The sequence below is a fragment of the Orcinus orca genome, chromosome 2 (assembly GCF_937001465.1).
Source record: "Orcinus orca chromosome 2, mOrcOrc1.1, whole genome shotgun sequence".
Lineage (NCBI taxonomy): Eukaryota > Metazoa > Chordata > Mammalia > Artiodactyla > Delphinidae > Orcinus > Orcinus orca.
The window spans coordinates 133,922,565-134,210,922 of record NC_064560.1 but is presented as its reverse complement, the minus strand read 5'-3'; the positions used below and the strand labels follow the sequence as shown (position 1 = coordinate 134,210,922).

The 288,358-nt window shown below is 36.8% G+C and overlaps 2 protein-coding genes across 20 annotated transcripts; both read right to left on the bottom strand.

Moving 5' to 3' along the window:
• Positions 1–61,966: 61,966 nt before the first annotated feature.
• SCFD1 (sec1 family domain containing 1) lies at positions 61,967–197,079 on the bottom strand. Of its 8 annotated transcripts, none has more exons than XR_004478267.2 (25): positions 196,961–197,079; positions 193,474–193,544; positions 184,275–184,363; positions 181,294–181,384; positions 162,312–162,434; positions 160,953–161,040; positions 156,511–156,600; positions 154,341–154,396; positions 153,102–153,187; positions 149,990–150,089; positions 139,121–139,260; positions 136,292–136,382; positions 135,268–135,341; positions 134,498–134,579; positions 115,515–115,611; positions 104,906–104,976; positions 101,833–101,912; positions 92,360–92,422; positions 90,016–90,091; positions 82,070–82,123; positions 78,451–78,503; positions 76,206–76,239; positions 75,639–75,704; positions 67,615–67,889; positions 61,967–62,194 (listed from the first exon to the last, which is right to left on the bottom strand). XR_004478267.2 is itself a non-coding variant. In XM_004282144.4 (25 exons), exons 1-25 carry the CDS (start codon positions 197,049–197,051, stop codon positions 62,171–62,173), a joined length of 1,959 nt encoding a protein of 652 aa, XP_004282192.3. In that variant the 5' UTR covers positions 197,052–197,078; the 3' UTR covers positions 61,967–62,170. The 8 variants fall into 8 exon arrangements, 3 of the variants coding, with proteins under 3 accessions (XP_004282192.3, XP_049562752.1, XP_049562753.1); XM_004282144.4 differs by having other exon boundaries at positions 67,821–67,889; positions 196,961–197,078; XM_049706795.1 differs by lacking the exon at positions 196,961–197,079 and adding an exon at positions 186,254–186,543 and having other exon boundaries at positions 67,821–67,889.
• A 5,098-nt stretch (positions 197,080–202,177) lies between these two features.
• Positions 202,178–265,361, bottom strand: G2E3 (G2/M-phase specific E3 ubiquitin protein ligase). 12 transcript variants are annotated; one of them, XM_012537566.3, is made up of 16 exons: positions 265,224–265,349; positions 250,163–250,271; positions 242,319–242,359; positions 237,228–237,325; positions 234,433–234,534; positions 231,678–231,802; positions 230,489–230,654; positions 226,394–226,500; positions 225,598–225,714; positions 219,375–219,499; positions 219,139–219,268; positions 217,900–218,207; positions 215,895–216,076; positions 212,007–212,179; positions 203,429–203,619; positions 202,178–202,554 (listed from the first exon to the last, which is right to left on the bottom strand). In XM_012537566.3, exons 3-16 carry the CDS (start codon positions 242,353–242,355, stop codon positions 202,298–202,300), a joined length of 2,118 nt encoding a protein of 705 aa, XP_012393020.1. In that variant the 5' UTR covers positions 242,356–242,359; positions 250,163–250,271; positions 265,224–265,349; the 3' UTR covers positions 202,178–202,297. The 12 variants fall into 12 exon arrangements, 10 of the variants coding, with proteins under 10 accessions (XP_012393020.1, XP_004282195.1, XP_033265790.1 ...); XM_004282147.4 differs by lacking the exon at positions 250,163–250,271 and having other exon boundaries at positions 265,224–265,360; XM_033409899.2 differs by lacking the exon at positions 250,163–250,271 and having other exon boundaries at positions 230,489–230,543; positions 265,224–265,360.
• Between the last annotated feature and the right edge of the window lie 22,997 nt (positions 265,362–288,358).

The following is a 288,358-nucleotide window of genomic DNA, read 5'->3' as shown; positions in this document are numbered from 1 at the left end:
CCCTGCTCTCTTTTGGTTACTATATACATGGAATATCTTTTTCCATTCTTTCACTCTCAATGTATTCGCATATTTGGATCTCAAGTCAGTCTCTTGTAGACAGCGTATAGTTGGAGTGTGTATTTTTATCCATTCTGACAATCTCTGTCTTTTGATTGAAGAGTTTAACCCACTTATATTCAAAGTAATTCTTGTTAAGAAGGAACTTACTTTTGCCACTTTTCTATTTGTTTTCTGTATGCCTAGAGCTTTTTTGTCCCTCACTTCCTATATTACTCTCTCCTTTTGTGTTTAGTTGATATTTTTGGTAATGAAATGTTTAAATTCCTTTCTCATTTATTTTTGTGTATATTCTATCATTTTTATTTTGTAGTTACCATGGGGGTTACATTCAACATCCTAAATTTATAACACTGTAATTTGAATTTATACCAGTTTCACTAAAATAACATACAAAAAATCTGCTCCTTTATAGCTCTATCCCCACACCTTTCAGTTGTTGATGTCACAAGTTTCATCTTTATACGTTGTGTGCCCTAAAACACTAACTAATAATTATTTTATTTTATTTTAAAGATTTATGATTTATTTATTTATTTATTTAATCTATTTTTGGCTGCATTGGGTCTTAGTTGCGGCACGTGGGATCTTTGTTGAGGCATGTGGGATCTTTTGTTGCAGAGCGCGGGCTCTTCACTGTGGTGTGCGGCCTTCTCTCTAGCTGTGGTGTTCGGGTTTTCTCTTCTCTAGTTGTGGTGCGCAGGCTCCAGAGTGTGTGGGCTCTGTAGTTTGCAGCACATGGGCTCTAGTTGTGACACGCGGGCTTATTTGCCTTGTGACATGTGCAATCTTAGTTCCCTGACCAGGGATCGAACCTGCGTCTCCTGCATTGTAAGGCAGATTCTTTACCACTGGACCACCAGGGAAGTCCCTAATAATTCTTTTAAATGCATTAGTCTCTTAAAATATGTAGAAAACAAAAATGTGGAATTATAAACCAAAGTGAAAATAATACTAGCTTTTAGACAAAAAATTTTTTAAACGTATCAGCTTCTTAAACTGTGTAGAAAAGACAGTTTAATAAGTTGTTACAATAATCCCAGCTTTTATAATTGCCCATGTATTTACCTTTATTGAGATTGCATTTCTTCATGTGGCTTTGGGTTACTGTCTAGTGTCCTTTCATTTCCTCCTACAGGACTCCCTTGAGCATATCTTTCAGGGCAGGTCTAGTGGTCATGAGCTCCCTCAGCACTTGTTTACAGAGGAATGTCTTAATTTCTCCCTCACTTTTGGAGGACCGTCCTGCCAGACATAGGATTCTTTTTTTTTTTTTTTAACGTCTTTATTGGAGTATAATTGCTTTACAATGGTGTGTTAGTTTCTGCTTTATAACAAAGTGAATCAGCAATACATATACGTATATCCCCATATCTCCTCCCTCTTGCATCTCCCTCCCACCCTCCCTATCCCACCCCTCTAGGTGGTCACAAAACACTGAGCTGATCTCCCTGTGCTATGCGGCTGCTTCCCACTAGCTATCTATTTTACATTTGGTAGTATATGTAAGTCCATGCCACTCTCTCACTTCGTCCCAGCTTACCCTTCCCCCTCCCTGTGTCCTCAAAAGACAGGATTCTTGATTGATTTTTTTCTTTGAGCACTTAGAATATATCGACCCACTGTCTTCTGGCCTCCAAAGTTTCTGATGAGAAATCTGCTTATAATCTTACTAAAGATCTCTTGACTGTGATGAGTGCTTCTCTCTTGCTGCTTTCAAGATTCTCTCTTGCCTTTCAAAAGTTTGATTATAATGTGCCTTGGTATGAGTCTTTTCAAGTGCATTCTACTTGGAGTTCATTGAGATTCTTGGATGCTTATATTCACATATTTCATCAGATTTGGTAAGTTTACAGCCACTTTTTTTCCCCAGATATTCTCTCAGCCCTTTTCTTTCTCTTTTGTGAGACTTTCCCTGGGCACATGTAGTCACTTTCTAATTTCCCCCATACATACAGTTATTTGTGAATATCCTAGTTTGCTAATACCTGGTTCCTAAAAGGATTAAAAAAGAAAGATGACAGAGATAAGGGGATGGGCACCAGCCTTTTAAATCCCGTGGGAATCACCTTAGCCACAAGGAGAGGGGTTTGCAGTAATGGTGGGGAGGTACAACAACAATGGCTGCCCACCTTTTCGTTTGCCCAATCAGCAGTCAGCAATCAAGCAGAGCACAGGTCACTGGTATTTGGAGGACAGGGTCTTTTTGCCCACCCTAACTCCTGTACGCTGTGCGCAACCTGCTCCAGGCACACATGCACAAGTGCCTGACACATGGCTGAAGGTGGGAGATAGGTAGCTGCTACTGTGGTAAGAGCTGCAATGGACTGAAATGGACCACAATTTCCCATCCAAGTCTTCCCCTGGAGGTTGCAGAACTTCAGCATGCTCCAGGATTCCAAAATGGTTACATCAGACAAGATTCTGCTGGTGCAATTGCTGTCTAGGTGGGGAGAGAGATTCCTGGTGCTTCCTATTCTGCCATCTTCCCAGAAGCCCTCTCCCTAACTATTTCTTGTCACATTGTTGTGTGTTTATATAGTTCCTAGTACTGTGCTATTTTGTGGGCATACTGAATACGTATTGGGTTGGCCAAAATGTTCATTCGTTTCTTTCTGTAAGATGGCTTTAGTAGCCCTTAGTTGTCTTTAACTTCATTCGAAACAATTTTGTTAGATTGTATTGTGACAACTGTCACATCAGTGTGCATTTAAAAAAGAACTTATCAAAATTGGTGAATTTTTGTGTAGCCATTTTAATATTGAATATGGAAGAAAAAAAGCAACATTTTCAGCATATTATGCTTTATTATTTCAAGAAAGGTAAAAATGCAACTGAAACACAAAAAACAGATTTGTGCAGTGTATGGAGAAAGTGCTGGGACTGATCAAACGTGTCAAAAGTGGTTTGCGAAGTTTTGTGCTGGAGATTTCTTGCTGGACATTGCTCCAAGGTGGGGTAGACCAGCTGAAGTTGATAGCAATCAAATTGAGACATTAATTGAGAACAATCAATGTTATACCATGCGGGAGATAGCCAACATACTCAAAATATCCAAATCAAGTGTTGAAAATCATCTGCACCAGCTTGGCTGTGTTAATCACTTTGATGTTTGGGTTCCACATAAGTTAAGGGAAAAAAACCTTCCTGGCTGTATTTCTGCCTGCAATTCTCTACTTAAATGTAACGAAAATGTTCTGTTTTTAAAACAAATTGTGACGGGCGATGAAAAGTGGATACTATACAATAATGTGGAATGGAAGAGATCGTGGGGCAAACGAAATGAACCACCAGCAACAACACCAAAGTCCAGTCTTCATCCAAAGAACGTGATGTTGTGTATATGGTGGGATTGGAAGGGAGTCCTCTATTATGAGCTCCTTCCCGAAAACCAAATGATTAATTCCAACAAGTACTGCTCCCAATTAGAACACCTGAAAGCAGCACTCAACGAAAAGCATCCAGAAGTAGTCAACAGAAAACACAAAATCTTCCATCAGGGTAACGCAAGACCGCATGTTTCTTTGATGACAAAGCAAAAACTGTTACAGCTTGGCTGGGAAGTTCTGATTCATCTGCTATATTCACCAGATATTGCACCTTCAGATTTCCATTTATTTCAGTATTTACAAACTTCTCTTAATGAAAACATTTCAATTCCCTGGAAGACTGTAAAAGGCAACTGGACCAGTTCTTTGCTCAAAAAATTAAAATGTTTTGGGAAGATGAAATTATGAAGTTGCCTGAAAAATGGCAGAAGGTAGTGGAGAAAAGGGTGAATATGTTGTTCAATAAAGTTCTTGGTAAAAATGAAAAATGTGTCTTTTGTTTTTACTTAAAAACAGAAGGCACTTTTTGGCCAACCCAATAGAAGCTGCAGTACCAATGACTATTGTGAAGCTCATTTTAGCTGGAGAGACAAACGTGAAACAAATATTGATGGGTGTTAATCAACAATGCATAACAAATTACAAGGGTTTTGAGAGGAATGGCCAGAATATGACACTTTTACCCTTGCTTGTCCCTTCTTGACCCACAACAAACAGCAATAACTAATTACAGTGTCTTTTCTGTGACGCAGTCTTGGGCACATAATTCATCTCTGTTTTTGGCAGTCTCTAACAGTTGATGAGTTGGTGCTTAAATTGAAAGCTATTTGCCATCCCTAGCTTATGGCAGAGATGGTAAGTACCGTAAGAACTAGAAGAATGTTATACTGTTTCCTGGAATAAATTGTATGTTTTTCAAGGAAAAGGACAATATGTTCTATTTCTTTAGTACTTTCCACACCATTACAATCAGAGGCTCAATTAGGGCTTGTTGAATTAATTTAATAATTTTAAGAGATCTTATCATAAGGAAATAAGTCAAATTAAATATGTTAATTCATTGTTTACAGCACTTCTGTAAGTGCTAAAGAAAAAGCATAGTCTTTTCTTTAAATGAGTTTATATTCCAGCATCTGACAGCTTTTTCTACCCTTGCCATTTAAACTCATTTTCTCTTGTTTTCTTTGTTCTTATGGAAGATGGAAAACAGCTGGTCAGCATCCTCAACTAATGCTTGTTAAATGCCTTCTTAAAAATAATCGGGGCTTCCCTGGATTGTTCATCCTGGACACTAAGCAGTTTCAGAGTATCTTGACAATCTCAGTAGCTTAAGGAAAAAGCTGTTTCCCCTGGTGGCTCAGTGGTTGAGAGTCCGCCTGCTGATGTAGGGGACGCTGGTTCGTGCCCCGGTCCGGGAAGATCCCACATGCCGCGGAGCAGCTGGGCCCGTGAGCCGTGGCCGCTGAGCCTTCCCGACCGGAGCCGCAATGGGAGAGGCCCGCGTACCAAAAAAAATAAATAAATAATCCTTTAGCTTGAAGACATTATGCTAAGTGAAATAAACCAGTCACAGAGTACAAATACTGTATAATTTTACTTCAGTGAGGTACCTAGGGTAGTCAAACTGGTAGGACAGAAAGTAGAATGGTGGTTGCCAGGGCCTGGGGGAGGGGGCAACAGGGAATCAGTGTTTAATGGATAAAGAGTTTCAATTTCGCGAGGTGAAAAGAGTTCTTTGGATGCAGTTATGGTAGCACAACAATGTGAATGTACTTAATGCTGCCGAAGTAAATATTTAAAAATAGTTCAGATGGTTAAAAACTTCCTTATATGCAAAGCAAGGCCTATCTTTACCCTGTGGGAATATCAGAGAAACCATTACCCAGCAACTCATCCTCCACAGCATTCTTTGCTCTACTTCCATTTGTTTCTCATCTTTCTTCGTGGCCCCTTTTTCTATTCTTCCAGGAACTTTTGTTCTCTTCTCTGGACCATCTTCAAGTCTTCCACTAACCAGATGTGGTTTTGGAAAGATGGCAGAGCCAGTGTCGTGGGGAGGCTGTCTCAGAGGTCCTCAGATTTTGTGCAGGATTAGGGTTGCCGTGTTTGCTTGACTACAGCCTGCACTGCCCATGGTTTTACTAATCCATAGACATGGCTTCTGTTCTTTTCATCTGTAAAGTTGAGGTGGATGAACTAGATGAATTCTAATGGAATTTACAGCTCACCCTTTCCTTGGGACTTTTTCATTGTGAATTTACATATTAACATTGCTATCATTTTGGGATTTATGCAGTGAAATGTCATACACCGGTTTTTCAAAATTATGAATTCAATACAAGCTAAACACACCATGCTTGTGAACTTGTTTCTCCATTTTTCCCATCCCTTTTCTGTACTGAACTTCACTCTGTTGGAATGATTTTTTAAAAACGAACCCCCTCACTTTTTGATTAAGGACTGTGATTCTAAATGGAGCACCTGAATACAATCAGGCATTACGGCTAATTAGCGTGCTTTCTTTTACCCACAGATAACACGGAGCTGAGAGCCCTTAATTTCCTAGTTTGTAACCTACAACTAAATGTTATAGGTTGCAGGCCTTACTGGGAATGACTCATCAGTTAAGTAGTTCAGCAGGCTTAGTTTTAAAACTCTCTCCTTTGCCCTTATCTAGCAGAAGGGCCTTTGGGTGAAGACCTGGAAACTTGGAGAGGAGTTCTTACTCTGTTCTAGGTAAGTGAGTGACTGTTTCTCAGATTCCTCAAGGGAAAAAAGTCAAATAGCAGAGATATGCTGTTATGTTTTTGTCCTCATGATCTGACAATTCTGTTGTTGGGCGCAGTATTAGATTTCACTCATTAGCTGTTTCAGTGAGGAGCAGAGGAGAAGAGCTGGGAGGTATTTAGTAGAGCAAGAGATTAAGATTCGCCCGCCCTCCCCGCCCCAAAATAATCTACCTAGAAACTGAACTTTCTGCTTCTCTTTCTAAGATACAATTAATGTGAAATTGATGTTGAGCTAGCTAGAAATTGCACGTGTGTGTGTGTGTGTGTGTGTGTGTGTGTATCACCTTTGTGACCACCATCCAGAAGCCACTAACCTCCCAAAGGTTATGCTGGAATGATTTGGTGTTGTTGCTGTCCATTCTGTGGGCGTATACTGCAATAAATATGGCTTTAATTTTGGTAGACCAATCGCATCCCAGGATTTAAGTGAATCTGGATCTGTCCTCGTATTTAATATTCAGGGTGCTGAAAGGTGACACTTGTGGAACTGCTGGAGAAGTCAGATGTGGCATCTGTGTTAGGTCCAAGTTTTGCCCTGTACCAGAAGAGGTTAGGTGCTACCACTGATTTTATAGAAGTTGATGTTGGTCTGGAGCTTGATGTCATGCTGGTGCCATGCTGTCTGCTGGCCTCTCAAAGGGAATTCTGATTTTCTTAATTTGACTTCATATTTTTTGGATGACCTATGTATTTTGGACAGTATACCGCCTGTGTGGCAGAGTTTATTGGCACTGTGAAGCTCTGTGTTACCAGAAAGTATTGCTGGCAGAGGCCTTACATGAGCTGGGTGCTACATGTCCCTTGTTGGTCTTAGACATCAGTCCCTGATGCTCCAAATGGGCCTGGGTCAGTTGTTTGTATTCTAGTCTGTATGCAGTCAACACAACAGGGCAGTTTCAGAGTATCTTGACAATCTCAGTAGCTTAAGGAGAAAGCTGTTTCCCCGGTGTCTGGAAATGGGCAAACTTGTACTCCCAAAGGAGATGGCATAGTGTTGATGAAATAAAATCTATTACACCACAATATTGTTGCGTTGATGAAGTTAGAGCACTCTAAATTTCCCACGTGCAATCAGATAATGCTGGGGAAGATTTTTATGTTGGCAGATGAATCACAGAAGCTGTTCCCCAGCTCCTAGCACAATGTATGACAATGAATATGCACTCAAAATATGTGTGAACAAATGAACAAATTTAATTAGTAGCTCGCAAAGTCTTGTCCTGCAAATTGTATTAAAAATTTCCAGAAAGCCTTGATACTGTTCCTTGCCATTTTCTTCTACCTGTTATGTAGCAAATATCACATTGCCCAACTATTTTGTAGTCTGAAGCTACAGAATGTTTTTCAACAACTGATATTGAGAAACTAATTAAGGAGACTTTTCCCAGGGATTTTAGAGAGGAAAGGAACATGACTTCCAGTGCCTTCTGAGAATTTAACTGAGATTGGAAGAGGGCTACTCATCTCAACACTGCAGAAAATAGCAAAATACCTCTGAGAACTCAGGAGAGTAAAATTCAGTAGTAACTCACACATGGGAATCATCAGCTCAAAATTCAGTACCATATGTGTGTCACTGCTAGACTTTGTTGACATATCAAGGAAAATATTGTTGTTTTCAGAAGGTTTTTATAGGTTTTGAAACTGTTGGAGAGGAAGGCTGCAGAACAGCTTTCTCTCAGTGTGAAAGGGCACAGCCACTTAAAAGGTGTCAGAAAAATAATACGTTCAGAAGAGGAGTCCCTAGGGAAAAGCCAGTGCTTCAGTGGCAACTATGGAAGACATAAGGACCAAAAACTAAGAGGACAGGGAAGAGTCAGAAACGTGCCATCCTTCCCCAGCAAATTTACTACACGTGAAAGGGACACAGGAAGAAATGTTCATCCTGGACACTAGGGAAGAAAGGAGAGGCAGATGATTTCAGATCAGTGTAAAATAGACTTTAATGACTGCCTAATGATCAAATCCTCATAGAAGGCATGTCTGCTTTCAACTAGAGGATGATTGTTTTTCTTTTCTTTTTTTCTTTCTTTTGTTTCAATCATTACCATCACAAGGGTTAACAGGTTTGAAAGAGTGAGAAATAGTGCAGCCTAGTTGTTTGTTTTCAGTTATTTCCTCTCTAATGTAAACAAAAGCTTCCCTTATGTGTGTTGCTTGGGATATTTTAAAAATCAAAGGGAACAGTGGGAAGTCCAGGTGACATGGGAATAATCGGGGATTGTATCTGAAAAGGCTCTTGCCCCAGCAGGCGCATCCTGGGTTCCATTACTGGCTGTCCCTCCCCGTCCCTCCTTCCCTGTTTGAAGCGGCTGGGCGGACTGCCTACACCTGGAAGCTGATAAGACACGCTCACTGCCCTCTCTCATCATTTTCCAAGAAAAATAGCAAAGAATGCACTTGTGTTGAGGTACAGCAGTCGCTGACTGGCAGGGTCTCTCAAGAATCAACATGCCCACATTTCTACCTCCTCTCATGTTCCCAAGTTGATTCTCAGCTCAAAATGAATAAAATCAATGTGTTTTTGTAAATCAACAAGTATAGACCCTCCACTCCTTCTTTAAATATTGATGTGCCAATTTAAAAACATTCCCCTCTGCTCAAAACATTACTCTGCTGACAGCATTTGCAGGAAAGGCATTGTCCAGAAACTGGAAGTAGATAGTTGTAACTTTGTGTACGTTTGTTCATATTAATGATAATTCAACTAATATTTCTTGAGCGCCACTATGAGTCAGGCTCTGTGGTTGGTACTGGGATCAGGGCAGTGAATGAGTTTCCACCCTGAGAAGCTTCGATATTTAAGGAAAGGACTTGGATATTTTTGAGGTGGTATTGCGTGGAAAAACTGAACACTGACATTGTGGGTTTAAAAACATTGTGTGGCATTACACACCACGTATAACTTCTCAAAGACTTGTTTTTCATCGTTTTCTTGAGGAAGAACATTTAATGTCAAAATTACTATTCTGAGTGGACATAATTAAAGAGGAGAAAACTCAGACCACAGAGGATTGTGATTGTAGCAGAAGAGATTTTTTTTCAGATATCTGCCTCACAGAGTGCCTCCATGGGATGCATTCTCATTGTAAGGAAGTTTAGCTTTGGTCCTCTTTCTTAGAGTCACTCGTTCTGTGTTTTTAGATTGAGGAGCAGCCATTTGTAGGAGAAGTTTCTGTACTTCTATTTCAAGCAGATTTACATACACGAAGCATAAGCATTATGTACTGTTCGTTTCCTTCCCGCTAGGTTGTACCCTATTATTTTGCAAAAGAGCAACCATACATTAGAGCAGCGGGGATTCCGTAACTGTTTCCTCAGGTTCATCTGAAACATCTCATTTGAGATCGAGCAGGGGTGGAACCAGATTTCTGTGCAGTGTACTTGTTTACAACCAATGTTCTCTCGGAGCTTTCTTCATTTCTTTTCTTGGTATGTCCTTTTGCCAGAAATACTAGCCTCAAGATAATTAGCTCTATTTTGATGTGTTTTACCTGGCAGTTGACCTTTTCTCTTTTCTTGCCCTTTGCCTGCTTGCTCTGGACACTGTCAGGCTGTATGTTCCTTTTCTGAGTATCATTTACCTGGTCAGGCTGCATGTAAAGACAGCCTCAACCCTGCACTCTCATCCACCTCTGTAGCCTCAATAAGAAAAAGCTTTGATTTGAGGAAATCCTAAGTTGAGTGGGTGAGAGCAAGCTGGTGCTCCTTGACAGCCGGGGCCAACATGCACCAAGCTCCACGCAGGTGCAGCTCTGTCCAATCCCGAGCGCTCGGAGGAGCTCATTTTTATGTCCCCAGCAAGCACGCATAATCTTAGGCAAACAAACAGTCCTGCCAGAAGGGGCATCCAACAGCTCAAGACAGAACAACAATTCTTGGCTCCTGGATCAGTAAAATTATCTATTTTCAAAACAATCCTTTTAAAAAAAGAAACCAACAAAGGGGATAGTGTTGTTTATGTAACTTTTTTGTCAGGTTATAAAACGTTTTTCTCTCTACGTACAAAATGGGTACAGTACGTGTTCCCAAGTCTAGAGAGTTTGTTTGGGAAAGCTATGCGATCTCTTGGGATTTTCCTTTGCTAATGATTTCAGACTCTCTCCCTTGTGGCAAAAAATTTTTTTTTAAATGTTCTACTCTGAAAGTCCTTAGGAATGGTTGTTGGGAGCTGGGTAAGTGGGATGGCCTCTCTTGCCCCTGGGAGCTGTTCTCAGGTCCCACGAGGTGGACAAGTAGGGGTGATCTTTGTTGAAGTGGGACAAGGTGTGGCAGGGTGGTTGCAGCAGCTCTGGATGCCCACTGTGACTCATTTAACCTGGGCCGAACACATTTTTCTTTCAGATTTCCCTTTTCTTACCGCTCCTTGGCCATCAGCTTCTGCTAGCAGCCTGTCAGTTATTGAAATTAACAAATGTGTTGGGGGAGGGAGGGACTTCATAATAGACTTCATGCAGCCTTAACAATGGAATTGAAAATGTAAAAATGCACAAATAAGAGATTCAAAACCCTTATGTGCTCAGAAGGCTACTGTAGAGGGAAAAGCAAAGATGAAAGAGAGCAAAGGGCGTGCTGCCATCTTAAACAAGGAAGTCAGAATAAATTGCTGTGAAGGGATCTTTGTAGAGGGAAGAATGTCCAAACAGAGAGATGAGCACAAAGCTGACTTGAGGTCCAGGTGAAATGGAGTTGATGGGTCAGGGACTTCTCACCTAGCACAAGACCAGTGACAGCCAGGGGATGTGAAATATGGGAGGCTGTGGGATCTAGCCTCCACCCCAGGCATTCATGGGCTTCCAGTGGGCGCCATCCCCAGAATGCTGTGCCCTGGGACTACCCTCCTTCACGCTGGTCACCTGGTCAGTTAGTGGGGACAGAAGTGACTAAGGCAGTTATTTCTGTTTCAGGTCAGCTGTATCTATTAGCTATATTTCATTTGTTTGTTTGTTTTGCAAGAGTAATTTAGGATCTGCAATCAAATTGTTGACTCTGCTAGTTGTCAGTGAGAAGCATTTCACAGCAAATGTCAGCTGTATACCGTGTTTTCATCTTGGCTTCAGGCTTAGACTGGACCTGGTCTTGGGCCTCTTTGGGATCTGAGGGTGTTTCATTGCTCTGTGTTTCTTGGCTTAGGGAGAGTTTGCAGATATGTCTTAACTTTACTCATTTGTTAAGGGAGAATCCTTCAGGACAGGGTGAGGAATAAGGATACTGGGCCAAAGGTCATCTGTTGGTTCAGAATTTCTGGAAAACATAAAAAATGTTGTTATTACCTTTGACTATATGAGTAGAGCTTTAAATGTTAGTTATTTTATTTTATTTTAAAAGTACGTCTTTCTCTTCTTTTATTTTGGAGAAGGACAGTTCTCATCTACCAAGCATCTATTAATTTTGTACCTGCTAAATTCTATCGTAGAGCAGAATATAGAAAAGGCCTGGTTCGTGTTGCCCATAGATTTGGGTAAGGCTTACCTGAAGTGGGTTTTGATAAATGAGTAGGAGCTCCTTAGATGGAGATGGGGGAGGAGGACATTTAGAGCATAGCCGAGTCCATGAAAATGAACAACCTGCAAGGGGCAGTGACAATTCCTAAGTGATTAGAGCCAGTCAGGTGGTGGGGCGAGAGGATGCTGAAGTTAGGAAGACAGATCAGGGTCAGGCGCTGGGCATTCATCTAAAATCCTTCATCAGTGTCATGATGTGGGAGGTGTAGTGCACATTTTTCACTCTTCCAGAATTATGCTGGAGAGACAGTAGGGAACCTGCTTCCTGTGTTAGAGGAGTTCCCCACCTTGCGGTGCAGAGTCTGCATCTCTGCAGAAGCTGAAAGTGTTGTGTACTCTCTCTCCCAGTCTCACATGCAGTTGAGGAGTGGGCATATGACCTAGGCTCTGCCAGTCAGATGTCTCCACTCCAGACCCAAATCGTGACATGAAGAAGCAGGGACACCGAGAAAAATCCATTTCTGGAGATAGAGCATTCATTCCTAGAGGCAGCAGAGGGCAAGCACCTGAGGGTCAGGGCCTAGTGTCCGCTGTTTTGGGGTAGTGGTGGAAGCTGTAGTGTCTCTGCCCAGCATCAGCAATGATGTCATTACCTCACTGTCACCCCAGCATGATTTTGGACATGACTGCTGGCTACATAGCCTACAAAGCTGGTTTCTCCAACTTTCCAAGAGATCCTGTGAACTATCTGATCCAGTTTTCTTTCTTTCCTTTCCTCTTCATTCCTTCCTTCATTCTTTCTTTCCTTTCTTCCTTCCATGTCATGTCTATTGAGGTATAACTCACTGACAATAAGATATACCCTTTTAAAGTTTATAATTCAGTGCGTTTTACCAAGTGTATTCAGATGTGTAACCTATATCATGATACAGACTATTCCCATCACCCCAGAAATTTCCTTTATGCCCCTTTATAGTCAGTCCTCTCTCCCCGTTCCCAGCCCCTCATCTGATCTCTTTGTCCTAGGAGTTTTGCCTTTTCCAAACCCTCATATAAATGGATCATACAATATGAGGCTTTTGTGTCTGACTTTTTTTTCACTTAGTATAATGCTTTTGAGATTCATCCATGTTGTGTGTAACAATTCATTCCTTTTTATTGTTGAATAATATTTGATCATATCATAATTGGTTTATCCATTCACCAGTTGATGGACATTTGGTTTCTTTCCAGTTTCTGCCTATTATATACAAACTGCTGTGAATGTTCAATGTACAAGTCCTTGTGTAGACATATGTTTTTATTTTTTTTAGATAAATACCTGGGAATGAAATCACTGGGTTATATAGTAAGTATATGTTAAACTTTAAAAGAAACTGCTGAATTGTTTTCCAGAGTGGTTATATCATTTTGTATTCCCAGTTGCTCTGCATCCTCTATGACCTTCGATATTGTCAGTTATATTAATTTTAATCATTTAGTAGGTATATAGTGATGTCTCATGATAGTTTTCAGTTTTTATGTTTTATAACATACTTGTAAACGATATAGTTTTTAAATTTCAGTTTTCAGTGGTTCATGGCTAGTATATACAATTGAATTTTTTAAAATATTTATTTATTTATTTGGTTGCACCAGGTCTTAGTTGCAGCAGGTGGGCTCCTTAGTTGTGGCTCGAGGGCTCCTTAGTTGTGGCATGCAAACTCTTGGTTGCAGCATGAATGTGGGATCTAGTTCCCTGACCAGGGATCGAACCTGGGCCCCCTGCATTGGGAGCACGGAGTCTTAACCACTGGGCCACCAGGGATGTCCCTGATTTTTGCGATTGATTTTGTATCCTGCAACCTTGGTACAATCCCCTATCGATTCTTATAGCTCTTTTTTTTTTTTTATAGATTCTTTAGGATTCTCTGTGAAGATCATCTTGTCAACTGTAAATAAAGATAGTTATATCTGCTCCTTTGTAATCTGTATGATTTTTATTTCCTTATTGCTCTGGCTAAGACCTCTTTTGGAAGGCTGTTGAATGGAATCAGTGAGAGCAGACTTCATTTTCGTGAAGTTTGTACAGCTTCTTGTACAGCTTCTTCACTTGTACAGCTTCTTACAAGCCTCCTTCTTTTGTCTAGATGCATATTTAGTTTTATACTTTTATACCTTACTTTTATAAGTAAGGTATATTTACTTTTATACCTTACTTTGTGTGACCCTATTTAAGAAAAAGAAGGCACGTTGTAAAAGCTTCAGTCCCCACAAAATCTGGAGCCTCCTGCCCTCTGCTTCCTTGGATCATTGCTTTATTTATTTTGGTATCCTCCTAGGCTTTCTGTAATATTATTTTTAATCTTTTCTGGGCTTTCAAAAATCTGATCAGACTGAAAAGAAAAAGAAATGTCATCTTAGTCCAGCTGAGGTTATTGGAACTGGGTGTTTGATCAATTGATTCTTGGTCAGGACTCAAAACTTGCTTTGGTGGTCCAAGGGGACTGTCACCAGGCCACGGATCACCAGCTGAGCTTCCTTTCTGTTATGTCTGTAAGACTTCTTAAGTCATAGGTTTCTCATAGGTTTTTTTTTTTGGGGGGGGGTATAGTTGCTTTACCATGTTGTTAGTTTCTGCTGTACAGCGAAGTGAATCAGCTATATGTATACATATATCCCCTCTTTTTTTGGATTTCCTTCCCATTTAGGTCACTGCAGACCATTGAGTAGAGTTCCCTGTGCTATACAACAGGTTCTCATTAGTTATCTATTTTACACATAGTATCAATAGTGTATATATGTCATTCCCAATCTCCCAATTCATCCCACCCCCGCCACCCCCGCTTTCCACCCTTGGTGTCCATACATTTGTTCTCTACGTCTGTGTCTCTATTTCTGCTTTGCAAATAAGATCATCTATACCATTATTCTAGATTCCAAAACATATGTGTTAATATACGATATTTGTTTTTCTCTTTCTGACTTACTTCACTCTGTATGACACTCTCTAGGTCCATCCACGTCTCTACAAATGACCCAGTTTCGTTCCTTTTTATGGCTGAGTAATATTCCATTGTATATATGTACCACATCTTCTTTATCCATTCATCTGTCGATGGACATTTAGCCACTATGGAGAATAGTATGGTGGTTCCTTAAAAAACTAAAAATAGAACTACCATACGACCCAGCAATCCCACTACTGGGCATAAACCCTGAGAAAACCATAATTCAAAAAGACACATGCACCCCAATGTTCATTGCAGCACTATTTACAATAGCCAGGTCATGGAAGCAACCTAAATGTCTCATGGGTTTTAATTTTTTGCAACCTGATGTCTTTCCTCAAAATCATGGGCTTTCGTTCTCACTTGGGCAGCAGTATATAACCTGTTGTCCTGTTTGATACATTGATGGGGACTTTTGCAGTTTTGACAATTCATGTATTCCCACCCATATATTATTTTGTTACATTTATTCAGTCACCTGAAGGCTTCACTTCCTAGACGAGGAGGAATTGAGTCTGTGGAGTTAGCAGGACTCTAGGAGAGTTGGCTAATTTGTTCTCAGAACGTGCTGTCATCCTCACCTTCTCCTTGGTTATTGTATGTGAGCAGCCCACAGTTCCATTGTCTGGGACTATTTGATTACTCACAGGTCTGTGAGTTGCTTTCCTTACCCAGGTGGCGACAAGTAAGTACATATACTTTATAAACAGATGTCTACTTAATAAAAAAGCAAAGTACCCATGTGTGTTAACATTATGTATCAAAATAAAACGTTAAACCTATCCTATTACAGTCATTGTTCTTGTGTGTTACAGCTACATTTTTTGCACTCTTTTTCTATTTGGAACTTTCCTTTTTGGATTGTCATCATCAACTCATGGTCTTTCACAGATCCAACTCATCCAATAACAATGACAATAACAATAATAAAATAATTATCATATAATTATTGATGCTACAGAGTGAGGTTGGTTGCTTTGTCCTGTTAGCACGGCTGGTGTTTAAAGCCTTATGGCTTTCTGACAAGAGGATGCTCCAATGCCATCTAGACTGATTTGTTTTCCCCCAAGATGTGGGCTTAGTGCCCCTCCTTTGAGTGGAGAATGGTACACATGAGACTTATGAGAGTTGCTGATGGGGAGAAGACCTAATTTGTGTGTGTGTGTGCATGTGTGTGTGTGTGTGAGTATTTGAAGTGTAGTTGATTTACAATGCTGTGCCAGTTTCAGGCGTACAGCAAAGTGATTCATTTATGTATATATATATATTTTTTTTTCAGATTCTTTTCCATCTTAGATATTACGAGATATTGAATACAGTTCCCTGTGTTACAGAGTAGGTCCTTGCTGTCTATCTATTTTATGGAGCAGACTTACTTTTAAAGGGAAAGCATTTGGTTTCTCAGCACTAAGTATGATGATAACTGTAAGTTTTCATATGTGTTCTTTACCAGTTTCAGAAATGCCAGTTATACTAGTTTGCTGATAGCTTTTATCATGAATGAATGTTGAATGTTGCCAAATGTTTTTTCTGCATTTATTGAGATCATCATTGGAATTTTTCTCTTTCTGTTAATATGGTGAATTACAATTGATGTTTTTCAAAAGCTGGTTCAAATGTTGAACCAACTTTGCATTGACCCTACTTGGTCCTGATGTAATATTATTTCTTTTTTCTGCTGGATTCAATTTGCTTATAGTTTGGGAAGGAATTTTCATAGTTAGTTTTCTTTTCTTGTAATGTCTTTTTCTGGTTTTGGTATCAAGGCAATGCTGACCTCATAGGATGAATTAGGAAGAGGCTGTGTATAATTGATATTATTTCTTCCTTAAAAGTTTGGTACAATTCATCAATGAACTCATCTGGGCATGAATTTTTCTTTGAGGGAAGTTTTAAAACTAGGGCTCCAGTCCTAGAGCCCTAGGCTTAATAAATATAGGGTTATTCATGTTATCTTTTTAAAAAGTGAACTTTCAAATAAATTATATGTCATCCATTTTATCTGTTATCAAATTTATTTGCCTTAAGTTGATTCAAATTTTTCCTTATTATCCTTTCAATATCTGTAAGCTCTCTAATGATGTTTCTTCTTTAATTCCTAATATTGATAATTTGTATCTTCCTTCTTTTTTCTTGATTAGTCTGGCTAAAGGTTTATACATTTTATTGAACTTTTCAAAGAACTAGCTTTTAGTTTTATGAATTTCTTGTATTAATTTTCACTTTTTTATTTCTTTGCTTTCTGCTCTTTATCATTTGCTCCTTCAGCTTATTTTGTAACCTACTCTTCTTAGTTTTTTAATATAGAAACTTAGATTATTGATTTAAGACGTTTCTTTTTTTTTCCTAATATAAGCATTTAATGCTATAAATTTCCCTCCAGGTACTGTTTTAGCTGCATTCAACAAATTTTGATACACTGTATTTTCATTTTTATTCCATTCAAAATATTTACTAATTTCTTATGATTCCTTCTTTGGTTCAAGGGTTATCTAAGAGTGGGTGGGTTAGTTTCTAAATCTTCAGGGATCTTTCTATTATTGATTTCTCATCTAATTCCAACATGTTCAGAGGACATACTTCGTGTGATTCAGTGCTTTTATATTTGTTGAAAGTTGTTTTATGGCCCAAAATATGGTCCATCCTGATGAATGTTCCATGTTCACTTGAAAAATGTTTATTCAGCAGCTTCTTCTATCAAATACTAAGAGAAGTGTGTTGAAGTCTTTAAATATAGTTGAGAATTTGTCTATTTTTCCTTTTATATCAATTGTCCCTCATATATTTTGAAGGCTCTGTTATTAGCTACAAAGACATTTAAGATTGCTATGTCTTCTTGATTAATTGACCCCATTATCTATAGGTAATATTTCTCTTTACCTCTGGAAATATTCTTTTCTGGACATTATTTTGTTGGACATTAATATAGTTACTTTGTTGGACATTAATATAGTTACTTTGTTGGACATTAATATAGTCTACTTTGTTGGACATTAATATAGTTACTCTAGCTCCCTTTTTAGTAGTGCTTGCATATTATAGTATATCTTTTGGACATTAAAGTCTACTTTGTTGGACATTAATATAGTTACTCTAGCTCCCTTTTTAGTAGTGCTTGCATATTATAGTATATCTTTTTCCATATTTTTAGTTTTAATGTATCTATGTCTTTATATTTAAAGCAACATCCTTTTCAATGGATTTTTTCTTTCAGTCTTACAATCTCTACCTCTTAATTATGTTAGACCATGTACATTTTATGTAATCATTTATGTGGTTGGATTTACATCTACCATCTTGCTAGTGATTTTCCACTTGTCCCATCTTTTCTTTGTTTTTATTCTTTTCCTGTGTTCTTTCAAAATTATTGGGTTTTAAAAATAATTCTATTTGTCTCTACTATTGGCTCATTAGTTACCTGTATTTTTTAAAAGATTTACTCTTGGGATCACAATATACATCTTTAACTTTTCACACTTAACCTTCAAATAATATAACCGTATACTTTCATTTCTTTTCTTCCATCTTTTGTGCTACTGTTTCACTTGTTGCTTCTATATATGTTATTAACCCCCAAATATATAGTTACTATTTATGCTTTAGACAGTCAATAATCTTTTAAAAAGTTTAAAACTAAGGAAGAAACTTTAAAAAATTTACATCCATTTTTTACCATCTTCAGGACTCTTCAGTTCTTTGTATAAATCCAGATTTTCATCTAGTTTCAATCTTTCTGCCTAGAGAACATTATTGTAGTACATCAGTGCTAGCAATGAATTCTCTGTTTTTGTTTGTCTGAAAAAGTCTTTATTTAATTATTAGTTTTGAAAGATTATTGCTGGGTGCAAAATTCTTAGTTGACTGTTTTTGTTTTTTAGTACAAAAACACATTATCACCTCTGTTGTCTTCTGGCTTTCATATTTTCTGACAAGAGCTTGCTGTTTATCTTCTCTTTCTTTCTTATTAAGTAATGTTTCTTATTTTTCTGGATGCTATCTAGCTTTTCTCTTTAATTTTGATTTCTAGCAGTTTGATTCTGATGTGTTTAGGTATGTGTGTCTATGCTTGAGTGTGTGTGTGTTTTAAATTTATTCTGAGCTCCTTGGTTCTGTGGCTTGTTAATTTTGGAAAATATATGGCCATAATCTCTTCAAATATTCCTTCTGCCCCATTCTTTATGTCTTCTATTTTTGCATCTTCAATTACTCTTATTTGATATTATTCCACAATATCTTAGATGCTCTTTTTCCCCCTTACTCTTTTTTCTCCTCGTGCTTCAGGTTGCATAATTCCTATTTACCTATTTTCAAGTTCACTAGTTCTTTCCTCTGTTGTGTGTAGTCTACTGATAAACCCATTAAAGGGGTTTTTTTTCCCAGAATTTCCATTTGACTTTTAAAAATTAATTTCCATCTATTGGCTGAAATTCTACATCTGTTATGTATATTGTTTACCTGTTCCACTGGATCTTTTAACACATTACTTATAGCAACTTTAAAATTCCTTTCCAGTAGTTTCAGTATCTGGTATACTGGATCTGGCTTATGGGTCTGGTTCGTTTATTGTTATGTGTCTTGAAAATGGCTTATGTTTTCTTGCTTTTGGTAATACTTGTAATTATCCCTGGATGCTGGACACTGTATATAGAACAGCAGATAGTGAGGTAAATCAGAATCAGGTATAATTTTTATTCTGCCAGGCCATTGCTGTGGAGGGTTGAGTCAGTCTAGTCAGTAGTTTAGATGGGCTTGAATTTTGTTGTTTCTATGTTTACATTCAGTGTACCACAGACTTCAAATTCCTCTGGTGATGGGCTGCTGTTACCTTATGCTTTGTCAGTGGCTCAGAATGCTGGAGGGCTTTTCTCAGTGTATGTCTTCTACCTGTAGCTTTTAGCAGGCACTTTTGATCTGATAGGCTCACCAAAAGTAAAAATTTTTACACTACATTATTCAGTTTTCTATATTGTTAGGGTGTCTTGTGATTTTCTACATCTTAAGTGGAGGCAGAACTACACTTAATATTCTTTTAATAAACCCCTTTTCTATTTAAATCAGTTTTATGCAACAAAGGATTTTGGCTGATAGAAGAGACAATGTATGGTAGTAGTTAAGGTCAAACGAAAAGGGTTCAGACACAACTGATTTTGAATGCCATCTCTACCACTTACCTTATCACTAACTTTACTTGCTAGGTGATCTTGAGCAAACTGTCATTCAGTTTCCTCATTTGTTAGATAAGGATGGAATAAAATAATATATGTAATATGCTTAACACAACTCCTGACCCCTAAAAGTGCTTAGTGAGTGATCATTATTATCAGATTTGAATTTTATATGAGTAAGCCTGGTGACAGAGTGGAGAGTAGTCAGTAGGGAGGAGAGTCTAAGAGACTACAAGGCCAGTTAGCAAATAAATTCAGAAGGTCAGATGAAAGTCATGAGGGGTTGAAATAGGGCTACAACAAAGGAAATGGAAGAGGTGGACTCAGTAATTAACAGTCCTCTCATGTGCTGTCATGTGTTTGTTCTTCCATCTTCCCTCTACTTCTCTACCTTCTCCATTAACTTTTGTTCAGTCTAGTATCACATAACCTTATAATTGTTTGTTTGGATGTCTTTCTTTGTCTGCTAAATGGGAATCCTTTGAGGGATGGGCCAAATCTGATTCATTAGTGTATTCCTAGTGCTTCATACAGTGTCTGGCATATAATAGCATCAGCAAGTTTGTTACATTAAACTCAATAAGAAAGTTGCTCTCTTCTGTTTCTTGCTACTGTAGCCACTGTTCAGATTGTCTGTAGTTGAATGTACAATTGTTGGACCATTTCCATCCCAGTAGCAGTGTCAAGCTGAGTAACTCTTCCATTTTAATTCTAGCTAGATCCTAGATTTTCTGGTGATCTTGTCCTATCTCTTGGTGTTCTGTAAAGAAAGACAAGGAGAGGACGGAGGCTAACTGTGAAATGCGTTGAGGACCTAGGCCCAAATCAAACAGCTAGACCATCCCACTGCTTTGTTTGGGAGCTTTATACTGTTATGTCAGATTCCCCAAAGATGCTTTTCTTGATTTAAGTCCCAATTTTATTGACTATTAGTGCACAATTAATTAATGGGTTACCTGAGGGACAGAAATTAGTGCAGAAATCCTTTCCCTCAGCATAGGAAATCCATGATTTCTGCCTTCTTGGGTTTATCAGTTTATTGCCCTATGCCAGTTCTGCAAAGGTCTTTATGTAACAAGAGAAAGAAATTATATTCAGCAGAATTCCTTTCAGCAAGAGGGATGTTTTGTTTAGAAGAACTTCCTTGACAAACTTTCTTGGGTTAAAAAAAAATGAGACCTCATGGAACCTCACTGAGAAGAGAACAAATCTGAGTGAAAAGATGGGAGATTTGTCCATGGCCCCTGCAGGAGACCAAGGATCTGGAGCCAGAGAGATGGTGGGAAGCAGCTTGTTTGTAATGTGACACCTCATGACTCCTCCTCATGATGTCCCATGTCATCAGTAAAGTTACCAACTTCATATCATGCTTGGAATGAGAGGCTTTAAAAAAGAAACAAAATTAATGTAGGAAAGAATTGAAAACAGGTATTCAGCTAAAAAACTTTTACAAGGATGCTGGAAGTAACCCAAATGTCCATCAATGTATGAATGGACAAATAAAATGTGGTACATCCATACAATGGAATATTATTTAGCCATTGAAAGGAATGAAGTACTGTTACAGGCTACAACATGGATAAACCATGAAAACACTATGCTAAGTGCAAGAAGCCAGACACAAAGGGCCACATGTTGTATCAAACCATTTATATGAAATAACCAGACTAGGCAAATTCATAGGGATAGAAAGCAGATTACTACTGGTTGCTAGTATGTAATATGGATTGACTGCTTAATGGTTATGGGGTTTCTGTTTGGGGTAATGAGAAAGTTCTGGAACTAGATAGTGGTGAAAGTTGTAAACGTTGAGAATGTACTTAATATCACGCAATTGAACACTTTATTTTTTTATTTTTATTTTTTATTTTTTTTGCCGTACACAGGCCTCTCACTGTTGTGGCCTCTCCCATTGCGGAGCACAGGCTCCGGACGTGCAGGCTCAGCGGTCATGGCTCACGGGCCCAGCCGCTCCGCGGCATGTGGGATCTTCCCAGACCGGGGCATGAACCCGTGTCCCCTGCATCGGCAGGCGGACTCTCAACCACTGCGCCACCAGGGAAGCCCTTGAACACTTTAAAATGGTAAATTTTTTTTGTATTTTAACACACACACACACACACACACACACACACACACATGCAATGTAGGGGCTAGGCTCTGAACACACATGCGTTGGAGAGGGCAGCCAGGGCAGACGAGGGAACGTGGAAACAGTGAGAGGAAGTAAACTACAAGAACACCTAGAAAGAAGTGGAAGGCTTTTGGCTATTTTAGCCTAAGGCACCAGGGTTTGGGCCAAGGTTAACCAGATCCCTGGAAGCCCTGATGAAGACCCAAAGAGAAAGGAGAACGTTATAGAGGGTTTTTTAAATTTGAAAGGGTAAACAACATCTGAATGCTGTGTACTATAATGAAATCCAAAGTGTATAGACATTTATAGATTTACGGTTAATCTAAGTTTACAACATTGTTATAAATGATTTTTTGTATAGTGCCATGCACTGAATGTTTGTGTTTCCTCAGAATTCATATGTTGAAATCCTAATCCCCTATGCAATGGTATTCAAAGGTGGGGCCTTAGGGAGATAATTAGGTCACGAGGGTGGAGCCTTCACGGATGGCATCAGTGTCCTTTGAAGAAGAGACTTGAGAGAGCTTGCTTCCTGCCTCTGCTCTTCACTGTGTGAGGGTACAATGAGAAAATGGTCATTGGCAAATTAGGAAACAGCCCCTTGTTGGACATTGGATCAGCCGGCACTTTGATCTTGGGCTTCCCAGCCTCCAGAACTGTGAGAAATAAGTGTTTGTTACTTAAGCCACCCAGTCTGTGGTAATTTGTTATACAGCAGCCCAAATGACAAGACAGAGGGTTGGGTGATCACTCAGTCTAATAAACATTATCAATTGTGGGTATGGTTTAAGTCTGCTCAGTGGTAAAATTCTCAGCTCAAAATTCAGTTTCATGAATATGTAAATATGACCGGATATCAATCTTCATTGCCATTACTGTATCTCAAGTATGGATATACAAATTTATTTAATAAGAATGGACCTAGGATAAAGCTTCTCTGACAATTATCCATGGAAGACGATGCTAGGGACCCATAATTACTACAGACGCAGCCAGGAGCAGTGGGAAGAGAAGGGGCTTTGTCATTAGAACACCTGCTTGTGTCCCAGATCACTAACAACTCTGATGTGCATGACTGGGAACCAGGGCCAGCATCTTACCCTGATGAAGAGCAGAGGGATGCTAGGATTGTTCGCCTGTCTTCTTGTCTTCACCCCCAGCATCTCTATTGGAATCCTGAGGACCAGTTTATCCTGCATGTCTGGGTCATGGTGGTGAGAGTCCTTTTATGAAAAAAATCTCACAGCATTTCTTCAAAGCTTCATTTCCTTCAAGTCTTTGGTTAACTCTGACCTTTTTAACAAAGCCAGCCCTGGACTACTTAATACTACTCTCTCCAACACATTGCCCACCCCCGACCTTGCAGCACTTTTTCTTTTTCCAGTAGAATTTATAATCTTTTAACATAATAGGTAATTTATCCAATTTGTTGTTTATTTTCTGTGTTCCCTATCTAGAATATCAACTCTATGAGGGTGAAACTTCACTTGTGAGGAATTGGTATCCTTCACAGTGTAAATTGTATTGACCTTCTGCCAACTTAGAGATGACTTTACCTACATAATGTCATCCTGCTATATGAGCTGTCAGGGATACCGTTCTCATTGTTCATCTCACCAAGGTCAATGCTGCTGGAAACCCAGTTCAGAGACATCTGACTTCGGTGGAAGTCTTCTCAAAAATTAGCTTTTATTTTACATGTTAATAATGTTGATTTTGAACTTCAGTGAAATAGTTGAAAGTGCAGTATGTACAAATTTTCAACCACATTGGAAAAACTAGATAAAGATGTTGCCAATTCTTAAAATAGTTTGTTTGGCTAGTAAGAGTCACTCTTTTTGAAGTTTCAGCTACATAATTTAACATTTAAATTTTAGCTTAAAAGTAATTCATGTGCTTATTACAGCTAGCATAGCCCTGTTCTAGAATAACTCTTAGTGGAGGGCACTTAGGAGGACACCCAGTAAGGCTACACAGCTCAGTGACATTTCCAAACATTTCCTTAAAAACATGAAGAGAATAGCCCCATTGTTATAGACATAAACAGGGCAGTTCTGGTCCTTCTTAGAGGCTGAGGACTTTGATGATTTAGTCTATTTTTTCACATCACAAAATTTGCATATTTCAAAGGTTAATTTGACCTGAAAGAAGACTGTGGGGGTCAGGAAAAGTCAGGACTAAGATAGGCAGTTTGTGCTTTATCACCTTTTTACCTGGTGATGGTTGTGTTCAGGAGATTGTATAGTATGAAATTTACAGTTTTGTTGTATGGTCCTGAAATTCACTCATTCATTCAGCTCTCTCTTCTTTCCTTTCTCTCTCCCTCCATCATTCCATCATTTCATGTATCAGGCATCATGCTGGGGTGGGGGAGACTGGGAGACTGAGTTGAATTAAACTTTGTCTCTATACTAGAGAGACTCACAGTGTGGTAACAACTTACAGTGTAATGAGTAGGTAAAGTTAGTATACTGCAAACTTTTACCACTTAGATTCTATAATAGGCATTGTCAAGATCTGGTATGGTGGAAAGAGACTTAGAAATAGTACATTAACAATCTCTCACACCTGAAGAAACATTATCTTCTTCAAAGTAAAGTCTAAATATTTTTGGGCCTTCCTAATAACAGCAATAAATCAGCGTCCAGGCCAAGGGGTTCGCTGAGATTTTGCTAGCCCCATAGCTATCCAGAGTCCCAGGCATGAGAAAAGCACAATGTGATGTGTTGAGGACAGCTGTGTGCCTTGAAGGTAGGACAGCAGTCATGTTTGTTAAAATTCAGAAGAAAATAAACACATCAGTGGTAAACCTTGACTAGCATGTCGTGTTCTGCAGTGCCTGAAAGGAGGCCAGAACACTGTTGCCTTTGGTTGTTGACTGGCCCAAGGAAGTAGACAAAAACCAACAAAGACAGGGCAAAGTTCTGAAGAAGGAGATGGCAGTAGAAGACTCCAGCTAATGTAATGGGTTTTTTTTTTTTTTTTTCAGTGTTTTTTTGCTACCCAACTCCCAGGAGTATCAGAATCTCATTGTCAGATAGAGAACAAGGTCATGAGTGTGGATAAGTTGATGGAGATATGGGGGCTAATTTAGGACGAGGACCAGGAATACTAACAAGGCGAAAACAGCATGGAAAAGCAAAGCCAGATGTGCTCCCCATAAATCATGCTGTCTGCAGCTATTGTCTGTGTCTGGCTTTGCCACTGCTGGGTCTTGAGGTTATATTGGAAGAAGTGACCATTCCCAAAATACTTTTATTGAAATATAAAGTGACACTGGTTGATTGTTGTTTTAACAGTATAATTCTTTTGATGGTTGCTAGCTGCATGATTGGAGACTCACTCAGACTAACTCAAAGACTGGATGGCTTCTCCCCAAGGATTCACACAGACCCAGGTTGTAGTCACATTGCCAGGCCCATGGACACCCAGGGACCGTCCTGCAGCTGGGCCTCTTGAGTCTGGAAAATAGTTCAGTCACCAGAAGGTCAATCAGGATGCCCGTGACTCTAGTGGCAGAGTCTTTTCTTTTCCCTTCAGCATCCGGACTTCACGAGATTAGCTAGCTGCCCGCCGTCACCCAGGTTCAGTCACTCTAGTGCTCTTTGTTCTGACTGCCTCTGAATGTCTTTCTGCTTTTTTGCGCCTGCTACCAACTGCTTCTTCTTCTGCAAACCTCTTAAGAGAGAAGATCGTTTGATTCAGCCACCGTCCAGTATGGGATTCTCTTCTCGGGCTGAGATGTCTCCACGCCAGCTTATAGGTTGAGGCCACTCCAGTCTGATCACCGATGGCCAGGGTGGTAGGTCGTGTGCTGTAGAACGTGTGTAGGGTAGCAGGGCCTGTAAATATCGTGGTCTCCCTCAGAAAGAGCCAAACAAGAGTGAGGTGCTCAAGGTTCCTGCTGGAACCACTTCACTGTGACTGGAAGGCATCTAGCCATCTCATGCCCAGGGTAGGGTGAAGGAGATCACATACAAGCGGTCAGGGACGGCCAGGATGTCAGACCCTGCTATTCATAAATAAGCTATGATAGCACAGAATTCACACTAATATATCACTTGTCTCCCTACACACGTCTGGGCCTTCATCCAGGTAATCCGAATGCTGCTAAGAGGATGGGCAGCAAAGTGAGGTGAAGGGCAGAGTCTTTGGAATCATAGTCTTGGCTTCTAATCTCAGCACTGTGACTTGCCTTTCTATACCTGTGATGCTAGAAAACTTCTCTATGCCTCAGTTTTTCTCACGTGTAAAGTGGGGATATGAGTACCTGTCTCATGGAGTTGTAGTAAGGCCACAGGAGAGAAAGTATGTGTTTTGAATGTTACGGGCTCCCCAGCACAGTGTAAAACATATGGTCTGCTGCTCAATGCCTCTAATGTCACCTGGGCAGACCCTTGTGCCTGTTCTTGTGCCATTTGGGAGTCCCCAGTGGGCCTGAGGTGGTCATCCACTGTGTCTAGGCTACCTCCTGTGAATCTGTAATTCTTTTGACATGATAGTTTTTTAGGGTCTTTCTTCCAGCCACCTGACCATCTTCCCACTGAACTCCTTCTCTCCAACCAGAAGGAAAATACCTTTCCCCGCTTTTGTCCAGTTCTAGTTGGGAGATAGCAGGACCCATAGTGGTAGCAGCTTTTATCACCCACCTCACCTCCTTGGAATGGGGCACTTCCAACAGCATGGGTTGGGCTTGAGTGGCATAGTTTATTTTTACTCCAGGATCCTTCCTTTCCAGGACCCCCAGATAGTCCCCAGAGGACTGTTTTCCCGATAGTTCTTCCTCATTTAATGGTGATTTCCTTCCTCAAGTTACTTCTCTTGGCTCTCACCCTTCTTCATTACCCATGTCAGAATTCAAATAATGGACAGGGATTCATTTTTCTCTTACGTGGCTCAGGGAAAACCAGTGAGGCGCTCCATACCGGCAAAGAGTCTTTGGCTGTGTTGTGCACCCAGAAGAACTCTTGAATGGTGATGCTTTAACTTCACAGCCAGCGACTTTAAATCGTCTCCTGCCCAGCTGCAACCTCAGGGCGCATATGTAAAATGCTTGGCCAGTTCCCGGCACATGGGAGATGCTTAGTCAGTGGTTGTTACAATCATTATTATTATTATTATTATTATTATTATTTTTGCTGTACGCGGGCCTCTCACTGTTGTGGCCTCCCCCGTTGTGGAGCACAGGCTCCGGATGCGCAGGCGCAGCGGCCATGGCTCACAGGCCCAGCCGCTCCGCGGCATGTGGGATCTTCCCGGACCGGGGCACGAACCCGTGTCCCCTGCATTGGCAGGCGGACTCTCAACCACTGCGCCACCAGGGAAGCCCACAATCATTATTTTTAATGATGCCTCAGTCCTGCTTTGTAAGTATTGCTCTCTGTTTATATCTTTCTGTCTGTTTGTCTATGTATCTATCCATCCATCCATCCATCATCTACCTATATTATAGTTATCCAGGGGAACAGGAAACAGAATCAACACCACTGCCCACCCACACTGGGGAGGGCAATCTACTTTACTGATCCCACAGATTCAAATACTAATCTCATCAAGAAACACCCTCAGAGGGCTTCCCTGGTGGCGCAGTGGTTGAGAGTCCGCCTGCCGATTCTGCGGGCACGGGTTCGTGCCCTGGTCCGGGAAGATCCCACCTGCCGTGGAGTGGCTGGGCCCGTGAGCCATGGCCTCTGAACCTGCGCGTCCGGAGCCTATGCTCCGCAACGGGAGAGGCCACAACAGTGAGAGGCCCGCGTACCGCAAAAAAAAAAAAAAAAGAAACACCCTCAGAGACATACCCAGAAATAATGTTTAATCTGGACACCCCATGGTTGGCACAAAATTAACCATCATGCCATCATGATATCTGGTTTGTGTGTGTATGTCTATATATATATATATATCAAGAATACACACACACACATATTTTATATATATATATTTACACACACATAAATGGCTACACGCCCACACATCTACATGTAATCAGTTTTTCTTTGAAATACTGCCACTTCTGCTGGCTCCTCATCATACTTGGTATTTTCATGGCTTTCTTTCCTTTTTTAATTTTTAACTTTTAACATTTTGATTGGAGTATAGTTGATTTACAATGTTGTGTTAGTTTCAGGTGTACAACAAAGTGAATCAGCTATCTATATATATCCATTCTTTTTCTGATTCTTTTCCCATATAGGTTATTACAGAATATTGAGTAGAGTTCCCTGTACTATACAGTAGGTCCATATTTGTTATCTTTTTTATATATGGTAGTGTGTATATGTTAATCACAAACTCCTAATTTATCATTTCCCCCCATGTTTCCCCTTTGGTAACCATAAGTTTGATTTCAAGATCTATGAGTCTGTTTCTGTTTTGTAAATAAGTTCATTTGTGTCATTTTAAAAATTAGATTCTGCATGTAAGTGATATCATATTTGTCTTTGTCTGACTTACTTCACTTAGTATGATAATCTCTAGGTCCATTTCAGGTTGCTGCAAATGGCATTATTTTGTAATTTTTTATGGCTGACTAATTCCACTGTATATATGTACCACATTTTCTTTATCCATTTGTCTCTTGATGGACATTAAGGTTGCTTCCATGTTTGGGCTATTGTTAATAGTGCTGCCATGAATATTGGGTGTGTGTGTATGTTTTCAAATTAGAGTTTTCTCCGGATATATGCCTAGGGGTGAGATTGCTAGATCATATGGTAGGTCTATATTTAGTTTTTTTTTTTTACATCCTTATTGGAGTATAATTGCTTTACAATGGTGTGTTAGTTTCTGCTTTATAACAAAGTGAATCAGTTATACATATACATATGTTCCCCTATCTCTTCCTTCTTGTGTCTCCCTCCCTCCCACCCTCCCTATCCCACACCTCTAGGTGGTCACAAACCACTGAGCTGATCTCCCTGTGCTATGCGGCTGCTTCCCACTAGCTATCTATTTTATGTTTGGTAGTGTATATATGTCCATACCACTCTCTCACTTTGTCACAGCTTACCCTTCCTCCTCCCCATATCCTCAAGTCCATTGTCTAGTAGGTCAGTGTCTTTATTCCTCTCTTACCCCTAGGTTCTTCATGACATTTTTTTTTCTTAAATTCCATATATATATGTGTTACCATACGGTATTTGTCTTTCTCTTTCTGACTTACTTCACTCTGTATGACAGACTCTAGGTCCATCCACCTCATTACAAATAGCTCAATTTCATTTCTTTTTATGGCTGAGTAATATTCCATTGCATATATGCACCACATCTTCTATATCCATTCATCATATGATGGACACTTAAGTTGTTTCCATCTTCTGACTATTGTAAATAGAGCTGCAATGAACATTTTGGTACATGACTCTTTTTTAATTAGGGTTTTCTCAGGGTATATGCCCAGTAATGGGATTGCTGGGTCATATGGTAGTTCTACTTGTAGTTTTTTAAGGAACCTCCATACTGTTCTCCATAGTGGCTGTACCAATTCACATACCCACCAGCAGTGCAAGAGTGTTCCCCTTTCTCCACACCCTCTCCAGCATTTATTGTTTCTAGATTTTTTGATGATGGCCATTCTGAATGGTGTGAGATGATATCTCATTGTAGTTTTGATTTGCATTTCTCTAATTATTACTGATGTTGAGCATTCTTTCATGTGTTTGTTGGCAGTCTATATATCTTCTTTGGAGAAATGTCTATTTAGGTCTTCTGCCCATTTTTGGATTGGGCTGTTTATTTTTTTATTATTGAGCTGCATGAGCTGCTTGTAAATTTTGGAGTTTAATCCTTTGTCAGTTGCTTCATTTGCAAATATTTTCTCCCATTCTGAGGGGTGTCTTTTGGTCTTGTTTATGGTTTCCTTTGCTGTGAAAAAGCTTTGAAGTTTCATTAGGTCCCAATTGTTTATTTTTGTTTTTATTTCCATTTCTCTAGGAGGTGGGTCAAAAAGGATCTTGCTGTGATTTATGTCATAGAGTGTTCTGCCTGTTTTCCTCTAAGAGTTTGATAGTTTCTGGCCTTACATCTAGGTCTTGAATCCATTTTGAGCTTATTTTTGTGTATGGTGTAGGGAGTGATCTAATCTCATACTTATATATATACCAGTCCAGTTTTCCCAGCACCACTTACTGAAGGGGCTGTCCTTTCTCCACTGTAAGTTCCTGCCTCCTTTATCAAAGATAAGGTGACAATATGTGCGTGGGTTTAGCTCTGGGCTCTCTATCCTGTTCCATTGATCTATATTTCTGTTTTTGTGCCAGTACCATACTTCCTTGATTACTGTAGCTTTGTAGTATAGTTTGAAGTCTGGGAGCCTGATTCCTCCAGCTCTGTTTTTCGTTCCCAAGATTGCTTTGGCTATTCAGGGTCTTTTGTGTTTCCATGCACATTGTGAAATTTTTTGTTCTAGTTCTGTGAAAAATGCCGGTGGTAGTTTGACAGGGATTGCATTGAATCTGTAGATTGCATTGGGTAGTAGAGTCATTTTCACAATGTTGATTCTTCCAACCCAAGAATACGGTATATGTCTCCATGTATTTGTATCATCTTTAATTTCTTTCATCAGTGTCTTATAATTTTCTGCATATAGGTCTTTTGTCTCCTTAGGTAGGTTTATTCCTAGATATTTTATTCTTTTTGTTGCAATGGTAAATGGGAGTGTTTTCTTGATTTCACTTTCAGATTTTTCGTCATTAGTGTATAGGAATGTCAGAGATTTCTGTGCATTAATTTTGTATCCTGCTACTTTAACAAATTCGTTGATTAGCTCAAGTAGTTTTCTGGTAGCATCTTTAGGATTCTCTATGTATAGTATCATGTCATCTGCAAACAGTTACAGCTTTTCTTCTTCTTTTCCGATTTGGATTCCTTTTATTTCCTTTTCTTCTTTGATTGCTGTGGCTAAAACTTCCAAAACTATGTTGAATAAGAGTGATGAGGGTTTCCCTGGTGGTGCAGTGGTTGAGAGTCCGCCTGCCGATGCAGGAGACACAGGTTCGTGCCCCGGTCCGGGAGGACACTGCATGCCATGGAGCGGCTGGGCCTGTGAGACATGGCTGCTGAGCCTGTGCGTCAGGAGCCTGTGCCCCACAACGGGAGAGGCCACAACAGTGAGAGGCCCACGTACCGCAAAAAAAAAAAAAAAAAAAAAAGAGTGGTGAGAGTGGGCAACCTTGTCTTTTTCCTGATCTTAGTGGAAATGCTTTCAGTTTTTCAACATTGAGGACGATGTTGGCTGTGGGTTTGTCATATATGGCCTTTATTATGTTGAGGAAAGTTCGCTCTATGCCTACTTCCTGGAGGGTTTTTATCATAAATGGGTGTTGAATTTTGTTGAAAGCTTTCTCTGCATCTATTGAGATGATCATATGGTTTTTCTCCTTCAATTTGTTAATATGGTGTATCACGTTGATTGATTTGCATATATTGAAGAATCCTTGCATTCCTGGAATAAACCCCACTTGATCATGGTGTATGATCCTTTTAATGTGCTGTTGGATTCTGTTTGCTAGTATTTTGTTGAGGATTTTTGCATCGCTGTTCATCTGTGATATTGGCCTGTAGTTTTCTTTCTTTGTGACATCCTTGTCTGGTTTTGGTATCAGGGTGATGGTGGCCTTGTAGAATGAGTTTGGGAGTATTCCTCCCTCTGCTATGTCTTGGAAGAGTTTGAGAAGGATAGGTGTTAGCTCTTCTCTAAATGTTTGATAGAATTCGCCTGTGAAGCCATCTGGTCCTGGGCTTTTTTTTGTTGGAAGATTTTTAATCACAGTTTCAATTTCAGTGCTTGTGATTGGTCTGTTTATATTTCCTGTTTCTTCCTGATACAGTCTTGGCAGATTGTGCATTTCTAACAATTTGTCCATTTCTTCCAGGTTGTCCATTTTATTGGCATATAGTTGCTTGTAGTAATCGCTCATGATCCTTTGTATTTCTACCCTGTCAGTTGTTACTTCTCCTTTTTCATTTCTAATTCTATTGATTTGAGTCTTCTCCCTTTTTTTCTTGATGAGTCTGGCTAATGGTTTATCAATTTTGTTTATCTTCTCAAAGAACCAGCTTTTAGTTTTATTGATCTTTGCTATGGTTTCCTTCATTTCTTTTTCATTTATTGCTGATCTGATCTTTATGATTTCTTTCCTTCTTCTAACTTAGGGAGTTTTTTTGTTCTTCTTTCTCTAATTGCTTTAGGTGCAAGGTTAGGTTGTTTATTCGAGATGTTTCCTGTTTCTTAAGGTAGGATTGTATTGCTATAAACGTCCCTCTTAGAACTGCTTTTGCTGCATTCCATAGGTTTGGGGGTCGTCATGTCTCCATTTTAATTTGTTTCTAGGTATTTTTTGATTTCCTGTTTGATTTCTTCAGTGATCACTTCGTTTTTAAGTAGTGTATTATTTAGCCTCCATATGTTTGTATTTTTTACAGATCTTTTCTTGTAATTGATATCAAGTCTCATAGCATTGTGGTCGGAAAAGATACTTGATACAATTTCAATTTTCTTAAATTTACCAAGGCTTGATTTGTGACCCAAGGTATGATCTATTCTGGAGAATGTTCCATAAGCACTTGAGAAAAGTGTGTATTCTGTTGTTTTTGGATGGAATGTCCTATAAATATCAACTAAGTCCATCTTGTTTAATGTATCATTTAAAGCTTGTGTTTCCTTATTTATTTTCATTTTGGATGATCTGTCCATTGGTGAGAGTGGGGTGTTAAAGTCCCCTACTATGAATGTGTTACTGTCGATTTCCCCTTTTATGGCTGTTAGTATTTGCCTTATGTATTGCTCCTATGTTAGGTACATAAATATTTACAATTGTTATATCTTCTTCTTGGATCGATCCATGGATCATTATGTAGTGTCCTTCTTTGTTTCTTCTAATAGTCTTTATTTTAAAGTCTATTTTGTCTGATATGAGAATTGCTACTCCAGCTTTCTTTTGGTTTCCATTTGCATGGAATATCTTTTTCCATCCCCTCACTTTCAGTTTGTATGTGTCTCTAGGTCTGAAGTGGGTCTCTTGTAGATAGCATATATATGGGTCTTGTTTTTGTATCCATTCAGCCAGTCTATGTCTTTTGGTGGGAGCATTTAATCCATTTACATTTAAGGTAATTATCGATATGTATGTTCCTATTCCCATTTTCTTAATTGTTTTGGGTTTGTTATTATAGGTCTTTTCCTTCCCCTGTGTTTCTTGCCTAGAGAAGTTCCTTTAGCATTTGTTGTAAAGCTGGTTTGGTGGTGCTGAACTCTCTCAGCTTTTGCTTGTCTGTAAAGGTTTTAATTTCTCCATCAAATCTGAATGAGATCCTTGCTGGGTAGAGTAATCTTGGTTGTAGGTTTTTCTCCTTCATGACTTTAAAAATGTCCTGCCACTCCCTTCTGGCTTGCAGAGTTTCTGCTGAAAGATCAGCTGTTAACCTTATGGGGATTCCCTTGTGTGTTATTTGTTGTTTTTCCCTTGCTGCTTTTAATATGTTTTCATTGTATTTAATTTTTGACAGTTTGATTAATATGTGTCTTGGTGTGTTCCTCCTTGGATTTATCCTGTATGGGACTCTCTGTGCTTCCTGGACTTGATTAACTATTTCCTTTCCCATATTAGGGAAGGTTTCAACTATAATCTCTTCAAATATTTTCTCAGTCCCTTTCTTTTTCTCTTCTTCTGGAACCCCTGTAATTTGAATGTTGCTGCATTTAATGTTGTCCTTGAGGTCTCTGAGACTGTCCTCAGTTCTTTTCATTCTTTTTTCTTTATTCTGCTCTGCAGTAGTTATTTCCACTATATTATCTTCCAGGTCACGTATCCGTTCTTCTGCCTCAGTTATTCTGCTATTGATCCCTTCTATAGTACTTTTAATTTCATTTATTGTGTTGTTCATTGTTTCTTGTTTCATCTTTAGTTTTTCTATGTCCTTGTTAAATGTTTCTTGCATTTTCTCTATTCTATTTCCAAGATTTTGGATCATCTTTACTATCATTCTGAATTCTTTTTCAGGTAGACTGCCTATTTCCTCTTCATTTGTTAGGTCTGGTGGGTTTTTATCTTACTCCTTCATCTGCTGTGTGTTTTTCTGTCTTCTCATTTTGCTTATCTTACTGTGTTTGGGGTCTCCTTTTTGCAGGCTGAAGGTTTGTAATTCCCGTTGTTTTTGGTGTCTGTCCCCAGTGTCTAAAGTTGGTTCAGTGGGTTGTGTAGGCTTCCTGGTGTAGGGAACTAGTGCCTGCGTTCTGGTGGATGAGGCTGGATCTTGTCTTTCTGGTTGGCAGTTCCACGTCTGGTGGTGTGTTTTGGGGTGTCTGTGGAGTTATTATGATTTTTGGCAGCTTCTCTGCTAATGGGTGGGGTTGTGTTCCTGTCTTGCTAGTTGTTTGGCATAGGGTGTCCAGCACTGTAGCTTGCTGGTCGTTGAGTGAAGATGGGTGCTGGTGTTGACATGGAGATCTCTGGGCGATTTTCGCCATTTGATATTATGTGGAGCTGGGAGGTCTCTTGTGGATCAGTGTCCTGAAGTTGGCTCTCCCACCTCAGAGGCACAGCACTGACTCCTGGCTGCAGCACCAAGAGCCTTTCATCCAAACAGCTCAGAATAAAAGGGAGAAAAAGTAGAAAGAAAGAAAGAAGGAAGGAAGGAAGGAAGGAAAGAAAGAAAGAAAGGGGATAAAAGAAAATAAAATAAAGTAAGGTAAAATAAAGTTATTAAAATAAAAAAATAATTATTAAGAAAAAAATTTTTTTTTAAGTTAAAAAAAAAACAAAACAAAAAACAGGCGGATAGAACCCTAGGACAAATGGTGAAAGCAAAGCTATACAGACAAAATCTCACGCAGAAGCATACACATACGCACTCACAAAAAGAGGAAAAGGGGAAAAAAAATAATAAATCTTGCTCTCAAAGTCCACCTCCTCAATTTGGGATGATTTGTTGTCTATTCAGGTATTCCACAGATGCAGGGTACATCAAGTTTTTTGTGGAGATTTAATCCGCTGTTTCTGAGGCTGCTGGGAGACATTTCCCTTTCTCTTCTTTGTTCGCACAGCTCCTGGAGCTCAGCTTTGGATTTGGCCCTGCCTCTGCCTGTAGGTCGCCTGGAGGGCGTGTGTTCTTCGCTCAGACAGGACGGCGTTAAAGGAGCTGCTCATTCAGGGGCTCTGGCTCACTGAGGCCGCGGGGAAGGAGGGGTATGGAGTGCGGGGCGGGCCTGCGGCAGCAGAGGCCTACGTGACGTTGCACCAGCCTGAGGCGCACCGTGCGTTCTCCCGGGGAAGTTGTCCCTGGATCCCAGGACCCTGGCAGTGGCGGGCTGCACAGGCTCCCCAGAGGGAGGTGTGGAGAGTGACCTGTGCTCGCACACAGGCTTCTTGGTGGCGGCAGCAGCAGCCTTAGCATCTCATGCCCATCTCTGGTGTCCGCGCTGTTAGCCGCAGCTTGCGCTGGTCTCTGGAGCTCCCTTAAGCAGAGCTCTTAATCCCGTCTCCACATGCACCAGGAAACAAAGAGGGAAGAAAAAGTCTCTTGCCCTCTTCGGCAGGTCCAGCCTTTTTCCCAGACCGAAGCTGGAGCCTCAGCTCCCAGCCCTGCCCGCCCCAGCGCGTGAGCAGACAAGCCTCTCGGGCTGGTGAGTGCTGGTCGGCACCGATCCTCTTTGCAGAAATCTCTCCGCTTTGCCCTCTGCACCCCTGTTGCTGTGCTCTCCTCCATGGCTCTGAAGGTTTCCCCTCCGCCACCTGAAGTCTCTGCCCGTGAAGGGGCTTCTAGTGTGTGGAAACCTTTCCTCCTTCACGGCTCCCTCCCACTGGTGCAGGTCCCATCCCTATTCTTTTGTCTCTGTTTTTTCTTTTTTCTTTTGCCCTACCCAGGTACGTGGGGGAGTTTCTTGCCTTTTGGGAGGTCTGAGGCCTTCTGCCAGCGTTCAGTAGGTGTTCTGTAGGAGTTGTTCCACGTGTAGATGTATTTCTGATGTATCTGTGGGGAGGAAGGTGATCTCCGCATCTTACTCTTCCGCCATCTTCCCTAGATCTCCTATATTTAGTTGTTTAAGGAACCTCCATACTCTTCTCCATAATTGTTGTACCAACTTACGTTCCCACCAACAATGTAGGAGGGTTCCTTTTCTCCACACTTTTGCCAGCATTTATTTTTTGTAGATTTTTTGGTGATGGCCCTTCTGACTGGTTTTTGTGAGGTGACACCTCATTATAGTTTTGATTTGCATTTCCCTAATAATTAGTGATGTTGAGCATTTTTTCATGTACTTTCTGGCCATCTGTATGTCTTCTTTGGAGAAATGTCTATTTAAACATTAGATCTTCTGCCCATTTTTTGATTGGATTGTTTGTTTTTTTGATATTGAGCTGCATGAGGTGTTTGTATATTTTGGAGATTAATCCCCTGTTGGTTGCCTTGTTTGCAAATATTTTCTCCCAGTCTGTGTGTTATCTTTTCGTTTTGTTTATGGTTTCCTTTGCTGTGCAAGAGTTTTTACATTTAATTTGTTTATTTTTGTTTTTATTTTCATAACTCTAGTAGGAGGATCAAAAAATTTATTGCTGTGATTTATATCAAAGAGTGTTCTGCTTATGATTTCCTCTAAGAGTTTTATAGTATTTGACCTTATATTTAGGTCTTTAATTCATTTTGAGTTTATTTTTGTATGGGGTGAAGGAGTGTTCTAATTTCATTCTTTTACATGTAGCTGTCCATTTTTCCCAGCACCACTTATTGAAGAGACTGTCTTTAATCCATTGTATATTTTTGCCTCTTTGTCTTAGATTAGCTGACCATAGGTGCTTGGGTGTAATCTCTGGACTTTCTATCCTGTTCCATAGATCTATATTTCTCTTTTTGTGCCAGTACCACACTGCTTTGATGACTGTAGCTTTGTAGCATAGTCTGAAGTCAGGAAGCTTGATTCCTCCAGCTCCGTTTTTCTTTCTCAAGATTGCTTTGGCTCTTCAGGGTCTTTTTGTGTTTCCATATGAACTGTGAAATCTTTTGTTCTAGTTCTGTGAAAAATGCCATTGGTAATTTGATAGGGATTGCATTGAATCTGTAGATTGCTTTGGGTAGTATAGTCATTTTCACAATCTTGATTCTTTCAGTCTAAGAATATGATATCTCTCTCCATCTGTTTGTGTCATCTTTGATTTCTTTCATCAGCATCTTATAGTTTTCTGAGTATAGGTCTTTTGCCTCCTTAGGTAGGTCTGTTCCTAGGTATTTTATTCTTATTGATGCGATGGTAAATGGGATTGTTTCCTTAATTTCTCCTTCTGAGCTTTTCTTAGTGGATAGGAATTCAAGAGATTTCTGTGTATTAATTTTGTATCCTGCAACTTTACCAAATTGATTACTTAGCTCTAGCAGTTTTCTGGTAGCATCTTTAGGATTCTCTATGTATAGTATCATGTCATCTGCAAACAGTGACAGTTTTTCTTCTCCTTTTCTAATTCGTATTCCTTTAATTTCTTTTTCTTCTCTGATTGCCGTGGCTAGGACTTCCAAAACTATTTTGAATAATAGTGGTGAGAGTGGACATCCTTGTCTTGTTCCTGATCTTAGAGGAAATGCTTTAAGTTTTTCACCATACAGAATGATGTTATCTGTTGGTTTGTCATATGTGGCCTTTATTATGTTGAGGTATGTTCCCTCTACCCACTTTTGGAGAGTTTTTATCATAAATGGTTGTTGAATTTTGTCAAAAGCTTTTTCTGCATCTATTGAGATTATCATATGGTTTTTATTCTTCAGTATGTTAATATGGTATATCACGTTGATTGATTTGCTTATATTAAAGAATCCTTGCATCCTTTGGATAAATCCCACTTGATCATGGTGTATGATCCTTTTAATGTGTTGGATTCAGTTTGCTAGTATTTCGTTGAGGAGTTTTGCGTCTGTGTTCATCAGTGATTTTGGCCTGTGCTTTTCTTTTTTTTGTGGTATCTGTCTGGTTTTGGTATCAGGATGATCATGGCCTTGTAGAATGAGCTTGGGAGTATTCCTTTCTCTGAAATTTTTTGAAACAGTTTCAGAAGGATAGGTGTTAACTCTTCTCTTGATATTTGTTAGAATTCGCATGTGAATCCATCTGATCCTCGACTTTTGTTTCTTGGAAGTTTTTATTTATTCATTTATTTTTTTAACATCTTTATTGCAGTATAATTGCTTTACAGTGGTGTGTTAGTTTCTGCTTTAAAACAAACTGAATCAGCTATACATATACATGTATCCCCATATCTCCTCCCTCTTACGTCTCCCTCCCACCCTCGCTATCCCACCCCTCTAGGTGGTCACAAAGCAACGACCTGATCTCCCTGTGCTATGTGGCTGCTTCCCACTAGCTATCTATTTTACATTTGGTAGTATGTATATGTCCATGCCACTCTCTCACTTCATCCCAGCTTACCCTTCCCCATCCCAGTGTCCTCAAGTCTATTCTGTATATCTGCGGCTTTATTCCTGTCATACCCCTAGGTTCTTCAGAACCTTTTTTTTCCTTTAAGATCCCATACATATGTGTTAGCATACGGTATTTGTCTTTCTCTTCTTGACTTACTTCACTCCATATGACAGACTCTAGGTCCATCCACCTCACTACAAATAACTCAATTTCATTGCTTTTTATGACTAAGTAATATTCCATTGTGTATATGTGCCACATCTTCTTTATCCATTCATCTGTTGATGGGCACTTAGGTTGCTTCCATATCCTGACTATTGTAAATAGAGCTGCAATGAACATTGTGGAACATTACACTATTTGAATTATGGTTTTCTCAGGGCATATGCCTAGCAGTGGGATTGCTGGGTCATGTGGTAGTTGTAATTTTATTTTTTTAAGGAACCTCCATACTGTTCTCCATAGTGGCTGACTCAATTTACATTCCTACCAACAGTTCAGGAGGGTTCCCTTTTCTCCAAAGCCTCTCCAGCATTTATTGTTTGTAGATTTTTTTTTTTTTTGTGGTATGCAGGCCTCCCACTGCTGTGGCCTCTCCCATTGTGGAGCACAGGCTCCGGACGCACAGGCTCAGTGGCCATGGCCCACAGGCCCAGCTGCTTCACGGCACGTGGGATCCTCCCGGACCAGGGCATGAACCTGTGTCCCCTGCATCGGCAGGCGGACTCCCAACCACTGCGCCACCAGGGAAGCCCTGTTTGTAGATTTTTTGATGATGGCCATTCTTACTGGTGTGAGGTGATACCTCATTGTAGTTTTGATTTGCATTTCTCTAATGATTAGTGATGTTGAGCATCATTTCATGTGTTTTTTGGCAATCTGTGTATGTTCTTTGGAGAAATGTTTATTTAGGACTTCTGCCCATTTTTGGATTGGGTTGTTTGTTTTTTGATATTGAACTGCATGAGTGGCATACAAATTTTGGAGATTAATCATTTGTCAGTTGCTTCATTTGCAAATACTTTCTCCCATTCTGTCGGTTGTCTTTTCATCTTGTTTATGGTTTCCTTGCTGTGCAAAAGCTTTGAAATTTCATTAGGTCCCATATGTTTATTTTTATTTCCATTTCTCTAGGAGGTGGGTCAAAAAGGATCTTGCTGTGATTTATGTCATAGAGTGTTCTGCCTATGTTTTCCTCTAAGAGTTTTATCGTGTCTGGCCTTTCATTTAGGTCATTAATCCAGTTTGAGTTTATTTTTGTGTATGGTGTTAGGGAGTGTTCCAATTTCATTCTTTTACATGTAACTATCCTGTTATCCCAGCACTACTTATTGAAGAGTCTGTCTTTTCTCCATTGTATATTCTTGCCTCCTTTATCAAAAATAAGGTGACCATATGTGTGTGGTTTTATATCTGGGCTTTCTTGTCCCATTGATCTATACTTCTGTTTTTGTGCCAGTACCATACTGTCTTGATTACTGTAGCTTTGTAGTATAGTCTGAAGTCTGGGGGGTCTCATTCCTTCAGCTGTGTTTTTCTTTCTCAAGATTGCTTTGGCTATTTGGGGTCTTTTGTGTTTCCATACAAATTGTGAAATTTTTTTTTCCAGTTCTGTGAAAATGCCATTGGTAATTTGATAGGTATTGCAGTGAATCTGTAGATTGCTTTGGGTAGTATACTCATTTTCACAATGTTGATTTTCCAATCCAAGAACATGGTATATCTCTCCATCTGTTTGTATCATCTTTAATTTCTTTCATCAGTGTCTAATAGTTTTCTGCATGCAGGTGTTTTGTCTCCTTAGATAGGTTTATTCCTAGGTATTTTATTCTTTTTGTTGCAATGGTAAATGGGAGTGTTTCCTTAATTTCTCTTTCAGGTTTTTCATCATTACCATATAGGAATTCAAGAGATTTCTGTGCCTTAATTTTGTATATTGCTACTTTTCCAAATTCATTGATTAGCTCTAGTAGTTTTCTGGTAGCATCTTTAGGATTCTCTATGTATAGTATCATGTCATCTGCAAACAGTGACAGCTTTACTACTTCTTTTCCAATTTGGATTCTTTTTATTTCTTTTTCTTCTGTGATTGCTCTGGCTAAAACTTCCAAAACTATTTTGAATAATGGCGGTGAGAGTGGACAACCTTGTCTTGTTCCTTATCTTAGAGGAAATGGTTTCAGTTTTTCACCATTGAGAACGATGTTGGCTGTGGGTTTGTCATATATGGCCTTTATTATGTTGAGTTAAGTTCCTTCTATTCCTACTTTCTGGAGGGTTTTTATATAAATGGGTGTTGAATTTTGTCGAAAGCTTTTTCTGCGTGTATTGAGATGATCATCTGGTTTTTCTTCTTCAATTTGTTAATATGAGGCTTCCCTGGTGGTGCAGTGGTTGAGAGTCTGCCTGCCGATGCAGGGTACACGGGTTTGTGCCCCGGTCTGGGAAGATCCCACATGCCATGGAGCAGCTCGGCCTGTGAGCCATGGCTGCTGAGTCTGCACGTCTGGAGTCTGTGCTCAGCAATGGGAGAGGCCACAACAGTGAGAGGCCCACGTACCACAAAAAAAAAAAAAAAAAACAATTTGTTAATATGGTGTATCACATTGATTGATTTGCCTATATTGAAGAATCCTTGCATTCCTGGAATAAACCCCACTTGATCATAATGTATGATCCTTTTAATGTGCTGTTGGATTCTGTTTGCCAGTATTTTGTTGAGGATTTTTGCATCTATGTTCATCAGTGACATTGCCCTCTAATTTTCTTTCTGTGTGACATCTTTTTCTGATTTTGGTATCAGGGTGATGGTGGCCTCGTAGAATGACTTTGGGAGTGTTCCTCACTCTGCTATATTTTGGAAGAGTTTGAGAAGGATAGGTGTTAGCTTGTCTCCAAGTGTTGGATAGAATTCACCTGTGAAACCATCTGGTCCTGGACTTTTGTTTGTTGAAGACTTTTAATCACAGTCTCAATTTCAGTGTTTGTGATTGGTCTGTTTATATTTTCTGTTTCTTCCTGGTTCAGTCTCTGAAGGTTGTGCTTTTCTAAGAATTTATCCATTTCTTTCAGGTTGTCTATTTTATTGGCATACAGTTGCTTGTAATAATCTCTCATGATCCTTTGTATTTCTGCAGTGTCAGTTGTTACTTCTCCTTTTTCATTTCTAATTCTATTGATTTGCGTCTTCTCCCTTTTTTTCTTGATGAGTCTGACTAATGGTTTGTCGGTTTTGTTTATCTTCTCAAAGAACCAGCTTTTAGTTTTATTGATCTTTGCTATGGTTTCCTTCATTTTTTTTTCATTTATTTCTGATCTGATCTTTATGATTTCTGTCCTTCTGCTAACTTTGGGGTTTATTTGTTCTTCTTTCTCTAATTGCTTTAGGTGTAAGGTTAGGTTGTTTATTTGAGATGTTTCTTGTTTCTTGAGGTAGGATTTTACTGCTATAAACTTCCCTCTTAGAACTGCTTTTGCTGCATCCCATACGTTTTGGATCATCTTGTGTTCATTGACACTTTCTTCTAGGTATTTTGTGTTTTCCTCTTTGATTTCTTCAATGATCTCTTCGTTATTAAGTAGTGTATTGTTTAGCCTCTATGTGTTTCTATTTTTTACAGATTTTTTCCTGTAATAGATAACTAGTCTCATTGCGTTGTGGTCAGAAAAGATACTTGATACAATTTCAATTTTCTTAAATTTACCAAGGCCTGATTTTTGACCCAGGATATGATCCTTCCTTGAGAATGTTCCATTAGCACTTGAGAAGAAAGTGTATTCTATTGTTTTTGGATGGAATGTCCTATAAATATCAACTAAATCCATCTTTTTTAATGTATCATTTAAAGCTTGTGTTTCCTTTTCTATTTTCATTTTGGATGATCTTTCATTGGTGAAAGTGGGGTGTTAATATTCCCCGCTATGATTGTGTTAATGTCGATTTCCCCATTTATGGCTATTAGCATTTGCCTTATGTATTGAGATGCTCCTGTGTTGGGTGTATAAATATTTACAGTTGTTATATCTTCTATTTGGATTGATCCCTTCATCATTATGTAGTCTCCATCTTTGACTCTTGTAATAGTCTTTATTTTAAAGTCTACTTTGTCTGATATAAGAATTGGTACTCCAGCTTATTTCTATTTGCTGGAATATCTTTTTCCATCCCCTCACTTTCAGTCTGTATGTGTCCCCAGGTCTGAAGTGGGTCTCTTTTAGATGCAGATATACAGGTCTTGTTTTTGTATCCATTCAGCCAGTCTATGTATTTTGGTGGGAGCATTTAATCCATTTACATTTAAGGTAGTTATCGATATGTATGTTTCTGTTACCATTTTCTTAATTGTTCTGGGTTTGTTATTGTAGGTCTTTTCCTTCTCTTGTGTTTCCTGCCTAGCAATGTTCCTTCAGCATTTCTTGTAAAGCTGTTTTTGTGGTGCTGAATTCTCTTAGGTTTTGCTTGTCTGTAACAGTTTTAATTTATCCATTGAATCTGAATGAAATCCTTGCTGGGTAGAGTAATCTTGGTTGTAGGTTCTTCCCTTTCATCACTTTAAATATGTGCTGCTACTCCCTTCTGACTTGCAGAGTTCCTGCTGAAAGATCTGCTGTTAACCTTATGGGGATTCCCTTGTATGTTATTTGTTGTTTTTCCCTTGTTGCTTTTAATATTTTTTCTTTGTATTTAATTTTTGGTAACTTGATTAATATGTGTCTTGGCATGTTTCTCCTTGGATTTATCCTGTATCGGACTCTCTGTTCTTCCTGGAGTTGATTGACTATTTCCTTTCCCATATTAGGGAAGTTTTCAACTATAATCTCTTCAAACATTTTCTCAGTCCCTTTCTTTTTCTCTTCTTCTGGGACCCCTATAATTTGATTGTTGGTGCATTTAATGTTGTTCCAGATGTCTCTGAGACTGTCCTCAGTTCTTTTCATTCTTTTTCTTTTTTCTGCTCTGCGATAGTTATTTCCACTGTTTTGTTTTCCAGGTCACTTATCCATTCCTCTCTCTTAGTTATTCTGCTATTGATTTCTTCTAGAGAATTTGAAATTTCATTTATTGTGTTGTTTATCATTGTTTGTTTGGTCTTTAGTTCTTCTAGGTCCTTGTTAAACATTTCTTGTATTTTCTCCATCCTATTTCCATGATTTTGGATCATCTTTACTATCATTACTTTGAATTCTTTTTCAGGTAGACTGCATATCTCCTCTTCATTGTTCTTCTGGTGGGTTTTTGCATTGTTCCTTCATCTGCTGTGTGTTTCTCTGTCTTCTCATTTTGCTTAACTTACTGTGTTTGGGGTCTTCTTTTCCCAGGCTGCAGGTTCTTAGTTCCTGTTGTTTTTGGTGTCTTCTCCCAGTGGCTAAGGTGTGGACTGTGGACTGTGTAGGCTTCCTGTTGGAGGGGACTGGTGCCTCTGTTTTGGTAGATGAGGCTGGATCTTGTCTTTCTGGTGGGCAGAACTGCATCCGGTGGTATATTTTGGGGTGTCTGTGACCTTATTATGATTTTAGGCAGCCTCTCTGCTAATGGGTGGCATTGTGTTCCTGTCTTGCTAATTGTTTGGCATAGGGTGTCCAGCACTGTAGCTTGCTGGTTGTTGAGTGGAGCTGGGTCTTAGCATTGAAATGGAGATCTCTGGGAAAGCTTTCGCCATTTGATATTATGTGGAGCCAGGAGGTGTCTTGTGGACCAAGGTCTTGAACTTGGCTCTCCCACCTCAGAGCACAGGCCTGACACCCAGCTGGTTCACCAAGACCCTGTCAGCCACACGGCTCAGAAGAAAAGGGAGAAGGAAAGAAAGAAAGATAGAAGGAAAGAAAGAAAGAAAGGAATGAAGGACGGAAGGAAGGAAGCATGGAAGGAAGGAAGGAAGGAAGGAAGAAAGAAAAAAAGAAAGAGAAGAAAATTATTAAAATAAAAAATAATTATTAAAAATTAAAAAGTAATAAAAGAGAAAGAAAGTGGAGAGCAACCAAGCCAAAAAAAAAAAATCCACCAATGATAACAAGTGCTAAAAAGTATACTACAAACAAAAGAAAATGGACAGAACCCTAGGACAAATGGTAAAAGTAAAGATATACAGACAAACTCTCACAAAGAAGCATACACAGACACACTCAAAAAAAGAGAAAAAGAAAGAAACATATCTATATATTAAAAAAAAGAGAGCAACCAAATCAATAAACAAATCTACCAATGATAATAAACTCTAAATACTAAACTAAGATAAACATAAAACCAGAAACAAATTAGATGCAGAAAGAAAACCCCAAGTTTATAGTTGCTCCCAAAGTCCACCATCTCAATTTTCGGATGACTTGTTGTCTATTCAGGTATTTCAGAGATGCAGGGTACATCAAGTCAATTCTGGATATTTCATCCGCTGCTCCTGAGGCTGCTGGGAGAAATTTCCCTTTCTCTTCTTTGTTCACACAGCTCCTGGGGTTCACCTTTGGATTTAGACCCGCCTCTGCATGTAGGTAGCCTGAGAGTGTCTGTTCTTCGCTCAAACAGGACGGGGTTAAAGTAGCAGCTGATTAGGTGGCTCTGGCTCACTCAGGCCATGGGGAGGGAGGGGTACAGAATGCGGGGCGATCCTGCGGTGGCAGAGGCCAGCATGATGTTACAATAGCCTGAGGCACACCATGTGTTCTTCCAGGGAAGTTGTCCCTGGATCACGGGACTCTGGCAGTGGCAGGCTGTACAGGATCCTGGGAGGGGAGGTGTGGATAGTGACCTGTGGTTGCACAAAGGCTTCTTGGTGGCTGCAGCAGCAGCCTTAGCGTCTCATGCCCGTCTCTGGTGTCCGTGCTGATAGCTGTGGCTCACACCCGTTTCTAGAGCTTGTTTAGGTGGTGCTCTGAATTCCCTCTCCTTGCGCACCCTGAAACAATGGTCTCTTGCCTCTTAGGCAGGTCCAGGCTTTTTCCCGGACTCCCTTCCTGCTAGCTGTGGCACACTAGCCCCCTTCAGGCTGTTTTCATGCAGCCAACCCCAGTCTTCTCCCTGGGATCTGACCTCCGAAGCCCGAGCCTCAACTCCCAGCCCTGCCCCACCTCAGAGGGTGAGAAGACAAGCCTCTCAGGCTAGTGAGTGCTTGTTGGCAGTGATCCTCTGTGTGGGAATCTCTCTGCTTTGCCCTCTGCACCCCTGTTGCTGTGCTCTCCTCCATTGCTCTGAAGCTTCCCTCCCGCCCACCTGCCATCTCCACCAGTGAAGGGGCTTCTTAGTGTGTGGAAACTTTTCCTCCTTCACAGCTCCCTCCCCGAGGTGCAGGTCCTGTCCCTATTCTTTTGTTCCTGTTTTCTCTTTTGCCCTACCCAGGTACGTGGGGAGTTTCTTGCCTTTTGGGAGGTCTGAGGTCTTATGCCAGCGTTCAGTAGGTGTTCTGTAGGAGTTGTTCCACATGTAGATGTATTTCTGATGTATTTGTGGGGAGGAAGGTGATCTCCACGTATTACTCCTCTGCCATCTTGAAGGTCTCTCTCCTGTTGGAATTTTTAAAATCACAGTTTCGAATGGTTGGTCTGTTCATATTTTCTCTTTCTTCCTGGTTAATTCTTGGAAGGTTATACCTTTCTAAGAATTTGTCCGTTTCTTCTAGGTTGTCCATTTTATTGGCGTATAGTTGCTTGCAGTAATCTCTTATGATCCTCTGTATTTCTGTGGTGTCAGTTGTAACTTCTCCTTTTTCTTTTCTAATTTTACAGGTTTGAGCCATCTCCCTCTTTTTCCTGATCAGTCTGACTAAAGGTTCATCAACTTTATCTTTTCAAAGAACCAGCTTTCAGTTTCATGGATTTTTTCTATTGTTTTCTTCATCTCTGTTTATTTCTGCTTTGAACTTTATGATTTCTTTCCTTCTACTACCTCTGGGTTTTGTTTGTTCTTCTTTCTCTAGTTGCTTTAGGTGTAAGGTTAGGTTGTTTATTTGAGATTTTTCTTGTTTCCTGAGGTAAGATTGTATCGCTATAAACTTCCATCTTAGAACTGCTTTTGCTGCATCCCATAGGTTTTGGATCATTGTGTTTTCATTTTCATTTGTTTCTAGGCATTTTTAAATTTCCTCTTTGATTTATTCAGTGATCCATTCATTGTTTAGTAACATATTGTTTAGCTTCCAGGTGTTTGTGTTTTTTTCCTTGTAATTTATTTCTAATCTCATAGTGTTGTCGTTGGAAAAGATGCTTGATATGATTTCAGTTTTTTTTTTAATTTACCAAGGCTTGATCTGTGGCCCAAGATGTGATCTATCCTGGAGAATGTTCTGTGTGCAGTTGAGAAGAAAGTGTATTCTGCTGCTTTTGGATGGAACGTTCTATAAGTATCAATTAAGTCCATCTGTTCTAATGTGTCATTTAAGGCCTGTATTTCCTGATTTATTTTCTGTCTCAGTGATCTGTCCATTGGTGTATTTCATGGCTTTGTAGGTGGTCTATATTAAGCTTTTATTACTTTAGCAACTCTTACATGAGGCATAAATTTCTTAAGGAGGAATTAAGTGAAAGATCTTCATCATTTATTTTGTGTGTGTATGTGTGTCTAGCTGATATAATTTCTTGTGACAGAAACCTTAGAGTTTAGAATAGGCAGAACTTTTCCAGGGTATTTGGATTTTCCTCTTTCTTTTCTCCTTTATACACAACTGAACATCTCCACTGAAACTGAAAGTGAGTGAAATGCTGAGCCTCCTGTGGTCTTTGCCTGCTGATGACCACAAGGCCCATTTCTTTTCTTTTTTTTTTTTTTTGTGGTATGCGGGCCTCTTACTGTTGTGGCCTCTCCCACTGTGGGGCACAGGCTCCAGACGCACAGGCTCAGCGGCCACAGCTCACGGGCCCAGCCGCTCCACAGCATGTGGGATCTTCCTGGACCGGGGCACGAACCCGTGTCCCCTGCATCGGCAGGTGGACTCTCAACCACTGCACCACCAGGGAAGCCCCTCACAAGGCCCATTTCTTTAGGTACGTGGGTGCACCACAGAAAACAAAAGACAGGCAAAAGGAAGGTTGGCTTCAATCTGATGCCTGAGTTTTACTGTGCTGACAAAGCCTTCCTAGTGTTTGCCTCCTCGTGGTGAGTGCCTTTCATCTGGGAAGATGCCAGCAGACCTATTTATTATATGAATATGGTGGATGCTATTCTTTGTGTATACCCGTGTTACTCTTCAGAAGAGATGCTTTTAGTACATCGGACTCATAAACACTGTCAGGATCTAGGGTGGCTTTGAAAGTGAAGACTTTCGGAGAATTAGTGAGGCTTCTCTCTTTAAGAAGACTTCTGCTTATGTGTGCACCAGCAGTTCTCAGATTGCCTGCTCTCTGATGGCTGTTGATAAGCATTTCCTTCAAGACAGGTTGGTACCTTTATAATCAGGTGATGAAAAGAAGCATGGTGTCAGAAGTTTGACCTGCTCGTGCATGTGTGAAGGTGGAATTTCCTGAGCTCTTCTATAGTCTGGCTCAGTTGTCTAAGGACACATCCTTAGACATAGAGGGGATTTGAACAGTTAGACTGGGCCACTTGGAGGCCCCTTCAATCCTGAGGTTCTTCTGCCCTACAGTTCCAGAAGTTTTCATTTGAGAGAATAAGGCAATGGCTCCCAGACCCCAATGCTCTCTATTCACTTATTACCCATCCTCTCTTTTTCCTTCTGTTAAAATGAAATAATTTCATTATAATTTTTGAAAACAAGACATCCAGTCCCCATGGGCAGAGATGAGGACATAGCCTGAGGTCAGATGATACAATGCTCTAGCTCCTTAGTAAGCATGCACAGGGACATGGGAGTTAGAAGGTAAATTAAATTGGAATATTTAAAAGCAGTTGGGAAAAGCTTCTTTAATTTTTCTTATCCTTGGGCATCTATTTTCTGGATATATTTGGGCTAAATCTATCAACCTTGGAGTTCCCTATTGATTTGAAAGGTGGGGTTTGTGAGGAGGTGGAAGAAGGAAAGAACACATCAGCTGAGAAGGGCGTTTGCCTAAAGCGGACAAAGGACAAAGGTCTCCTTGAAGTGGGAGCTTATTTCTACATTTTGTAAACGATTATCCTTATTTTTACCAACTTCAAAATCAAAGTGGTCTCTTTCACTCTCGCCTTTGGACAACTTTCCTTCTAAACACAAGCAGTTTATTAGAAACCTGAGTACTAAGCACTCTGGAGCCAAAGGATTGTTTCCAGGGTTGGATTCTGATGTCAGCATCAGGGTCTTGGGCCATCAAACATTTCTCTGAATTCAGGGCATCTGAATGCCGGGGATCGTGAGGCTGAATCCTGGTCTTTGTTGAGACGCAGGAGCAGCCTCTTGGTGTCATGTTGGTGTCACCGTTAGACACGGTGCCAGGAAAGAGGCAGAGCAAATCACAGGTGACATCTGAGGAATGAGAAAATTGGTTGATTTATTTCCTTTCCTTCCTGTTACTACAGCATGGGGGACAACTTGGGACATTTTGTTGTTCTCCAAGAGGAGATATTTGAACAGATGCCTACAGAGAGGCTGGTGAGGGTCTTGCCTTCCTGACTGGAGGAATAGGAATGTGTACACAGAGGAGGGCTGCACCTTTGACACCAACTTTTAGCAGCTGAGAGAAGTGTAGAATGGGGCAGAGAAATTTGCTTTGCTGTCTATATAATCTTGCTCCTATGCCCAAGGGCTTGTGTCTTGGCCACAGCAGGCTTCTTGAACAACAGAGTGACACCAGAGTCTTTAGGAAGGTCTCGGGCACGTCCCTGATGTAGCCACGTGGAGCCCAAAGGTTGCAGTGTTGAGGGCGTGGCTCCTGGGTTCTTGTTTGTGAGAACCACTCCCAAGGTACTCATAGCACCTTGTGGCAGGAAAGGTCTCTGCTGGACCAGTTAGCTGTCCCGAGTGGATCACAGAGTCCTGCCCTCGAGAAACTTACATCGTGGGACTTAGTCATAGCTGACATGGACCGAGCTTCAGACCTTGTAACTAGCACTTTCATGGATTATGTCATTTAATCTGCACAACAATTTTATGACATTGTAAAATTATTTCCCCTTTGTAGCGGTGAGGAGGTTGAAGCTTTCAGAAATTAAGGAGCTTGCCTGGGGCCACACAGGTAAGAGGAGATAAGGCTGGGGTTGAATTCAGACAGTCTGGCTCCGGTGCTCATTTGTAGATTAGTATTTTTTAATATAGATGTTAATATCAACCTGTGTGGTGTTGCATAGCTGTTCTTGATTTTTCACAAGTGGCAAGATGTGGTAAAACCAGCTGTTCCTATACAAAGTATTCTATGACAAAGCCAATGATACTTTCTTCCCTTGATTCTTATCCAGGGTGTCTGAATCTCAGGAATAACAGGAACAGACGGCAAATCAAATGGTATTTTTAAGTCATGGAGGCTAAAGAAGGAGAATTTTAAGAAGGGAGTAGACAACAATGTTAAATGCTATGGAGAGAGAAAGTAAAATGGGAACTTAAGAGATCCTGTCAGATTTGCGATTAGATTTTGTGAGCTGAAACCATCTATTGTCTCCTGGTATACCACAAAGGGTCTCTCCCCCCACTCAATTTTAATGAAATACATAATGCACATATGGTACTAAATTCAAAATATATAAAAGGTAGACAGTGAAAAGCTCTAGGTCTCCCTCACATACCTGTACCCCAGGCACCCTTTCCAGGAAGCAAACACTTATCAATTTCTTGTGTATCCTTCCTGAGCTACTCTATAGACATATAATAAGTGTACATACTTTCTTTTCTCTTTTTTTACACATAGAATATTATACTATATGCAGTGTTCTGCATCTTTTTTTTAATAACTTAACAATATATCTGTATTCTTGTAGCCTATCCCATAATAGTACAGCAAGAGTTTCTTTATTACTTTTTGCAGCTGCACAGGGTTCCACGGTATGGATGTGTTCTCATTTATTTAATGAAGATATGTTTTCAGCTTGCCCTGAAAAAGCACCAACAACTAGGAGAGATACTGGAAAGGACTTTCTCTTTCAAGGACAGAAAGGCAACTATCTGAAGGAAGTAGATAGAGCTGAGGACCATTCACGTGCTAAGGGTTGCCTGTACCAGGTCTAATTGAACCCAACAAGAACTAGCTTATTGCTCAAGGGTTTTCTTACAACCTACCACCCTGCACTGTGATTTAGAAACTTCATTTCTGAAAATGGTGTAACTCCTTATACATTGGCTAGAAGAAGTCAAGATACTGTCTCCAATCTTTTGGGAAATGAGGGAAGTTATAATTGTGTCTTTTTGACTTTGTAACTCTAGCATCCCCAGAGTATTTTGCACATAAGAGGCTTTTAATAAGTTTGTTTACTTGAATGAATGAATGAGGGCACAGGGCCACATTGGATTTCTGAAACAGAGTCAGTGAATGAGGGTTTGTGGCTAGAATTTTCATTCATCTATCATCTAACCTCCCATCAAACATTTACTGTAAGTGCCAGCCTCTGCTAGTCAGTCCTGGTTATTAAGCAAACATATGCATTTGACCCTCCATATCCTCTGGTTCTGCATCTGTGAATTCAACCAGCTGTGGATCAAAAATATTTTTTTAAAAAATTCCAGAAAGTTCTAAAAAGCAAAACTTGAATTTGCTGCACATTGGCAACTATTTACATAGCGCTTACATGGTATAAGGTATTATAAGTAGTCTAGAGATGATTTAAAGTATAGAGGAGTATGTGCTTAGGTTATATGCAGATACTATACCATTTTATATAAGGGACTTAAGGATTCATGGATTTTGGTATCTATGGGGGTCCTGGAACCCATCCCCATGGATACCAAGGGACAACTGTACTTAGACAAGTCATCAGGCTGAAATAACTTGGTAGAAGTATCTCTAACCTCTATGTCCTCTAATTTCTAATATCCTAATTTTCCTAATATCCTCTAATTCCTCATTTCAAAAGAAAAGGCTCTAGACTCAGATCTGAGCAGTACAAATTCCACCACTTACTAACTGAGCGACCTTGTATACTGGCTGAATTCTGAACTTATATTTCCTCATCTGCAAAGCAGGAATAGTATTACCTATTTTCTTAGGGGTTTTATGAGGATTAAATGAGCTAATATTTAAAACACCTAAGAAAGTCCTTGTCTGATAACAGAAGTTTAAAGCTGTTAATTTCCTCTTCTTTGGTCTTCTGCCTCTCATAAGGTATGACCCATGCAATTGACCACTGCTGATTTTTAGTATGTTAACTTATCAATAAATTGGAATACAGGTTTATAAATCAGTTTTCTGTAAGTTTGGTTGTAATCTTAGAATATTAATTATGGTAGGGCACTTGAGGATTGTCTAATCCAAGTTGTTTTTTGTTTTTTAAGTAGAGGATACATGATCAGAAATTTGTTTGTGTGTAAACTGCATAATGTAAAAAATTACTCACAGAATTAACAATTAAAAACATTTTAGCAGCACAAACAGAAAGTAGTCCATAAACAGTTTAATCAATTTTATTCTCACAAAGGTTCATAGTTTTAGGCCTAGTGTAAGTAACTGGTCAAATATAAAAATCAATGAGAAAAAAAAAAAAAAAGAAAATCAACGAGAATTCTTATATCTAACAGACTAGGGAGTTCTTGATTTATGGCTTGTATTCTGCAGACACATCTCAATTCTGAATCTACATCCATGTTTCTGTTGATAGTAGGTGTCAGCATTGGCTTTAGCAGTTCTGTGAAAGAGAATGTGTTTTCCCAGAATCAGTTAGACTGATATAATTTCCGGAATTTGGCAACTATTTTATGACTTTTTTGTTTGTGTTTCGTTTTGTTTTGCAAATGGCAGAAAGTCCTCTCAAACTGTCTTAAGCCAAAAAGTGAATTTATTGACTCAGGTAATTGGCATAAAAGAGCTTCAGGTATGTCTTAAGGCTGTCACTGTAAGTTTTTGGTTATAGAAAACACTTTTGTTTAAAAAGTTGACTTTCGGTTTATTAAACCCCAAACTGAAAAAGCCCAGGTCTTCTTAAGCTTTAAGTTCAATTTATAAATATGATTATTCTACAAATATATCTAGCAAATTTTTAATCGAGACATTGAATTTTTTATTTCTATTAAGTTCAATTGGGGTCTTTTAAAAAAATATCCTCTACATCGCTACTTGAAAATGTTTAAACTTTCTTCTACCTTCTTGAATATATGGAATGTAGTATAATAATTGTTTTAATGTCTTTGTCTATTAATTCTGTCAGCCCTGGCATTTCTGGGTAGGTTTCTATTGAGAATTTTTCTCTTCACTGTGTGCTTTATTGTCCTATAATCTTATCTGATAAGTTTTGATTGGATTTTAGATACTAATTATTTTATATTGAAGTATAGTTGATTTACAGTGTTGTGTTAGTTTCTGGTGTACAGCAAAGTGATTCAGTTATACATATATATATATTCTTTTTCATATTCTTTTCCATTATGGTTTATTACAGGATATTGAATATAGTTCCCCATGCTATACAATAGGACCTTGTTGTTTATCTATTCTATATGCAGTAGCTTGCATCTGCTAGTCCCAAACGCCCAATCCAACCTTTCCCCACTCCCCTCCCTCTTGGCAACTGCAAGTCTGTTCTTCTATGTCTGTGAGTCTGTTTCGTAGATAAGCTCATTTGTGTCATATTTTAGATTCCACATATAAGTGATATCATATGATATTTGTCTTTCTCTGTCTTACTTTGCTTGGTATGATAATCTCTAGGTTCATCCATGTTGCTGCAAATGGCATTATTTCTTCTTTTTTATGGCTGAGTAGTAAGCCATTGTATATATGCACCACATCTTCTTTATCCATTCATCTGTTGATGGACATTTAGGCTGTTTCCATGTCTTGGCTATTGTAATAGTGCTGCTATGAACATTGGGGTGCATGTATCTTTTCAAGTTAGAGTGTTCTTCAGATATATACCCAGGAGTGGGATTGCTGGATCATATGGCAACTCTATTTTTAGTTTTTTGAGGAACCTCAATACTGTTCTCCATAGTGTCTGCACCAATTTACATTCTCACCAACAGTGTAGGAGGGTTCCCTTTTCTCCTCACCCTCTCCAGCATTTATTATTTTTAGACTCTTTAATAATGGCCATTCTGACAGGTGTTAGGTGATACCTCACTGTAGTTTTGATTTTCATGAATAATTAGTGATGTTGAGCATCTTTTCATATTCCTGTTGGCCATCTGTATGTCTTCTTTGGAGAAATGTCTATTTAGGTCATCTGCCCATTTTTTGATTGGGTTGTTTGTTTTTTGTTGTTGAGTTGTATGAGGTGTTGGTATATTTTGGAAATTAACTCCTTATTGGTCACATCATTTGCAAATATTTTCTCCCAGTCCGTAGGTTCTTTTCATTTTTTTATGCTTTCCTTTGCTGTGCAAAAGCTTATAAGTTTGATTAGGTCCCATTTGTTTATTTTTGCTTTTATTTCTATTGCTTTGGTAGACTGACCTAAGAAAACATTAGTATGATTTATTAGATGCTGTAACTTTTATCTTGTTGGTGGCTTAGATATGTTTGTATTTCTCTATTCTTGAGCTTTTTTGCACGAGGTTAAGTTACTTAGAAACAATCCTTTTGAATCTTGCTTTTAAGGTTTGTTAGATGGGACCACAATAGCATTTAGTCAGGCTAATTTTCCCCACTACTGAGGCAAAACCCTTTTGAGTACTTTGCCAATCCCTGCATGATTTATGAGGTAATTGGTTGATGGGAACAGATACTATTTCTGACCCCACATGAGCAAAGACAATTGTTCCTGCTCCCTGTATAACTCTTTTAGGTAGTTCTTTCCCTACCTTGGGTAGTTTCTTCACACACAGGTACTGATCAGTATTCATCTGACCCTCTGAAGACCTCTAGAACTCTCTACCTGTGTAGCTTTCTTCTTTCCATTATTCTACCCTATGACCTCAAGCTGCCTCAACCTTCCCAGATGTCCAACTCTGTCTCCTCTGGACCAGCTCTGCCTGTGCTGCACCCTGAAAAAAGTCTCTCCAGGAAGTAAGCTGGTGCAATTGTAGGGCTCATCTTGTTTGTTTTCTTCTCTTAGGGATCCCTGTCCTGTGCTTCCTGACATCCATTGTCTGAAAAATCACTGTTTCTTATGTTTTGTCTGGTTTACATTTCTTTGGCTTTCAAAGGATGTTGCAATCATCCGTTGCATTTTACTGCGTCTGCCTCTGGCTCCAACACTCAGATTTGAACCCAGCGGGTTCAAATGATGTCATTAGGACATCTCTGGGCTCTGCATTGGTTTCATTCTCATGCATCTTGTGGCAATATCGACAACCTCATATTTAAGGCCCTCCAGTTTAAGTCCAGCAGAAAAGAGAGTGGCCCTGCTTTGTCTCAGCAGGAATCTAATTGCCTCTCCTTGGCTGGATTTGTTTACTTATCTATCCCTTAACCATTTACTTGTCAGGAATGGTGTCAGCTCCACCTGAGTCACATGGTGAAAGAAGAGGAAGAAAAGATTGGGGTGACAAAAATCAGGGAAAAGGATACTGGCAGAAAAGTCAACATGTTATTACAGCCACTTAGCCATGGTCCTTCAGGAGAGTCCTGGAGTTGATGTAGCTGTCTCTGGATTCTTAGGATACTGTGTCATCTTCATACATAGAGCTTTCTTTTAGCAAAATCTGCTGTTCCTCTTGAAACTGAGCCACATTGATGGGGTTGATGATTGATAATTTAGAATCATCCTGAGGTTTCCATGATAAAAGCAGCTACAAACATTTAAAGCCTGGTACACACTCATCAACATCCAGAAACTTCTTTGGATATAAACTTTTTAAAACTTTTTAAAATTGAAGTATAGTTGATGTATAATATTATATGTTACACGTGTACAGTATAGTGATTCACAATTTCTAAAGGTTATACTCCATTATAGTTATTATAAAATAGCTTATTTTATGCATAATAGTTTAATAGTTTGTACCTCTTAATCCCCTACCCCTATATTGCCCCTCTCCCCTTCACACTCCCCACTGGTAACCACTGGTTTGTTCTCTATATCTGTGAGTCTGTTACTTTTTTGTTATATTCACTAGTTTGTTGTATTTCTAGATTCCACATATAAGTGATATCATACTGTATTGTCTTGCTCAGTCTGACTTATTTCACTTAGCATAATAACCTTCAAGTCCATCCCTGTTGCTGCAAATGGCAAAATTCCATCCTTTTTTATGGCTGGGTAATATTCCATTGTATATATGTACCACATCTTCTTTGTCCATTCGCCTGTTGATGGACACTTGGGTTGCTTCCTTGTCTTGGCTATTGTAAATAACGCTGGATATAAACTTTTGAGATTTATGATTCTGTTGAACCCAGGGCAATTCAACAAAGCGAAGTTGAATAGTCCCTAATTCTCTCTGCTAAGTCTATGTCTATTTTGATGTGGTCACTATAATAAATCAGAAATTCAGTTTCCAGTTTTCTTTAGTCACATGTCACCTCAGTACAGTCTCACCAGCCCCTGGAGTCAGGTTGCCCTGTGCTTTGCAGTCTTAAAAAATCGTGAAAAAATTTCTCCAAATGTCTATGATGCGATGATCTAGGTCTATTTAAGTAAGTTTAAAAGTCTTCACACAACTTCTATTCACCTTCTTTTGAATATTACCTAAAAATTGTGAATTTTAAGAGCATGAGTTGAAAATTCACAGTTTAGATCACACTGCAATGGGGTCTGTCTTACAGTTTGTCTCAGCACAAAGTACCCAATGGTGACGAAACAGAAGCTTCCGTTTCAGGGCAAACTTCCATCTTGACTTGAATTTCCTCTCAGTCCTTTATAATTTTGCCTTTCCCTTTCATTGTAGAGCCCCATCTGACCTTTCCCATGTTTATGCCAAACTACTCAAATTCTTTCAGACAGGCGGCTGAGCCTGCCAGTTCCTGTGTGTGAGCTCATCGGTAAGGTGTTTGTTTTGTTGAACATCCTGAGCTGGCTGGTTCAGGTGAGCTGCATTGCCTGGAGGGCCCCATGTTAGATGCCCCTGCTCTGTACCACTCATTATGCACAGGAGGAAAAAGAGGGGTAAAGTGACTGACTCAGGTTGATCGGTGAGGAGTGGCTGGGCAAGACTCCAAGCTTCCTGCTTCCTCAGCCAGGAGATTTTCAGCAGTGGGACTTGGAGCAGAGAGATGTGCATGCTGTCTCTGGCTCCACCATGTACCAGCCATGACTTTGAGCAGGGTATTTAACCCTCTGAGTTTTGTTTCCATCTATAAAATTGGAGCTGTACCACCTACTTGACAGTGCTGTTGTGAGGATTAATTGATGCATGCAACTTTTGTAAATCACCTGGCAGAGCAGTTCCCTTTCCTATTGATCTTTGCCTCTCATCTGAGCTTTCTCGGGGCAGGAATCAATTCCTCTGAAGAGAATAACCCTTGTGGAGACAGATGAAACTGGTTTCTGAATCAGTCAAGCTCTGGCCTTGCTGGTTCAGACTTGCTGGGCTCCCTAGCCCAAGATACGAGCAACTGTGACCCTGGCAATATTGTGGATGACCATGCTAGGTAATGCACACCAGGACAGATGGGACTAAGCTTGGATAGTTTGAGAAAGGCCAAAGTTTCCCCAGAGATTTCTTTAAAAGGCCCAAAACCTTTATAGTCCCACAAAAAGGTTTCTGTATCAGAATATTTTATATGAATTTAAGGCAAGCTTGAAAGAAATTATTTTACATTCATTGACAAGACTATTTTCCTAACTCATTTTTTTCTTCAATTTTAAAAATTGAAGTAGAGTTGATTTACAGTGTTGTGGTAATCTCTGCTGTACAGCAAAGTGACTCAGTTATAGACATACTTATATATTTTTATATTCTTTTCCATTATGGTTTATCACAGGATATTGAATATAGTTCCCTGTGCTATACATTAGGACCTTGCTGTTTACCCATTCTAAATGTAATAGCTTACATCTACCAACCCCAAACTCCCAGTCCATCCCTCTCCCTCCCCCACTCCCCCTTGGCAACCACAATTCTGTTCTCTATGTCTGTGAGTCTGTTTCTGTTTTGTAGATAGGTTCACTGTGCCATATTTTAGATTCCACATATAAGTGATATCGTATGGTATTTGTCTTTCTGACTTACTTCACTTAGTATGATAATCCCTAGCTGCATCCATGTTGCTGCAAATAGCATTATTTCCTTCTTTTTTAATGGCCATTGTGTATATGTACCACATCTTCTTTATCCATTCATCAGTTGATGGACTTTAGGTTGTTTCCATGTTTTGGCTATTGTGACTAGTGCTACTATGAACACAGGGGTGCATGTATCTTTTTGCTTTTTTGGTTTTTTTTAATATACTGTTTTATATTTGCTTCAAACAGTGGATTATGTTTTTTTGTTGTTGTTTAGTTTTTTTAATCTTTATGGGAGTATAATTGCTTTACAATGTTGTGTTAGTTTCTGCCACACAACAAAATGAATCAGCTATATGTATACATATATCCCCATATCCCCTCTCTTGAGCCTCCCTCCCACCCTCCCTATCCCACCCCTCTAGGTGGTCACAAAGCATCGAGCTGATCTCCCTGTGCTATGCAACAGCTTCCCACTAGCCATCCATATTATATTTGACATATTATGTATGTCAATGCTACTCTCTCACTTTGTCCCAGCTTCCCCTTCCCCATGTCCTCAAGCCCCTTCTCTACGTGTTTTTATTCCTGCCCTGCCACCAGGTTCATCAGTACCATTTTTTTAGATTCCATATATGTGTGTTAGCATACAGTATTTGTTTTTTTCTTTCTTACTTCACTCTGTATGACAGACTCTAGGTCCATCCACCTCACTACAAGTAACTCAATTTCATTCCTTTTTATGGATGAGTAATATTCCATTGTATATATGTGCCACTTTTTTTTTTTTTTGTGGTATGCAGGCCTCTCACTGTTGTGGCCTCTCCCGTTGCGGAGCACAGGCTCCAGATGTGCAGGCTCAGCGGCCATGGCTCATGGGCCCAGCTACTCCGCGGCACGTGGGATCCTTCCAGACTGGGGCACGAACCCGTGTCCCCTGTATCGGCAGGCGGACTCTCAACCGCTGCGCCACCAGGGAAGCCCCACTTCTTCTTTATCCATTCATCTGTCAATGGACATCTAGGTTGCTTCCATGTCCTGGCTATTGTAAATAGTGCTGCAATGAACATTGTGGTACATGTATCTTTTTGAATTATGTTTTTCTCAGGGTATATGCCCAGTAGTAGGATTGCTGGGTCATATGGTAGTTGTATTTTTAGATTTTTAAGGAACCTTCATACTGTTCTCCATAGTGGCTGTATCAATTTACATTCCTACCAACAGTGCAAGAGGGTTCCCTCTTCTCCACACCCTCTCCAGCATTTATTGTTTGTAGATGTTTTGATGATGGCCATTCTGACCAGTGTGAGGGATCCCTCATTGTACTTTTGATTTGCATTTCTCTAATGATTAGTGATGCTGAGCATCTTTTCATGTGTTTGTTGGCAATCTTTATGTCTTCTTTGGAGAACTGTCTATTTAGGCCTTCCACCCATTTTTGGATTGGATTGTTTTTTTTTGATATTGAGCTGCATGAGCTGCTTGTATATTTTGGAGATTGATTCTTTGTCAGTTGCTTCATTTGCAAATATTTTCTCCCATTCTGAGGGTTGTCTTTTCATCTTGTTTATGGTTTCCTTTGCAAAAGCTTTTAAGTTTCATTAGGTCCCATTCATTTATTTTTTATTTCCATTACTCTAGGAGGTGGGTCAAAAAAGATCTTGCTGTGATTTGTCATATAGTGTTGTGCCTCTGTTTTCCTCTAAGAGTTTTATGGTGTCTGGCCTTACATTTAGATCTTTAATCCATTTTGAGTTTATTTTTGTGTATGTTGTTAGGAAGTGTTCTAATTTCATTCTTTTGCATGTAGCTTAGAGTTTTTTCCAGGTATATTCCTAGGAGTGGGATTGCTGGATCATATGGTAATTGTATTCAATATTTTTAGTTTTCTGAGGAACCTCCATAATGTTTTCCATAATGGTTGTACCAACTTACATTCCCACCAACAGTGTAGGAGGGTTTCCTTTTCTCCACACCCTCTCCAGCATTCAGTTGTAGACTTTTTAATGATGGCCATTCTGACCCTCATTTTAAAATGCAAAGGTAACAAGAAAAGAGCATTCTGTACATTTATTTAGATTCTGACTTCTCCATTTCTAAGGAGACAGGGACATTGCTTTTTCTCCTCTGTAGCTTATCACCTTGATTAGCCTTATTGTCTTTGCATAATGGTCTCTCCTGAAGCGCTGAGTGCCAGCCACTTTGACAGATGTAGTGCTATGGACTGAATGTGTCTCGCACAAATTCAAATGCTAAAGTCTTAATCACCGATGTAATGGTATTTATCTTTGTTTTGTATTGGAGTACAGTTGATTTACAATGTTGTGTTAGTTTCAGGTGTACAGCAAAGTGATTCTGTTATACATATACACATATCTATTCTTTTTCAAATTCTTTTCCCATTTAGGTTGTTACAGAATATTGAGCAGAGTTCCCTGTGCTATATAGTCCTTGTTTGTTGTCTATTTTAAATGTAGTACTGTGTATATGTCAATCCCAACTCCCAATTTATCCCTCCCCCCCGACCTTTCCCCTTTGGTAACCATAAGTTTGTTTTCTAAGTCTGTTTCTGTTTTGTAAATAAGTTCATTTGTATAATTTTTTTTTTAGCTTTCCCATATAAGCAATATCATATGATATTTGTCTTTCTCTGATTTACTTCACCTATTATGATAATCTCCAGGTCTATTCATGTTGCTGTGAATGGCAGTATGGCATTATTTCATTATTTTTAATGGCTGAATAATATTCCATTGTATGTATGTACCACGTCTTCCTTATCCATTCCTCTGTTGAGGGACATTTAGGTTGCACTTAGGGACATTTATGTTCCCTTTCCTCCACACCCACTCCAGCATTTATTGTTTGTAGACTTTTTGATGATGGCCATTCTGACTAGTGTGAGGTGATGTCTCATTGTAGTTTTGATTTGCATTTCTTTAATAATCAGCAATGTTGAGCATCTTCTCACGTGCCTGTTGGCCACCTGTACGTTTCCTTTGGAGAAATGTCTATTCAGGTCTCTGTCCACTTTCTGATTGGGTTGTTTGTTTTTTTGATATTGAGATGCATGAGCTGTCTGTAAATTTTGGAAATGAATCTCTTCTCGGTAACAATGTTTGCGAATATTTTCTCCCATTCTGTGGGTTGTCTTTTCATTTTTTTTATGGTTTCCTTTGTGTGCAAAAAAGCTTTTGAGTTTAATTAGGGCCCATTTGTTTATTTTTGTCTTTATCTCCATTGCTCTAGGAGACAGATGAAAAAAGATATTGTGCCATTTATGTCAAAAATTGTTCTGCCTATGTTTTCCTCTAAGAGCTTTATAGTATTAGGTCTTACATTTAGGTCTTTAATCCATTTTGAGTTTGTTTTTGTGTATGGTGTTAAAGAATGTTCTAATTTCATTCTTTTACATGTAGCTGTCCAGTTTTCCCAGCACCATTTATTGAAGAGACTGTCTTTTCCCCAATGTAATGGTATTTGGAGGTAGGGTCTTTGGGAGGTAACTGGGTTTGGATGAGGTCATGGGGTGGAGTCCCCACAATGGGATTAGTGCCTTTAAAAGGGGATGGAGGGACCAGAGCTTGCTCTGTACTCTCCACCATGTGAGGACACATGGCTGTCTGCAAATCAGGAAGAAGGTTCTCACCAGACAGTGGATCTGCTGGTACCTTGATCTTAGAATTCCCAGCATCCAGAATTATGAGAAGTACTTTGTTGTATAAGCCACCCAGCCTATGGTAATTTGTTATAGCAGTCCAAACATGCTTTGAATTTCATCCCAGGAATAAGTCACATTAATCAACCACTACCCACCTAGAATTATTTTTCTTGACCTGTGCTTTGGTACGATAGCATTGACTCATGGTAGGTGGGGGTGTGGAAAGAAGCAGTTCTGTTAATTAATCTGTTGTTTTATCTATTATCAGGATGTTGTCTGTAACACTACAGATTTCTCTTGATGAGGCTCATTAGGAGGAAAAGCTCCCTGGCCTTTATAATAGGAACAGTTCTTTTCTCTGGAGCGATTGGTTTGCTTTTATCTTATGACTGCCTTGAGATATATGACTTATCAACATTCCTTTTTAGTGCTATGTGCCAGGCAGATAGGAAGGTTAGAATCAAATTTAATACTTACTTTTACATATTATTTAGAACTTTACAGGATAAATGTTTTGTATTTGTCTGTTCCAGATGTTGTTAATATTTGACTTTTGACATTATATAAAGGAGGGATTTTATGTGATAAAATGTACATAGCTGTGCCAGACAGAGAAGAGACATTAAAGTGGCTATAAAATCTAGAGGCAACATGGGAAACAAACCATGGGAAGGTAATTTTACAATTAAAATGCTTACAATTTAGGAGATGTAGGAGATTCATGAACCAATGAAATAACACTTGTATATTACATTCTTAAACTTTTACTAGCTTCAATCATAATATATTGGTTATTATATTAATATTTTAACATTATATTCAGACAGCTTTCCTTCCTTCCAAAGTACTTTCTTTCTCATTTGTCAAACATAACAGGAGAGATAATGTACAATGTTAAAATTTATTTCTGAAATGCTTTATTGTTTTAATCAGTACACATTATATTAAGTATAGAATTTCCTTAAAAATTAACAAATAACTCTAAGTTTCACTGTTAGGACATTGATATGAAGAAAGGAAACATCTGGCTCTTTTGACTTTTTACATTTATCCAAGTTCTAAATAGATTCTCATGTTAAGGTTCTTCTGTGTTATTTTTGTCCAAGTTGTGACAGCTAAAACAAAACATAGAAATCATAAATATTACTGTTTTTAATCACAAAAGAAACTTGGGCTTGAATTATATTTGTAAACACCTTAAATGCACACTTTTATCATGGTAAAATCCAGGCTTTCTATTTCATGCACTGCATTTCTAGAATAATACATTTTCATTCAATATTCACCACTAACTCAAATGTTTAAGATTCATAGATATTTAAAAACTGTCATGGCAAAAAGATGTGTAAACATTATATAGGAGTAAATTCAAGTAATGGAAAACAAAAATCTGAGAATAAAAAATTAATATTAATTCACTATGAAAATGTAAAGAAAAACAACATCATGTGTGACTTTACTGCTGACAGTTCACTTTTCTATATTATTTCTAAAAGAAATTAATTAGAAATATATTTAATATATTTCTAAAGATCATTAAAAGGAAGGGAAAAGGCTTTCAATTCTGGAAGGCTGGGTAAACTATTGCACCAAGTCTATGACAGAGAGATAGAAATTATAAACTTTAAACAAATACAAAAACCAACTACCTGTAGGCAATGGGGAGCAACTGAAAGCAGGTGGCTTCTGGAACAGAATCAACACTTGGAAGGAGGGAATAGCCTGGACTGAGTTCTCTGGTTCTGTGGCTCTTAGCCTGAAGGCAGGCCACAGTTGGTGCTATACTGGCAGCTAAAACTGACAGAAAACCTGCAGTCTTTCTGGACTGAAAAACCAGAGGAAAGAGTTTGGGGGCAACAGACTGTACAGACTAACAAACAGGTGAGATTTGAACTGCTACCCAAGAGACAGAGTTTGAACTTTGGGTTTGACCAACACTCTTCAGAGAAATAGAATTCAGTTTCCAAAATACAACATTCAAAATGTAAAGGATACAATCTAAAATTAGTAAATATATGAAGAAACAGGAAAATGGAGCCATTCTCTAGGGGGAAAGACAATGGAAACCAACAGTGTGATGATCCATGTGTAGTAATTAATAGAACAGGGTTTTTTTTTGGCCATGCTGCATGGCATATGGGATCCTACTTCCCTGACCAGGGATCGAACCTGTGCCCCTTGCATTGGAAGTGCAGTGTCTTAACCACTGGACCCCAAGAGTGGGCCCATAGTAGACCACGTTTTAGAAGCAGCTAGGACAATATCTTCAATGAAATAATGAAAAATAGGCTCACAATGAATGAAAAAAGGAAATCTCAACATAAAAATATAAACTACATTTAAAAAAAATCCAAGTGAAAATTAAAGAACTGGTAAATACATCAAACAGCAGAATGGAGATAGCAGAAGAAAGACTTATTGAATCTGAAGACAGAGTAACTTATAGACGTTAAAGAACAGCATCCTCAGGGATTTGTGGGACACTATAAACAGTTAAACATAAATGTAAATGGAGTCCCAAAAGGAGAGACAAAAGTGGGCATAAAAATTCTTGAAGAACTAACAGCTGAAAATTCCCTAAATTTGGTGAAGGTATAAATTTATAGACTCAGGAAGCTCAGTGATCCCCAAGCAAGATACACAGAAGTCATGCATAGATACATTATAATTAAATTGCTGAAAACCAAAGATAATGATAAAATCTTGAAAGCACCAGAGAGAGATTACGCATTACATATAAATTTACACTGATCTGACCCTGAGAAAACTCTTCAAAAAGAGTCATGTACCAAAATGTTCACTGCAGCTCTATTTACAATAGCCAAGACATGGAAGCAACCTAAGTGTCCATCAACAGATGAATGGATAAAGAAGATGTGGCACATATATACAATGGAATATTATTCAGCCATAAAAAGAAACGAAATTGAGTTATTTGTAGTGAGGTGGATGGACCTAGAGACTGTCATACAGAGTGAAGTAAGTCAGAAAGAGAAAAACAAATACTGTATGCTAACACGTATATATGGAATCTAAAGAAAAAGGTCATGAAGAACTAGGGGCAAGATTGGAATAAAGACACGGACCTACTAGAGAATGGACTTGAGGATATGGGGAGGGGGAAGGGTAAGCTGTGACAAAGTGAGAGAGTGGCATGGACATATATACACTACCAAACGTAAAACAGATAGCTAGTGGGAAGCAGCCTCATAGCACAGGGAGATCAGCTAGGTGCTTTGTGACCACCTAGAGGGGTGGGAGGGAGGGACACGCAAGAGGGAAGAGATACTGGGATATAGGTAAATTATAACTGATTCACTTTGTTATAAAGCAATTATACTCCAATAAAGATGTTAAAAAAAAATTTACACTGATCTGAATGGCTGCTGACTTCCTATAAGAAACAATGAAAGACAGAAGACAGCGGACTGACATCTTTAAAGTGCTGAAAAACTATCAGAAATTTGTATCCAGAAAAAATATTTATATATATGTATATATATACAGATGTGTGTGTGTGCATATATATATATATATATAATTATTTAAGAATAAAGGTGAAATAAAGACATTTTCATCTAATAAAAAATTAAGAGAACTCACTGCTAGCATACCAGAGCTACAGTGAATGCTAAAAGGTTTTCAGTCAACAGATGGAAATTAAAATCTATAAGTAGGGGGACTTCCCTGGTGGCACAGTGGTTAAGAATCTGCCTGCCAATATAGGGGACACAGGTTCAAGCCCTGGTCCAGGAACATCCTACATGCTGCGGAGCAACTAAGCCCGTGCACCACAACTACTGAGCCTGTGCACTACATCCTGCGTGCCAGAACTACTGAAGCCCACGCACCTAGAACCTGTGTTCTGCAACGAGAAGCCACTGCAATGAGAATTTCTGTGCATCGCAACAATGAGTAGACCCCACTCGCAGCAACTAGAGAAAGCCCACATGCAGCAATGCAGACCCAATGCAGCCAAAAAAAAAAAAAAAAGAGAAGCTATAAGTAGGGATGAAGAGCACTGGAATTTATATCCATATAAATGCAAAGATTTATGTCTTTGTTATAAACATGACTGAAGCACAAATGGTAACACTGTCCACTGTCTTGTGAGGTTAATGATGTATGTAGATGTAAAATATGACAATCACAGCATAAATGTTGAGGGTATGTATGGTTGCAAGGTTTCTACATTTAACGCAAGTGGCATAACAGAGCAACCCTAAATTTGTAATGCAGAGATATAGCTAAAAAAAAAAATCTATGGATGAATTAAAGTGGAATTCTAAAAAGTGTTCAAATAATACAAAGGTAGGAAAGAGGAAACAGTAAAGTGCTAGACCTAAATCTAATCATATTAATAATTACATTAGATGTTAATAGACCAATAGACTCCAATTAAAAGAGACTGTATAATGGTTTAAAAAAAACAACACAAGATCCACTTATATTCTACCTACAAGATATATGCTTTAAATATAAATGCATAGACAAGTTGAAAGTAAACAGACGGAAAAGTTATAAGATGCAAACTAAGTGTAAGAATGCTAGGGTGGTTATATTAATGTCAGATAAAGCAGACCTCAAGACAAAGAGCATTACCAGATATGTAGAGGAATACTGCATATAAAAGAATCCATTCATCAGGAATATACAATAATAAGTCTGTATGTACCTAATAACAGAACTTAAAAACACAAAAAGCAGAAATTGACAGAACTAAAGGAAGAGACAATTCCACAATCACAGTCAGAGATTTTAATACCAATCTTTCAATACCTGATAGAACTAGACCAAAAAAAATAAAAATAAAGACATAGAGTATCTAAGTAATGCTATCAACTACCTTGACCAAATTAATGTTTATAGAACCCTTCCTTCAACTTCTGCATAATGCATGTTCTTTTTTAGGTGCATATGGAGTGCTTAACAAGATAGACCATATGTTGGGCCAGAAAAGGAATTTAAATAAATTCTGCAATAATGAACTTACGTATAGAATGTTCTATGACAAAAAGGGAATTAAATTAGAAATCAGTAAGAGTAAGATATCTAGAAACCCACAAATACTTGAAACAATAGATCTCTATACATGGGCTAAAGAATAAACTACCAGGTAAATTAAACATATTTCCAACAATGGTAATAAAAACATAACATCAACATTTGTAGAATGTGGCTAAAGCAGTGTTTGGCAAGAGTTTAAATTTTATGATTTTCAATGTTTATTTTAGAAAAGAAAAGCTAAAGTTAATGACTTAATGATTATCCAATATCAGAAGCTAGTAAAAGAAGAACAATGTAAACCCAAAGTAATCAACACAAAGGAAATAATAAAAAGTAGAAACCAAGGAACAGAAAACAAATAGAGTACAAAATAGATAAGTAATAAGAACCTCCAGTGTAAAAAAAAATAAAATTCAAAAAAAATAAAATAAAATTCAAGGGTTAAAAAGAAGAAAACAAATAGAGAAAATTAGCATTAACATCATCTGCTTCATTAAAAATTAATAAAATTGAGAATCTTCTAGTTAATCTAACGAAGAAAAATTCCATTTACATGATGTTCTAAAACAGACAAGACTAATCTATGGTGGAAAAACATCAAGACAGTGTTTTGGGAGCAGGCTTTGACTAGGAGCAAGGATTGACTGGCAAAGGCCATAAAGGAACTCTGTGGTGTAATGGTTCTGTATCTTGATAGGGGTTTGGGTTATACTCAGGTGAACGAAACATCTGACAAAGTTAGGAATGTACACTTAAGATACGTGTATTTCACTATTGTAAATTTTATCTCCAAAGGTAAAACAACAACAACAACAACAAACTAAACAAATAATGAAATCTAGTTAATGATATTGGCAATGAAGTATTAAGGGGGAAGTGTACTGATAGCTACAATTTACTTTGAAATTAATACAGTTGGAGCAAGGAATAGAATGAAGAATGGAAAGATGGATAGGTATCTTATAAAGCAAGTACAATAAAATGTTAATGGGGAGTATGCACGTGTTCAGTGCAAATTCTCTTCAGTTTTTCTGTATGTCTGAAATTCTCACAATACCACTGGGCCACCTCATTAAGGTTAAAAATACAAGAACCATATAATGTGGGTAAGAAACCTGTGCTAGAAAAAGATGCTAGGAAGAGCTGCTAAAAACGAGCACAGGGTACAGTTATGATTTTTATGGCAGCCAAGGTAAGGGTGAATGGATATTATTGGTCAGCCTATTGAGCCTCTCAGGTAGTTTAAGCTTTAAAAAGTTGAAGTTAATGTAATTACTGAGAACAGTCATGGAAACAATAGTAAAAGAATGTAAAGACTCTGTACACCTCAGCTACTGCTGTCATTAACTTTCAAGGTGAATGTAATTCTGCTGTATCAACTGAGCACATACAACCCCTTAATAAGGTTACTTAATTTCTCAGCTCGGCAAAGTCAGAAATGTGGACAGTATGTCAAGGAAATGCTGAAATGAATTTAGCCTAAGTGAGTAACACTACTCCAATTAAAATTTTTCTGAATTAAATTTACCTTTTCATAGATTTGGGATAATGGAAATAATGTTACTTATAAGAGTTTCCTTTATAGTTGTCCATGGTACAACCTTACATTCTTTTAGCTCTATGGCTTTTAGTTTCAGCTGGTTCAGATGAACATGATTATCTTGCTCTCTTCTGAAAAATATCAACAGCAACTTAGGGTATGTTAACAGAAACAAACTAAAAAGTACACTTTACCTGTTTTATGAACTGTGTAGCATTAAAAAGTTCACTGCAGCCATATAAGATGTGCTTGCCTTGTTTCCCCTGTAAAAAAATCAGATACAGAACTCAGATGCAAGTAACAAGTAATATTTTCAATATTCCCAAGAAGAGGGGTTAAACCTAATAAGACTTTTGGTTATTCTTAAAAGTTTTACTTTTTTGGGGGGGGAGTATTGGATTTTAGTGTACACATGTCTATCCTAAAATTACATGGAATAAAGGAGTGAGATGGGCATAGTTTTTTTTTTTTTCTTCAAAATATAGGTGGTAGGTACACTTCTAGTGCCATTTACACTGAAAATAGAAGGAATGTGATTACTGACACATTTCATGGGAGCCACAATTATTTATAAAATCTTAGGCCAACATTCTTCCAATGTAAGATCTGTAACTACTTGAAGAAAGCATTCTTCAAGTTTTGTTACGCTGAAAGTAGGATATGGTGTGAGTAGCATGGACTGTCATTTCAGACTCATTTGTGATAATACAGTATTTATGTCTTAATATACCCTATTCCATTCTGTAACTCTATGAATTTCATTCTGAATTTTGACAGAATGTTGGAACCCAATTACAAGCAGTCAAACTTTTTGATGGAGAATTTTGGTAAGTTCTTAATGCTGAAATTCTTACATGTATTGTGAACTTGAATGTAAATTTGTAAGATTTTTTTTGTAAAGTAAAAAGCTTATTCCATAACAAAGCAAATATGATTAATTAATCAGGAACAAAAAGAATTACAGCTTTGTAATACAAGATAAGGACATTTCTCTGTGATGTATGAGCCGAATAACATCGCTGGCTGAATAAATGTTCTAGCTGACCTTCTCTGAGAACAAGTAAAACGAGAGTCACACCTCACTCTCCTTTTCTTCAAAATGAGATGGTATGTGCAGCCATAAAATAGGGTCATATAATTGGGATTCTTGAGGCTATACTCACAAAAGGGTAGAGGTCACAGTACATAGGGAAACATTAGAGGGGTCCAAAACTTCTAGGCACAGCTCCCAGGACCCCATCTCAGTAATATGACACATTTCATTTTCAGCTGTGAACCACCAAGATACAGTGGAGATACCCTGGTCTCAGTGGAGCCCCAGTCTTGTCCAAGGAAGGGTTTTTTTATACCTCTCTGATCACATAGCCAGAATCAGGCTGCGTGAATAGGCTTAACAGCAGAAACAAGAAAACATGACAGAAACCAGGTGCAAATCAATCTTTACATTTTCCATTAAAGAATGTTGACAAGCTAGTGCAAGTTGCCCCCTAGTCTAGCTTGGACCCTAGCACAGGCCTATTTTAAACACTAGTTAATACATTTCATTCAGGGTTGGCCTAACATTAGCACAGGGTATATTAACTAGCTGAGATTAATCTTGTGCTTATATAAGTACATTCCCTCTCCACCCTTGACAAGCTTGCTTAATTCTAATTATTTGTCATCATTTTTCATCTTTTATAGCATTTATAGAATACAAAAACAAAGATAAACACAAAAATTCTAATCTTTTGATCATCCAGTAAGGTAGGTATAGCTTTAATTTTTAACACCTCAGTTTAGTAATATTTCAGTGTAAATTTATTCTTAATTATGCACAAATTTGATATTTCTTCCTGCCATTAAAAATTGAACTAATGTACTAATACCTTGATTCAATGTAACTATTAATTATTAACTAAATCTAGTTAATTCTCTAGCCAATCACCTTCCATCAAAAGAACAACTTGTGGTGGCTTTAAGTAAAATTCCCAATACATTTGGTCATTGATATCAGTATTATCAAATGTCTTGTTAAAAATCAATCCATTTAATTTTTATCAAATACATCAGTGTTATACCAAATAGCAGTTACATTGTAAGTCAGACTAACATCATTACTAAATAAATCACCTAGAATCATTATAGTATTTTCTTTGCCTTCCCAACAAAAATGGCACTTGCCCGTTGTTTTGTGAACTGGTATAAATCAAGTGCCATGTTAGATACATTCTCAATTACAAGTCTCTTGTAGGCATAAGCCGTAAGTTTTGTTTCATACTACAAGGTTGCACTAACATGGGTTTCCGATGTCATGAGGGAGGCTGTCATAGACCTACTAGCTCAGTTTCCCCTGAATGGGGCTGAATGATAGGAAGAAGATGAAGATGAAGATTACTCAGAACAAAGGAAACAGTAAAACCAAACAGGATTAAAAAACAAAGAATTCTCAGGATAATTAAACTACATGGCTTAGCAGCTACTAAACATTAATGGCTGTATGAAAAACCCATAGGTAACAGCAAACTTAATGGTGAAAGATTGGATGCTTTGTCCCTAAGATCAGGAAGAAGATAAAGAGGTCTGCTCCGGACTCTTAAATATTGTACTGGAGGGTCTAGCCAGGGTAGTTAGGCAAGAAAAACATTCCAGATAGGTTAAGGAAGAAGTTAAACTAATTCTATTCAGAGATAACATGATCTTGTATATAGAAAATCCTAAAAATCCAAAAAAACCCACAAACCATCAGAACTAATAAATGAGTTCAATAGGGTTGCCGGACACAAGATCAATATATAACAATCAGATTTCTATACAGTTGCAAAAATGAAATGAAAACAATTCCATCCATAATAGCATAAAAAAATACATAGGAGTAAACCTCAAAGAAATACAAAGCTTAAACTCTGAAAATAACAACAAACTGCAAAGGAACCAAAAAATGTTGAAAGAAAAAGATCTAAATGAACGGAAAAACGTTCCACGTCGTGGATTAGAAGACTTAATAGTGTTAAGTTTTGGGGAGTATTTTCATCTTATCTACAGATTCAACGCAATCCCTATCAGAATCCAACTGCCATTAACAGCTGATCCTCAAATTCATATGGAATTGCAAGGAACCCAGAAAATCCAAAACAATCTTGAAAAAGGATAAAGTAGGAAGACTCATATATCCTGATTTCAAAACTCACTACAGTGTAGTACCGGCTCAAGGACAGACCTATGGATCAATGGGATAGAGTTGAGAGTCCAGAAATAAACCCATACATGTATGGTCAACTGATTTTCAACAAGCCTGCCAAGACTGTTACCAAACCACAAGTCCATGTGCCTGACGCACAGTGAGGCCAAACAATACCAAAACGTCGAAGTTTGGAACAGAGAAAGGTTGATTGCAGGGCCATGCAAGGAGATGGGTGGCTCATGCCTTTAAAACCGCAAACTCCCTGAAAGCTTTCAGCGAAGACCTTTTTATAGGAGAAGTGAGGGAGGGCTTGGTTAGTTGTTGCAAACTTCTTGGTGTCAGATCCTTTGTTCTTGAGGTCAGGTCATGGTTAGGTAACCATGTTCCTGTAAATCTCCACCAAACAAATGTTATTCTCTGTTCTGACAAGAAAGGGCAAGGTCCCAAGGCACAACTTTCACCTTCCAAGGTCCAGGTCCTGGCTAAGAGGAGGCAGATCTCAGTTGGTGGCTCCTTCAGGGCCAGGTCCCCAGACCCTGCCCAGCTGTCATCACTGAGGGAGCCAGGCACCCAGGACTCAACTGGCCCTCAGGCTCCTCAGGCCGCCCATATGGCGGGGGCCAGGTCCCGCAGACTGTGTCCCATGCAGACTGCCACCGCCATCAGGTCATGGAGGTAGGGATGGGGGAGAGGTTCACCGCCGCCTCAAGGCCTGTGCCTGGCCAGTGGGTGGCCTTGGCGAGGGCTCTAGAGCCCTGCAGGACACAGCCCCCAGCCTGTTCCCTGGGGCCCTCCAGCTCATCCACTGGCCTGAGGCTAGGTGAGCTGGAGGGCCCCAGGGAGGAGGCCAGGATCTGCCTCTTACCTCGCTCCGCCTGACCACCACTCTGCCGACCAATGACTGAGCGGGACCTCCTAACCCCGGCTCTAGTTAGTGGTCTCTCAGTAACTGTTGCCTGGTAATGGGTTGCCCAGTAACAGCACCCAGCAAAGGCTTCGTGCTAAGGGCTGCATACTGCCTCCCTCTATTACAAGACCACTCAGCGGGGAAAAATAGTCTTTTCAATAAATGGTGCTAGGACAACCTGGATAGCCATATGTAAAAGAATGAACTGGACTTTTTTCTATATACAAAAATTAACTCAAAATGGATCAAAGACCTAAATGTAAGAGCAAAAACTATAAAACCTATAGAAGAAAACACAGGAGTAAATTTTCATGACCTTGGCTTTGGCAAAGAATTCTTACATACGACACCAAAAGCACACGCAACAAAAGAAAAAAATGAAGGTTTGTACTTTAAAGGACACCAGGTAGAAGGAGAAAAGATCAAAGAATGGGAGAAAATATTTGCAATCATATATCAAGATAAGGGACTTGTATCTAGATTATATAAAGAACTCTTACAAGTCAGTAGTAAAAAGGCAAAATAACCCAATTAAAAAATGGGCAAAGGATCTCAATAAACATTTCTCCAAAGAAGATATATAAATGGCCAATAAGCACATGAAAAGATGCTTGACATCATTTAAGTCATCATGGAAATGCAATCAAAACCACAATGAGACACCACTTCACACCCACTAGTACAGCCGAAATCAAAAAGTCAGATAAGTCCTGGCAATGATGTGGAGAAATCAGAACCCTCATACACTGCTGGTGGGAATGTAAAATGGTGCATTTTACATTATTTTTGGAAACAATCTGGCAGTTCCTCACATGGTTAAACACTGTTATTATGACCCAGCAATTCCAAATACATGTTTACATAGAATTACACTGGCCTATTACCTATGGTTCCAGGTGGACAGCAATAGGTTTTACCCAGAATAGACACTCATTTTGGATTTGAACTTATACACCTGGTGACTAAAGCAAATACCTTTAACACCTTTAACATCACAGCAGAAACTGTTTCAATTTGGACTTCCTTTATATACAACACTTGACAAAGAAACCCATTTTGCTGCAGGTGCAGTTCAACAGCATGCTAAGAAGCATACACAATAGACCGACATCATATACCTTACCAAACACAAAGTAGTGGACTGACTGAAAACTGAAACTGACATTTGAAACATCTGCTTTCTAAATTAGGCACATCTCTTTCTAATAAGAGACAGAAAGAGTGGCTTGCATGACAGAATGTGTGTTAAAACATAACAGGCATTTAACTAAAAGGGGAATCAACAGCGAAGAGGTTGTTGAGATACCGTAGGAGAAACAGGGGAGGGAGGAAGTGGGGTAGTAACACAGAAACCACTAAAAATTTCTCCTGCATTTCTAAAAATGTTTCTTTTTCTCTGCCTGATCCTGTAGTACAGGGACATGAATCACATTTATAAGGTCTGAAGAAAGGATTAACTGCAAACAAGACATCAAGACAATACCTCTAAATCTGTCTGAGGAATGATGGAATGGGATGTTTCTTTTCATCTGTGTAAACTGGGATTAATAGTTTCTGCATCTGTACTAACCAGTGGATAACACAGTCCTATAAACTCGCACTTATCCAACCTGCCTCCTATGACTGGGAATGAAGAAAGGGGAAAGTACTGGCCAATCTCATACTGTTGCCAGCTCTATGGATCAGGCGTCTTGCTGAATCTGATCATCTTCTAAACCAAGGGCCAAATTCTGGGTAAGAATTAATGACACATGGACGATGGAGAAGTCTTGATTCTCAGGAATGTAACCAATAAGTAAATAATACCAAAAAAAGAAAAAAAAAGCTAATATTATCTTGGTACCTTGCAAGAGGCTGAGAGCAAGAGAATAATACTCTTACCTATATTTATAGATGCCCATAACACCTGCAGAAATAGCCTCCTTTATTTGAAGCTGAAGGTCCAAGATGGGTTCTGGGAGGTTTATGAAAGATTTAATCTGGGCTTATTCACGTGCTATGTTTTGATGATGCCAATAACATCTAGGGGATAAACACCTAGAATAATTCTAATGCTTCCTTTTGTTTTACGTATTCTCATTTTACAGGTTTTATATATTTCAGAGGACCCCTTTTGGGAGGCAAAATTAGGATATTGTTGCTGCTCAAAGGCATACAAAAGAATCTGTTCAACAAAAGAGCCAAAGACCATTGTGTAAATATGAACCTGATTGATGATCTGTTAAGAAAGGTGCCTGGATACAGGGACATAAAATACCTGTTACATGCCTGATGAGTCATAGTATCATGTGCCCTACTACCTATACACCATGTTTTGGTGGGTGGAGGGTAATAATCAAGGTAAAAAAAATATTTTGTAACCTGAAACCAAGTAAAGAATAACTTGGTGGGCTTACATATCTACCACTGATAACCCTGATGTTGTTCTGATGGAGGTGATTGATCAGAGAAAGAACTAGACTTAGTTAATAAACAATTAATTGTTACATTGATTCAACTTATTAATACATTTCACAAAGTTAAAATTTCTGTGGTGGAGAGAGGTAAGAGTTGTGAGGCCTATACATGATTAAAAACAAGTTTGCACTGGAATATCTGGTAAACTGGAATATCTGGTAAACTGCAATGTTTCTTTAAAGTTATACCTGCATTTCAGGTGTAACAAATGGTTAGTATTTGTTAGTATTTTGGTTTTTATCCTTCCTGTTTTTCTGTCCTATAATGTAAAAGAAAAAAGCAGAAAGAATGCTGACAAATGTAATTAAGAAAGCTTAACCAAGGATGGGGTATAAGTACAGGATTAATTTCAGCTGGTCTGTTGTAACCCTGTGTTTATCCTTGGGAACACACCTGGAACCAATCATGTTGTTGACCCTTGGCCAAATCTGAATGAAATAGATTAATATAGTCCTGCCCAAGGTTCACAGATAGACCAAGGGACAACTTGCACTAGTTTGTCAGCACTGTTTAAAAATTGTACAGATTGATGGTTTACACCTGGTTTCTGTTATGTTCCCTTGGTTTTTGCCTTTGAGCCTAGTCATGCAGCCCGATTCTGGCTATATGAACAGAGAGGGGTATAAAAGACCTCTCCTAGTATAAGATGGATGCTCCCCTGAGACCAAGGTATAGCTCTTAGTGGTGGTTCACATTCTGAAGCATGTTATGTGCAACTGAGCTAGGATCCTTGGAGGTACCTGGTGGTTTTGAAGCTCTGTGACATCTGCCTATGTATTTTTTTCTACTGCTGTACCAAAACCTCTACCTTTATTGAAGTCTTATGTAATACAGGACATAAGGAATAATCATTATTCAATATTAAGTGAATTAAATGAAGATTACAAAATGTCATTGCAACAATCACTAGTTCTGCTGCCTCTACATTTTAAATGGTGTTTTTGCTCTTCAAGTTACACCCTTCCCTTCATATTCTTTTGCTTAGTTGTCTGTCACTCCCTGCTGCTGTCAGTTTTGAATAGCACACCACTTCTAACGTGCTACCTCTAAAGCACCTGTTTGCTGAAAAAGCAGACATTCCAAGTTTGTTCGAAGTATGTTGCTGACTTAGGTCAATAAGATGAGAGAAAAGTGCTTATTATTCAGGTAAATGGGGTTCGGTAAATCATCTCACCAAGGGAGACATTTTTAGAACAGGGGCTTATTTGAGGTATCTAAACATTTAAAGTCAAAATAAGATAGCTGCAAAGTACATTACATCAATAAGGTACATTATTTTCCAAATCAAGTAAAATTTTAGGCCAGAAATGTGACAGGAAAACAATGAACATATGGGCATTTTTCCCTATCTGCTGGATTTTTAAACTACCTCTAGAAAAGGGGTTATGTAAGAATCAGGGGAGCCACCAGAGAATGTTAGTATGTTAAAGACATGGAACAACTGTGAAACCTCAAATGATAAAAGAATATAAAGGTCAAATGTACCTTTATGTAGTCAACAAGATTTTGATATTCAATGTAGTTGCCTCCTCCCACCACAAAAACAATTGCCTAAAAATGCAAACAGAATAAAAATAGGTAAGTTAAAAGAAATAGTTAAAACAGTATTTTAACTCTCAAACATGGGGTATAGTCTGGAGCCCATTCCACAACTTAGGATGTGATCCCTTGCTGGCTAGTATTTTTTTACCTAAGTGCCTGATGCTACTTCAATTATAAAGAAATTTATTTCTTAGAAAAGTCTATAAATTTATAAATTTCTAATTTCTATCGAGTAGTAAAATGAAGTGGAGATTTTTCAGAAACAATTCTGAGGAAAATAAACTTCATCCTTCAATTAAACAATACCAAATAAATCCAAAGGGCTTTTTCCAAAAGTTATTTTTGAATTTGTCATTTATAAAGAATCTTAGGTACATGGAATTGGATTTTTCAAGACTGCCATACAGTAATCATCATGAAGCTATGTTTAGGACAAAGATATTCTTCAAGACTGCTTGGTTACCTTTCATCCTTCCATTTCAGGGACAGAGGATTTTTATATGAACTTACCTCTTGAAATGGATTTTTGTTCCTTGGAACTGAGCTGTAAGAACAACAACAAAAAACACACACGAAAATTTCACCCAAAGCTTCACTTAAGGATAAAATAGGCATGGGAAACACACAGACACACGCACGCACTATTAGCTATGTATTTACAATTCTTCTTCCTTCACCTTCTTTGAGCCAGGTAGTGAAGTGGGATTCAGAGGAACAGCTAGATGAAGTACATATCTCAGTGTCTAAAAGGGAATGGGACAACTTGTTGACTTCAAAATAAAATTCTAGGAGAAGACTGAGAGGGAAAAGGAAAGACTGAGCAACAGTTCCCACGAGGAGTGGAAATCTGAGTATAAGGTGAATTAATAAAATATATACTTTAGTGGTAAATTATGTAAAATTTTTACCATACTCAACAGATTACAGTTTGTGGGTATCTACATTTGTGAAAAAACTATGCAAACACATGTATGGGAAGGATAACGATTTAGGAAGCAAAGAGGGGATGGAAGAAGGGATGTGTATTTTGCTATAGCTTTTTAATATTTATATATTAATTACATATTTATATATTTGTAATATATTTCAAAAATACTTTCTTGGTGTCAAAGAGATCTTTTAATAAACACAATTTTCAAAGCTTTTGTGAGTCAAATATATATTTGTTTTGAGTGCTAAAATAGGCTTTACAAAGATAACTTAGGTTTTCCTCACAAGCCATTTTTGAAAATCTCAACCAAGGGGAGAGAGCTATTATAACCTCTCAATTATTCACAGGTTGATTCCACAGTTCCATCTTTTCCTCATTTCTGTGGCCTGTGTCAATATTCCACAGAAGGAGCCAGTAGCTGCCCTGACAGAAATGCCTCACAAACTTCCTTCTAGAGTGCTTTAAGTTCCTCTAAGAGTAGACATGAGATGAGGAGACGTGAGACTTAAATAGCACAGCATTACTAGTTATTAAAAACCAAGATCTAATTGTGATGAGACAGCTCAAGAGAAGGCTGAGTCTATTAAAAAATGAAACTGTGTTTCACTGTCTTATCAATGCTAATATTCCTCCTCATTATCATGCATAAACTATAGGGAAGATTAAAAGAATTTCTCAGAAGTTTCTAAAATGCAAAATATATCTACTGATGCAAACACGAGGAAGGAAAAATTGTAAGCTCGAGAACATCAAGAGTTGCAAATCCACCATTTTAAAGTGTACAATCTGGTTTTTAGAATATTTGCAGAGTTGTACAACCATCACCACTGTCTAATTTCAGAACATTTTAATCACCCGCCAAAGAAGCCCCATACCCATTAGTTGTCACTCCTCATTCTCTCCCTTCTATAATTTATTCTTTGTCAAATTCTTTCTTGCCAGCTGCAGTTGCTACCAGCAGCTTCTTTTGTAACTTTGGTAGTGTTTCTGATAAGTTCACAAAAAAGAATAATCTTTTAGGTTACCAAAACAATCTAATAATCAACTTTCTAGTGACTAGATTATCTGTTCTGACTACCTACAAAGATGTGAAAGCTTGGGATAGAGCAAAGACAAAGTTCTAAAGATCCCAAACATAGGGTATAGGCAATAAAGAAGCTTCACCCAAGTTTTGGTGCTAAAGACCATCCCTCCAGGAAGGTTTTTCCCTCCTAATTCTGCCTATTCTTTTTCTGTATCTTGTAGGCTATTCTTCATACCACCATGGATTAAATCTTAAAAAATAATATCCAAAATAAAGTTAACAAATACCTTACCATACCATGGTTGTCATAAAGTATATAAATTATTTGCAGAATGTTTCATTGCTATAAGGAAGTATTCACAGCAATGATTCCCAGGGGCTTAGATTTTATGGACCAGTTAAATAAAAAGCCAACAACTGGTATCCAACATAAAGCTCCCATCTTTTCATTTGGTCCAATAAGAATATTCATTTAAAAACACACAGATTATCCAAATTCTCTTCACCCACACATAGTTTGTAATACCCCCATCATTTCATTAAAAACAACAAACATCAAAATGTATTTTTTTTGCATGTTACACTTGGAAGGAAAAGCATCAAAGTGTTAGGTATAATTACCAGTGATTACTTCTGGGTAAAGAGATTATACATACTGTTTACTTACCAGTTTTCTATATAGTTTGAATTTTTAATAATAAGCAGTTACTGATGTATAACAAAAAATCAGTAAAGTTATTTCCGTTCTTGGTGGGGGTGGGGAAACCTACAACAAATTGTACAAGACAAGAGCTGCTTACCTGTCATTGCCCCGCAGCATTTTGGGATCAAAATATCTATAGTCATCAGTTTCCTATTAAAAAAAAAAAGAGAACTCTATCATGACTATGGAATTTTTCTTTAGAAGGTTCAAGTTTGGCTTATTTTAAGAATACTTGATGAATCTACTAATGAATCTATTAATTTGGTAGAGTGGGTAACCACCATCAACATTTACCGAGCAATTACTATGTGTTAAACATTGTTCTAAGTAAAATTACATAATCCCCTATCACCTATGAGGTAGTTATTATTATCCCTATTTTTCAGATGGGCAAGTTGGGGTACAGAGAAGTTATTTATTTTAACTTTCCTAAAGTCACATGACAAGTAAGTGTGGGAACTCCAGGATTTGAACCCAGGTAGTCTAGTTTCAATACCCCAGCTCTTAACCACTATGCATATTGCTTCTCAAAAATATACCTGTTTTGACATAGAAAACAAATTTATGGTTACCAAGGTGGGGAAGGGGTGGAGGGATAAATTAGGAGTTTAGAATTAACAAAAGAATACTACTATATATAAAATAGATAACCAACAAGGACCTACTGTATAGCCCAGAGAACTATATTCAATATTCTGCAATAAGCTATAAGGGAAAAGAATCTGAAAAAGAATATATATATATAACTGAATCACTTTGCTGTATACCTGAAACTAACACAACACTGTAAAATCAACTATACTTCAAAAAAAAGTAACTAAGAAAAATAATATACCTGTTTTATAACCTAATGTACTTAAATATTCTTGCTTTTAGAATTTATTATATTATTATTATATGTCTATGATTTTACTGAATGTCCAGAATACCTAATACAGGTTCACAATCTCTCATAATTGAAACCTCTGCAGTTAGATGTATTTTGGAATTTTGAATTTAAAAAATTGCATATAGATAATATCATGCATAAACTATATATAATATTCATAGAGGGCAGCACCCCATCATCTAACACGTTAATATTTCTGGAGCTAAACAGATGAATATTAACATAAAGTAGGATAAATCAAAAGTACGAAGAACCTCAACTTGAGTTAAGGTTAGGTTTTGCCACCAAATGAGTTATATAAAATCTCTTAGTTTTCAGAACTCTTGGACTTCAGAAGTTGTGGATAAGGGGTTGCTGACCTCCATACTACATTGGAAACTAGCTTCTTGATATTAAAGGAGCTGGAAAGTACTGCTTTACTGTTTGTAATGTAGTCACTTCCTAATCTCTGCCTCCTTTGCCCTCCATGGTACAATCAGCCAAAGGAACTCATTCTTTTCTGAAACGTTATCTGGTTCTTTTCTGGATGAACCTACCCAAACGTGATCAATGACAAACCATGCATTGTTGCCACTACCTAGTCCTGCATTCAATGGTGGACGATGCTAATCAATCACAGAACTCTCCCTGAACCCAAAGGCAGTGCCATAATCCTTCAACACTTTGCTCTAGGAAACCGCTACTAGCCAGATGTACAAGGGAAGATGAAATTTACCTGGTATCTTGCCTAATCCCTTTCTTTCATTATATCCAATCAAGACAAATCAAAGAACACTTAATAAACGTTAGTGATAAGAATTCATCTAGAATTAGGTTATAGCATCTTAAAGCCTTTGAGATACGATATATTCAAGATGACTAGTCAGGTCTAACTTAGTACACTTTGTTAATCTCTTCAAAGCCTCCAAATCAATTTGTCAATATGGGAACAAGACAGGGATAAGAGAGGAAGCAGGCATCTGTCTCATCTAGCAGATGGATGAAAAAATGCTTTCAACGCTGAAAAATTTTACTTTTTATAATTAATTAAAAAATATCTGTCTGTAGTAATGTGCCTTCAGTTATAAAGTCCAAGTCAATAGAACTGATAAATGAACTTACAGAACTTGGAGAAACATAACACCTATAATTTAGCCATCTGTATGTCTATGACAGATATGTGGAAGGTGTGTATATGCTGGAATGAGTAGTAGGCAGGAATTCAGAAGTAGTGGGTATTTGGTTCCAATTCTGTTATTAAAAATAGTGTGCCTTGGGAAACGTCACAATATCTCTTGGTTTCCTCTCCTTCACAGTTAAGATTCTACAGTTTCATTAAACTTTAAAGTTCTATGATTCTACGAAGGGCATGGCTCTTGCCCTAATCAATATAGCACAGTGGTGAAAAATGTGGCCTGTTCAGCTCTGCCATTTATTAGCTGTGTGTCCTTGGGCAAGTTAATTGTGCCACAGTTTCTTCATCTATAAAATGAGAATAATTTAAAAAAATAGTATTTTTCTTAGAAGGTTCGAATGAGGATTAAATGAGCTATATGAAAAATGTTTTGACTGGTTCCTGGCTAAAGAAATGCACAATAAATGTTAGCTATTATCATTATTACTGTCCTTATCCATCATCTCGACTTCTAGATTAGGGACAGCAACAAAATATCCTGAACTTGCCTAACCCCTTGTGGATATGGTGTCTAAAGTTTTGCATTTGTTTATATTTTTAATCTTTATTATTGTTTGGGGTAATATCTTCCAGAAATTTACTGCCTATTATGAAGTAGTAGTCTATAAGACAATTAATCATAAATCATACTTCTCTCAGGCTTTTCAAGAAGCATTCCTTCTTCATATATTCTAGGATGTAGTAATAAATCTATTTTTACTACATTGTATACCACTTTCTCTATATTGATTCCCAGATAGAAGAATCCAATCCTTTTTAGCTTATCATTATAGACAATTCTCTCATTCCTTTCATAACTGTAATTGCCCCTTTTTGGGCTTTTTTATAACACTATATCTTTGTTTTCACATGGACAGATTTTAAAATTTGTTTTTGTTAATTTCCTTTAATGTTATAATAATGTTTTAACAATTACAAAATAATGACATATTTAACTGAAGATTCTGTTCTCACTCTCTCTCTCAGCCTGGTATCCTAAGTCTTGATGCCAAGTCTATAGTGATTCAGATCAACCCAGATGAGGGTTTTGATCATGCGGCTTTTCTCTATTCCAGATAACCACTCTATTTCTAGTTGCCACAGTAACAGGATGGGCTCTTTTATGAAACAGATTGTGATGATTTTTGCATTCCTTTCTTGAATTATAAACAGATAGCTTGAAAACCCATTCTTTAAGTAAATGCTCATATTTATTTACCCATTTAGCTCTTCATCAAACAATTTCTCTCTCAATTTACCTTTCAGCCCCAAAGAACTTGGTGCCATCTGAATACATGCACTTAAAATTTTTACTATGCACTCCTCTCCTAATTTAATTTCATAAAATTAAACTGATCTGGTACTCTTTATAGTACACCAACTGATGCTCACTAGTTCTTTTTTATTTATAGAAACTTGCTCCTTAGGACATATATAGGATATAATCTACATTTACTTTGGATGAAAGCTGGCCAGAGTGATGTAGCAGCTGAGAAACCAATTCCCATTTATCTGTGATAATGGCTAAAAAAGGCTGTTTGAGAACATGGACTCTTTCCTTTCCAGCATGTAGTCTGCTGTGATTAAGCCCACAACAAACTCTGAGTTTATCACTTTTTGTATATAGTCTGGTATGTTCAAGAACTTACAAGTACAGTGTTATATGCTACTCACAGGGTTTGACTTCATCTCCATGAGATTGTCTAAAATACGAGTAACAGGTAGATTCTGTGGAAGAGATCAGTGAGTATTTTGTTAAATATTAGAAGAAATAACAAACCAAAATTCTTCTCTAGTAGCAAAACAACCTAATCATTCTATAGTTCAGTATGCTTACCTTTCAATTAAACACATTCGAAGATTAAGTATTCTGTGAATGGTGTCATAGTTGTAAATACCCTTGGCATTATTCAAGGTTCCATAGAAAAAAACGTAATTTTTAAAAATGTGTAGGTGTATCCAGGTTTTAGTACAAATACATATTTGGGCTTTTTACTTTGTTGGATGTCTGCTTTTTAACACCCGTAATTGTAAGCTTTTAATTAAGAATCCCCACCCCCTTTTTTTCATTTCCTTTCTGCAGATTTATTTAAAAAATAGTACTTTAAGTTTGCAGAAATATATGAGATTAAATGACCTAACAGAGTTTTTTCATTTCTAATGTATATTCTTCTAGCCAATAAGATACTTGTGTTCTTTGAAAAAATGGGGAAATGGATGCACACACAACTTTACTGACCGCTTTAATTTTGCCTGGGATAAATTCCAAATTTTCAATGACATACTATATTATCTTCTTACAAAACACATTCCACTTTGAACATAAAATGTATAACACTGGTGTTGACAGAAGATTGCCCCTTGACATGCTTACATGCATGGGGATATGAAATACTATTGCTATGTTTCAATCTGACCATTTTAACCATTATTTTGAACGTAACAACACATTGGGTACAGAAAATTTACTAAGTGACTATTATGCCTATTCAAAGTACCTTCCTACTGGGATGGTATTCTGCCCACTTTGAACTGATATTTCCTTTGTGAACTGTACAGAATATTCTGGAAAGAATAGTTTTGTATCTTAGAGATTTCATACAACAGAGGCAACATTAAATCTCATTATTCAAATAACTGTAGATAACACATTACTATTTTACAAGTTTTACTTTCTGTAGGTCATAAAACATTTTATTGTTACTAAAATGGACCATCACTAAGGAAAATGCTGCTTTGCCCAGGCAGAAAATACGCATTTCTTTTTCCTTTTCCTTTCTCTAGATCGGCAAGTAAAAATCTTTCAAGATAATCTTAGGCAAGTAACATTAAAGTTATTTCATTATTCTCTGATATTTTTGTTGGCCAGGAACTTCTTAATATAAACACAAGCACCAAATGTTCAAGCTGACTGAATGTACTTCCTGAATTCTATTTAGAATTTGAAAAAGAGAGCTCAAAATTTTACCTTTTAAGTTTTGTTTCAAATAAACTTGAGTTTGTTCACTTAAGAATGTAAGTCTAAACCATAACTTTCTCTAAAGAATAACTGGGTACAGATTTAAATCTATAAAAATGCTTTCAAAAGAAAAAACTACAGTTACAAATTTGTTCTAAGTAACACCAACAAAAGATGAAGTACTTTGCAACGTAACAGGAACAATAAAAAGAATTCTGGAGCAAGGCAACATTATAAATTATAATATTTTACTAAAATTAATTTTATATCCATTTCTCTATTTACATTTTTTTTTTTTTTTTTTTGCAGTGCGCGGGCCTCTGTTGTGGCCTCTCCCGTTGTGGAGCACAGGCTCCGGACACGCAGGCTCAGCGGCCATGGCTCACGGGCCCAGCCGCTCCGCGGCATGTGGGATCTTTCCGGACCGGGGCACGAACCCGTATCCCCTGCATCGGCAGGCGGACTCTAAACCACTGCGTCACCAGGGAAGCCCCTCTATTTGCTTTGAATTCTCCGTTTAGCTCTCTGAATTGTACTATGGTATTAGATATGTGCAATGGAGAAAAGTTCAGAAAAGATTTTATATAATTGATAAAGCCATATGAGTCATATTACTTTTATTGTATTTGTGAAAATAACTGGAAATTTGAATATTTCATTTAGTATAAAAATAAGATTTTTCTAAAAGGTAGTTAAATTTTACTTGGCATTTCATATCTCTGCTGTATCTGAAGATAAGCCTGCTAGTGAATAGGTCATTAAATAACACGAGAAAAATTTCTTTCTAGCAGTACAGTTCAGAAGTTTAAGAGCCCAGAGACGATTCTTTATGTTTTTGTTTGGTCTTTACAAACAGATAACACCAAAAGAGTCATCTACCAGTGCCACACCACACAATAATTCACACACTGTCACACATTAAGGAAAACTTGCAGTGTAGAGAATGATAAAGGAAATACATAATGTCTTTAAAGGCCTAAGAAAGAGTACTTCAGGAAACAACTTCTGAGAGCTCTGTCATCAACTAATGCTCTATCTGGCCTATACGAAGACTTAAGTTAATCATTTTAAAATGAATTTTATATTGATAATAATTTATATCTAAGATAACTAAGTTCTACTAATTGAAAAAAACTGAACTGTGGCAGCTAACAGAGAGAAAACAGCAGAACAAAACCATACAATTTTCTTCACTCAACAAATGGTCTGTTCACTCATCTTTAAAGACACAAAAAAATTGTGTACCTCAATAACAGAGGTATAAATGAAATTTAATCAAATGAAAGCCCATTATTTTAAAAATTCCCAAGCATATATTTCATTGTTTTTAGAAACTGTTTCAGAAATAAAATGAAAAATATTATTGTCTAGGTTACTAACTAAATTTTTATTAGTAGAAAGCCTCTATATCTATTTAGATTTGAGAGACAGAATCCCATACATGTGAATATCCTAAATTAAGGATCACTATTTCCAAGATGTTCAAATTTCAAATATATGAACTAGAAATATTACTGGGAGAAAAAAAATACAGTGAGAAATTAATTTCTAGAAATCCTTAATAGTTTTATGACCATAGTCACGTTTTATGATTTTAGTCACTGGAAAAGTTTAAATAAAAACAATGTTAATTTTTGTCTCTGATGGCATAATTGCTTAAAAACAAAATTAAAATAAAATATGCAAAGAAATTAAAAAACAGACAATCTAAAAAACATAATACAGGCCTATATCCAAAACAGTTAAAAACATTTTTCCCCTCTAATTCTCCTAGGATTAGCCACTTGTTGCCCTGTATTGCCATCTGGTCTATGGTGACTATTTCCAACTCCCCCCGACCCCGCCGCCCCTGCCCTACCCTGGGTAGCCTTGGATTTGGGATGATACTCTGACGATGAACTAGGCAGTGAAGTTGGGACAAGAGTCGCTGCTGTCTTGATTATCAAAGTCCTGAAGAATGAAAAGCAGTATGTGTACTTTCTTGAAGAGAATACTTATCTGGAAGACTGTATTAGCCAAGTAAAGAATAAGATGGAGTATGCGGATGTTGGAAAGTTGTCAGTGAAGCAGATAGGAGGAAGGGGAATAGGATGGATCATCTATTTCCAAAATTTAAAAATTATAAATCAGAAGGGATCTACAGAGTGAATCCAACATCCACATCTTACAGATGAGGAAAGAATAAAATATATAAAGTGGTATTTTTTCCCCAAACCATAGCATATTAATGGCAATAAAATCAAGAAACAGGATTACCTGGACCCAATAAAACACATCAATTTCCATCATTCAGGTTCAACAATTATCAACTCATGGCAAATTCTTATTTTATTTATACTCTCACTCCCCACTCCCTAGGCTGTTTTAAAACAAGTTCCCAGTATCAAATCATTTTAGCAATAAATATTTCAGTATATATATCTCCACAATATAAGAACTCCTAAAAGAAAAAAAAACCCCTATAACACTACTATTGCACCTAAAATAATCAGCAAATATTTTTAATACAGCTCAATATCTAGTCAGTATCAAAATTTTCCTGCTCCATAAATTTATTTCTTACAGTTTCACTGTTCAAATTATAATGTTAATAAGGGCTATGTATTGCAATTAGGTGATATATCTTTTAAGTCTTTTTTAAACTACTGAATTCCACTGCTTGCAATTTATTTGTTGTTAATTCATTTTTAAAAGAGTGATTATTTAAGCAAACAAGCCAAAGAAAGTGAAATAGAAGACTTTTAAATTATGCAACTTAGTACTACATTATTCATCATCACGTTCTTGTACAATTATCCTCACATAAGTATATTTCAAATCTGCGAATATCATTCAAATGGTTTTATGTGATAGCTAATACTTGTGATACATAAAACTTATGCTGCCCAAGAAACAAAAAAGTATAAAAGGCTCTTATAAGTGACCTAGAAAACTGGACATGACAAGACATCCTATTCTATCTAATGTTTTTATAGCTTAAAATGTTTATTCAGATAAAAAATCGAAACAAATACTTAGAGACTTAAGAGGCATAAATTAAACAGAATTTTACAAGTGTGAAACAAAGAATTCATCTTTTCCAGTCTCTTCTCTGACATTTTTTTCAGTTCCCAACCTGCCCTATATCTACCTGTAGCAGTTCCTCTAAATTTTAGAACGTTAGGACTGTGTAACTTTAAAAATGGCTTTCTATGAGTTTAAATATTTCTAGAACAAGAGACTTTTTAAAAGTATTAAATTTGCAAAGATTACACACATACACATACACACAGGTCCAAGTTTGGGCGGGATATAGAGAAACAGGTGCTATAAATCACTGCAAATTGGTACAACTTTTCTGGACAGCAACATTGGTAACATTTACTAAGAACAATTAGAAATGTTCACTCTTTTGCTTCCATAATTGAAGTCTAATAATTTATCATATGGAATTAATCAGAGGTGAATACTCTCACCTAGAAAAACTAACATTTAAAACCTAGTTATATATCCTTGAGTATCTTCTATTTTTTTTCTTTTTTTAAACAAAAACAAAAAGATCATATTGAATTTACTGTTTTATAATGACTTTTATTTTTACTTCACAATATATAATGAACCACTATCTCCCAATCAGTAACCAGTGTCCCCCAAATCAATAAATATTTCCTAAAAAGTCTTATTAACATCTATTTAAAAAACTGGCCTGGCTCTCTTAGCAGTGGTGATAGAAATGTGATATAGAAAGAGGTAACCACCAGTCATTTCAAATTTTACTTCTGTAAGTGAGAAACTGCCTATATCAAAGCAGTATGTTATTTGCAATGTTAAGAAAAGCAAAAGGATTTGAGGTCACAGAGGATAATCTGTTTTATATTTTATAAACTTAACTTTAAATAAAACACACTGTTGTGTTAGCACAATCAAATATTTAAGTCGATCACTTTAGACCCTTCTTACAGGCATCATTTGGGGATGTATATCATGTGACACTAAGGTAATAAGTTCAAAAAGTAAATTTGATCATTTAAAAGATTACAAGGACTTCCCTGGTGGCACAGTGGTTAAGAATCCGCCTGCTAATGCAGGGGACACGGGTTCGAGCTCTGGTCCGGGAAGATCCCACATGCCGTGGAGCAACTAAGCCCATGAGCCACAACTACTGGGCCTGTGCTCTAGGGCCTGTGTGCCACAACTACTGAGCCCACGTGCCACGACTACTGAAGCCCGTGTGCCTAGAGCCCGTGCTCTGCAACAAAGAGAAGTCACCGCAATGAGGAGCCCGCACACCACAACGAAGAGTAGCCCCCGCTCGCCACAACTAGAGAAAGGCTGCACGCAGCAACGGAGACCCAACGCAGTCATAAATAAATAAAGATTAAAGCCTGTAATTGCTCAATGCTATCAGTTATTTGTGACAAGGATTCCTTTGTTTAGGGAATCTTACTACTGGGATTTCCTTCTAACAGTGACATGTTAAGTAAAATATGTACTTTTCCTTAAAACTAAATTTAACTATACGTAGTTATACAATAGCCAGTCTATCTAGCAAAAGGCAGACGTAGTCTTAGAAACTGGTGGTTCCCCCTTTGTCTCACATATGAAATCATCTTGTCCATAGTTGATAATAAATAGAGTGCTATGACAAAGGTTCTCTCCTAGACGAGATTCTACTCAGGCTCTTTGAACTTTTTCAACTGGGCCTCGACCTGTAGACTTCTGTGTCCATCTCTGCATTGTCCAATTTTAGAAAGAATCCTGCTAAAGTCAGTTTATAGCCAGCACCTCCATCCTCGGTATCTAAACACCCTCGGTATCTCATCGGGTTCCTCACCTTCTACCACCTCCCAGGTGATGTCCAATCACACTAGCCTGCCTTCAGCAAGAATCCTGTTAGGTTGGTTTGGCCAGGATCCCCCTTTATCCCTGATATTTCCTCTTGGTAATTTTCCAACCACTGATTCCCTACACCCTGCTCCTTGGCTATAAATTCCCACTTTTGTATTTGTACTTAAGCCCAATCTCTCTCCCAGACTTCAAAACTCCATTGTGATGGTCCCAACATCTTTCTCAATGGTCCCCCTGAATAAAGTCTGCCTTACTGTACTTTAATGAGTGTCATGACTAATTTTTTCTTTAACAGGTGCTAGGTTAAACTGTAAGTACAGTATGTTGGTCACTAATGTGCCCAACCTCCTATTTTTATGTCTCTTCACCTTCAGTAGTCTAAGAGAGCAAAGATAAACTGACTCAGGAAAGTACCGTGAACCAGTAAAAAAGTGGATTAAGTATTTAGTAGTAGCCTCTTACCAGAAGAGAGACAGAATGGGAAGGACTGAAAATAATTCCTAAGAGTGATAATGAAGCTAAAAATTCTTCCCAAGTACTTAGGAAATAAAGCAATCTGGAATCTCTCTGAAGGAAAGTTAGGAAGTAATCAGCCTTTTAGTTAAAGACAGCAAATTAGGATTTTTCACTGTTCTTTATTAACACTACATGTTTTTTTACAATAAAATCTTATTCACTTATTCAAACAAAAATTGAATACCTACTTTCTTCAAACTGCTATGGAAAATTCAAAGATGGGGAAAAAAATTCTTTGCCATCAATAAGTAAAACAATATATATCAATTGTATCTCAATAAAACTGGAAAAAAAAGAAGTAAAATATAAATAATGTTAATACAAAATACCACAGGTAAACATCATAAGAAAGATAAAAGGTGTGGAAGAAGTTCAGAGAAACAAAAGATCTAGTTTATTCTGAAAACAAGTAAGTAAACACTTAATATTCAGATCTGAATAACAGATAATTAACTCTGTTTCTTTTCTTAATTTGGCCTTTAAAATCCTTCTCACTACAAACTGTAGTATTTACGTGTGAAATATTATATCTCAGATTTGCCTTAAAATATCCCAGTTAAAAATAAATCAAATAAAAAAATATAAGTGGGGAAGATGAAACAAGAATGGCACGATGTTGAGTATTGAAGCTTGGTGAAGGGCTCAGGAGTATTTGACATACTAACGTGTATTTGAAAATTTCCATAACAAAAAGTTAAAAACAAGTCCAGTTTGAAACCAAATCAATTAATGATGACTCTGAAGCAGAAATATCTATATATAAGAATAACAGGAAAACAACAAAAATACAAAAGTCATTAAAAAAAGTCTTATATTTAAAACTAAGACTGTTATTCCAAAATGAAGTATGAAATCAAGCTATAGTTACATTATTTCAAAACATATATTCTACTTAAAATATTTTTATTTTAATTTACACAGGCTTTTAAACTATTAAGGCTATTAGTTTATTAATATTCTCCTAATATATGTCAAAACTTAAATGATATGCATTTTTGTAACAGTTCATTATTCTAAGGTTAAGTTCATTTTTTTTCAATTAATATACTTTCACAAACCTGATAATAGTTAAAGGAAATCAAAATGTCAGTAAAGTCCAATTAGTGAATTAAAAAAAAAAGCATAAAATTACAGAGTTGTGAACTATACCTGTAAAACACCCTCACATCCTTAAATATACCAGTAAAGGATGCCTTGATTTTATTTTATTCCTAATATTTGTACTTGAATATATGTAGAAGCTGCTCTATCTGAGCAATCAACCTGCCAACATTTATATTCAAAAGTTACCAGTGTGTTTTCTAACAATTGTACTTACTTGCTGTTTCAATACCAGGTTCTTCACTCCTTCCATCACAAATTGTGATCCTGTATTCATGACTCGTGATAAGAGACTAGGTGCAAAAGAAGAGGACTGCACTAAGTACAAATTATCTCTCCAGTTACAGACAGAATACTTGTCTGATTACACAATATATGCTGATGCTCTATGTGCCTACCACCTTTGTTTTTACTAAACAGAAGTGACCTGAGAATTTCTGCTTCCATGGACATCACTGCCACAATTTTATTTAACAATAAAACAGTAATAAAACAGTAATAAAACTTTCTGACTAGTCGATATTAATAAAATATAAAAATTGAGAGCTGCCCTCAATATAAACATTTTAATTGCTAAGCCTTAGCTATAGTATTTAAGCAAATTATTAACTGAAGAGAATTCCTTGCTTTCCTGATTGTCTTAATGTTAAAACAATAAATTAAAGACAGTCAGTAATCTAGAGTATTAAAAAATGTGTATGTATGTATAACTGAATCACTTTGCTGTACAGCAAAAATTAACAAGTATTGTAAATCAACGATACTTCAATTAAAAAAAGATAGTAATTCAGATGACTCACTTTAGGAGTTCAAAACACACTGGCATATTCAAAACATATATGTCTATAAGTATTACGAATAGGTCAAAAGTTACTGTGTTCTCTATATCATAGCTGCTAGACCTAATCCTGCAATTGTGTACTTTCTCCCCTCATACACAAAACCTATCATATAAAAATGTGAAGCACAACATACTTGATGAATTCTACCTCAACTCAGAAGACTGTTTAGTGTCTGAATTTTTAACAACAAAAATAACACAAATGACTTGCCATATTGGTTTTATATTTGTGGTTCAAAAAGTCTCTCACATGGAATCAAAGGATGCTTTGTGGGACAGAATGGTAATCTTGCATTTTGATATTAGAAGGCTAGGGAGATACTAACGAGAACCTACTGTTTAGCACAGGGAACTCTACTCAATGCTCTGTGGTGACCTAAATTGGAAGGAGATCCAAAAAAGAGAGGATATATGTATATGTATAATTGATTCACTTTGCTGCACAGCAGAAACTAACACATTGTAAAGCACTATATTCCAATAAAAATTAATTTTAAAAAAAAGAAGGCTAGGGAAAGCCTTCAAATCATCCAAGGTTTTCTTATAACACATTTTATTAAAATCCTCAACTACAAAATCCATAAGAAATCTAATAGGCTTTTAAGATTCAGCAAGATTTTAAGACAAAGAACTGGAAAGTCTGTTTCATTAAATGCATGAGAGTAATTTTCCAAATATATTTTCATTTTTCCTATCTTGTCCTACTCCCCTCTGAAATGAAGAGATGGACAGGATGGAAATCATTTCTTTAACAAAAACAAAAGAAAGTAATCTCTGTTGGAATGGACAGTTCTGAGGCAATTCCCAGGTACCAGGTAACTCTCAGGGAGTTAGTGGGCTCACCTGCACAGCACTGTCTGAAGGTGAGGCCAAATGGATTCATTTTGCCAAGCGCTTACAAGGCCCTGCCTTAGGCCAAGTACTTTTACTTTTTGGAAACTGTTTCATTAAAACTGGCAGCTCGGGGTAGGTAAACCGGTTTTCCTCCAGTTTCATGCTTTTGTTCTAAGCTCCAAAAAATAAGCTAGGAATTTTGAAGCTAGTATGGTATGGAAAACAGCAGTTAGAATCACTTTGTTTAGCTCCCCTGAAAACCACACATACTGTACAGGATTTTCTGAAGTCAGAAGTCATACCCAGCCCTGAGGATTTCCTCTCTATCATTTAGCAGTATGCCTAGTTCCATCTTGAAGCTAGGTCTTGAGTGTCTAGCTTCAAGTCTATATTATCAACATTGATATAAAAACAGTTTTTAAACTTCATGTATCTTCTGAAAATGAAAAACATAATTTTTTTTTTTTTTTTTTTTTTGGTACGCGGGCCTCTCACTGTTGTGGCCTCTCCCATTGTGGAGCACAGGCTCCGGATGCGCAGGCTCAGCGGCCATGGCTCACGGGCCTAGCCGCTCCGCGGCATGTGGGACCTTCCCGGACTGGGGCACAAACCCATGTCCCCTGCATCGGCAGGCAGACTCTCAACCACTGCGCCACCAGGGAAGCCCAAACATAATGTTTTAAGAACAAGGAAGCATACAAAGCCATACCAGGTAAAATACAGAATTTAAACTACCTATGGAAGCTAAAGGCATGCTGACATTTGTTCTGTATCACAATGAAAACTTTCTGTATCCAAAGTGTCACACTGTGTTTTTAAGGCACAAAAGTCCAACTATGGTCTGGAGTACCAGACTTATTCAATCAGAATTATTAAAAATACTTACCCCATTGGTTTAGTGGTAGTGTTGCCATAGCTGGTAGGAGCTGAAGCCATCTTGGCAAAAGCCCTATGACATAAGAAAGTTGTATTTAAACACTGATTATTTGAGCTAACATTTAGTATCATGGCATTAAAATATCTACTGACTAACCATAAGTTTTACTATGCAGTTTTTGAAAAGAAATTTTTCAACTAATACAGTGTTTCAGTAAAATTAACACTGAAACAATTATACAAACATTGACTATATAATTTGTAACCATGAAAAATAATGTTCAAGTAGAGAGCAACTGGTACTAAAACAGTGAAATTCTTTAAAAAACACAAATGCATTAGTTCCCCAAACTTCAGGATTTCTCTTTTCTTTTTTAAATATCTGATCATTAACATGAAACAGAGACTTTCTGTTTTAAAAGAACAATCACATACTGATTAAGTTTAGTCTCTTTACTATTCTCCACATTTCTATATTCTCTCATTCCCAGACACATGCCTTTGGGATGCTGTCCTTTGAGGGTATAAACTCACTGTCTTCTCCAATAAAAAACTGTACATTTCCTTTTAAGATTCAGCTCAAAACCACCACTTTCTTCATTAACACTATTCTAATTCTACTGCTCAATGATATTTCCTTATAGTTACATATACACTTTTATACTGAATTGCATATAGTCATTTATTTTCAAATCTTTCTAAATGAATGTCTAGAATGTCTTTAACTAAACTATAGAATTCTTGACGGCTCTGCAAAAATATGGCACTTAGCTATGTTTTAAAAAATATTTTCCTTCTGGGAATATGTTCACTGTAGAGAATCCAGAAAACAGAATGCTCCCAGAAGAACCCTACCACTAAGAAGTAACCACTGTTAGGATTTCGGCATATATTCTTCTAATCTTTGAACATATGCATACACAACATATATACTTTAAAAACAAAATTAGTATCATATTGTACATACTGTTCTATAACATTTTAATAATAGCATGCCATAAACATTTTTATGTGAATCAATATTCTTTTATAATTCCTTATCATTCCAAATGCTTTTGTAAATGGAAAAAAACCCTACCTAAATACAAGAAAACATTATGAGAGTAAAAAAAGAATGGGAATCACTAAGATGTGGAAGATGAAATGCTTAAATATTCTATTTCAACCTGGACAAAATTTGCTGATACCATTAGAGAAATCCCAAACACAAAAATCACAATTTTGTTCTGAAAGCAGGATTTGAATCAGCTGTTTTCAGCAGTAGGCTGGAATTTTTGTCTTTAACAAAAATTTATTTTTCACCAGAAATAGTAGTATCTAAATATAAATAATATGTATCTAACTATCTCTAAGTAATAAAGGGTTAAATAAAGAATATTACATTTATATGGCTGAATATCATGGAAACACTAAATACTACCATTGGAGACTACAGCTGGAACCTTGAGCAACATGGGTTTGAACTATGCAGGTCCACTTATACTCATATTTGTATCAATAAATACTACAGTACTACATGATCTGTGGTTGGTTGAATCCATGGATGTGGAACCAGGGATACAGAGGGCCAGCCCACTATAAAGTAATACTTTAATTTGTAACTGTGCAGAGGGTTGGCGTCCCTAACCCCCAAGTTGTTCTAGGGTCAGCTGTATTTAAGACGATGAAAAACTGGCATAATGAAAGGAATTGGAACTCTAGAATACAAACTGCATCTATAACAATGACTTCCTGATTAAAAATATAAATATGTAATATGCATATAGAAGGATAAACAATACGGTTTACGGTAGACTCTGAATGGGGAGACTACAGGTAAATTTTTACTTTCCTTATACCTTTCTGACTTTCCTAAAATTTTCTTCAATAAACTGATATAACCCTTATAATTAGAAAGAATGTTACAAATTAGAAATTATATATTGAATACTTTGTAACCATGTAAAATAATGCCCAAGACTGCCTTTCCTCTTTTAACACCAAATATTTGATTAGGGAGTTCCACATAAATCATAATGTAAAACACAATGACATATACGACACAGCCAAATATTTAAGTGTATATGTTATAAAAATTAGAAAAGACAGTTTTCGGTTTCTTTTGTTAAACTAAGGTTTGTTGTCTACTTTTTTCTTATCGTAAGAACACAGTGAAGAGGGCAGACAGCAGAAGCAAGAAGAACTACAATTCTGCAGCCTGTGGAATGAAAACCACATTCACAGAAAGATAGACAAAATGAAAACACAGAGGACTATGTACCAGATGAAAGAACAAGATAAAACCCCAGAAAAACAACTAAATGAAGTGGAGATAGGCAACCTTCCAGAAAAAAAAATTCAGAATAAATGATAGTGAAGATGATCCAGGACCTCAGGAAAAGAATGGAGGCAAAGATCAAGAAGATGCAAGAAATGTTTAACAAAGACCTAGAAGAATTAAAGAACAAAGACCTAGAAGAATTAAAAAACAAACAGAGATGAACAACAAAATAACTGAAATGAAAACTACACTAGAAGGAATCAATAGCAGAATAACTGAGGCAGAAGAACAGATAAGTGACCTGGAAGACAGAATGGTGGAATTCACTGCTGTGGAAGAGAATAAAGAAAAAAGAATGAAAAGAAATGAAGACAGCCTAAGAGACCTCTGGGACAACATTAAACGTAACAACTTTCATATTATAGGGGTCCCAGAAGGAGAAGAGAGAAAGGACCCGAGAAAATATTTGAAGAGATTATAGTCAAAAACTTCCGTAACATGGGAAAGGAAATAGCCACCCAAGTCCAGGAAGCACAGAGAGTCCCATACAGGATAAACCCAAGGAGAAACATGCTGAGACACACAGTAATCAAATTGACAAAAATTAAAGACAAAGAAAAATTATTGAAAGCAACAAGGGAAAAATGACAAATAACATACAAGGGAACTCCCATATGGTTAACAGCTGATTTCTCAGCAGAAACTCTACAAGCAAGAAGGGAGTAGCATGATATATTTAAAGTGATGAAAGGGAAGAACCTACAACCAAGATTACTCTACCCGGCAAGGATCTCATTCAGATTCAATGGAGAAATCAAAAGCTTTACAGACAAGCAAAAGGTAAGAGAATTCTGCACCACCAAACCAGCTCTATAACAAATGATGAAGGAACTTCTCTAAGTGGGAAACACAAGCGAAGAAAAGAACCTACAAAAACAAACCCATAACAATTAAGAAAATGGTAATAGGAACATACATATTGATAATTACCTTAAACATGAATGGATTAAATGCTCCAACCAAAAGACACAGGCTCGCTGAATGGATACAGAAACAAGACCCATATATATGCTATCTACAAGAGACCCACTTCAGACCTAGGGACACATAACAGACTGAAAGTGAGGTAATAGAAAAAGATATTCTATGAAAATGGAAATCAAAAGAAAGCTGGAGTAGCAATTCTCATATCAGACAAAATAGACTTTAAAATAAAGACTATTACAAGAAGCAAAGAGGGACACTACATAGTGATCAAGGGATCAATCCAAGAAGAAGATATAACAATTATAAATATACATGCACCCAACACAGGAGCACCTCAATACATAAGACAACTGCTGACAGCTATAAAAGAGGAAACTGATAGTAACACAATAATAGTGGGGGACTTTAATAGCTCTCTTACACCAATGGACAGATCATCCAGACAGAAAATTAATAAGGAAACACAAGCTTTAAATGACACAATAGACCAGATAGATTTAATTGATATTTATAGAACATTCCACCCAAAAACAGCAGATTACACTTTCTTCTCAAGGGCACGTGGAACATTCGACAAGATAGATAACCTCTTGGGTCACAAATCAAGCCTTGGTAAATATAAGAAAATTGAAATCATATAAAGGATCTTTTCTGACCACAATGCTATGAGATTAGAAATCAATTACAGGGAAAAAACCATAAAAAACACAAACACATGGAGGCTAAACAGTACGCTATTAAATAACCAGGAGATCACTGAAGATATCAAAAAGGAAATCAAAAAATACCTAGAGACAAATTACAACAAAAACATGATGATGAAAAACCTATGGACTGCAACAAAAGCAGTTCTAAGAGGGAAGTTTATAGCAATACAAGCCTACCTCAAAAAACAAGAAAAATCTCAAATAAATAATCTAACCTTATACTTAAAGGAACTAGAGAAAGAACAAACAAAACCCAAAGTTAGTAGAAGGAAAGAAATCATAAAGATCAGAGCAGAAATAAATAGAAACAAAGAAATAGAAACAAAGAAAACAAGAGCAAAAATCAATAAAACTAAAAGCTGGTTGTTTGAGAAGATAAACAAAATTGATAAACCTTTAGCCACTCATCAAGAAAAAGAGGGAGAGGACTCAAATCAATAAAATTAGAAATGCAAAAGGAGAAGTTACAATGGACACTGCAGAAATACAAAGCATCATAAGAGACTACTACAAGCAAGTCTATTACAATAAAATGGACAACCTGGAAGAAATGGAAAATTCTTAGAAAGGTATAACCTTCCAAGACTGAACCAGGAAGAAATAGAAAATATGAACAGACCAATCACAAGTAATGAAATTGAAAGTGTGATTAAAAATTTTCCAACAAACTAAAGTCCAGGACCAGATGGCTTCACAGGGAATTCTATCAAGCATTTAGAGAAGAGCTAACACCCATCCTTCTCAAACTTTCCAAAAATTGCAGAGGAGGGAACACTTCCAAACTCATTCTATGAGGCCACCATCAACCTGATACCAAAACCAGACAAAGATACTACAAAAAAGAAAATTACAGACCTATATCACTGATGAATATAGACGCAAAAATCCTCAACAAAATACTTGCAAACAGAATCCAACAACACATTAAAAGGATGATACACCATGGTCAAGTGGGATTTATCCCAAGGATGCAAGGATTCTTCAATATATGCAAATCAATCAATGTGATACAACATATTAATAAATTGAAGGAGAAAAGCCATATGATCTCAAGAGATGCAGAAAAGCTTTTGACAAAATTCAACACTGATTTATGATAAAAGCTCTCCAGAAAGTGGACATAGAGGGAATCTACCTCAACATAATAAAAGCCATATATGACAAACCCACAGCCAACATCATTCTCAATGGTGAGAAACTGAAAGCATTTCCTCTAAGATCAGGAACAAGACAAGGGTGCCCACTCTCACCACTATTATTCAACATAATTTAGGAAGTTTTAGCCATGGCAATCAAAGAAGAAAAAGAAATAAAAGGAATATAAATTGGAAAAGAAGAAGTAAAACTGTCACTGTTTGCAGATGACATGATACTACACATAGATAATCCTAAAGATGGCACAAGAAAACTACGGGAGCTAATCAATGAATCTGGTAAAGTTGCAGGATACAAAATTAATGCACAGAAATCTCTTGCATTCCTATGCACTAACAATGAAAGATCACAAAGAGAAATAAGGAAATAATTCCATTCACCACTGCAAAAAAAGAATAAAATACCTAGGAATAAACCTACCTAAGGAGGTAAAAGACCTGTACTCAGAAGACCATAAGACACTGATGAAAGAAATGAAAGATGACACAAAGAGATGGAGATATACCATGTTCTTGGATTAGAATAATCAATACTGTGAAAATGACTATACTACCTAAAGCAATCTACAGATTCAAAGCAGTCCCTATCAAATTACCAGTGGCATTTTTTACAGAACTAGAACAAAAAATCTTAAAATTTGTATGGAGACACAAAAGACCCCGAATAGCCAAAGCAGTCCTGAGGGAAAAAAACGGAGCTGGAGAAATCCGACTCCCTGACTTCAGACTATACTACAAAGCTACAGTAATCAAGACAATATGGTACTGGCACAAAAACAGAAATATAGATCAATGCAACAGGATAGAAAGCCCAGAGGTAAACCCATGCACCTATGGTCAACTAATCTATGACAAAGGAGGCAAGGATATACAATGTAGAAAAGACAGTCTCTTCAATAAGTGGTGCTGGGAAAACTGGACAGCTACATGTAAAATAATGAAATTAGAACACTCCCTAACACCATACACAAAAATAAACTCAAAATGATTAGAGACCTAAATATAAGACCGGACACTATAAAACTCTTAGAGGAAAACATAGGAAGAAGAACACTCTTTGACATAAATCACAGCAAGGTCTTTTCAGATCCATCTCCTAGAGTAATGGAAATAAAAACAAAAATTAAAAAATGGGACCTAATGAAACTTAAAAGCTTTTGCAAAGCAAAGGAAACTACAAACAAGACGAAAAGACAACCCTCAGAATGGGAGAAAATATTTGCAAAAGAATCAACAGACAATGGATTAATCTCTAAAATATATAAACAGCTCATGCAGCTCAATATTAAAAAAAACAAACCACCCAATCAAAAAATGGGCAGAAGACCTAAATAGACATTTCTCCAGAGAAGACATAGAGATTGCCGGAAGCACATGAAAAGCTGGTCAACATCACTATTAGAGAAATGCAAATCAAAACTACAATGAGGTACCACCTCACACCAGTTAGAATGGCCATCACCAAAAAGTCTACAAACAATAAATGCTGGAGAGGGTGTGGAGAAAAGGGAACCCTACTGCACTGTTGGTGGGAATGTAAATTGATACAGCCACTATGGAGAACAGTATGGAGGTTCCTTAAAAAACTAAAAATAGGGGCTTCCCTGGTGGCGCAGTGGTTGAGAGTCTGCCTGCCGATGCAGGGGACACAGGTTCGTGCCCCGGTCCAGGAAGATCCCACATGCCGCGGAGTCGCTAGGAGCGTGAGCCATGGCCGCTGAGCCTGCGCGTCCGGAGCCTGTGCTCCGCAACAGGAGAGGCCACAACAGTGAGAGGCCCGCGTACCGCAAAAAGAAAAAAAAAAAGCAAAAATAAATAAATAAATAAAATAAAAATAGAATTACCATATGGCCCAGCAATCCCACTACTGGGCATATACCCAGATAAAATCATAATTCAAAAAGACACATGCACCCCAATGTTCATTGCAGCACTATTTACAATAGCCAGGTCATGGAAGCAACCTACATGTCCACTGACAGACGAATGGATAAAGATGTGGTTCATATATACAATGTAATATTACTCAGCCATAAAAAGGAACGAAATTGAGTTATTTGCAGAGACGTGGATGGATCTAGAGACTGTCATACAGAGTGAAGTCAGAAAGAGAAAAACAAATATCGTGTATTAACGCATATATGGAACCTAGAAAAATGGTACAGATGAACTGGTTTGCAGGGTAGAAACAGAGACACAGATGTAGAGAACAAACGTATGGACACCAAAGGGGGAAAGTAGAGGGGGGTTGTGGTGGTGGTGGGATGAATTGGGAGATTGGGATTGACATATATATACTAATATGTAAAAAATAGATAACTAATAAGGACCTGCTGTATAAAAAATAAAATTCCAAAAAAAAGAAAACAGTGAAATAAAAGCAAATTGGAAAAAAACCAAACAGAAATATAGATAATAAAATGCAATCATAACTCAGCGATATACCTGTTAACAACTTGGTATATTTCTCTTCTATGCATATTTTTTTGATACACTTGAGATCAGAAGCATATTCCATCCTCTAGTCTTAAAAAAAATTATTTTAAGAAATAATCTGAATATACTGTTGTAGAAAATTTGGAAATAAAGAAAAGAACCCAAAAGGAAAAAAATTCTACTACTCAGAGTTACCCACTATTAGCATTTAAGTGAACAGAATTTTAGCTATGCAGTTATATGTATATATGTGTATGTCCATACACACACACACACACACAAATGGATGGATAAATGGTTAGATAATAGGGATCGTAATGTAAAAAATGTCATCTAAGTTTTGGCTCAAGTGTTACCTACCCAGAGGCTTATCCTGATCTCCTCAACAAATTTAGCTAATACCTCAACAAATTAAGATCTTATCACTTAGTTTTATTTTCTTTATATCACTTAATATGGTGAATATGGTTTAACAGAACTCTGTTCATTTGTTTGCTTATTTGTTGACTTATTGTTCCCTCAACACAAATGTAAATTCAGTGAAAGTAGGAGCCTTCCATACCATGTTTACTATTGTATTCTTCTTAAAATAAATTTTATTTATTTATTTTTATTTTTGGCTGCGTTGGGTCTTTGTTGCTGTGCATGGGCTTTCTCTGGTTGTGGCGAGCAGGGGATACTCTTTGTTGCGGGGCACGGGCTGCTCATTGCAGTGGCTTCTCTTGTTGCAGAGCACGGGCTCTAGGCACACAGGCTTCAATAGTTGTGGCACGTGGGCTCAGTAGTTGTGGCACGTGAGCTCTAGGGCGCAGGCTCAGTAGTTGTGGCGCATGGGCTTAGTTGCTCCGCAGCATGTGGGATCTTCCCGGGCCAGGGCTCGAACCTGTGTCCCATGCATTGGCAGGCGGATTCTTAACCACTGCGACACCAGGGAAGCCCCACTATTGTATTCTTTTTTTTTTTTTTTTTTTTTTTGCGGTACGCGGGCCTCTCACTGTTGTGGCCTCTCCTGTTGCGGAGCAACAGGCTCCGGACGTGCAGGCTCAGTGGCCATGGCTCACGGGCACAGCCGCTCCGCGGCATCTTCCCAGACCGGGGCACGAACCAGTGTCCCCTGCATTGGCAGGTGGACTCTCAACCACTGCGCCACCAGGGAAGCCCTCCACTATTGTATTCTTAATGTCTAGAAGAGTCCCTAGTCACTGAGCCAAAGGAAGTTATTTATCAAACAAATCATTGAACAGTAAACTGTATTTCACTTTGTAACATAACATGGCCATTTCTCAATGGTCATTAGAGTAAGTCGTCCACAACATGATTTTTAATGACTCAGTTGCATTCCTGTGGAAATGACATAATTTCAATACTTGACATTCAGGTTGATTTTCAAAATTTGATTATTACAATCGCTTCTAAGATTTTACAACTCCAATTTCTTCTTCGAGATTAATTCTTAAGAGAAGTGCTAGGTCAAAGCTATTCTTTTAAAAAACTTTTTATGCCAGCCAGCAAAATTTTGACAATTTATATTTCTAATAGTAGAGTATAAATGCATCAGTTAATTTTCCTGGATCCTTGGCACAATATTTTCAAAATCTTTGCATTATATTAATCTGCATTTCTCTGATTATTAGTGAAATTAAAACATTTAAAAAATGTTTTTGAGACATTTGACCCACAACATTTCAGTCTTTGACTTTCTCATCTCACATCTTTGAAGAAAATATAGGAAAAAATATGTCTAGGAAAGAAAGGCCTCACTATTTTATATAAAGTTGTGGAAAGGGTGGGGGAGATAAGGAAATATTTATGCCATTGAATAAAAAAAAAATACCAAGGCTCTGTTCAGTTTTCTTAGTAACATTCCCATTTTCTTGGGAACTCAACTTCCATTGTACTCTCTTAAATGGTAAGAACTGAAGAATAAAATAAAACTTACTTCCACTGTTTGATATATTGTAAGGGATTAAGGTTGCATCCAGCATCAGTTAAAGCTTTTTTGTATTGCTCCAAATCAGCCTGAAATAAGAAAAGAATCATATGACAAAAACTTTTACTTTCATGAAAGAGACCATTTTGTTTGTTATCATTGGATTAATCAGAAAGTTAGACTAAAGGCATGAGCACCTAAGTAGAGTGGAGTGGTATCTTAAGGGAGTACCCAAATGAGCATGAGATAAAAATCATGTATAATGAAAATTACCTTTGATAGGCTCCCAAATCACCTATAAAGTACAGTATTTTGTCATCCCTCAGTAAGCCCAACACAGTTTTTCCTCCACTGTTGACACAGATTGCTTGTCCTTAGGATAAGCATTAAATGAAAGATCTGGCTTGATCAAGAATATTCCAAAATTGGAAACATGAGGGGAATGACGTTGACTTAGGGGACCTGCAGATTCAGGTTATCCCATCTCATATTCACTGCAGAGGTCCAAATTTATTAACTGAACAGCAGGTGTCCTACACTTTTTAAATAGTTTTCTTTCTTATTCTTTTTTTATTTCCTGATGAGTAAAGTCTAGTTGAATTCAGATATGTCACGGGAGCCTATCATCACAGTGACTCCATTTTAAAAATTTAAAAGAAAGAAAATTTTAAGCTCACCATCAAATCAGAGATGTTCACTACTTTGCATTTTGGGGGCTATTACATCAGTAGTCAAAATTTGCGTCAAGCCACTTAATGACCACTTAAACTTATGAAAAGACATAATTCTTACCAAAAATAAATGAAATAAAATAATGTGGTCAAATTAAGGGAAACTGCATTAAGTTTTAAAATCATATATTCCTAAGAAAATATAAATAGGCTATTAGAATCCCTTAAAGGAACACCCCCATTAATGACAGAGATGTTTCTAGAAAGAAAACTATACAGTAATCCCCTCCCTTCAGCAGTTTTGCTTTCCATGGTTTCAGTTGCTGTGGTCAACTGAGGTCTGAAAATACTAAATGGAAATTCCCAGAAATAAACAATTCATATTGTGTGCCGTTTTGAGTAGTGTGATGAAAACTTGTGCTTTCCTGATCAGTCCTGCCCCAACCATTGACATCATCTGCTCCTGACATCTAACAATTGACACCATCATGGCTTGAGGACACAGGATCATCTGAAGTAGATGATTCTCCTTCAGTCAGAAGGTCAATAGTAGCCTAATGCTACATCACCATGCCTGTGTCATTCACCTCACTTCATCTCATCATGCAGGCATTTTATGAGCTCACATCATCATCATAGGAAGGATGACTACAGTACAATATATTTTGAGAGAGAGAGTCCACATTCACATAACCTTTATTATAGCATATTTTTATAATTATTCTAATTTATTATTAGTTGTTGTTAATCTCTTACTGTGCCTAATTTATAAATTAAACTTTATCATAGGTATGTATGTATGTATGTATAGAAAAAAACAGTATATATGGTAGTGGGGGGGGGAAGTTTGGTACTCTCCATGGTTTCAGGCATCCACTGGGGGTCCTGGAACATATCTCCCTTGGATAAGGGGGGACTACTGAACTTCCTTACTGAATTAAAATAAAAGTCAAGAAATGTATTCTTAGGATAAAGCAGAATTGATCTAAAGCAAATATTGGGTTTACTTTGCTGTTTTAACATGCCAAACAAAAAGAAGCCTTACAATCTACTGACATTAGAAAAATAATTGCTACCAGCAACGGAAAGGAGTTTACAACAGCCATATCATTCTAGCTGTCATTCCCAAGTTCCTTATGCTAGTTGCTCATCCAGTAAAATTATACGAAGTTAACATTAGAAAGAGTTAACAGGTCTCTAACCCAGCAACAAGACTGATAGCAAAATCACTGTTTTCCTTCACAGTATTACCTCTACATACTTAAAAAATTTTTTTTCCTCAAAAGCAATTGATGGCTTATTAAAGAAAAAGAAAACAACAAAATATCCCACAATCTACTCTTCCAGTGAGAAAAAAATCTAGAAAGGAAGATAGATTTTCCAATCATTCTTAGAAATTTATTCTGATATAAAAAGTAGCTTTTTTACTGCAATACAGTCTCTCAACTTTATTTTTATATGGATCAAATGATAGATGTGAATCTGAAGTTTAATCTTAGGAAATTATTGATACAATATTTATATAACTTTTGGAAATTTAGATATTTTCCTCCAAGTGACTTCTCTATATTCTATAATGGACATTAGTTTTTTTTTTTTTTTTTTTTTTAAATTTGTTTGTTTATTTTTGGCTGTGTTGGGTCTTCATTGCTGCACGTGGGCTTTCTCTAGTTGTGGTGAGGGGGGCTACTCTTCATTGCGGTGCGGGCGCTTCTCACTGTGGTGGCTTCTCTTTTTGTGGAGCACAGGCTATAGGTTCACAGGCTTCAGTAGTTGAGGGCTCAGTAGTTGTGGCTCGCGGGCTCTAGAGCATAGGCTCAGTAGTTGTGGCGCACGGGCTTAGTTGCTCTGCGGCACGTGGGATCTTCCTGGGCCAGGAATCAAACCCATATCCCCCTGCACTGGCAGGCGGATTCTTAACCACTATGCCACCAGGGAAGTCCCTCGACATTAGTTTTAAAACAACAGCAAAATATTACCAAACTTTTACTTTAGGTTAAAGTGAAATTCCTTGTAAGGAAAATAAGTATTAGTGGCTATAGCTCAAAGAAATGGAACTTCTAGGATCATCACATCATGAGAAATGATAAGATCAATCTTTCAAAAGGCAGAGCAAACTTGGTTAACTTAGTTTAGAATAGTTATTTTCCAGAAATAAGAATTGTGGTCATGAATTCAGTTCATATTCTAACAACTTAAAAGTGGTGAGATATTTCATGAGTGAATAGTTCTCTTGGTGACAATAAATACTGCTATAATATTCAGCGGTAAATAGAACTAGCCTTACGAAATTGTTTTTCTTTTAAAGGAAGGAATGAAGTAATTACTTGGTTACAGTGATTTTTACTTCTATTTTCTGAAACAAGCGAGTATTCTCCCTTCCTCCCAATAACTGCATACAGAGGACATACCTCAGAAGGTGCTTGCTGTGCACTTATGTAATAGATAAGAAACAGCCTCATTTTATCTTCTGGAGTTCCTGCTACAAAGGGGAAAATAGATAAGGAAAAAAAAGACTTTCATAATTCTGGTTGTTATGTATTATAGTCAACACTATAATCTCAAGGCATACATAAATGTGACAAGACAAACTAAGGTTCTTGATTCAAATGATTTAACGTTATAGGCACTAAATTACAACCATGTAAAACACAGATACGGAAAAAGATTAAATACTATGGGATTACAGGGATAAGCTATGGAAGCATCTCTATTCTATCTTCCAAACTGTCTATAGTGTTGTGATTTATGTTTCAGATCTAAACTCAAAGAAGTATAGGTAGGATAATCATACAATTCTAAAATAGTACACTTTTGAGATAAAAAGGGGGATGCTAGTAATAAGTATGTAAGGACAACTGGTATATAAATGGGACTATCCTGGGAAACCAGTTGCATGGTCCCGTTAGGTACTGGGTTATGAAAACCTGCTGGCTAAAATCATCTAACTGAGCCTAAGGTCATACTTTTGAAATTGGAGCCACTAAATATACGTTTCTCCCCTTTCTGAAGGGTCTATGAAGATTTGGAAAAACCATATGTCTATAGTATAATAAACACCATTATATTATGCAGATTATACCTGCCTGAAATTTTAAGACAAAACAAAAGATTTCAGAGAAATTTCTTGCTTGCAGTGCATCCTTTGAGCTACTACTTCTATTATCCAAAGCCCGAGACTGTCCAGAGAATCCTTTTATTTTCCCCTCAGTACTGGGTGTACTTCGATGCAAAGTGATAGGCACTGGTCATGGGTAACTCAGTTTCACTATTCAACAAATACCAATATGTATTCTCACTTCAAAGTGTGTCCCAATACGTAAGAACTCAGAATTGTTATACTTTATTATAGAATAAAAACAAGAATAATTTTTTCAAAACATATTGACTGATAACCCATTGATTTTCTATCTTCAAATTATCCTTACTCCCTAAATATGACAAAGACTGGTAATAAAGATCAATGACAGGTTCTCCAACATTCTCATGCTTACAAATAAATATTGTATTTTAGATATACTGAAGTAGGTTACTGGATTCAGGGTTTTGTTTAAATACTAGGAGAAAGCTGATATTTTTGTTTTAGCAGGTAATTAGCCTCAACGGGTTCAGGCCAAAGCTCCTACCAGCCTCTGTGAGCCGTTTCCATCATGGATTCTATTTTTAAAATGTTTGCAGTGCTACTGGGATCTGTCCCACTGCCCAGCAGCCAGTACAGGAACTTGGAGATCATCTAGTCCTTCACCTCTCAGTCTTTGGAATGCTGTTTAGGATCAGATTCATGCACGTACAACTCAGAGGTGAGCCCAGGAATTCATAAACAACTTTATGGGGTTGCTTTCCTGAGCTCCTTCCTTTTGCAATCTCCCTGGTACTTTCCAGTTTCCTTGGCCTTCCCTTTTTAGTGCTCCAGCCAGAAAGCTTTGGCTTTAGGTACACTGCTCCATTGTGTATTTCCTGCAATTATGACGAAGCAGTTAGAGGACAAAAAGAAAAAGAGGAACGGGGCTTGCTGTAGGCTCTTGGAACAATGGCTCCTAAGATACGAGAGACAGGTTCCCCTCCCTCAGAGTTTTAGGGGCCTGTGGGTTCCTGCTGGTGCTTTTAATATCCGCAGCACAGAGCATAGCCTCTTCAAGCTGACGTCTGGGTCCTTTGGACATGTTCCATCATGTTTTAAGTACTTTTCTTGCTTTCTGACCCAAGAAAATGTTTCAGGCTCATTTTGTACTTTCTCTCCCTGGAATCAACCATACTCCAATGAGTCCTAGTGGAAAGTGGAATATATAAGGCTAAAATTTTTACTACTGGGGAACTGTTGCTCCTAGCCCTGCTCAGTTGGCAGAGTTAGGGAATACATATATATGTGTACACACACACACACACACACATGCATATCTACATTTATTTCTCTATTTGGCAAGTATTTAACAAAAACACCAAGTCTACATCAGCACCTCCAATTCCAATCCAATATTACTAGGGTTCATTGTAGTTTTCTTCATTTCCATAGTTATAACTTCCATTTCTGACAGTGGGAAACCTGGCTCCCTTTTTATTACCCAATATATTTACTTTTTTATCCAGTCCCCTGTATGTAACAAATATCTTATCTCTGCCACTGTCCCCCTGCCTGCATGGACGTTATCTCCTCCACTTGGGCTCTGATTCTCTACAATGGACCCACCCACATGCCTGGCTATAATTCTCACCCCACCTGAGCCAATGTTTGGTTTGTCCTATGCAGGGTCACCCCCCTTAATCTGATAGGACTCTTATACCCTTATAACTGCTCCTACATGTGGACACTCCACTCACTTCACTTGGACTTTGACACTTCATGCTGGATTACCAACCCTCCCTCTACCGGATATGTGGATGCCCTTCTCATCCTGCTCAGGTTCTGACATCTTGTTCTGGGCTGAAGTGGTACTACACTGCTACTTTGCATGAATGCCTACCTTGCTCTTCTCTACTTAACGTCTTTAATAATAAATGGTTTGAGAAAGTAAGGGAAAGGAAAAAGAAAGGTTCTCATTGCTTTTTTTAATCAACACACTTAATTGCTTCAACTTTACTCAAAACTTATTGTAAATAACAAGGAATAGCTCGGAAGTGATGAACTTATATGTATCTTTCATATTTTTAATTGTAAAGTACACATATCTTCAAAATGTTATGTTCTCCCCACAAATCTAAATTTTTAAAAGTGTGAGAAATACTATGCCTTCTCAGAAGTTTTTATGAATAGAACCCTTTAATTACAAACAAGTAAAAAAAAATTTTAAACTTACTTTCCAACGTGATATAAAATCTAAAAGTCACACCAAAACTATAACTCAAAAAACACTATTATTTACTCGAAGAGCTTGTATGTAAAATATAAGCTAAAGAGCTTATATGCTTTTTATTCATTTTTCAAAACAGCTGAGATTTGAATTGAAAACTCTTCTGAAATTATTAAGCCTGTAAAGTTTAGAGAATTTTAGTGGCTAAAATCCTGTGAAGATCTTATGATTATTATGATTGAAAACAATGATTAGATTATACTTCCTAAGTACAAATAGTTATATCTTGTTTTAAGAAAATCTAACAAACATATACTTAGATAAATATAAAGGGATTGTCTACAGAGTTTCTCTAAAAGTGAATTCCCAGGGGCCTCAGATGTGAATCCGGGGTGCAGACGCCTGTCAAGCCCAGGCGGAATCCCTGGCATGCTGGGCGGTGCGGGTGGTGCAGATGGCCCAGCTCTGACCCCGAGGACACTAGGTCACCCTGTGCACCTCAGGCCACCGCCCTGTCCCTCAGGCAGCTCCAGGTCCCCATGGCCACACCAGCCAGGCGGTTCCAGGGATGTGGATGTCCGTGTCTTTGGGGGACCATTACTCTTTGCCTGCCACATGCCGTGTGGCTGACAGGGTCTTGGTGCTCTGGTGGGGTGTCAGGCCTGTGCCTCTGAGGTGGGAGAGCTGAGTTCAGGACACTGGTCCACCAGAGACCTCTCAGCTCCACGTAATATCAAACGGCGAAAGCTCTCCCAGAGACCTCTATCTCAACGCAAAGACCCAGCTCCACTCAACGACCAGCAAGCTACAGTGCTGGGCACCCTGTGCCAAACAACTAGCAAGACAGGAACACAACCCCATTCATTAGCAGAGAGGCTGCCTAAAATCATAATAAGGTCACAGACACCCCAAAACACATCACCGGACATGGTCCTGCTGACTAGAAAGACAAGATCCAGCTTCATCCACCAGAACACAGGCACTAGTCCTCTCCACCAGGAAGGCTACACAACCCACTGAACCAACTTTAGACACTGGGGGCAGACACCAAAAACAACAGGAACTACGAACCTACAGCCTGCGAAAAGGAGACCCCAAACACAGTAAGTTAAGCAAAATGAGAAGACAGAGAAACACACAGCAGATGAAGGAGCAAGGTAAAAACCCACCACACCAAACAAATGAAGAGGAAATAGGCAGTCTACATGAAAAAGAATTCAGAATAATGACTGTAAAGATGATCCAAAATCTCAGAAATAGAATGGAGAAATTACAAGAAACGTTTAACAAGGACCTGGAAAAACTAAAGCACAAACAAACAATGATGAACAACACAACAAATACAATTAAAAATTCTCTAGAAGGAATCAATAGCAGAATAACTGAGGCAGAAGAACGGATAAGTGACCTGGAAGACAAAATAGTGGAAATAACTACTGCAAAGCAGAAAAAAGAAAAAAGAATGAAAAGAATTGAGGACACTCTCAGAGACCTCTGGGACAATATTAAATGCACCAACATTCGAATTATAGGGGTCCCAGAAGAAGAAAAGAAAAGCAAAGGGACTGAGACAATATTTGAAGAGATTATAGCTGAAAACTTCCCTAATATGGGAAAGTAAATAGTCAATGAAGTCCAGGAAGCACAGAGAGTCCGATACAGGATAAATCCAAGGAGAAACAGGCTAAGGCACATATTAGTCAAACTATCAAAAATTAAGTACAAAGAAAAATATTAAGCAGCAAGGGAAAAGTAACAAAAAACATACAAGGGAATCCCCATAAGGTTAACAGCTGAACTTTCAGCAGAAACTCTGCAAGCCAGAAGGGAGTGGCAGGACATATTTAAAGCGAAGAATGGGAAAAATCTACAACCAAGATTACTCTACCAAGCAAGGATCTCATTCAGATGCGACGGAGAAATTAAAACCTTTACAGACAAGCAAAAGATAAGAGAAATCTGCACCACCAAACCAGCTGTACAACAAATGCTAAAGGAACTTCTCTAGGCAGGAAACATAAGGGAAGGAAAAGACCTACAAAAACAAACCCAAAACAATTAAGAAAATGGTAATAGGAACATAAATATTGATAACTACCTTAAATGTAAATAGATTAAATGCTCCAACCAAAAGATACAACTGGCAGAATGGATACAAAAACAAGACCCGTATATATGCTGTCTACAAGTGACCCACTTCAGACCTAGGGACACATACAGACTGAAAGTGAGGGGATGGAAAAAGATATTCCATGCAAATGGAAATCAAAAGAAAGCTGGAGTAGCAATTCTCATATCAGACAAAATAGACTATAAAATAAAGACTAGACTATTAGAAGAGACAAAGAAGGACACTATATAATGATCAAGGGATCAATCCAAGAAGAAGATATAAGAATTGGAAATATTTATGCACCCAACATAGGAGAACCTCAATACATAAGGCAAATGCTAATAACCATAAAAGGGGAAATCAACAGTAACACAATCACAGTAGGGGACTTTAACACCCCACTTTCTCCAATGGACAGATCATCCAAAATGAAAATAAATAAGGAAACACAAGCTTTAAATGATACATTAAACAAAATGGACTTCATTGATATTTATAGGACATTCCATCCAAAAAAACAACACAATATACTTTCTTCTCAAGTGCTCATGGAACATTCTCCAGGAGAGATCATATCTTGGGTCACAAATCAAGGCTTGGTAAATTTAAGAAAACTGAAATTGTCTCAAGTATCTTTTCCGACCACAATGCTATGAGACTAGATATCAATTACAGGAAAAAAACTGTAAAAAACATAAACACACCAGGCTAAACAATACATTAGTAAATAACCAAGAGATCACTGAAGAAATCAAAGACGAAATCAAAAAATACCTAGAAACAAATGACAATGAAAACACAATGATCCAAAATCTATGGGATGCAGCAAAAGCAGTTCTAAGAGGGAAGTTTATAGCAATACAATCCTACCTCAAGAAACAAGAAACATCTCGAATAAACAACCTAACCTTACACCTAAAGCAATTAGAGAAAGAAGAACAAAAACCCCCCAAAGTTAGCAGAAGGAAAGAAATCATAAAGATGAGATCAGAAATAAATGAAAAAGAAATGAAGGAAACGATAGCAAAGATCAATAAAACTAAAAGCTGGTTCTTTGAGAAAATAAAGTTGACAAACCATTAGCCAGACTCATCAAGAAAAAAAGGGAGAGGACTCAAATCAGTACAGTTAGAAATGAAAAAGGAGAGGTAACAACTGACATTGCAGAAATACAAAGGATCACAAGAGATTACTACAAGCAACTCTATGCCAATAAAATGAACAATGTGGAAAAATGGACAAATTCTTAGAAAAGCACAACCTTCCAAGACTGAACCAGGAAGAAGTAGAAAATGTAAACAGACCAATCACAAGCACTGAAATTGAGACTGTGATTAAATATCTTCCAAAAAACAAAAGCCCAGGACCAGATGGATTCACAGGCAAATTCTATCAAACATTTAGAGAAGAGCTAACACCTATCCTTCTCAAACTCTTCCAAAATATAGCAGAGGGAGGAACACTCCCAAACTCACTCTACAAGGTCACCATAACGCTGATACCAAAACCAGACAAAGATGTCACAAAGAAAGAAAACTACAGGCCAATATCACTGATGAACATAGATGCAAAAATCCTCAACAAAATACTAGCAAACAGAATCCAACACCACATTAACAGGATCATATACCATGATCAAGTGGGGTTTATCCCAGGAATGCAAGGATTCTTCAATATACACAAATCAATCAATGTGATATACCATAATAACAAATTGAAGAATAAAAACCATATGATCATCTCAATAGATGCAGAAAAAGCTTTCAACAAAATTCAACACCCATTTATGATAAAAACCCTCCAGGTAGTAGGCATAGAGGGAAATTACCTCAACATAATAAAGGCCATATATGACAAACGGACAGCCAACATCGCTCACAATGATGAAAAATTGAAACCATTTCCTCTAAGATCAGGAACAAAACAAGGTTGTCCACTCTCACCACTATTATTCAACATAGTTTTGGAAGTTTTAGCCACGGCAATCAGAGAAGAAAAGGAAATAAAAGGAATCCAAATTGGAAAAGAAGAAGTAAAGCTGTCACTGTTTACAGATGACATGATACTATACATAGAGAATCCTAAAGATGCTACCAAAAAACTACTAGAGGTCACCAATGAATTTGGTAAAGTAGCAGGATACAAAATTCATGCACAGAAATCTCTTGCATTCCTACACACTAGTGATGAAAAATCTGAAAGAGAAATTAAGGAAACACTCTCATTTACCATTGCAACAAAAAGAATAAAACACCCAGGAATAAACCTACTTAAGGAGACAAAAGACCTGTATGCAGAAAACTATGAGACACTGATGAAAGAAATTAAAGATGATACAAACAGAGAGAAAGATATACCATGTTCTTGGATTGGAAGAATCAACATTGTGAAAATGAGTGTACTACCCACAGCAATCTACAGATTCAATGCAATCCCTATTAAACTACCAATGGCATTTTTCACAGAACTACAACAAAAAGTTGCACAATTTGTTTGGAAACGCAAAAGACCCTGAATAGCCAAAGCAATCTTGAGAAAGAAAAACAGAGCTGGAGGAATCAGGCTCCCAGACTTCAGACTACAATACAAAGGTACAGTAATCAAGACAATATGGTACTGGCACAAAAACAGAAATATAGATCAATAGAACAGGATAGAAAGCACAGAGATAAACCCACGCTCCTATGGTCACCTTCTTTGTTTCTTTTTTTTTTTTTGCGGTACGCGGGCCTCTCACTGTTGTGGCCTCTCCCGTTGCGGACCACAGGCTCCAGACGCACAGGCTCAGCAGCCATGGCTCATGGGCCTAGCCGCTCCATGGCATGTGGGATCTTCCCAGACCGGGGCACGAACCCGTGTCCCCTGCATCGGCAGGCGGACTCTCAACCACTGTGCCATCAGGGAAGCCCTGGTCACCTTATTTTTGATAAAGGAGGCAAGAATATACAATGGAGAAAAGACAGCATCTTCATAAGTGGTGCTGGGAAACCTGGACAGCTACATATAAAAAAATGAAGTTAGAGCACTCCCGAACACCATACACAAAAATAAACTTAAAATGGATTAAAACCCTAAATGTAAGACCAGATACTATAAAACTCCTAGAGAAAAAAACATAGGCAGAACACTTTATGAGATAAATCACAGCAAGATCTTTTTAGACCCACCTCCTAGAGGAATGGAAATAAAAACAAAACAAAAAAAAACCAAATGGGACCTAATGAACCTTAAAACCTTTTGCACAGCACAGGAAGCCATAAACAAGACCAAAAGACAACCCTCAGAATGGGAGAAAATATTTGCAATTGAAGCAACTGACAAAGCATTAATCTCCAAAATTTACAAGCAGGTCAATATCAAAAACACAAACAACCCAATCCAAAAATGGGCAGAAGATCTACATAGACATTTCTCCAAACAAGATATACAGATTGCCAACAAACACATGAAAGGCTGCTTAACACTACTAATCATTAGAGAAATGAAAGTCAAAACTACAATGAGGTATCACCTCACACCAGTCAGAATGGCCATGATCAAAAAATCTACAAACAATAAATGCTGGAGAGGGTGTGGAAAAAAGGGAACCCTCTTGCACTGTTGGTGGGAATGTAAATTGATACAGCCACTATGGAGAACAGTATGGTGGTTCCTTAAAAAACTAAAAACAGAACTACTATACGACCCAGCAATCCCACTACTGGACACATACCCTGGGAAAACCATAATTCAAAAAGAGTCATGGACAAGCCTCTTATATATCCTCATCCACCAGAGGGCAGACAGCAGAAGTAAGAAGAACTACAATCCTGCAGCCTGTGGAACAAAACCACATTCACAGAAAGATAGGCAAGATGAAAAGGCAGAGGGCTATGTACCAGATGAAGGAACAAGATAAAACACCAGAAAAACAACTAAATGAAATGGAGATAGGCAATCTTCCAGAAAAAGAATTCAGAATAATGACAGTGAAGATGATCCAGGACCTCAGAAAAAGAATGGAGGCAAAGATCGAGAAGATGCAAGAAATCATCCAAGAAACAAAAGCCAGATGGCTTCACAGATGAATTCTATCAAATATTTAGAGAAGAGCTAACACCCATCCTTCTCACACTCTTCCAAAAAATTGCAGAGGAAGGAACTCCCAAACTCATTCTACAAGGCCACCATCACCCTGATACCAAAACCAGACAAAGATACTACAAAAAAAGAAAATTACAGACCAATATCACTGATGAATATAGATGCAAAAATCCTCAACAAAATACTAGCAAACAGAATCCAACAACACATTAAAAGGATCATACACCATGATCAAGTGGGATTTATCCCAGGGATGCAAAGATTCTTCAATATACGCAAATCATCAATGTGATACACCATATTAACAAATTGAGGAAGAAAAACCATATGATCATCTCAATAGATGCAGAAAAAGCTTTTGACAAAATTCAACACCCATTTATGATAAAAACTCTCCAGAAAGTGGGCATAGAGGGAAACTACCTCAACATAATAAAGGCCATATATGAAAAAAAAAAAAAAAAGTCATGTACCACCATGTTCATTGCAGCTCTACTTACAATAGCCAGGACGTGGAAGCAACCTAAGTGTCCATCAACAGATCAATGGATAAAGAAGATGTGGCACATATACACAATGGAATATTAGCCATAAAAAGAAATGAAACTGAGTTATCTGTAGTGAGGTGGAGGGACCTAGAGACTGTCATACAGAGTGAAGTAAGTCAGAAAGAGAAAAATAAATACTGTATGCTAACACATATATATGGAATCTAAAAAAAAAAAAAGTTCTGAAGAACCTAGAGGCAGGACAGGAATAAAGACGCAGACGTAGAGAATGGACTTGAGGACACGGGGTGGGGGAAGGGTAAGCTGGGAGAAAGTGAGAGAGTGGCATGGACTTATGTATACTAACCAATGTAAAGTAGATAGTTATTGGGAAGCAGCCGCATAGCACAGGGAGATCAGCTCGGTGCTTTGTGACCACCTAGAGGGGTGGGATAGGGAAGGTGGGAGGGAGACGCAAGGGGGAGGAGATATGGGGATATATGTATATGTATAGCTGATTCATTTTGTTATAAAGCAGAAACTAACACACCATTGTAAAGCAATTATACTCCAATAAAGGTGTTTAAAAAAAAGTGAATTCCCTAAATATTTAAAACAAAATTCAATTTTAGATACATCGTTTTAGGAAACTCTTTAGGGTGAAACCAAAGTAATTAGAAACTGCATCACTTAGAGATGCTGGCTTTGAATATTTTACCTTCAAGTCTTCCTGGAGCCAGCAGAAATTGAGCTTCAAATGTATCACTTTAAACAAATGAATATAAAAAGTGCTTAAATACCTCCCTCTCCCCAAAAAAGCACTTACATACCATCAAAGAAAAGTTCAATAAAATAAAATGTAAATGATTTTTCTACCTTAGTAACTGCTATGCTACAAATTTCTCAACAGGAAATAGCTCATTTAATTATCTCATTAATAGCAAAGATTGTGAGAAAAACAATGATTCTATTCAGATTTTACTCAAATTGAAAATGCTGGATTCATCAGAAGTAAAACTTACATTAACCTCAAATTCATGGTACATACCATCAGGGTCTGATATTATATCTAGAAGCGATTTATCCAGAGTAGTTTTGCTCATTATTTTTTCTTCATATTCAAAATATACATCCAATTTTCTTGCCTGTTTCAAAATAAGTGTCTGATTAGAATACATCAAGTAATAAAAACATACTAAAGGACCCTCAGCTTACAAGTTTCTATGATCAATTTGAAAAACAAATGTTCATTTCCTAGTAGAATTTAAAGTTTCTTACTTTTGACATTGTTAATATAAAAAAAAGATAGATTGACTATTATATTTATCATATTTTACTTATAAATTCAGAACTAACTCTGCATGTCATATATTAGCAAAGACAAAAATCCACACAAATCTCAATTATTGTATTAATTAGTAACTAGCATACAAATAACACTGTATTCCATGCAAATTAATATTAAGTGGTCGTGTTACGTTTACTTTTTTAGTGAGTAAATTCAGATATTTTCATCTTAACCAGGAAGTTACCCTAATTATTTTCAATGGTTTTTAAATAAAATATTTTCCTACTTAATACTTTGAAGTTTAGATAATGGAAAAGTAGTCAAACTTAGTTTTTCTGTATGGCAGCTTTTCTAATTTAAAATTCATTGATTAAAATTATCCAAATGAAATTAACATGTTAGGATAATCCGAGGTAAATAAAAATTACCGAGTATCTATTAAATTATGCTTCAAATAAGACAAGAGAGAAAAGAACATGCTTTACTACTGAAGGTATTACCAATCTAAGTAGAAACCATTCATGAAATAAATGAGAATACTTATGAGATACCAACAAAGAACCAAAATGTAAATATAGAATATAAATAAATATATTAAGTTCAGATGATAGAATGAAATAATTAACCAATTGTGGAGAAGGAAGCGATGAGTTCTGAATTGTTTTGAAAGTGGTTTGGGGACATGGATAGACAGAGTTCATTTCAGTTAAAGGGATCATACCAAGGCATAATCAGAGTGGACAGATCTGAGTGGCAGACTCAGGAGTGATTTCATATATGAGGCAACAGGCAATCAACCAGAGTCCCTCAGTCCCACTCCCCTGCAGTGGCACACAAGGCCAGAGCTTTAAACAGATGAAATATTCCGTTTGAAAATCCAAACAACATGAAAAAGTAAATACATTGAGACCTGTCTTCACTCCTGTCCTTTTCCACCCAATTTCCACCTGCTTCTTTGGATATTCTTTATTTCTCCTATAGTTTTTCACTTTCTCTATGCAAATAGTATCTATACCCTAAGATCCCTCTGCTTTCTGCCACAAAAGGTAATATACTATACTCTTCTGTCCCTTGTTTTCACTCGATATAACCAGTACATGGAGAACTTCCTTATTAGTGAAGTCTAGATAAGAGTTAATAAACTCTGTCAGAGTTTTCCTTTTTATAAATGGCTCTTCATACTCTTCAGATTCCCTGATACAGGAACCATTTTAACTACTGTATAAAGCTACTTTGAATAACAAAGTAGATGAGAGGTAAAGTCCTAGGAATGGGAAAATGTAATATCAAAAATGAACAAAAGAAATAGAAAGGAGATCCTAGGAAAGAGAAAATGGTGGTGACTGTGTGAATGGAAAGGAAGAGACAGATACTTAATAATTAACATGAGAATGTATATGGGAAGGAAGCTAGTGAAAAAAGTCAAAGATAACTCCTGGGGAACTAGGATAATAGTAGTAGGAACTATGTTAACATAAATATTAGATTGGGAAAGGCTAATTATCTGTAGAGTAAAGCTAGGAATGGAAGGGGGAAGGTGATAAAATAAGGTGTTAGGCTGACTTTTGGGCCCTCACAATCTGCTCCAGCCAACTTTTCTGTTTTATCACTATTCACTAGGTTCAGTTCCCTCTAGTCACATCAATTAACTCACTGACTTTCATTAAACGTAATGTATGCTTTTAATCCTCAAGGATTAGGCTTGGGTTATATACTCTTAGCTTTTTTAGAATGTATTTCTCCTCCATTACCTGCCCAGTGAATTCTACTCATTTTTCAAGGTCCAGCCTCTTTGCAGCATCTCTGTAACTCTTCAGTCTCTGTTCTTTCCCTTTCCTGCCCCTCTCCCAATCTTCTTCACTGGGAGAATTTATTAATCCCTTAAGTGTGTACTGACAGCACTCTGTACACTTCTCCATAATAATAATCACACCACATTACTGTCTTTGGTTTACCTGTTACTCTTCTAAAACTGTGAACTCCTTAAAGTGTGTCTAATTAATTGTTTAACCCTAGGAGTCTAACACAGCACCTGGCTCATAACAAGTACTTGATAAAATATTTGTTGAATGTCTAAGCTAAGATCAGGATATACAGATCAAGTACTCATCTTTAAAAGTTATAAAAGTAGATAAATGAACTTCTAGAAGTGAAAACTGTAAAGAATCAAGTCTTTAGTGACTTAATATATAAAATTAAGTAGGCTAAATGCCATAATGGAATCTAATGTCTGTACCTACATAAATCAATGAAGAAACATGGTTCACTGACTTATGGAGGTACAGACATTAGATTCATTTTGCTCTTCTTGATGTGTTAACTTACCCCTAGTTTAACTTCTAATTAACAATGGAAACAATTCAAAAACAAGTTAATTCGACTGCTAATGGGTAGAGTTTCTTTTGAAGGTGATGATAATGTTCTAAAATTGCATTGTGATTATGGCTGCATAACTCTGTGAATATACTAAAAACCACTAAATTGTACACTTTAAATAGGTGAATTGTATGGTATGTGAATTATATCTCAATAAAGGAGTTAAAGAAAAACAACATAGCATTTCAATATACTGATTGGAAGGGAGCCTCATGTGGGAGAGAAAGGAGTGGAGATTTTCTAACCTACATGAAAGAACTAGTATCTGTTCAGTATCTATTATGTGCAAGGCACTTTACTTACAGCTGTGGCTTTCAAACTTTTTTTTTTTTTTTTTTTTTTGCGGTATGCGGGCCTCTCACTGTTGTGGCCTCTCCCGTCGTGGAGCACAGGCTCTGGACGCACAGGCTCAGCGGCCATGGCTCACGGGCCTAGTCGCTCCGCGGCATGTGGGATCTTCCCGGACCAGGGCACGAACCCGTGTCCCCTGCATCGGCAGGCAGACTCGCAACCACTGTGCCACCAGGGAAGCCCTCAAATGTTTTTAAACAGAGAACCTCAGGACCCTCTTTCTCAAACCAAATCTTCTGTAGAACCCTAAACATAAAGATACAAGTGACCCATTAAATGTCTCTATTGAGCTCTAGGGTACCAGAGAACAGTGTTTAAAAACTACAAACTTAGACTATCTCATTTAATTCTCCAGATAACACTATGAGCTAGGAATTATTAGTCCCGTTTTAAAGATGAAGAAACAGACACAAAGAAACATAAATTTATTCAAGGTTACCAGAGTAGAAGTAGTAGAGAGTTGAGATTCAAATCCAGGTCAGACTCCAATGTACACCACAGATAAAGAGTAGGGAAAATTACATTTTCCTCAACACCTTATTGCTGCCTTTGTATATGCTTTATGGAAGAAAGTATATGTGTTAATTAGTATATATTTGGGGTTTTTTGGTAATACACATAATTTACATATATATGGTAAAAGGTTACTTTGTCCAGAGACATAATATCTATAGGTCGGTCCTTTTTCACTTTCTTGAAATAAGGGAAAATACTAAGAGAAACAACTTCTGTCCCAAAGATTGATTATTCTTCTACAATATGGATTCAAAGGAGGACAAAAATTGGATAACAAGAGTTACATGGAAAATAGACAAATTAAAAATATAAAACAAAATAACAAGGTCAAGATAATAAACAGATTTTTGGTAGCTTCAATAAATATCAAGAATAAATTATCAAAAAGGGAATATTACAGAAAAATTAAGGACTATATATGGAATACAAATTATATCTAGTGAATATAAACTCTGAGAGCTATGAATTTCCTAAAAATCCCTTTAGAAGAGCTAAGAGAAGAATCTGATTTAAAAAAAAAAATTCTAGTGTTTTTCTCCCAATTTCAGAGTTATCAGTGGACAATCAGCGTGATGTTTTTCATTTCTCAGTGCACTGTGTCAACATTCACATCAAATTAACCACACATATATGCATTTTATATATATTATCCAACTAAATGTACTGAATTGTCATTTACCTGTAACTGTGTTTATAATTTTGTTAATTTGAAATAAAGTGTAAAGTGTTATGTATATGTCTGTGGGTATGGCATTTTTTGACTGGTGACAGCCAATAGTCTACTGGGTTTAAAAAGAACAAAAGAAGGGACACTTCTAAAAACCCTCAAGTCATTCGGGATGTGTAAGTAGTATGCATTTCTTGCCTTTTGAGAACCCATTACGTAGGAAGATTTATTGATGACCCATACAGGACATGAAAGGAATTCCTTTTTCCTTCCTACAACTGTGGGGGATTTTTTTCCTTCTCTTTTACCATTCCTCTGTTTATCCTAGCTACAGGCACCACCATTCTGGGACTCCCTATTCACTGCTAGCTACAGCCTCAGTCATAGACTGAGGTGATGACAAAGACTAGAGTGGTATTTCTTGGCCTCCCTTCTTCTCCAAGTGCCAGTTCTATTCCCTAGGCAGCAGTAAAAGCAAAGAGAAGAAGGGATTAGACAGTTATTACTTCCTTTCACTACTAAGAATCCCAATATTCTTCTACCAGTACTTCTTACAGGAGAGAGAGGGGATGATAAACTCTTCTTTGCTGCAACACAACATTTGAAACATTCCAGATTATGAATTAAATAGGGTTTGTAGGACAGGGACCTACCTATCTGCCATGTTAATGTCTATAGGAAAGTATATCCTTAAGCTAAAATGAACTTAGAACTATACTTTTAGGATATAACCTAATCTTAAGTTGAAGATCCTTTATACCCTAGCCTTTTCTTGTTTCTACTTTCTTTTTTAAATGTGCAGTTCCTATCATCATTCAAGGCTGTTTTGGATAATTCTTCCTCCAGGTGAGTGGCCTCTGTATGCTGTATTATAATAGTCTGTGGTCTGTATGTCACTAGAGTATAAAGTCTAGATTATACTAAGCTATTTGTTCATTACTTTATGGCTTGTGCCCCGCAAGATGACTGGAATTCTCTAAAACTCAATTGCCTTTCATAATATAACACAATAGCATGTTAATATATTTTTAGTTATTTAGGTGTATTTTTCTGCATTTCATGCCAGTGGATTTATATGGGTTTGCTAACGTGAAAAATTATGTTGCACTAAAACTGGATGTTCCATGAAAATATTTAAGGTGTTCTATAGCACAGCTGGCTGAAAATATTTATTCTGGAACATTTGCTCATATGCCACAGTGACTTAGAAATCTTGAATAAAATTCATCATTATACTTCTACCTCACTTCTGTGCAGAGATGGGACAGTATACTGTCAAGGTGAGGAACCTGATTAGGATCTTCAATTTCTACAATAGGTTATCAACCTTACAAGTTAGTTATCTCATTTCCAAATATATGCATTTTTCTCTCTACCAAGAACACTGACTTTCTAGCATTCCGGGACCAAATCAGAAGGTGTAACCTCAACTTCTCTGCTATCTAAATCCAGCCAATTTACAAAAGTGATATTATTATATTATTTAAAGAATGCAAAATATTTCCACTTTAGATACTAAAAATTCTATTCTTAGTGTAAGAAAAAAAACACTAGAATGGTATAAACTTAGACTTTATTACATTGGTCACTCATAAAACTGCCCTCAATGAATTATATTTTAATATTATGCCCTTAACGTTAAGTTGCCATGTAAAATCCATGACAGTAACTGATATTAAAATATTGCATTGTTACATCACTAAATTTACTCTAGATAATGCCCAATATGAACAATGTCTTTTGTAACATAATATTAAGGAACACTTTGCTTAGAATAAAAAACAAATTCTTTCTGAGAAAATTTTCAAGAATTTAATTGTATCTCTTTACTGTGGTTGCCAGAAAATTCAAAGCCAAATTTGAGAATTACAATTATAACTATATAGAAACTATTGTGAGTTTCTACTTCATGATTTTTGCTGTATGTGCTATTCGTGGAAGCTGACTTAAATCTGTTTTAGAATAAGAAAACAAGTTTATTTAATCTATAAATTTATCTTATATATTGACTCCTACTAAAAAATTTAAATTCTAACAAAAATGATCTATGTAATAAGAAATTTTAAATGTATATGAAATGATCTTTATAGATGACAAATATTAAAATACTAATATTAGCAACCTTATTATAATGAAATACAAAAAAGTGCTTTATCTATAATATTTCTGGAGAAAACAGAGGTTTATATGGCACCTGTAAACTATTATGTCTTATTTTATCGTAACTCTCAGAAGCATTTAGTTTTATCTCACTAATGTGTTGAACTCTCAAAAGATATACCCAGGAAAAGAACAGCAAATTAAATCCAAGTAAACAGAAGAAAAGAAATGATAAAAATCAGAGCAGAAATCAATGAAATTAAAAACAAGAAATCACTAGAGAAAAATCACTGGAACCAAAAGCTGGTTCTTTGAAATGATCAATCAAATTGGTAAACTTCTAGCCAGGTTAACTAAGAATAAAGAAGAGAAGACATAAATAGTATCAGAAATGAAAGAGGGGCCATCATTACTGATCCCATGACATTAAAAGGATAATAAAAATATTTTAAACAACTCTGTGCCCATAAACTTGATAACCTAGATGAAATGAACCAATTCCTTGAAAGACACAATCTATCAAAACTCACTTATGGAATGAATAGGCCTATATTATTAAAGAAATTGATCAATAATGAATAGCTTTCCAAAATAGAAAGCATCAGGTCTAGGTGAGTTACTAGTGAATTCTATCAAGTATTTAAGAAAGAAATCATTCCAAATCTCTACAATCTCTTCCAGAAAATACAATGCAAACTAACTAGATGTTTTCTTGCTAAGATCAGGAACAAGGTAAAGATGTTCCCTCTCACACTCCTACTCAACCTTGTACTAGAAGTCCTAGCTAATGCAATAAACAAGAAAAGGAAATAAAAAGCATACAGATTGGAAAGGAAGAATAAAGCTGTCTTTGTTTGCAGATGACACTACTGTCTATGTAGAAAATCCCAAAGAAACACCAAAAAATCTCCTGGAACTAATAAGTGATTATAGCAAGATTGTAGGACACAAGGTTAATATACAAAAGTCAACCGGTTTCCAATATACTAGCAATGGACAATTGAACTTTGATATTAAAGGAAATACCATTTTCATTAGTACTCAAAAAATAAATGAAGAGATAGTTCTTATTTATGAATAGACAGACTCATTATTGTCAAGATGTCAGTTCTTCCCACTTGATCTATAGATTCAACACAATTCCAGTCAAAATCTCAGCAGGTTATTTGGTGGATATTGACAAACTCATTCTAAGGTTTACATGGAGACAGGAAAGACCCAGAATAGTCAACACATTATTGAAGGAGGAAAAAAGAAAGGATGGAGGACTGACAACACCTGATTTTAATACTTAACTTAAAAGTTGCAATAATTAAGACAGTGTGGTGTTCGTGAAAAAAACCCAGACAAATATATCAATGATACTACAGAAACAGACTCACACAAATACAGTTGACTAATCTTTGACAGAAGCGCAAATGCAATTCAATGGAGGAGGAAAGTCTTTTCAACAAATGGTGAAGGAACAACTGGACATCCACATGCAAAAAAAATATGACATATCCAACACCTTTCAGAAAAATTGACTCAAAATGGATCACAGACCTAAATGTAAATGCAAAACTAAAACTCCTAAAAGATACCAGGAGAAAATTTAGATGACCTGGGTATAGCGATGACTTTTTAGATAGAACACCAAAGGCACGATCCATGAAAGAAATAATTAAAAAGATGGACTTGATTAAAATTAGAGGCCTCTGTTCTGTGAAAGATATTACCAAGAGAATGAGAAGACAAGCCATCGACTGGGATAAGATAACTGCAAAGACACATCCATTAAGGGATTCTAATCGCCCCCCCAACAAATACAAAGAACTCTTAAAATTCAGCACTAAGAAAACAAAATACAATTTAAAAATGGGCCAAAGACCTGAACAGACGTTTCACGAAAGAAGATAGGCAGATGGCAAGTAAGTGTATGAAAAGATGCTTCACACTGTATGACATCAGAAAAATGCAAATTAAAATAAGACACACTTGGGACTTCCCTGGCAGTCCAGTGGTTAAGACCCCACCCTTCCAATGCACGGGGCGTGGGTTCGATCCCTGGTCGGGGAACTAAGATCCTGCATGCTGCTGCGGAGCGGCCAAAAATAAAATAAATAAATAAATAAAATTAAGTAAATAATAAAAGTATGTACATGTAATAACCTATAAGGGAAAAGAATCTGAAAAACAGTGTGTATATAACTGAATCACTGTGCTGTACACATGAAACTAAAATGACATTGCATATAAATCAACTATACTTCAATAAAAATAAAGTATGTACAAAAAACAGGACATCATATATAAAAAAAAGACACACTACATACCTATCAGAATGACTAAAATCCAACACTGGCAACACCAGATGCTGGTGAAGATATGAAGCAACAGGAGCTCTCATTCACTGCTGATGGGAATGCAAAATGGTACAGCCACCTTGGAAGACAGTTTGGCAGTTGGCAGTTTTTTACAATTCTAAACATACTCTGGCCATATGATCCAGCAATCATGCTCTTAGATATTTACCGGAAGGAGCTGAAAACTTATGTCCACCCCAAAACCATCACATGGATGTTTATAGCAGCTTTATTCAAAAATGCCAAGAGTTGGGAGCAACCAAGATGCCCTTCAATAACTGAATGAATAAATAAACTATGGTACATCCAGACAATGGAATATTAATTAGCAATAAAAAGAAATGAGCTATTAAGTCATGAAAAGACACAGAACGGTCTTAAATGCATTTTACTAAATAAAAGAAACTACTCTGAAAAAGTTACATACTGTATGATTCCAACTATCTGATATTCTGGAAAACAATACTGTGGAGACAGTAAAAAATCAGTGGTTGTCAGGGATTTGGGGGGGAGGGAAGAATGGATACCCAGGTGGAGCATAGGTGATTTTAGAGCAGTTGAACAGTATGATATTGTAATGATGGATACATGTCATTATACATTTGTCAAAACCCACAGAATGTACAACACAAAGAGTGAACCCTAATGTAACTACAGACTTTAGTTGGTATTAATAATGTATTAATATTGGCTTATCAATTGTAACAAATGTACCACATTAATGCAAGAGATTAATAACAGGGGAAACTGGGGACAGGTGGGTAAGAAGATACATGGAAATCCTCTGTACTTTTCACTCATTTTCCTGCAAACATAAAACTGCTCTAAAAAAATAGTCTATTAATTAAAAAAAAACTAAAGCCAAAAAAGACATGCATCTAATGTAAAACAAAAGAAAGGGGCACATTTAATAAAGAGTGTTTGCAATACCTTGGGAAGATTTGTGTAGCTTTGAATAATAACACCTTTCACTTTTACTTCTCCATAGATATTATATAAAATAACTCAAACCAAAGGAAAACAACAGAGATATGATTTTGCATGTGCTTCAAAAAAAAGATAGCTTTAGGAGTGTAGTCTTACATTGACAATGAATACACAAAGTATATAATACATACATATATTTGTATGTATTCATGTTCGCTACTAGTCAATAAGTAACCCTAGCATGGAATTTTTCTTGAGGTATTTGTTGGTATTTCAACATAACTGACCTTTAAAACAAATCCATTATTTTAAAAAGTATACTTGTTTTATGAAACAATTTAAAAGTTCACTAAATTTTCGTTTCCTATTTAAGCATTCATGGACATAAAAGACTAGGCCAACTGAGTATTTTTAAAATGAATGAATAAACACATTGAATGGTCAAATATTTTAATAAGACAACTGGGGTTCCCTACTTCTAATTTTTGCTTGTTTACATTACTTTTGAACCCATGGTTATTCTAAAGGGATTATAAAAGAGCAAAACCATTCTCATTACATTTTTGGTGATTATGTTTTAAGGAACTACAGCACGGTAGACAGAGTACGGGATTTAAAAGTCAAAAGCCAAAGTTCAAGTTCAGGCTCTGGCAGTTGGTCTCAAGTCATGTACTCAGTACCTCTGAGATTCGTTTTCCTCTGCAGAATGAGAGAACATATCTATTATGTTAAATTATCTGATATACAAGTGCAAAAAAGAAGTTTGTTCTCTTTAAAAGGAAAAAAATACATCATATGTTCATATTTTTCAGCCAACAACCATAATCTGAGGATGCTACATTTGATAATAAAATATTTGTGAAGTGTAAAGCACTCTATAAGGCACTGTAGTAAAAACACGTTCATTTACATAGTATCTTAAAATACATGTTTTTTAAAGGTACTCTAGTACTCACATAACAATCAGGGTGTAAATATTTTCACTCGATTAAAATAAGAACCATCTACAGAACTGTACATTGTAGGTGATCAATAAGTAGAGGGAAAAGAAAGCAAAAATGGCAGTATCAGAAGGAGTCAGGTAAAAGAATGCAAAATTCTTTAAGGCATTTCTTTAAATGAAACATTTCTTGACTTTACTTGATAAACTGAACCAGACTGAAACTGAATAACAATGATAAATGGTATGGTAAAGAGATAACAAGACAAAATACAAAAAGTTCCAGGTTTGAGTTCCAACTCTGCCATTAACTAGGGAACATTTAACCTTTTCTTTTCTTATTTCCTTCACTGATTAAATGAAGAATATTTCACAAAACATGTTCTGCAGAATGCTAGTTCTCAGAGTTGGTTATAAGAAATAATCCCTAGAGGTGTTCCAAAGTCAACGGAGTTTGAGAAATATTGGCTAAATAAGTTTTTAAAATGCATATATTGGGCTTCCCTGGTGGCGCAGTGGTTAAGAATCCACCTGCCAATGCAGGGGACACAGGCTTGAGCCCTGGTCTGGGAAGATCCTACGTGCCGTGGAGCAACTAAACCCACGTGCCATAACTACTGAGCCTGTGCTCTAGAGCCCGTGAGCCACAACTACTGAAGTCCGCACATCTAGAGCCCATGCTGCGCAACAAGAGAAGCCACCACAATAAGAAGCCCATGCTATGCAATGAAGAGTAGCCCCGGCTTGCCGCAACTAGAGAAAGCTCGTGTGCAGCAACGAAGACCCAATGCAGCCAAAAATAAATAAATTTTAAAAAATAAAATAAAATTTGTATATTATACTGCATTATGAATCTCCAAGAGGGGGATACAGTAAATTTTATTTTTAACCTTATTTCACCAAGGAAGAAACCTCACTAATTTGTGGAATCTACTAAAAACTCTGTCCCACGGTTCCTGCTATCTTGAAAATCCTAGTTCCACAGGAGGTTCGTGAAGGACTTTGGAAAGTGGGTGCTACAGGACTGAGGAATTATAAGGGCTGTGTTTGATTTTTTACTTTCTACTTTGATTTGTATATCCCTGGTGCTCATGAATTATTCTCTATTCTGCTAGTCTATGTGTTGTCATTGTAAGTGACCTCAAATTCTGTAGAACAAGTCAAGGTATAAATAAATAAATAAAATGTGAGAAATCTATTTAAAAAAGTAAGGAATGCATCTGTCCTCTCCTTTTATTTTAAACATTTGACTGTTCATCTCAACTCTGCTTCTACTCTCTGCATTTAACCTACTGCATATTCCTATAAGGGAAAAGTCTGTAAAAAACTCCCGGGTTTACCCACTCACAAATTATGTAGCATATTCGTTTCTTAATATTCTATGGCACTTAAAACACAATGCCAAAAATCCACATTACCAAAATTAGTCTTTGGCTTTCTCAATGACTTAATTAAAATCTGTTTTCTTATCTGTAAAAGACCTGAAATAGATGACCACTAAGCCTTGTTTGAATTTTTCACTTTTATTGAGGTATAATGACATACAATACACAGAATTTGTTAAGTTTTAACATATGTATATACCCATGAAACCATGAACACAATCCAAACACTGAACATATCATTCATCACCCAAGGAAATTTTCTCAATGTACTTCTTTCCTTTTGGCCCTCCAACACAATTCTCTATGTCCTGCTTTCTGTCACTATAGATTAGCTTGCATTTTAATGAATTTTATGTAAATGCAATTATAGATTATGTATTTTTTTTGTGTGTGTGGCTTCTTTCACTCAGTGTAATTACTCTGAGATTCATCGATTCATCTTTCACTCAGTGCAATTACTATGAGATTCATCCAATAATACATACTGTATGTATTAATAGTACCTTACTTTTAATTGTAGAATATCCCATTGTATAGATATACCATAATTTGTTCATTCAATTCACCTGTTGATAGACATTTGGGTTGTTTCCAGTTTTGGGCTATGACAAAGAGCTGCTATAAATATTCATGTACAATGAACGTATATGCTTTCATTTATCTTCAGTAAACACCTAAGAGTAGAATGGCTGGAGCATATAATGGGTTTGTGTTTAACATTTTAAGGAACAGAGATACTGTTTTCCAAAGTGGGTGTACCATTTTACATTCCTACCAGCAATATATGAGAGTTCTAGTTCTTCTGCATCCTTGCCAGATGTTGGCAGGATCAATATTTTAAATTTTAGACATTTTAATAGATGTATAGAGGTATCTCACTATGGTTTTAGTTGTATTTTTCTAATGATTGTTGACACTGAACTTATTTGTCACCCGTGTATCTTTTTTAGTCAAATCTTTATTCAAATCTTTTACCCTTTTAAAAATTGGGTTGTTCATTTTCCTTTTATTGTTTTTTTTTTTTTTTTTTTTTTTTTTTTGCGGTATGTGGGCCTCTCACTGTTGTGGCCTCCCCCGTTGTGGAGCACAGGCTCCGGACACACAGGCTCAGAGGCCATGGCTCACAGGCCCAGCCGCTCCGTGGCATGTGGGATCTTCCCGGACCGGGGCATGAACCCGTGTCCCTTGCATCGGCAGGTGGACTCTCAACCACTGTGCCACCAGGGAAGCCCCCTTTATTGAGTTTTGAGAAGTCTTTATTTCTATGAATTTAACGTTTACGAATCCATTAAACTGAGTCTTGCTAAATGACAATGCTTCATCTTCATGAAAACAGATGGCAGAAAAGTGAGAGCAAAAAGCTAGGAAAAGGTAATTTCATACTTTGTTTTTTGAGGATGTGGAAGTAGCCTCCAGAAATTCATAGTGAGTAAGAAACTGAAGGATATTTCACTCATTCAAGAGCTGTCTTTGGTCATACTTGGAGTAAAGAAAACTTTAAGTTCTTATAGTGACTAATAATAATTGGGATGAAAAGAGGTAGAAGATAGTGACAGTATGTCCATTGGAGACTTCCTGCTACAAGATATATTTTTCCCTGCTTTGAAGAAAAGACACCAAGGTCATATGAACATTCACTTGGTATGTGTACTGGACAAGAGATCATTTAAAAGAGATCAGTCAAAATCCAGCCAGAGAAATGTTCTGATTTATACTACAGTAAAATTTCTTCCCTACTGTGATCAGGAGAGTAGTGATCAGTTAATCAAAGTCAGTTAATGTAAAGAATAAAAAGGACCTGTGTTGTATATAAACATTTTAAACACTACCTTTTAATTTAAGGTCTAAAATGTATAATTGTCTGTCAATCTTGACGTAGATCCAAGACCTTTCCCTTGAGTACCGAGGTGCACTGACTGAAATTTTTTTCTTTCTTGCATAATGCATACCTATAAGGGATCACCTACAACTTCTAGTTTGTTTCTTTGAAGTGAAATAAAAAAATTTATAAACATTTACAAAGCAATTTTAGTGTTTTTCAAGATTTTCTAATGTCTTACAGGTTTTCTGTGTTTTTTTTTTACCTGCTACTAAGATAAGCAATAATTAAATCACCATCTTCATTGAGTCTAAGGCATGTAACTTAGTTTTATAGAAACAATCCTCTTTTCCTACTCATACCATTGACATAAACAGATTGGAATCAAATACAAATAACTTTTTGGTAAGCAAAAAATTCAACTTACAAACATACTAGCTGTCAAATGTCAGCATATCAATAATGTGGCCAGCAACCACTGTTTTACCAAGGGAATAAAGGGCATCAGCTAATTTGATGTGTTGACTAGTGAAGATCAGTTCAGTTTCTACTTTATTTTGAAAGCTTATTTTCCCCTAAGAAAGATACTGAAGTTGAACCAAAGAAAAATTAGTCCCCTGAAGGAGGGGCTCCAGTTAAAAGCTAGCATCGCTAGCAAGGGCTAAACCTTGTTCAGAGTGTAGACCTAAGGCAGTACATGTTTGCTTGACCAGATGATGTGTTTAGATCTAATTCAGTACCTCTTAACTTTCTCCACAAGAGGAACAAAAATTAAGATTCATCACCAATGAAGCCTTGATCCACAACAGCTTATTAACAGCTAATTCTTTGCCGGCTACCTTAGGAAGGAGCATTCAGATGTAAGAGCATTAGGGGAAAGAGCATATAATGCCATTTCTCTCTCATCTACTGTGACTTACAGCTAGGTAACTTTTCCTTTTCTTAGGTTTCTGAAGCTAGAGAGTAATTAATTCAGTGTGATTATGCAGGTGAGACAACAATAATTAAAATAAATTAAAATTTGTCTACAAATTATTTAAGTAATCTCAGAATCCATTCTGTAATAACCAGCAAGTGGGGGAAAATCTTATTTGTATTAGAAATGAAAAAATTGCTAAAGAGGTTGCAAAAGATAAGGTTTACTTTAAACAAATGAGGATTCAACAATTTAATCTATTAGACCAATGTTAACTACCCAAGCCACTAAAATCCTTAGAATATCAATACATTTACATGATAATATTTGCCAAACTTGTTACAAACTGCTGTGCTCCTTCTATCTTTCCAATGAAACATCAACTACTGGATAACTGCCAGGACTTCTCTTCTAGTATTCTGCTTCAGAAAAACCATCTAAAGAAATGTAAGAAGCAGCTATAATCTAAACACCCCAAAAGAATATGCAAAATTGCAATAAAGACAAATACCAAGCGAAGTGTTCTGAGATCGCTGCATTAAAAGTCATAATATTCTTGCTAATAGTAAGTATTTACTACTCAGGTGAATTAATGTTTACAAAGAAGTAAATAAAGCTCAGGTGGTCAACAAATTCTAATGAAAAGAGTAAGAGATGATGGGGGGGTGGGATGAATTGGGAGATTGGGATTGACATATATACACTATTGATACTATGTATAAAATAGATAACTAATGAGAACATACTGTATAGCACAGGGAACTTTACTCAGTGCTCTGTAGTGACCTAAATGGGAAGGAAAACCAAAAAAGAGGGGATATATGTATACATATGACTGATTCACTTTGCTGTACAGCAAGAAACTAACACAACATTGTTAAGCAACTATACTCCAATAAAAATTAAAAATAAAAAAAAGATAATGGAGAAAAATACTTCTTTAATTATTATTAACATTATATAGCCAGGGGCAGATGGTGTAACATAATAATGGCACAAATAAACATGTCACTTAAAAGTAAATATTTTAAAACTGGAAATTTAATAATTATGAAAAACCGTAAGAAAAAATTTTATAACTAGAAGTAATGAGAAAAAATGGAAACAATAGCATTTATGTGCTAGTTTTGACAAGGGAGAATAACTTAAGAAAGATGGTTAACATTAAAACAGGACTCTTCACAGAAGACATCCCAATTTTTCTATACTAATAAAATTTCTTTATTATTATTATTATTTATTTATTTAATTTTTGGCTGCATTGGGTCTTTTGTTGCTGCCCGCGGGCTTTTCCCCAGTTGCAGTGAGCAGGGGCTACTCTTTGTTGTGGTGCGCAGGCTTCTCACTGGGTGGCTTCTCTTGTTGCACAGCATGGGATCTAGGCGTGCGGGCTCAGTAGCTGTGGCTCACGGGCTCTAGAGAGCAGGGTCAGTAGTTGTGGCACATGGGTTTAGTTGCTCCACGGCATGTGGGATCTTCCCGGACCAGGGCTCGAACCTGTGTCCCCTGCATTGGCAGGCGGATTCCTAACCACTGTGCCACCAGGGAAGCCCTAATAGAATTTCTTATATCAGAATAACTCAGAGTATGTGGCTTATTAAATACAACTATAATTTATATGTAAATATTTAAAATAAATATGCTCCTTTATCTATGATTTAAAAAAAACTTCTACTATTAATTGGGTTTCCTAGAATGATCCAATGAGGAATACTGTGTTCTATACATGACATTATTTTCCCTCTGCAAGTGAATGACCTTATATATAATGTCCTTTATAGTTTCTTTATATCAGATCCTACTAGGAATATGGTGTCTTCCTTGAGTTACAGCACAAAAATTATTCCAAAATATGTAGATTTTATATACAAGTATTTAACACCCTGAATGACAAATTAGTTTCTTAGCATAAGATGCTCTGCCAGACAATTAGCAGCCCTGGAAGAAACAAGTTCCTTTATAAAGAGAGCCAAGCAACCAGGTCTTAAAGCAGAATTTTTGGGTCAGGCATGGTGGCTTATTAAAGTATCTCAGACAGACGGCATCTATTAGGACAAAGTGAGTCTCAAAAACTCATATACAATCATAAATAAGCATTTAATTTATGCCTTAAATTTTGCCTTAAAAAACACCATTTTTCACCTAGTCACGTACAATAGCCATCTTCCAGTTCTCCACTTACTTCCAGAACTCACCCATCCCTCACACAGCTCAGACCATTCTCTTGTTAAAACATAAATCAGATCATGGCATTAACCTCTTCATACTTAGATCCCTATTTCTCTTGACCCCATAGTCTATCACTCTTTTTCTCCTCACTATAAGTACATTAGACTTCTTCTAGGTCTTCCAAAGCAATTTGTTCCTGCCTTAAGGCCTTTGCAGCACATATTAGTCCCTCTGCCTGGAATACGTGGCCCTGAAATTTTCACTAACTGGCTCCTTCGTGTGATTTGGGTCTCAATTAAAACATCACCTTATCAAAGGTGATTTCCTTTGATGGTGATTTCACTTACTCTAGAACAGCCCTCTGAGCCAGTGTCTATCATATCACATCACCCTAATTTGGTGTTTTCATATCACCTAAATGCCTGATGTTATCCTGTTTTCTAATTTGCTTACTTTGTTTGTTGTCACTACTATATTAGCTCCAAGAGAACAAAGAACTTGTCTGTCCTGTTTATTACAGAATCTCTAGGGCCCAGCACAACACCTACAGAGCCACTTAACATAATTGAGTAAGTAAATTACTTTAACCAGAATTTTCTCAAACCATAAGCTCTAGTCTCTGACCTAGAGTATATTCATATAAATTTGGGGCAGGATACTGTTTGTAAAGTTTTATGAATAAGATGAAACTGTGCACTTTCCATTGGTATGATAATTAGTTACTTTGGGTTACACAATTCAGTCTGGAAGCAGAAGCTAAGCTTGGCACTTTCCTGGTTTTACAACTGTGAGAACTGAAGTCAGAAAGTAAAATATAAGTATTAATAAACATTTAATAATGAAAAAAATTAATGAAAAAACTATATGTCAAAAAAATCCACGGAACAGTTTAAATCTCAAGGTACATACAGGACTATTAACAACTGTCATAAACAGCATGTAATCAAGAAACATTTGTTTAATGGATCATAAGATCTTGATTACATAAGTATAGTTCAGTAGATGTAAAGCAGAACCTATATTTTGTTTTAATGCAATACATTTTTGTTTAACTTTTTATATTAGATTCACAGTCTTCATATTTAGCCTTGTAAGCAAAGCCTTTACTTTCCTAGTGAAGTAAATTCTCAATATAGCTCTTTGTTGCATTTTACCGGTTATTATGTCTTATCTCCACAGGAGACAATGATCTCAGGTAAAAAAATTTGATCAGCATTTTCCCACTTTACAGAGATGCAACATATGGAAGTGAAAATATCAGCAGCAGAAATCATCTATAGACTGCTCAATTATGTTTCTATTCCTGTAGGTACATGAAAATAGCAAGCATCACTATCAAGATGTGGGGGAAAAAAAAATCGGGCTGTCAGCTTAACAGAAATTATGCAGGTTTAAATTCTATGCTGTACAATGTCCATTATCTATCTATATTAGCTCCTTTCTAATGCTCTAAGGCTTTTTAAATCATTAAGAAAGAAAAATGTTTAATCCCCTTTTCCACAAATCCAAGTTGTTATCAATACTTTGGACAGGAAGCAAGCATATTCAGCTTTTTTACATCGCTTTTTCAAATGTATCATCTCAAATGGAAAGTAGGGGTCAGTAATAGCCACATTCTAGTATATCATCCATCTGTCACTGGAATTCAGTTCCATGTCCAGAGAATAAATGACAGTAGAATACTGAAGAATGGATTAAGTCCAGCTGATACAGAGTTACCATGAATGAAGTAATGAGAAAAAAGAACTATGATAACAACATACAGAATATCCAATACATTTGTTTCAAAATCACAGTATAGCAGGTAACAGTAAGAAGTAATAATGCTAACAGACTAATCTAAAACTAAAAAGTTCAGAACCAAGTTACATAATGACGTGATGTTATTAATAGATATTTTAGATAGTACTATAGTAAAAGGGATGTCTAAATCTGTATTACTGATATTTAGATACAGGTCTACTATTAACAAAGTAATACAATAAAACGTAATAAAAATATCACAGATGCTAACTTCTCTTTACTGAACATGTAACCTTGGACAAATCACTAATCTTCCTGGATGGGTTTCCTCATTTGCAAAAATGAAGGTAATAATGCTGCCTTCAATAATTATATCTCTTAACATTACAGTGAGGGCTCAACAAGACAATGAATATGAAAGAATCTTACAAAGTCTAAAACCCTACAAAAATAGTAGCTATATTGTGGGGAAGGAAAAGCTAAATTTACCTTTATATGTTCTAAAACAGCAGTGGCAACATTCGTATGGAGATCAATAAGTCTTTTTTTTTCAAGGAGTTCTGGCAAAGAACTACAAGTATCAAAAAATTGAAAATTAACCATTAAATTCTCTAAGGAAATGACATAAATTTTAATAAAACACACACCTGGTTGCTTCCTCTGAGGATACTTGGAACAGTAAAACAGGGACAAAATTACATGTTAAACTATCAACTGAACTTAATCTCTAGGCTTGAACACATACAGTATTTACCACTTTAATACAGTTGAAATACTTCTTATTTTAAAATAAACTGCCTCCCAAATATCATTATTCTACCATTTAACTTTCTGATTCCAAAATTTGGAGGTTTAGAATAAAATCAGATTAATGTGAAATTTCTAAAACACGAAACTCTCTCTCCTTGATGGCATTTAAAGTATGAAAAAGATACTGCTTAAACTTTAGCTAATAAAGTAATAGCAGCAATGATAAAATTAACAATAACTCACCTTACTTTATCAGTGATACTATCTCGGTGGCAAAATTACCCCCATTATACAATTCTAACTAGTAAAAGGAACAAATGATCTGCTATATGAAAAGGAAGGAACTTAAATCAGCTTGAACATATTAAAAACACAATTTAGTTCTTTAGTCTAAAGGTATATGCTATTACTATTATTTCCTATCATGAAAGGTATTAATCAATTTTTTAACCTCCAAAATAAATTCTTATCAACAGAAAGATTTCAAAGAGGATAAACTGCCTACTTACCTAACGGCTGATGTTAACTTAGCAGTATTGTCAGACAGCATACTTATGGCTCCTTCATCTTCCCCTTCTAGTCCCTGGAAGGAAAAAAAGGTCCCAGTAACTACTCAGAAATCCCAAGCCCAAGCATGAAAATCAATATATTCCTAAGATCACTGATAAACAGTAAGATTCTGGTCACCCAGGATAATAATTCTTCCCTTCTAAGGAGCAAGCATCTGCATTTTTGACAGTTATAGAAAAGTTCTAGTCACCACCAATCTAATGAATGGTTGGATGACTAAAAAAAGGACCAGCTGGCATTTTCAGATAAAGAAATAGGCCCAGAGACTTCCCTGGTGGCACAGTGGTTAAGAATCCACCTGCCTATGCAGGGGACACGGGTTCGAGCCCTGGTCCAGGAAGATCCCACATGCCGCGGAGCAACTAAGCCCATGCGCCACAACTACTGATCCTGTGCTCTAGAGCCCGCGAGCCACAACTACTGAACCCATGTGCCATGACTACTGAAGCCCATGCACCTAGAGCCCGTGTTCCATAACAAGAGAAGCCACCACAATGAGAAGCCCGTGCGCCGCAACAGAGTAGTCCCTGCTCGCCATAACTAGAGAAAGCCCATGCACAGCCAAAAATAAATAAATTTATTAAAAAAAAGAAAAAAGAAACGAGAAGTAGGCCCAGAGACTTGCCACAGGTCACACAGTAATAAACAGTACAGCTGAAATTTGAAGCTAGATCAAAAATATAGTAAAATGAGCAGCACTGGAACATATATCTCTAAAATATACTCACATTATATATTTTTTCAAATCATAAATTCATATTATTTTTTTAGAGAGTCCACTCTTCTCCTTAGAACTTAGATTTCTTTTTAAAAAAGATCTTTTATGTAAGTTGGGAATATATTTTTTTGTTATTAAAGCAATGAATGGCCTTGAATTTTTGTAAGGAAAAAAAGTTAACCTCTTTCCCCCTCCAGATGTCCTTCTGCTTCCCTATATTTCCAAGAAAGTAAACAGAATCTTACCATAATGCTTTTAAGTCGTTTAACCTCATCTTCCTGTGCTCTGTAAGACTCTAGTTCTTGCTGAACTGATTCTGCAACTTCTGGGAATGGACTGAAACAGTATTGCACAAGAGGAACTATAAGTATGAGATTAGAAGATTGATTTTTGTGTGAATTTTGAAATATATACAATGAGGATTTATTATTATTTCAAATGTATTCATTTAAATTTGAATGTATATTATATATAACACAGGCAGAAAACATTTAGGATAAATACTACTATATATCCTTGTGATATCTATTTACATTGTAAATACTATTTCTTTAAAATGCATAATACTTATATATATAAACAAATTTAAATTTTATTTCTATTCTTTTCATTAACTGTATCATTTTCTCTTCACCTATACATTATTAGAAAAAATAAAAAGATATTTAAGTGACTGAAAAACAAAGTAAGAGAAACCACAGTATATCAAACATCAATTAAATATTACCAGGCAAATTAACATATAGTGTCAAAGGGTCCATGTAACTACAAAGATGTACTAAAAAATATTACATGCTGTGAAAAAAACTGTAACTGTGAAAAAAATCTTTTAATTCTGTAAATTCAATATCTAGACCACCATTGGTAAAAATAGAACATGGGCCCAGTTTTTGTTTGTTTGTTTGTTTTGTTTTTATTAATTTTTACTGGAGTATAGTTGCTTTACAATGTTGTGTTAGTTTCTGCTGCATAATAAAGTGAATCAGCTATATGTATACATATATCCCCATATCCCTTCCCTCTTGCATCTCCCTCCCACCCTCCCTATCCCACCCCTCTAGGTGGTCACAAAGCACCGAGCTGATCTCCCTGTGCTATAACATGAGTATTTTTCATCTACAGCCTTAGGGGAGGCCAGCTTCTTCTCCTTTAAGAAAGAAAGGGTCACGTCCCCCTTCCTCCACGCTGACACTTGATAACACTTCACTAATGATCAGCACAGAAATGACAAAAGCTCCTGAAAGGATTTTGAGAAACACAGTCCAGTTTTACATGACAACTGCAGGCCCTAACGGAGGTCCAGCAGAGTCTATGTTGTCAGAAAACAGCAGTGAGCAGGTAAAATGTGCTGGTTGAACTAAATGATCCTTAAAATCTCTAGTGTGTTTAGGTCTCAGGGCTAACAGACGATAATAACTGCTTGTATTTATTGAGTGCTGACTGTATGACAAACACTATGCTAAGAATCTGTCTCTATTGTCTCATTTAATTCTGACCACAGTCTTGGTGGGGTACATATACACTACTGCCAGCTAAGACCAGGGACTTTAGAATCTGCCAGAACTGGTTTTTATACCTGGTTTTACCAATGAAAGCTGGATGATTTGGGGCAAGTTACTTTACATTATGTCAATCTTCACAACAACCTGAAATAGGACAATAGGTAGAAGTATCATCCCACATTTCACTGATGAGGAAAATGAAGCTCAGAAAGATTTAAGTAGCTTGTTTAACTCTATGCTGTCTCCCAGCATCTGTGCCCACATTGCTATTGTAGCATGACATTCAGAGTGAGGGCTATTCCTACCTAACAAACAAAAAATTAAAGTTCTTACTATTCAACTGACCTCTTAAGTTGTTCCTAAACATATGGTCTAAAGAAAATATTCAAAATTTCCATATATGAATAAAGAAATTGTTTTCTTAAGCTTTTGTTTTTCTATTAGGGAATGTGAAATTTAAAATTAACTTTAAAATATCCTGCATCCTCTATAAATAATGTAAATTCTTATACTTTACCATTCTAAAAGGAAATGTAGACTATATATAGGATTCCAAAGAGAAGAAAATAATTTAAAATACCCAAAATTGCATTAGTCAGAGAGAGAAAGATAGTGACTTTTCATTGCAGAGAAACTACAATTCTTTGTTATAGCAATGTGATTTTCCAGTGTTTAAAAAAAAAGGTTATAAATAAAAAAAGATAAAGCATACAAAAAAACCAATTGTATTGAACCAAGTCTATATCCTACTTCTCTTTAAACATAAATGAGACCAAAAAGAACAGCCACATCAGGGAGATATACATATATATATACAGACAGATAGATACAGTAACTGTTGAAATAGTCCAGATTACAATAAATAACATTGTATTTCCATAATTGTTGATGAGCAACATTCTTTTTCTCTCAGAGGAATGATTTTTTTGTTTGTTTTTTAGAATGATTCCTCTAGCCATAATGACCACTAGACAACTTTTATAGCAGTTACTAAGCTCATGAAGGACCTCAACTTTAAGGGGTCATAGCAACACATGGATCTGCATATCTACCTATAATAAATCACATGGCAAATTGTTAAAATTTTTTTACCTATTACTTCTAATGTACTTTGAATAAATCTTGTTTTCAGGCTTAGGTATTTTCTCCACAGATATCTAAAATTGGGTTTGTATGAAGGCAAACATGGAATAAAAAAAGAAAATCACACTTTCATGTTTCCCTATCACAAAAACCAATTTTAATGAAAGGTAGAAATGGTGCTGCAGAGGGTCAATGGGGATAGAAATGAAATTGAGAAAGACTATCTGTAAAATCTATAAAATCATATGGTGTGAACTTATTGAAAAGGGAAGTGGCTCCCACAAAACAACTAACAAAAGCAACATAAGAACTAGGAAATTAAACAATAAAGACAGAGCTCCATAGACTATTTAATTACAGTTCTTATTCATGGTGTAGATGAACCACTGTGACCTGTTTTGGTTTTTTTTTTATAAACCCATTAAGTCATATGACATCTGCATATCTTTTTAGGGGGTGAATCTTTTACTTATTGTTTTTCTTATTTACCTTCCTTTATGTTTCTGCCAAAATTTATCAACTGGAGTTAAATCATAAGACTTCTTGTTTTTTCTCTTTGGTCTAGCACCAGCTGGGGAATTCTCCACTCCTGAAGACTCTTCCAAATTAACTCTGTTCAAGTGGAAATCCTAGGAAAAAGTAATTCTGTTTTAAATAACAGTTTTCTGAATTTAAGAACATTGCCTACAATAAGAAATATAACACAGATTCTTACTGCCTTTTCTACTATTTCCAAGGACAAAATACAGATCTGAAACTAAAAGACCTCCTTCCAATGTTTCGTTACATAAAGGTACCTTTAATTGTTTATGTATTTTAATTTAGTAGTAGATACATATGATAACAATTTCAGAAAGCCCATAAAACCATGTTTAGGTTCTTGTGTATCCTTCTAGAAAAATATTTTTGTATATGTCAGCAAACATATCCTTTAAATTTTAAAGAATGGGATTACATTATACATACTTTGTACTTTAATCTTCTCATTTAATAATGTATCAATATTTTGAGCTCTTCCTGTATTTGAATATGCATATCTACCTCATTTTTATCATGTCTACATAGCAGACAAATATTTGGCTACATTTCTTTGACCACGTCTCTTGATGCTTAATTGTTTCCAGTAACAAACATAACCTTAAATGTAATTTTTAAACTCTTAGAGAGTCTTAACAGTCTGACCTGTTACTTGATGGATTGCATTAAAAAAAAAATTACAACAGAAGCTACAATAATAACAGCACTCCCTTTCAAATAAATGCTAAGAGCCAGTCATACTAATAGCTGCTAAGCTTTTCTGCGTAGACATAATTTTACTCACGTGAGGCTTGATTTTTTTTGCCCTTTCCCAAAAAACAAACATACAAAAAAACAAAAGTGAGCTATCTTTTCTATTCTTTCTCCCTCCTTCTTGCATTAGACTTGTGGGTTCCTTTATGTAATAGCAGTATTTTATGGTTCAACTCTACTCTGAAGAATAGTGAGCTAGAGATAAAATATGGATATCAATAAGCAAATGAATGATGAGCAAAAGAAATTATATGGAGAAATTATCTAGCATGACTGTGATACAATCATCTTTGTTCAAAGATATAAGTTCTTAATGATTAAACTTCTAGGTCTTAGCAAATTAAATGTACCGAATATAATTTAATTTCCTCTTGACAGGAAAAGGTCATTAATACTGAGATTGGATCCTTAGACCATACCCTGTAACGTTCTCAAATAAATCCTTTACAATAGCTTACTTCCTTGTCATTTTCCCCCATGACATAAAAAAAAAGAGTGCAAAATATATAGATGTCTAACTGCCAGTAGAGTAACAAGCCTCTTGACAAAGAAGAGTGTACTATATTGTATTTCAACCTGTCAGTATTATGTCTTTCCTATGGGCTCCTTATATTATCATAGGATAAACATAACATAATATAACCCTATTTAATCCCTTTTCCCATCCCATACCTTAACCTCACCTTGGCACAGCAAATCATCCATATAGGAAGAAAGTACAATAAACAGGTGTTAACAGCTACATCTGAGAAGAACCTTTGTTTTTAAAAGTTATCTAACAAAACAAAGATACTGAAGAAAAGAAACATTTTTAAATAGTTAAGCTTTATTAACTAGAATTTCTAGTGAAGTACTATTTCCGTGGTGATGACACACAGCTCATTCAAAACACAAGTAACTTGTTAGCAAAATTACTGCTCTAAAAATAGGACAGCATGTTAATACCTAAGTATTGATGGAATACTTAAAACACAAAATGATAAAGGAATCAAAGATGTTAAGAGTTTTCAGAAATAACATAATAGCGGCAAGAAACGTTCCCCTTGTTTGCACTAATAGCCAGGCAAATAAGGAAAAATAATTTCAGTCTTGAAAATTGGGAAATCAGAACATTCTGTGCTGTACTCAATCATGTTAAAGGAACTGAAGACATGGGTATAGAAGACAACAGAATTAGTTTTCACATGGTAAAGTCTAATCTATTTCCACTGATATTCACACTTTCCTGACTTAGAAAACTGGACAATGGTGTGCCAAATCACCAGATATAAGTAAATCCCACTGGGAAAACATGGGTAAGTCTTCAGCAGTCTTGTTTTCCTTCCATGAGTTAAAGCAGACCAGGGGAGGCAGACAGAGCTAATATTAACAAAGTTACATTTGGGTAATATAGCTTAACACCTATTTATGCAGAGCTAAGATTTATATTCACATGAGAAAAAAAGCCAAACAAAGTAAAAGTAACGTTTATTTTGGCAAGGAATTGCGCCAAATCTAATTAAGTCTCTAGATCGATCAGTTTACAGGAAATACTGGAAAAAGAGAAATAATGTCAAATTGTACCCCACAAAGATACAATCAACCAAATGCAGAAATGTCATATATCTTTAAGAAAACGAGTTCTTCTAAAATGTTTTTCTAATAACCTTTTAAAAGTATATATTAACTTGGAAATGACTTCCTTTTCTCTTCTTGAGTGGCAAGAACAAAATAAACTTTACTAAAGTCCTTATGTAATTAGTACAGATTCTGATTTAATATTTTAAATAATGAGAGTCAGTAGCAGAGGGCCAAAGGCACAAACCAGGGCACCTAAGATTCAAAAAAACAAAGGCCAACTAAAGGACAAGACACGGCAATGAAATAATGTCCACCCTTTGCCTAAAACTACTCATTGCAGTTGAACAATCAAATCCACAGCCCCTGCAACCAAGACACGACAAAAAGGAAATCACGACTTTCTAATTACTAATTTTGCTTCTTATATCCTGAGAAAAGGAAAGGGACACTGCAAAGTTTTTCATCAGAAGAGTGTATCTGGTGGGATGGGGAGGGTGGGAGGGAGGGAGACGCAACAGGGAGGACATATGGGAACATATGTTTATGTATGACTGATTCACTTTGTTGTAAAGCAGAGGCTAACACGCCATTGTGGAGCAATTATACCCCAATAAAGATGTTTAAAAAAAAAAAAAAAAAAAAAAAAAGAAGAGTGTATCTGCCATGTTAAAGGACAACAATCACCTTTCTGACACACAGAGAGGCTGTGTGAATTTTCACAGCAGTTTCCAGGGCCTGATATATAAATATTATCAATGTTCTGGATTTTCAGGCAAAGATATTTAATATAAAAAGCAAGCTCCAATTTCAAGTTAAACTTGAAACTCCCATCTACAACTTTTACTCCATCTTGTGGAGGTGGAGGGTATAACTATTAAGAATTTTGAAAGCTCGGAAGAAAACTCAAAAGCTGCAGTTTTAACAATCAACAAAAAATGGCTTGCTTACAGTTGGTTATGATATCTCAGTTGTAGTTTTTTCACATCTAGAAAGTGTATTAAAATTAATGAACAGGATTAACTCAATATAAGCTGTATAGGTTGTTATAACCAATTTTCTCAGAGACTATTTTCACAAGACCTAAATATTTTAAAAATAATGTTACTGAGAAAAGACGGCTTAAAGGGTAATATGGAATCTGAGAACCTCGCCTAAGAAAGTTAACTAGAGATGTGCATTGCTCTATTATTTATAACAAAAAATAAAAAAAACAATAACCCAAATGTCCACAGGAATCCACTATTGTAACCTCCATGCAAGCAGGGATCATGTCTCCTTTGTTTACCTTGTATCCCAGTGACCAGCAGTGCCCGGTACAGCGGAGGCACTTAATAAATATTTGTTGAATTGAATTCCTTGGAAACACATGGTTTCCAACTTTTTATTCTGGGAAGTGAAGAAGATTAGAACAAAGCCCCCCAAACCCCTACCATATACTTTTACTGTCTTGTATTTTTAAAATAATATTTTAACTTCAAATAGTAGAAAATAAAAATTAGTATATCTCATAAGGATACAAGGTCAGTTGTAAAAACTCATTTCATATTCCTTATTATTCTCATTTCACTGTGCAATAGTAAAACCCTCAAAATCAGTATTAGCCTTGTCTAGTTTTGGGGAATGTCTGCCATAACCTGTGTTTCCCAATTTCTCTTCTGACAATGGGGACTCAGCATATTCCTTTACATTGCAATTACCTGTACACACATCTTATCGCCTGCACTCAAAGCATCATGTACTTTAATTTCCTCTAGGAACTCTTCAAGTTTAGGAATTAGAAAGGATCCCAGTATCTCGATGTGCTATATGGCCTCCACACACCACTGGCAGGAGTGAAGAGGTGACCCCTGATCTGTATGCTCTTACTAAGACCCTTGCTCCCACCCAACAGGCAGGGACCCACCAACCAAATCTAATTTGAGACTATCAAAACTAACTCATCATGCCACCCCTTTTCAGATTCCATCTCTCTTTCTTACTGGATTCCTGAAACCATTCTGCCTACCCTCTGGAACTCGTACTCAGCAAAATCTCCTATTCTGAACATCTACTCTCAACTTCCACTGAACACTTTCTTGCTCTAGTTGAACACCAACTGGCTATCTCCTGTAGCCTTCTCAGACCACAACTTTTTTTTTTTTTTTTTTTTACACACATCTCAAACCACTGGACCCAGGATTGGGCTAGGTGTCTTCCTTGTTACTCCCAGACTCTTCACTTGTCCTCTTCCCTAAAACAACTCCAGCTTTGAAACTCCCATCATCAGCCTATAACCGTAATTCTTAATCAGAGACAATTTTACCCCTCTCTACCACCTGGGAATATTTGACAATGAAGACATTTTGGTTGTCCAGAACTAAGGGTTGCTACTGGTATCTAGAGAGTAGAGGTCAGGGATGCTGCTAAACATCCTACAATACACAGGACAGCCCCCTACAGCAAAGAATTATCAGGCCCAAAATGTCAATAATGCCAAGGTTGAGAAATCCTGGTCTGTAGTCATCCTGGTCACTAATGCCTCATACAGACCTGCAGGACACTCTTATCTCCACAACCAACTCTTCTCTTTTGATCATTCCCCAATAGGGAATACACAAACATGCTGTACTTTCTCTCATTTAAAAATCTTTTTTTGATTTCACATCCCCTTCCAGCAGTCACCCCTTATCTCAGCTCTCCTATACAGCAAAACTCTTTCAAGTTTGTCTATATTCTCTCACCTATGCCACTTCTTCCAATCTATCTTATACCTACTTCAGTGTTTAACCCCTATACTACAGAAGCCACTTTTTTTAACATCTTTATTAGAGTACAATTGCTTTACAATGGTGTGTCAGTTTCTGCTTTATAACAAAGTGAATCAATTATACATATACATATGCCCCCATATCTCTTCCCTGTTGCATCTCCCTCTCTCCCACTCTCCCTATCCCACCCCTCCAGGTGGTCACAAAGCACGGAGCTGATCTCCCTGTGCTATGCGGCTGCTTCCCACTAGCTATCTATTTTACGTTTGGTAGTGTATATGTGTCCATGCCACTGTCTCACTTTGTCCCAGCTTACCCTTCCCCCTCCCCATATCCTCAAGTCCATTCTCTAGTAGGTCTGCGTCTTTATTCCCATCTTGCCCCTCGGTTCTTCTGACCATTTTTTCTTTTTTTTTTTTAGATTCCATATATATGTGTTAGCCTACGGTATTTGTTTTTCTCCTTCTGACTTACTTCACTCTGTATGACAGTCTCTAGGTCCATCCACCTCACAACAAATAACTCAGTTTTGTTCCTTTTTCTACTGAGTAATATTCCATTGTATATATGTGCCACATCTTCTTTACCCATTCATATGTTGATGGACACTTAGGTTGCTTCCATGTCCTAGCTATGGCAAATAGAGCTGCAACAAACATTTTGGTACATGACTCTTTTATTTATTTATTTATTTATTAACATCTTTATTAGAGTATAATTGCTTTACAATGGTGTGTCAGTTTCTGCTTTATAACAAAGTGAATCAGTTATACATATGTCCCCACATCTCTTCCCTCTTACATCTCCCTCCCACCCTCCCTATCCCACCCCTCTAGGTGGTCACAAAGCACTGAGCTGATCTCCCTGTGCTATGCGGCTGCTTCCCACTAGCTATCTATTTTACGTTTGGAAGTGAATATATGGCCACGCCACTCTCTCACTTTGTCACAGCTTACCCTTCCTCCTCCCCATATCCTCTAGTCTATTCTCTAGTAGGTCTGCATCTTTATTCCCATCTTGCCCCTAGGTTCTTCTGACCCTTTTTTTTTTTTTTTTTAGATTCCATATATATATGTGTTAGCACATGGTATTTGTTTTTGTCTTTCTGACTTACTCTGTATGACAGTCTCTAGGTCCATCCACCTCACTACAAATAACTCAGTTTCGTTCCTTTTTATGGCTGAGTAATATTCCATTATATATATATGCCACATATTCTTTATCCATTCATCTGCTGATGGACACTTAGGCTGCTTCCATGTCCTGGCTATTGTAATAGAGCTGCAATGAACATTTTGGTACATGACTCTTTCTGAATTATGGTTTTCTCAGGGTATATGCCCAATAGTGGGATTGCTGGGTTCTATGGTAGTTCCATATTTAGTTTTTTAAGGAACCTCCAACTGTTCTCCATAGTGGCTGTATCAATTTACATTCCCACAAACAGTGCAAGAGGGTTCCCTTTTCTCCACACCCTCTCCAGCATTTATTGTTTGTAGATTTTTTCATGATGGCCATTCTGACCGGTGTGAGATAATATCTCATTGTAGTTTTGATTTGCATTTCTCTAATGATTAATGATTTTGAGCATTCTTTCATGTGTTTGCTGGCAATCCGTATATCTTCTTTGGAGAAATGTCTATTTAGGTCTTCTACCCATTTTTGGATTGGGTTGTTTGTTTTTTTGATATTGAGCTGCATGACTTGCTTGTATGTTTTGGAAATTAATCCTTTGTCAGTTGCTTCATTTGCAAATAATTTCTCCCATTCTGAGGGCTGTCTTTTCGGCTTGTTTATGGTTTCCTTTACTGTGCAAAAGCTTTAAAGTTTCATTAGGTCCCATTTGTTTATTTTTGTTTTTATTTCCATTTCTCTAGGAGGTGGGTCAAAAAGGATCTTGCTGTGATTTATGTCATAGAGTGTTCTGCCTATGTTTTCCTCTAAGAGTTTGATGGTGCCTGGTCTTACATTTAGGTTTTTAATCCATTTTGAGTTTATTTTTGTGTATGGTGTTAGGGAGGGTTCTAATTTCATTCTTTTACATGTAGCTGTCCAGTTTTCCCAGCACCACTTATTGAAGAGGCTGTCTTTTCTCCACTGTATATTCTTGCCTCCTTTATCAAAGATAAGGTGACCATATGTGCGTGGGTTTATCTCTGTGCTTTCTATCCTGTTCCATTGATCTATATTTCTGTTTTTGTGCCAGTACCATACTGTCTTGATTACTGTAGCTTTGTAGTATAGTCTGAAGTCAGGGAGCCTGATTCCTCCAGCTCCATTTTTCGTTCTCAAGATTGCTTTGGCTATTCGGGGTCTTTTGTGTTTCCATACAAATTGTGAAATTTTTTGTTCTAGTTCTGTGAAAATTGCCAGTGGTAGTTTGACAGGGATTGCATTGAATCTGTAGATTGCTTTGGGGAGTAGAGTCATTTTCACAATGTTGATTCTTCCAACCCAAGAACGTGGTATATCTCTCTATCTATTTGTATCATCTTTAATTTCTTTCATCAGTGTCTCATAGTTTTCTGCATACAGGTCTTTTGTCACCTTAGGGGGGTTTATTCCTAGATATTTTATTCTTTTTGTTGCAACGGTAAATGGGAGTGTTTTCTTAATTTCACTTTCAGATTTTTCATCATTAGTGTGTAGGAATGCAAGAGATTTCTGTGCATTAATTTTGTATCCTGCTACTTTACCAAATTCATTGATTAGCTCTAGCAGTTTTCTGGTAGCATCTTTAGGATTCTCTATGTATAGTATCATGTCATCTGCAAATAGTGACAGCTTTACTTCTTCTTTTCCAATTTGGATTGCTTTTATTTCTTTTTCTTCTCTGATTGCTACGGCTAAAACTTCCAAAACTATGTTGAATAATAGTGGTGAGAGTGGGCAGCCTTGGCTTGTTCCTCATCTTAGTGGAATTGGTTTCAGTTTTTCACCATTGAGGACGAATGTTGGCTGTGGGTTTGTCATATATGGCCTTTATTATGTTGAGGAAAGTTCCCTCTATGCCTACTTTCTGGAGGGTTTTTATCATAAATAGGTGTTGAATTTTGTCGAAAGCATTCTCTGCATCTATTGAGATGATAATATGATTTTTCTCTTTCAATTTGTTAATATGGTGTATCCCGTTGATTGATTTGCATATATCGAAGAATCCTTGCATTCCTGGGATAAACCCCACTTGATCATGGTGTATGATCCTTTTAATGTGCAGTTGGATTCTGTTTGCTAGTATTTTGTTGAGGATTTTTGCTTCTATGTTCATCAGTGATATTGGCCTGTAGTTTTCTTTCTTTGTGACATCTTTGTCTGGTTTTGGTATCGGAGTGATCAGAATCCACTCTTACGAAATTCACTAATAACCGTGACACTGCCACATGCAGTGGTGACTTCTTAGTCCTCAGCATTTGTACAAGTTAATTACTGCCTCCTGTTTGAAACATTTAATTCACTGGCTTCCAAAACAACACAGATCTAGTTCTCATACCTCACTGGCTGCTACTTCCTATATTATATTGTTCATTCCTACTCACTACCTCAATATCTAAATGGTGAAATTCCTCAGAGATCAGTTCTCAGACCTCTTCTCTCTTCTGTCTATACTCACTCCCTTGGTGATCTCATCTTACCTCTTGGCTTTAAATACCATCTATATATGAACTACTTCTAAATTTATTTCTCTAGACTAGATGTTTCTCCTTAACTCCAGGCTCATATATCTAACTATCTAATGATATCTATACTTGAATATATTAATGGGCATCTCACATTTAACACGTCCAAAACTCAACCTCTGGTTTTCCCCCGAAAACTGCTTCTCCCACGTCTTTCCCATCTCAATAAAGAACATCCGTCCATTTGCAAAGGCCAAAACTTTGGAGTCTTCTTTGGCTTCTCTCTCTTACATCTCACATCCAATTCATCAGTCAATCCTATACCCTACATTCAATAGATTATCACAACCCTCACCATTTCCATCCTGGTGTAAAACACCATCATCTCTTGCTAAGATAACTGCAACTCCTAACTGGTCTCCTTGACTCTTCCTATGCCCCCAAAGAGTCTTTTTCAATACAGTAGCTAGGATGATACTCTTAAAATGTGTATCAGATGTCATTCCTTTACTCAAAACTATGTGAGGCTCTCTGCTTCCCTCAAATTAAAAATCAATATCCTTACAGTGGCCTTTAATGTCCTATGCTACGTTGCATCCCGTGTTCTATTTAACTTCATCTCCTGCTACTTTTCCCTGCCTTACTTGCTCTGGCCACTTTGGCTGCCTTACCATCTTTTAAACATATCAGGCATCCTTCTGCCTGGAATGCTATTCTCCCAAATAGCTACATAATTCACTACCTTCTCTCCATTAGATCTTTCTCAAATGTCTCTTTTTCAGTGAGGTCTTCCCTATTTTAAAACTGCAATCCTGTTCACCATTACTTACTTTACTTTTCTCCAGAGTATTTTTCACTTTACGAAATATTACATATTTTATTTTATTTATTGCCTGTCTCTCCTACTAGAATGTAAGATACAGGAAGAAAGGAATATTTTCATTGACTTTATTTATTGCTAAAACCAGGGTCTAGAATGTTCTGTCAAAGAGTAGGCACTCCAATAGTGGTTCTTCAGCCTCTATTGACCTATGAAAACTACTTTCCATGTTCTGTTACTCAGGGTTGGATCCATTGTCCCTTTGATTCTTCTCACTCTCCAGTGTCCCTTTGATTCTTCTCACTCTCTCTACTGAATCAGAGTTGACTACTATCATTGACACTTATCTTCGAGTCCAGAATCACAGAGGACTCTCGGATAGAGAAGTGTGCAGAACTGCCAATTTCCATCAGTAATCCTAAAATCTGATTTATTAAAAGATACTTTACAGTTAGAGTCTGTGTTTTAAAGAAATAAACCATTAAATCAAAACCATCTATTGCATGTCTTTCATTTCCTTTCTGTATGACATTTCAGGCAATCTTTGCAATAATGATGCTATTATATACTATAATCCCTAGAGGCTTGGGCTAAGATTTAGTAAATTAGAGTGCTGGTCTTGGCAAAGCCAGTAATTTAGGTTCATATCCTTTAACTTCTGTGTCTCAATTTTTCTATCTTACAAATGGGGACTATTCTGGCCCTTTTACATAGTGTCTTATAGAAATTATTTGTATACATCTTTTCTTTCCATTGCCTTTGAAGATTGGGGCTGTTTTTATTTATCTGTGTATATCACATGCTATTTACAATGTTTAGTAGATCAATATATGCATAGATAAAACAGATTTTAGTTTTAAGCATGAAATTACCTATGTGGAATTACTTCAAAAAACATATGATGTAATATAAAAAATACTATTTATTTTTACCATAAAATGAGGCTTAACAGATTCCCAGGAAAAAAAGGAGAAATTACATCTTTTCTCCCCAAGGAGAACAAATTTATTTACTTACTCAGTATGAAAAATTAAAAAAAAAACCAGCCACTCATTTTCCTCCATTCTTTTGTTCCCCATCATTCCAACAATACTACTGATTTATCCTGTAATTTAAAGACCATAAATTTGGAACTTTAAACCTCAAGGCTTCACTATTCTCCAGCATCCACAATCTAGTGATACCAAATTCCATCACCTTTTTTGTTTCTATTTCTCAGCTCCATCCTTCTCATCTGTATTTCTGTAGCCATGATGTTAATTTTAAATTAAGACCATTGAATGTTACTACATTTTAACAAAAAGTGGTATATTTAGCCTCTTACCAGTACATCATGCACCAAGGCTTGATATGTCCAAGTATGGTGTAAAGGAGTTGCCAAATCTATGTTTCTGTCAACAAGGACTAATAAAGGCCTTTGGAAGCTGTAAATATATTTAAAAAAAAGTTATGTAACTCTTAACACCTGTGTATACATCTACATTCTTCTACTACTTTCAGTATATGTCATTTTCATATGAACAATAAGTATACTAATATTGATATTCCATAATACTTTGCTTTCTAAAAAATTTTCTAGTACAATCAAGTAAAGCAATGCTTTGTACTACCTAGAGCCTGTGTATGATGCTAGATTATACGTCTTACTTAGGGAACTTTCTTAAAGGAAAAAATCTATACAAATACTTCTACAGAATAATTTCTTTTTTTTTTTTTTTAGCGGTACGTGGGCCTCTCACTGTTGTGGCCTCTCCTCTTGCGGAGCACAGGCTCCAGACGCGCAGGCTCAGCGGCTGTGGCTCACGGGCCTAGCCGCTCCGCGGCATGTGGGATCTTCCCGGACCGGGGCACGAACCCGTGTCCCCTGCATCAGCAGGCAGACTCTCAACCACTGCGCCACCAGGGAAGCCCTACAGAATAATTTTTATAGTTATCAAAGTAAGAATAAGTTGCTTTTGCTCAGATTTATATTTTACATTTTTTAAAAAAAGGAAAAAAAGAAAACCCATTGCCAGGTTCAGGGAAAACAATTACAGAGAGTAGGATCTTACAAATTTATACAAATGTTCAATCGTTTCATAAATTACAAATTCCAATTTTTTCCTGAAAACACAAATTCAAAAAAGCAGACTCAAGAGAAGAGGCTCACAAAACCCTATCCCATTATAATATATGAAACCAAAACATTATACTACAACAGTAACTAATTATATAATTACTCACTTACCAGACATGTCATATATTGTTTAACTCCATCACTATCATTTAGATATGAAATAAACTACATTTAAAGCAAATTGAGGTACAAAGTCATCTGGTTACCATGTGTCTCCAAAAGGCATAGAGATTTCACTTTAGAGGCACTACTGTATCAAGAGTACACGTCAATTTTCAATAGGCATTGCTACCTGATTTTATATACTATATGTATTTTCTCCTGAAAGACCTCTGACAATTTCAGTAACTCATTACACCCTACTGGGTGTAAGACAGTGAACTCCCAACTGCATTAATTATAAGACTTGGCGATAAAAAGGTAGGAGTGGCACGCTTACCACCACCTACCATCGTTCATTATTCCAGAGCTAGGTGGAAGGTAGGGAGGATAGCCTACGGCAGGGTTTCTTAACTCAGCACTACTGACATCTGTGGCTGGATAATTTCTTATTATGGGAAGTTGTCCTGTGAAGTGTAGGATGTGTAGCAGCATCCCATAATGCACCCCATTAGATTCCAGTAGCAACTACCCAGTTGTGACAACTGACATGTCTCTAGACATTACCAAATTCTCGTTGAGAATCATTAGCCTACAACTGGATTCAAATACATTTAACAATAAATAGTCTGACAAGACTGCTGACCCCTAATTCAAATAATTTAGAAATGCATACAACAAACTAAAAGTAAGACAACTATATTATGATCATGTGAATACACTAAAAAAAAAATTTATCTAAATAAAACAGTGCCTTTATATTGGTTTCTAAGGCCTATACAAGAGCACAATAAAAAAGGAACTGTTCAGTAAGGTATGACATAGTGGTTGCTTCTGTTGAAAAAAAAAATCAGATGAGAATTTGATATCTCTGCTCTACTTAATAAGAAATATCATTATTTAGAAGAATATTTAGACCAGCGATGAAATTGCAAAACAGTTTAAAGTAACATGGGAGGTGAAACAGTTGAACGAACAATTGAAACACAATGTTAGTATCAACTGCAAATTATAGGAATAGTATATAAAACTGTAAGAGCCATCAAATTGACTTAAAATGAAGTCTATGAAAGGTTACCATAAGAGTATAATTCCTGGAAGGCCGTTATACTGAATATCAGTTTATTTTCACAGGCTTTATTTATTAATTCACCTAGAACTACGGATAATAATTAATTTTCCAAAATACTGCCTATTCCCCTTGAAATAATTTTCAGCCATTGGTGTGGGTTTCTTTACTTCCTCACCCCAATACTGTCCATTATTATTATTATTATTTTTGTGTGTGTGTGTGTGGGGGGGGGGTATGCGGGCCTCTCACTGTTGTGGCCTCTCCCATTGTGGAGCACAGGCTCTGGACGTGCAGGCTCAGCGGCCATGGCTCACGGGCCCAGCCACTCCGTGGCATGTGGGATCTTCCCGGACCGGGGCATGAACCCGCGTCAGGTGGACTCTCAACCACTGCACCACCAGGGAAGCTCTGTCCATTATTTTTAATAAACAAAAGTTAAATATACTATAATGGACAGTTTTTTAAAAAAAATTTCTATTCAATAATAATTGAGCAGTCAGTAACTTTGGCATTATCTATTTATACTAGACATGGTAAAAAAGACAAAAATACTTTGCCGGTATTTTAATGTAAAAATGGAAACCAGTTAATAGGTAGAAATAGACATAGGCATCACAAGTTATTCAACTTACTTTTTTTCATTACCAAGAGGCTTAATGATAATTAAAAGGAAGTGGCTTCTTACTGCAAAAGCCGTATAAACAGGGCTTCCCTGGTGGCGCAGTGGTTGAGAGTCCGCCTGCTGATGCAGAGGACGCCGGTTCGTGCCTCGGTCTGGGAAGATCCCACATGCCGCGGAGCGGCTGGGCCCGTGAGCCATGGCCGCTGAGCCTGCGCATCCAGAGTCTGTGCTCCGCAACGGGAGAGGCCACAACAGTGAGAGGCCCGCATACCGCAAAAAAAAAAAAAAAAGCCATATAAACAGAAAAATTTATCCTACAGATGATAAAAATGAAAAACAAAAAATTCTAACAAAAGAAGGTAAATTAAATAAAATATTCCATTTGTATTTTTAAGAACGATTTGAATCAAAACCCTGATCTAGACTTTCCAGTATAAGGGTATTCTATCAGACAAGGAAAAACAACCCAAAAAACTCTACAAATGTTTCATTTTCAAGCATATAAGGTGTATTAACTAACATAATACCTGAACTGGCCAGCTCCAAGTGTGTCACCTGTAAAAAGACTGTTTCTTGCATCTCTCAGATTTTCCCGAAGTTTCTTATCTAGTTTCTGAAAAATGAAATTTTACATTAACTCTTTAAAAAAATATTTAATTTTATTGAAGCATAGTTGATTTACAATGCTGTGTTAGTTTCAGGTGTACAGCAAAGTGATTCATTTATACATATACATATATTCATCTTTTTTTAGATTCTTTTCTTATATAGGTTATCACAGAATATTGAGTAGAGTTCCCTGTGCTACATTAACTCTTGAAGAACAGTTTCAGACAACTTTGCATAGGGTAATACACATTGTATTCTTAATTTTGGAACTAAGAAATTTAGAATTCCTTTACAAAACAGCAATTCTCACATTTTAGCTTCTTTACTATTCAATATTATCCTAACTTGGACTTGAAAAGACCAATGCTTTTTCTATTGTGACTCAGACCTGATTTCACTAATAATCACTTTTTGTTGACTATTTTTACTTTAGGTATGGGAAACGTTTTGCAGTAATAACCCACACTCTCTCCCAAAGCATAACTTGCTGCACCGAGGAAGCTATCTCAATAGTGGTGGTTGCAAGAGGCTCCAGAATAGAAATGGAATATGTGAAAGAAACTAGCCCTCTATCTGTCAATGACTCATTCGGGCTACTAAAACTCAAAAATGTTAGTGTATCTTCCTCCATCTTCCCATACCATTTACCTTCTTTTCAGTAACTCTGTAATTTCTCTAATATCTTATTTTTTAATCTTTAAAGCAAATATTTGAATGCTCATTTTACACAGAATGTTCTACTCCAGTATTATGGGAAAGCAAAATACACTTCATCATGTTAAAAATGATTATAATTGTTAATAAATGTTTGCTAAATGAAGTTAAATATTAAATGATTTGAGGAATCAAATAAGTGTAAAATACTACTTAGAGAGACAAAGCTAAATGAGGAATATTTATTTGAGTAAAAAAGAAACAGGGCTGGAATAGCACATTCACATTGGAATAGATCATTTTACTCCATCACATGATCACAATGATTACTTTTTATTTTTGGTGTAATCCCAATGTTATAAAATAAAAATATTTGCCTTTGGCACTTAATATATAACCCATAACAACTGTATAAATACTTAATATTAACAAAAATACTTGAGGTATTTAGGGAAAACAACTGACACATTATTTATCCCCAATGGATATTTGCATGAACTCACCACTGCTACCATTTCTGCTGCTGTTCCTCTTGAACATCTGATTATAGGGACAGCACCTATTTTAACAACAGATGTTAGCAATGATTTCAGCTCTTAATAATTAAAATGGATACTTATAAAATACATCAGCCTCAAATAATAACATACAATAGATATATACAATTTCAGGCTACAAACATAAAAGGATTTATAATCTTGAAAATAAAAGCAAGGTTTCAGAAATAGACCTTACCACTTATAAAGACAACATGAAGGGAGTCAGAAAAACATGATTTTTATATTGTGTGGGTCAATCAGTGTGACCATATTTTTTCAATGGACTGACTAAATCAGCACTTTGACTAATTTAAAAGATAATATCAATAGAAAACACATTCTTTGCACAATGTAAAATACTCCTAAAAGTTGGCCTCAGTTTATTATCAAATCAACTCATTTTAGACTTCTTAATTTCTCTCTATTATTCCAAGTTTTATTGAAGGCTGAAATCCTAAAATGAGAAAAAAAAATTAAACTGCACTGAAAATCTCATAAAACAAAGAACATTGTAATACTTATATGCTGAAATTCTTACATTTTAGATTCTATACAAAGCATGCTCAGTCACTTGTAAAAGTAAAAACGTGAAATATTAGTACATTTTTTAAAACTTTGTTTTCTTCTGATGGCAAGCTATACATGTCTGTCCTAAGAAAATCCAAATAATATTAGAAATGTACAAAGTTAATCCTCTTGATTCAAGCATCCCAAAATAACCCCATTAAGAATTAGATATCAATGTTTCCAGGTTATATTCTACATATAGTCTAAATAAGTGTGTGTGTGGAGTGCATAAAAAACAAAAACAGGATATTTTGCATACCATCCTTAAATTTGCTTTTTTTCCACTTAATTTATTATTGATATCTTTCTATGTCAGGTTGGTGGTAATTTCAACTTTTCCTTTAAGAAAAATCACTTTCTGATACTCTACATAATAAAAGTGGCTCTAACACTTCAGTGGTCTGTACACTTCTTTTTCAATCTACCTTAACCTTGAAAATATAGTTATCATCAAGCAAAAATAACCTTAATGTCCACAATAACTCTAGCATTCAGCAAAATTCTGGAGACTGTGTGCAAAAATAGAAAGATTAATTATGTCTGTTTAATGACTAAAAGTGGTATACATGTGCGTTCTTTAACAAACAACCCAACAACAACTCCATTTGAAGGTACTGAGAGCAATCGAAAGCAAGCAGAAAGTGGAGGAGGGTAAAACTCTTGAAAGAAGAGAAATACTTGAACAGTGAGAGATACTTTTAACCAGCTTTCCTCTTGAGGGTACTTTCCAGTTTGCATGGCACAGAGGAGAAAGAGCTCAAGCAGAAAACAGAAGACTCACTGAGCTGGGAAATCAAAGCCTGGAGTTCAGGGCTGGAAATTAAAGGGAAAAATCCCTGAAAGGAGGGACCCGCAAAATCTGTATGCAAATTCTCCTCAAGCTTTTGTCTATATCCTAAACTATGCATGTATCTCTCAATTTTCTCATTTGTGAAAAAGAGAGAAATTTTATTAATGTAGTGTGAGGATCATTTTAACTGAAAAGTTTTCAGTGTCTGCAAAATTAAAATAGCAATTAGAGGATTTCTAAACATATACATTATTAATAGTAACGAATAAAATCATACATTAGACATTAAACACAATGTAGCTGTAAGTAAATTTAGATACTCCAAAGAAATGTTTAAAATTTTGAGAGTATGTTGGATAAGTGTTTTACGTAAAGTTACTGTTTCCTGGAGCTTTGGGAGTTTGCCTTAATACTTACCAGGCATATATCTCTCTAATTAGAAGTGCATTTGAAATTTTTCAAAATGAACTATTAAAAGAAAATTAGCAGGCACATAGGTGAAGCCACCAGCAAACATTCAAACAATATATTAGGAAGTTACAATTACCAAAGACATCTAAGGTGACAACTCAAGAGAGCTGCTAAATGCTAACTTCATCAAATTATTAGAAGAATTGTGGTTTTATATAGTACAGAATGTATATTTTATCTCAACTCTGGAGAGAGGGATTGTAGAGATCCAGATAGATAATAAAGGATCATATTGCAGTGTAACAAGTTAAAATGAGCTGTTAAATAACTTACTTTCAAGAAATAAACAAAGGTTTGAAAACTTACCCAGTGTAACAAAAAAGCAAAAGAGGCTGTCAACAATAGTGTCCATAACAGTTTCCATTTCTGTGTCTGTGATATCTGGTCTGTTAATGGCTAAAATGACATAGATAAAAGAGAAGAAAGTGACCAAAATTTATCCCTTATTTTTATTCAAATTATTACTCAACACCTATCACTATTCAGTTTGATAATACTTGTAATAGTTAAAGAAGTAAAATTTTTATGCTTTAAATTTTAAGTGAACAAGTATCCACAAAAATTATACTTCAAAAAAAATACCACCTCAATATCAGTAGTAGTAATGAGTAGTATCAATATTAGAGCAGTAATAATAAGAAAAAACCCACCACATAAATTATACAAAATTTTTGCCAGAGCAAATAGGAAATATCGACTTCCATAATTTTATTCACAAACATTAAATGGCCTCAAGAAACTACTGATCTTACTATCCAAATACTGCCAGAAAAGGACAATGTATCAATAAATCAATTACGGCAAGACCAACATCACATACATTTTCTTTGTATTATAACAAATCATATAAATTTCTTTTCTGATCTACTAGACGGTGCTTAAGTGGTTCTCAAACTCCAGTGGACAGAAGACTCATTCTAAGAATAGGAGAGAAGAGAAAGAAGTTTCTCTGGAAGCTATTAAAAATGAAAGACTATTAGCCCTTTCCCTCAGGGACTCAATTCAATAGATTTGGGATAATTCTAGGTAATCTGCAATTCTGACAAACACCTCAGGTGATACTTGGGGCTACACATTTTTTTCTTTTCTGTCCCATTTCTTTCCTGGAACTTTAAGAACCAACATGTCAAATGTTTTTAAAAGGTAAGAGTAATAATGGTCCCTAGCCAGGAGGGAAGAATAAATGGAGAGGTGGCAAGCCTACTCACTAGGTTGACAACCAGTGACTTTGCTATCCTGGCTGCTCTACTACACGATGGCTTCCACATTTGAAAAACAGGTTGTTGGGGCTACACTTTAAGAAACATTGGTGTGAAGACTTTTCTTGACAAAGACCTTGCCTTATTCATCTTCCTATCTCTCAGAGTACCTAGGCTCAGTGTCTGACAAGTAGATGCTCAGTAACTATTTGTTAAAAGACTGGCTGGACTAAAATATTATCTATATAATATGTTTAATTTCCTAGCATCTTGAATGTGAAAACAAATATAAAATTCAATACAACTTGTGATCAGCATAAGAGGAAATCAGAATCCAACTGGATACAACAGAGTGTTCAAAGAAAGTATGGTACATGCAGAGAACATAAAAATAACAAAGACTTTAACCATAATCTGGATGAGGAAACGTGCTGCTATTCAGTACTTCAGACTGCCATCTATCCAAATCAGATGACAGAAATGGCATAAGGATACAACGTGAATTATGTAAATTCAGGGGATACCAATCCAGTGAAATACTCAGCTCATTCTGCCCATCACTGGTTCAGGTAAAATCTACATGAAGCCTCCACCCTTCAGGTCCATACCCTTCAGTCCCACACCTCTGAAACACTGACCTCAACAGTCAAAACACTGTCCATCACTAACTTCAACTCACTTTCAAAAACAACTTGGTTTGTCTGAGACATTAGCATAAGTCTAACTAAGGTGACACCTCCGCGTCCTTTATTGGATAAATTCCCAATCCATGGAAAACAGGTGATAAAAATTGAATCCATGGTATCAATATGGTTGATTTATGTTTTGAATAATCTGTTTAAGATTATTAATTAAAGCACTTGCAATGTTTGAGAGGATTTGCCACATAATTACATAATAATTAAGAGCACTAACTCTGGAGTGAGTGCCTGGATTTAGTAACCTGGTTTTGCCATTTCCTTATCAAGTTACTTAGTATCTGTGCCTCAGTTTTTTCATCTAGAAAACAGAAATAATATTAATTCCTACTTCATTAAGTTATTCTGAGGAGTAAATGAGCTTATATTGTAAAATGTGTATAGGGCAATCTACTACTATTATTATACTATAATTATACTATTGAGAATCTGGGCGATTAAGCATGTGATTATACTTTAAAATTAATAAATTAAATTTATACTTTTAATTCAATAATTATTAATTTCAGACTTGTGATTTTTAAGTTGAGAGATATAAGAAAACAAATTTATAAACACTTGAATGTTTAATGAATTTAGATTCCCTATAAATTTAATTATTTTTAATAATTATTTAAATATTTGGGCAGATTTTGTTTGTTAGATTTATAAAGTTGCCTGGTCTGGTATTTGAAGTACTTAAAACTACTCAGTCATAAAAAATCATGAAATTTTGCTGTTTGCAGCAACATGGATGGACTTGCAGAGTATTATGTTAAGTGAAATAAGTCAGACAGAAAGACAAATACTGCATGGTATCACTTATAAGTGGAATCTAAAAAATGCAACAAACTAGTGAATGTAACAGAATAGAAGCAGACTCACAGCTATAGATAACAAATTACCAGTGGGGAGAGGGAAGAGGGGACAACCTAGGGGTAGGGATTAAGAGGTGCAAATTATTATGTATAAAATAAGCTACAAGAATACATTGTACAGCATAGGGAATACAGCCAATATTTTATAATAACTATAAATGGAATATAACCTTTAAAAACTGTGAATCACTATATTATACACCTGTAACTTACATAATATTGTACATTGACTATACATCAATTAAAAAACAAATAATTAAAAAATGAATAGGTTGAACTTATAAACGCAACTTAAACTGTTTAAGGAAATTTAACAAACTAAGTTTGTTGACTAAGTTTGTTAAATGAGACTGATTATAATTTAGTCAGTTCAATCTGAGTTAATCAAAGAAAAAGTAAAGGTGCTTGTTTTCAAATCAGACTTAAAAATAAAATTTACAAGTTTAGTTTAAAGGCTTAAGGGAAACTAGGTTTTAAACATGTATCTTAAGTAGCTAATTAAGTTAAAGGTCAATTAAATGTAAACAGACTTCTGTAAATAACTACAGTACTGTCAAAAATCTCTTACATGGGCAATTCAGCAAATACTTACACCCATTTAGAGATGTTGCTTAATTTCAGCAAGAAGGCATACTATGGAGCTCAGTGAAACCAAAAGATTCATGCTCTCTTCTCTTGGGAGCTTACCACCTGGTCCAGTGTGTTATGATAGAATACCACTAGTATTTTGAGCAGAACGATTTTCTATGTGAGTATGGTTTACACACTGCAGAAGATTTAGCATCCCTAGTCCCTGCTCACTAACTGCTAGTGCTAATTGTGACAATCAAAAATGTCCTTACACATTTCCAAATGCCCCCATGGGAGGCCCCTACTTTAGAACCTCTGAAACTCTAGTCATTCCCAAACATCTCAATACTTAGGTATCAAATTAATAATTATTTCTATGAATTGGCTAATTACATCTTTTGTAGTCTGCAATTTTCTTTAAAATATTTGACATAACTAATCAATGGGCACAAAGTTTCAGTTAGGCAAGATGAATAAGTTCTAGAGATCTGCCATACAACATTGTACCTAAATCAACAATACTGTATTATATACTTAAAAATGTTAAGAGAGTAGATCTCATGTTAAGTGTTTTTACAAAGAAAAAGAATCAGCATAGACAATAAAACATGGTGTGGGTGTCCATGTTCCTGTGTGCATGTGTGTGTGTGTATGCATATGTGTCTGTTAACTGTGTGTATGCGTGTGCGTCTGTTAAGTTTTATCTACATCCAAGGAATGGTCAGTTTATCAAAGCTAGGAATACAAACTTCAGAGGTGGTTAGATAGCATTTGATCAAATACCAATACTCAAACCTACCACTGCATGAACAGGGTGTAAGAATCAAGGGTGTCTAACAACCTATATTTGAGAATGGTACTTATATCAATACTTCATTCCATAATAGGACATTAGTAGCTGCTGACTCTTTGTTGTTGTCTGATCTTGACAAATAGCAACATTAACCAACCGTTTCTGAGTGCTTACGATATGCCAGTAACTTTTCCAAGCATTTTACATACACGAATGCATTTAACTCCCATTAAAAACTCTGAGGTAGATAGTATTATTATTCCCGTTTTACAGATTTGGAAACTAAAGCACAGAGAAGCAAAGTAAACTTGTTCTTGTCCAAGGATCAAAGTACTAAAAGATTAACTGAATCTTACTACTAAAATACTGTCTTACACACCATGAGTGAACCACTCGTGCAAGTTGCTGTGGGGTAACTAAAAGGTCAGATAATTGGTCCTTCATTGAGCTTACAAAACAGATTTAGTAAGTGTTGTCTACATGTGACAGAACTCAAGTCTGAGACTTGTTTTCTTTATGGGCTGTAAACAAAGCTGGTTCTGGAGTGCACTAAACATGTTTACTATTGTTTTTCTACAGTACACTGTTCATTTTGTTAACAATGAATTATAAAATTCCTATTTTTACATACCACGATATGAAACAAGCTCCTTATTTTGATTACATAATACAAACATATCATCTTCCAAAGTAATAAAATTGAGATACTGATCGAAAACCTAGAAACAAAAGAAAAGGTTTTCAAATCAATTTTACAATATTGAATGTACTTTTAGTTTGATTTAATCTACTAATGATAAAATGAATAAAATTATAATTATATTCAATAACTAAAAGTTATACCATGTAGCATGTAGATTGTCAAATTGGACAAGAATGAGAAAGTAACATAAAAAAGCAATAAAAAAAACAAGACTCTGGGCAATAAATTATCAAGGAGAGTAACAGTTTCAGAAAACAAAATTTAAGAAGATATAAAATTTTAAAATAAATTGTGGTTGGGATGGGAATGGATATCAAATATGAAGAAAAACCACAATTTTAATTTTTATATTCATTTTAATCATACTTCTCTAAGAAAGTCATAGTAACTGTTTTTACACTGTGAACTATATTTATAGGCGGGGAAAAGTTACACTAGTTCTTTAGAAGTGTAAATCAGGAGAAAAATGAAGAAGACTATCTGAGATACGTTAAACGTAGTTAAATCGAAAACTGTTCATATTATTTCATGTAAAACTAATGATAAATTTTGGAAGAGAAAGAATAAGACGTAAGCCTTAAAAACTAATCAGAAGTAGTAGTGGACTATCTAAATCTAAGAATGAAAAATCTATTAGAATGAAAGAATGGGAATTAAATGCATGGTTGTTTAGTCTTTTATTCGCCCTATATCATTCTGTAGAATTTTCAGTTATATCTTGTCCAAATTCAAGAAACAAAGGGCAAAACAGGGCTACAACCAAGAATATATTTTATAGATTTATTTATAATTAAGCCAAACATGACTAAAAGTGACTATGATATAGAATTGCTGGCCTTCTTTCTTATAATATGCAATATAGCCCCCTTGGATTCTCTCTCCTAACTAAAAAAATATCTGAAGATAGTATGGTGACTATAGTGATCACTGATAAAACAATGCCAAAATATTCTGGGTATAATTTATGACAATACAACTGTCAAACTATTTCTAAGCTGAGCTAAAAAAAATATACAAATCCCAGCCCAAAACAAAAATTGATTCAGCTTCTTATTTTTGTCTTTCAAATTAACTGAGTAATAAGTTCCTTTAGTTTGGTTTATTTTGCCTAGTCCAAGTTGAAGATAATTTACACTATCAGAACTCTTTCTAGAAGTATTGGGTCTAAATATTTCTTAGGTTGTTCCAGTCCTTTGTAAATTAGACACCAATGTCTATTTATAGATTTCAGAATATTACTGAATTTTACATTTAACAAAATGTTATCAGCCAACCAAAACCTCTTACCTTGGCTACTTGTGTTACTGCACTAGCTGCTAATGCTGCATTTGCAATATCTTCCAGTTTACTTCTTGAAATAGCAGAAATAAAATTTAAATAATATGATTCATAGAGTTGATTTCGAAGATCCTATGAATACAATGAATACTTCATTCTTATAGGATAGTATAAAGGATAATGACCAATGCAAATCTTTTAGATGCAATAGAGCAAGGTTTTAGAGGATAATATGCATATTTAAAAGACAGGTTATACAAATGACACAAAAAAGTATCCCAGGAGAATAAAGTTATGAAGAGGTACTGGTTACTTGGTTACCAGATATAATTGACATGTATTTTAATAATTAAAGTTATGATACTATAATTATATTATCAATAAAATCCTATTAATTACAGTAGTGTACAAAACTGCTTTGAATTAGCATACTTGTATATTAGCATACTTCTTAAAAAAATCCAGGAGAGGGGAAAGATGGCGGAAGAGTAAGACGCGGAGATCACCTTCCTCCCCACAGACACATCAGAAATACATCTACACGTGGAACAACTCCTACAGAACAACCACTGAACGCTGGCAGAAGACCTCAGACCTCCCAAAAGGCAAGAAACTCCCCACGTACCTGGATAGGGCAAAAGAAAAAAAGAATAAACACAGACAAAGGAATAGGGACGGGACCTGCACCAGTGGGAGAGAGCTGTGAAGAAGGAAAGGTTTCCACACACTAGGAAGCCCCTCCACGGGCGGAGACTGCGGGTGGCGGAGGGGGGAAGCTTCGGAGCCGCGGAGGAGAGCACAGCAACAGGCGTGCGGAGGGCAAAGCGGGGAGATTCCCGCCCAGAGGATCGGTGCCGACCAGCACTCACCAGCCCGAGAGGCTTGTCTGCTCACCCGCCGGGGTGGGCGGGGCTGGGAGCTGAGGCTCGGCTTTGGTGGGATCGCAGGGAGAGGACTGGCGGTGTGACCACAGCCTGAAGGGGTTAGTGCACCACGGCTAGCGGGAGGGAGTCCGGGGAAAAAGTCGGAACCTGCCGAAGAGGCAAGAGACATTTTCTTCCCTCTTTGTTTCCTGGTGCATGAGGAGAGGGGATTAAGAGCGCCGCTTAAAGGAGCTCCAGAGAGGGGCGCGAGCTGTGGCTATCAGCACAGACCCCAGAGACGGGCATGAGACGCTAAGGCTGCTACTGCCGCCACCAAGAAGCCTGTGTGCGAGCACAGGTCACTATCCACACCTCCCTTCCCAGGAGCCTGTGCAGCCTACCACTGCCAGGGTCCCGGAATCCAGGGACAACTTCCCGGGAGAACACATGGCACGCCTCAGGCTGCTGCAACGTCATGCTGGCCTCTGCCGCTGCAGGCTCGCCCCGCACACCGTGCCCCTCCCTCCCACCGGCCTGAGTGAGCCAGAGCCCCTGAATCAGTGGCTCCTTTAACCCTGTCCTGTCTCAGCTAAGAACAGACGCCCTCCGGTGACCTACACACAGAGGCGGGGCCAAATCCAAATTTGAACCCCGGGAGCTGTGCGAACAAAGAAGAGAAAGGGAAATTTCTCCCAGCAGACTCAGGAGCAGCGGATTAAATCTCCACAATCAACTTGATGTTCCCTGCATCTGTGGAATGCCTGAATAGACAACGAATCATCCCAAATTGAGGCGGTGGACTTTGAGAGCAAGATATATTATTTTTTCCCCTTTTCCTCTTTTTCTGAATGTATATGTGTCTGTGTGAGATTCTGTCTGTATAGCTTTGCTTTCACCATTTGTCCTAGGGTTCTATCTGTCCTTTTTGTTGTTTTTGTTTTGTTTTTCTACTTAAAAGGAAAATTTTTTTCTTAATTATTTTTTATTTTAATAACTTTATTTTATCTTACTTTATCTTATTTTATCTCCTTCCTCCCTCCCTCCCTCCCTCCCTCCCTCCCTTCCTTTCTTTCTTTCTACTTTTTCTCCCTCTTATTCTGAGCTGTGTGGATGAAAGGCTTTTGGTGCTGCAGCCAGGAGTCAGTGCTGCACCTCTGAGGTGGGAGACCCAACTTCAGGACACTGGTCCACAAGAGACCTCCCAGCTCCATGTAATATAAAATGGCAAAAATCTCCCAGAGATCTCCATCTCAACACCAACACCCAGCTTCACTCAATGACCAGCAAGCTACAGTGCTGGACACCCTATGCCAAACAACTAGCAAGACAGGAACACAATCCCACCCATTAGCAGACAGGCTGCCTAAAATCAAAATAAGGTTACAGACACCCCAAAAGACACCACCAGACATGGACCTCCCCACCAGAAAGACAAGATCCAGCCTCATCCACCAGAACACAGGCACTAGTCCCCTCCACCAGGAAGCCTACACAACCCACTGAACCAACTTTAGACACTGGGGACAGACACCAAAAACAACAGGAACGACGAACCTGCAGCCTGCAAAAAGGAGACCCCAAACACAGTAAGATAAGCAAAATGAGAAGACAGAAAAACACACAGCACATGAAGGAGCAAGATAAAAACCCACCAGACCTAACAAATGAAGAGGAACTAGGCAGTCTACCTGAAAAAGAATTCAGAATAATGATAGTAAAGATGATCCAAAATCTTGGAAATAGAATAGAGAAAATGCAAAAAACATTTAACAAGGACCTAGAAGAACTAAAGAGGAAACAAGCAACGATGAACAACACAATAAATGAAATTAAAAATACTCTAGAAGGGATCAATAGCAGAAAAACTGAGGCAGAAGAACAGATAACTGACCTGGAAGATAAAATAGTGGAAATAACTACTGCAGAGCAGAATAAAGAAAAAAGAATGAAAAGAACTGAGGACAGTCTCAGAGACCTCTGGGACAACATTAAATGCACCAACATTCGAATTATAGGGGTCTCAGAAGAAGAAGAGAAAAAGAAAGGGACTGAGAAAATATTTGAAGAGATTATAGTTGAAACCTTCCCTAATATGGGAAAGGAAATAGTTAATCAAGTCCAGGAAGCACAGAGAGTCCCATACAGGATAAATCTAAGGAGAAACACGCCAAGACACATATTAATCAAACTGTCAAAAATTAAATACAAAGAAAACATATTAAAAGAAGCAAGGGAAAAATAACACACAAGGGAATACCCATAAGGTTAACAGCTGATCTATCAGCAGAAACTCTACAAGCCAGAAGGGAGTGGCAGGACATATTTAAAGTGATGAAGGAAAAAAACCTACAAACAAGATTACTCTACCCACCAAGGATCTCATTCAGATTTGATGGAGAAATTAAAACCTTTACAGACAATCAAAAGCTGAGAGAGTTCAGCACCACCAAACCAGCTTTACAACAAATGCTAAAGGAACTCCTCTAGGCAAGAAACACAAGAGAAGGAAAAGACCTACAATAACAAACCCAAAACAATTAAGAAAATGGGAATAGGAACATATATATCAATAATTACCTTAAATGTAAATGGATTAAATGCTCCCACCAAAAGACACAGACTGGCTGAATGGATACAAAAACAAGACCCATATATATGCTGTCTACAAGAGACCCACTTCAGACGTAGGGACACACACAGACTGAAAGTGAGGGGATGGAAAAAGATACTCCAAGCAAATGGAAATCAAAAGAAAGCAGGAGTAGCAATTCTCATACCAGACAAAATAGACTTTAAAATAAAGACTATTACAAGAGACAAAGAAGGACACTACATAATGATCAAGGGATCGATCCAAGAAGAAGATATAACAATTGTAAATATTTATGCACCCAACATAGGAACACCTCAATACATAAGGCAAATACTAACAGCCACATATATACAATGGAATATTACTCAGCCATAAAAAGAAACGAAATTGAGCTATTTGTAATGAGGTGCATAGACCTAGAGTCTGTCATACAGAGTGAAGTAAGTCAGAAAGAAAAAGACAAATACCGTATGCTAACACATATATATGGAATTTAAGAAAAAAAAATGTCATGAAGAACCTAGGGGTAAGGCAGGAATAAAGACGCAGACCTCCTAGAGAACGGACTTGAGGTTATGGGGAGGGGGAAGGGTGAGCTGTGACAGGGCGAGAGAGAGTCATGGACATATACACACTAACAAACGTAGTAAGGTAGATAGCTAGTGGGAAGCAGACGCATGGCACAGGGATATTGGCGTGGTGCTTTGTGACAGCCTGGAGGGGTGGGATAGGGAGGGTGGGAGGGAGGGAGATGCAAGAGGGAAGAGATATGGGAACATATGTATATGTATAACTGACTCACTTTGTTATAAAGCAGAAACTAACACACCACTGTAAAGCAATTATACCCCAATAAAGATGTTAAAAAAAAAAATACTAACAGCCATAAAACGGGAAATCAACAGAAACATATTCATAGTAGGGGACTTTTAACACCCCGCTTTCACCAATGGACAGATCATCCAAAATGAAAATAAATAAGGAAACACAAGCTTTAAATGATACATTAAACAAGATGAACTTTATTGACATTTATAGGACATGCCATCCAAAAACAACAGAATACACATTTTTCTCAAGTGCTCATGGAACATTCCCCAGGATAGATCATATCTTGGGTCACAAATCAAGCCTTGGTAAATTTAAGAAAATTGAAATTGTATCAAGTGTCTTTTCCACAACAACACTATGAGACTAGATATCAATTACAGGAGAAGATCTTTAAAAAATACAAAAACATGGAGGCTAAACAATACATTACTTAATAACAAAGTGATCACTGAAGAAATCAAAGAGGAAATCAAAAAAATACCTAGAAACAGGGCTGCCCTGGTAGCACAGGGGTTGAGAGTCCACCTGCCGATGCAGGGGACACGGATTTGTGCCCTGGTCTGGGAAGATCCCACATGCCGCGGAGCGGCTGGGCCTGTGAGCCATGGCCACTAAGCCTGTACATCCGGAGCCTGTGCTCCGCAACGAGAGAGGCCACAACAGTGAGAGGCCCGCGTATTGCAAAAAACAAAACAAAACAAAACAAAAAACAAAACATACCTAGAAACAAATGACAGTGGAGACACGATGACCCATTCCTGCAGGATGCAGGAAAAGCAGTTCTAAGAGGGAAGTTTATAGCAATACAATCCTACCCTAAGAAACAGGAAACATCTCAAATAAACAACCTAACCTTGCACCTAAAGCAATTAGAGAAAGAAGAAGAAAGAAACCCCAAAGTTAGCAGAAGGAAACAAATAATAAAATTCAGATCAGAAATAAATGAAAAGAAATGAAGGAAACGATAGCAAAGATCAATAAAACTAAAAGCTGGTTCTTTGAAAAGATAAACAGAATTGATAACCATTAGCCAGACTCATCAAGCAAAAAAGGGAGAAGACGCAAATCAATAGAATTAGAAATTAAAAAGGAGGAGTAACAACAGACACTGCAGAAATACAAAAGATCATGAGAGATTACTACAAGCAAACCTATGCCAATAAAATGGACAACTTGGAAGAAATGGACAAATTCTTAGAAATGCACAACCTACCAAGACTGAACCAGGAAGAAATAGAAAATATGAACAGACCAATCACAAGCACTAAAATTGAGACTGTGATTAAAAATCTTCCAACAAACAAAAGTCCAGGACCAGATGGCTTCACAGGCAAATTCTATCAAACATTTAGAGAGGAGCTAACACCTATCCTTCTCAAATTCTTCCAAAATATAGCAGAGGGAGGAACACTCCCAAACTCATTCTATGAGGCCACCATTACCCTGATACGAAAACCAAAGATGTCACAAAGAAAGAAAACTACAGGCCAATATCACTGATGAACACAGACGCAAAAATCCTCAACAAAATACTAGCAAACAGAATCCAACAGCACATTAAAAGGATCATACACCATGATCAAGTGGGGTTTATCCTAGAAATGCAAGGATTCTTCAATATACGCAAATCAATCAACGTGATATACCATATTAACAAATTGAAGGAGAAAAACCATATGATCATCTCAATAGATGCAGAGAAAGCTTTTGACAAAATTCAACACCCATTTATGATAAAACCCTCCAGAAAGTAGGCATAGAGGGAACTTTCCTCAACATAATAAAGGCCATATATGACAAACCCACAGCCAACATCGTCCTCAATGGTGAAAAACTGAAACCATTTCCACTACGATCAGGAACAAGACAAGGTTGCCCACTGTCACCACTATTATTCAACATAGTTTTGGAAATTTTAGCCATAGCAATCAGAGAAGAAAAAGAAATAAAAGGAATCCAAATTGGAAAAGAAGAAGTAAAGCTGTCACTGTTTGCAGATGACATGATACTATACATAGAGAATCCCAAAGATGCTACCAGAAAACTACTAGAGCTAATCAATGAATTTGGTGAAGTAGCAGGATACAAAATTCATGCACAGAAATCTCTGGCATTCCTATACACTAATGATGAAAAATCTGAAAATGAAATTAAGAAAGCACTCCCATTTACCATTGAACAAAAAGAATAAAATATCTAGGAATAAACCTACCTAAGGAGACAAAAGACCTGTATGCAGAAAATTATAAGACCCTGATGAAAGAAATTAAAGATGATACAAATAGATGGAGAGATATACCATGTTCTTGGATTGGAAGAATTAACATTGTGTAAATGACTCTACTACCCAAAGCAATCTACAGATTCAATGCAATCCCTATCAAACTACCACTGGCATTTTTCACAGAACTAGAACAAAAAATTTCACAATTTGTATGGAAAAACAAAAGAACCCAAATAGCCAAAGCAATCTTGAGAACAAAAAACGGAGCTGGAGGAATCTGGCTCCCTGACTTCAGACTATACTACAAAGCTACAGTAATTAAGACAGTATGGTACCAGCACAAAAACAGAAATATAGATCAATGGAACAGGATAGAAAGCCCAGAGATAAATCCACGCACATATGGTCACCTTATCTTTGATAAAGGAGGCAAGAATATACAGTGGAGAAAAGACAGCCTCTTCAATAAGTGGTGCTGGGAAAACTGGACAGGTACATGTAAAAGTATGAGATTAGAACACTCCCTAACACCATACACAAAAATAAGCTCCAAATGGATTATAGGTCTAAATGTAAGGCCAGAAACTATCAAACTCTTAGAGGAAAACATAGGCAGAACACTCTATGACATAAATCACAGCAAGATCCTTTTCGACCTACCTCCTAGAGAAATGCAAATAAAAACAAAAATAAACAAATGGGACCTAATGAACCTTAAAAGCTTTTGCACAGCAAAGGAAACCATGAACAAGCCAAAAGACAACCCTCATAATGGGAGAAAATATTTTCAAATGAAGCAAGTGACAAACAATTAATCTCCAAAATTTACAAGCAGCTCATGCAGCTGAATAACAAAAAAAAAAACAACAACCCAATCCAAAAATGGGCAGAAGACCTAAATAGACATTTCTCCAAAGAAGATATACAGATTGCCAACAAACACATGAAAGAATGCTCAACATCATTAATCATTAGAGAAATGCAAATCAAAACTACAATGAGATATCATCTCACCAGTCAGAATGGCCATCATCAAAAAATCTACAAACAATAAATGCTGGAGAGACTTTGGAGAAAAGCAAACACTCTTGCACTGCTGGTGGGAATGTAAATTGATACAGCCACTATGGAGAACAGTATGGAGGTTCTTTAAAAAACTACAAATAGAACTACCGTACGACCCAGCAATCCCACTACTGGGCATATACCCTGAGAAAACCATAATTCAGAAAGAGTCATGTGCCAAAATGTTCACTGCAGCTCTATTTACAATAGCGAGGAGATGGAAGCAACCTAAGTGTCCATCATCGGATGAATGGATAAAGAAGATGTGGCACATATATACAATGGGATATTACTCACCCATAAAAAAGAAATGAAATTGAGTTATTTGTAGTGAGGTGGATGGACCTAGAGTCTGCCATACAGAGTGAAGTAAGTCAGAAAGAGAAAAACAAATACTGTATGCTAACACATATATATGGAATCTAAGGGAAAAAAAAAAAGGTTATGAAGAACCTAGGGGTAAGACGGGAACAAAGACACAGACCTACTAGAGAATGGACTTGAGGATATGGGGAGGAGGAAGGGTAAGCTGTGACAAAGTGAGAGAGTGTCATGGACATATATACACTACCAAAGGTAAAATAGATAGCTAGTGGGAAGCAGCCGCATGGCACAGGGAGATCAGCTCGGTGCTTTGTGACCACCTAGAGGGGTGCGATAGGGAGGGTGGGAGGGAGGGAGATGCAAGAGGGAAGAGATATGGGAACATATGTATATGTATAACTGATTCACTTTGTTATAAAGCAGAAACTAACACACCATTGTAAAGTAAGTATACTCCAATAAAGATGTTAAAAAAAAATCCAGAAGTGGCTCTCTTATATAGCTTAAATGCTTATTATATTGGGCAGACACTACCTTATACTGTTTGTAGTCATGTGATGATACAACAAATATTTCCTTCACTGTACACAGACATGTTATAATTCAAATGACAAATTCTAGAACTATTCCTTCTCAATCACCCAAAAACAGTGTCATTTAAACTTATGTTAATTCTTAAATCAAATTTACTTAGCTTCTTAGACTCTAGGCAAATAGATATCTAAATAAGCATATTTCTTCAAATCTAAGATGATATCATTATAACAGGCACTGCTATTTTATGTAGCACTAAGGAAGAATGAATGTTGTCAATAAAATTCTATAACACACCATCAATTTTAAGATACATATGATTTCAAAGATGCTGAAATGTGAAAAACTGGGGGTCTGAAGCCTGTGTGAGGAAGGTGGCTGAGCAGAGCATTGTTTCAACAAAGACTGGGAGATTGGTTAAGGAATTGAGAATTGATAAATAAGTAATTATGTTGAGGATGTTGGGAGCCATGTTTCTCACTGTCAGCGAAAGAAATTATAAATTTGTAAAGGGAGAAGGAAAAGCTAGAATGAATCCTGTATTTCTGAATTGAAACAATTTCAGAGGTTATCTATCTTTGTCTAAATAGAGAGATAAGCAGGAAGATTTATAGCATTAAATATTGGTATAAATATTGATATACATGTATTTCTTAGTTCTGTCCATTCAGAGGACCCAAGAACTGTGACATCCTAGCAGCAATGAGTACCTAATGCTCAGACACTGATTTCTAAACACCATTCTCCACAAAAAGCAACCAGCGCTCCTTAGACAAATGGCTGAATCTTGGACTCGGACAGAGAAAGTACAAGATGAGACTGGAATAGCTTATTATGGAAAAAAGTAAGGAAGTGATCAAAGAATGCGGGAGACATTTCAAAAGAAGTTGAGCAATGTTGCAGGATGTAAGATCAATACATAAAAGTCAACTGGGTATCTACACACTTGCAATGAGTAACCCTAAAAATGAAATTAAGAAAACGATTCCATTCACAATAGCATTAAAAAGATACAAAGGAATAAATTTAGCAAAAGAAGTGTAAAACTTACATTCTGCACAGTACAAAATATTATTAAAAGACTGAAATAAATAGAAAGATATCCCATGCTCACGGATCAGAAAATTTAATACTGTTAAGATGGCGGACAATCATCAATAGGAAGACACTGGAACTCACCAAAAAAGATACCCCACATCCAAAGACAAAGGAGAAGCCACAATGGAACGGTAGGAGGGGCACAATCACAGTAAAATCAAATCCCATACCTGCTGGGTGGGTGACTCAGAGACTGGAGAACACCTATACCACAGAAGTCCACCCACTGGAGTGAAGGTTCTGAGCCCCATGTCAGGTTCCCAACCTGGGGGTCCGGCAACAGGAGGAGGAATTCCTAGAGAATCAGACTTTGAAGGCTAGTGGGATTGTACTGCAGGACTTCGACAGGACTGGGGGAAACAGAGACTCCACTCTTGGAGGGCACACACAAAGTAGTGTGCGCACTGGGACCCAGGGGAAGGAGCCGTGACCGCAGAGGAGACTGAACCAGACCTACCTGCTAGTGTTGGAGGGTCTCCTGCAGAGGCGGGCGGTGGCTGTGGCTCACCATGGGGACAAGGACACTGGCAGAAGTTCTGGGAAGTACTCCTTGGCATGAGCCCTCCCAGAGTCTGCCATTAGCCCCACCAAAGAGCCCAGGTAGGCTCCAGTGTTGGGCTGCATCAGGCCAAAAAACCAACAGGGAGGGAACCCAGCCCCACCCATCTGCAGTCAAGCAGATTAAAGTTTTACTGAGCTCTGCCCACCAGAGCAACAGCCAGCTCTACCCACCACCAGTTCCTCCCATCAGGAAACTCACACAAGCCTCTTAGATGGCGACATCCACCAGAGGGCAGACAGCAGAAGCAAGAACTACAATCCTGCAGCCTGTGGAATGAAAACCACTTTCACAGAAAGACAGACAAGATGAAAAGGCAGAGCACTATATACCAGATGAAGGAACAAGATAAAACCCCAGAAAAACAACTAAATGAAGTGGAGATAGGCAAACTTCCAGAAAAAGAATTCAAAATAATGATAGTGAAGATGATCCAGGACCTCGGAAAAAAATGGAGGCAAAGATCGAGAAGATGCAAGAAATGTTTAACAAAGACCTAGAAGAATTAAAGAACAAACAGAGATGAACAATACAATAACTGAAATGAAAAATACACTAGAAGGAATCAATAGCAGAATAACTGAGGCAGAAGAACGGATAAGTGACCTGGAGGACAGAATGGTGGAATTCACTGCCACGGAATACAATTAAGAAAAAAGAATGAAAAGAAATGAAGACAGCCTAAGAGACCTCTGGAACAATATTAAACGAAACAACATTCGCATTATAGGGGTCCCAGTAGGAAAAGAGAGAAACGACCTGAGAAAATATTTGAAGAGATTATAGTCAAAAACTTCCCTAACATGGGAAAGAAAAGAGCCACCCAAGTCCAGGAAGCACAGAGAGTCCCAGGCAGGATAAACCCAAGCGCAGTGAGTCCCAGGGAGGATAAACTCTGAGACACATACTAATGAAATTGACAAAAATGAAAGACAAAGAAAAATTATTGAAAGCAACAAGGGAAAAACGACAAATAACATACAAGGGAACTCCCATAAGGTTAAGAGCTGATTTCTCAGCAGAAACTCTACAAGCCAGAAGGGAGTGGCACAATATATTTAAAGTGATGAAAGGGAAAAATCTACAACCAAGATTACTCTACCTGGCAAGGATTGCATTCAGATTCGATGAAGAAATCAAAAGCTTTACAGACAAGCAAAAGCTAAGAGAATTCAGCACCACAAACCAGCTCTACAACAAATGCTAAAGGAACTTCTCTGAGTGGGAAACACAAGAGAAGAAAAGGACCTACAAAAAGAAACCCAAAACAATTAAGAAAATGGTAAAAGGAACATACGTAGCGATAATTACCTTAAATGTGAATAGATTAAATGCTCCAACCAAAAGACACAGGCTCACTGAATGGAATCAAAAACAAGATCCATATATATGCTATGTACAAGAGACCCACTTCAGACCTATCGACACATATAGACTGAAAGTGAGGGGACTGAAAAAGATATTCCATGCAAATGGAAATCAAAAGAAAGCTGGAGTAGCAATACTCATATCAGACAAAATAGCTTTAAAATAGAGAATGTTACAAGAGACAAGGAAGGATACTACATAATGATCAAGGGATCAAGAAGAAATAACAATTAGAAATACGTATGCACCCAACATAGGAGCACCTCAATACATAAGGCAACTGCTAACAGCTATAAAAGAGGAAATCAACAGTAACAGAATAATAGTGGGGGACTTTAACACCTCACTTACACCAATGAACAGATCACCCAGACAGAAAATTAATAAGGAAAAACAAGCTTTAAATAACACAATAGACCACATAGATTTAATTGATATCTGTAGGACATTCCAGCCGAAAACAGCAGATTACACTTTCTTCTTAAGTGCACACGGAACATTCTCCAAGATAGATCACATCTTGGGTCACAAATCAAGCTTCAGTAAATTTAAGAAAATTGAAATCATATCAAGCATCTTTTCTGACCACAACGCTGTGAGATTAGAAATAAATTACAAGGGAAAAAACCACATAAAAATCAGAAACACATGTAGGCTAAACAGTACATTACTAAAAAACCAAGAGATCACTAAAGAAATCAAAGAGGAAATCAAAAATACCTAGAGAAAAATGACAATGAAAACATGACGATCCAAAACTTATGGGATGTAGCAAGAGCAGTTCTAAGAGGGAAGTTTATAGCAATACAATCCTACCTCAAGAAACAAGAAAAATCTCAAATAAACAATCTAACCTTACACCTAAAGGAACTAGAGAAAGAAGAACAAACAAAACCCAAAGTTAGTAGAAAGAAAGAAATCATAAAGATTAAAGCAGATATAAATGGAACAGAAACAAGGAAAACAATAGCAAAGATCAATAAAACTAAAAGCTGGTTCTTTGAGAAGACAAACAAAATTGATAACCTTTAGCCAGTCATCAAGAAAAAGAAGGAGAGGACTCATATCAATAAAATTAGAAATGAAAAGGGAGAAGTTACAACAGACACCGGAGAAATACAAAGCATCATAAGAGACTACTACAAGGAACTCTTATGCCAATAAAATGGACAACCTGGAAGAAATGGCCCAATTCTTAGAAAGGTATAAGGCTTGCAAGACTGAACCAGGAAGAAACAGAAAACATGAACAGTCCAATCACAAGTAATGAAATTGAAACTGTGATTAAAAATCTTCCAACAAACTAAAGTCCAGGACCAGATGGCTTCACAGGGGAATTCTATCAAACATTTAGAGAAGAGCTAACACCTATCCTTCTCAAACTCTTCCAAAAAGTTGCAGAGGAAGGAACACTCCCAAACTCATTCTACAAGGCCATCATCACCCTGATATCAAAACCAGACAAAGATACCACAAAAAAAGAAAATTACAGACCAATATCAGTGATGAATATAGATGCAAAAATTCTCAACAAAATACTAGCAAACAGAATCCAACAACACATTAAAAGGATCATACACCATGATTAAGTGGGATTTAGCCCAGGGATGCAAGGATTCAACATACGCAAATCAATCAATGTGATACACCATATTAACAAACTGAAGAATAAAAACCATGTGATCCTCTCAACTTATGCAGAAAAAGCTTTTGACAAAATTCAACACCCATTTATGATAAAAACTCTCCAGAAAGTGAGCATAGAGGGAACCTACCTCAACATAATAAAGGCCATATACAACAAACCCACAGCAAACATCATTCTCAATGGTGAAAAACTGAAAGCATTTCCTCTAAGATCAGGAAATAGACAAGGATGTCCACTCTCACCGCCATTATTCAACATAGTTTTGGAAGTCCTAGCCATGGCAATCAGAGAAGAAAAAGAAATAAAAGGAATACAAATTGGAAAAGAAGGAGTAAAACGGTCACTGTTTGCAGATGACATGACACTACACATAGGTAATCCTAAAGATGCCACCAGAAAACTACTAGAGTTAATCAGTGAATTTGGTAAAGTTGCAGGATACAAAATTAATGCACAGAAATCTCTTGCATTGCTATACACTAACAACGAAAGACCAGAAAGAGAAATTAAGGAAACAATCCCATTCACCACTGTAACAAGAAGAATAAAATACCTAGGAATAAACCTACCTAAAAGACCTGTACTCAGAAAACTATAAGACACTGATGAAAGAAATCAAAGATGACACAAACAGATGGACAGATATACCATGTTCTTGGATTGGAAGAATCAACATTGTGAAAATGACTATATTACCCAAAGCAATCTACAGATTCAATGCAATCCCTATCAAATTACCAATGGCATGTTTTACAGAACTAGAACAAAAAATGTTAAAATTTGTATGGAGACACAAAAGACCCTGAATAGCCAACGCAATCATGAGGGAAAAAAACATAGCTGGAGGAATCAGGCTCCCTGACTTCAGACTATACCACATAGCTACAGTCATCAAGACAGTATGATACTGGCACAAAAACAGAAATATAGATCAATGGAACAGAATAGAAAGCCCAGAGATAAATCCACGCACCTACGGTCAATTAAGCTGTGATAAATGAGGCAAGAATATACAGTGGAGAAAAGACAGTCTCTTCAATAAGCGGTGCTGGGAAAACTGGACAGCTACATGTAAAAGAATGAAATTAGAACACTCCCTAACACCATACACAAAAATAAACTCAAACTGGATTAAAGACCTAAATTAAGACTGGACACTCTAAAACTCTCAGAGGAAAACATAGGAAGAACACTCTCTGACATAAATCAGAGCAAGATCTTTTTTACCCACCTCCTAGAGTAACAGAAATAAAAACAAAAATAAACAAATGGGACATAATGAAACTTAAAAGCTTTTGCACAGCAAAGGAAACTACAAATAAGACAAAAAGACAGCCCTCAGAATGGGAGAAAATATTTGCAAACAAATCAATGGACAAAGGATTATGTCTGAAATATATAAACAGCTCATGCCGCTCAATATGAAAAAAACAAACAACCCAATCCAAAAATGGGCAGAAGACCTAAATAGACAATTCTCCAAAGAAGACACACAAATGGCCACAGGCACATGAAAAGCTGTGCAACATCACTAATTATTAGAGAAGTGCAAATCAAAACTACAATGAGGTATCACCTCACACCGGTTAGAATGGGAATCATCAGAAAATCTACAAACAACAAATGCTGGAGAGGGTGTGGAGAAAAGGGAACTCTGTTGCACTGTTGGCAGGAATGTAAACTGATACAGCCCCTATAGAGAACAGCCTTAAAAAACTAAAAACAGAATTACCATATGACCCAGCAATCCCACTACTGGGCATATACTCAGATAAAACCATAATTCAAAAAGACACATGCACCCCAATGTTCACTGCAGCACTATTTACAATACCCAGGTCATGGAAGCAACCTAAATGACCACTAACAGATGAATGGATAAAGCAGATGTGGTACATATATACAATGGAATATTACTCAGCCATAAAAAGGAACGAAATTGGGTCATTTGTAGAGACTTGGATGGACCTATAGACCATCATATAGAGTGAAGTAAGCCAGAAAGAGAAAAACAAATATCATACATTAACGCATATATGTGGAATCTAGAAAAATGGTACAGATGATTCGGTTTGCAAGGCAGAAGTAAGAGACACAGATGTAGAGAACTTTTGGACACCAAGCGGGGCAAGTGGGGGTGGGGTGGGGGGTGGTGCTGGTGGGATGAATTGGGAGATTGGGATTGACATATATAAACTAATATGTATAAAATACATAACTAATAAGAACCTGCTGTATAAAAAATTAATTTAATTTAAAAAAAGGAAAATGTAATACATTAATAAACAAAAATCTCAATTAAATAGAGTTGGGAGACCAGAAGGGTGAGCTCTCACACCCTCTGATGATAGAACCTAACAGGAAGAAGAAAGACTCCTTGCCTGGCAAGGACTCAGCCAATGCAAAGCCATGAGCTCTTTGTTTTAGTTATGGTCTGTATATTTTCACACTGGACTGATGACTTTCCTTGAAGACAGACTACCTCTTTTGTGGCTAAAGTCTTTTTAGAAAAGGTTATCCTTACCTGGGGAACTCCTCTAGAACTCTGAAGTACCCATCTTACTGGCCAGGTGTTTTGACAAGTCCTTTTCCTCTCTATATAAGTGTTCTCCTTCCTTTGCCATGCTGGGACTTGCATGTGGTTTGGCATGGTTGCAGACCCCAAATTGCAATTCTCTGCTAATACTGAATAAACCCATCTTTGCTGGAGAAATATTTGGCAGTGTTTTTGTCTCAGGTCAACAGCAGTCTATGTGCTAGCACGTGCACTGCTAATGGGTTAGTCACTGTTTCTATGCTTTTTCAGTGGGCAGAGTAAGGAAATCCTTTTTTTTTTTTTTTTAAGGAGATAATATATCATGAGTTCATACTGATATTTCCAATTCAAGTTTAAGAGTATAGGGTTATTTCTTAACCTCTGATTTTCTATTTCCATCTGTTTTCTCTCACACTAAAAAAAACAAAAACAAAAAAATAAAAAACTTGCCACAAAGCAAGACAGGGTGGTACTGGCATAAGGACAGACACAGAAATCAATGGAAAAGAACTGACAGTCCAGAAATAAACCAATTTATCTATTCTTAACTAATTTCCGACAAGGCTGCCAAGACTGTTCATTGGGGAAAGAACAGTCTCTTCAAAAAAGGATGCTGGGAGGGGCTTCCCTGGGGGCACAGTGGTTGAGAGTCTGCCTGCTAATGCAGGGGAGACGGGTTCGAGCCCTGGTCTGGGAGGATCCCACATGCCGCGGAGCAACTAGGCCTGTGAGCCACAAGTACTGAGCCTGCACGTCTGGAGCCTGTGCTCCGCAACAAGAGAGGCCGCGATAGTGAGAGGCCCATGCACTGCGATGAAGAGTGGCCCCGTATACCGCGATGAAGAGTGGTCCCCGCTTGCCACAACTAGAGAAAGCCCTCGCACAGAAACGAAGACCCAACACAGCAAAAATAAATTAATTAATTAACAAACTCCTACCCCCAACATCAAAAAAAAAAAAAAAAAGGATGCTGGGAGAACTGGATAGCCACATGCAAAAGAATGAAGTTGGATACCTACCTTATAGCACATATAAAAATTAACTCAAAAACTATCAAATACCTAAATACAAGCCCCCAAACTATAAAAATCTTCAAATAAAACAGAGATTTAGCAATGGTTTCTTTTTCTAAGAAATACACATTTATTTGTATTTTCAATACAAGTTCAGTAGCAATTATGAACTGGCAATGGTTTCTTAAATATGACACCAAAAGCACAGGCAACTAAAGAAAAAATGAAATTAAGTTTAAAACCAAAATTAAAAATTTTTGTACTCCACAGGATACTATTAAGAAAGTGAAAAGATAACCCACAGGATGGGAGAAAACATCTGCAAATAATATACTTGATAAAGGTCCAGTATTCAAAATATATAAAGTACTCTAACAACAATGAAAAGACAACCCAATTTAAAACTGGACAAGGGATCTGAATTGACATTTCTCCAAAGATACAAACTGCCAATAAACACATGAAAAGATGCTTAATATCATTAGTCATCAGGGAATGCAAATCAAAACCACAGCGAGATACCATTTTACACCCAGTAGGATGACTACAATCAAAATGTCAGATAATAAGAAGTACTGGCAAGGATCTGGAGGAACTGGAACACTCAAACACTGCTGGAGGGAATACAAAATGATGCAACCACCTCGGAAAATAGTCTGGCAATTCCTCAAAAGGTTAACCATGGTGTTATCATTTAATGTGGCAATTCCATTCCTAGGTGTTCATGGACACAGGAGAAATGAAAACATATGCCTACACAGAAATTTGTACACAAATGTTTATAGTAGCATTACTTACAACAGCCAAAAGGTGGAAACAACCCAAATGATAAATGGATAAACAAAATTTGGTATATCCATACAATGGAATATTATTTAGCAATAAAAAGCAAAGAAGTACTGATAACATCTACAGTATGGATGAATTTTGAAAACATTATGCTAAGAAAAAGAAGCCAGATACAACAGACCATGTATATGATTCCATTCATATGCAATATGCTGAACAGGCAAATATACAGAAACAAATAGTACCTTAGGGATGGGGGTTCAGGGGTTGGGGATGTAATAGTTAAGGTGATGAAAATGCTCTTTAATTCATTATGGTGATGGTTGCACACTTGTGCGAATATACTAAAAACCAATGAATTGCATAATTTGTACACTTTGGGTAAATTGTACGGTATGTAAATTATATGTCAATAAAGATGTTTTAAAACAAGGAAAGAAGAAGGGATTGGTAAATCGTACTTCTTTTAAAAATGGCATAGTTGTTGGGTTTATGCAGGGTAAAAGAGAAAGCTGGGCATTATTAGCTCTATAGGACACAAAATATGTGACCTTCACTAACAAACAAAGTAATTTGATTCAACAGTCAATAACAAGTAAAGATGCTTGTGACTTAACAGCAGACACCGTTAGCCACCTATCCAATATCTATTTTCCCCTTCTTCCTTGCTAAAAGAATACAGATTTTATTTGGGGGTGACAATACACTAAACTAAATATTAACTTTTGTGGCCTCCCCTGACGCTAATTCTATCCAGTGAGACATAAATGAAAGTCTTCTGGGAGCTTCAGGGAAAGCTTAGCTTTCCTGACCAAAATCAACAGTCAGGACTGGCATAGTTAATTTCTCCCTTCTTCTTACCCTGAACATATATTGTGATGTCTAAAGTTGCAGCTGCCATCTTGCATCCGTGAAGCAAGGAGCAAGACAGTGAACAACAACAAACTAAAGATGACAGCTCAAAAAGACAGAGGGGGCTTGGATCTTTGATTACTTTAAAGAGCTGCTATACCAAGCTGGACTTCCTGTTCAGACTTTCTATTATCTTAGAAAAATAAAACCTTATTTTTAAAAGCTCATATAGTTAGGTTTTCTGTTTTTTAAAGCCAGACTCAGTCTCAATCAAAATAATGCTTCCTCAGCCAAAAAATTTTAAATCTTTCAGTCTATTTAAAATTCAAAGATAGTCTCAAAAATCGAAGTGGGAGGGCTTCCCTGGTGGCGCAGTGGTTGAGAGTCTGCCTGCCGATGCAGGGGACACGGGTTCGTGCCCTGGTCCGGGAAGATCCCACATGCCGCAGAGCAGCTGGGCCCGTGAGCCATGGCCGCTGAGCCTGCGCGTCCGGAGCCTGTGCTCCGCAACGGGAGAGGCCACAACAGTGAGAGGCCCGTGTACCACCAAAAAAAAAAAAAAAAAAAAAATCGAAGTGGGAAATTGGGTTAAGAAAATTTCTGATATTTCACACTGGACATCTAAGATTTTTTTTTTTTTGAAAAAAAATCTGTTTCCACCTTCAAGAATAAGGAAAATAAGAACTCATATTACCTGACACATTCTGTCAATATTTTCTTCAGTTGGCATTACGAAGTACACTGCAGGAACATCTGGAATAGGATCTCGATCAGAGTGCAAAAGCCTAGGACACATAAAGAATATAAAACTCACTTTTTTCTTAGTCACTTATCTAAAAAGATAGCTAAAAATTTTATAGTATTTCTCAAACTAGTTCACCAGTTCAAGTACAGTGACCAGTACTCTAAAAGTTCTTGCTGCAATTAATTATTTAACCCAGCTTTCTCCTTATATCAATGTTAATATTATTTATTAGTAAGATCCTAATCTCAGTCTTCATTTCCTCTACTCCAATCACCTTATTTCTCATACCTCTTATGGTCAGTCTCTTCTACCAATATTCTCCTTGAATGAGAACTAAAGCACATTCAAAATCAATTTTATTCCCATTTTTCATAGAAATATGGTGGGGGGGAGGTAAGTGGGAGGAAAGTACAGTTCTCTGAGAGGGAAAACAGAAAGCTGGAACTATCTTTAGAAGCAATGAAAATATTTAACCATAAATAAAATAAAATATATTTTTTAAATGAAAGGTATATGAATGCTTCCTTAAAACTTTAAGACCATCTATATTGTTCTACCTGTTGCTTCATAAGAGAATGCATAAGGGATCGGCTAAGCATCTTATTGATTGTACCACTTGATAGTTTTCTTTTTTACAATTCAGAAAGTATATTCATTCAAATATCCCAATATCAACTGAGAAAATATCTTTATGCTCCATTGTAAGATTTCACCATGCTTATATCAGGAAATATGAGAAATGTTCTATTTCTACAATATTCTAGTCATCCTTCTATACGCAATATTCCATAAACAATCTACATACATCCTTCTATACATACAATTATTTCAGTCATCCTTATAAAGGAGAGAGTCAAAGAGGCACATGCTGCCAGTGAGTCTGCATTTGATAACTTTTTTCCCTCTGTTTGGCTGCTGCTAACACAAGAAGGATTATAATGTGCTGGCAGCCATTGTTTGTTGTCTTCTTACACTGGCTGTCCAACTACCTAAAGGGCTACAACCACCATTTCATGTTCTGGAAACCTGTAATTATTGTTTCCTACAAATCAGCCTAAACCAGCTTGCAGAATATAAAGTAACTGATGAAGTATTCTCCAGCAAAAAAGGAAGAACAGTCAGAGGCACGGTGCACAGGAATTTACCAGAATAGCTGTGTAATCCTTTCATGCTCTGATGGCAATAGCAACAGGTGGGCAGCAAGAATGCACAACTCTCAAACTGGCAGAATACCTTGTCACTCCTTAAGGAAGTACTGAGGCCTCACTTTTATTAGTCACTGTTTCTGAGCCACTATGGTTCAGTAGACAAACAGCCCAGAAACAGTGGTCAAGCAATCTGGCCACAACTCTGTTATTAATTACCTGTACAATCATGGGACAATCACTCGAACTCTACAAACTTTAGTCTTTTTATTAGTAAAATAAAATAAAGGAGTTAAAGAGTAAGGTAGCAATAGTAACCAATGCTTATAATAAACCATCATTTTCAAGGATGGCATCAAGGGTAACTCCAGTTTAGGTCATAAGCATTAACATGTCACCACCAACAAATGTGTAGATTAAGTCTGACATAAAAACAAGAGGAAGAACCTGCCAAATACCACGTTTCATCAAACCTAAGGTGCTATCAATTTTAAAACATATTATTAAAACAGGCAGAAAATGCTGCCAATTAAACTATGTCATGGCATTATTAAGGAGATAGACCTTAATTTCAGAAATACTAAATTAAAAAGTATATTTTAGAATTAATGCAATATTCTATTAATTTAAAACAAATATTCAATATAAAATTTAAGAGTTTAACAAGATTCTGATACCCTACTCACTGGAAATCTAAAACCACATTCCCAATAAAAGAGCACACTATAATTCAATATATTAAAATATCACAGAATGAAAACTGATTATAACATCATCAAAAAACAAAATGCAACTAAGTTAGAACACTGTAAAACTGGACTCCTTCAGTACATAAAAGTATTAGTAGCTATTCATGTATACAGCCTCTCTTTAAATGTTCTATTGTTCTATTAGGCCAAGTCTACAAAGTAATGCAATTTGTTTTATTCATCAGACATATCATAAGGAATATAATCAAATAAATTTAGTAGTTAGGAAGACAACATAGATAGCTCCCTATGGTGATTAAGTCATTACTTCCTAATTACTTAAATTTTTCATATTAATGATATACTAATTTAGATATTCCTCTTTTTAAAAAGTGTATTTGAATTAAAGAAATAAAAAATTTTCAGAGCTGAACGAGAACTTGAAACAACCAGTTCTTTTCCTTTACATAAGAGAGTAAACCAGTCTGTAGGAAAAGACACAAAAGAGAAAATTTAAATTATGAAATTTTAAATTCTAAGACTGAGGATTATTTTTAACTTCAGAAATAAAGGGTTGAATAAAACAAGATAATGGAAAAAATGTTCTCTATATGCAAGTACTATAACCTAATACTATTTTAATAAATGTCCCTTAGTAATTTGATTTCAGGGTGGCTAAAGACATTTTAAAAAATGTATTTGAGGGATTTCCCTGGTGGCGTAATACTTAAGAATCCGCCTGCCAATGCAGGGGACATGGGTTCGAGCCCTGGTCCGGGAAGATCCCACATGCCTCAGAGCAACTAAGCCCGTGCGTCACAACTACTGAGCCTGCGCTCTAGAGTCCATGCGCCACAACTACTGAAAGCCACGCGCCTAGAGCCTGTGCTTCACAACAAGAGAAGCCAACGCAGTGAGAAGCCTGTGCACTGCAACAAAGAGTAGCCCCCGCTTGCCAGAACTAAAGAAAGCCCGTGCGCAGCAACAAAGACCCAATGCAGCCAAAAATAAATAAGATACAAATAAATTGATTAAAACAAAAGAAAACAATGTATTTGAAAACAGATGCCATTACTAGAAACACGTTAAAACTCACAGATGCAGAGTGATTCCCATGTCTCTCAGCTCCTTCACAGATAGCAGAGGAGAGATGATATCTTGGCCAAATCTGTCATAAATGAGCACCTAGCAGAAGCAAAACAAAAGTCATGCGTTTGTTTAAACATTATTATCAGTGAACAGTCAACAGAGAACCCAATATTAAGATAATGTTCAAGTACATTTTATTTTAATATACTGAATTCTTATACTTACCTCAATTTAATATTTTCCATAATTATTTACCAAAATGTCCATTCATCTAGTAATCCATTCTTAAAAGCATTATTACTTGGGCTAAAATAAATTATTACATAAATGTTTTCTTATAAAATACTTTTTCTAAGTTAAAAAACATACCAGAGACTATAAAATCTTCATCTTAGGTTATAATAAAGGACTTGGAACATACAGCAGACTCACTTACACTCCCCTATCCCATTCACATATATCCTTTCTAAAAAGAGAAGTAAAAATTAGTCACTCTCAAAACTAATGCTTAACAAGTTCCAAGACTGTAAAGAAAATTTAGTAATTTAAGCATCTCATGCATTTCCTCACATTGTGAAAGTGTTAAAACTGACAGCTCTGATGAGTAGTAAGTATTCCAACTGGGTCTTCTAACTCAGAATTAGTTTTAGAGTTAAGGCAAATAAAAGAGACACTTCAACTAATAGGTGTTTTCCACTACTACATCAATAATTCTTAATGGAGGAAGAAATTGCTAATGAGAGGATGAAACATGCTGTCATACAAAAACATGGTTTGTTTGAATGCCAGCATTTCCTTTAGAAAAGCTAAAAATCTTCCTGCTCCAGTTACAAAAGGCTGGATGTTATATCCTTCAAAAATCTTCCTTCCTTACACCTCAATATATCTGTATTATTAATCTTGTGATAGAGAAGTGATGGGTAGGGAAAGCATCTGACACAAATCTACACCCCAGAAATTCTCAAGTTATTTAATTCAAATGCTGAACATAGGCACTAGAAAGAATAAACAAGTATAGCTTATGCAAAGGGCAATAAGAAGATGACTACAAATAAACAGGAAGGAAGAGGAAAATGAGGGGACACACTAAAGCTTAAATTATAAATCATTTTTCAGATGACTTTAATCACCTTTAGAGTTAACCCAAAGGACTTACCAGGACTCATGAGAGTTTTCAAAACATCCCAAACTGTAACCAAGTTGGTCTGTTCTTGATTCTTACAAAGAGAGAAGTATAAACTGACGATAATCTAACAAGTTTAGACCTAATCAACTGTATTATAATCTCTTTGAAGAAAAAGAAACAGTGAGCATGAGGTTTAGAATGAAGGAGCTCAAAGAATAGGAATTTTAAAAGATTCTCCAGCATTTCTCAAAGGAAAAAGATTATAGATTGCTTTCTGGTCCAATTAACATTTTTACTGACAGTTTTATATATCATAAATTAATGAAATGGCATTCTGGGTTACAGATCACTCTCTCATTAGTTGGTTAAAATGGACCAGTATCCCTAAGTCTGAGTAACCTTAAGAAAGCTTGCAAGATCAAAATTCTGGATTTGTAAAGTTAAGGAACAAAACTTCAATTGGAGTAAAGACCTATCAGTGAGGCCCCACCTAAGAAATCAGCTGAATTCTCTAGATGAATATTATTATCACTGCCTGTGCCATTCCATAAAATATTTATCAAAGAGGATTCATATTTTCTCCCATTCTGCAGGTTGTCTTTTCATTTTGTTGATGGTTTCCTTGGCTGTGCAAAAGCTTTTAAGTTTGATTAGGTCCCATTTGGTAATTTTTTAATTTCCTTTGCCTTGGGAGATTGATAAGAAAATACTGCTATGATTTATGTCAGAGAATGATTTGCCTATATTCTCTTCTAGGAGTTTTATGGTGTCATGTCTTACATTTAGGTCTTTAAACCATTTTGAACTTATTTTTGTATATGGTATGAGGGAATGTTATAATTTCACTGATTTACATGTACCTGTCCATCACTTGTTGAAGACACTGTCTTTTCTCCATTGTATGTTCTTGCCTCCTTTGTCACAGATTAATTGACCGTAGGTGTGTGGGTCTCTTTCTGGGCTCTCTATTCTGATCCATTGATCTATTTGTCTGTTTTTGTGCCAATACCATGCTGTTAGATTACTGTAACTTTGTAGTATTGTCTGAAGTCTGGGAGGGTTACACCTCCAGCTCTGTTCTTTCTTCTCAGGATTGCTTTGGCAATTCTGGGTCTTTTGTGGTTCCATATAAATTTTAGGATTATTAGTTCTGTGAAAAACGTTATGAGAGAAAATATTTGCAAATAATGCGACCAACAATGGGTTAATATCCAAAATATACTAACAGCTTATACAACTCAATATCAAAAACACCAAAAACTCAATCAAAGAATGGGCAAAAGATCTAAATAGACATCTCTCCAAAGAAGACATACAGATGGCAAACAGGCACATGAAAAGATGCTCAACACCACTAATCATTAGAGAAATGCATATCAAAACTACAATGAGGTATCGCCTCACATTGGTCAGAATGCCTTTCATCATAAAGTTGACAAATAAATGCTGCAGAGAGTGTGGAGAAAACGGAACCCTCTTACACTGCTGGTGGTAATGTAAACTGGTACAGCCACTATGGAAAACAGTACAGAGGTTCCTTAAAAAGCTAAAAATAGAGCTACAATATGATACAGGATTCCCACTCCTGGGTATATATCTGGAAAAGATGAAAACTCTAATTTGAAAAGATATATGTACCCCAATGTTCATAGCAGCACTATTTACAATAGCCAAGATGTGGAAAAAACCCAAGTGCCCATAAACAGATGACTGGTTTAAGAGGATGTGGTATGAGGAGAAACAAGAAGAACTACAATCCTGCAGCCTATGGAACAAAAACCACATTCACAGAAAGACAAAAAAAATGAAAAGGCAGAGGGCTATGTACCAGATGAAGGAACAAGATAAAACCCCAGAAAAACAATAAATGAAGTGGAGATAGGCAACCTGCCAGAAAAAGAATTCAGAATGATAGTGAAGATGATCTAGGACCTCGGAAAAAGAATGGAGCAAAGATCAAGATGATGCAAAAAATGTTTAACAAAGACCTAGAAGAATTAAAGAACAAACAAACAGAGATGAACAATATGATAATTGAAATGAAAAATACACTAGAAGGAATCAAGCAGAATAACTGAGGCAGAAGAATGGATAAGTGACCTGAAAGAATGGTGGAATTCACAGCCACAGAACAAAATTAAGAAAAAGAATGAAAAGAAATGAAGACAGCATAAGAGACCTCTGGGACAACATTGAACACAACAACATTCACATTATAGGGGTTCCAGAAGGAGAAGAGAGAGAGAAAGGACCCGAGAAAATATTTGAAGAGATTATAGTCAAAAACATTCCCTAACATGGGAAAGGAAATAGCCACCCAAGTCCAGGAAGCACAGAGAGTCCCAGGCAGGATAAACCCAAGAAGAAACATGCTGAGACACATAGTAATCAAATTGGCAAAAATTAAAGGCAAAGAAAAATTATTGAAAGCAACAAGGGAAAAACGACAAATAACATACAAGGGAACTCCCATAAGGTTAACAGCTGATTTCTCAGCAGAAATTCTACAAGCCAGAAGGGAGTGGCACGATATATTTAAAGTGATGAAAGGGAAGAACCTACAACCAAGTTTACTCAACCCAGCAAGGATCTCATTCAGATTCGAAGGAGAAATCAAAAGCTCTACAGCGGCCATCGCTCATGGGCCCAGCCGCCCCGCGGCATGTGGGATTCTCCCGGACCGGGGCTCAAACCCGCATCCCCTGCATTGGCAGGCGGACTCCCAACCACTGTGCCACCAGGGAAGCTGTGACAGGGCGAGAGAGAGGCATGGACATATATACACTAACAAACGTAAGGTAGATAGCTAGTGGGAAGCAGCCGCATGGCACAGGGATATTGGCTCAGTGCTTTGTGACCGCCTGGAGGGGTGGGATAGGGAGGGTGGGAGGGAGGGAGACGCAAGAGGGAAGAGATATGGGAACATATGTATATGTATAACTGATTCACTTTGTTATAAAGCAGAAACTAACACACCATTGTAAAGCAATTATACCCCAATAAAGATGTTAAAAAAAAAAAAAAGCTCTACAGACAAGCAAAACCTACGAGAATTCAGCACCACAAAACCAGCTCTACAACAAATGCTAAAGGAACTTCTCTGAGTGGGAAACACAACAGAAGAAAAGGACCTACAAAAAAACCCAAAACAATTAAGAGAAGAGTAATAGGAACATATGTATCGATAATTACCTTAAATGTGAATGGATTAAATATTCGATCCAAAAGACACAGGTTTGCTGAATGGATACAAAAACAAGACCCATATGTATGCTATCTACAAGAGACCCACTTCAGACCTAGGGACACATATAGACTGAAAGTGAGGGGATGGAAAATGATATCCCATAAAAATGGAGATCAAAAGAAAGCTAGAGTAGCAATACTCATATCAGACAAAATAGACTTTAAATAGAGAATGTTGGGGCTTCCCTGGTGGGGCAGTGGTTCAGAGTCCGCCTGCCGATGCAGGGACACGGGTTCGTGCCCCGGTCCGGGAAGATCCCACATGCCGCGGAGCAGCTGGGCCCATGAGCCATGGCAGCTGAGCCTGCGCGTCCGGAGCCTGTGCTCCGCAACAGGAGAGGCAACAACAGTGAGAGGCCCACGTACCGCAAAAGCAAAAACAAAAAACAAAAAAAATGTTACAAGAGACAAGGAAGGATACTACATAATGATCAAGGGATCAAGAAGAGATAACAATTAGAAATACATATGCACCCAACATAGGAGCACCTCAATACATAAGGCAAATGCTAACAGCTATACAAGAGGAAATCAACAGTAACACAATAATAGTGGGGGACTTCAACACCTCACTTACACCAATGAACAGATCATCCAGACAGAAAATTAATAAGGAAACACAAAGCTTTAAATAACACAATAGACCACATAGACTTAATTGATATCTGTAGGACATTCCATCAGAAAACAGCAGACTACACTTTCTTCTCAAGTGCACATGGAACATTCTCCAGGATAGATCACATCTTGGTTCACAAATCAAGCCTTGGTAAATTTAAGAAAATTGAAATCATATCAAGCATCTTTTCTGACCACAACGCTATGAGATTAGAAATGAATTACAGGGGAAAAAAAAACCCCGTAAAAATCAAAAACACATGGAGGCTAAACAATACATTACTAAATAACCAAGATATCACTGAAGAAATCAAAGAGGAAATCAAGAAATACCTAGAGACAAATGACAGCAAAAACATGACGGTCCAAAACCTATGGGAAGTAGCAAGAGCAGTTCTAAGACGGAAGTTTATAGCAATACAATCCTACCTCAAGAAACAAGAAAAATCTCAAATAAACAATCTAACCTTACACCTAAAGGAACTATAGAAAGAAAAACAAACAAAACTCAAAGTTAGTAGAAGGAAAGAAATCATAAAGATCAAAGCAGAAATAAAAGGGAATAGGAACAAAGAAAACAATATCAAAGATCAATAAAATTAAAAGCTGGTTCTTTGAGAAGATAAACAAAATTGATAAACCTTTAGCCAAACTCATCAAGAAAAAGAGAGAGAGGACTCAAATCAATAAAATTAGAAATGAAAAGGGAGAAATTACAATGGACACCGGAGAAATACAAAGCATCGTAGGAGACTACTACAAGGAACTCTATGCCAATAAAATGGACAACCTGAAAGAAATGGCCCAATTCTTAGAAAGGTAACCTTCCAAGACCGAAGCAGGAAGAAATAGAAAACATGAACAGACCAATCACAAGTAATGAAATTGAAACTGTGATTAAAAATCTTCCAACAAACTAAAGTCCAGGACCAGATGGCTTCACAGGGGAATTCTATCAAACATTTAGAGAAGAGCTAACACCTATCCTTCTCAAACTCTTCAAAAAACTGCAGAGGAAGGAACACTACGAAACTCATTCTATGAGGTCATCATCACCCTGATATCAAAACCAGACAAAGATACCACAAAAAAAGAAAATTACAGACCAATATCAGTGATGAATATAGACGCAAAAATCCTCAACAAAATACTAGCAAACAAAATCCAAAAACACATTAAAAGGATCATACACCATGATCAAATAGGATTTAGCCCAGGGATGCAAGGATTCTTCAACATATGCAAATCAATCAATGTGATACACCATATTAACAAACTGAAGAATAAAAACCATGTGGTCTTCTCAATAGATGCAGAAAAAGCTTTTGACAAAATTCAACACCCATTTCTGATAAAAACTCTCCAGAAAGTGGGCATAGAGGGAAGCTACCTCAACATAATAGAAGCCATATGTGACAAACCCACAGCAAATATCATTCTCAATGATGAAAAACTGAAAGCATTTCCTCTAAGATCAGGAAATAGACAAGGATGTCCACTTTTGCCACCATTATTCAACATAGTTTTGGAAGTCCTAGCCATGGCAATCAGAGAAGAAAAAGAAATAAAAGGAATACAAGTTGGAAAAGAAAAAGTAAAACTGTCACTGTTTGCAGATGACATGATACTACACATAGATAATCCTAAAGATGCCACCAGAAAACTAATAGAGCTAATCAATGAATCTGGTAAAGTTGCAGGATACAAAATTAATGCACAGAAATCTCTTGCATTGCTATACACTAACAACGAAAGACCAGAAAGAGAAATTAAGGAAACAATCCCATTCACCACTGTAACAAAAAGAATAAAATACCTAGGAATAAACCTACCTAAGGAGGTAAAAGACCTGTACTCAGAAAACTATAAGACACTGATGAGAGAAATCAAAGATGACACAAACAGACGGACAGATATACCATGTTCTTGGATTGGAAGAATCAACATTGTGAAAAAGACTATACTACCCAAAGCAATCTACAGATTCAATGCAATCCCTATCAAATTACCAATGGCATTTTTTAAAGAACTAAAACAAAAAGTGTTAAAATTTGTATGGAGACACAAAAGACCCTGAATAGCCAATGCAGACTTGAGGGGAAAAAACGGAGCTGGAGGGATCAGGCTCCCTGACTTCAGACTATACCACAAAGCTACAGTCATCAAGACAGTATGGTACTGGCACAAAAAAAGAAATATAGATCAATGGAACAGGATAGAAAGCCCAGAAATAAACCCATGCACCTATGGTCAATTAAGCTGTGATAAAGGAGGCAAGAATATACAGTGGAGAAAAGACAGTCTCTTCAATAAGTGGTGCTGGGAAAACTGGACAGCTTCATGTAAAATGAAATTAGAACACTCCCTAACACCATATACAAAAATAAACTCAAAATGGATTAAAGACCTAAATGTAAGACTGGACACCATAAAACTCTTAGAGGAAAACATACGAAGAACACTCTCTGACATAAGTCACAGCAAGAACCTTTTGACCCACCTCCTAGAGTAATGGAAATAAAAACAAAAATAAACAAATGGGACCTAATGAAACTTAAAAGCTTTTGCACAGTAAAGGAAACTATAAGTAAGACAAAAGACAGCCCTCAGAATGGGAGAAAATATTTGTAAACGAATTAATGGACAAAGGATTAATCTCCAAACTATATAAAAAGCTCATGCAGCTCAATATAAAAAACAAACAAACAACCCAATCAAAAAATGGGCAGAAGACCTAAATAGACAATTCTCCAAAGAAGACATACAAATGGCCACAGGCACATGAAAAGCTGCGCAACATCACGAATTATTAGAGAAATGCAAATCAAAACTACAACGAGTTATCACCTCACACCCGTTAGAAAGGGCATCATCAGAAAATCTACAAACAACAAATGCTGGAGAGGGTGTGGAGAAAAGGGAACCCTCTTGCACTGTTGGTGGGAATGTAAACTGATACAGCCCCTATGGAGGACAGCCTTAAAAAACTAAAAGCAGAATTACCATATGACCCAGCAATCCCACTACTGGGCATATACCCAGAGAAAACCATAATTCAAAAAGAGTCATGTACCCCAATGTTCATTGCAGCACTATTTACAACACCCAGGTCATGGAAGCAACCTAAATGCCCATCGACAGACGAATGGATAAAGCAGATGTGGTACGTATATACAATGGAATATTACTCAGCCATAAAAAGGAATGAAATTGGGTCATTTGTAGAGACGTGGATGGACCTAGAGAGTGTCATAGGGAGTGACGCAAGACAGAAAGGGAAAAACAAATACCGTATATTAACGCATATATATGGAATCTAGAAAAATGGCACCGATGAACCGGTTTGCAAGGCAGAAATAGAGACACAGATGTAGAGAACCAACGTATGGACACCAAGGGGGGAAAGCGGGGTGGGGAGGGGGGTGGTCGTGGTGGCGGGATGAATTGGAAGATTGGGATTGACATATATACACTAATATGTATAAAACAGAGAACTAATAAGAACCTGCTATATAAAGAACAAATAAATAAAATTAAATTCAAAAATAAAATCAAATTTTTCCCAATACTGGGAAAAAAAAAAAGAGGATGTGGTATATATATACAATGGAATATTAGTCAGTCATAAAAAAGAATGAAATATTGCTATTTGCAGCAAGATGGATGGACCTAGAGAATATCACACTAAGTTAAGTAAGTCAGAGAGAGAAAGGCAAATATTATATCACTTATATGTGGAATCTAAAAAATAATAGAAATGAATCTATATAAAAAATAGAAACAGACTCACAGACATAGGAAACAAACTTATGGTTACCAAATGGGAAAGGGAAGGGGGTGAGGGATAAATCAGGAGTACAGATTAACAAACTACTGTATGTAAAATAGATACACAACAAGCATTTACTATATAACGTATGGAAATACATTCAATATCTTGTAATAACCTATAATGGAAAATAATCTGAAAAAATTCTATATGTATAACTGAATCACTTTGCTATACACCTGAAACGAACACAATATTGTACATCAACTATACTTCAGTTTAAAAAAAGAAGATTCACATTAATAAGCCATGCTAAGTAAAAGTGAAATATTCAGGCATTACAACTAAAATGTGCTACTGTTCAGTATTAACAAGAAATTCCCTCTAATCACCACCAATAAGGGCCGAGAGAAAGAAAATAATCCCCATTAACATAAAGTCTCTTACCTTCCATACTGGTTCTCCAGTGCTGTTTTTAATATGAGGCACATTAAAATTCAACATACGTTTCAAAGCCACTGGAAATGAAAACAGTCTTATTAAATATTACCAATGTTTTTAGGATTTCACTTTTCCACCACACTTATTACTTATTACCTCAAAACAAAATGCACAAATCACTCTAGTAAAACTGATTAATCAATATTAATGCATATGTAGAAGTAGGGTCAGACTTTGTAAGACAGTTTCATCAACAACTAAAGGGATATTGTCTGGGAGATTTTCTAATTTAAGCATCTTTGCCCAGATTAAAATGTGAAAAATGTTCAGGAATAAGCCTTTTCCATGTCTCCTGATGATACCACACTACGTTTTATATAGATGCAAAAAGAAATCGTCAATCACGACCTTGCAGTGGCCTCGATAGATAACTGGTGCTGTTGTCTATTTACTGTGTGGCTGAAAGCATAGATTTCTAAGTTTTTCTAAAAACAAAAATCCTCTATGATATATTTAACTGGTTCATATTTAAATGGTTTAAAACCTAAATACAGCAGATCTATTTTTTAGTTATCCTGGAGTGCATTCTACGGCCAATTATCCTGTCAGATTCACTAGCGAGACTTTCCTATAGATGTGGTACGTAACTGATAACTCCTGCTTAAAAAATACACAATTCTATAATCATAGCAGTTACGCTCTATGTCTTATAGTATTTTGTGGTTTTTACTGCTCATCTGTTCATGTGTTACAGAAGACTCAGAAATATTTTCTAAGGGAAATAAAAATCTTGATACACTTTTATGTGAAGTTGAGATGGCCAAATATTCAAGGGAGGGTAGTAGTTATCTGATTAAATGTTTAAATGATTGGTAATCCTAAAATCTACTTGGTTGTTTTTTTGTTGTTGTTGTTGTTGTTTTGCGTTACGCGGGCCTCTCACTGCTGTGGTCTCTCCCGTTGCGGAGCACAGGCTCCGGACGCGCAGGCTCAGCAGCCATGGCTCACGGGCCCAGCCGCTCCGCGGCATGTGGGATCCTCCCGGACCGGGGCACGAACCCGTGTCCCCTGAATTGGCAGGCGGACTCCCAACCACTGTGCCACCAGGGAAGCCCCCTTGGTTGATTTTTAAAAAGCATTTGGATTAGGTTTTATTAAGTAATACAGAATAATCTACAAGCTAAACACCTACCAGAGAAGATTATAATACTCAAATCACCTGCGTATCAATTTACAGCATATTCACTCACTAGAAAAACTTCTATTAAATGCTTATTTCTTGAAGCAGATTAAAATAATAAGAGATTGCACATCAGTAATATATTTATATATACATAGAGATACGGAGGTGATTTGTTGGTAAAATGTTAGTACCTAATGTCCAGCCAATTACATACATCGCCCAGGGCTTCCCTGGTGGCGCAGTGGTTGAGAGTCCGCCTGCCGATGCAGGGGACACGGATTCGTGCCTGAGTCCGGGAAGATCCCACATGCCGCGGAGCGGCTGGGCCCGTGAGCCATGGCCACTGAGCCTGCGCATCCAGAGCCTGTGCTCCGCAACGGGAGAGGCCACAACAGTGAGAGGCCCGCGTACCGCAAAAAAAAAAAAAATATATATATATATATACACTTCGCCCATAATTTAGACCTACTTCAGAAGCTCACAGATATTACAATAGTTCACAGAGGACACCTAGGAAGAATCACAGCCTGTGGTGCATATGAGTTCCAGGTACATGGTGCTCTCCAGAGCTTCGCTAACTGAAAGAAGCCCATATCAGCAGATATTCCCACGTTTGCCTTCTCAGCTCCATCTTGGTGAATTTCCCCATTTCTGAGCCTTGGCTAACTTGTTAACAGGGATTCTGACACAATGGATTTGTTAATAAAGTACATGGCCTAAGACTCAATTGTGATTTATTTCCCAAAACATTCTCAATAGGCATCAGGGAAATGTTTACTTGTCCTACTATAGCACATAGTTTACCTTTCTCTCAAAGTAAGACAGAACTCAACTGGAGTACTAATTTGATAAACCTGGCATAACCTATGGAGTAATGATGTGAAATCTTGCTACAATGAAGTTTATTTCTGCAGAAATCCATATTATACTACTAGACTTTAACATTCTACAAAGTTTCTGCATATAAAAATTACCATCCAAATTTCATTTTTCAGAAAGCTCCTTTGTATTGGTACAGAGTCTCCCTTAACATGTTTTTATTTTAATATGTAGTATGACCTAATTCATTGAGGTTCATTAAGCTGTCAGAACCATACTGCAAAGACAAGTGGGGCTTCTATTTGCTTACACAGATAAAATGAATGGCAGTTATTTCCCAAATTTTATTTGTACTTTCATATATTTAAGTTACACCTGACTTCATCTGATAGCTTACACTACATTATCTATTGGGGAAATGCAGAACACAACTCATTATGCACTGTGTCGTTAGTAGATTGAAGTCTATCATTAATTTTTCTTTGAATTGCAAAGGAAAGAATCAAGTACAGCCAAAATCCTTTCTGTAGGTCATATTAATTATAACCAGTTATATTCCTATTCTGATTTATATGCAAAAGAACATAATTAAAAGAGACAGAACTTCCAAATATGCAAATTCTTAATGGCTTATCTCTATTAGCTTCTCAGAATTAACAGTATGCCAACTTTCAAGACAATTAGCTAACAGGTATAAACCAAGTTGCCATCAGAAGTTTCCAAAAAATAAGGCAAAACTAAAATTATCTAAGGTGGAAAAAATATCAAAGCTCAAGGGAAAGAATATGTATTTTTTAAAACCATACTTCACGGTATAAATGGAAGCTATATAACCATGCTCTGTTAAACATGAAACTAATAAGGCGTAGTTTAAAAACACTAATTTGCCAAATAATTAAAATGGGAAAGGTATTAATTCATTCGTTTTGCCATTCTTATATCCCATTCCCGCATGCTGAAGACGGAAATCTTTATCACAAGGCGTTTCTCTTCAGGTACCCCTAAAGACTGGTCCACAGGAGACAAATGGCAGAATGTAATCTGCTCTGAAAAGAGCATCTAAATTTGTAACTGTGGTGTAAGTGCCGAAAATGAAACTCTCAACATTAAAATGGGAGAGAACTTAACCACGCGCAGAAACAAACCCGAAGACCTCGTAAGTGGCAAGGGCTGGAAATGCCAGGTGTCAGATCTGGTCGCCATGGCCTTTTGAGGCCCAGTAGGAAAGAGACAAGAGCAGGACCGCAGCAACCCGCTCACCCCTGAAGCCCCTTCTCCGGCACATCTGAGAGCCGAGTTCTCAAGCTAATGGCATCTCTTCCCTAAAAACTCAAAAGGGGAAGGTCTCTCGATGGTCTGAGAACGGGATTAAGCTATTGGAGGTCCGTCTCCGAACTGCACGCACCGCGACCGAGTGAGGGCGACAAGAAGAGGAATATGTCCTCACGGCAAGCACAAAACCGCAGGAAAGAGAAGGGAATAAGCCGGTACCTGTTTGTCTCTCTCGAATACTGGCTGCTGCGGCCGCCGCCATCTTGGCTCCCACCATACACTGCCCGGCTGGAGAGCGGAGCCCGATCATGACGTGGCCGCCCCGACCGCCCCGGAAGCAAAAATCGGAGGGGCGGGACCATAGAAAGCCGAACCCCGTCTCCTCCAGGGTGACCCTCCCATTCTCTCAGCTCTCTCCACAAAACTTAGAGACCCAACGTGGGAATAATACCCGAACACCTGGCAGTGTTTACTTTCCAGCGGCGTAATAGTAGGAATTTTTATCCTGTCTAATCAAGCCACAGCTTCTCAAAGGGTAGCTGCTTTAAAGTGAGCTCTTTAGGGCAGGAGCGTGTTGTAGTGCTAAGAACCTAAATACTGAACTGTTAGTTTGGTCGTCTACAGATCACTTGTGGTGATAATAATCTAGGAGCTTAAGGATCACAGGACTAAAGTAAATGAAGCTCCTGGAACAAAATTGGCACTTCAATGCTAGCTCCCTTTTCTGTTTCCCCAGTGCAGCAGGAGGGGTCTCCCGTTTGCTCCTTTTCTGGGAAACAGGCAGCTTCGGAGCATTGCTCTAATCAGGCAGGTTTCTTAATCTCATCTGTTAGGCAAAATGGTCTAGCTGCATGGGGTTGTTTTGCCTACATGGACACAGAAGCCGGGAAGGCGCAAAATGGCAGTTTGTATTTTCCTCCTTTTAGTAACTGCAAAATCACAAAACATTACTTTGGCAGGGGGTGTAAGTGGATAGTGCAGGTGTCTTAATGTACACTTAAAGCCATATGATGACAAAATGTATCCAATATTAATGATTTCTAATTTAATCCATAGATTTTTTTACTGGATGTCAAAAATGGACACAACTCATTTCCCGTATGGTCAACAGAGTTCACTTAGGATATTGCATTAGTTATTGAATATGTTCATTCTGAAGCTTCACCAAATTCTGAAATGAAATTAGAGACCCTGTGCCTCAAAAACTGGTTTGAAAACTTAACTTTTCGAATTTATGAGAAATTAAGTTACCCCAACGATTACATAAAGAGCAAAATTTTTAAACAAAACACGAAAGTTTATTTTTATGAAACTTGACAGGTGATCTCATTCTTAATGCCATTAGGGAACACCCTAGAACTGGACCTACATTCTTTTTTTTCCTTGTGTAAATTTTTTTCACCTTTTTTGAGGGTATAATTGATAAATTTGGCAACATATCTGAAACGTACATTGTGATGATATGATATATATGTATACACTGTGAAAGAATTCCCCCCACTTATTTACCACATCTATCATCTCACATATATATTTATTTTTTGGTGAAAACTTTTGAGTTCTACTCTCTTAGCATATTTCAATTATACAGTACAGTTAACTACAGTCACGTTATATATTAGATCCTCAGACCATACTCATCTTATAGCTGATTTTTTACTGCTTCCTATATGTGGAATAAAAAAAAGAAAACTGGAATCACCAATGAACTAGGTGTGTTGCGATTAAACAGAAATGACAGTTCCTGCCCTATGGGAAAGTTCTACTTAATTTTTTGTCTTCATGGAATATAAAATAAACAGGCTTTCCCACTGTCAACATCTGAGAGCCCAATCTTGTTCATTTGTTTACTTCTACTTTCAAATGCAAATCTACCTAACCATTTCAGAGCTCCAGCATAGACCTCCCAAAATATATGACTCATATGACATAGAACACTAAGGCATGTTTAACATTTGTGTACAGTATATACATTTGAAATGATAAAAACTGTCCTGACCAAGGAGTGCACACAGTGTGGGCAAACAAATGTATAGGAAATATATGTCCCACAGAACAGTGGCAGTAAACAAACAGTCCCTGTAATGCTAAGACTGAGTAAGGTATTTGTAATGTGTTTTTAGAATAAGGAAAGAATTAAACTATGGCTGTTAGAGTGTTAGTTAACCTAACTTTTTTAGTGGTTTAACTGACTCTACCTATCCAGATGTTGGGCTAAAATAATATAATTATTCTGGCAAACTATTATTTTACATTAGGGGATAGATAGTTTTAACAGAGAATACCTCAGAACAGCTCATTCAAGAGAGGTTCCTACCTGTCAGCCGATAATTGCTTGCAGGATCTCTCAAATGGGGAAAGGATCTATTACCTACACAGTATTGTCAGAATTTTAACCTTGTTAAATCCTAACAAGTTACTTGATTTAGTTTATATAAGCACTTCACATTTAGTAGCAGAAACACATTTATTTAGAAAACTTCATTATAAGTGTCATTTTTTTTTGTTGTATCTGAAGTCTTTAAAAAAAGGGAAACTAGGCTGACATAAACTATCACCTAACATAATACCTGGCATACAGTAGATATTGGAATATGTTTGGCAATTTGAAAAGATAACAGTCAAAATGAGAACTTTAAAATAGGATTTCTTCAAAGCAATGCAAATTTTCCTAAACTATATGTAATACACATTCAAGTAATCCATCAATGTGTTTTTATGCTTTACATTGCATCACGTAGAGCATAAAACTAGTTTAATAGCTTATTGTAAAATTAGCAACAAAGCTGTGATAAGCACTATATATAAGAATTACACACTTATAAATAGAATCTTGTTCTAATCATTTTCTTATAATGACTGAATGTAAAAGGCAAAGTCACGGAGAAAACTTACCTATTATATTACACTCTCCTTTACTGCACATTTAGCATTGAGTACAAAAGTTCCAAGAGCTTCCATATAATTAGGGGAAAAAATTATAAGAAGTTTGGAATAAAGCAGAAGCCAAAGTAAATTCTCAAGTTAGTAATCAAATGAAAGCTTTTTACTTCACCCAAACAAATAATGACTAATTTGTAATACGGAAATTAAATATTACAAAGTATAAAGTCATGAGCTAGTTTCTGATATTTTAAAGAATCTTTACCTTAAATACTAAAATAGTAAAATGACTAAGTACAAGAATAGTAGAGAATTGCATAAATGCCTTCAGATGAAGTTCTCACACCAAAAAATTTAAAATTATTAAAAAAAATGAATATAAAACTAACCTAAGACCATTAACAGTAGATGCATACAAGGCGAATTTATGCTTTTTCTTGATAATGAGAGTAACAGAAAACAAACTTGAAATATATGTCATTTAGACAATTGAAATATTTAAGAAATACATATACACATTTATAAAGGTTTATAGCATAATTCCTTTTTAAAATCAATGTCAGTAGGAACTATGCATTGGCTATAACAATGAACAGAAAAAGAACAAACATAATACCAACCATTTGACATAGTAACAATGCAGAAAATAACCTATGTCAGGTTTCTCTGACGTATCTTGACTGTAAAGATTAATCTAAAATCATACTGATGGAACATTCTTAAAGCCAGAAAATATTTTGCAATATGAATATTTATACTTCACTTTAAAACGTGAATATACTAAGTTATTTACATCACTTTATCCCTAAGGCCCTGTCTACACATAAAAGAATTGAAACACTGTTTTTAATTGTAGCTAACCCAAGCACACTGCCTCCCCACCAGCCCTCCCCACCCAAAAAGCATGTGAGTTTTAACAGCTTTAATTACCACTGTAATTAAATGAATTCAAACTACAAATAACCAGAAAATAGCTTTAATTAGGTTTTCTGGTTTGTATTGGTTTAATGGCTTTTAAAATTTTATAAAAACTAGGTAGGTTAAGAAATAAAATATCCAGTTTATCAACACATTTGGAATAAAAGCTGTATGGTGAGGTTAAACCTCTTTTTTGATAATTGCTCCTTTAATTACTTTTGATAATTTAACAGAATTCAACACAAGACAAAGAAATGCCTTGTTTAATGTTTTAAAACCTTCATGTTAAAGTTAAACTTTAATTTGCTGGGTCTGTTAGAAAATGTAACAAAATTTTACTAGGATTATGTTTTAGTTTTCCTTTGGTATTAATAACAGATTAATTACCAGTATCAAACCAATGCTGTCATTTGTCTTTAAAAATATCAATAATTTAAGGATGCTTCTTGGAGAGGATGAGAATATGGCTGATACCTGCTTTATGTAGCAAGAAAAATGTGCTTAAAACCAAGCATTTTACCTCTCATACGATTTATTCTGGTGAAAAACCCATTTATATTTGATAACAGATTAGGAACATTAGACTTTTCCAGTTTCTTCTTTTGCAAAAGTACAAATATGGTGACACAACTATGGGATTAGGTATCTTCAAATTGTTATTACATAATCTCGTTACTTCTAGGTATTCTTTGACTTTTAGTAGCATTAATAAAGTTTAAAAAAGGAAATGGAAGAGTTTATAGAAGGATAACAGTTAATTCTGCATGGTTGAGATTAGAGTGGGTTTTTCATTCTATTTGTAATTCTTTCTTACACATTTCTACATTGTTTATATAACAGGTACCTTTCAAAAGCAAAGAAGATAACTATATAATGCAATGGTGCCAGCTTACCTTTCATACAACCATCTTGATAATAAATAACTGTCAAATAGCCAAACGTACCAAATGGCAATCCACAGAGATCATTCTATTCAGATAACCTAAAATGTGGATCAGACATAATGTGGTCTAATACCACACATGGGATACATGAAAAAAAAAAAATCCTATGATTAAAGCCAAAGGCTTTAAAGAAGACACTTACTTAGGGATTTTCAACTGTATTTTAATCCACCTTAGAAGTGTTTTAAGACTATGGAATGTCCATAGATTCTAGAATATTTGTGCAATTCTGCTTTTTAATATAATACTTCCCTTTAGGCATAATCTAATTGCAGTGTGGATCTATTTTAACATAACTTAATAATCTAAAAACATTTTTAACTAATTTAGTGCCATCCCAGAAAAGGATACATATAACACACCCCCCAAAATATGACTTTGATTTATACAAGATTTATCATTTAGCTTTCCTATTTAATGCTTTAAAATAAAATAAGTAATAATTTGAAAATTGAATAAAACTAGAAAAATCACTGTGGCATCCTATAGCTAATCCCAATTTACAAAAACAGTGAGTACAAGTTTTCTTATTATATATAGCATGCTACTATAGTTGAAGAAAGTCTGTACAGCCATTCTAAAAGTATTTGTATTGAGGTTTATGAAGCATGTATATTAAGAAAATAGAAAAGTATCAACTTTGGTACACCTTAACAAAAAAACTTTTTAGCTTAAGTGGCCAAAATATTCCTTTATGTTCATATCATATATTTTATTGGGCCAAGTTTGCTCAAAAGTGATGACGGACAGATTTCTGAAACAAAAAGTATCAACAGCAGCTTTTAAAGAAGCATCTCTTTGTTCAAAACAGTTAATGTCCAATGAAGTGAGAATTTTCTTCCTTTTCTAATCTTAGAGTGTTTTTTATGGCAAAGTCCATATTTTCTTGAAATTCTTTATAGGTACTGGTGATAGGAAGAGCTAAGCAGTTATTACACTTGTTTCCAACAGGAAAATCCATATGAAGGCACTCAATTGATGGAGTGGGTTTAAATCCAGCAGGTGGAATGGAACTGCAACCAGTAGCAAAAATAAGGATGTCTTCCATTGTTACTGTAGATTTGCCATCTGAAAAGAATACCAAAAAAGGAAAAAAAGAAAAAAAATCCATGTTATATATTGCTACCATCATAGACTCTTCCCCAACTAGACTAGACATGTTGAAAAGCAGAGACACCCACATTAACAGAGATGCATAAGAGGAAAACTAAATCACTAAGTGTAGTAATAGGAAAATGGTATATTGAATACATGTTTATTTGAATTTCAAAGTAGGACTCATACAATAATTTGGTTGACCTACTCACTGTATATTTAAATGTCTTCCTTAATATAAAATTATCATATAGTCCAAGAGGTTCAGTAGGTTTTGAAACTTGATCTTTCGGGGATATGATCCTACAAACAATTTTAAACCAATTCTAGACCATTGCTATTTGATAAACTATTTCAACAAAGGAAAAACTAAGATGGTATAAAACATCCAAACAACCTAGCTAAAAAATTTTCAACTAAAAGTTAAATTGTTTTACAACATATTAAACAGAATGAATTTACATTGCTAAGGCTCAATGATAAATATCATTACCATGCTCTGATCAATGGATGAGGAATAATTCAATTTAACTTAAAATTTAAAAAGGTGAAGTAAATGACTAGCTTTGAGACTATCCTGTGCTGTGGCAATCACCCGTATATTTAAAGTTTTCTAGGAAGAATGCCTCTCACTTCAAATTACCTAGAGGAAAACAACCGAAAAATATAACTTTACTATGTAACCTTTCCTATCACTTTCAACTCAGTCATATAAACTTGTTTTGAAACAAGTTTTGTAAATAAGTAGTTAGATTAAAGTCTTACTATAAAAAGCAAAACTCAAAGAAATAAATATCCCAAAACAAAATTTCTATGACAGTTAAATAAAAATAAAACATCTACATACCCTCAACAGCCTGTAAGTAACTGTTCCAAAACCCCAAAGCCTGTACGTCAGATAATGTGTGTACTGTAAAAAGATCACTAAGAATTTTTGTGGAAAGATTCTCAGGTTTATGACAGAAGATGTTACAAAATGCTTCTGGATAAGTCTGAATTTTCTCCAAAACACCAAGAGTTCTCAGACCCTGTTTAAAACTTAAGAGAAGAAAAACAATGAGCCAACATTCATACACATGTGTTTGGAATGAACATTTCTAGCTAATTTACTATCACATATATGTGTGAAGAAGACAGAAAAAAAAAGATGTGGGAAAAAAAAGGTGAGGAAAAACAAAGAAAAATATGGATACACTTTATGTGATATGGTATTTTCAAATCAATAACAAGCAAATGTATTAATATAAAATGAATATTTTCCATGCCTACATTATTTGGCTTTATGGAATAGTTTTAAAATTAAGCTAACAATTTTTTATTAAGAGGAAAAAAGTAGATATCTAAAATTTTACACTTCAAAGCTAGTTAGTATAAAATGAAAGACTGCAAAGAAAAAGAATCATAAACTTGAGCCACATAAAAATTTTAAACTTATGTATTGCTAAAAAGAAATTAACAAAGACAAAACAAAGTGGGAAAATATTGATACATGATAGAACACTAATTTCTCTAATATAACAAAAATACAAATCATTTTCTAAAAGAACTCAACAGGAAATACAAAATATGAATGCATCATTAAGAAAATACAAGTAACAAATGAATTTTTAAAAATGCACATTCTCACTAATAAGCAAAGAATGAAGAAGATACCATTTTTGCCTACCAGACTGACTAACCCTAACTGTGGCTCTGGATTCCCTATCCACGTCCTCAGGTACCCTGCTACACTGACTCATCTTCCCTTCTATTAGCTCTTCCTCAAGAGCACAAAAATATGCTTATCTTTCCCATCTTTGAATAAGGGAAAAAATTCACTCAATCCCATCTGCTTTCCTTTGAGACAACCTATGTGAAAGACTTACCTACATTTACTGTCTCCTTTTCTTAATTTCCTATTCACTTTCCCTCCACTCCTTTCTACATCTCAGGAATAACTGCCCTAAGTGCATGAATGATGTATGGGATCAGTCTCCTGGTTTCCCCTTATATCTCTGGCCAAACCTTCCGAGTCTCTTACAAAGCTTATTCTTTCTTTGTTTTGCCTTAAATGCTACTGTTTGTCCCTCATGGATCTGTAACAAGGCAAATTTCTCTTTTTTCTTACCATATCTCATGGCTTTATTTAAGCAGGTTTATGTTCATTAACTATAAAATCTATTATTTCAGCCCAGAATATATACCCAACAGACTGCTGGGTACCACATATTCCAAGCACCCAAACTTATTAAGTCCAAAAGAAAGCTAATTATCTTACTACCAAAATCAGAACCGTAAGTGACAACAAATGCCTCCATTATTCACCCTATTAGTACAGCTAAATCTGAAAGTCATTCTTAACTCTTCCCTCTGCCACTCCTAATTACAAATCCTATGAATTTCCTTTTTTGAAATCCCTTTTATCTGCTCATTTCTCCATATACCAGTGGAACTGTTGTACCAGGTATGTAAGCTTCCAAGTTGATTTTCCATGTAAACCCCCATACTGTCATTCATCCTTAGGTATGTTGGATGGAGGCCCCCAAAAGATATGTCCACATCCTATTCCCTGGAACCTGTGAATGTGATCTTAGTTGGAAAAAGGGTCCAGGCAGATGTAATTAAGTTAACGATCTTGAAATCATTCTACCTAGGTTATCTGGGCTCACCCTAAGTCCAATGACAACTGTCTTTATAAAAGATAGAGAGGAAAAGGCCATGTGATATAGATTCAGAGATTGGAGTTATGCAACCACAAGCCACCAGAAGCTAAAAGAAGCAAAGAATGGATTCTCTTCCTAAACTCCCAGAAAGAATGAAGCCCTGCCAACACCGAGACTTTTGGACTTCTAGCCTCCAAAAATATGGGAGAATAAATTTCTTTTGTTTTGAGCCACTCAGTTTGTGATAATTTTTTACAACTGCCATAGGAAACTAATAATACACACTCTGCACATGAAATAAAGTCCAAACTCCTTAACATGGCTTTTAAGGTCCTCCACAATACAATTGCTGCCTTTCTTGCTTGCTTTTAACTTTCACCTTACACCTACCTTTGAAGCAAATTTCAGCCAAACTTAAGTTCACCTTTATAATTTTACTTTTAATTAAAATGAAATATTTCAAGCTTATATAAAAATCCAGGAAATAACAGAAAACCATGACTGCAAACTTGATTTTGAAAGACATTAACATTTTATGTTTGCTCAGATTATTTTTAAGAAAATATTCTATTCACTCAACTAAATCTGCCCATTCATCAGTTTCCCTTCTCTCCTTTTACAAAGAAAACTATCTGAAACTGCTATTTACCTATTCTGAAATTTTTACTATAGCCTGCATTTCATTTTAGTTTCACTATATATGTATCCCTAAAAAATAACTAGTATTGGTTTGCTTGTTTTGAAACTTTCCAATAATGGTACCATACTGTATACTTATTTTTCTGCAATTTGCTTTTTTGAGAGTAATTTTTTCTAATTGTTATATAGTAATAGTTATTACTACATTTAGGAAACTAGTTCTGTCACTTTATTTTGGGCAACTGTACTGAATTACAAAAATTTTTTATTCCTTCCTGCCGATTTTTGTATTTTTAAAACAAAATTCCAATTTACCTTCTATTTAAAAAGTTATACTAATTCTTATTTTTTAAATGGTTACCTCAAAATTTTAATCGGCATATTTGAAATCTAAAGTGAATCAGGTATTTACCCTCTTCCTGAACAATAAAGACCTTAGAACACTTGCAACTCTGGTAGCTCTCTCTTCCTATGCTACTTAAACATTTTGTTCCACCTTGTATCATAAATCCCCAAAGTAAACATTAATTTTTTGTACAATCAGTGTTTACTCTAAAATTAACAAATTTCTTTCGTTACCATTCCTTCTCACTTGCACACCTCCCTGTTAGTGTCCTTTACCTCTTGTAACCTTGCTACACTCTTTACAGAAGCAGTTCTAAGATTATTTTAGTTGGACAGTCATCTAGACTACCAATGATAATTTTAATTCTTCCAATCCTTAATAACACTCACTTATTCATTTAGTCTTGTTGCTCTACTAGGACCTCCAGCATATTGTAGAAATGAAGGGGGTAATTATATGTATCCCAGGCTTGTCATGGCCTTAAGAGGAACGTCTATCACACTTCATTAAGGATAATGTTTGCTGAATCTTTACTAGCTAATCTTTATAAGGATATTTCAAATTGTTAGCTTAAAATTATGTATAAATGTTTAAATGTAGCAATTGCTTTTTTTGCATGTATAACTGTATGAAGATTGTTTGATTTTTCTCTTTTAATCTATTAGTGGAGTGCACTAAAGCAAGATTTTTTTTTTTGATGTTCTACATGCCTTGCTTCCTTTCATAAACAGTCCTCAGAACTGTTAGTAAATTTTGAGGCCATGTTGCTAGATACAAATATATTCAAGACTGCTGAATCCTAAAGAATTTGTTCTTTTTAACACTATTAGGGTCATTTAAGGACAAGGCTTTTTAAAAAGATTATTAGAATTTCTCTCTTTTTTTGCTTTAAAGTCATTTATTTGCAATGCAATTTAAGATCCTCTGTTTTTTAAATACGAATATAAGCTATTTACATGTAATATAATTACCTATATGTTTTCTATCTTATGTTTTCTTTGAGCATGTGTTTTCCCTTGCTTGTTTTCATCCCTCTTTTTCTGTTCACTATATGATTAAATATGTTTTCTTTATTTCTATCCCCACCCCCATCAAACTGGTTTGGAAGTTACACACTCTATTCCTGTTATTTTAGAGTTTTCCCTTAAAATATACATACTTGGCTTAACAATCTTAAGGTAATTAATGCTTCCCCACTACTACCTCAAGAATACAAGTTCCTTAAAACAATAAATACAATGTCCATTCTCTTCTTACAGATGAACCTTTAGCTAGTATTTTAATTATTTTAACCATTTCTTACCAAAATTTAGTTGTCTTTTAAATGGCCAATGCTTGTTTTTATTTATTCAGGTTTTTTCATTTCTTTGCTTACTCCTGGTGCTTGTATCTTACTTTTTCCTTCTGGGTTCAATTTCTTTCTTCCTTAAGTAGGTATTTTATTAATCTCTCCAGGAAAGAAGTAAACCTGTCTCAAAATGTCTTTATTTCCTCCTCTCTCTTGAATGATAACGTAACTAGCTCTGTGAAGTTACTATCTTGGCTGTCTGTTTTCAACGTTGATGTCACTGAAAAAAAGGCGTCCAATATAATTGATGCTCATTTTTACAATAATGTCTTTTTGCTCAGAACACAATTTCATCACAAAGTACACTATACTTCAGCATGTTAAGCCCTGTGAACCTGAAGAACTTCTCAAGCAGCATTTTCTATAATATTGCCCAGCCTCTGTCTCTTTTGTCAAATATATGTGTGGGTGCTCTTATTCTAACTTTCATGACATTTCTTGTTTCAGTCCTTTTCTCTCTCTTTCTCTTCAATGGCCTAGCATTTAACAACCACCAAGTTTCATTTCCATGATCATTTTTGTTTCTGTTTCGTTTTCCTTGTTTTTCTGTTGGTTGCTTATTTTTTTGGATTCCATTTTTATCTATAGTGTTTTGAGTGTATTTCTATGTGAAGATTTTTTTAAAAATGTAATAATTTACTGCTGCCAACATTTTATCAGTTCAAGTATAGAAACATTACTTCCCTTCATGTCCCTTTGCCTTTTGCTGTTTATAATTTCCTAAGTATTTCTTTTATATACATTATGAATCACATTAGAGAATGTTATAATTTTTGCCTCAGCCATCAAACATAATTTAGTAGACACAAGAGGAGACATGCTTTTATTCTTTTCATTATTCTTTCTTCCTTCCTGATGTTACAAGATTCTACCTTTAATAATTTGCTTTCTATTTCAAAAAATTCCCATAGGCATTCTTTTAGGGTAGATCTGCTGGTGACAAATCGTTTAGTTTTCCTTCAAATAAGAATGTCTAGACTTCTCTCAGCTGTGTCCTTGCTGAGATCCCCAGCTGGTCTGCTTTCATCTCTCTACCTCTCAAAAGTCTTCTTAAGTTTGTTTTATAAACACTGCTCAGGGTTTTTAACTGTGCTTATCAGGAAGGATAGAGAGAAGAGTGTCTATTCCACGTTATCCACAACTGGAAGTCTATGATCATTTTTCAACTTAGAAGCACTATTTGATTCATTTCACATTTTATGTTTGGGTTTTTTTTTTCTTTTAAATCACTGTAATAACTTTTTATGTCTCAGTTTGTCCTGTTATTTAAATCCTTGATGTGCTATTCCCAATACTTGCTGTTTAGGATGGTTGTGTTTTGTCTTTTATTGGAACCTCCTCTTCTTTAGCAATGTAACTTTAGCATTCCCATCAGGCTCAGGCTGTAGAAATTTCCCTAAACACTGTTACGTATTTGCTTTTGCCTGGCACTCTGTAAGTACTACGAATCCTAAGACCAATTACTTTGTTAATGTCTTTGGTTCAGATTGGGGTCCATTCAGAATGCCAAACCCAAGTTTGGGGCAAACTGAGGGTTCTGATTTCATATGACATTTAGGGTACCATGGCTTTTTTGTTTTTAATAGATCTTTACTGGAGCATAATTACTTCACAATACTGTGTTAGTTTCTGTTGCACAACAAAGTGAATCAGCCATGTGCATACACATGTCCCCATATCCTCTCCCTCTTGAGCCTCCCTCCCATCCTCCTTATCCCACCCCTCTAGGTCATCTCAAAGCACTGAGCCAATCTCCCTGTACTATGCTGCAGCTTCCCACCAGCCAATTATTTTACATTCAGTAGTGTATATATGTCGATGCTACTCTCACTTCCCCCCAACTTCGCCCTCCTACCCCATGATGAACCTAGTTGCAGGGCAGGAATAAAGAGGTACTATGGCTTTTGATTTCCTTGTTATTTCTGACATCTACAGGACTCTTGAGCTTTAAAATATTGTTTTTTGCTATATGATTTATCTTTCACATAAAAGGAGGGATCAGTCTTCAGCTTCTTTTCTCTTGCCCTCTTCATCTTAATCTGCCTAACTCCTATTTATAAATCAGGGTTTAATTTAAACACCACTTATACAGATAGGGAAGCCTTTCCTGACAACTAGACTACTCATACCTATAAACACACACACACACACACAAAATAAACAAACAGCAATGAATTATCTAACTTAGCAATGAGAAAAAATCCATCTGTAGACATATGAATTCCTTGGGAAAAAAATATTTTGTACATCTATGTCATTAAGAGATACATTTAAAATAAGTTTTTAAATAACTATCAAAATTTATAATATATTTGGATTATTCTATGTATTAATCATAATTATGAATGGTAATTCTAACTGTAAGAAAATTTTGCTATGTAAGAGTCTTATAGTCAGACACTGGATACATTTTAAACAGTTATGTAACAGTGTTACTTTAATTACAGTATTAAAAATACATTGGAGGGCTTCCCTGGTGGCTCAGTGGTTAAGAGTCCACCTGCCAATGCAGGGGACATGGGTTCGAGCCCTGGTCTGGGAAGATCCCACATTGCTGTGGAGTAGCTGGGCCTGTGTGCTACAACTGCTGAGCCTGTGTTCTAGAGCCTGCGAGCTACAACTGCCGAGCCCGTGCACAGCAACCGCTGAGGCCTGCGCGCCTACAGCCCATGCTCCACAACAAAAGAAGCCACCGCAATGACAGGCCCGCACACTGCAACGAAGAGTAGCCCCCGTTTGCCACAGCCAGAGAAAGCCCGCATGCAGCAATGAGGACCCAATGCAGCCAAAAATAAATAAATAAATAAATTTATTTAAAATATATATATATATATATAGGAAATTATATCCTTTACAACTGTTTAAGCTTATGATATCATATTAAATTTTAATTTGGAAGAGTGCTTAAGTTCTGTAGAGCTCTAAAAAAGGAATGAGGACCATATACTGTCAAGTAAAAAATGAGGAGGAAAAAGGGTGGATGGTATGTTACTATTTATGTAATAAAAGAAATGAATATACACACACACATATACTCATATATTTATCTGCTATCAGTTAAAAAAATAATGGAAGGATAAACAGTAAAAGCCACTAAAATAATTACTTCATAGGGGATGGAAGGTAGGTGTGATAAGGATGAAAGCTATACTTATCTTAATATAATCTGTATGACAGAACTGAGTCCTTTCAATGTACTATCATTATAGATTTGACTTTGGAATCATGCAAACATTTTATATAATTTTAAAATAAAATCAAACTTTAATAAAAGTCAATAAAAAGAAAAAATAAGATAAAAATGAAAATAAAATGTATACCCAGTTAGTAATATAACAACAAAGAAAATAACTATGCCAAATGACTTTAAAACACAGTAATTTGACTGCATAGCCCTAGAACAAAAAGAAATAGAAAAACAAGTTTAACCTATTTTCAATAATGTTATGTTACTGATGATAATGTTGGCATTATCATTCTGTGACTATTATTTACGAAATGTGGATTAAATCAAGGAATTACTTCATGCTCTAATTCATCAATGTCTTTGAGAACTGGGATTATGAACATGGGACAAAGGAAAAGTCAAAAATCTTGTAGTAGTGAATCTGAAGTATCAGTAGAAACCTATGATGTATTTTATCTTAAAAAAATTTAAAAAAACCCAACAAAAAACCCCTATATTTCTTCTTTTAGTCCACTGAAAAGGCCTAGAAACTATGACCAACGTGGCAAAAACAAGCATCCCTAGCATCCAGATTGTGGATTTGAAATACCATTTCCCATTCAAAGAAACAAAGCTCATTAGGCCAGAATGTACAAAAGGAGCATGAAACACCTTGTCATACCATATAGCAAGAAGGCTATCAAAGACCATTAAGGGTCAACATCAAAAGAACTCAAAAGAAACAACATAAAGAGGTTTATACTGGTTAAAGATGAGACAATCTTAACTTCAGTAAGGATAGCCAACTATAACAGTTTTGAATACATTAAATACATAGATTAATGATACTGAAATTTTAAAATTTGCTTGAAAATAAAACTGGAGTCAGTAACAAGGGAAGGCTAGCTAAACGAGACTGGCCACTGGTTGGTTGATAACTGTTAGATCTAGGTGGTGATTACATGGTGTATCACTCTGCCTACTTTCATATATATTTTAGGTTTCCCACTATTAAAAGAACAGCAGCGTGTGAGAACATAAAAATAATTTTTATTTAGAAAAATTAATTATAAATTGAGATAACGATTACTTTTCCTACCTAAACAGTACACATTTAAGCAATTCTGTGTAGAATGTAAGAACAGTATTCATCCTTAAGAGGTTAGTTTGAAAGCATTAGTTTAAAATAGCATTTACATTTTATCAAATATATCTCACATTGTAAGACAATTAACCACTTTAAACATGTAATTTGAGAGAATCCTTAACATATGAACAACTTACCTTTCAAAAGGTGCTTGGACTCTCTTAATTACATGATAAACAAGTATGTCTTTTGCCAACCTATATTTATCACTTAATGATGTTATAAGTCTTAGGCATCCAATAAGCTCTAGGTAGTTATAATATTCATTTAGTAAAGAGTTTAAGTCAGCCACAGTTGCTGCAGTATTTATCTGTAATGAAGAAGAAAATACACCCAGTTTACTCATTTACTTGTGAAAGATATTTACATTTCAAATGACACATTACTTTATACTCAATTCTTGAGTACACCTGGGTGAAGTGAAAGTATACTAAGAATTATTTTCCTAGAATAAATGTCTGATAATCCAGTTTAATAAATACTGTATATTTCTGCCAAAACCTAGGTTTTAAGAAATCTAGACTATAATGCCACTTTAATATAGGAAATTACTTCCATAAAAGGCGGTAACTGATATAGAACAGTTACATAGCACTAGAGAGGCAAGAAAGAGGACCTGCAGAGATTTCATGAAAGAAAGAATAGCTGAGATTTAAAAAAATGGATACACTCAAGAGTATTTGAGGGAACAACATAAACAAAGATATACTTAACCATTTATGTGCCAGACACTTTCACATAGGTTAGCTCTTGAACAAAGTTACAGAGGGAGAAAGATAAAATTAGGAGGCAAAGTCCATTTGAATGGAAAATCTCCTTGCTATTTCTTTCTTCCAAAAAACTCTTCTTCCAGGTATTTACATGATTCCCTCATTTATTTCAGATCTCTCCTGTGACCTCAGAAGTTTTTCCTGACTACCCTGTTCAAACTACCTTCACACTCTAATAGTTGCGTATATGTTCTCATCCTCCCAAACCCATCACCCTAAGTTTTAGCTAGGCATATAGCCAAACTTACCTTAAAGCTAGTGTGGCCTTATGTGACTAAGAGCTGTCCAATGGGACATGAGTGAAGATGTGTCAAATTTCCCTGCACTCTACTTCCACTTTCTCCCTGTACAGCAAGCTTCAGCTATGAAGACAATATCCTAAATGACTACACAACAAGAGGAAGGAATCCAATTCTCTGGGTGACTTGGTGTATCACAATTGTACCTTAAAACAGGAGCCATTTCTGTAAAGGCCAGATAGCATTTTATGCTTTGTGGGCCATATGGTGCTTGTCACAACTACTAAACTCCACCACTGTAGTGTAAAAGCAGTCACAGACACATTAACAAATGGGTGTGTTTGTATTCCAATAAAACTTTAAAAAGGCAGCAGGCAAGACTTGGCCTACAGCTATAGTTTGCCAACTCCTACTCTAAAATCTAGATTTTAGAAAAAAATAAATATCTGCCTTTTTTGAGCCATTGTCTTTTGGGTCTCTTTGTTACAGAAGCTTAGCCTATGCTTTAACTTACTATACCCCAAGCATTATCTTGGAAAAGATATCCTTCCTCTTATTCTGTTCTATTTTTATAATATATTTTACTACATGACAGTATATTATATATTTATTTATCTTGTCGTTCCTCTAATATGTAAATTCCAAGAAGGCAGGGGCTTTGTTTGGTTCACTACTTTATCTTCAGTGATAAAACAGTATGGGAAACAGGGACTTCCCTGGTGGCACAGTAGTTAAGATTCCGCGTTCCCAGTGCAGGGGGTCCGGGTTCGATCCCTGGTCAGGGAACTAGATCCCACATGCATGTCGCAACTAAGAGTTCGCATGCCACAACTAAGGAGCCCACCAGCTGCAACTAAGGAGCCCACCTGCCACAACTAAGACCTGGCAGAACCAAATAAATAATAAAAACAAACAAAAAACCATATGGGGCACCTTGTAGATATATGTATCTGTTGACTAAATCAGTGAAGGAACACTGGCTAGGAGTCTGGAGTTAGTAAAGCCATGAGGAGAGCTCCAAGTGCCCTAATGAAGAACTCGAACTCCATTCAATAGGCAATGAGAATCCATTAGGATTCCTGAGGAAGAAAGCAATGTGGTCAAACCTGTACTTGTGAAAGAATCATCCTGAAGAAGATGATTAGAATAATATCTTAATTGTTTAAACTTAGATATAACCTGAGTTTGGTATAGTAAGCATACTAGAAATAAGAAGGAAAGGTCACTGTTAGAGACGGATGACTTGACACAAACTGATAAATGGAGTATGGAAGAATGAAAACAACCCTGTCTCCAGAATAACTTGGAAATAAGAAATCTCTTGAAAAGAAAAGGAAAATCAGGCAAAAAACCAAATTCTGGGCAAAAAATTATTTCTGTCCTAAACATGCTGTGCTCAATTTGGTAGGAAGACCCAGATCTTATCTGGATATAAACATCTAGGGGCTCAAAAATACAGGTCTGGAAATCATCAGAAAGGTTATAGATGAGGAGACTCTTTCCAAATAGTATAGAAGGAGGACTGTTAAGACAACACTGAAAATTACCTAAGTTTTAGGGCTGGGAAGAAGAAGCATTAAAAAAGACAGTAATAGTCAAAAGTAGGAGGGAGTAGATATTAAAGAAAACAATAGAGATGAATTCAAATACAGTGGTGGTTGCAGAAGTCAGAGGAGATGAGGAATTAGAAAAGAAAGGCCTTTGCATGTGGAGATTTAGATCCCTGCATATCAGCAATGAACTAGCTAACTCAGAAGAGTAGTGGTGGGAACAGAGGTCTGACTGTAAGTTAAATGAGTAGGAAAGAGGAAGTGGAAACAATGAAGTTAAAGTACATTTTTTCTCATAAAGAGGAGAAAAGAAAAAATAAATTGAAGGGTTAAAGGGTCAGTTTAAAATACCATTTTAGAATGAGGAGTCTTGGGCAAAATACACATTTCCAGATTTCTTACTTTCTGGTTTAGAAACTTGAGGTTTAACAAGATTAACCCAACATGCCCAAGGTCACATAGCTTATATCAGTTATTTCAAACTAAAATCTGACTTCTGAGCATTTGTTTTTAACCATTAAACTATACTGCCTATTAACTGAGACAATGGATAGAGTAGGCTTAAGTATGGGACAAGTTAATGGAAGAAAAGTTGAATTGGATTTCATTGTCTCAACTGTTTCATTACTTTCTAAATCAGTAACACTTGGGCAATGTTACTTATGATAAGTAAACTGAGTTTGTACGGATAACATGTGTAGTACAGGGCTTAATAAATGGTAACTATTTTTTTTTTTTTTTTGCGGTACGCGGGCCTCTCACTGTTGTGGCCTCTCTCGTTGCGGAGCACAGGCTCCGGACGCACAGGCTCTGGACGCGCAGGCTCAGCGGCCACGGCTCACGGGCCCAGCCACTCTGCGGCATGTGGGATCTTCCCGGACGCGGGGCACGAACCCGTGTCCCCTGCATCGGCAGGCAGACTCTCAACCACTGCGCCACCAGGGAAGCCCATGGTAATATTTTGAGGGGAGGAACACTGAGTCTCCCCAACTGTTTCCACAGAGAAGAAATTCAGCCTGGTCTTTCTCTCCACCCATCACTCATATCTCCCTGTAGGAGGAAGGATAAATTTTCTGCTGGTAACCATCCTTTCTTCAGCTCCACCTGACGATAGGAAAGTGCACTTTCATCTGCTCTTGAGCATGCAACAAGGAACCTGCCTTATGTTGTCCCTGGCAGGGCAGATAAATCCACCTAGTTCTGAGGAGTGTTAGCAAGCCATTCTGACCACAGATCTAAGTCACATTATCCAACTGGTTTTATCAACATTAAACATGGCACTTTGATCTCTAGCTGCCTGCCCTTTACATCTGTCTATTAAATGGTTGTTAACTTTGTTGGTAAACAAAAATAATGACACCCCTTAACTACTCCACAAAGAGTATTATTCTATTGCAGATCCATCATTTATATTCAAATACACCTAGAACATAGTCTACATCTGAACAAACAGGTACATTTCTTACCCTGATTATAATCTGTGCCACATCAAAGTCTGAGACATCGTCTAAAATTGGTTGGGTACTTTCTGGTCCATAAACAAGGCAGTTAAATAAGGTTTTAGAAAAGAAACCAGGTGAAGGACCACCATGAACCAAAGAAATGGCAAGCATTTTGCCAGCTTCATAGTAAAGATTCTCTTTCAGAGCTGTAAATACAGATAAAATATATCAAATACACTTCTTTTATTATTATATAACCATCATATGTAATTAATACATATATAATAAATTTTAAAATCCAAGCTTTAGACAAATGTATAATAACCTAATTCATAGAAGGTATAATAATGTATAAAATATAAATTTCAACCAAAATATACAATTTTACAAATTTTTTTCTGAATTCAAAGTAACAATCTATTATAGAAAAATATGTAAATACACAAAGTCTTTTTATAAAATCACCTATAATCCTACCACCATAATAACCAGTGTACACACTTTGGTGTATTTATAATATGTCTCATATGCATATAAATATATACATAAATAGCTTGACTTCTGTCTTTTTCCACTTACTGTGTTATAAATTTTTAAAATATTACTTGAAATTATTCAAATATACAGTTAATGAATGCATTCAAACTAATTTACAGATGTGCTGCAATGTAAACCACCCCCTTATTACTGGCTAGCCCAGTTTCAACTACATGAGACACAATGTTACAGTCAACATCTATTTACACATTCTTGTTTATATATCTTTGATTATTAGGATAGATTCCTACATACGGTATTAGTGGTTCAAAGGATATGAACAATTTTAAGGTTGTTGATATACAAAATGGTACAAATTAACTCTCAACACTATATGCTATCTTACCATATCATCACAATATTTTTCAATGTGTCATTAAAAATGTTTTAGCTACTTCGATAACTCAAAAAGATATTATGTAAATTTTCCTTTATTTTTTCTAAAAATTAAAAGTAATTTATTAATAAGTAACATTAACAATACCTGAAATAATAATAAAATCTCCTCAACAATAACCTTATATACTACATATTAGTAGTCACATCTTACAGATGAAGAAACTGAGATCCAGAGGGGCTATGCAATTAATCTAGGGAAATAAAGCTACTGAAGTAGATGTGTACAAACTGAACTCAGATTTTGTGACTTAAATTCCATGTACTCTCTCCACTGTACCAAAACTGCCATGAATTAATAACATACTGATTCCTTGGAGCGTTTTTGTTTTTTTTTAAAGGGAGTGTAGAATTAAACTGTGTGTACTATACATAGTACTAATGATCCTTGGTAGTTTCTCAATTATTTCAATGATACTTCAGGCAATGGTGAGGAAGTTCTAAAGAAAACATAGAAGGAAGTCAAATGGGATGATATGTCTTCTCACTCTCTCTCAAATTCCTATTACAGCAAAAGCGGTTACAAAAGCTCCGAAAAAAAGAATGCTAGAATTAACCAGTGTTTTGAGATGCCTGTTTTAATCACATTAATTCCTTACCAGAAGTAAAGACAGAAAAGTATCATATAAATAATTCTGTTAAATAAATTAAAAAAACTCTTGAAAGCAAAAGTATGCTAAAAATCTGTTATATGTGAACCAAAAAATTATGTTATAAAAATCCTAGGTTGTGAAGAAACATGCCAACTGCAAATTTCAAATATATGAACAAGAAGAGCTCAAAAACTCATTCATCCAATTTGGCCACTCTATTCAAATGAATTAAAATTAAGTACATTTTTCAGAAGTTATACTTAATTATAGAATCACTTTAAGTAGGATTTTGCTATAAAGAAATTAAGGATATTCTAAAATAAAAAATGTTTCACTACAAAATTTATTTTAAAAAACATCACTTCCCCCCTTTTCTGTGATTCTATCATTATTTTAGTAACAAAGTGATTATACATTTTGACAGGTATTGAGTATCAATTCTAACCTGCTATCTCTTTCTTAATACATGGTATATTCAGTATGTACAATAATAAAATAGTTACCTTGAGAATTGAGAGACAAGTTCTTTGACAAGGACCCTTCAAACAATGGTGAGTTCTCAAGTTGCTGCATTAAGAGACTTAGGAATTCTTGCTTTGATCCAGGCTGCTCTTTTCCAAAATGATCATTTTCATTAACATATGCTATTTCAATTGTATATGAAGGATTAAAGTTGTGATTTCTGAATCCATCTAAGGCACTATTCCAGATATTGGCTTTGTTGATAAATAATCTTTTAGCTTTTTTTTTAATTTGGAATCCTAGCTCTATTATTAGAGTTGAAATATCTCTTCTAAATTTGCTGCCTTGCCTATAAAACATGAATTTAAACATAGAGGTAAGTACTCTAAAGTACTTTAGGTGTCACAGCAGTTACACAGCCAAATAAAAAAAGAATAGAAGAAGTTCTTCCCCAACTCCCACCCAAAAGCAAACAATGGCCGCCAGTGGAACAAAAAAGTTATTTGATAACCTTAGTTCTAAATTCTTGATTCCTTCTACCCAATCTTTTACCAAATTAAAATCATCTAATGTTATACAATTCACTGGATTTAGGTATAAGAGTCAAAAGCTCAAACTCTTACCTCCCTGGACATACTTGCTTAACTGCATCTTTTTTTTTTTTCTAACATCTTTATTGGAGTATAATTGCTTTACAATGGTGTGTTAGTTTCTGCTTTTAACTGCATCTTATTTCATGTTCACTAGATCCTTTAAAGATAGAGCAAATGTAATCTCTGCTCACTGTATGAGAGAACTATATTTTTAAGAGATTACATATTTTAAGCAGAATTCACACTCCTTTAAATAGTACTTTTCAGTTTACACTATTAATTCTCAAAGTGTGGCCCCAGACCAGCAACAGCAGCAGCTGCCGCACCTGGAAACTTGTTAGAAACGCAGCTTCTTAAGCCCCGCAGCAGATAAACAGAATCAGAACCTCTGAGCATGAGGCCAGGCAACCAGTGCCCTAACAAGACCTCCAGACAATTATCTGGACTAACTCAATTATTCCCTGCCTCAGTTTCTCCATCTGTAATTGGAATTAATGTACTCAAAATAATCCTGTTAGGGGCAATGTCCAAGGATCCTCTTTCTACATCAAATTAGGGACTGCAGTTTGAAAAATACCCTTCCAAACTACTCTGAGAACAGCTAATACTCTAAATGTATATAGCTACTTCCCGTTCTAATTTTCTCAAAACAGAGTTTTATATTTTTCTCCAATTCAAAATACACACCTCAGCAGGTCTTCACGCTGGGCTCCAGGAGACTGTCTGGGTAATTTAGGTGAAGATTCCTCCAACAAACAATCAGTTATTCCCACATTAGTGCTGGGTAATGTGTGTTTTTTGGCTTTTTGGAAATCGCCTACAGATTTAAAACCCAATGTTAGTATAATAGGAATATAGGTAGAAACTTTTGAATAATATGCATTTAAATAAAAACATCTTTATTCAAAATCACAAAATATTACCTGAATTGTAAAGAATACCTCTACATTCCAAACATTCCCAATTTTGTTCCCATGATTGTAGTGAGGAACAGGCTAGATGTGTTCCGCGAGAACCACAACACTGACAGCGCTTTATTTCCCATTTGCTGAGGACATAAAGAGAAGCAGATTATTTCCATGTGGTATTAACTTAGTCTAATTCCAACCATCAGCACCACTGCACACCTCACTGTCCACCTCACACACACAGCCAACCCTTTTACCCAAGGAAGGAAAATAAATTATCTGCTTTGATACTGCATTACTTTTTCCTAAAGTTGTTTTTCCCCCCCATTTCATTTATTATGTTTGTAACTTCCTCCTTTAAACATTCTCTATCTTAAAATACTAAACTAAATATCAGCATGTACATGCACATATACCCAAAGTATGTCTGATATGGAAGAAGCATTCAGTAAATACATTATCTTACCTAAAATACTATCTTTCCCATTCAAGGTGAGGAATTATTTCCTATAATAAGCTTGCTCAGACACCCCAAGTACTGTGCAGCTCAACAGGATCCAGACTTACTACGTGATCCGCATTCATATTCTCTCTCATCTTTTCCCCTCAATCCCCCACTCCCAATGTTTCCCCACTGTGTTGTGTGACATGTACCAGTCAGCATTCACATTTTCTGTACGGGTGTGGGTTATAGCGTGCAGCCTCCTCTTTGTTTGGTTATGAATACGTCCGTCTGTACAGAAATGGATATACTCCCTGAGTGTGTGGATATGTGGGTGATAAGAGACTTAGCTGCGTAACTTCACCTCTTGTAGGTGTGGGCGAATCTCCCTCTGTGTGGACTTGGGTGTGTAGGGGTATGTCCTCTCTGTGTCTCCCTCTCTTCCCCAGATAGTTCTGCCAACTGATGATGAAGAGGAAGAAAGATGACAGCTAACGAGTGCTTATACACCAGGCCCAGTTCTCACTCTTTACATGTAAAGTTTCAGAAGGTTGGAAAAATTTCAGAAGGTTGGAAAAACCAGTTACCTCCATTTTGAAGAAGAGGAAACCAAAGCATAGAGGGGTAAATTGCTTGCCCAAACAAGTTCACACTGTTAGTAAGTCTCAGAGTGAGGCTTCCAATCCAGTTTACCTGGCTTCAGACCCATGCTCCTAACCACTCCACCATGCTGCCTTTCAGCAAGTTACCTTCCTATCACTAGGATGAGAGGGAGTGAGACTGAAAAGAAAGCATTCAGATAGCAGGATTCTGTGTCCTAGGAGAAAAGGCAAAGTAGCTGCCAGAAAGAAAAGGGAGTTTGGTAGCAAATGATTAGGTGACCAGAGGTATACAAGGAATATGTATATTAGTTAATCAAAATAGCCTAAAATGAATTTAGAAAATATCATTATTAATGAATATATTGCTTCTTAGAACTGTAAAGTGCTTTACTGTCTACAAAGCACTTTATATACATTAATTTCATCTCTACCTCAGCACAACCCTTGAGCAGGGTATTATTAGTATTTACAGATGAATAATCAGGGTCACCAGATCAAGTAACTTAGGCAAGAATACACATTACTTGACATCTTCAATGAGACCTCCGCCCTTAATGAATCTTTAGTCTAATGGCAAAGACAAATTTAAATATTGTCAACTCTATTGTAACAAGCACAATGAAGGGAAAATCCAGCCCAGAACAGGGAATCAGGAATAGTAAGAGCTTCTTAGGGGAAACTTTCCAAAGCTTGCAAGACTTCAGCTGAGTCTTCCAAAATAAGTTGTAGCTCACCTAGCCAAATCACTTTCCATAAGAGATAAGGCTCCCAATATTCTGCTCAGCACTTTAAGTTTGTCATATTAATTAACACTACATAACAGGGATAAAAATTTATCAAAATTTCAACAAAATTAGATTTGTTACTTTTTATCCTGCATCTTAAAAAATAAAGATACTCTTGATTTCTAATACCCCACACAGTATAGTGTACAGAGAAGGCAAAAAACGATTGTTAACATTATAGTCAACGTCTATGGATATTACAAAAGAGTAATCAATAAATTTCAAATGCCAAATCCTTCTTATAGTGATCCAAAACAAACGCTGATAGATTAACCTAGTTTCTTAACCTCTAGAACAGTGTCATCCAATAGAAATATAATGTAAATCATATATGTAATTTAAACTTTCCTAGTAACCAGATTTTAAAAGGTAAAAGGAACAGGTGAAATAAATTTGAGTATTTCCAAAATATAGTCATTTTGTTTGGCAGGTAATCAATTTAAAAAATTATTAACAAGATATTTTAAGGTCTTTTTTTCTTACTGTTATGGGCTGAATTCTGTCATGCCCAGAATTCATATGTTGAAGACCTAACACCCAGTACTTCACAAGGTGACTGTAGTTGGAGACAGGGCCTTTAAAGCGATAATTAAGATGAGGCCATATGCGTGGGTCCTAATCCAATATGACTGGTATCCTAATAAGAAAAAAAGATTAAGGCACAGACAGAAGGACACAGCTGGAAGGGAGCCATGTGCAAGCCAAGGAGAGAGGCTTCAAGAGAAATCAAACCTGCCAATGCCTTTATCTTGGACGTCTGGCCTCTAGGTTTCTGAGAAGAAAAATTTCTGTTGTTTAAGCCACCTGGTTTGTGGTATTTTGTTATGGCAGTCCTAGTAAACTAAGATACATATAAATCTTCGGTGTGTATTTTACACTTACGACACCTCTCAATTTGGAATAGCCACATTTCAAGTGCTCAATAGCCACCTGTGGTTACTGGCTACCACAGTAGAGCTCTAGAAAACAGAGCCTCATGAAAACACACCACAAAAGTTCCAATTATGCCAACTGCAATAATTTCTGTAAACAGATATAAATATGCATTTAATAAATATACCTCATCTCAAGTTAAAATTTCTAACATCCTAAGAGCAAAAGTACATTTCACTAAATAGAAAACCTACTTTCTCAAGCTGAAGGTTTAAAAAAGGACACTAGTAGAAATACAAAAGATCATGAGAGATTACTAGAAGCAACTCTATGCCAATACAACAGACAACCTGGAAGAAATGGACAAATTCTTAGAAATACACAACCTGCCAAGACTAAATCAGGAAGAAATAGAAAATATTAACAGACCAATCACAAGCACTGAAATTGAAACTGTGATTAAAAATCTTCCAACAAACAGAAGCCCAGGACCAGATGGCTTCACAGGCGAATTCTATCAAACATTTAGAGAAGAGCTAACACCTATCCTTCTCAAACTCTTCCAAAATATAGCAGAGGGAGGAACACTCCCAAACTCATTCTATAAGGCCACCATCACCCTGATACCAAAACCAGACAAAGATGTCACTAAGAAAGAAAACTACAGGCCAATATCACTGATGAACATAGATGCAAAAATCCTCAACAAAATACTAGCAGACAGAACCCAACAGCACATTAAAAGGATCATACACCATGATCAAGTGGGGTTTATTCCAGGAATGCAAGGATTCTTCAATATACGCAAAACAATCAATGTGATAAACCATATTAACAAATTGAAGGAGAAAAAACATATGATCATCTCAATAGATGCAGAGAAAGCTTTCGACAAAATTCAACACCCATTTATGATAAAAACCCTGCAGAAAGTAGGCATAGAGGGAACTTTCCTCAACATAATAAAGGCCATATATGACAAACCCACAGCCAACATTGTCCTCAATGGTGAAAAACTGAAACCATTTCCACTAAGATCAGGAACAAGACAAGGTTGCCCACTCTCACCACTGTTATTCAACATAGTTTTGGAAGTTTTAGCCATAGAAATCAGAGAAGAAAAGGAGAAAAAAGGAATCCAACTCGGAAAAGAAGAAGTAAAGCTGTCACTGTTTGCAGATGACATGATACTATACATAAAGAATCCTACAGATGCTACCAGAAAACTACTAGAGCTAATCAATGAATTTGGTAAAGTAGCAGGATACAAAATCAATGCACAGAAATCTATGGCATTCCTATACACTAATGATGAAAAATCTGAAAGTGAAATCAAGAAAAAACTCCTATTTACCATTGCAACAAAAAGAATAAAATATATAGGAATAAACCCCCCTAAGGTGACAAAAGACCTGTATGCAGAAAATTATAAGACCCTGATGAAAGAAATTAAAGATGATACAAAAAGATGGAGAGATATACCATGTTCTTGGACTGGAAGAATCAACATTGTGAAAATGACACTACTCCGCAATCTACAGATTCAATGCAATCCCTATCAAACTACCACTGGCATTTTTCACAGAACTAGAACAAAAAATTTCACAATTTGTATGGAAACACAAAAGACCCCGAATAGCCAAAGCAATCTTGAGAACGGAAAACGGAGCTGGAGGAATCAGGCTCCCTGACTTCAGTCTATACTACAAAGCTACAGTAATCATGACAGTATGGTACAGGCACAAAAACAGAAAGATCAATGAACAGGATAGAAAGCCCAGATATAAACCCATGCACATATGGTCACCTTATCTTTGATAAAGGAGGCAGGAATGTACAGTGGAGAAAGGACAGCCTCTTCAATAAGTGGTGCTGGGAAAACTGGACAGGTACATGTAAAAGTACGAGATTAGAACACTCCCTAACACCATACACAAAAATGAGCTCAAAATGGATTGAAGACCTAAATGTAAGGCCAGGAGCTATCAAACTCTTAGAGGAAAACATAGGCAGAACACTCTATGACATAAATCACAGCAAGATCCTTTTTGACCCACCTCCTAAAGAAATGGAAATAAAAATAAACAAATGGGACCTAATGAAACTTCAAAGCTTTTGCACAGCAAAGGAAACCATAAACAAGACCAAAAGACAGCCCTCAGAATGGCAGAAAATATTTGCAAATGAAGCAAGTGACAAACAATTAATCTCCAAAATTTACAAGCAGCTCATGCAGCTCAATAACAAAAAAACAAACAACCCAATCCAAAAATGGGCAGAAGACCTACATAGACATTTCTCCAAAGAAGATATACAGATTGCCAACAAACACATGAAAGAATGCTCAACATCATTAATCACTAGAGAAATGCAAATCAAAACTACAATGAGATATCATCTCACACCAGTCAGAATGGCCATCATCAAAACATCTAGAAACAGGGCTTCCCTGGTGGCACAGTGGTTGAGAGTCCACCTGCCAATGCAGGGGACACGGGTTCGTGCCCCGGTCCGGGAAGATCCCACATGCTGCGGAGCGGCTGGGCCCGTGAGCCATGGCCGCTGAGCCTGCATGTCCCGAGCCTGTGCTCTGCAACAGGAGAGGTCACAACGGTGAGAGGCCCATGTACCAAAAAACAAAACAAAACAAAACAAAAAAACATCTAGAAACAATAAATACTGGAGAGGGTGTGGAGAAAAGGGAACACTCTTGCACTGCTGGTGGTAATGTGAATTGGTACAGCCACTATGGAGAACAGTATGGAGGTTCCTTAAAAAACTACAAATAGAACTACCATATGACCCAGCAATCCCACTACTGGGCATATATCCTGAGAAAACCATAGTTCAAAAGAAGTCATGTAGCAAAATATTCATTGCAGCTCTATTTACAATAGCCAGGAGATGGATGCAACCTAAGTGTCCATCATCGGATGAATGTATAAAGAAGATGTGGCACATATATACAATGGAATATTACCCATCCATAAAAAGAAACGAAATTGCGCTATTTGTAATGAGGTGGATAGACCTAGAGTCTGTCATACAGAGTGAAGTAAGTCAGAAAGAGAAAGACAAATACCATATGCTAACACATATATATGGAATCTAAGAAAAAAAGAAAATGTCATGAAGAACCTAGGGGTAAGATGGGAATAAAGACACAGACCTACTAGAGAATGGACTTGAGGATATGGGGAGGTGGAAGGGTAAGCTGTGACAAAGTGAGAGAGTGGCATGGACATATACACACTACCAAACATAAAATAGCTAGTGGGAAGCTAGATAGCTAGTGGGAAGCAGCCGCATAGCACAGAGAGATCAGCTCAGTGCTTTGTGACCACCTAGAGGGGTGGGATAGGGAGGGTGGGAGAGACAGAGACGCAAGAGGGAAGAGATATGGGAACATATGTATATGTATAACTGATTCACTTTGTTATAAAGCAGAAACTAACACACCATTGTAAAGCAATTATACTCCAATAAAGATGTTAAAGAAAAAAGGACACTAAGCACAACTGAACTTCCCCATATACCTGTCAGGCACATTATAGTCTCGCCCTTCTTTGCAACGACATCTTCGGACATCACAATGCTCATAGTGCTGCAGAAGCTCTTGATAAGCATTTTCCTCTAATTCCCAAGATGCATCTCTGTAAATGAAGCAAGATATAAAATATACTTTGGCCTAAAATGTTACATAAAAGGACTGATAATGAATCTAAAACTATAAACTCTTCACAAACTTAGGAACAAGGATGAAACTTGTTCTTTTTACGATTAATCATTCACTTCAATATATAAATCCCTTAGTGTCATTTTATCCTACAGTTAATTAGTCTCACAGTGAATTTCAAATGCTAAATGAAAAATTAAGTAGAAATTTTCTGAAACTTACATTTTTCCTAATATTTCACTTCCAATTTTTTGAATTTCAAGTTTAGTACCATATTTCTGGATTCCTCACCTTTAAGTATTAAGAAAATTCTTATACATTTTAAACCACATCTTGATTCTCTCAAATAATTTATACATAACATTTTGAAGCCTATTATACTTGTGTATCAATCAATCAATCAATATTATACACAAGTGAGGTGTACAATTATTAAGAGACTATAAACAACTAATGAGACATTTAAGTCAGGACCTGGTTCTCAAGAACTAGCAATCTGGGGAGGAGGAGGAAAGGTGGCGGGGACGGTTTTACATTTCCCTGTTTGAAATGGCTGCTTGTCCATGAGTAATTAATCAGACATCAATGATTATTTCCATTGTTATTAAATCCTATATTTAAAACATCTTTTCATCAAAAGGCTAAATGTTACTCACTTTTCAGGAATATGAATTCCCATTCTCAACATCTCTTTCTGAAATATATCACTATTATTGCATACTGTGCACCTAAAGAAAAACATTCCTGCATTTATTGCTTGAACCTATAGTGGAAAATAGAAAATATATGATTAATAATTTAACAGGTTATCAGGTTATGAATAAGATAGCTAACAGAACATGTGTGCTACTTTTCACATATATATTATGGAAACTTATTTTTTATGTTTGTGGTTCATAAACTTTGATAAACTAAGTTACCCTAGTGCTAAAACTTGGGGATATTTCTCCCAATGGGAAAAAAAATTAAGCTAATGAATTGACTGTTCTTTACATCTATCACCAATATGTGTTTCTCAACCCTTTGTATCTAATGTCATTTCTGTTCCCAAATATTGTGTTGTCCATCACTCTCTGTGAATAAAACAGTAAACATCTTTAGTTACTCCATCTAGGAAGGATGTTTAAATAAATGTTACATATAAAGCATCGTTGGTTCTGTTTTTAACTCAATCTCTGTAAGTTTTCTTCCTAAGGGGGAGAAGCATAAAACCTATTCTCATTGCTTCAGCAAATAAAAATACAGAAGCAGCAGAAAGAGAGAGAAAGCGTAGCCAATCACCAGTTTAAAAAGCTAGTAGCACACACTCATTTAATAAATATTTAATTCCTACTATATAGGCGCCAAACACTATGCTAGTACCAAAAATAGAAACATAAAATGACTTAGATCCTATTTCAAGGAATTCTTGTGAGTAGGCATATACTATAAAAGTATTATTATTTTTTAATACATTTATTTATTTATGGCTGCGTTGGGTCTTCGCTGCTGCATGCAGGCTTTCTCTAGTTACAGCGAGTGTGGGCTACTCTTTGTTGCGGAGCATGGGCTCTAGGCGTGCGGGCTTGAGTAGTTGTGGCACATGGGCTTAGTTGCTCCGCGGCATGTGGGATCTTCCCTCTCTTCCATAGATACTTTTTAAAAAATACTTTTAGGACTTCCCTGGTGGCGCAGGGGTTAAGAATCCGCCTGCCAATGCAGGGAACACGGGTTCGAGCCCTGGTCCGGGAAGATCCCACATGCCACAGAACAACTAAGCCCGTGTGCTACAACTACTGAGCCTGTGCTCTAGAGCCCACGAGTCACAACTACTGAGCCCGTGTGCCACACTACAGAAGCCTGCGTGCCTAGAGCCCATGCTCTGCAACAAGAGAAGCCACCGCAATGAGAAGCCCACGCACTGCAAAGAGTAGCCCCTGCTCACTGCAACCAGAGAAAGCCCGTGTGCAGCAATGAAGATCCAACGCAGCCAAAAATAAATACATAAATTTATTTAAAAATAACTAAACAAATAAATAAAAAGTATATACAGAAGAGAAAGGAAGAAGTACTGAAGTTTATGTAAGAGCCTGACAAAAATGTCACAGGGATGGTACGGTCAAAGTTAAGTATGAAAGGAGTAGGGGTGTGCCAGGAAAATAGGACAAAAGACAATACAAGGAGAGGGAATAGCAAAAGAGTACATGTGATTGGGGAAATAATAATAATATACTTAGAAATTACACGCTGATCATACTGAACTAAGTAATTAAAATAGACAGGTAAATTAAAGTTAGTAGTGTGAAGAATTGACAGAGAATAAGGCATGCAGGAGTTAGTGGCCTCCGGCAAAAGTCTAGTTTAAAAAAAAAAGTGTCTGAAGTGAAATCACAAAGGGTTTAAGGTAGAGGGTAGCAACAAAAAAGGATACACCAAAAATATTAAGCAGATCTGACAGACTTGGAGAATGATTTGTGGATGGTGAAGAAAGAAGTGGACAAAGAGGAATCCAGGTTCAAACAACTAGCAGGTAGCACACACACAACATGTGAGAGGGAAGCAACAAGTTAATGAAATCTCTGCTGAACCTAAAGGATCTTTGAGCAATTGTACACAGATACCAAGATCTTACTAAGTATAGGATATGATACAAGAACTGTCTAGCATGGAGAAAAGAAAAACAGCATAGGACATATGAATGATACCAACAAGACCACAGCAATGATGTGAGAAATCCAAACTGAACAAGAATAGTGACAATTCTCTGCATACAGAGTGAAAAGTCAATTTCTTTGATATTAATCTATAGTCTCTCCTCACAAAATCCCAATGTATATAGCATTTGTAGTGGTCACAAATGAAATTTGCTTAACCACATACAATTCTCATCCTACTGCATAGGTTTGTTCTTCCTTCAACTCTTTTATATTAATGGAGTTCAGAGATTAAAAAAAATTATTTGGGTATTATTATAGCTACCTGAACAGGGTAGACTCCATTTACTATTTCAGTTAAGACTTGTATCAGAGTGGAAAAGCCACTGGAGTTCTTTTAAGGAACAATGACTCAAGAATGAGCTCTGTCCTGGTGTGCTCTAACCAAGTAATAATTGCTTGCTTGTTAATATTTATATCACAGACAGGTGTCCATGGAGCCATGACCTTATATCTGCATAAAGTAGACCTACATTTTTGTTAGTAGTACTACTTCTAGTTTTTAATGACAGAATTAGAAACGTGGTATTTTCGGAGTTCACAAAAAGTCCTATGAATACTAGGTCAAATTTGAGAACCTCTCTCTGTTTCATTATTAATGCATAATGAGGCAAATCTTATTTGTCCTGAAAAATAACATACTATTACAAATTATACAAAGTTAACAAGATGATACATTTGGCAGCAATTACATTCAATTCATTCAAATACAAACTCTGAATTAAGATAAATTACCTTTTAAAGATTCTCACATAATGTGAACTTCTTCCTCAACAGGTAAAGATAGCACTTCATGATGTTTATGAACTGCACGCTAGATCCCTTTACAAACACTTCTTTGTAAGAATGAACAGGACTTCTAATATTTACCCAACAAAATAGGCTCCATCCTGCCACTTTTAACTGATAACTAATAATAACTAACTAATACTAAGAATAAGAGTTCAAGGCTCATACAAAAAAAACCAGGAAGTAATCAAGCTTTACTACTTTGACTACTGTTAGTACTTTTAAGATTTTGTTGAAATATAAGAGGATTTACATCTCCTAACTTAAAAAAAAGAACTTTTGTAGTTAATTTGTAATCAATAATAACATTTCATTTTACTAAACAATAATAAAAGCCAAGCTTTAAAAAACAGTATAAACTTAAGTAAACCCTGTGTCACTTGGCATTCTATCAACTATAACTGTCTAACAATTGGCACTTTCACACATTTATACTATATATTGGACATTATTAATAACTGGGATCTTTTAAAAATTTTAAATTATCTTCTGAATTGAAGAAACTAAATTGTTTAATGTGTGTTTTATGATATTTCATTTACTTGAAAACTTGTCGTCAGGTTTGACATACAAGGTGGCTCTCAAAGAACTAATATTAGTATCAATTCATTAGATAGTAATCAGTTTACTGTCAAAAAGTTATGATAGTGTTTACTACAGCTAAAAAAAATAGACCTCTTAACATTAAATTAGCTTACAGTTAATTATTTCACATATCTTGTTTTCTAAGCTTAAATATATAAATGAACTTGGGAATTAAAATTTGTGTATTATTCATTGTGAAATACAAACAAAATCCTTAGGTAAAAACAACAAAATTTTAAAAGTGTAAATATACCTTAAAAGGTAGTATCTAAACTTTTATTAAAACATTAATTGTAGGGCTTCCCTGGTGGTGCAGTGGTTGGGAGTCCGCCTGCCAATGCAGGGGACACAGGTTTGTGCCCCGGTCCGGGAGGGTCCCGCGTACCGCGGAGCGGCTGCGCCCGTGGGCCATTGGCCACTGAGCCTGCGCGTCCGGAGCCTGTTGCTCCGCGGCGGGAGAGGCCACAGCAGTGAGAGGCCCGCGTACCGCAAAAAAAAAAACCAAACAAACATTAATTGTACACTTCAATAGGGTGAATTTTATATGTAAAATTTGATTCAATAAAGCTGTTTTAAAAAGTTACAAGTAGTAAGAGCTAAAATACACATCAATTTTTTCTAATTTAAAATTCAAATTAGCAAGCAACAAATTTTATACCAGAAAAAGCTGACAAAACATCTTACCTGTAAACAGTCTCTATGGAACCAAGCATTCTTACAACAAGGACTTCGTAATATGCTGTAAGTTGGAATAGGCTCAATAAATTCCAAGCAAATGGTGCATGGTAAGGAGTCTCTATAATTATTAGATGTAATTATCTGAACAGGTCGATGGTTCCAACAAAATGACCTAAAAACGTATATTATTTTAAAACATCTAATAAATTATACAGCACAACTAGACTAGCTTTACAATTCATATTTATAAGGGAAAATTCATTCGTCTCTCTCGTAATTAACCTACAACAGACTGGAACAACGGCACTATAAATCAGTCTCATAATCTATAACTAAGGAGAGCTGAATTTTCAAAATGTGAACCTTTTGCTGGTGAGATTTACTTCACAGAATTTCAGTAACTAATATTATGTTGAGAATCCTACGTAATACAGTTAGCAACAGAGTATACACACCATTGTACTCAACCTTGCAAAAAATCAAAGGAAGGAACTTAAACTTAAAAATAATATATTAATAATATAACAAATAAAATGCAAATAATAACTTATTCTTAACCCACTAAATGTATTTCCATTTGTATTTTCTAAACTGCAATTCTCATAGAAAACAATCCATTAAATAGGTCAAGAGCACAAAGACTAAAAGAAATAAAACACTCATGATACCAAATACCAAAATTCATAAAATCTTGATGTTTAGAGCTAAAGTCAAGAAGCAAATATTTTTAGGGGCATCCCAGGGCATAATATTTATTTTTTGGACTCCACCAAATTTACATGCCTTCACTTTACTCAATGAGAAACACATATGTCCCTGTGAAAAAAAAGTAAACTATTAAATCTAAAGAATGACATAAAATCTAGAATTATGTAAGCTGGAAATTTTCACTGAATATGAGTATATTAACAGTTCCATATTACATTCTAGAGCTGAAAGCTAGAGATGAATATTAATCATTAAGCCCATTACAGATATTGCAATTCTCCAGACTCTGCAAATAGAAATGATCATAAAGGAAGGGGAGAGAAATTATATATATATGTACACACACCCACACACACATATCTAAAGTATACATAAAACCTCAATGCAGCTTTGAAAAGAAATTTGACAAAGGAATTATATAATTGGGAGATCCACTTTCCATTTTTCTTTTACATTTTCTTTCATATTCAACAGTTAATTAACTCACGCAAAATTGCCAGTGAACTGGAAAATACATTCTCTCTGAAGTCCGCATGGGAAATGATAACTTCGTTTACATCGGGGTGTGACACATCCAATTGAAGCACCGGTTTTCTTGCAAATACAGCATTTCTAAAAGCAAGTATAAAAATAGGAGTTATAACACGTACAAAACTTAAGTACTATAGATAAGACCGAGGTATAAATGAATATTCTTTGTGGAGAGTCTGAAAATTATTTTCATCATACAACAGCTGTGAAGATAGTATATTAAAGAAATTTCCTGAAAAAACCTGTTCTACCCAGAAACAATCTAAAGGGACTAAAGATTCACTCCCATAACAATTTCTGGTAAAGGAAACACCTCTAACCAGAGAAGCTTCATTTCCTTCGTATCTGCTAAAATATTTTAAACGGAAGGGTTTGTAAACATAATGGTTATACATGAAAGTGTCATTCAAATTTCAATAGAAAACACATAGTTAGGAAATATTTATTAAGGACAACAGCAAAACAATACTAAAAACCAATCTGTAAAATATTGGCTAGGATCACTCTATCCTAACCAAATGAAAAAGTGTTAGATACCCACAGTAGGTTAAGTAGTGATTCCCTCAAAAGATATGTTCAAGTCCTAATTCCTGGTACCTTTGAATGTGACCTTATTTGGAAACAAGATCTTTGTAGATACTTGATTTACAAGTATCTACAAAGCTATCTTTAGTTTACAAGTATCTTGAAAGCTAAAGATTTCAAGATGAGTTCATCTTGGATTTAGAGTGGTCCCTCAATCAAAAGGCTGGTGTCCTTATAAGTAAAAGGAGAGGGAGATTTAAGAGACACACACAGGGGGAGGCCACATGAAGATGGAAGCAGAGATTGGAGTTATGCTGCCACAAACCAAGGAATGCCAAAGGTTGCCAAGCAGGCATCAGAAGTTCGAAGAGAAGCATGGAACAGATTATCCCTCAGAGCTTCCAGAAAGAATCAATCCCTTTAACAGCTTGATTTGGAACGTTCAGTCTCCAGAATTGTGAGAGAATAAATTTCTGTTTCAAGCAACCCAGTTTGTGGTAATCTATTACAGCAGCCCTAGCAAACAAATACAATACCACTGCCACTAACTTAAATATAACGGTGGTATATAAACAGAAAGACTATTAGATGAATCAATCATTAGTAAAATACAGAACAGTACCTAAAATATCTTGGAACCCTTGAGATGACAACTATAATGGCCACTGATGGAGAGATTATACTGCTGACCCGTCAAACAACACCAGGTTGTATACTTTGCCAACCTGAGGTTCTCCCTGTAAACTGACGTATGGAATTCTACTGTAAGGTCACAAATACAGACACCTCTTCAGTATCAAGATATTCTCAAAGGTTCACAATATACTCAGAGAGGTTACAGATGTCTTAAGAAAACATTTCCAAACTGCAAGGGGACCTATACAGGTCATGTTTCATGACAAGTTCACTATCACCAGAAGATTGAGAAATTTTGATACTAATACTTCCACATGGCCCTTAGATAAATACCACTGTTAACCTTTTTCCCAAGGTTTTCCCTTGTACCTTAGAACCTCTATTTTACCGTTAACTCCTCTGCATCTTCAACATCTTTAAAAATAATTGCTTCCATTTCTTTGTCTCAACTAAAAGAAAGGTCTCTGCATGCTTCCCTTATAGAATCTCTTGAATGAAGCTGCTTATTTTTCCAGCCTCCTTAATTTCCAGACTTGGCAAGGAGTGGGAGTGGGATAGAGGCAGGAAGGAGGACAAGCAGAACATTATTTTAGTTCTGTGTGGCAGATTGTAGGCCACTACTCTATCAGACTTAAAAAGATATGGTCCTTTGAACCTAATGACATCTACTCTCTGCCATCTAATAATTTCCTGGTCAGTTCTCCACCTCCAGACTTTGGCACCTTTCTCTGTATTTTAATTCTTGCTGTCATTCTAAATGACTTCTGCACTGATGGGACAACCTTTCTTTGACTTCCTCAACTAAAATGTGTCAATGCACTTCATCACCACTCCAGTGTAATGAAGAATCCTCTCATCACCCCAAACTGCTCCACCATGGAAATCATCAATTCCATTATCACATTCTCTGAACAGAAACCCCTGTACTTCCAATCTTCTCATTCTCTTAACTCTCATTATTTCTACTCAGGCCACATGGAGACCTACAGTCTGTTCACTGCATAACATAGTAAGCTATCACACAAAAGATTCACAAATTATAACTGAATGAATAAGGAGTTAAGGTTTAGAATATCTATCTTGGAGAACAAAAGGCATGGAACACAAGAACACCATGTCACAGAAGAGCCACAAGAGATGTTGAGATCATAAATTATTAGTCTGTATAGTTGTGTAATTTCCATGTCAATCTTTCATTCCAACCCAACAAATGAGATATAAGAATGAAAGTTAATAGTTGGGTTGCCTCAGGATTGGAGGTCTGAAGAACAGCTGAGTGGAAGTATGGTCATAATTCTGATGGTAAGAGTGGATGAAATGATGGGTAAGTCAGAAGAAGATAAGGAAGTGAAATCAGTATCGTCACATATCTTATCCAGGGTTGGTTTAGCAAAATGTTCTTCTAAAATTTACTGTATTTGACAAAAATAAGCATTGGAACATAAAAACAATATCTTACAGATTTCTAGTAGAGAAAGTGATAGAATAGACTTCCTTAGTATTGACAATATTTATGGTATTAGGTGTAATGAGTAAAATAATTTACTTACCAGTTTCGAAGCCCTAGTCACTTCTTTCCTGATATCTTCTATTAGAAAACCATAAACTCCTTCTTCTTCTTTACCCCTCTGCCAAATTCCACTTGACATCAACTATGAATATATTCTCAATTAGAAAATAAACTCTAAGAAACTAGTTTGGAATAAAAAATATATACCTATAATATTCCAATAAAAAATGGGCATAAAACAATTCAAATTTTAAGTATCTCTTACCTATAATAGTTATTTTTCATGGTCAAAGTAAGAGGCTACTCACATTCTTTGATTTGGAAGACACTGTATATTAACAGTTCATGTAACCAAACTGGTTTCTAAAAAGTATTACAGAAAATAACAGAAAAAGAAAGGAAGAAAAACAACAAAAAACACTTATAATCAAGCTTTAGGGGAAAAAAAGTGGCATATACCTAAAGGCGTATATGTAATAATAATGAATACTATGGAGATAATTATCAGTGATATTTTAGGTTAACTTTAAATCTCGCTGGATTCTGAATCATAGAAGACATATTTATAGGGAATCTACTGAATTGTAGTTAATGCAAATGAATTTTTAAAAATCTGTTTTAACTTTAATTTAAATATGTTAAAGGAACATGAATCAAGAAAAAGCATGAGACTGTGAATAAGAAATCCTGACTTTGCAAACCAGGCTCTGTGTCCAACTTTCTGAAAGCCTAGGCAAGTAATTTAATGTTTCTGACATTAAACACAAAAATAAAAACAATAGACTAGGTTGTTTCCAAGTCTCTTTCAGCTCTAACATTCCATTACCATTTATAACATTACTATACTTTCGTGTTCACAATGAAACAGAATCTTTTAAGTGTTGAGCCTAGGGTCAGTACGTTTCAGGATTACTATACTCATTAATAAAATAAAGAATATAAGGGAAATTTTGATATGACCAACTTAAGCATATTAAATAACTCCAACATACTTCAGATTTGTGATCAGAGTTTTATTTTAATCAGTATAATATATCCTTAAAAAAACCCAAAAGTGATATATGTTACTTAAGAATTATGAAAAAATAACCCACTGACTAATAAAATAGTTGTCTTAACTCTACTACATAAAAAGTAAAACACACTCTTTAGAAAAATGAAAAGGTTTTCTTTTGTGATGCAGACTATAAGGCTCTAACTTACAAATATGTTTGGAATGTCAACTTCATGGTCCCTTAAATCTTGGTACAAAGTAAGTAGGTTCCTAGACCAGTCTACAAATTTTAGAGAAACACCAAGAATTTATGTTAGATGATTTCTCAAGGAAACATCTAAAGAGTTTTAACATGGATGCTGTTGTGGGTATAAAAATATGTCCACAAATTTGTTGATACTCCTTCCTTAAAGTGGTGGGAACTAATTCCTTCCCCTTAAGTGTGGGCTAGAATTATCGACTCACCTCTAACAGAATAAAGCAAAAGTAACAGTGGTATGCAACTGTAAAAACTAGGTCATATGGTTCCATCTTGGTGTATATCTATCCCTCTGTCTCTCTCTTTTATCACTTCCTCTGGGAGAAGGCAGATGCCATGCTGTGAGCAGCCCTATAGCCCAGGAAGTACGGAACTGAGACCTTCTGCCAACAGTTAGGAGGAACTGAGGCCAAAAGCCACGTGAGTGAGCCATTGGAGATGGATACTCCAGCCCAGTCAAGCTTTCAGATGACTGAACCATGGCTGACATCTCAATTGCATCCTCATGAGAGACCCTGAGCCAGAACCACCCAGCTCACCCAATACCAGATTCCTGTCCTTCAGAAACCATTTGAGAACAGAAATAGTCACAGATGTCGAAAACAATCTTATGGTTACCAAGGGGGAAGTGGGGGGGAGGGAGGGATAAATTGGGAGATTGGGATTGACACATACACACTACTATATATAAAATAGATAATAAGAACCTACCACATAGCACAGAGAACTCTACTCAATAATCTGTAATGACCTATATGGGAAAAGAATCTAAAAAAGAGTGAATATATGTATTCACTGTATAACTGATTCACTTTGCTGTACAGCAGAAACTAACACAACATTGTAAATCAACTATACTCCAATAAAAATTAATTTAAAAAAAGAAACCATTTGAGACAATAAATGTTGCTTAAGCTGCTAAATTTCAGGATAAATAGTTAAGCAGCAATATATAACTAATACAAGTGCCAAGAAATGCTGCATGTGCTCATGCAACCTTAGCATGCTAAGGCAGTGATGGTGCCACTAATATCTTAAGGCAGATTCAGTGAGGTGAGAAGCTGGTGGAGGGAATGGGGAACAAATGAGAGACTAATTCTCAATATGACATTTTTTCTTTCTTCTGAGTGACACATAAATTAACCTATTTCCTTTTACACAAGTATTTATTACCTTTAGTCAGAACTTTTCTTTCCAGGTTCTCTGTGAAATAAAATACTTTTCTTTTACTTCTTAAACCTTCAAACAAGTCTTTTCTGAGACTTATCACTAGCAACAATGAAAACAAAGTACTAAAATGAACAACTCCCTTAGAGACCTAACCATTTTCTCGTTTTTTCCACTGAGGCCCTAAAGGGTTAGACAAAAATAAGCAGGTAATGATGACAGGTATTTCTACGTACCAAGTAATTTCAGAATCTTAGAATTTGATAAATGAAAAATCTTATTTTTACATATAGGCAAAAGGAGATCCAGAAAAGTTAAATGACTTATCCATTTCTCAGAAACCAGCCATCAGGATCGAATTCTCTTCTTTAGAAGAATATCAGATTGCTAGGATTTAATTAAAAATTATACTCACCAAACAATAGTAATGTACAGTGAGATTCCATTTCTCATTAGTTTTCTTTTCTCCATATTTAATAGGACAGTCATCATTTTTTCGACAGAAAACACAAGCTAACAGTGAAAAAAGTAATAGATATAAAAAAATTTTAAACAAAAACAAAAAAAAACCCTATGGAATTGGTGCTTCTCTCAATTGATGTGTTCAATTCTTTTTGAGAGAGCAAATCACTTTATATTGTTATCAGTAAATTAAAACTTCCAATACGTACTTCTAAAACAATAATGTGACTTTACATTTTTTTCATTAATCTTTAATGATGAATCCCAGTGTGTTGTTTAAATGGCAACTCATTGAAAACAACAGATTAGGAAACTCTGAAACTCCATCTCTCTAAAGCAATAAAACCTGCCAAATGCTGGTTGTGCATTTGGTTATGCTGCCAAAACCATCAGAATCAACTTTTCAGAAAATCTGAAATCTGATTTAAAAACTTAAAATAATCAGAAGAATGCTTCATAAAGAAACAAGCTGCCAAAATTTGATGAGAGATTTGTGGCATTTTAACTTACCTGCCAACCATCCCCCACTCTCCAGCTGGGCAATGGCCTTAGGCCCATGTTCAATGTGTATTGTTCCTTAGGGCCATGTTCCTGGTGTGGATTGTCTAAGAGGAGGTAATATGGACCTTGTCAAAGAAATGTGTGTTCTGACCTGTATGGTGGCTCCCCAAGGGACCGGCTCAGATGCCTGCCCTTGTTTCACCTGCCTCAGAAATTTCTCAGGGCTGGAGTCTGACTGTCAAAAACATTTAAGACAAATATACTAGAGGCAGCAGCTTGAAGCAAAGGATAACACACAGGGTAAGCAGGTCACAGACCAAAAAGGCTAGGAAAGAAGAGTCTGGAAAAGGAAGATACATGGGAAAATAAGGGCTTTGAAAAGCTCCCAAATATACCAGGGAATCTAGAAGGACACCACATGCCCAGGACTGGATGCATACTCAGAAATGACCCTAGAAACTCTAAGCTTTCACCTCTGGCTGATCTTTAGGCTTGTAGACTCATATAGCAAGCCTATATGAAAAAGGAAAGATCCCAAATCAATGACTTTATTTTAACCTTAAAGAACCAGAAAAAGAACAAACTAAACCCAAAACTAGCAGAAGAAAGGAAATAATAGAGATTAGAATAGAGATAAATGACATAGAGAATAGGAAAACAATAGAATAAATATAAACAAAGTTGGTTCTTTGAAAAGGTCAACAAAACTGGCAAACCTTCAGCTAGACAAAGAGAGAAGACTCAAAACTTATTAACAAAGCTACAAAAATCAAAAGTGTGGTAATGACATACAGCTAGACATATAGATCAATGGAAAAGAATCCAGAATGACCATACATCTATGGTCAATTAATTTTGAACAAGTATTCCAAGATCATTCCATGGGTAAAGAATAGACTCTTTAACAAATGGGGCTGGGACAATTGGATAGCCACATGCAAGATAATAAATTAAATCCCTATCTCATACCTTATACAAAAATTAATTCAAAATAGATCAAAGACTTAAACATAAGAGCCGAAACTATAAAACTCTTTCTTAGAAGAAAATGCAGGGGTAAATCTTCAAAACGCTGGTTTGGGAATGGTTTTTCAGATATCACATGACACCAAAAGCAAAAGTAATAATAGATAAATTGGACTTCATCAAAGTTTAAAATTTTTGTGCATCAAAGAACACCATCAACAAAGTGAAAAGATAATCTACAGAATGGTTAAATATACTTGGAAATCATATACCTTTTAAGGGTCTAGTGTCCAGAATATATAAATATTACAACCCAACAATAAACACACAACTCAATTTTAAAACGGGACAAAGGATCTGAATAAACATTTCTCCAAGGAAGATATAAAATAGCCAATAAGCACATTAAAAGATGCTTAATATCATCAGTCATCAGGGAAATGCAAATCCCACAATGAGATACCACTTCACACCCACTAAGATGGCTACAATAAAAATGTCAGATAATAACAAATGCTGGCAAGGAGCTGGTGAAATCAGAACCCTCATATACTGCTAGCTGAAATGTAAAATGGTACAGCCACTTTGGAAAATAGTCAGCAGTTCCTCAAAAAGTTAAACACAGTTACCATGTGATATAACAATTCCATTCCTGAGTATATATAATACCAAAGAATTAAAAACAGATGTTCAAATACTTGTACACTAATGTTCACAGTAGCACTGTTCACAATAGCCAAAAAGGAAAACAAATCAAATTTCCATCAATGGATGGCTGAATGGGTAAACAAAATATACCATATCCATACAATGGAGTATCTTTCAGCTATAAAAAGCAATGAAATACCGATACATGCTACAACACGGATGAGCCTAGAAACATTATGCTAAATCTAAGAATACAAGCACAAAAGGTCACATATTATATGATTCCATTTATACAATAGATTGCATTATCCAAAATAGGTAAATCCACAGAGACAGACAAAAAGCAGGCTGGTAGTCTCCACGGGTTGAGGACAGGGGAAATGAGAAGTGATTGCCTAATGGACAGAGTTTTCTTTTGGGGGGATGATATGTTTTGGAACTAGATAGTGGTAACGGTTGCACAACACTGTGAATGTATGAAGTGCCATCAAATTGTACCCTTCAAAATAGTTAAGATGATGAATTCTATTGATATGTTATATGTATTTTACCACAATAATAAAAAAAATTTTTTTAAGGCAAATTGTAGAGTCAGGGAGATCTGAGTTAAGACTTGGCTCCACACTCTTGCTGTGTAACCTTGAACAAGTCACATAAACACTTTATCGTTCCAGTTCCTCATCTTAAAAATAATACGGGCTTCCCTGGTGGCGCAGTGGTTGAGAGTCCGCCTGCCGATGCAGGGGACACGGGTTCGTGCTCCGGCCTGGGAAGAACCCACATGCCGCGGAGCGGCTGGGCCCGTGAGCCATGGCCACTGAGCCTGCGCGTCCAGAGCCTGTGCTCCGCAATGGGAGAGGCCACAACAGTGAGAGGCCCACGTACCGCAAAAAAAAAAAAATAAGGACAACAGCAGCACCTACCTCAAACTATGCCTTAATGAGGATTAAATGAGAGAGTATACAGCAATATAATTAAAAGGGTATGGCACACAGATAGAACTGAATGTTAGTACTATAATTACCAATCCTTTCTATCTTATGATATTTACCTGTTCAGCAAATTTCTAATACCATACTAATAAAACAATAAGAAAATCACTAGCTGCAAAGACTCTGAGCATCTCAAGGCGGCAAACCAATAAAAGATGAAATGAACGTGAATCTAAGTTACTGCGTGGAGCAGAAACTCCCTATCTGTCCAATCTCCCTTAACCAATCCACGTTAAACTGTAACTTGACCAAGTAATAAACGTTTACTGTATTAACCATTAAAACTTCAGGGTTTACCTATTGCAGCAGCTAATCATATTTACCTTAACTAATACATGTAATCAAGAATGGATGTTATGTGTTGAAAGTATACTGTATCTGTTAATAGGCTACTCAGAAAATAGACTGCAGGACTGGAAAGAAACAGCGTGAGCTAATACTTAGTATTGTGAAACATCCCCCCATATTTGTCCTCCCTCACTCCAGCTTAATAAGCAGTAACTGAAAGGCCCTTCCCTCAATCTTTTAAAAGGTTTCGGATCCCCTTCCTCCCCCATACAGAGTACCTGACCACATCAATTGCAGCAAATTGCCATTTGTTTATTGGACCTCTTACACCAGCAGCTCCTGCCTTAACTTCTTCATCCCCAGTGCCTATACTTTCAGCTGTAAGTGTGCATGCAGCTATCAAGAGGAAGAGGAATACAAGGAATTAGCTGAGATTATGTAAGAGGAGTCCTTAAGGTGAATGCTGGATGGAGCTGCATCTGCTATATGCTGTGGACCTGTGCTTTCCATCTGTTCTCCTCCTCCCTTTGCCCAGTACCGAGACCCTTGGACACAGAACAGACTAGGTTTCAGGCATGCATTTTTATAAGTAGGTTACCTTTTATTTATTTATTTATTTATTTATTTTATTTGTACTTTATTTATTTCTTTTATTTGTACTTTGCTGTTGTTTAATTTTAATGTTTAAAATTCAGTAAAATTGTTCTGACTTCATTATATTTATTAAGACCATCTTCTATTATACTCCAGCAAATGATACTGGCTATGTTACAATAATAAAATGAACATATTCATGTAAGTAAAAAACTGAGTCAATCTTAAGAAAAATATTAAGTAAATAACAGTAATAGGTAGTATTTCCATTTGGCAAATATGTGAAGGTAGTCCATGAATTACTAAGTTTCAGAACTATTAGCACAGTTGATAGAAGTCTGTAGGTAAAAGCAGGAAAGCAAAGTAGAGGAGGTTTAAGAGCACAAATTTCCATATCCAACATGATATGGAGTTACCAGATACTCTATAAGTGAGAGTCAAGATACAGAGTTTTAACTGTAATACTTTGAGAGGGAATCAAAAAATAAATTTTATAAAGGGTAGATCAGGGAGAAGTAGTGGCAAAGGAGTATAAAGTAACAATTTAAAATTTCCATCTTCCATAGTAGCTAATCAATATGTACTGTTTATAACTAATAAATGAAAACAACTAAAAGCAAAGGTCTACATCTGTTTGAGAAGACTGCTGTGAGCGCTAACAGGCAAGTTTTCCTTTTCATGTTAAACTTTCATATGTTGTTTAAACTGTTCTCATCTGCATTTTATCTTTTGTAAGAAGAAAAAAATCACACAAAAAGGTAAAAAAATCATATTTATTAAATAAGTAATACTGTTTTATTCAGATACAAACCATACTTGATAAATACACAGAGAATACAAATAATATTCGGCAAATTATCCTTTTCTAGCAGATTTTTGTTGAATACACACAACATTTTATTTTAGTATACAGAAACATGAACTAAGAATATCAGGAAATTCATTCCTATTGTTTGAGTACCAGTCTAAAAAGATTTACTGTAATAAAAAAGCAAGAGTAAAATATCTTAACATTTTAAAATAAATTTGAAAATATTTTAAATATGGTTACTTACTGGGATTCTGTGAGCCTCCAGTTTTACTTTCATTCATTTTACTAGGAAAAATAAGAATATATAATCAGCCATTTTAATTTTAAAATTCTCAAATTATCCATTTAAATTAGATTTAGGTAGTGTATGATTACAAATACGTTGCATCATTTCTTACTCTAGTACTTAATTTCCTCACCTTTCCAAATCTAAGACCAGTAATTCTCAACAAGGGTGGTAAATTCTGGGGACAGTGTTGAAATTGGAGGGAATGTTTTTTAGTTATCAAAAAGATTAAGATGACTACTGGCATTTATATTGGAAAGGAGCCAGGACTACAGGACATACCAGGAACAGAGACCTACACTTTCTAATTTCTAGCAGTTTCACAAATCTATTGAAGAAAATTCCATAAACACACGATAACAGTCCTTCACCTAGAGTAAACATAAACATTTTAACTTATAAATAATATTTAGTTAGTATCCCAACAACACAGATTTGTATTTGAGATCCAATCTCTCCAGCTTCTAATTTCTTACCCCTCTCTCCTGTGCGGATGAATTGCAACTACTGCTTACTTTTAAGTTTACTGTAATTCAGAATAATGATTGAGTTCCAAAATATAGGTAACTTACACGGTTATAGACTAATTTTGCTTTATAAGGAAATCACAATTTCTATGGGGCTCTGTCTTCTCCTCCTCTTTCCCTTCAAACTATCGATACAAGGACCCAAGGCATCTCTCTTGGTTGCACAGTGAAATGAAGTTCTGTCTAGATCTTTATAATATATGTATAGACACCTATGCTATTTAAAGAAAGGTACCTGAAGTTTCTTACTTACTAGCCTCAGAACTCCGTACTACACAAGTGCTTTCTCATCTTTACAACAGAAGAGAATAAAAGTGAACATCAATCTCGCATGTCACAAAAAAAGTAACATAGGAATATATAAAGTACCATGCTGAAAAGGCTCCAAATATCACCGGCTACAGGATGATCATACGAACGCTCTCCAGTGCTATCGAAACGTGAACGGAAAAGGTTTTTCCTATTTGTACCAATCTAATAAGTATTCTATATAGTTTAGCAAAGTGTACTAATATACAGTATTCCACATAGACCAATGGAACAAAAATAAAGAGCCTAGAAACAGACCCAGACTTTTCCAGTCACTTGATTTTTAACAAAGGTACCAAAGCAATTCAGTGAGAAAAAGAAAAGTCTTTTCAACAAATGATGCTGGAAAAAATGGATCTCCAAATGGAAAACAAATGAACCTTGAGATTCACACTTTACACCATAAATAAAAATTAATTTCAAGTGAATCACAGACCTTACTGCAAAAGCTAAAACTATAAAAGTTTTAAAAGAAAAAGTAATGCATTATACTTCATCAAAACTAAAAGCTTCGGGCTTCCCTGGTGGCGCAGTGGTTGAGAGTCCGCCTGCCGATGCAGGGGACATGGGTTCGTGCCCCGGTCCGGGAGGATCCCACATGCCGCGGAGCGGCTGGGCCCGTGAGCCATGGCCGCTGAGCCTGCGCGTCCGGAGCCTGTGCTCCGCAACGGGAGAGGCCGCAACAGTGAGGGGCCCGCGTACAGAAAAAAATAAAAAAATAATAATAAAAAAAAAACTAAAAGCTTCCACTCATCAAAAGATACCATATAAATAAGGAAACACAAGCTTTAAATGATACATTACACAAGATGGACTTAATTGATATTTATAGGGCATTCCATCCAAAAACAACAGAATACACATTTTTCTCAAGTGCTCATGGAACATTCTCCAGGACAGATCATATCTTGGGTCACAAGTCAAGCCTTGGTAAATTTAAGAAAATTGAAATTGTTTCAAGTATCTTTTCTGACCACAACACTATGAGACTAGATATCAATTACAGGAAAAGATCTGTAAAAAATACAAACACATGGAGGCTAAACAATACACTACTTAATAACGAAGTGATCACTGAAGAAATCAAAGAGGAAATCAAAAAATACCTAGAAACAAATGACAATGGAGACACGACGACCCAAAATCTATGGGATGCAGGAAAAGCAGTTCTAATAGGGAAGTTTATAGCAATACAATCCTATCTTAAGAAACAGGAAACAACTCGAATAAACAACCTCACCTTGCACCTAAAGCAATTAGAGAAAGAAGAACAAAAAAACCCCAAAGTTAGCAGAAGGAAAGAAATCATAAAAATCAGATCAGAAATAAATGAAAAAGAAATGAAGGAAACGATAGCAAAGATCAATAAAACTAAAATCTGGTTCTTTGAGAAGATAAACAAAATTGATAAACCATTAGCCAGACTCATCAAGAAAAAGAGTGAGAAGACTCAAGTCAATAGAATTAGAAATGAAAAAGGAGAAGTAACAACTGACACTGCAGAAATACGAAAGATCCTGAGAGATTACTACAAGCAACTCTATGCCAATAAAATGGACAACCTGGAAGAAATGGACAAATTCTTAGAAATGCACAACCTGCCAAGACTGAATCAGGAAGAAATAGAATATATGAACAGACCAATCAAAAGTACTGAAATTGAAACTGTGATTAAAAATCTTCCAACAAACAAAAGCCCAGGACCAGATGGCTTCACAGGAGAATTCTATCAAACATTTAGAGAAGAGCTAACACCTATCCTTCTCAAACTCTTCCAAAATATAGCAGAGGGAGGAACACTCCCAAACTCATTCTACGAGGCCACCATCACCCTGATACCAAAACCAGACAAGGATGTCACAAAGAAAGAAAACTACAGGCCAATATCACTGATGAACATAGATGCAAAAATCCTCAACAAAATACTAGCAGACAGAATCCAACAGCACATTAAAAGGATCATACACCATGATCAAGTGGGGTTTATTCCAGGAATGCAAGGATTCTTCAATATACACAAAACAATCAATGTGATAAACCATATTAACAAATTGAAGGAGAAAAAACATATGATCATCTCAATAGATGCAGAGAAAGCTTTCGACAAAATTCAACACCCATTTATGATAAAAACCCTCCAGAAAGTAGGCATAGAGGGAACTTTCCTCAACATAATAAAGGCCATATATGACAAAACCCACAGCCAACATCGTCCTCAATGGTGAAAAACTGAAACCATTTCCACTAAGATCAGGAACAAGAGGTTGCCCACTCTCACCACTCTTATTCAACATAGTTTTGGAAGTTTTAGCCACAGCAATCAGAGAAGAAGAGGAAATAAAAGGAATCCAAATCGGAAAAGAAGAAGTAAAGCTGTCACTGTTTGCAGATGACATGATACTATACATAGAGAATCCTACAGATGCTACCAGAAAACTACTAGAGCTAATCAATGAATTTGGTAAAGTAGCAGGATACAAAATCAATGCACAGAAATCTATGGCATTCCTATACACTAATGATGAAAAATCTGAAAGTGAAATCAAGAAAAAACTCCTATTTACCATTGCAACAAAAAGAATAAAATATATAGGAATAAACCCCCCTAAGGTGACAAAAGACCTGTATGCAGAAAATTATAAGACCCTGATGAAAGAAATTAAAGATGATACAAATAGATGGAGAGATATACCATGTTCTTGGACTGGAAGAATCAACATTGCGAAAATGACACTACTACCCAAAGCAATCTATAGATTCAATGCAATCCCTGTCAAACTACCACTGGCATTTTTCACAGAACTAGAACAAAAAATTTCACAATTTGTATGGAAACACAAAAGACCCCGAATAGCCAAAGCAATCTTGAGAACGAAAAACGGAGGTGGAGGAATCAGGCTCCCTGACTTCAGACTATACTACAAAGCTACAGTAATCAAGACAGTATGGTACAGGCACAAAAACAGAAAGATAGATCTATGGAACAGGATAGAAAGCCCAGATATAAACCCACGCACATATGGTCACCTTATCTTTGATAAAGGAGGCAGGAATGTACAGTGGAGAAAGGACAGCCTCTTCAATAAGTGGTGCTGGGAAAACTGGACAGGTACATGTAAAAGTACGAGATTAGAACACTCCCTAACACCATACACAAAAATAAGCTCAAAATGGATTAAAGACCTAAATGTAAGGCCAGAAACTATCAAACTCTTAGAGGAAAACATAGGCAGAACACTCTATGACATAAATCACAGCAAGATCCTTTCTGACCCACCTCCTAGAGTAATGGAAATAAAAACAAAAATAAACAAATGGGACCTAATGAAACTTCAAAGCTTTTGCACAGCAAAGGAAACCATAAACAAGACCAAAAGACAACCCTCAGAATGGGAGAAAATATTTGCAAATGAAGCAACTGACAAAGGATTAATCTCCAAAATTTACAAGCAGCTCATGCAGCTCAATAACAAAAAAACAAACAACCCAATCCAAAAATGGGCAGAAGACCTATATAGACATTTCTCCAAAGAAGATATACAGATTGCCAACAAACACATGAAAGAATGCTCAACTTCATTAATCATTAGAGAAATGCAAATCAAAATTACAATGAGATATCATCTCACACCAGTCAGAATGGCCACCATCAAAAAATCTAGAAACAATAGATGCTGGAGAGGGTGTGGAGAAAAGGGAACCCTCTTGCACTGCTGATGGGAATGTAAATTGATACAGCCACTGTGGAGAACAGTATGGAGGTTCCTTAAAAAACTACAAAGAGAATTACCATATGACCCAGCAATCCCACTACTGGGCATATACCCTGAGAAAACCATAATTCAAAAAGAGTCATGTACCAAAATGTTCATTGCAGCTCTATTTACAATTGCCCGGAGATGGAAACAACCTAAGTGTCCATTATCGGATGAATGTATGAAGAAGATGTGGCACATATATACAATGGAATATTACTCAGCCATAAAAAGAAACGAAATTGAGCTATTTGTAATGAGGTGGATAGACCTAGAGTCTGTCATACAGAGTGAAGTCAGAAAGAGAAAAACAAATACCGTATGCTAACACATATATATGGAATTTAAGGAAAAAAATATGTCATGAAGAACCTAGGGGTAAGACAGGAATAAAGACACAGACCTACTAAAGAATGGACTTGAGGATATGGAGAGGGATAAGGGTAAGCTGTGACAAAGCAAGAGAGAGGCATGGACATATATACACCACCAAACGTAAGGTAGATAGCTAGTGGGAAGCAGCTGCATAGCACAGGGAGATAAGCTCCGAGCTTTGTGACCGCCAGGATGGGTGGGATAGGGAGGGTGGGAGGGAGGGAGACGCAAGAGGGAAGAGATATGGGAACATATGTATATGTATAACTGATTCACTTTGTTATAAAGCAGAAACTAACACACCATTGTAATGCAATTATACTCCAATAAAGATGTAAAAAAAAAAAAAAGTGAATTATGTATGCCACACACTGGGAGAAAATATTTGTAAAAGATGTGTCTGACAAAGACTTATACCCAGAATACATAAAGAACTTTTACAATAATATAAAGGAAACATTTAAAGAAATGGGCAAAAGACATGAACAGACACTTCATAAAGGAAGATATACAAATGGCCAATAAACAAATGAAAAGATGTTCAACATCATTAGTAATTAGGATGATAAAAATGAAAGACTATGAAAGACTATTTTATACCTATAATAATGGCTAAGATTAAAAAGACTATCAACACGAAACATTGGACAGGATATGAAGCAACCGGGGAACTCTCATTAACTGTTGATGTGAATAATCAACAATAATCAAAATGGAATAATCATTTTGAAAAGTTTTAGTAGTTTCATAGAAGTTAAACATATATGCCCATGAACCTAGCCTTTGATGTAGGAATTTCACACCCAGGTATACATCCAAGAAAAATTAAAAAATATATAGACAAAAAACTTTATACAAAAAAGTTCATAGTAGCCACCTTCATGATACTCCAAAACTGGAAGCCTAGAAGTCCATCAACAGGAAAATGGATAAACAAACTGAAGTATATTAATAAAATGCAATACTACTTAGCAATGAAAAGGTAACAAGTGCTGCAAGATGCAACAAAACAGATGAATCTTATAAATATGCTAAGTGAAAGAAACTGTACACTCTTCTTATCCACATCATTCCATTCATATGAAGTTCTAGGATAGGCAAAACTAATCTATCATGAAAAATATTAGAACAGTGCTTGTCTCTCAAGTGGGAAGAAGACTGGAAATGACTTAAGTAAACTTTCTGAAATATCCTACTTTTGCTAAGAGGATGTAAGTAAGCAACTTTGATAGAGAGAAGAAATCTCGGTTTCTAACGGAGGTACAGAACTACAGATAAGAGCTTTCTGAACACAACATTCCTCTTCTTCCTTTTGTAGTTTTCAAGGAAACACCCTAGGCCCACTTCGTAGCTCAGATCTGATGTTGCCTCTTTCACACACAGCCTTGGCTTCGCTTTGACCCCATTAAAACACTACTTCATTTAAATTTCACATCAATGCCACCCTTCTCCAACATGTTATAAGAAATCTATTTTACCCTTTGCTCGGTGCGAAGCCTTGTGGTTCCTCGGGTCAGGGACCTCTCTCACTGCAATGAGTCAACAAACCTAACTTTATCAGATTACAGATTTATCCCCGGTGGTTTTAGGCTGACTAGGCTAGGAGAGGTGAAAGAATACGGCAAATGTCACAAAACATAAATAATCGGTGAACCTGTTTAAAGGGTATATAGGAGTTCCTTTCACTATTCATATAACTTTTTTCTAAGTTTAAGATTATATCAAATTAGGGACTTCCCTGGTGGCGCAGTGGTTGGGAGTCCCCCTGCCAGTGCAGGGGACTCGGGTTCAAGCCCTAGTCCGGAAGGATCCCACATGCCACGGAGCGGCTGGGCCCATGTGCTACAGCTGTTCAGCCTGCGCTCTGGAGCCCGCGAGCCATAGCTGCTGGGCCTGCGTGCTGCAACTGCTGAAGCCCATGCGCCTGGAGCCTGTGCTCCACAGTGGAGGAGGCCACCACAGTGAGAAGCCCACTCACCGCAACAAAAACCCAACGCAGCCGAAAATATAAATAAATTAATTTTTTTAAAAAAGATTACATCAAATTAAAAGTTACCCTTGAGGGCTTCCCTGGTAGTGTAGTGGTTAGGAGTCCACCTGCCAATGCAGGGGACGCGGGTTCAAGCCCTGGTCTGGGAAGATCCCACATACCCTGGAGCAACTAAGCCCGTGCACCACAACTACTGAGTCTGGGCTCTAGAGCCCGAGAGCCACAACTACGGAGCCCACGCACCTAGAGCCCGTACTCCGCAACAAGAGAAGCCACCGCAATGAGAAGCCCGCACACCACAATGAAGAGTAGCCCCCGCTCTCCACAACTAGAGAAAGCCTGTGCACAGCAACAAAGACCCATAGCAGCCAAAAATAAATAAATTAAATTAATTAATTAAAAGAAAAAAAAAGTTATCCCCGAATCAGATAATGTTCTAAAGATATTACAAAATTCATATTTTTGACTGGTTCACATCAGCTTTCTTACTAATCCACAGCATCTGAAATAAAACTTTTGTTGCTAAATCCTGGTGATGAATTTCTTTATTTCAATCAACAGTCTCCAAAACAAAACTTCAGGAAAAAAAAATTCACATATTTTTAGTTGGATTTTATCATTTTTTTTCTTTCCAGTACATGAATTTTAAGACTTCCTAAGTGGAAGAAGGAAAACAATGCTAGGTAAGTATATATCTCAATAACAGCCCAAGTCTTAACAACAGTCTTGGTCTTAGAAATAATATCAAAGCATTCCCCTCTTCCTTGAGAAATCATTAATAATTTAATGAAGAAAGCTCCAGGAAGCCACTATCAAGAGGTATTCTGAGTCTCTTGCACTGCTTACCTCCACTTGGTCAGTGACACTCAGTTTGATACTCCTCCCCCTTCAAAAGGTGGAGCCTGATTTCCTTCTCCTTGACTGTGGCTGTGCTTAGTAACTTCCACCAAAAAGCCTGGCAGAAATGACAAAGTGTAACTAGGTCATAAAAGGCATTATAACTTCCTCCTTGCTCTCTGTCATGATCACCTGCATTGGTGGAAGCTGGCTGCCATGTCATTAATGCTTTCTTTTAAGGTTCTCCTTGGAGATGTCTACTTGGCAAAGAACTGAGGCATTTACCCATGTCACACGAGTGAGCCGTTTTAGAAGTAAATTGTCCAACCCCACTCAGGCCTTCATAAGACTGCAGCCTGGCTGACAGCCTGAGAGCAACTTCATGGGACACCCCAAGGCTAAGCTGCTCCCGAATTTCTGACCCACAGAAACTGTCAGATAATAAATGTCTGTTGTTTTAAGGCACCAAGTTTTGGAGTGATTTGTTACACAGCAATAGATAACTAACACAATAAAGTAAGCCAAACTCCCTCTCATTCTAGCTGGGTGGCTGTTCTAACAGTTTTTTTGGTAGGATCCTTAGGATTTTCAATAAATAAGGTCATGTCATCTGCAAACAGACATTTTTACTTCCTCTTTTCCGACATGGATGCCTTTTTCTTGCCTGGCTGCCCTGGCTAGGACTTCCAGTACTATACTGAATAGGCGTGGAGAGAGTGGGTACCCTATCTTGTTCCTGATCTTGCAGGAAAAGTTTTCAACCTTTTACTGTTGAGTATGATGTTAGCTGTGGGCTTGTCATGTACGGCCCTTATAATGTTGAGGTACATCCCTTCTATACCCAATTTGTTGAGAATTTTTATCATGAAGGGATGTTAAATTTTGTTAAACGTTTTTCCTGCACCTTTTGAGATGACTTTGATTTTTATTTCTCCTTCTATTAGTGTGCACACAGGGATAAATCCTGGTTGATCATGATGTATGATCCTTCTAATGTGCTGCTGAATTTAGTTTGCTAGTGTTTTGCTGAGAATTTCTGCATCTATACTCATCAGGGATATTGGCCTATAGTTTTCTTTTCTTGTAGTGCCTTTAGCTGGCTTTGGTATCAGGGTAATGTTGGCCTCAAAAAATGAGCTTGGGAGTTGAACATACACTTCAGAAAAGAAATAGGACATGGCCAACAAGCAAATGAAAGAAGGAACACTGAAAAATTCTCAAAAATGTAGGGATTAAAAAAAAAATGTAGGGATTAAACAACACAATCTTAAACAAGAAAAAGAGGGAAGAAAAAACCACAGGGAAATTAGAAAATACTTAGAGACCAATGAAAATGAGAACGTAACATACTAAAAATCTACAGTATACAGCGAAAAGTGATCAGAGGGAAATTTGTATCTGTAATGTAGACACTGAAATAGAAGATCCCAAATCAATAACTTAACTTTATACCTCAAGGAGCTAGAAAAAGAAGAGCAAACTAAAACCAAACCTAGTAGAAGGAAGGAATTCATAAAGATTAGAGTGGAGATAAATGTAAAGAAAAGAAAAACAAGAGAGTAAAATCAAAAGTTGGTTCCTTAAAAAGATGAACTAAATTGACAAACCTTTAGCTAGACTAGTCATTTGACAAAATCCAACACTCTTTCATGATAAAAAATACTCATCAATCTAGGAATAGAAGGCAACTTCCTCAGCATGATAAAGAGCATCTTTGAAAAACCCAGCTAACATCAAACTCAATGGTGAAAAACTGAAAACTTTCCACGTAAGATCCAGAGCAAAACAATGATGTTCACTCTCACCATATCTATTCAACATTGTACTTGAAGTTCTAGCCAGAACAATTAGGCAAGAAAAGAAATAAAAGGCATCCAAACTTAAAGCAAGAAGCAGCTCTTCTTGCAGAAGCCATGATCTTATATGCAGGAAATCCTAATGAATTCATAAAACACTGTGAGTTAATAAACAAATTCAGCAAAGTGGCAGGATGCAAGGTCAACACACAAAAAATCAGACAAATTTCTACACGATAGCAAAGAACAATCCATAAAGAAAATTAAGAAATCCATTTCGTTTACAATACCATCAAAAAGAATGAACTACTTAGGAATAGATGTAACAAAGAGGTGCAAGAATTTGTACACTGAAAGCCATTAAATATTGCAAAAAGAAATTAAAGAACCCAAATAAATGGAAAGAACTCTGTTCATGGTTGAAAGACTTAATATTGTTAAGATGGCCATACTCCCCAAAGCAATCTACAGATTCAATGTAATCCTTATCAAAATCCAATGGCCATTTTTGTAGAAATGGAAAACCTCATCCTAAAGTTCATAAGAAATTACAAGAGACCTTGAATAGTCAAAACAATGTAAGAAGAAAAAGTTGAATGAATCATACTTCCCAATTTGAAAACTTACTACAAAACTACACTAATTTAAAAAGGTGGGATGGGACTGGCATAAGGAAAAACATAGAGAAAAAGTTAAGAGTCAAGAAATAAACGCATACATATACGATCAATTAATTTTCAACAAGGATGTCAAAACCATTCAATGGAGAAAGAAGAGTCTCCTCAACAAATGGTGCTGTGACAAGTGGGCAGCCTCATGTAAAGGAATAAAGTTGGACCTCTACCTCACACTAGATACAAAAATTAACTCAAAATGGATCCAAGATTTAGTATGTAAGAGTCAAAACTATAAAAATCTTAAAAGAAAACATAGTATTATGTAAATCTTCATGACCCTGGATTTGGCAACAGTTCCTTATGTATGACACCAAAATCATAGCAGCAAATAAATAAATAAGCTGGACTACGTAATCAAGACAGTGAAAACACAATCCCCAAAATGGAAGAAAATATTTGAAAATCATATACTTGATAAGGATCTAATATCCAGAATATGTAAGAAACTATTAGAATTCAACAACAAAAAGACAAATAACAGAACTTAAAAATAGGGAAAGGATCTGAATAGACATTTCTCCAAAGAAAATATTTAAATGGTCAACAAGCACATGAAAAAATGCTCAACATCATTACTCCTGAGGGATATGCAAATGAAAACAACAATGAGAATACCACTTGATGCCTGCTAAGGTGATGATAATTTTTTAAAAAAAGGAAAATAAGCACTGCAAAGGATATGGAGAAATTGGAACCCTCATACATTGCTAATGGGAATGTAAAATGGTACAGCTACTATGGACCAACAGTTTGGCAGTTGCTCAACACATCAGAGAGTTGCCACATCACCCAACAATCACACTAAGTACAGGTATTCCCCACTTGTCGAAAGTTCCCTTTATGCCACTTCACTTTTACAAAAGGCCTATGTTAATACCTGTTTTTGCTAACCAAAGAAATCAAAAAAAAGATTTTCAGCTTTATAAAAAAAAATAATTACTTCTTCACTCTGTGCCATTTCAGCCTACAAAAGGTTCCACAGGAATGTTCTACTTTCAGATGGCTGCGGAAACCTGTACTTACTGAAAAGATTTGAAAACAGGTATTCAAACAAAAACTTGTACAAAGATGTTCATAACAGCATATTCACAATAGTTAAAAAACTGATACAACTCATCTGTCAACTGATTAACAGATATACAAAATGTGGTATATCCATACAATAGAATATTATTCTGCTATTAAAAAATATGTAGTACTGATTTATGCGACAACATGGATGAACCTAAAAACATACTAAGTAAAAGAAGCCAGAAACAAAGGTCAGATATTTTATAATCACACTTATATGAAATATCTAGAATAGGTAAATCCATAGAGACATAAAGCAGATTTGTGGTTTCTAGGGATGGCGAAATGGGAAATGCGAAGTGACTGCCTAATGGGTATGAGTTTTCCTTTTGGGGTGATGAAAATGTTTTGGAACTAGATAGAGGTGATGGTTGCCCAACACTGTGAATGTACTAAATGGCACTGAATTGTATACTTCAAAATGGTTAATTTTATGAATGTGAATTTTATTACAATAAAAAAGTTAAATGGACATCTACCATATGATGCAACCAAGAGAAATAAAGGCATATGTTCACTGTACACAAATGTCCATAGCTGCTTTACCTGTAATAGCCAAAAACATAAACAACCTAAATGCCCATCAACAGACAACTGATAAAACAAATTGTGAAATATTCATATAATGAAATACAATTACTAAAACCCACTGAACTATATACTCTTAAAATGGGTTAATTTTATTCTATACTATTATATTACCAGACAGATGTTTAAAAGTTAACAACCACCATTAAAAAATAAAAATATTTATTTAAATTAAAAGGAAAAGCACCAGGTAAGAAGCTTGTAAGTCACCCCTCCATCCTAACAGCAAGAGCTGAAAAGACTGAAAAACCAACAACACTTCTTGGATCTGTAAGAAGGGAGGACACAGCAAGCCACTGCCTCCAAGACTGAAGAGAAAGGTGAATACAGGGAGTCACAGCTTACCTGAGCAGTTACCAGCTGAAACTGCTGTTGGATCCAGCACTGCAGTGGGAAAACCTGAACTATAATTGACTAATTGATTGCTGGAGGCTCAGTGTGGAAAACTTTGAGAATTAAAAACTCAAGGGGCATCCAATCATGGGGCCTCTCACAATACTGAGAGATTTATCACCAGGAACTTGAGGGTCCACAGTAAATATCAGAGAAAAATCCCCTTGTGATTTTGGCAAGGGGAGGGGAAAAGGTGCCATTTTGAAATACATCAAAGCACTCTGTTCTTCTTAATAAGGCCTGCCCTCAAGAGAAACTAGTTAACCAGAGCCTAAGCTGCTGGGGTATTATCAGAGCCTAAATGACCCAGGAAAAGGAAACACCCAACTCCAGCATAATGTAGCCATCCCACATAAGAGGGGAGAAAAAAGCTGAGATACTTGTAAACTTCAAAGTCCAGAGGCATAGGCTCACAAAAAGACTGAGACTTAAATCACAGGACTATAAAACACTTCCCCTTCTTCCACACCTTACCAACATGGTACTAATGGCTTATTTACAACAATTCCTTTTACTCAGTACCTCATGTCTGGCTATCAAGAAAAAACCTACAAGACATATCAAAGAGCAAAAGGCACAATTTGAAAAGGCAGAGCAAACATCAGAACCAAACATGACAGGGATGTTGGATTTATCAGAACAGGAATTTGAAATTATGATTAATATGCTAAGGGCACTAATGGATAAAGTAGACAATACACAAGACCAGACAGGCAATGTAAGAAGAGAAATGGAAATTCTAAGAAAGAAATGCTAGAGATCAAAAATACTAATGGAAATGAAGAATTGTTTGATAGGATTACTAGTAGATGGGACAAGGCTGAGGAGAGACCTCTGAACTTAAAGATAACTCGACAGAAACGTTGAAAACTAAAAAGCAAAGAGGACAAAAACTGAAAAAAACAACAGAATATCCAAGGACTGTAAGACAACCACAGACAGTGTAACAAAAGTATTCTAGGAATACCAGAAGAGAGAAAGGAACAGGAGAAATATTTGAAACAATAACAAATTAATGTCAGGCACCAAACCACAGATCCAGAAAGTTCCAGAAAACCAAGCAGGATAACTGCCAAAAAACTACACCTAGGTCTATCATTTCAAACTACAGAAAATCAATGGTAAAGAAAAAAATTCTGAAAAAAGCTACAGGGGAAAAAAAAATCTTACCTATAGAGGAACAAAGGCAGGAATTACATCCAACTTCTCAGAAACAATGCAAGCAAAAAGAGAGTGGAGTGAAATATTTAAAGCATTGGGGGGTGGGAGGGAGGAGAAAAACCAACCCAGAGTTCTGTATCCTGTGAAATTACCTTTCAGAAATGTAAGAGAAATAAAGACTTCCTCAAACAAAAACTGATGGAATATTTTGCCAGTAGACCTGCCTTGCGAGAAATGTTAAATGTTCTTGAGAGAGAAAGAAAATGATATAGATCAGAAATTCAGATCTACATAAAGTATCAGGCAAAGAATAAGTAAAGGTAAAATAAACTGTTTTTTTTTTATTCTTAATAATGAGTTAATAGTCTATTCAAAATAACAATAGCACCAATGTATTTGATTATGTATTAGTTGTGTACTGCAAACTCTAGGGCAACCACTAAAAAAAGTTAAAAGAGTATAACTGATATCTTAAGGAGAGAAAATCATATAAAATGCTCAGTTAAAATCACAAAAAGCAGGGACTTCCCTGGTTGTCCAGTGGTAAAGAATCCGCCTTCAAATGCAGGGGACACAGGTTCGATCCCTTGTCGGGGAACTAAGATCCCACATGCCGCGGGGCAACTAAGCCCATGCACACCACAACCACTGAGCATGCGCACCTCAACTAGAGAGCCCAGGTACCGCAACCTATAGAACCCACACGCTCTGGAGCCCGTGCACCACAACTAGAGAGAGAAAACCCACAGGCCACAACTAGAGAGAAGCCCACACACTGCAACGAAGAGCCCACGTGCCGCAACAACAAAAAAAGATTCTTGGGCTTCCCTGGTGGCGCAGTGGTTGAGAGTCCGCCTGCCGATGCAGGGGACACGGGTTCGTGCCCCAGTCCGGGAAGATCCCACATGCCACAGAGCGGCTGGTCCCGTGAGCCATGGCCGCTGGGCCTGCGTGTCCGGAGCCTGTGCTCCGCCATGGGAGAGGCCACAGCAGTGAGAGGCCCGCATACCGCAAAAAAAAAAAAAAAAAAAAAAAAACAGATCCTGCATGCTGCAACAAAGATCCCGCATGCCACAACGAAGACCCAATGCAGCCAAAAATAAATAAATAAATAAAAATAAATAAATGAAAAGACAGATCCTGTTTAAAAAAAAATTATGAAAGACAGAAAAAGAGTAGAGACAGATATAGGAACAAAGAACAAGGGTAACAAATAGAAAACAGTAACAAATATGGTAGTTATTAATCTAACTATATCAATAATCATTTTGAACGTCAATGGTCTAAATGCACCAATTAAAAGACAGATTTAGGGCTTCCCTGGTGGCGCAGTGGTTGAGAGTCCGCCTGCCGGTGCAGGGGACACAGATTCGTGCCCCGGTCCGGTAAGATCCCACATGCCGCGGAGCGGCTGGGCCCGTGAGCCATGGCCGCTGAGCCTGCGCGTCCAGAGCCTGTGCTCCGGCAACGGGAGAGGCCACAACAGTGAGAGGCCCTCGTAGTGCAAAAAAAAAAAAAAAAAGTAAAAGATTTAAAGACGAAGACCTACTAGAGAATGGACTTGAGGATTCGGGGAGGGGGAAGGGTAAGCTGGGACAAAGTGAGAGAGTGGCATGGACATATATACAGCATCAAATGTAAAACCGATAGCTAGTGGGAAGCAGCCGCATAGCACAGGGAGATCAGCTCGGTGCTTTGTGACCACCTAGAGGGGTGGGATAGGGAGGGTGGGAGGGAGGGAGACACAAGAGGGAAGAGATATGGGGATATATGTATATGTATAACTGATTCACTTATAAAGCAGAAAGTAACACACCATTGTAAAGCAATTATACTCCAATAAATATGTTAAAAAAAAAAAAAGATTTGTCAGAGTAGATAAAAAAATAAGACCTAACTATATGTTGTCTCAAGATGTCCACTTTATACATAGATTAAAAGTAAACAGATGGAGAAAATATACCATGCTAACATCAATCAAAAGAAAGCAGGAGTAGCTATATTAATTTCAGAAACAGCAGACTTCAAAGTAAGGAAATTTATCAGGAATAAAGAAGGACATTACATAATGATAAAGGGGACAATTTCCCAAGAAGGTATAAAATACTTAACATGTATGTACCTAACAACAGAATGTTAAAATATATGAGGCAAAAACTAATAGAACTGCAAAGAGAGGCAGATGAATACACAGCCATAGTTGGAGGCCTCAACATCCCCTCTATCAGAAATGGATAGATCCAGCACAAAGAAAATCAGTAAGGACACTGCTGAACTCAGCATCATCAATCAACTAGATATAATGGTCTACTTCATCCAACAACAACAGAATACATTCTTCTCAAGCTTACATGAACATTCACCATGAGAGACCACATTCTAGGCCATAAGACAGACCTTAACAAATTTAAAAGAATAGAAATCATACATTGTCTGCCTCCAGACCACAACAGAATTAAAGTAGAAATCAATAACAGAAGGATAACTGGAAAATCCCCAAATATATGGAGATGAAATAACACAAGGGTCAAAGAAATCTTAAGAGAAAACACAAAATATCTTGAACTAAATGAAGATGAAAATACAGTTATCAAAATTTTGGGAGATCCTGTGGAAGTAATGCTTAGAGGCAAATTTATAGCATTAAATGCATATATTAGAAAAGAAGATATAAAATCAATCAGCTGGGCTTCCCTGGTGGCGCAGTGGTTGAGAGTCCGCCTGCCGATACAGGGGACATGGGTTCGTGCCCCGATCCGGGAAGATCCCACATGCCGCGGAGCGGCTGGGCCCGTGAGCCATGGCCGCTGAGCCTGCGCGTCCAGAGCCTGTGCTCTGCAATGGGAGAGGCCACAACAGTGAGAGGCCCGCGTACCGCAAAAAAAAAAAAAAAAAAAAAGAAATCAATCAGCTAAGTTTCTACCTTAGGAAACTAGAAAAAGAAGAGCAAATTAAATCCAAATTAAGAAGAAAAGAAGTAAAAAGAATTAGAGCAGAAGTCAATGAAAATGAAAATAAGAAATCAATAGAGAAAAATCAACAAGACCAAATGCTGGTTCTATAGAAAGATCAGTAAACCTCCAGCCAAGCTAAGAAAAAATGAGGACACAACTTCTGAATATCAGAAACAAAAAAAATGATATCATTCGCTTACATGTGGAATCTTAAAAAATGGTACAAATGAACCTATTTACAAAAAAGAAATAGAATCACAAATGTAGAAAACAAACATATGGTTACCAAGGGGGAAGGGGGGAAGGGATAAATTGGGAGATTGGGATTGACATATACCCACTTCTACATATAAAATAGATAATAAGAACCTACTGTATAGCACAGGGAACTCTACTCGGTACTCTGTAATGACCTACATGGGAATAGAATCTAAAAAAGAGTGGATATATGTATAACTTATCCACTTTGCTGTACAGCAGAAACTAACACAACATTGTAAATCAACTATACTCCAAAAGAAATTAATTTGAAAAAAGTGGTATCACTACAGATCCTATGGATATTAAAAGTATAATAAAGGAGGGAATTCCCTGGCGGTCCAGTAGTTAGGACTCCGTGCTTCCACTGCAGGGCCACCGGTTCCATCCCTGGTTGGGGAACTAAGATCCCATAAACTGCGCAGCATGGCCAAAAAAAAACAACAAAAAGTATAATAAAGGAATACTGTAAACAACTCCCCGCCCACAAATTTGATAATCTAGATAAAATGGACCAATTCCTTGAAAGACACATTTTTTGCCAAAATTCACACAATGAAAATAAACAATCTGAATATATCTGCATCAAAGAAACTGAATCAATAATTAATAATCTTTCAAAACAGAGAGCACTAGGCCCAGATGGCTTCACTGGAAAATTCTACCAAACATTTAAGGAAGAAATCACACCAATTCTCTATGACCTCTTTAGAAGATAGAAGGAGAGGGACTACTTCCTAACTCATTCCATTAGGCCAGCATTCCCCTAATACCAAAACCGGACAAAAACATCACAAGAAAAAAAAAAAAAACAATCACAGATCATATCTCTCAGGAACATAGATGCCACAATAAAATATTAGCAAATCAAATTCAACAATGTATAAAAAGAATTATATACCACGACCAAGCAGGATTTACCTCAGTTACGCAATCAGGCACCTTGGTGTTTACCCAAAGGCGGTAAAAACTTATGTCCACATCAAAACCTTCACACATGTTTACAGCATCTTTATTCATAATTGCCAAAACCTGGAAGCACCTAAGATGTCCTTCAGTAGATGAACAGATAAACAAACTATGGTACACCCAGACAATGAAATATTATTCAGTGCTAAGAAAAAAAAAAGCTATCAAGCCATGAAAAGACAAGGAGGAAACCTAAATGCATATTACTAAGTTAAAGAAGCCAATCTGAAAAGGCTACATACTGTATGATTCCACCTATATGATATTCTGGAAGAGGCAAAACTATGGAGACAGTAAAAAGATCAGTGGTTACAAAGGGCAAAGGAGGGATTAGTAGGTGAAGCACATACGATTTTTAGAACAGTGAAAATACTGTGTATGATACCATAATAATAGATATATGTCATCATTCATTTGTCCAAACCCATAGAATGTATAACACCCAGAGTGAACTAGAATTTAAACTATAGACTTTGAGTGATTACCTTGTGTCAATGTAAGCTCATCAGTTATAACAAATGTACCACCCTAGCGTGGGATGTTGATAATGGGAGAGGTTATGCATGTGTGGGGGTGGGGTACACGGGAAATCTCTACCATCTTCCCCTCAATTTTGCTGTGAACCTAAAACTGCTCCTTTAAAAATATACTCCTTCTTATTAGCAAAGCAGAAATGGAGACAAAGATGTAGAGGACAAACATATGGACACCAAGGGGGGAAAGAAAGGGGGTGGGATGAATTGGGACATCGGGATTGCGATAAATACACTATTGATACTATGTATAAAATAGATAACTAATGAGAACCCACTGTACAGCTCAGGGAACTCTACTCAATGCTCTGTGGAGACCTAAATGGGAAGGAACTCCAAAAAAGAGAGGATATACGTATACATATAGCTGATTCACTTTGTTGTATGGCAGAAGCTAGCACACATTATAAAGCAACTATACTCCTATATATATATATTGTTTTTGTGTGTGTGGTACGTGGGGCTCTCACTGCTGTGGCCCCTCCCGTTGCGGACCACAGGCTCCGGACGCGCAGGCTCAGCGGCCATGGCTCACGGGCCTAGCCGCTCTGCGGCCTGTGGGATCTTCCCAGACCGGGACACGAACCCGTGTCCCCTGCATTGGCAGGCGGACTTTCAACCACCGCGCCACCAGGGAAGCCCTAAACTTTTTTGCTTCATGTAAAATGTGTTTATAAAAAAATATTCAAAAGTTATATGTTTTGTCTTAAAAAATAAAAAATAAAAATATAGTCTTAAGAAAAAGTAAAAGCAAGTTATAAGTTTATATTGACTTACTTTATAGCTAGTCCTCCAGAAATAGGTTTTCCCTCCCTCCCTTTCTATATATTGGCTCCCTATGCCCACTATTCATGTTTCTTCATCATTCCGTTGTCATCTCAGCACATAAAGACCTTTCCAGCTTGGTTCCAATAGTTTCTTGGCATCACAATTCCAAATTCAAGAAGAAACAATGTGAATGGTTTAGCCTGCATCAGATATTCAGCTCTGATTCAAATACATGGTGCTACTTTGGCTGGAGAAGGTATGTGGGATGAGAGCATATTAGGATCATCTGCTCCTTAGTCCAACCCCTTACCCACTGCCCACTGGTCCTTAGAATGATGTGCCTACAACGTTGGCAGGTTTTTAAAGAAAAGGTTGTGGGCAAGGAGGTCAGGTAACCGTCTTAACTGTTCAAACTGAAAAGGAAAGGCAAACTTTTCTGGTTTTAATTTCCCAATATTTCCTTAATTTAGAATTGAATTAATGTTGGGACTTCCCTGACAGTCCAGTGGTTAAGACTCCGTACTTCCACTGCAGGGGGTGCGGGTTCGACCCCTGGTCAGGGAACTAAGATCCCGCATGCTGTGTGGCGTGGCCAAAACAAACAAACAAACAACAACAAAAAATAGAGAGAGAGAGAGAGAGAGAATTGAATTACTGTAGAAGTGAACACTCATGGACAAATGAGGCTAATTCTCTGTTATAAAGTTAATTCTTAAATTACACTTAACATATATCATTCTTATAATAATAAAAAAAATCCTGCACAGGAAATGAAATGCAAAAAAACCCCAAAAACAAACAGACAAAAAAAAGCTTTTTTTTTAAAGTTACTAAATCTTTCAGTGCTTCAGTTTCTTCACCTTAATATAGGGATAATAATAAAATGGCTGTAAAGGTGAAGTGACAAATATGTATAAAGCCTTTGGAGTTCTGTGAATATTAGTAAATACTGCTCTAAATTTTTTCCCATATGACATGTCTTCTGAGCCTACAATTTCAATACTTATTTTTCCATAGTTGTGAAATTTACAAACTATGTGCTATCACTAAAATCCCTCTACTAACCTACACAGAATTATATTGTCATCTTTTAATTTTTAACTTTTTCAGCTTAGTAAGATACAATGTGTTAAAACTGTTACACTCCCTGAACACACACAGTTTCAGACTGTAAGGATACTTAATTACTGTTCTGCACCTAGAATTGCAGATACAGAGACAAAGAAGATGGGAGCGCTCAGTCTAGTGCTATTTTGTTTAGAACTAAACTGCACTGAGGAAGAAGCACTCTACTGGGGGAAGTCTAGGAAAGTATGTGAAACCCACTGGATAAAATTTTAAGGAGAAATAAAAAAGGTCAATGGCTAAATATGCATAAACATGACAGAGGATAGATTTGGAGAATTGTGGTAGTATGACAGAACATCACAGGTTGGAAAAAAATGGTGGAAAATTATGAAGATGATTCTTTTTTTTTTTTTTTTTTTTTTTTTGCGGTACGTGGGCCTCTCACTGCTGTGGCCTCTCCCGTTGCAGAGCACAGGCTCCGGACGCGCAGGCTCAGCGGACATGGCTCAGGGGCCTAGTTGCTCCGCGGCATGTGGGATCTTCCCGGACCGGGGCACGAACCCGTGTCCCCTGCATCGGCAGGCGGACTCTCAACCAACGTGCCACCAGGGAAGCCCCCATGAAGATGATTCTTAAAAAGAGAGGGTGGAACCAGATTGAGAAGGGTTTTGTAAAAAAAAAAAAGGAAAAGCTAAAAAATTTGAAATATATATGGTAGACAATGGGAAGCCATCAGAGATTTTTATAGAGAAATATTTGGAAGGAGAGATTGCAGATAGAGGCAGGAAGCATTACAATCAATCAATCAGTAAGAGTTATAAATTTTCTAACTAAATCTAGTTTTTGACCCCAGTTCAAACATTTTACTAGCTGTGTGAGAACAAATTTACAGAACCCCTCTTAGCCTCAGTTTTCTTATGTGAAAATTCCAGTACATATCTCAGTGTTATTTGTGAAGATTAATGAGATAATGTATGTAAATACTGCACAATGCTTACTCAATATAATAGGAGATACATGTATCATTTACTATGTGTCACACACTATTCTAAGATTTTAATAAGTACTGATTCATTTGATTCTCCCAACAGCCGTACAAGATAGGTATTGTTATTATCTCCACTATAGTTGAGGGAATCTGAAGCATTGAAAGGTTAAGCAGCTTCCTTAGGGTCAGGCAACTACCAAGTCATGGAGATGAAATTCAAATGCAAGCAATCTGGGTCCAGTTTCTTGCCCTTAACCAACATATTACAATGCCTCTCTAGGAAAGATCAAGTCAGTGTTTTAAAAATTCTGGTCAAGTTTTCTAACCTTCAAGTTAAATTTACAGAACTCCATCCTCCAGACCTATGGGATCAGAATCTCTGAGACCGGAAATACAGGAATCAGCACTTGACAAAACCTACAAGGTAATGTGTGCACAATAAAAGTTGAAACTCACTGACTTAGGTAGATAGAGCAAAAATCCAAAGAAAAGAGTCCAGGTAAGGAAAAGGAACAGATTAAAATGTAGAGACTAACTTTTTTTGGAAATTACCATTTGCTGGTAGCTTATATGAAATAAACAGAACCTTAAGGTTTGAATAAGCAAAGCTTAACAAAGTATAGCTTATATCTTTACTGCAGTCCTACACAAAATGTTTAAATTTTTAACGATAACTACTGAATATTTAAATTTATTTTTCCTGGCTAATAACGAAACAAAAGTTCATTACCAGGGATGGGAGAGTAGGAGTAGCCAGCATGGATGAAGGAATCTTTATTCTGAATATTATTAAGTCCTACTTTTAAAAAGAAATTTATACATTTATATGGTAAGATACCCTGGTGTTAAACTCTTAAAAGAAGCATAAAATATTTGATCCTATAAAGCAACAAAATTACTCTGCAAGTTTTCAATAAGGCAAGATATAAAATTTCTACACACTTAAATGCTCACTTATAGTTTACATGTAGGGTACACATTTAAATTATTCCAGAACGCATGACTTTGTTAGAAGGTTAGAGTTTGATATCTGAGGTAGTTAGTCATTAAAAACAAAACAAAAAACCGAAACAGAGAAAACCCGATGCTGGAAACATTAGTAGAGTACCTTCAAAATGACTCCCTAATAACCCAGTTCAACAATGAATGAAGGGGGTGAAAAGGCAGGTCTGTGGAACTAAAACTCATCCCTATTGTTAGCAAACTAAGACCCCTGTTAATCACCGCTGTTACAACATGTCCAGTTTAAATGAGCAAGAGTCTCGGATTTTTGCGTTACCTGAAAAATGACAACCGTGAAAGAAAAATACCCGGGTTTTGAACACAAAGGATACTCAAGATTTCAGTTTAAATCCCCACCAGGCATTTCAAAGACTGTCAATTCCCTGCGGTCCAGAGTAATAAAGACTACTCCTCTTAGGAGGAACTCGGATCCCTACAGAGCATCTCTTCATTCTAAACCTGCCCCCAACCTTCCATCTTTAATAAAGAAAGATTCTTTTGCTTACGGTAAAGGTTTCTCAATAACTAGTTTTGAAGCTTCAGCGTTCGAAACGAATTAGCGTAAATACTGAACTGCGATTACCAGAAAGTCAGAGATTAAACAAGGTTTAATCTCGGGGGCGGTCTGGCTTCTGAATCGTCAGTACTCTATAGGGTTGGCATGTATGCACCAACCGTCTGCCCCGACTTCTCAAAGTCCCCACGTCCGGCCCCCCACCCGACACCCCCAAAGGCACTCCGAGGCCCCCGCTATACTGTGCCGCCTCCCGACCCCCTGTGCCATCCGACAATTCCGCTTCTCCCCCTGGAATACTCAGTTCCTTCCCGTCCGCCATCCACTCACCGAGGCGCGCTGGGCAGAAGTTCCAGAGCGGCTGTGTCACTTTTCCCTTCTCGCGCTGCGCCACACGCCATCCGGGAACGGCCCCATCCAACGGCCCACACAATTCAAATTCGTCCACTTCCGCCTGCAACCCGGAAGGAGGGCTCAGCTCCGCCCCCTGAAAGGCGGGGCCCGCGGCGACGCGGGAGTTGGGGAAGGGAGAGGCACCCCCGCGCTTTTATTCCGCGGGGTCTCCTTTCTGCTCGGTCTTTTTCCGTTCTGTTTCTTCTCTCTCTCCCTACTTAGGTCCAGAGAGAAGTGCGGGAGCGGGGTTGGTGTTGCTGCTGGGTGGCTCGTGAGAGGATCCTCTTGTTTCTTAAATGGATCGAGACATGCTGAATTTTCTTCACTTCCAGGAAAGGAGAAAATAAAAGCACTAACCGAGCCCGGACGTTTTTACCCCTCCGCCGTCGCCTAAACACGAGCTACAGCCGGAAGGAAGAAACGAACCCTCCGCATACTTAGTACGGGGTTTCTTTGGGTCTCCAGAGACCTGTCGCGGCACAGTCAGGACTTTTAACCTCTTTCCTTCCCCCGTTTGAGGGAAACAAAAAGCCAAGTGCGCCAATCACCTTATTCCAGCAACAGATTGAAAATGGAGTGGTCGGAAAAGTTCCTGGTCCCAAATAACATTTTTGAGGATAAGTGTTAGAAAGCGACAAATTTTTTTTCCCCCTCTGACAGACCATTTTACAAGATTACTATGTGGTTGTCCTATGAGATTCTTGGGACAACAGTGTCATTTTCCTTTGTCAAGGACCACACAATGTATCCTTGATCCGAAAAGTCTACAGAAAGGAAAGGAAGGACAACATGTTGTTAGGCAAAAACAAACGAACAAAAAAACCCTCTCTAACCCTGATCTTGACGTTACCACCAGATCATCCTCACATCTAAAAGCATTGATTGACCTAAACTGATCAGTTCAAACCAAGCCATAACACAACATCTTCAGATTCTATCAAACTGAAATTTGAAAGATTCACTAGATTTCTGGGAATTTATTTTATAGATAATCTGACATAAGGGTGTGTAAAGCTATTAAGTGATGTACTGTTTTTAACAGTGGAAAGTAGAAAATAACCTACGTGTTTACCAATAAGGAAATGATTAAATACTGTAAGTTATGATAATTTAGTAGCTGATATACTGACACTGCAGGCACTAAAAATAATGATGTAGATCAGTAGGTACTCAATTGAAAATCAGCTTCAGAAAGACTATACATATATATATATATATGTATATAGCATCCTTTTAAAGTATGTGTATGTGTATGGCATACAAAATTTGGATACATAAACTGTAAAATGTTACCTGTGGGAGTCAGATTGGTGAATGGGGATGGGAAGAAACTTTTGCTTTATAACCAGCTGAATTTTTAAAATAAGCATGTTTTACTCTTGCAATTTTAATTGCTTTTAAAAGATTGCTAGAAATTGAGTATATTCTAGATGAAGAATCACGTTTAATAAATGTGGAAATGTATAATGTTTGAATAATCTGTGTCCATTCATTCATTCATCAATTCATTCAGCAGTTATATAGTAATGGTTTGACCACACATTTTGTCATTCATAATATGCTGTATTATTTAATGTCCCACATTTTTAATACTGCCCCATTAAATATATTGCTGTTTCAAGTTCCTTGAAGGCAGAAACTATGTCATATATTTTCCTATATTTTTCATAATTCTTGGCACCTTCCCACCATTAAGTTCCATCCTTCACAGGAATTAAATTCTCAAGTTAATCTGCAAGCAAAAGTTAAATGTGGGCTTCCTTGGTGGCGCAGTGGTTGAGAGTCCGCCTGCCGATACAGGGGACACGGCTTCGTGCCCCGGTCCAGGAGGATCCCACATGCCGCCGAGCGGCTGGGCCCGTGAGCCGTGGCCGCTGAGCCTGCGCATCCGGAGCCTGTGCTCCGCAACGGGAGAGGCCACAACAGTGAGAGGCCCGCGTACTGCAAAAACAAAACAAAACAAAAAAAAGTTAAATGTACTCAGGGAATTCCCTGGTGGTCCAGACTGGGAGCTTTCACTGCCATGGCCAGGGTTCAATCCCTGGTCGGGGAACTAACATCCTGCTAGCTGCACAGTGCAGCCAAAAAAAAAAAAAAAAGTTAAATGTACTCAAATTGCCCTTGAAAAACTCCCCCAAACAATCATAAAAATATGTATAGTATATATAGATAGAATAGATAGATACATGATTTTTTTTAAATTTTTATTTATTTTATTTTTGGCTGTGTTGGGTCTTTGTTGCTGCGCACGGGCTTTCCCCTGGTTGCGGCAAGCGGAGGCTACTCTTCATTGTGGTGCGCGGGCTTCTCATGCGGTGGCTTCTCTTGTTGTGGAGCACGGGCTCTAGGCGCGCTGGCTTCAGTAGTTGTGACACGTGGGCTCAGAAATTGTGGCTCGCGGGCTCTAGAGCACAGACTCAGTAGTTGTGGCACACGGGCTTCGTTGCTCCACGGCATGTGGGATCTTCCCTGCCCAGGGCTCGAACCCATGTGCCCTGCCTTGGCAGGCGGATTCTTAACCACTGCGCCACCAGGGAAGCCCTAGGTATATGATTTTTAAAATGTGACTATATAAGCAGGTTTTGTTTTGGTTTTTTTTTAATGTTTGTCCTCTTTTTTTTTTAGTCAGTCCTTCTTTAGGACCCTTAATGAATTCTTTAGTTTCTTCCACCAAAATGTTGACAAAGTTATCATCACCCAGCAGCCCTGCCATCAATCAGTCTAATGAGATTAATTTCTCCTCAGCAATAGAGAGTGCCTTAAAGTCATTGACATATTTTTCTCGTAGGACTGGTCAGGCTTAATGTATAAATTGCCTAGGGCTAGTGTTTATTGAATGGAATATCAAGTTATTTGCATATTTAAACTGTTATTCCCTTTTTTACTGAGAATGAGTGCAGGTGAATTTGAATACAATCAGTATTCAAGTAATGTGACAGTATTTCATGAACAAAGAAGATCTGCAATAAATACCCACTGACTATTTCAAGGAGCCTGAGTAAATCCAGACTTAAGAACTTTTAAGATCTTAAGATCCCACATGCCGCGAAGCGGCTGGGCCCGTGAGCCATGGCCACTGAGCCTGTGCATCCGGAAAAAAATAATAAATAAATAAATAAATAAAATAAAATAAAATAAAAGGGAGCATTCAAAAAGTCTAATTAGCAGCCTAGTCAGGTTCTCATGATACTTGACCTAGAAATGGAATGTGGGTGTGTGTTGGGAGGGGGGAGGGGGCCAGGGAGGGGGCTGTTGGTAGATGTTGAGGAAGTGAGCAAACATGTAAAAACACTTTTATGTTTCCCACTTTTGCTTTCACACATCTTTCTTCAATATCTTTTAATATATCATTATAGACTTAAGTCTAATGTCAATATACTGCCTTACAAAAAAGTACTTCTTTTGGAGGCTATGCAAGGGGAGCAACAAATAGCTTCCCTACTCCCTCCTACTCCTGTCCCTTACATGCCAGTTTTTCTCTGTTCCACTTACTAGTCTACTATGTGCAATGGCGCTAAAACATCTAAAGGACAGGGGTAAAAACAATAGGTAGGCAAGGTGACTGTTTCTCCTTTCAGGAACTCTAGAATAGAGTCCATCTAGTCTCTCCTCAGCAATTCTTTAGACCATCACTGCCCAATACGAGTGTTAGCCACATATATAGTTTGCAATTTTCTAGTAGTCATATTTAAAAAAATTGAAAGAAATAGGTGAAGTTAATTGAAGTAATATACTTTATTTAACCCAATATGTCTATAATGTTATCATTTTAACATGCAATCAAATAGATTATTGAGACATTTTACATTTTTTTGTACTAAGTCTTGAAATTGGTATATATTTTACATTTATAGCCCATCTCAATTTGTACTAGCCGCATTTCAAGTGTTCATTAGCCACACATGGGTAATGGCTACCATACTGGTCAGCACAGTTTAAAATATGTCACAATTTTTCCCTTCTAAGAATACAGGCTACCATGGGACTCTGTTCCCAAAATTCTATTTCACCAACTTCTAACAAACATTTGAAAGCATGAAATAGAAGTAATTATCTTTCCCCCAACTTTAATTATTCCTACTCTACCATGATCTTGTCACTGCTTCCATATTTACCTCAGATTTGTTTTTTTCACTTCCTCCTCTAATGAATTTTTTTCTTACCCTCTCTATTCTCACTCTCCTTGTCTATTTCTTAAGCTTTCTTCTCTATTTCTCAGCAAAGTATTTGAATACTTTGGAATATATTTAACATCTATAATTATGGCATTAGTGCTACAGAGTTTTCATCCCACGGTTGCAAAACAAATTAGTGGATTTAACTGATCACCTCGTGAACAGGTCATAATGAGAATACTGTACAAAATAAGCATATGACCATTATTAGTGTATGGCTCCATGATCAAGAAGTATTTGTCAAGCATATTCTATGCTATCAGCAGTGTTAATAAATTTCTGAATGGAGTTTTCACAGTGTATACTAAAATGTTCCTTATATTAGTTTGCCTGACCAGTATTTTTACATCAATTTTGAACTTGAATCAAAATAGATTTTAGGGGGCTTCCCTGGTGGCGCAGTGGTTGAGGGTCTGCCTGCCAATGCAGGGATGTGGGTTCGTGCCCCGGGCTGGGAGGATGCCGCATGTCGTGGAGCGGCTGGGCCTGTGAGCCATGGCTGCTGGGCTTGCGCGTCCAGAGCCTGTGCTCCGCGACGGGAGAGGCCACAGCAGCGAGAGGCCCGCATACCGCAAAAAAAAAAAAAAAAAAAGATTTTAGGAAACGTGGGTTGTTGTTTGCTACCAAACAGAATTCTTTTTCTCAATGTCCCATTCACATGAATGTTTTGATCTAAATTTTTAATCTAACCCTGGTTCAGTGTCTTTTAAATCAAACACACCACCTCCTGGCAGCAGGAAGCACCACCCAAAACATCAATTTCAGGTCTCTTGTTTCAGGGTTGTTTGGATAATAAGCAGGTTTATTAACAGCAGTGTTTGGAATGATACCGTTCCTGCTGGGTAACTACATGATTTTTAGCAAAAAGGGCTCAAAGATTGCCTGTAGCCAATGTGAAACATGGTGTTCCAATATAGGTCTAAGGTATGATATGTTTATGTTAACTTTCCTCCTCTCCACGTTGGTGTTTCAAACAAATGATTGTCCGGATTGCTTTTCTTAATTGCTGTCTTTTGGCCTGAAGTGTTTACACAGAAATCAGAGCCTCTTTCCAGTTAAGAGTAACTCCAAATGTAAGCATACACGTTGGTAATGCCACCCAGAAAAAAAATCAAGTCATGAACAACATGTTTGAAGTGAATCTTAAAAATTCTTGGATACAATTGCTGGCAATCAAAACTGTTTTCAGTTTATTTTGTGTACTTTGATTTTTTAATCCTGCCAGAATACTCTAGGAAAATGACTTCTCAAGTGTGTCGATAAAGTGATTCAGCTATAATGAGCCCGATTCTCACCAGCATATCCTGATGAAGGTGGAAAAAGACCAAATTCTCACAAAAGTCCAGGACATAGAATTACCATTTAGGAAGCAGGCAATTGCTTAAAGTTTGGCTTAGACCTTTATGGCTGTTCTTTAGGGAAAATTCTTCAAGGACACCAGAGTACAATGTTAAGAGCCTGGACTTTAGATCTAGACAGGCTGGGATTTAAATGCTAACAGTATTACCTGCAAGCTAAGTATGAAGAACCCAACCTGACCCTCTGAGCATCACTATTGGTTAAAAAAAATGTAAATCATAATAACTACCTCACAGGTTTGTTGTGAACTTTATTTTTTTTAATTTTTATTGAAATACAGTTGATTTACAATATCGTGTTAGTTTCAGGTGTACAGCACAGTGATTCAGTTATACGTACATACACACACACACACGTATATATATTCCTTTTCAGATTCTTTTCCCTTACAGGTTATTACAAAATACTGAGTATAGTTCCCTGTGCTATACAGTAGGTCCTTACTGGTTATCGATTCTATATATAGTAGTGTGTATATTTTAATCCCAAACTTCTAATTTATCCCTCCCCCACCTTTTCCCTTTGGTAACTGTAAATTTGTATTCTATGTCTGTCAGTCTGTTTCTGTTTTGTAAATAAGTTTATTTGTATCATATTTTAGATTCCACATATAAGCTATATCATATGATATTTGTCTTTGTCTGACCTACTTCACTTAGTGTGATAATCTCTAGTTCCATCCATGTTGTTGCAAATGGCATTATTTCATTCTTTTTTATGAACAATGTTGTGAACTTTAAATGAGAGAATATTTTTAATGATACTTATGATTAGGCAAAACATACAGTCAACTTACCCTTCCTTCTCCCCTTGGTGGCATGTGGCATTCCACGTCCAGTTCCTTTCGGCTGGTGGTCCACTTTAGAGTCACCCAGGACTCTCCTCCCAAGTGGATCTTAGCCTCACTCCTTTCTTCTTCCCTTCAGTGCCTACAGTAAATTCCTCAGTGACTCACTCTCTACTTTCCACCTTTGCAGCTAACCTGAAAATTTTAATCACGTTCATATACAGAGCTAATAATAGATTAGCTTTAACAAGCTATATCTGCAGCTCAAGTAGATAGTGAGAATTTGGGGGAGTCAGATGTTATGTTTGCTACGTCCTCCTCTTTTCACTAATTTCAGTTTGCAACTCTAGTATTTCAGAAGTGGCTTGTGTCTTCTTTGATATTTGTACAGTAACAGATATTAAATTTCAGTATGTGGACAGTGATCATAAATGTCAATCAGATTTCTTGTAAATGTAAACTAACAAAAGGAAATTGGAAAAGAGAAAGGGAACTAACATTTGTTCAATACTCTCTGTATTCCAAACACTGTGCTAAAACTATCCAAAAGTTGATTTACATAATCCTGACTAATATAATAGGTGATGAAACCAGGATTTAATTTGACTAAGTAATTTGCCCAAGGCCACAGTAGGCAGAACTGATATTTTAATTCCAGCTTGTTTGTATATAAAGCCTGCTCTTTTTCCTTCACAATATTTTGATTCATACATCCTGAGTAGTTCAGTTTTAGTTTTTTGAGGAAGCCCCATACGGTTTCCATAGGGGCTGAAACAGTTTACATTCCCACCACAGTGTAAGAGGTTCCCGTTTCTACATATCCTCGCCAACATTTATTATTTGTGGTCTTTTTGATGATAGCCATTCTGACAGATGTGAGGTGATATCTCTTTGTGGTTTTTTTTTTTTTTTTTTTTTTTTTTTTTTTTTGCGGTGCGTGGGCCTCTCACTGTTGTGGCCTCTCCCGCCGCGGAGTACAGGCTCCGGACGCGCAGGCTCAGCGGCCATGGCCCACGGGCCCAGCTGCTCCGCAGCATGTGGGATCCTCCCGGACTGGGGCATGAACCTGCGTCCCCTGCATCGGCAGGCGGACTGCCAACCACTGCGCCACCAGGGAAGCCCCTCTTTGTGGTTTTGATTGCACTTCTCTGATGATAGAGATGTTGTGCATCATTGCGTGTGCCTATTGGCCGTTTGTATGTCCTCTTTGTCTATTCAGGTCTTCTACCCATATTTAAATCAGGTTGTTTAATTTTTTTATATTGAGTTGTTTATATATTTTGTATATTAACCCTTTATTGGTCATATCATTTGCAAATATTTTCTCCCATTCAGTAGGTTGTCTTTTCATTTGTTTCCTTTGTTGAGCAAAAGCTTTTATGTTTAATTAGGTCCCATTTGTTTATTTTTGTTTTTGTTTCCTTTGCCTTAGGAGACAGACCCAAAAATATTGCTACGATTTATGTCAGAGTGTTATGCCTATATTTTCTTCCAGGAATTTTATGGTTTCCAGTCTTACATTTAGGTCTTTAATCCATTTTGAGTTTATATTTGCAAATGGTGTGAGAAAACGTTCTAATCTCATTCTTTCACATGTAGCTGTCCAGTTTTCCCAGTGCCACTTATTGAAGGGACTATATTTCCCCACTCTATATTTTTGCTTTCTTTGTTGTAGGTTAACTGACCATAAGCAAGTGGGTTTATTTCTGGGCTCTCTATGTTCTACTGGTTTATGTTCTACTGGTCTATGTGTCTGTTTTGGTGTCAGTACCATACTGTTTTGATTACTGTAGCTTTGTAGTCTAGTTTGAAATCAGGAAGCAAGATGCCACCAGTTGTGTTCTTCTTTCTCAAGATTGTTTTGGCTATTCAGGGTCTTTTGTTTCCATACAAATTTTAGAATTATTTGTTCTTCTTCTGTGAAAAATGCCATTGGTATTTTGATAAGCATTACACTGAATCTGTAGATTGCCTTGGATGTTAAAGTACCCTAATATTATTGTGTTACTGTCAATTTCTCCCTTTATGTCTGTTAATATTTGCTTTGTGCATTTAGGTGCTCCTATGTTGGGTGCATATATATTTACAATTGTTATATCTTCTTCTTGTATTGATCCCTTGATCATTATGTAATGCCCTTCTTTGTCTCTTGTTACAGTCTTTGTTTTAAAGTCTGTTTTGTCTATATAAGTATTGCTACTGTGGCTTTCTTTTTGTTTCCATTTTCATGGAAAACCTTATTCCATCCCCTCATTTTCAGTCTGTGTGTGTCTTTAGATTTGAAGTGAGCTTCTTGTAGGCAGCATGTATATAGATCTTGTTTTTGTATCCATTCAGCCACTCTGTGGTTTTGATTGGAGCATTAATCCGTTTACAATTAAAGTAATTATTGATAGGTATAAACTTATTGCCATTTTGTTAATTGTTTTTGTAGTCCTTTTTTGCTCCTTTCTTCTTTTGTTCTCTTCCCTCGTGATTTCATGACTATCATTAGTGTTATGTTTGGATTCCTTTCTCTTTTTTGTGCTTGTATCTATTGCAGATTTTTGGTTTGTGGTTACCATGAGGTGTATAAATAGCAATCTATATATAGGTAAAAGCATTATTAATATTAGTACAGAGAAGATTTCAGTACCAGGTTAGAGCAATTCTTAAAATGTGGTCCATGAGATCAAACCATTTACATAATAACGCTAAGACTTTTTGCTTCTTTTCACTTGAATTTTGTCATAAGTGTACAGTCGAGTTTTCTGGAGGCTACCTGTGGTGTAATATTGTGACAGATTGAATGCAATAACTGATATAAGGATCTAATTATTTTTATTAAGTCATACATTAATGCATAAATATAAAACAATGTCATGCTTCTCACTAAATTATTTTTGTTCTGGAAGATAAAAATATTTATATTAATGTAATGGGTTTACTACTATTATTAAATGAATTAAATACCCATTTTAAAATTTCTAATATGGTAAATGTCATTAGGTGTAAACCACATAAACAAAAAACTTTTGGGGCCCCCAGTTTACGAAAGCAAAAAGAAATCTAAAAAGTTTGAGAGCTGAAGAATTACATAATATCTAAAGCATAATTTCTAGGCTTTCGATTTTTAGGGCCAATAAACACAAGCTAAAAAGAAAGTCTTTCCCAAATTTTGAGAGCCAACACTCCTTATTTTTCCAAGTGTTATGAGCTTCCTAGGGCTGCGGTTCACAAAGTACCATACACTGAGTGGCTCAGATGACAGAAATTAATTGTCTTACAGTTCTGGTAGCTAGAAATCTGAAATCAAGGTGTTGCCAGAGTTGGTTTCTTCTGAGGGCTGTGAGGAAGAATCTTTTCTATGACTATACCCCTTTTTCTGGTGATTTGTTGGCTCTCTTTGCATTCCTTGGTTTGTGAAAGCACCTCTGCTTCATCTTCAAATGGCATTCTCCCTGTGTGCTTGTTTGTGTCCAAATTTCCCCTTTTTATAAGGACGCTTGGTATGTTGGATCTGGCCCCACACGAATGATCTCATTTTAATTTGATTACCTCTGTAAAGATCCTAGCTCCAAATGAAGTCACATTCTGAGGTATGGGGAGTTAGGACTCCAACACACCATTCTGGGGGGCATATGATTCCACCCATAACACCAAGTAAGAACATTAAGAAACTTCTTCCATCATTATCAGGAGCATATTTTTTACAAAATATAGGGTATTTTACCATCAAAAAAGTTGTAAAGAATTAAGAAGACCACACTTCGATATGCTTATCATTTAGCAGAAATTCAATTTGGTGAAATCATATTTTATAAGAGAATTAGGTTTTAAATTTAGCACAGAAGGTTAAGATTAAGTATCGTAAACATTATTCTAAAAAATTCCCATTAATTCCCAAGTACAGTAATATGAGTATATAAATGAACAATGTATACAGTAGTCAGCTCCCCTATTTGCTGGGCCTATTCTAGGCATTGTAGATTCAGAATGAACAAGCAAGGCAAGGCCTCTACTGTCATGGATACATAATAGTGAAAGAGAAAGACTATGCTCAAACTGTTGAAAGGCTCTCGTCAAATATTGCGAAACAACTTGTTGATAGGACAAAACTGGATTTATTTTTACCATAGTAAGGGAGGGCAAAACCTTGACTGAGTCTTCATTCCATCTCCACAGGAAGAGAGCAAGAGGTTTTAGAGATGTGTTAAAGGAGGTCTTTCAGACTTCCCTGGTGGTCCAGCAGTTAAGACTCCGTGCTCCCAACGCAGGGGCCCCAGGTTTGATACCTGGTCAGGGAACTAGATTACACGTGCCACAACTAAAAGATTCCGCACGTCACAAGGAAGAACCTGCAGGCTGCAACTGAGACCTGGCACAGCCAAATAAATAAATAAATAAATAAATAAATATTAAAACAACAAAAAAGGAGGTTTTTTAATGGAGATGAGGAGACTTGGTTAAGATTCGGTAAGGATCATAATGTAACAGTTTAAGACTGGTGGATAAAGCAAGGCGATGATGTTGGAGCAAGGGTTTCAAATAGATTTGGTGGGTTAATAGTTATTTGATGCTATCTACTGAAAATTTGAAGAGTTTGATTTCACTTAGATGTATTTTTCTGGCAAGTTTCTGAAACAAAATTAAAGTCATTTGTAATATTTGTCTTCCTGGGCAAGAGATGCCTGAAATTGTAAAATCAAGTTGAAGAAGACAGTGGAAAAGTTAAGTTATATTAGTGAAGTCTTATTAATGTAGACAGTAAGCTGGGTAGACGGTTCCTGTTCTCAATATCCCCCCCTTGTGGTCATTTTCAGTCTAAGCTGAAGGGAAGAGCATTCACATTTGAGGACAAATCAGTCCACACTTTCCACTCTATTTGAGGTGTCATGCATGCAAATTAGGTTTCTGCTGTGATTTTGGTTTTTCAATCTCCATAAATACCTGGGTTCCCTGTTGTTTTTGTTTTGTTTTAGCATGATTATTTATTGAATCATTTGATGACACATTGGCTATGCAGCATCATTTAACACATTGCAGACAACACATATGAACTCTACATCACGGACAAACACATGATCAGTGCTTGAAGTCCACTTCTCATCAAGAATCAAAAGTGCCACAGTTAACCCAAGAGACTAGATCTCATCCCTAATGTGAAGATATCACAGATTTGTATGTTTATTTCCTTGATCATTTTTGTAATGTTAAAGATTCAGGAGGTATCTGTAAGCATGTAAGCACAACATTCTTCCCTTAAAACAGCACTTGTTTCCCCTTGAGAGGCCAATATCATATCTGTGTGGCTCTATTCTGAAGTACTGCCTGTCCAATTTTATGAACCTCTCAAGTGAGGAGTTCAATAGTCCAGATGGCATTGTCTAACACTTTCACTATTCTCCAACTCATAGCATGTAAAATCCTCCCAATTCTCTGGCCTTTTTTAAAGCACATATTCAAGGGAATTGAGGTGAAAAGAAAGCAGTCCAGAATTCCTCTTGATTAGGTAGGGTTTGGATCTCAAATTAAGCCCCAGTTTTTCTCTTCATTTAATTGTTATCTAAAGATTTCCTTTTCCAAGAGGCAGTATTGATGTCTAAAATGAACCCCAAATGATGTCTGACATCATTTTACCAAGGTACAATGCCTGTCCATTTATTAGGTAAAAGCCCATAGGCTTCTGTACCACAAACCCTATACCAGTCATTGAGGGCCACTTGATGATCTGTCTTCTGGCAAAATACCCAGAAGAACTGTCAAATACTGTGGTAACATTTTGGCATCACTCATGGTCTGGTACCAAGCAATGCTATTTGTTTTGTAGTGCTAAGATGCTGAGATAGATCTAAAGCAAAAAAGAGGTAGTAGACTCCTTGCTCCTAGAGCTCTTTGAAGTTCTTTTTCTGTAAACAATTGACTACAAAAGCTAACTCCTATGAAAGCACCCCAATTGTTTCAGCAAAGATACAAACCTCCATTCCTATCATAGGGACAGTATGATGGGGGATTTTAGATTTATGGCTGTCTGGCCTATTATGTTGTTTACCATGTAAATATTCACATAATGATTGAGTCCAGTTGCCCAGGAAACCAACTGATTCATTACAATAAACTGGTGCCAAGGAAAGCTGAGTGTCTCGCAAAGGAAAATGCATACAAACCTAAGAGTCAGGAAGATTGTATACTTTAGTCAATTCACGAGTAAATTGCAGCCAGGTGTTAGATTCATACCAAGTGACTAAACGCACAGAAACTAATATTAAGAAGAAGGGCTTTAAAGAAAAATAAAAGGCATTTAGATAGAAAAGAAAGAAGTAAAACTTTGTTTGCAGATGACATGATTGCCTAAAGTTCTGAAGGCATCTATAAATAAGCAACTAGAGCTCATACATGACTTTAACAAGATCTTTGCACATAAGATCCGTACACAAAAATGAATTGTATTTTTATATACTAGCAACAAATAATTAGAAATTTAAACTTATAAAATTACCTAGGTTAGGCAATGATTTCTTAGATTCAACATCAAAGCATAAAAGAAAAATTTGATAAACTGAACTTCATCATTATTAAAAACATTTGCACTTCAAAGAATACCACAAGAAAGGTAAAAGACAAGCCCACAAACTAGAATAAAATATTTATAAATCATATAATTTGATAAGGGACTTGTATCCAGAATATATTAAGAACTTATAACTCAACAATAAAAAGACAAACCAACTAAAAGATGGACAAAAGAGTTGAACAGTTCTCCAAAGAAGATACACAAATGGCCAATAAGCTCATGAAAGAATGCTCAATATCAGGCAGCAGGGAAATGTTGATTAAAACCACAAAAGATACCACAAGAAATATAGCCACTAGAATAGTGATAATGAAACAAACAAACAAACAAATAGAAAATAACAAGTGTTGGCAAACGTGGAGAAATGAGAACTCTCATGCATTGCTGGTGGGAATGTAAAATGGTGCAGCTTTTTGGAAAACAGTTTGGCAGTTTCCTACAGTGTTAAACAGAGTTACTGACAATTCTACTCCTAGGAATTTCTGTAAGAGAAGTGAGATTATATGCTCATATAGAAACTTTTACACAAATGTTCATAGCAATATTATTCATAATAGCGAAAAGGTAAAAACAATACAAATGTCCATCAGCTGGTGAATGGATAAACAAAATTTAGTATATCCACACAAAGAACACTATTTAGCAATTAAAAGGAATGAAGCACTGATACATGCTGCAACATGGATGAGCCTCAAAGACATTATCTTTAATGAAAGAAGGTAGACACAAAAGATCACATACTATATGAATCCATTTACATGAAATGTCCAGAATAGGCCAATCTATAGAGACAGAAAGTGATTAGTTGTTGCCTAAGGCTGTCACGAGGAGAGGGAGATTGACTGGGCACAAGGTTTCTTTCTGGAGTGACCAAAACATCCTAAAATTAGATTGTGGCGATTTTTGTACAAGTCTATAAATATAACTGCTACTGCATTATAGATCTAGCAAGGGTGAATTTTACGGTATGTAAATTATATCTCAATAAAGCCACTATACAAATATTGTTTGTAACTTTTATCTTTTTGGATAAGAGTTTCCTGAAAAAATAAACCATGTCAATGAAGATGGAGGAACACAGTTTTGTTAGTGAAGACGGCAGAATAGTAAAGTCATATTTATGTAGACGGTAACTTATGGCTGTATACGGTTTCAATTTTTAAAACCAATAGATATCTTTTAAAATCACAAATGCATTAGATAGTTAAAACAGCAGTGCAAGAATTAAAATATAGTATGTGATAGAGAATGAATGGGTAGCTAGTCTGGATTAAGCAGTCAGAGAAGACTTTTATGAAAAGGTGATATTAAAGCAGAGATAGAAATGATAAAGAAGAGCCAGGCTTGTGAAGATGGAGGTGGGGGTGGGTGGAAGAATGGGAAGAGCATTCCAGCAAAGCTAGTGCAAGTGGGGGTCTCTTTATTAGTCAATATGTCTCTAAAACCCTAAATTAACTCTTCAAAATCCACTCATCTCTCCAGACAGCAGAACAATGCATTTCTCTACTTTGTCAGTGCTTAGCAAACTCTTGAATTTATCAGTCTTTGCTTCTTTTTATTTTAACTTTTAAAATTATCTTTATTTTTAAAAGTAATTCACATGCTGTAAAATTTACTCATGTTAGGTAAACAGTGTAATGACAGTATATTTACAGATTTGCTCAAAAATCACTATAATCCATTTTTTAAGATATTGTGATTTCCTGAAAAGAAACCTTCTAAATAGAGACGCCTCTTTATGCTCTCCTTCTATTTCTTTCCCTCTCTCTCTCATTAACCAAAGGTTGGTAAAAACTCTCTCACTCTTCTGCATTGGCCCACTGACCAGTAGTTAGGAACCACTATTGTACAGCATCTTCCAACACTAAAATTTTATGATTCTCTGACCTATCCATTCTTTCCATGTGCTTTTCTTTCTTTCTTGAACTTCCCAACTTGTTCTCTATCTAGTTGACAGTGTTATCTTTATTACTTTGGGGGAAAACTAAAACTGTAATAGCAGAAATCAATGCAGGTTTTATTATTTTTAAGACTTCAGCTAAGTCTCTTAAGAATAAAATATTAGGGTCCTGAAAGGATAGACGTACATAATTAGTGCCAAATCAAAGATAAGAGACTAAAATATATACAGATATACTTGATCCCTTCCAAGGCCCCTTGCCACCTCCTCAGGACACCTACTTCTGCCCTGAGACTTTGTTGAGGATCCAATTTAATGCACTGAATGAACACTTACCTCTTGTTAACAAAACACCAGTAAGGTCCTTCCTGTATTGGAAGATGGGGTCCTTTACCTCCTAGAGTCCCTCTGGGTGTGATGGTATAGATGGAGAAGCCCTGGTGGAATCAGAGGGAGTCAGAATGGTTGGGAAACTACCCCTGATTCTAATTCATTTAGTAAATATTTATACCAGGCATTCCAGACTCTTAATGTGCTATGACTTTATGACAGTGAAAATTTAGGTGAACAATACACTGTAAAGAATTATAATTTGGTAGATTTTGCAATAAATATACATGAAATTTATTGTTTATAACATTCTGGAATAAAAGTTTCAGTATGTTTCTATTTATTCAAGTAAATTAATGTCAATAGCCCTTGTCAATGTTTTTAAACTGAAAGTAAGCTCTTTAAAAACTATCAAACATTCCACTAAATAAATTCCATAATTCCTCATCTGCCTTTTGAAAATAGTAAAATCAGCAGGAAGGAAGTCCTTGCCAGCATTTATTCAGGTTCCCTCCTGCTTTCCTTCTCTTGCCTCCAATCAACCCATGCTAACTCTTGCTAGCGTTTTGTTTGCAAAAAGAAGATGTAAGTAAAAATTTTCATTGTAGAAGAAATAATAGGCCTATTCCAATAAAAATTCTGATCAGAAGCCAAATACTACACATGGTGTTTTTCAAGGCTCCTAATTTTTTTCCTTGAATATCTGCTCCTATATATTTATTATTATTATTATTATTTTAACATCTTTATTGTAGTACAATTGCTTTACAATGGTGTGTTAGTTTCTGCTGTATAACAAAGTGAATCAGTTATACATATACATACATCCCCATATCTCCTCCCTCTTGCATCTAAGGCTCCTAATATTTTTTTATTAAAAAAATTTTAATACAGCAGGTTCTTAGTAGTCATCAATTTTATACACATCAGTGTATACACGTCAATCCCAATCGCCCAATTCATCACACCACCACCCCTCACACCCCCCCGCCACTTTCCCCCCTTGGTGTCCATACGTTTGTTCTCTACATCTGTGTCTCAATTTCTGCCCTGCAAACTGGTTCATCTGTACCATTTTCTAGGTTCCGCATATATGCGTTAATATATGAAATTTGTTTTTCTCTTTCTGACTTACTTCACTCTGTATGACACTCTCCAGATCCATCCACGTCTAAACAAATGACCCAATTTCATTCTTTTTTATGGCTGAGTAATATTCCACTGTATATATGTACCACATCGTTTTTATCCATTTGTCTGTTGATGGGCATTTAGGTTGCTTCCATGAGCTGGCTATTGTAAATAGTGCTGCAATGAACATTGGGGTGCATGTGTCTTTTTGAATTATGGTTTTCTCTGGGTATATGCCCAGTAGTGGGATTGCTGGCTCATATGGTAATTCTATTTTTAGTTTTTTAAGGAACCTCCATACTGTTCTCCATAGTGGCTGTATCAATTTACAGTCCCACCAACAATGCCAGAGGGTTCCCTTTTCTCCACACCCTCTCCAGCATTTGTTGTTTGTGGATTTTCTGATGATGCCCATTCTAACTGGTATGAGGTGATACCTCACTGTAGTTTTGATTTGCATTTCTCTAATAATTAGTGATGTTGAGCAGCTTTTCATGTGCTTCTTGGCCATCCATATGTCTTCTTTGGAGAAGTGTCTATTTAGGTCTTCTGCCCATTTTTAGATTAGGCTGTTTTTTTAATATTGAGCTGCATGAGCTGTTTATATATTTTGGAGATTAATCCTTTGTGCATTGATTTGTTTGCAAATACTTTCTCCCATTTTGTCTTGTTTATGGTTTCCTTTGCTGTGTAAAAGCTTTTAAGTTTCATTAGGTCCCATTTATTTATTTTTGTTTTTATTTCCATTACTTGAGGAGGTGGATCAAAAAAGATCTTGCTGTGATTTATGTCAAAGAGTGTTCATCTTCTTCCTATGTTTTCCTCTAAGAGTTTTATAGTGTCCGACCTTACATTTAGGACTCTAATCCATTTTGAGTTTCTTTTTGTGTATGGTGTTAGGAAGTGTTCTAATTTCACTCTTTTACATGTAGCTGTCCAGTTTTTCCAGCACCACTTATTGAAGAGACTGTCTTTTCTCCATCGTATATCCTTGTCTCCTTTGTCATAGATTAGTTGACCATAGGTGCATGGGTTTATCTCTGGGCTTTCTATCTTGTTCCATTGATCTATGTTTCTGTTTTTTGTGCCAGTGACATATTGTCTGGATTACTGTAGCTTTGTAGTATAGTCTGAAGTCAGGGAGTCTGATTCCTCCACTCCATTTTTTTCCCTCAAGACCACTTTGGCTATTTTGGGTCTTTTGTGTTTCCATACAAATTTTAAGATTTTTTTGTTCTAGCTCCGTAAAAAATGCCATTGGTAATTTGATAGGGATTTCACTGAATCTGTAGATTGCTTTGGGTAGTATAGTCATTTTCACAATATTGATTCTTCCAATCTAAGAACATGGTATATCTCTCCATCTGTTGGTATCACCTTTAATTTCTTTCATCAGTGTCTTATAGTTTTCTGCATACAGGTCTTTTGTCTCCCTAGGTAGGTTTATTCCTAGGTATTTTATTTTTTTGTTGCAATGGTAAATGGGAGTGTTTCCTTAATTTCTCTTTCATATTTTTCATCATTAGTGTATAGGAATGCAAGAGATTTCTGTGCATTAATTTTGTATCCTGCACCTTTAACAAATTCATTGATTATCTCTAGTAGTTTTTTGGTGGCATCTTTAGGATTCTCTATGTATAGTATCATGTCATCTGCAAACTGACAGGTTTACTGCTTCTGTTCCAATTTGTATTCCTTTTATTTCTTTTTCTTCTCTGGTTGCCGTGGCTAAGACTTCCAAAACTATGTTGAATAATGGTGGTGAGAGTGGACATCCTTGTCTTGTTCCTGATCTTAGAGGAAATGCTTTCAGTTTTTCACCATTGAGAATGATGTTTGCTGTGGGTTTCTTTTATATGGCCTTTATTATGTTGAGGTAGGTTCCCTCTATGCCCACTTTCTGTAGGGTTTTTATCATAAATGGGTGTTGAATTTTGTCAAAAGCTTTTTCTGCATCTATTGAGATGATCATATGGTTTTTATTCTTCAATTTGTTAATATGGTGTATCGCACTGATTGATTTGTGTATATTGAAGAATCCTTGCATCCCTGGGCTAAATCCCACTTGATCATGGTGTATGATCCTTTTAATGTGTTGTTGGATTCTGTTTGCTAGTATTTTGTTGAGGATTTTTGCTTCTATATTCATCAGTGATATTGGTCTGTAATTTTCTTTATTTGTAGTATCTTTGTCTGGTTTTGGTATCAAGGTGATGGTGGCCTCATAGAATGAGTTTGGGAGTGTGTCTTCCTCCTCAATTTTCTGGAAGAGTTTGAGAAGGATGGGTGTTAGTTCTTCTCTAAATGTTTGATAGAATTCCCCTGTGAAGCCATCTGGTCCTGGACTTTTGTTTGTTGGAAGATTTTTTTTTAAATAAATTTATTTATTTGTTTATTTTTGGCTGCGTTGGGTTTTCATTGCTGCGCGCGGGCTTTCTTTAGTTGTGGTGAGCGGGGCTATTCTTCATTGTGGTGTGTGGGCTTCTCATTGCAGTGGCTTCTCTTGTTGTGGCGCATGGGCTCTAGGTGCATGGGCTTCAGTAGTGGTGGCATAAGGGCTCAGTAGTTGTGGCTCGCAGACTCTAGAGCGCAGGCTCTGTAGTCGTGGCACATGTGCTTAGTTGCTCCGCGGCATGTGGGATCTTCCTGCACCAGGGCTCGAACCCTTGTCCCCTGCATTGGTAGGAGGATTCTTAACCAGTGTGCCACCAGGGAAGTCCATGTTGGAAGATTTTTAATCACAGTTTCAATTTCATTACTTGTGATTGATCTGTTCATATTTTCTATTTCTTCCTGGTTCAGTCTTGGAAGGTTATACCTTTGTAAGAATTTGTTCATTTCCTCCAGGTTGTCCATTTTATTGGCATAGAGTTGCTTGTAGTAGTCTCTTAGGATGCTCTGTATTTCTGCGGTGTCTGTTGTAACTTCTCCTTTTTCATTTCTAATTTTATTGATTTGAATCCTCTCCCTCTTTTTCCTGATGAGTCTGGCTAATGGTTTATCAATTTTGTTTGTCTTCTCAATGAACCAGCTTTTAGTTTCATTGATCTTTGCTATCGTTTGCTTTGTTTCTGTTTCATTTATTTCTGCTCTGATCTTTATGATTTCTTTCTTTATTCTAACTTTGGGTTTTGTTTGTTCTTCTTTCTCTAGTTCCTTTAGGTGTAAGGTTAGATTGTTTATTTGAGACTTTTCTTGTTTCTTGAGGTAGGCTTGTATAGATATAAATGTCCCTCTTAGAACTCCTTTTGCTGCATTGCATAGGTTTTGGATCATCATGTTTTCATTGTCATTTGTCTCTAGGTATTTTTTGATTTCCTCTTTGATATCTTCAGTGATCTCTTGGTTATTTAATACCGTATTGTTTACCCTCCATGTGTTTGTGTTTTTTACATTTTTTTCCCTGTAATTCATTTCTGATCTCATAGTGCTGTGGTCAGAAAAGATGCTTGATATGATTTCAATTTTCTTAAATTTACTGAGGATTGATTTGTGACCTAAGATGTGATCTATCCTGGAGAATATTCCATGTGCACTTGAGAAGAAAGTGTAATCTGCTGTTTTTGGATGGAATGTCCTATAAATATCGATGAAATCTATCTGGTCTATTGTGTCATTTAAAGCTTGTGTTTCCTTATTAATTTTCTGTTTGGATGATCTGTCCATTGGTGTAAGTGAGGTGTTAAAGTCCCCCACTGTTAATGTGTTACTGTCAATTTCCTCTTTTACAGCTGTTAGCAGTTGCCTTATGTATTGAGGTGCTCCTCTGTTGGGTGCATATATATTTATAATTGTTATATCTTCTTCTTGGATTGATCGCTTGATCATTATGTGGTGTCCTTCCTTGTCTCTTGTAACATTCTTTATTTTAAAGTCTATTTTATCTGATATGAGTATTGCTACTCCAGCTTTCTTTTGATTTCCATTTGCATGGAATATCTTTTTCCATCCCCTCACTTTCAGTCTGTATGTGTCCCTAGGTCTGAAGTGTGGCTCTTATAGACATCATATAGATGGGTCTTGTTTTTGTATCCATTCAGCAAGCCTGTGTCTTTTGGTGGAGCATTTAATCCATTCACATTTAAGGTAATTATCAATATGTATGTTCCTATTACCATTTTCTTAACTGTTTTGGGTTTGTTTTTGTAGGTCCTTTTCTTCTCTTGTGTTTCCCACTTACAGAAGTTCCTTTAGCATTTGTTGTAGAGCTGGTTTGGTGGCGCTGAATTCTCTTAGCTTTTGCTTGTCTGTGTAGCTTTTGATTTCTTCATCGAATCTGAACGAGATCCTTGCGGGATAGAGCAATCTTGGTTTTAGGTCCTTCCCTTTCATCACTTTAAGTATATCATGCCACTCCCTTCTGGCTTGTAGAGTTTCTGCTGAGAAATCAGCTGTTAACCTTATGGGAGTTCCCTTGTATGTTATTTGTTGTTTTTCTCTTGCTGCTTTCAATAATTTGTCTTTGTCTTTACTTTTTGCCAATTTGATTACTATGTGTCTTGGCGTGTTTCTCCTTGGGTTTATCCTGTATGGGACCCACTGCGCTTCCTGGACTTGGATGGCTATTTCTTTTCCCATGTTAGGGAAGTTTTCGATTATAATCTCTTCAAATATTTTCTCGGGTCCTTTCTCTCTCTCTTCTCCTTTTGGGACCCCTATAATGTGAATGTTGTTGTGTTTAATGTTGTGCCAGAGGTCTCTTAGGCTGTCTTCATTTCTTTTCATTCCTTTTTCTTTATTCTGTTCCGCAGCAGTGAATTCCACCATTCTGTCTTCCATGTCACTTATCCGTTCTTCTGCCTCAGTTATTCTGCTATTGATTCCTTCTAGTGTAGTTTTCATTTCAGTTATTGTATTGTTCATCTCTGTTTGTTTGTTCTTTAATTCTTCTAGGTCTTTGTTAAACATTTCTTGCATCTTCTCGATCTTTGCCTCCATTCTTTTTCTGAGGTCCTGGATCATCTTCACTATCATTTTTCTGAATTCTTTTTCCAGAAGGTTGCCTATCTCCACTTCATTTAGTTGTTTTTCTGGGGTTTTATATTGGTCCTTCATCTGGTACATAGCCCTCTCCCTTTTCATCTTATCTATTTTTCTGTGAATGTGATTTTCCTTTCACAGGCTGCAGGATTTTAAATGAAAAATTTAAAGCTGATTTTTCTAGTGCTAATACATTATATTATCCATAGGAATTTAGTCAAATATATGCCAGAAAAGTATTTCTTTACTTTTCCCCTACTGTAGTACACATACTCATTTTTTCAACACAGCTATTAACCAGCTACATTCAGCTGAACATTGGAGGGTAATGAAGATGTGTAAAGTTTGTGTGTAGCCTAGAGAGAATGCCAGGCTCTTCTCTTCCTCAACTTCATTTCTTACTCCACCTAAGTTTTTCCTGAGCTGTAGTTTCTCTGAGATTTTTCTCTCTCCATCATGTGGCAGGTGAGATAAGAACTGTGGAGAATGTGCCTTAAAATTACCTGCTGGAGAGATAGAAGAGGAGGGTATTTATTCTCAAACTCCTGTCCTCCTTTTATCAAGGGTTCTTTCAGCTGTGCCAGAATGGCTGAGAGGGCTTCCAAAGGCATCCTACGTGGTGACAGAAGAAAAGTCTCATAGAAAGAAAGAGACCCTTGCTGCAGCCCAGACAAGGAGCTGCCAGGCTACGCCTTCCTACAGTTTGTTGTGGCAACAGTTTTGGAACCAAAAAGTGAGCCAGGAGGATGTAAAATGAGACATAAAGGATGTCCAAAGGGGTCTAAAGGTTCTGGACCCAATTCCAATGTGCGTGTGCATGTGGTGGTGGTGGTTTCCAACACTACCAAGCAACTCTCAGATCCAGGTGGGTGTCCTGCAATTCAATTCAATTCTGACACTATCTACGTGAAGAGAGCATTGGTTTCCACAGATTAAGGGCTCAGTTCCTTAATACTGTCCTCCTCCACCAACTTCAGACACTAGTTCCAAGTCCAGGTTTTCACCTGTGCTTCTGCCCAGCTGGTTATAAATCAGAGGTTCCTGTGGCTCACAGAACTCAGGGCACCTGTTTACTCACTAGATTATTGTTTTATATAAAAGGCTGTAACTCAGGAACAGCCAGATCGAAGATATGCATAAGGCAAGGTATGGGGAAAAGGGCTCAGAACTTCCATGCTTCCCCAGGTGCCACTCTCTGGGAATCTCTATGTGTTCACCAACTGGAAAGCTGTCCAAACCTTATCATTTTGGGTTTTTATGGATGCTTTTTTTACATAGGCATCAATCCATTCAATCTCCAGTCCCTCTCCCCTTTCCTCTAATCATATACTTGGATCTCCTGGCAGTCAGTCCTCATCCTTAGGTGGGGGTCTGAAAGTCACCTCTTTAAGATAACAAAAGATACCTTTTAGCTTTCATCACTTAGAGAACTCTAAGGATTTTAGGAGCTCTATGCAAGAAACAGGAGGAACACCAAATATATATATATATATATATATTTCTTACTATAAATCACAATGTCAAACAGTCTGCTTCTAGCCTAGGCAAAGGAAGACATCAGTGGGGCATGCCCATCTCAACTGAGGACTTTGAGTTTGTAGCAAAAGGCTCATGGGAGCAAAAAGTATATATTTGCCTGGTATCATCCTCTCTGCATATTCATCCCTGGGGAGTTTGGCAATGAAGTGTAGCTGTGACATAACGGGAGTAGGGTGTTTGAGGGCCTGGACTCTTGCCACTTCTCAATCTCATTCTACCTAATAGGTGTAACTGAAATAGGCCATAGCCCTTGACCTCACATAGCACAAGTGTTTCTAGCACATTGTCAACTGAAATGATTTAGGACTAAGAGATAAC

Bases quoted from the DNA above. Each gene is read 5' to 3' on its own strand.
- G2E3 (XM_004282147.4), bottom strand. From the start codon at position 265,294: ATGGCGTGTGGCGCAGCGCGAGAAGGGAAAAGTGACACAGCCGCTCTG. The intron at 242,360-265,223 runs GTGAGTGGATGG...TATTTTTCCTAG, and splicing joins CTTCTGCCCAGCGCGCCTCG to TAAAATGAATGAAAGTAAAA. The intron at 212,180-215,894 runs GTAAGAAATGTA...TCTTCATTACAG, and splicing joins TGGCACAGATTATAATCAGG to ATAAATACTGCAGCAACTGT.
- SCFD1 (XM_004282144.4), bottom strand. From the start codon at position 197,051: ATGATCGGGCTCCGCTCTCCAGCCGGGCAGTGTATGGTGGGAGCCAAG. The intron at 162,435-181,293 runs GTAATATGAGTT...TTGTATTCATAG, and splicing joins ATATTGACAGAATGTGTCAG to GATCTTCGAAATCAACTCTA. The intron at 82,124-90,015 runs GTAAGTACAATT...TCTCTTCCACAG, and splicing joins ACCTGGTATTGAAACAGCAA to AATCTACCTGTTACTCGTAT.